The sequence below is a fragment of the Arvicanthis niloticus genome, chromosome 12 (assembly GCF_011762505.2).
Source record: "Arvicanthis niloticus isolate mArvNil1 chromosome 12, mArvNil1.pat.X, whole genome shotgun sequence".
Taxonomy (NCBI): Eukaryota; Metazoa; Chordata; class Mammalia; order Rodentia; family Muridae; genus Arvicanthis; species Arvicanthis niloticus.
The window spans coordinates 7,413,506-7,701,863 of NC_047669.1; the positions used below are offsets into that span (position 1 = coordinate 7,413,506).

The following is a 288,358-nucleotide window of genomic DNA, read 5'->3' on the forward strand; positions in this document are numbered from 1 at the left end:
CTCCAGATTTTTAAGTGACAGATTGTCACAGTACTCTCAGTGGCATGTCATGGTTACATGTTCTAAATCAAGTAGAGCTTGGAAGGGAGCTAGTCACATGCCTACCATTCTCAACTCTGAAATTCCTTGGGTTTGGGCTTACTCATCCTTACCATGTCTTCTGTCTGGTAGTAAGGTCCACTTGCCTCACATTGAGAAGTATTGTTATTAGCTCTTCTTTGAAGGTCTGGTAAAATTCTGCACAAAAGCATCTGACCTTGGGGTTTTTTTTCTTCTTTTTTTGGTTGGCCATTTTTAATGACAGCTTCTATTTCCTTAGAAGTTATGGGACTGTTTGGAGGTGGGACCATGAAAGGATGGCTTGGTTTCTGGAAGAACACTGGTTAGAAATGGCCAGAGATCCTACAAGGGACAGAAATACATTTTGCCACAATCACAGATTCCAGGCTCCTGACACGTGGCTAAGACCTTCATTTGATCAGCACCTTTCAGTCACATAGGGCAACATGCCTACCAGCCCCTCCACAGACAGAGGGCATGACTACAGGCTTCAGCCTCAAGAGATTTTCATATTAATGAGATACCTAAAGGCCAGAGGGCATAGCCAATTAAGTATTCTCCTCCTTACAAATGGTATTTAACCAAAGGCCCGCCCTTGGGGTGTGGGTGATACAGAAAGATTTATCAACCATCTGCCATGAAAATAAAGCTTATAAAACCATGGACTTCCTCGTGTCTTTTGGGGCCTGCCGTGGGGAACCACGGAGAAGGTCTCAAATATCCAGCCACCATCTAATCTCCTGTGGAGGACTTCTCTACGTTCCAGCCATGGGGACCACCAATTCAACCAAGCTAGCCAAGCCTTGACCCTGCCAAGCAAGTACAGCAACCAAGAGTCTCTTTCCCATGGGGCACTGTCGGGGCCTCTCTTTCCCCCCTCGTTCCTCTCACATCTCTGTTTGTCTGTGGCTCAGCAGCATCTAGAAGTTCCGAATGGAGACCACCAGCCTATGGGTTCACTCAAGAGCCCTGCCCCCCATGGAACTTCAGACTGAGTGAGAACTCCCCGTGCTTGGGCGGATCCACACAGCATCTGCCAGGCACCGCATGAAATGAACTCAATAAAAAATCCTGCGCTTCTGCTTCTCCCTGGAGCCACGCCTCCCTGAGCTGCCCAGGGCAGAAGACATGCAGGACCCACAACACCGCTAAACAGAATCCATGCCCATGCCCACGCACAAGCTAACAGCCCTACATGTGGTGGAGGATATGGTCAGAGCCAGCACTGGAGAGTACCCCCCTGCTGGTACCTGCGGAAAGAACCTCTCCACAGAACTCAAGAACAGTGAGTAACTCCAGCCTAGTTCAAGAGACTGGGCAGGCCTCTTTCTGTTCCCCCTCCCCTCTCTTTCTTTCTCCAAGTGTTCCTGGTCAGCTTCTCTGCTTTGACTCTTAGCTACAGTCTAACTCCTTCCCAGACCAAAAGACTAACTCTCTCTCTCTCTCTCTCTCTCTCTCTCTCTCTCTCTCTCTCTCTCTCTGTGTGTGTGTGTATGTGTGTGTGTGTGTGTGTGTGTGTGTGTGTGTGTGTGTGTCCCACTCTCCTCCACTATAAACTTTTTACTGTTTAGCAATCATTATTCACCAAGACAGGATAGAAAGAAAACCTTATCTTAATTGTTAAGTGACTTTGACAGGCTATATTCCTAAAGGCAGTGAACTGGAGACTACCCATATCAAAGATGGCGCTGAAGCAGCAGCCAGCCACATGACTACCTTTAACTAAGATGGCACTGAAGCTACAGCTCCACCTGGAGGAAAGTCACATGTTGCACCTTAAAATGGAGCTGTAGAAATGTGGGTGTGTATCTTAGAATGGAACAGCAGAAGCCTAGCAAAGACAAACACTCAGATGAATCTAAGCAGTGCAGAGTGAGGGCCACACAGTTCGGCTTGGTGGTGTGCAGTGGACATGAGTGTGCCTGCAGTTCAGCAGAGCAGAATACCAGCTAGAGGGGAGGAGGCAGGACAGAGAGCAGTGCCTGAAGCAGCATACTGTCTCCTAGCAACTCTGCTCAGTCAGGACAGCAAGTGCACTCAGGGCAGTGTGGGATGAGAGAACACTGGACAGCAGAGCTGAGCAGGCTGGGGTGGTGGCAGTGGCAGCAGCACAACAGAGCATAGTACGGGGCAGACGGGGGAGGGGTGAGAAAGTATGGCCCAGCAGCAGAGTGGGGAACCAGAAAGCAGAAAGAAAGCAGCATGAGAATGAGGGGGGGGGGCTAGAGATTGCTGGATCACTAGTGAGTTGTAAAAATGCATTTAAGCTGCCATGTGAGTTATTGGCATGTGGATAATGGGACCAGATCTTATTGCAAAGACATATAAGTTTGGATGCCTTTAATCAGGTCTTGTGCTTCCTACATACATATTCTGGTAATATTTAATTTCTTCTCAGATCACTGATGGGGTCGAAGACTACTCATAATTGAATTTAAGTCTCATAATTGAACTTAAGTTATTTAACATTAAAGAAGATGTCCTAGATTTTAATGGATGGTTTTCAGATGGTATTACAAATTAAAATCAAACATAATAGGTACAGAATTGTGAACTCTTTAAGTTAGGGCAGGTGATAGAAAACGTTAAACTGCCAAATATGATGGACTGAATGTTATAAATATATATATCAGATCTTACAATTTACATAATTGTTATAATTATGTTCTGTTGGGGGCCAACTTTTAGCAGAAAGCGGCTATCAGCTTTGCAGCCATCTTGAGCCATATACCCTGACATGAGATTTGGATTACAATAGCCTAAAACAGCTGAGCACACTCTGATAATCTTGGTTTAGATACCTTGGGTGTGTGAGATTAAAGGTGTGTGAGATTAAAGGTGTGTGACTTAAGAGTGTGACTTAGAAGTATAGAGATCAGGGTTAGAGACAAGACCTAAGAGCATGATTAAAGGTGTAACTTAGAGGCGTGGCTTAGAAATAAGACATATAAAAGGCAGAGACAGAACAGATCAGAATCAGACTATAGAGACGAATCAGACACATCAGACATTAGGTAGAGTCTGCCTTCACCCTCGCTCTTGCTGAACCCCGACCCGCAGACAGTGGCCGCCCAAACGTGGGTTGGCCTGGGCCTCAACATTTTGCTTGGGCTGCGACGTGTTTGGCCTCCCCAACATGGGGCTAGTGTGGACCCCAACAATGTTCAATGTATATTTAAGAGAAAAGAATATTTTTAATTGGACAAAAGGGGGATGTAGAGGGTTTGGCCGAGTGCTGTTTGTATTCTAATTTAATTTTGGTCCCCAAATCTGCTTACATGAGTGTCTGCATGTACTTTCTGGGAACATGCCCCAAGTTGGTTCAGATTGGTAAATAAAATTGCCAACAGCCAATAGCTGGGAAGAACAGAGGTGGGTTTTTGGAATTTCCTGGGCTTGGGACTGGGAGAGAGAGGAGGAAGAAGCAAATCCACCATGCTAGGAGAGTGAGGAGGAGAGGAGAGATGCCATGACTGAGAAAAGTACAGGACAGAGGCATGGTCGCCATGTGAAGGAGCCAGGAGGGCACAACCTAGTTGGATAGCCCTCTGGGTTCAGAGAAGCCAAGATAGAATATAGAGTTTAGTATGTAATAACTGGAGATTTATTGGTGGGAGGTAGATTAACTGTGTCCAGGTTAGGAAGTGGCCCAGCTATTGAGCTGATATAGACATATCAGAATATAAAGTCTCTGTGTGTTTTTCATTTGGAAACATAAACCATTGGGGCTAGTACCAAACCCACTGCCAGGATTTATCTATTATTTAATTTATGTACTAGTTATTTAAACCATTTGCTGTATCCCACTTACAGTCTAAAGAAAGATATACTATAAACCAAAACAGATCAAACATTGTCGGAGACCGCTCTGCCAAATGTTGGAGCCCACACTGCCCCAAGCTTTGGTGGCTAAATTGTCCTGGCTCATACTGCTGCTCCAGTCCACGGGTCAGGGTTCAGCAAGAGAGAGAGTGAGGACAGATGCGAAGAATGGAGATCAGACAGAGTGTGATTCAGTCCCGTTTATTCTCAAGTCTCTCTTCCTAGTTCAAGTCCCAAGTCTCAAGTTCCTAGTCCCTAGTTCCTAGTCCCTAGTGCCACCAAGTTCCAAGTTTCCAGTCCCTTCTTCTGTCTGCCTCTTGCCTTTTATAAGTCTTACTTCTTAAGTCACACCTTTAAGTCACACACACACAAGGGAAAATCCTGAGTATCTAAAACAAGATGTTATCAGAGTGTGCTCAGCTGTTGTAGGCTGTTGTAAACAAGTCTCTTGTCAGGGTATATGGCTCAAGATGGCTGAAAGGATGATAGCTACCTTCTGTCGGCTCCCCACAAAACATGTGTGCAGGTAAATGACATAAGTGGGTAGGGAAAGACAGCTCGGCAAGTGAAAGTGCTTGCCCTTCCCCATCACCACCACCCCCATGGAGAAGTGAGAGAACCAACTACGCAAAATTGTTCTTTCCATGCATTTCCATCTACATGTCACATGCACCCGCACATGGGCACGCGCACACACACACACACAAGTGAGTGAATAATTAAATGACCAGCTACAATGGTCTCTTTATAATGTCATCACCCTCATTATTTATCAATTCAAGAGTCATGAATTGGACTTTCAGGACCAGAATATATGGTATATGGCACTAGGCACATGTTCTAATTCAAACTGCACAGCAATCCTAATGTTAAACAATTATTGAGACTGAGAGTTCAAGGAATAAAGAAGTACAAAAAAGGATTAATAGCAAAATCAAAAAACAAAACACAGAAAGAACAACCCCAAAAAAGATCTGAAAATTGGTATTTACAATGTTACACAATGTGTTGGGTAGGTAAACATGTACACACATCGCACTACATAACTATGTTCAGGGATGATATACACATCAAAGCCCATAGTGTACCGTGTGCCTGACCATGCCCATGGCTTCACTGTAGTATGGATCACACTCATGAAATTGCACACAAGAATCCAAGAGCAGTGGTTATACATAGATGAAGGTATGTTATCAATGTGTGCTTCTTCAAGTGGAGATGAAAGCCTGGGAAACTGGTGCCCAGAACAATCAGGTATATGACAGTGATGTTCATACAGATAATAAATATACAGAAAAAAGTAGTAAAGAGAGATTTTGAGTCATTCACTGGTATCCCACTCATGGTTGTAACTTTTTGATAACATCATTCACTGTGTCCAAATGTGTAGCTGTTAGAGTGAAAGACTATAAAAAACACCAAGAAAAATTATGTTGCCAATTAACAATGTGAAATCCTTTGATCTGGTAGTTATTTGCCCATTTATTATGACACTGTGAAACCAAAGCTCACTGAAGACCATAAGAAAGACAAGCATATAGAAGCATAAGAATCAATTAAGGTTTTCCTTTCCTGTAGCCTGACATCAATACGAAGTATTTCAGTAGAAAGTCTATCATTCTGAAGATGTTGTGCATTCAAAACATAGTAAGTTAGCAATGATGCCTCAGCAGGTAAAAGTACTTTTCCCAAGCCTGATGACCAGAGTTAAATTCCTAAAATACACATGGTTGTCTTCTGAACGCCCCCCCCCAGCGCTCTCTCTCTCTCTCTCTCTCTCTCTCTCTCTCTCTCTCTCTCTCTCTCTCTCTCTCACACACACACACACACACACACACACACACACACATACCATGATACATTCATACAACACAAACACCAACATACAAGCAAATATTACATTTTTAAAAGGTCCCAGCCAAGCAGTAGTTACATAAAAGAATATACTTAACGCTTGAGAGATAGCTAAGCCTTAAAGATCCATGCTGTGCATTGTAAGGTTATTGGGAGTTCCACATCAGCTCTGCCATAAGGCTCAGCCGCTCAGGGAGGCAGAATGCTGGAGTTTTGTTGCTGTTGCTGGCCAGCTATCATGCTGTAGGGAAGCCACAGGACACTGTTCTGCAGGTGGGAAAGCAGAGTCTGAGGTGTGGGGATAGCCGGAGATAGCTCAGGGGTCCCCGGGAATGCAGGGAGGCTAGAGCTGTCTGGTTCTCAGGCTTTCAGACACCTAGGCACTGCTGGATGCTGTGGAAGAGCTGAAAACGAAGTGGGGACCCTCGGGCTGGATCTAGCCTGGGGCGGAGGGGGGCAGCTCCAACTGGTCACCCGGGAGAGTCTTTGGCTTGTCAGTGGCAGTGGGTTTGGGTTTGGGCTTTGGCTTGGTGGTGGCTGTGACTGGGAGTGCAGAGAGGCCTTCTACAGGAGATTAGACGGTATATAAGCAAAAGCCTTCTCCATGGCTCCCCACTGCGGATCCGGATGAAAAGAGGCAGTCCATGGTTTTAAGACATTTGTTGTCATGGCGGAGGAAAGTGGGTGAGTAAAACCGGACTCCCCTTCTCAGGGCAGGCCTGAGGTTAAATACCTTTTGCAGGGAGGGGGTCTGGGAAGGAGTGTTCATTGGCTAAATACTCCAGGCCTTTAGGTACTTCATTAAAATGCACATCTGTCCTAAGCCTAAGTGACCTGTGAGCAGGTCCTCTACATGTGGAGGGCCTTAGGTTCTGCCTTTATGTGACTGTTGGCCACAAATCTATGTAGGGCTGTGGCCTCGTGCCAAGAGCCCAGTGGCAAAACGCCTACCATCCCTTTAGGGTCACAGGGGTTTCTAACCTTAGCTCAACCAGGAACCATGCTGCCTTTCACAGTCCTAGAACCTATAACAAATAACACTCAGAGAGAGATGAATGTTTCTAAAACTGGTGAATATAGGAGACTGCATGATAAGCTGTACTTTTATGTATGTATATAATCATATCCACCTAAAGATAAAATATTTAACAGTAAATGCCACTTAGATGATAGCAAATATTCCACCCAAACACCAAAGAATATACATTCTACTCCATAGCCCAAAGAAGCTTCTCTAAATCCTACCCCATGCCAGGGCAGAAAACAAATCTCCAGAAACTCTGAAATAGTGAAATAACTCAATGAATCCCATCTGACCGTACTCTGATATTAAATGAATAGCAAACAAATCCTAAGTAGGTACAAAAACTCATGGAGATTAAATAACCCATAATTGAGTGATGAATAGATCAAAGAAGAAACCAGGAAAGAAAGACATAGCAACCTTGGAACAAAGTGAAAATAAAAACAGGACAACAAAACCTCTGAAGCACACTGAAAGCAGTTCTAGGAGGAAAACTTACAGCTCTAAGTGCATAAGCCATCAAGAGCACAAAGACCCCAGCATGAGCACACATAAGTACAGCCATGTGATATTTGACAAAGACAGTAAACACTGGATGTCCATGCTGAGAAAGAGATCATAGACATACCTCCATCTAAAATGTACTCTAAGATACAAAATACCTTGGGATAAACCGAACAAAAAAGGTTAAACACCCCAAATGGAAACCATAGGTATCTGAAAGATTGAGGAAGACATTAGGTAATGGAAAGACCTCCTCTGCTCATGAACTGGTAAAATGAATATTATGAAAATGAACATTGTACCCCAAACAACTTACATATTCAATATAACCCAAATCATGGTCCCACAAAATTTTCATAAAAATAAAAAATATAATAAAACACACAGAAATTACAAAAGATCCTGTAAAAGAAAGTAATTCTGAGTACAGAGAACAATGACGAAAGGTTTACCACAATTATTTTCAAGACATATTAAGAGAATGTACAGTAGTGATACAAAACAAACATGTAGACCTATGCAGCAAAAACGAAAATCCCAGCATGAGCACACTTGCTTACAGCCATGTGATATTTGACAAAGATGGTAAACACTGGGTATCCATGCATAAATAGTAAAACTAGAATGGAATCTATCACTCTGTAAAAATATTGCATTAAATGGATTAAAGATCATAATGTGAGATCTGAAACACCAAAACCTCCAGTACGTGTGTTGGGAGCCAACTTTTAGCAGAAAGCGGCTATCAGTTTTGCAGCCATCTTGAGCCATATACCCTGACATGAGACTTGGATTACAATAGCCTACAACAGCTGAGCACACTCCGATAACATCTTGATTTAGATGCCTTGAGATTAAAGGTGTGTGAGATTAAAGGTGTGTGAGATTAAAGGTGTGTGACTTAAAGGTGTGACTTAGAGATTAGATTTAGAGACAAGACCTAAGGGCATGACTTAAAGGCGTGACCAAAAAGCATGGCTTAGAAGTGAGACATATAAAAGGCGAGAGGCAGACAGGAGAGTACAGAACAGTTTGGAGTAGTACAACTAGGAACTAGATGGAGTACAACTAGGAACTAGGAGGAGTACAACTAGGAACTAGGAACTAGGAGCTCAAGACTTGGGACTTGGACTAGGAAGAGAGACTGAAGAATAAACGAGATTGAGACACACTCTGTCTGGCCGCCATTCTTCGAGTCCGTCCTCACTCTCTCTCTCTTGCTGAACCCTGACCCGCAGACTGGAGCGGCAGCTTGGGCCAGGAAACAGTGGCCGCCAAGCGTGGAGTGGAGAGGGCCACAACATTTTTGGTGCCCGAACGTGGGCTACTGCGGTTCCCAACATATGTGCCCTCACTGCATCAAATGACAGAAGCCTTTAGTATGTTTGACACAAGGTCTCTTAAAGCCCAGGAGGACCTCAAACTCACTTTGAAGGGGAAAAGATCTTGAACTTCTGCTCCTCCACCAACAATAGCCTCAGTGCTGGGATTACAGGTCTACACATACTTTTTTTTAAGGTTCTGGAAATTGAAACCATGGCCTTATGCACGCAGAACAAACACTTTACAACTGAGCTTCACTTGAAACCCCTTTGCTCGCTTGCCTGCCTGCCTGCCTGCCTGCCTGCCTGCCTGCCTGCCTGCCTGCCTGCCTTCCTGCTTGCTTGCTTGCTTGCTTGCTTGCTTGCTTGCCTGCTTACTTGCCTGCCTGCCTGCCTGCCTGCCTGCCTGCCTGCCTGCCTGCCTGCCTGCCTGCCTGCCTGCTTGCTTGCCTGCTCACTTGCTTGCTTGCCTGCCTGCTTGCTTGCTTGCTTGCTTGCTTACCTGCCTGCCTGCCTGCCTGCCTGCCTGCCTGCCTGCCTGCCTGCCTGCCTGCCTGCCTGCCTGCCTGCTTGCCTGCTTGCTTGCTTGCTTGCTTGCCTGCTTACTTGCTTGCCTGACTGCCTGCCTGCCTGCCTGCCTGCCTGCCTGCTTGCTTGCTTGCTTGCTTGCCTGCTTACTTGCCTGCCTGCCTGCCTTCCTGCTTGCTTGCTTGCTTGCTTGCTTGCTTGCCTGCCTGCCTGCCTGCCTGCCTGCCTGCCTGCCTGCCTGCCTGCCTGCCTGCCTGCCTGCCTGCTTGTTTGCTTGCCTGCTTGCCTGCTTGCCTGCTTGCCTGCTTGCCTGCTTGCCTGCTTGCCTGCTTGCCTGCTTGCTTGCTTGCTTGCTTGCTTGCTTGCTTGCTTGCTTGCTTGCTTGCTTGCCTGCTTACTTGCATGCATGCATGCCTGCATCCATGCATGCCTGCCTGCCTGCCTGCCTGCATGCCTGCATGCATGCGTGCATGCGTGCTTGCTTGCCTGCTCACTTGCTTGCTTGCCTGCTCACTTGCTTGCTTGCCTGCCTGCCTGCCTGCCTGCCTGCCTGCCTGCCTGCCTGCCTGCCTGCCTGCCTGCCTGCCTGCCTGCTTGCTTGCTTGCTTGCTTGCTTGCTTGCCTGCTTACTTGCTTGCCTGCCTGCCTGGCTGCCTGCCTGCTTGTTTGCTTGCCTGCTTGTTTGCTTGCCTGCTTGTTTGCTTGCCTGCTTGTTTGCTTGCTTGCGTCCTTGCTTGCTTGCTTCGAAACAGGATCTCTTGAACTTGAACTGGAAAGTACCTTTTTAGTACTGTAAATTTTTAGTGCAATCTTTTAGATGACATAGAGTCTTGTCTCTGCCCCCAAACAAACAAACAAACAAAAAATAACTACATTCAAATGAGCTCAAATCTTTCTTTTCTGTTCAGATACTGATGATACCTTCTTGAATAGATCAACTTTTATCTTGGTCAGTTTCTGGAAGTTGGCTGGAAATCTTGGACAATTATCATAATCTTGAGTTCTGCTCAGAGAAGAATTAGTCTAGGAGTAAATCCTCCAGAAACAAAAATAGGAGAAAAAATTATTACTAGCAATATGAAGAAATAGCAAAGGCTACTACAAATTAATGATACCCTCCAATTATTCATGTCCTTTACATGCCTAGCATTCCACTTAAAGTTCTTATTAATTATTTAAGCAGTAAACCTGTATTCCATATTTATTTTTTGGTTTTTTTTTTTCAAGACAGGGTTTCTCTGTGTAGTCCTGGCTGTCCTGGACTCACTCTGTAGACCAGGCTGGCCTTGAACTCAGAAATCCACCTGCCTCTGCCTCCCAAGTGCTGGGATTAAAGGCGTGTGCCACCACTGCCCGGCTCATATTTAATTATTTAAAAAATGGAACATAGCCTAATAAACTCATAAAATGTGTAATGTTTACATTACACTACACATAAAAGCATTTCTACTAATTAGATTCCTTTCTTCCTTAAGCTATTTAAGCACTTACTGGTCAGTTCTTTGGTCTCATCTTATGTTCCCGAAAAGCAGCATTTGACATAGTTGGTTGCTCTCTAGTCTCTTGTGCAACAGCTTGAGTGAGCCTGGCTTAATGCCACTCAGGGTCATTCCCCCTCACTCTACAGACCCTCTGTCGATGAAAAGAATGAGGCATATGTACAGGGGAACATGATTCAACCGTAGAAAAGGACAGGAGCACTGCAGCTTCCTCCACCATGGCCTTGATGAGACCTGTCTCAAAAATAAAACAGCCAAGTAACAGCCATCCTGCCAAATGATGGGGAAAATGCCCATCTCATTTGCTTTGTTCATGCAAGCTTCTCATAACAGACAAACCCACAGGAGCACACAGGAGCCTGGGACTGAGAGACAAACCCACAGGAGGAGCCTGGGACTGAGAGACAAACCCACAGGAGCCTGTTTCTAGTTTTAGTTATTCACCTGCTAATATCAGCCTTTCTTTCTTATTGTTGTTATTTGTTTTGGGTTTTTTTTTTGGGGGGGGAGGAGTTGAGACAGGGTTTCTCTGTATAGTCCTGGCTGTCCTGGAACTCACTCTGTAGACCAGGCTGGCCTCGAACTCAGAAGTCCACCTGCCTCTGCCTCCCAAGTGCCAGGATTAAAGGTGTGCGCCACCACTGCCCGGCTTGTTTTGTTTTGTTTTGTTTTCCAGACAGTTTTTGTCAGATAGCCTTGGTTGTCCTGGAACTCGCTCTATAGACCAGGCACACAGATACAGACACACACATTGGGGAAAACACACTCTGACGTAACCTTATGAGACAAAGAACCTCCAAATAGTTGAGTTTATTTTGTGTTGATCTTCTGCTAGGCATGGGGTCTACCCTTAAGTATAGTTTGTTTCTCCTGTGAGATATCCTTGGAGAAAAACAAATTTTTCATTTGCAAGTGATTGCCAGTTGGAGATGGCTGCTGGGTCAGACATGGGGATGTGTCCACTTCTTTCAGCTCTAGACCCTCCATTTGTGCAGACACGTGCAGGCCCAGTGCATGCCGCCTCAGCTTCTATGAGTTCACTGTGCACCAGCCTTGCTGTGTCTAGAAGGCCTTGATTCCTTGGTGTCTTCCATTCCCTCTGGCTTTTACATTCTTTGTCTCATCTTCCATAGATTTCCATAAGCCCGGAGGGAAGGGCTTTGATGTAGACATACCTTTTAAGGCTGACTAAAGGTCACTTGCTGCTTATTGTCTGGCTATGGGTCTATTTATTCCAGTCTGCTGCAGGAAGAAGCTTCTCTGATGATGGCTGAGCAAGGAACAGATGTATGAATAGAGCAGTATATTGTTAAGAGTTGTTTTATATGCCAGGCAGTGGTGGCACACGCCTTTATTCCCAGTACTTGGGAGGCAGAGGCAAGCAGATTTCTGAATTCGAGGCCAGCCTGGTCTACAGAGTGAGTTCCAGGACAGCCAGGGCTATTCAGAAAAATCCTGTCTGGAAAAGAAAAAAAAAAAGAGTTGTTTTATGGCTGTGTTCCTTTAGAAGAACAGTAGTATATTGCTTTCCCTTATGTTTCTGACCTATCTCGGCTCAGGTTCTTGACACCCAAGCAGAATTGTGTATGAGCGCCATCTTGTGGAGTGGGCCTTAAATCCAGTCAGATATTGGTTGGTTGCTCCCACAAGCTTTGTGCCACTTGTTCACTAGTGTATCTTGCAGTCAGGTTACCAAAAGGGTTTGTAGCTTTGTTGGTGTTTACCCCTTTGAAAGTATGCAGGGCACCTTCTAGTACCATGGACACTAGTCCATAGGTGTAAATGCTCTAGGTAGACACTAGTTCAACTTCTACTTATGCAAATGAGTTCTGTAAGTGCTGTCTTCAGTAATAGGGCCTTATTATAATGTTGTGGAGAGCAACCAATAGCAGTGGCAATACCCATGGTTGTTTAGGAATTCCCATGGGACCTGTTTGGAAAACAACCCAATTAGATATACCCATTACCTCTACTGGAATGTGGTAATGACAGATGTGCAGGTGGGGCTCTATCTCTCCCATTATTTAGAAATTTCACTTAGGTCACCTTCATATATGATTATATATATATATATATATATATATATATATATATATATATTTGGTTTTTTTGAGACAGGGCTTCTCTGTATAGCCTTGGCTGTCCTAGAACTCACTATGTAGACCAGGCTGGCCTCAAACTCAGAAATCCACCTGCCTCTGCCTCCCAAGTGCTGGGATTAAAGGCGTGCGCCACCACTGCCCAGCATGATCGTATTTTAGAAAGCTTCTATTGTATTTGATTTCTATATGATCTATCAAATGGCTCTTAGTTCTAGCTCTCTGTCTAAACATTTACTCCCTTGATGCCTCTTTCTTCCCCCTTTTTGCTTAATCCTTCTGTTCGTGTCCCAACACACGCGCACACACACACACACACACACACACACACCATCCATCTGTAGCTTTTATATTTCCCCTTCCTAGGGAAATACCTTCCTCATCTCTATTCCCTTATTCTCTACTTAACTTCTGTAATTTTATTGGTTGTAGCTTTTTTAATCAATGACTTAACAGCTAACACCTACATATAAACAAGGATCACATTTATTTGGTCTGAGTTACCTCACATTGATTTTTTTTGGTTCCATTTACCTGTGAATTTAGTGATTTCATTTTTTTACAGCTGAGTAAAATTCCATTGTAAGTGTATCACTTTTTTTTTTTTTTTTATCCATTCATACATTGACAGACATCTAGGTTGTTTTGAGTTTCTGGCTTTTATAAATAGAGCATCAAAATGAACATGATTGAGAAAGTGTCTTTTGAAGTAGAATGCAGAGTCCTTTGGATAAATGCTCAAGAATGGAGTAGGTAGTTGGATCTTGGGGTCAGTTGGTCTCCTTCATCTTTCTGAGGAGCTACCACACTGATTTCTTTCTTTTTTTTTTTTTTTTTTTCCTTTTTCTTCAGATTATAAATGTAAAGGGTGTTGGGAGCCAAGTTTAGCAGAAAGCGGCTATCAGCTCTGCAGCCGTCTTGAGCCATATACCCTGACATGAGACTTGATTACAATAGCCTACAACAGCTGAGCACACTCTGATAACATCTTGTTTTAGATACCCAGGATCTTCCCTTGGGTGTGTGAGATTAAAGGTGTGTGAGATTAAAGGTGTGTGATTTAAAGGTGTGACTTAGAGATCAGATTTAGAGACAAGACCTAAGGGCATGATTAAAGGTGTGACTTAGAGGCATGGCTTAGAAGTGAGACATATAAAAGGCAAGAGGCAGAGTAGAGAACAATTTGGAGTAACAGAGATTCAGACACTAGGAGTAGGAGTAGACATTAGACACTCAGAAGAGAACATATTGAGTACAACTAGGAACTAGGAGCTCAAGACTTGGGACTTGGACTAGGAAGAGAGACTGAAGAATAAACGGGATTGAAACACACTCTGTCTGGTCTCCATTCTTCGAATCCATCCTCACTCTCTCTCTTGCTGAACCCTGACCCAAGGACCGGAGCGGCAGCCTGGGCCGGGATACAGTGGCCACTAAGTGCGGAGTGAAGAAGGCCTCAACATTTTAGGCCGCCCAAAGTGGGCCAGCCTAGGCCCCAACGTTTTTGGCGCCCAAACGTGGGACTAGTTTGGTTCTCAACAAAAGGGGGTGGAATACTTCCTCTTTTTTTGTATATACAAATATACTTATACATGTATACATATATACATACATATATGAACAATAATTAAATAATAAGATGTATTTGAAAAGTATGGGGATTGGGAAGAGTACCACACTGATTTCTATAGTGGTTGTACAACTTTGAATACACACCAGCAGAGGTAGAGTGGATCACTCTACCTCCAGATTCGTCATTTGTTTTATTCATCTTGATCATTCTGGTTTGTATAAGGTGAAATCTCAAATTTTGATTTGTATTTTCTGAAGACTATAGATGTTGGACATTTCTTTATGTGTTCTCAGCCATGTGCGCTTTCTGTTTTGAAACCTCCCTGTTTAGACCTGTATCCCACATTTTAATTGGGCTGTTTTCTTGATGCCCAGCTTTACTGTTATTTATATTAACCCTCCAATATCCAACATTGGTGCAGTTGGTAAAATCTTTTTCCATTTGTTGCCTGTCACTTTGTGGGTTTTATGAGATCCTGTGTATTAACTGTTTTTACTTTCTATGCTACTGATGTTCTGTTCAGGAAGTTTTGTTCCATGCCAATGAGTTCAAGACGTTCTCTTCTGTCAGATTTAGTATGTCTGGCCTTATGGGTCTTTGACCCCTTTGAAGTTGAGTTCTGTGCAATGTGATACATACAGATCCACTCATATCCTTCTGTAGATGACCATTCTGTTTGACAAGCACAACTGTGGAAGATGCTGTCTTTATTCCAGTGTGTATTTCTGACTTTTTTTTTTTACCAAAAACCAGGTGTAAACTTATGTCTTCTATTCCATTGATTACTATGTGTTTTGTACCAATACCATGGTGTTTTTATTACCATAGCTTGTAGGACCGTAAAAGGCAGCCTGATTTCTGGTTGATCTATGTTTGAAACCAGTGACCCAGCAGGTGACCACACAGGGTCCCCTGCAAGGGATGGTAGGTGCTTGCCACACTCCCAGACTCCAGGCTCCTGACACAAGGAGGCAGCCCTCCCTAGATTTGTGTCCTTTAGTCACATAAGGCAACGGCCCCTACCCCTCCACAGGTAGAAGGCATGACCATAGGTCACATAGTCTCAAGACAGATCACCATATTAATGAGGTACCTAAAGGCTAGAGGGTTGTAGCCAATTAAACATTCCTTCCCAGACCTTCCTCCCTGCAAAAGTATTTAACCTCAGGCTTGCCCTAAGAAAACTGGGGTACAGTTTCTCATTCAATTTTTTTTGGAAGCCAAAGAGAGCTGGGTATGTGATACCGGACCCAGGCTAGCTCAAAGGTTGTGGAGAAGGCATGGATGGGAAAGTCAGACAGACTCATTGACCTAGACCCTGGAGATGCACATAAGAGATCTGGCTGGGTGGAAAAGCTGACAGCAACATGTGACAGGCCTATAGTTTGTTGAAAATCATAACACATTTCATGAACAATACTTTAAAAGAAAAATTGTTGAGTGACATAAAAAGGAATGAAAATAATTTTACTTCAACACTGAAGGGTAAAAGGCTGGCATGCATGTGTGTGTTTGTGTGTGTGTGTGTGTGTGTGTGTGTGTGTGTGTGTGTGTGTGTATGGTGTGTGTGTATTTTAACTATCCTTTTCTTTACTAACTTTGCTATTGTAAAGCAAATATAAATGCTACATATCAAAACAATTCTAAAATAGCTTAATCTTAAAAGCACAAAAAGATTCTGCCTTAAAACATCTCTCAGTGCAGTTATCACTGGTGAGCTAAAAATGCCTCCCTCAGGTTTATAGATGGAAGAGCTGTCCCCAAAAGTCTTCTGTTTAAATGCAGACAAACTTCACTGCAAGTATCTAGGTTCTATAAAATACTAGCTAGACCTAGAGTGTTTTCAGCCTCTGAGACTTACTGCCAAATAAGCTCACCCTTTTTCTTTCTGAACTCCAGCTGGCTGGTTCAACTCAACTGTTCTGGTTCAAACTCCTCTCCAAGATGACTAATTCTATCTGGCTTCTCTCTCGGCCTGTGACTAAATTGCTCTGTTTGGACTCATATTAACTTGGCAATATGTTCTAATCTTCTGTCTTCACCTGTATCTAGCATGTTCTCTCTTCAACCTTACAGTTGGCCTGGTAAAACTGCTTCCTCTCTCTCTCTCTCTGCCCTGCCCCTCAAGTAGTTTCCCTTTCCTCTCTCTTCTTGTAAGAGTTGGGTGTATCCTATTCTCTCAAATCTTTGTTCGTCATTTTTTTCTGCCATTCACTTAGCCATCACTTTTACACAAGGATGCTTCCTTTTACAAACTAACTTTACCTTTATTGTTTGTGATTAAAGGTGTGTAGTAAAGGTGTGTCTGCATTCCAGACAAAGAAAAAATTAAAGATGTGTGTTAAGGGCTGAGCCGCACAACTAGAAACAGGTTTTTCCAGTAAACAACAGAATCTTGAGATTCATAGTGTGATCAAACATCCTGCAGCATGCACATGTGTGTGCATACAGGTAAAGACCAGAAGTAGAAGCCAGGCATTTTAAATTGCTCCGTCTTATTTTGTGTGGTGGTGTGTTCACACTTAAGGACATTCCTATACATATGCAGAGGCCAGAGAAGAGCACGTAGTGTCTGCTCTGTCATTTTATGCTTACTCCTTTGAGACAGGGTCTCTCACTGAAACTGCAGCTCATCAACTGGCTCATCCTTACAGCCAATGAGTCCCAGGGATTCATCTCCACACCAGCCATTCCTGGTCCACACACTGGGGGTGCAGGTGTGTGCCACTAGCATGGGTTTTTATATGGGCGCTAGGCTCTAACCTCATGTCCTCATGCCAGGCACTCTTCTGACTGAGCCATCTTCCAAAGCATCTCTTCTCCTCTTACCTTAGCTGCAACTTTGACCTAAAAAGTAAATCCTAAAAATAGTTTCTGGGTGTATTGCTCACTGCCAGAAAAGCCATTTACGGAAATGTTTAAAGTGTCACCGCTGTCACTTAGTGACATAGTCTGCTATGTCAGCGAGAAGGTGCCCTCAACTTTTTCCTGTGGGCCAGTTAAGAGGGGTGTCAGAAGCAATGGTAAGCAGATGCCAGGCCAGGGATAAAACCAAGGCTCCTCCAGTCCCATCAGCTCTCCAAGGGTCCCTCCTGACTTGAAGAATGCCACATTTAACAAAAACAAGCACCAGAGAGCAGCAGAACTCTGAAGGAGTAAACACTGTTTACAAACTAGAGATATAAACATTTATTTCACAACTTTGCCATAATTTGCTAAGGAGACATGTACTGAGAACATTTAAATCACTGGGACGGCCGATGCTGAGACTCTTCCCAGCAGCAAGGATCAGATGCACCACCATACGGGCCAGCTTTGCTTCACTTAGAGCCACCTCCTTTCTTGGGGCCATTAGTCCTTATTTCATGCCAGATTTTCACTAGAGGCTCCCTGTTCTTCCAAATGAGTTCATGTCCATATGTGATATACCATCTGGAGAAAGACAAATAAGTCCAATGTTCAAACAATGAGATCTCACTTGTGATGTCATGCAAACTTCACACCATTATAGTACTTCAGCTACTTTTCATTAAAATTCTTCATTAAAGAATTTAAAAGAATGTTCATTAAAAAGAATGTTTGCTTTATGTGAATGGGTGTCTTGCCTACATGTATGTCTGTGTGTCATGTGTGTGCAGTGACAGTGGGAGGCAGAAGAGGGCAGGGCACTGGATGCCTAGGAACTGGAGTTAGAGACAGCTGTGAGCTGCTATGTAGGTGCTGGCTGGAAACTTGGGTCCCAGAAGAGCTGCCAGTGCTCTTAACTGCTGAGTCATCTCTCCAGTCCCAAGTTGACACTTCAAATAAAATGCCAGTCACTCTGTGCAACGAAATAAAACAGGTAATTTGATATGAAGCTTTGGTATTTGTGATTTATGAAGGATAAAAGCAAGCTGGTCCCAAGTGGGCATTTGGAACTAAGTGGCAGCTTTGCACAGTTACTTAAATATTTTCTTTACATTTTATTTGTGTCTTGAGGAAGAGGAACAGGTACCATAGTCAGTGTGTGGAGGTCTGAGGACATCACATAGGTCCCAGGAATCAAACTAACTTTGTGGGGCTTTGTGGAAAATGCCTTTACCCAAAGACCTACTCAGCGGCCCTACACTGTAACTTTTTCATTCGCTGCAAGTTAACCATCACCTTGCCTTGTTTACTTGATTATTTGTGAGACAAATTCTCACAATGTAGCCCAAGTTGGTTGGACATTCATGACAATTCTGCCTCCAAAGAGCTGGGAGTAACCACATCTACCTGACTTGAAAAAAACAAGTATTAAAAAAAAAAGTTCACCATACTAATAGTTTCTGTGTGCCAACCAAGGTCTGATCAAGGTACAGACTTTGTTGTTTGTTTACTATAAATAAGAAGAAATGTCAGGTGTGGAGCCTGCTAACAAGGACTACAATGGTATACGGCTCCTACCATTTCCACCTGTCTACAGGCAATAAATGGGCAGTGAGGGTGAGAGGTTTAGCACATACATATGCTCAGACCTGAGAGCAGAACCCAAACCCGAGATTCCTGTGCTCTAACTGCTGCACACAAAGCAGCGTGCAGGAGCATGCCCTGGTGCTCAGTGCTGAGAGGCACTGCCCACTGGAAGCATGACTTAATTACCACAGCAAGGATGTGCAGCTAATTTAGGGCCTCTCCAGCTCTTCCAGGGAAAAGAGCTCCTGGAGGCCTAGGGATGGTGGAGACGGCAGCCTAGAAAAGCACCTCCTCGGGAAACCTTGACTTTATACTCATTCCCGTAAACAGCCTTCACGTTCCCAGAGGCAGACACCAGACCTGACTGACCTCATCTCTTCCCAGACACCTAATTTTAAGGGAATAGGCAAGCTGACCATGATTCTAATCCCGGCAGAGGTAGAAAGTGGGGGCAGGAGCAGGTGAATGTCTGTGAGTTTGAGGCCAGCCTGGTCTACATATTGAGATCTAGTCCAGCCATGTCTCAAAAAACAAACAAACAAACAAATAAAAGGTATGAAAGATTTAAGGGGCTAGAGGTGGCTCAGGAAACTAAGAGTACTTGGTGCTCTTTAAGGACACCAGGGTTTCCTTCTTAGCTATAAATATGCCAGCCCACAATATGAAACTCCAGTTCCAGGGGATCTGATGCCCTCCTGTGGCCTCTGTGGGCACCGGCAATGAATGTGGTACACAGAATGTGGTAAAAGAGTGACATCATAAAATACACCTTGAAAAGTGTTCTACCTTACATTGGTACCAACTTAGCAATATTAACACTACAAGAATATACAAATGTGCATTTTTAAAGGGGCTTGACTTATTCCAGAATGTTAATTCCTGAATACAGAAAACTCTGCTCCTGAGAGCTGGACACGATGATGCATGCACATCTGTAATCCTAATACTCAGAAAGCTGAGGCATGAGAATTGCCATAAGTAAAAAGATAGCTTGAGCCAAATACTGATAAGAAATCAGGAAGGAGCTACATAGAAAGATGCTATGAGAATACATTCAAATACAGATCAATTCAGAACTCACAAAATATAACTGCTTTCTAGGTCCTAGCATCTCAGACTGCTTATGCTGTGCTGTGTAACTAGAGCTAGAGCGTACACATGCTAGTCTTTAGTCATGGGAAGCACTAACACAGCAGCACTCGTCTCCACCTACAGTGGCACTGCCTCATGCAGAAGAATTTCTATTCTGTTTAAATTTGGACAAAACCCAGTTTCCTGAAGTACTACAGAGGTGTGTCTAGTGTACTGCAAAAGAGGCTGTGGGTTTGTATTTAAAATCCTGTTCTACTACATCAGAGCCGTCCGTCATTCCTGAGACTCAGTGTCTATCATCAAACAAGAATCTAAGTATATATCCTGGTACTTGCATCTAACAGATACCCAGTAAGCTTGGTCTGGAACATGATCCTACAACAGCTACCCAGACATACTGTGTTCTCACACACACACAGTCCAGGGAGAGAAATGGCTGCACTACCTCAGTACAACACTAGTCAGATGGGACCAGTGGGGCAGTGGGGAGGGCAAACAGCTCAGCAATTGATTACACTCAAACTTACATTCCAAAGAGAGCTCCCCCAAGATGTGCTGCATGATCAAAAAATTTCCATCCCAGGATCATCCCAGCTGTATCCATGGCAATGATGGCTTTTAAGGCCTAGAAGCGAGGAAGAGAAAAACAAAAAATGGTACAATTTGAATCCTCTACTTCCAATTTAAGGGCAATAATAATTCAGTCACCATATGAACTTCAGCTGAGTACTCACATTGCCCGCTGTGAAGGTGAAAACGGGAAGGAAGATGATAGCAAGCCTCCCCTCCGGGATCTTGGTGCAGACGGCTGCGAGCACAGTCATGATTGCTCCTGACTGCAGGGGAATAAACACAGTGATAAGGCATCCTAATGCACTCCATATCTGGGGGGGGCACAAATTTTAAAAACTTTCCACTGTGAATGTACACAGTATCGGGGAAAGGGACAGGCTGTCACAAAATGCTGGGAATACTCCCTGGAAACAGACTGTGCTCTTGCTACAAAGAAATAAAATACATCACAATGAGCACATGAACACTTAGTTAAACGTGCTGAGCACTGGCTGCTCTTCCAGAGGACTTGGGTTCAATCCCCAGCACCCACATGGCAACTTCAGCTATCTGCAACTCCAGTTCCAGGGAATCTGACACACCCACACATACATACAAGGAGGCAAAAAACCAATGCACATAAAATAAAAATCAGAATAGTGAAAAAGAAAGAAAGACTGTCTCTAGCAGCTCCCTAGCAAGTTAGAATAAACTATGAAACAGCTTTTTCTTCCTATTTAAATGTAAAATAGCTGTGAGATATTTTTTTCTGGAATATACCAACAAACCCCTCTCAGTGCTAATCACATTTCTAATTCATCTGAATGATGGAAATATACCAAAACCTCAATCATATGTCCTACTTGATGCTAACTCTTATGCTACACATTCATTCAAATATTTGAATTGTAATATAACAGGCATGATATTATATACTAGGGATGCAGAAACAGTTCCCACCTTCCTGAAGCTTGTAACATGGCAGGAAAGACATCTAAGTAAAAACAAGCAATTCTAAGATCAGAAGCAGAGATGCTGTGTGCCAAGGAAGCACAAGAAAACCCAGGCTCAGGGCACAGCTGCAGTGAGCTCAGGTCAGACTCCAGCCCAGCAGAGGAATGGGAGTCAGGAAGAGCATCCTGGAGCACACCACCACAGAGCCAAAGCTGGAAGTGAGCTGCACAGCTTGGCAGAAGACCCAGAAGAACGTGCACTTGCAGCACAGAGCAGGGTGAAAACAGCCACTCGCACTACTGTTTTCTAACCAAGTTCACACAGAGACAAAGCTGTCTATTAAAGGAATAAAGGACAAGGGACACTCTACAAAGTGCTTTCCTGCCATTCATCTCAAGTATCAGGTCAGAAAAGATGGAGACTGACAGACTGGAGGAGTCTGCAGTGTGATGTCTCGGCATAGAAAAAAGACAGCATGGTAAAAACCCACTTATGGTCTAGAGCCAACAGTGCCTCCAGTGCTGATCTGAGTGTGACAAATTTGGCGTGGTTACTGAAGACATTGCTATGATATACACTACCCCCACAACAAGCATCACAGTAAAAACCAACAAGCTAGAATAATCAAGAGACAACTGAGCCCAACAGCACACGGCAGAGAGCGGTTGGCAAACATGGTACTGTCATAATCTAAAAACATCTTCTCACATATTATATAAAAGAAAATTTTAAAAGAAAAACATAGTATAAAAGTTGGACAAGAGTTGAGACATTCACCACCAAAAAGGACAGACAGCACGCACCTGAAATCCTAGTACTGAGGACACCATCTAACACTGCCGCTCAAGACAGACAAACTGATTAAATCTTGAGGAAAAAATAAAGCATAATAGCATCCCTGTTTTGTTCAAAACCATTGGTGGCATGAGAAACAAAAATGATCTATGAGAATGTAGCATCTTTTAAAAGCAAAAAAAAAAAAAAAAACCCAAACAAACCAAACCAAACCAAACAAACAAACAAAACCCTAGAACAAAACAAAACAAAAAAACCCAGAACAATTAAATGTAATACTTCAGCTTAAGGGGAACATTTCTGGAACAACTTTTATACTTGAAATATGGACCATAAAAGAAGAATGGTGCTATGGGATCTGTAAAAATATTTGTGTTTCTAGAAAGAATATGTTGCAGTAGTTACAAAGAGACACAATATGAGAAAGCTATTCTTGAGGATGACAAGCTATAGAAACACTTCCCACTAAAAGCGTGATGACCTGACTCCAGTCCCCAGAACCCAAAGTAGAAAAGAGAACTAACTCCAAAGCTGTCCTTGGACTTCCACATGCACACATATTTTGCAGGTCAAAATTCAGATGAAAGCCAGGCAAGGTGGCACATGCCTCAAATCCCAGTACTGGGAGGGAAAGGCAATAGGATGAAGAGTTTAAGGTAGCTACATCTCGCAAACACCACCCTGGCAAAGCACTTATACCTAGAATATATCAAAAATATGTTAACAAATTCAATTAAAATGTTAATGAGCAAAATACACTTCAAAGATGGTGCCTGAGGAACAAGCACAAAATCATTAATATCACTAGCTATTGAAAAAGCAAAAATGCCAACCACTCCAGAACATGGAGACTGGGGCTCTCAAACTCTTCTGGCAGGGAAGTACAGAACACTACTGTTGATGTGCTATCAGTCTGTAGGTTCTTAAATGCTGTTATATGTACCATATGGTCTGGTCATTCAACTCTGAGAATGAAAGCATATGTTCATACAAGGGGCTATACACATAATGTCCACAGCACTTGTTGGTTTGTTTCATTGTTTGAGACAGGGTCTCACTAAGGAGAGGTAGCCCTCACTAACCTGGAACTCACTACATAAACCAGGCTGGCCTAGAATCCACAGAGGTCTACTTCCTCTGCCTCCCTGGTACTCCTATAAAAGGCACGTACCACCATGTCTAGCACAATTTGTTTTTGCTTTTTTAAAATAATGGCCAACCCAAGTGTACATCATTTACTGAACAGATTAACTGTCCATAGAATAGACTTAACACTCATAAGAGAAATACTTTTTATTTATTTATTTTGAGATGAAGTCTCACTAAGTAGCTCAGCCTGGCCTCAAATTCAGTCTTCTCACTTTATTCTCTGAATAGCTAGGATTACAAGAGCCACCACACCCATAAATGGAATAAATGTGGTGTGTGGGGTGCTAAGAGAAGGCGGCTATCATCCTTTCAGGCATCTTGAGCCATATACCCTGACAAGAGACTTGTTTACAACAGCCTACAACAGCTAAGCACACTCTGATAACATCTTGTTTTAGATACCCAGGATTTTCCCTTGGGTGTGTGAAACTTAAAGGCGTCACTTAGAAGGAGACATATAAAAGGCGAGAGGCAGACAGAAGAAAGTACTTGAGACTCAGACTTGGAATTATAACTTGGAACTAGGGACTTGGAGAGAAGAAGAGAGACTGAAGAATAAATGGGATTGAATCACACTCTGTCTGGTCTCCATTCTTTGAGTCTGTTCTCACTCTCTCTTGCTGAACCCGACCCGCGTACCGGAGCAGCTTGGGGCAGTGTGGACTCTAACAGTTTAGCCCTCAAGGCTTTTGGCAGTGTGAGTTCCAACACTGATAGAGTGGTTCCCGACATTTTGGCCCCCAAGTGTGGGGCAGAGCGGTTCTCAACAGTGGTACAGACAGAAATATGGATAAATCTCAAGATTTCAAAACAAGCATCTTGCCATGTGGTGGTAGCACAGGCCTTTAATCTTAGCACTTGGGAGGCAGAGGCAAGCAGATCTCTGTGAGTTCCAGGCTAGTCAGGGGTATACAGTCAGACCTTGTCTCAAAAGGACAAACAACAAAAAAAAGAAGAAAAGAACCAGTTCCAGCAGGTTATACTCTGCTCTACACACACACACACACACACACACACACACACACACAGACACACACGAGTGGAGCAGCTACACATGCATGCACACCAACAAACATAAAATAAAACAGCCTAAGTCTAAAATTTTCATGTTACAAATGTGTAAGTTTCCTGCTGCATTAACTCTGTAAGACACAAGGTAACAACAGGGTAACAACAGGATAGGGAATCTGTATTCATTTGAAACTTTCTTATAAGCATAACCAATCACAATGAAATTTAAAATTAAATCAGAAAATATTTACATTAGAAATACTTACTGCACCAAGTGAAGGTCCGTATCTTCCTGTGGCAACTTTACACACATAACTGACAAAATTGGAAATAACACCTATGAAATAAGCCACATTTCAACAATTTAAGTATAAAAAGGGTTTTTCCCCCTTTTAAACGTACTAGGAAGTGAGCCCAGGACCGTATGTACACCTAGGTGAGCCCTCTTCTGTTGTACTATACCCCAGCCTGAGTTCCTGTATTTAGTCTCTACCCACACAGTTTAATAGTATCTGGTCTGCTTCTCTTCTTTAGATAGCATCTTACTTTGTACCTCAGGTTGGCCTTGCTATCCTCCTGCCTCAGTCTCCTGAGTGTATGTTCAGCTTACAGGTTATGTATGCTCAGCATAGTGTAAGGTTTCACTGGGATCAATCTAAGAGTACTAGCACGAACCAAACCCTGTTAGCCCTTCAGCTAATTTACAGGGCAATGTCCTGGATGCTGTGCCCTCTCCAAGACCCCACCCATGCTACTGAGTGACACTGGGTATTCACTTTACCTTGAGATACCATTCTCCTAATTACAACGGCCAGCACCCACATTTATCAGCTACCTCACAACAATCTGGACTAACTCCAGACATCAGGGGTCCATGAGGTCCTGTTTGCTTTCATGTCATTAGAACTAATTTTCTGGTGCTAGAGATCCAACCCAAAATCTTGTGCGTGATAGGTAAGGGCTTCCCACCATTCGGCTGTATCTCTAGCCTAATGCACTTTAGCCCTAGCACTCACTGTAATAGCTAATCTAAAGCTTTCTATCAACTGAACACACTGGGGAAATGAGCCAGATGGCTAAGATAGCTGGGAACTCTGGAAACCATCAATCTGTAAGATGATTTGTCCGAACTAAAAAAACCAAGGTCCAGTGAGATTACTTGTTGTTTAAACAGTACTCTATTCCTGAATCTCTCCTTTACTAATTTAAAACAAAGTATACCCAAGCAATTAGTGGGACTCTATCAGATGAGAAACAGAAGGAACAACTCCATCTGTCTGTGATGCTCTTCTCTACATGCAACTTGAAAACCGAGTCCATCCTGAGGATGTGCTGGGTACAGATGTGTACAGACTTTCACAAGATCAGTCCTCTGTCCCTTCTGCAGAGAAGTGAGTCCTATACTCCTCCACTCACTCTCAGGGCAAAGCTCTTACCTGCAGACAGGTACACTGCCACAAATTGCTCTTGACCCAGAATGTTCACAATGCTGGATGAGAAGCTCCACAGAACATACATGTTTGCTGCCATGTGGAATAAGGAGAAATGACTGAACGTTGACAGCAGCATCGGAGAACAAAGAACCTCTGCAAGACAAGAAAATATCCGGTAAACATGCAACATTCGGTCATCACACTTTATTCACTTTGAACTTCTCTGATTACTGTTAATTATATCAAACATAAAAATCTAAAACGGTTGGTTAAAGCTTAAATAAGAGGGCTTAACAGAACATATTTCAAAGATTAAAAAATCACCTTAACAAATGTTTCTACTTAGCAAGCAGCCAATTATTTCAATTACAGACACAAAATTACATAGAATACTCTCCTCAAAGAATAGACTTGCAGTGATTATAGATCTTAAAAAAAAATTTTTTTTTAATTTAATGGGTACTTTGCTTGCCTGCTTCTATGTCTGAGTTTGCCTGGTACCTAAGGAGGCCAAAGAGGGCAATGGATAGCCTGGAACTGAGGTTATAGGCAGTTATGAGCAACCATGTGACGCTGGGAATAAACCTAAGTCCTCTGGAAAAGCAGCCAGTGTTCTTATTTGCTGAGCCATCTATCCTGGAATGCTCTGTGTAGACCAGGCTGGATTCACAAGTACTGAGTCTAAAGGTAACACCACTACACCAAGGTCTTAATTTGTTAAAAAGGAATAACATCTATTATGTGTAAAGTACCTTTCAGGCATCTGGGGATTGCAACAGAGGAGAGACAAGTTCTTGTCCTTATAGGCTTCACCTCTGTACTCTGTTCATAATTACCAACAAATAACTCATTTTTATAGCATTCTAACTATATAAAGAATATTTTTCACATTATTTGTTCACACAACTCAGACTTACTTGATGCTGGGTTAGAAGTAAAGTATTTGATCATGGTTCGATGCAGGGATGGCACTCTCCATAAGCAGAATACGAGGGCATTTGCAGCTATGATGCCTATAAAACAGAATTGAAGGGCACTAAATAAGAGTCAAAAAAGTCAAGTCCACCTGACCTTTTCCTGCCACAGTTACATGAACACACTACACATTGGTAAGGGGTAGCAGGCTGAGGAAAGCAAATGCTAGCAGTGCTTTTAGAGTGTCCACACTGCCACATGGCTGGAAGTCAGAGGATCTGTGGACATTTGAAAACACTAAGAGCTGGCTTTCTTTTTAAAAGTTAGTTATTTATGGTGCCTGTAACGGTTTGCATATGTTCAGCCCTATTCGAAAGTGTGGCCTTGTTAGAGTAGGTGTGTCACTGTGGGTGTGGGCAATAAGACCCCCTCCTAGTTGCCTGGAAGTCAGTATTCTGCTAGCAAACTTCAGATGAAGCCATGCCTGCCTGGATGCTGCTACGCTCCCACCTGGATGATAATGGACTGAACCTCTGAACCTATAAGCCAGCCACAATTCAATGCTGTCCTTATGGGTTTTACTGCTGTGAACAGACACAATGGTGATGCCCACAATCAGAGTGGGTCTTCCTATTTTAGGATTAGATGGAGCCATAAACTTGGGGACAGGACCACTATATCCAACCTGATCTATGACCTTTGATATATAGTAAAAACCACTATTCTATACTTCTAAATAGTGAATTAAAGATACATGGACTGAACCTTATTTAATCCCAGAACTGAGATAGAGAAAAAGTGTTGAACTAAAATGAGAAAATAGAAAAACACTAGGGGACAAACCCATAACAGGGAGGCAAGCCCACCCCAAGTGACGGCTCCCTCCAGCAACGTTCCTCCTAAAGGTTCCATAACCCCCTAAGCAGCAGCGCCACCTGCTTGGGAGCAAACACAGAAGCCCATGAGTGACATTTCACACTCAAACAGCAGCACCTAGGAAAGCCTATCAGGCTTCCTGGCAAGCCAGAGTAGGGAGAACATCCTTCTCAGGGCTAGTTTAGGGTCCCCAAGAGATATGCTGTAAAGTCTGAGTACAATGAGAAAGTAGCCAAAATGAAAAGGCAGCAAGGTCAAGTGTAATGGAAAAAACCCTGCTTTAGGCTTCTCCATTACCTCACAAACATCAAGAGTACATAACACCTTTCTCCTGGGCTCAGAGATGGCTCAGTCAATAAAGTACTTGCTATCCAGTAAAGTATAAACATGAGGACCTGAGTCAAAGCCTTAGTACCATGTCTAAAAGAAAACAGCATAAGAAAGTGGTGTGCTCCTATGATCCCACATGAATAGATGGAGACAGAAAACAGGACAGTGAGCCCAGTGAGAGACCTGTCTTCAGGTGAAGAACAACTGAGCAAGAGGCTCAATGTCAACGTCTGCCCCCCCCCACGCACACGCATGCACGCGCACACACACACACACACACATACATGCGCGCGCGCACGCACACACACACACACACGCACGCACACTTTTTTTCCCTAAGCAATTTGAAATCTAGGGAGATATTTCTGAATAAGGCCAAGAAATAATCTCAGCTTTTGAGAGTCAGAGGCAGGACAATAGATGGGAGTACCAGGCCAGACTCCACCGTATGTATCATAAGACCCTATTTAAAATAACAACAACAACAATGATAAGTTCCAAAGCTACAAAGAAAAAATGTAGAGGGAACTTTCTTTCTACTCTGCCCTTAAAAAGTGAGTTTTCAACAACAGCCTGAAACAGGACAGCCACACGGGTGCCAACTGGAGCGTGAGCTGCAAGGACAGGAGTCCTTCCCCAACACAGACTCTAGCTTTAGAGATGGAACATAGTGCAGGTTCCTCAACATCTGCTTCTATCTACACACAGAGCTAAAGAGACACAAACAAACGTCTCTGAACTCAGAGGGTAAATACTTTGCAAACAATCCACTGTCTAGACTTGCTTTATCGGCTATCCTGCCATCCAAGAGACTGCTTTCGGTCAGAAACCTTTAGTGTACTGGTGTTTTTAGGCTTCTGCTCCCGTATGTGTGAATAAGACAAACCAAAGGTCTCAGACAGCTTAAAATTCTCTAGGTCAGAATTTGTCAAGTTCTTTAAAAACACAAAAATGAAAATGAATTATCATACATACACCCATCAGAGCATTAATAATCCCAGGAAAGAAAGTAAATCTATATAAGCTCTGGGTTTGGTTCCTGGTACTCACATGGTGGCTCATAACTGCCTGTAACTGTCCTCTTCTGACTGATGTTCAAGAGCTCTTGCACACATTACTCACACATACACTCAAGATACACATAACGTAAATTAATTATATATATATATACATATATATATACATACACATATATATGTATCTGTATACATATATATGTGTGTGTGTATATATATATGTGTGTGTGTATATATATATATGTATACATATATATATATATTTAATTCTGGGTACAAAGTTAACTGATTCACATTCCAGATGTTGTAAAGCTAGAAACACTATTAAGTAAGTATTGGGTGATATCAAACAGTTCAAAAACCATTTCCTCAGTTTTTCCAAAATCTTATAGCTAATCTATTTATCTGGTGAGCAATCCCATTTGTGTTATTCAAAGTGCTTTCTACTCATGTGCGTGAGTATGTTATAATGACTTTCTCTACTGCTTCATGACAAATGACCCACTTAAGTGGGTACAGGGGACTACTTTATTAGTAAACCACTTGTACAGCAAAGGACTGAATTTCAGATCACCAAAACCCACATAAAAAACCAGGTGTGACAGTACACATCTATAATCCTCATGCTGAGAAGGTGTAAAGATAAAATAAAAAACATGAAAGAGTAGGCCACATCTGGTTCCAATAATGTATTCATATAGAAGAGATGGTCCAAATTTAAATACACACACACACACACACACACACACACACACACAAACCCTTTATCTACCAAGGAAGCTAAAGGAAACAGTGTACCAATAAGTCTACCCCGTTTGGGAGTAAGTAGCATCTGGCTGCTCTCTAGAAATCATGTTTGCTATTTAGTGAATATTACAAATTCATTTCCCTGAGTTTTGAAGTCCAGAAAATACTATGAAATTGTTACTTTGAGAACTCAGATCTCTATTTCCATAAAAACGTAGAGAAGATGCAAGCGTGTGGTGCACATCTTTAGTCCCAGCCCTCAGGAGGCAGGAGCAAACAGATCTCAGCTCTAGGTCAGCCTGGGGTACAGATTCTGTCTCTTTGCCCCTCAAATTGGAGGTGAAAAAAAAAGAATAAAGTAAAATCACCATGGTGGCATAGATTACTTGACTCACATATTAAGGGAATCTTCTGAACATAGTTGAGAAGGCAGGAATGTAGACTTGGGTTAAAACTCACCTCTATTCTACTAGCAGTTTGACTTCAAAAGGTTCTTTTTCACACATTATACATGTGTATAAAATTCTCAAACAATAAAAAGGAAAAGAAAAGTTCTTTCTCTGGAAGGCAGTCTCCTCCTCTACAAAACAGAGACAAAATCCCTGCACCTGGCCTGGAAAATACAGAGACCCTGGTGCACAGAGAGCACTTGAGCAACGTCTTCTTTGGCTTGTTTAGTTTTCTGTACTCCAGGCTAGCTTCAAACTTGTTATGTACCATCAAACTTCTGATCCAGATGCCTCCACCTCCCAAGTGCTAGGATTACAGGTATATGACACTTGGCCGGGTCTGTGCAGTGCTTCAGTTGAACCCAGGGCCATGCTAGGTAAGTACTGTATCAGCTAAACTGCATGTCAGCATTCCTTCATCTTCTTAAGTGGGGTAGATATCAATGACCCAGGAACTATTTATTTGGTCAATAATGTGTTCTGTGCAAACTAGAAAACTGATCCAGGACATTCTGAAGCCATTTATACCACACTCCTTTGTTGTTGTTTTGGCATTGCTTTGCTATAACACAGACTGGCCTTAAACTCTCCGTGCTCCTATTACAAATGTGGGCCATCATGAGCAGTTCACACTATTTTATATCATGTAGGCATGTAGGTACAAGGATTCCCTGTCTTCTAAGCCACCAATAAGCATGGTATGAAAGCCATTGCCTGTGACATACTGTACCTTTTGGTTTGATTTCTCTTCCCTTGAATGGCTAAAACGTGTAAGCTAACACAAACCTGTCACAGTCCGCTGGCCATCACTTAGGCTATTCCACCACTTGTTAATCTAAAACAGAAGGAAAATTGCATATGACTCTATGTGAAATAGTTCAGACTCAGGGGGAAGGCTTGTCCTTTTTTTTAAGAACTGAAACTAATTTAAAAAATTATCTACCAAACAAAATATTTTTCTTGTATTACATAATCTTCACAATTCTTTAAAGTAATTATGGCTGTTACCAAGACATCTATCAACCCAAATTTATTGACCACTATGATGCCTTTTGTCACAGCACTTGTCTCTCAGTTTTAGTCTGAGGGACTGGAAACTTCTTCAACAGTGTTCACTCCATGTGCCCTGAGCACCACGATCCTTTACACTCTTAGGAAATGTTTACTGCCCTTGATCAGTAACTAATCACATTCAATTACCATTATCTCCCTTTTCCATCACATATAATTTTCAGTTTAACATTACTCCTATTGAAAAGGGTTTGTAACAATTCCCTAAGTATGCATATAAATGAGTGACTACAGGGAAAAGGAGAAAGTACCGAAAGGCCCAAGTAACGTACGCAGTAGAGACGATGTCCTGTTAAACATAAAACTGAGAACTGAATGATAGAACGTGTTGAAAGGCATGAACCTACAAGAACTTAATGACTGGAATCAGGAGTATACTGCCTGCTGTCTTCAGACAGCTGGGGCTTCTGTGCTGTACGCATGTGGAAATGCTCATGTCCGCATTGGCGTCTCTATTGCTAGAAAGCAGGCTTTATTATACTCAGACACTCTCCACAGAACCACTACTCAGACATTTATTTCTAAACGCCACATTCTGCTAGAATGAGACAATGTAGAACAGCAAGCAGTACTGTTATGAGACCAACCAACAGTGAAGCACAACTGTCACACTACAAGATGTAGCAGGTACCAAGTGGTATCGTATTGAGTTTAAAATTCTCAGAACAGGGTGTGGTGGCACAAGGCTTTAATCCCAGCACTGAAAATGTAGACACAAGCAGGTCTCAAGAGTTTCAGGTCAATCTGGTCTACATAGCAAGCTGCAAGACAACCTGGACTACAGAGAGGAACTCTATCTAAAACAAAACAAAATTTAATTTAAAAATAATAATAAAAGATTCTAACAAGGGAGCTGGAGAGATGGCTCAGTGGCTAAGAGCACTTGTTTCACAATTATGAAAACTGGAGTTCGGATCCCAATAACTTTATAACAAGTTCCAACTGACCCACGCCTAGCTCTGGCCTCTGCCACACGCACATGTGAGCATACACTCATATGCTCTTCCTGTGTGCTCATGAACACACCCACAAAATATGTATCTTAATATAAAGATAAATACCTTAAAACAAAGAACAGGAAACATTGACAACTAGAGTGCTGGGCATGACGGCGTGCTGAAGTCCCAGTTATTCAAGAGGCTAAGGCAAGAGAAATGCTTGGGTCCCAGAGCTGGTGGTAAACCTGGGCAACATGGCAAAACCTATCTCAAAACACAGGAGGTGCTGAAAAGCTGCTTAATGGTCAGCATCACCGGCTGCTCTTACAGAGGACCTGGGTTCAACTCCCAGCACTCATGTGGTGGCTCACAACCATCTGTAACTCCGGTTCAAGGGGATCCAGTGACCTAGTCTGACTTCTGTGGGGGCCAGGCATGCATATACACACATACAAGCAGGCAAGGCACTCATACACATGAAATAATACACATAACATAAATCTTTAAAAATAAAATTCTAATTATACTTTTCACTAAAATTGCTACCTTTTCCTTTTCTTTCCTTTTTTGGAGGGAGTGCGGGGAGTATCACTGTAGAGCCCTGAAACTCAGAGATTGCCTGCCTCTGCCACTGCACCTGGAGCCATGTTTTTGGTTTTTTGGGGTTTTTTGTTTGTTTGGTTGGTTGGTTTTTTTGGGGGTTTTTTTTTGGTTTTTTTTTGGTTTTTTGAGACAGAGTTTTTCTGTGTAGACCTGGCTGTCCTGGAACTCACTCTGTAGACCAGGCTGGCCTCGAACTCAGAAATCCACCTGCCTCTGCCTCCCAAGTGCTGGGATTAAAGGCATTGGAGCCATGTTTTTAATACAGTAGTATTACTCAGTCCAGATCTTATGTTTTCAGAATGTACTTTGAAATATTTAGGGATCAGACATGTCTATGGCTTGTTTGCAATAATCTAGTAAGGGCAGGGAAAGGAAATGAAAAATAAAACTGGCCATATGCTGGGAACTGCTCAGTGTGCACAATAATGGGCTTCATTAGACTGTCCTATTTCTCCATCTCAAGTTTTCCATGTTTAAGATGTTTAAGTAAGGGCTGGAGAGTTGGCTCAGCTGTTAAGAGCACTGACTGCTCTTCCAGAGGTCCTGAGTTCAATTCCCAGCAACCACATGGTGGTTCATAATCATCTGTAATGGGATCTGATTCCCTCTTCTGGTGTGTCTGAAGACAGCTACAGTGTACTCATATAAATGATATAAATAAAAAGAAGAAGAAGGAGGAGGAGGAGGAGGAAGAAGAGGAGGAGGAGAAAAAGAAGAAGACAACAACAAAAAAAGCCGGGCAGTGGTGGCACACACCTTTAATCCCAGCACTTGGGAGGCAGAGGCAGGTGGATTTCTGAGTTCAAGGACAGCCTGGTCTACAGAGTGAGTTCCAGGACAGCCAGGGCTACACAGAGAAACCCTGTCTCAAAAAACAAAAAAACAAAAAAAGATGTTTAAGTAAAAACTAATCTAGGGCTGCTGATGTACCTGACACACACAGTCCTGAGTTCCAACCCACTCAAGGAAACCAGTGTGCTAGTTCACACCTGTAAGACCACTCTTGGAAAGTGGAGGCAGGAAGATTAGAAGTTAAAGGTCATTCTTGTCCACACTACAAAGTCAAAGTCTCAAATTCCAATTATGAAACTGAACCTGGCTTTCACATTCAAGAATAACAAGGAATGACACATTCGTATACATGAGGTCCACTTCTGCAACTGTCACTCTGAGTTCTCAGCGCTGCATGTACAGTGGTACACATCCGTTTCTAAAAACCTGCTTTCTAACTAATATTAACTAAGAGCTTGCCGTTGCTGAGGCTTTCCTCAAATTCCTGGACTCAGAAATCTCCAGGTAGCAGGGACAAAGGCCCATGCCATGCCATGCCAGGTCAGGCCATCATCTTCCATACTGTACTCAATTGCTTCAATTTTCTTTAATGTACATGGATTTTTAAATTCCATAACCTACCACTATTACTTAAAAAGAAATCTACTTTTGGATTAAGATTTTATATAAATATCACTTATATCACTTTCAGCATTTTAAAGACTGAGACATGCATGGCTCAGCACTTTAGTACCTTGCTAGACTTACACTCAGTTCCCAGAACTCATGTCAAGTGTGGCTCACAACCCACTGTAACTCCGACTCCAGAGGGGGCAATGCCCTCCTCAAGCCTCTTTGGGTACCTGCAAATATGTGGCATACACACATAAATAAAAATAAACCTTTTGGGAGTTGGAATGATGGCTCTCAGCTTTAGAAGCACTGCCCTTTCAGAGGACCAGGTTTCAATTCCAACAACTACATGGTGGGTCAGAACCATCTGCAACTCCAGTTCCAGGGAAATCCAATACCTTTTTCTGGCCTCTGAGGGCACCACATATATATGGTGCACAGATACACATGCGAGCAAAACAACCACACACATTGAAAAAAAATTGTATGTTAACCCATGGACTCAGTACTCAGTATGTATTGATGTGAAAACACTGTGTGTCTAGAATGTTTTTAAGAACTCAGTTAAAAGAAAAGAAGGCCATCAGTTTTTATACAAAGTAAATGCAACTCTGCAGGCTCTGAATTTGCATTTCTTTCTCACATTCTATCCCTGAACAGTTAAAACATAATGCAATGGGAATTTATCAGTTCATAAACCCTGTGTCCCTGGGCAGTCTTTTAAAATCCACTTGATGGCTGTATATAAGGTCTACAAGCATGCATAACCATACACACATACACACACACACACACCTTTTAATCCCTGTGACCCTGTTCTAAACTCAGCAAGGTGAAGAACGTGAACAATGGCTCCTATAGCAGGACTAGAAAAAGCCCCCAAACCTGTTTTAACAACTCAATATGGTAATTCTGACACATGTGGGTAGAAGAACAAAATTCTAATGGTGTCAATACAGCACTGCCAAGCATGCATTGTAAATGCCCATAATGCTTAAAGGACACAAAAGAATGTTATCAACTTCACATCTATGGATGGAATGCTGCCATTAAGTAAGGACTCTTTCTAAGGCCAGACCTCAGTAAGACACTTGCTGTGTAAGCCAGCTGACCCCCAGAGCCCACTATAAAAATTTATTCTTCAGCTGGGCATGGCAGCACATGCCTTTATTTACAGCACTTGGGAGGCAGAGGTTCTCTGAGTTCCAGGCCAGTCAGGACTACAGAATGAGACCCTGTATTTAAAATAAAAAATTTCTCAGACCTCCACTTGAATGTGATGGTGCTCACCCCACCTTCACTTTCTCCAACATACATAATAATAACATTTTAAAAATAAATAAAAAAAAATATTCTCTAATTAATCAGACTTAAAAATTGTGGTTAGCAAGGATAAAGAAAGCAGTGTTTATTCTTACCTCCTTTCTGAGGTTTCCTTCCTTTTGTGGCCGTATGCTATCCAACCAGTCAGCTTTTATGCCATCAAAATAACTCTGAACCCTGGATTTCAATGATTCATACTGCCAAATAGCAGCTGACCCAAATGCACAGCCTGTGAACTGGAGAAAATATTTAAATAATCTGAAAGGGAAATACATTTCCTGGGTAGTACTTCACCTAGCATGATAAAACCTCCTGTATTGCTGTATTAACATTAGTCAAGCATTCAGAGGCCTGTTTCCAGCAACAAATCTCCAGAGAAAATGAAAATACCAATTTAGTACCACTTGAAATGCTCTATGGAAAAGGAAGCCCATAACTACCATCCTCAGGACTTAAGCAATGAAGCCCTATTCTGAAAGCAATTGTTCAGTTTATTCTTTAATCTGAACTCATGCAGCCAGCTTCCAAGTCCCACTGAGCCCCACCCTCTCTTACCACCAGAACCTGCTCAGGGACTGCAGTGTTAGCAGCAAACTAGGGAAATAGCAGTGGCCTGAGCTCTTACCCCAACAGTGAAGAAAAAGGGCTTCAGGAGAGTTCTTATAGGGTAGGGGGAAGGGTAAAAGACTGTTTCCTCCAGGGGTGGGATCAAGGCACTTCTCTTATATGCTTCTCCACTTGACCCTGCGTCTGATCGTCGAGGTTCAACCTTCCTCGGTGCTTTTCTAAATCCACATTTTTGCTGAAGAAACAAGTTAAACCTGTGGAGGGTAAGTAAGCAACTGATTAGAAACAGTGCATCTTATAAACAATGGTCTCTAGGAACCTGCACTGGGCCAGAGTCATCATCAAGTCACTTTATTTCCTAACAATCCAACAAGAGCCAAGACTCCTTTCAGCTCCTTCAGTCTTCTCTCTCACTCCTCCATTGGGAACCCCATGACCAGTTCAAGGGTTAGCTGTGAGCATCCGCCTCTGTATAGGTCAGGCTCTGGCAGGCCTTTAAGGAGACAGATATATCAGGCGCCTGTCAGTATGCACTTCCTGGCCCCATGGGGAGAGCAACAATACCAACCAACCAGAGTTCCCAGGGTCTAAAACACCAGCCTGGGAGCACATAGGGAGGGACCAATGGGTCCAGCTGTATATATAGGGGAGGATGACAGTATCAGGCATAGGTGGGAGAGGAGGTCCTTGGTCCCATGAAGGCTGGACGCCCCAGTGTGGAGGAATTCGTGGGTGGGAAGGTAGGAGTGAGTGGGTGAAGCAGGAAGAGAAAGAATGGAATAGGGGGTTCCTGGGTGGGGGGATATGGGGAAAGGGGATCACATCTGAAATGAAATGTAAATAAAATACCAAAAAAAAAAAAAAAAAAAGAGCCAGGACTCCTAATCTCAAGTAGGCATCCTTAACCCTCCTGAGAAAAACGAGACACAGACTACAGTAGTCCAGAGCATGTACCATTGGGCTATTACTTTGTATCAATCAGAAAAAGAATTCCTCGATTCTCCACAGGGTTTCTGCTGTCTCAGGGAGAAAAAAAAAAAAAAAAAAAAAAAAAAAAAAAAAAAAAAAAAAAAAAAAAAAAAAACTACATAAATAGTAAACTGTTGCCAGGCAGTGGTGGCCCTTGGGAGGCAGAGGCAGGTGGATTTCTGAGTTCCGGGCCAGCCTGGTCTACAAAGTGAGTTCCAGGACAGCCAGGACTACAACAGAGAAACCCTGTCTCAAAAATAAATAAATAAATAAATAAATAAAAATTGTAAACTGTTTCTTTTTGTTTCTATCTATTCTGTGTACACACAAACCAACATTCCAGGCTGTGAAGGTCTCTCCTACCTACTGGATTCATGCAGTCAGATAAGTGGATATTAGCCCAAAAGCTCACAATACCTAAGATACAACGCATAGACCACATGAAGCTCAAGAAAAAGGAAGACCAAAGTGTGAGTGCTTTGGCCCTTCTTAGAAGGAGTAACAAAATACTCAACCAGAGCTCCCAGGGTCTAAACCTCCAGCCTGGGAACCCAAAGGGAGGGACTCAAGGCTCCACCTGTATAGGTAGTTGAGGATGGCCTTGTCAGACATCAGTGGAAGAGGAGGGCCTTGGTCCCTGAAAGTTAGGATTCGATAGTGTTGGGGAATTCAAGAGCAGGGAGGTGGGAATGGGTGGATGGTGGAGGCACACCCTCATAGAAGTAAGAGAAGGGGAGATGGGATAAGGGGTGGGGGTTGGGGGGAATGGGAGAGAGGATAACATTAAAAGGTAAATAAATATCCAATTTAAAAAACTAGATAAAAGAAAAGTGTGCCCTTCCCCTAGCCTTGAGTAGGCCTGAAAAACCTTGCTTACCACAATAGACCAAATAATAGGACTTAGGTGGAGTTACCCACTTTGGCTGCACATACTGCGTGCTACAGAATAACTGCCTGCTGAGCTTGCCTTGAGATATCTTCTGAGATATCTCCGTCTGTGACAAAGGATGGGTTCCCCCACCCATCTCCAGCTGAAACAAGGGGTTCGGTGGTGGGGCTTCCCCTTTAAATTGAGAGCTGAACATTAGACTTTGAGCCTTGATCAGAGAACTTTGTCTTGGCTTCATGTTTTCTCGCCCTCCGCCCATTTCTTCATGCCCAGGCCCCCTCTCAGGTGAACCCAGTTGATCCGTGGCCACAGGCGGTTACATAAAATAAAATAACCTTGTTTTGTCTGAATTTTGGCCAGTTTCCAAAAGAAACATTTAAATGTGTTGTCCTTACAACCCTAACTATTCCCTTTGATAAGTATTGATCACTATAAGTGGTGGACTCCTCCCACCTCCCCCTATTTCACTGTTTTAAGGATGTCTTCAAAGGGATCTTCTTGTCTGAGTCCTTACAGCTTGGCCTTCTCAAAGCATTTGGCAATGTGAATTTCAGCCCCCATCCCAGCTGAGTCTGAGTACTCCACTCTGCAATCTGAGCTCTCAGATGCTTCTATTCCCAAACTCCCTAACAGCAGACATGCACACCAAGGCCCTGATTCCTTTATCTACAAAAACTCAACCCATGCAGGTTCTTGAAGTACACTTTCCCTTTGTGATATTCTTATTCTACCCTAAACAGGAGGCTAAGATAGTGAGCCCAGGCTACATGGGAAGGTCCTGTTTAAAAAAGAAGAAAAAGAGAAAGATTAGGTGAGGGAACTGAGATTTACGTCAATAAAACACTGGACTAAATGCGGGCAAGCCCTGGGCTCAATCCCAGCTCAGCACAAACCAGGGATGGTAGCACACACCTGTGACCCCAGCACTCAAGAGAAAGAAGGAAGCAGGACACTACCAAGTTTGAGGTTACACTGACCTTGTAAAACCCTGTCTCAAAATAAATACACAAAAAATGTTTCCTTTCTAATCTAGGCCCCTCCTTCCTGCCTGAATTACATTTAACAACTCGTTTCAGAAGATTATCCACTTATTCAATCAACACTAAGGCTGCTGTAAATAGCGCCGAACTCCCTTCAATGACATCATCAGTCTGATAGGCAAACACCATTGAACAGCCAATCCAAATGTTATCAATCCTTTCCCCCTTGCCTGCTTTTTCTTAGTGGCTAGGAAAGAAATACCCTAGTTTTCTAGCCTTCTGTCTGGTGATGTCTCGTATCATTGGCTTGCCTCTCCACCACGGTCCCTCCCCCCAGGCCCCCACCTGTCTCACTCAGACACACACACACACACACACACCTCCCTTTCTGGCTGGAATAGGATGTAATATCTAAAGCTAGAACAGTTATCTTTAAAGCCAAGAGAAAGGTCAAGGAATTTACACTTAAACCCTGACATTTTGGGACTACAGAACAAAGACAGCAGTTCACTTCCTTCCCTTCCCTCAAAGCATCTTAGAAAAATAACTCCCATTTATCTAAACAATCATCAGTTTTATAGCCAAATGAATCCCTACATAATATTTCTTTTTTAAAGCTTTATACTTGTTTTAAATTTAATTACTTATATGTATGGATGTTTTGTCTGCATATATGTCTGTGTAACTCATATGCCTGATGCCTTGGAGGCCCAAAGAAGGTAACAGATTTCTAGAACTGGAATTACAGGCAATTATAAACCATCTTGTGAGTGCTGGGTATTGAACCTAGGCCCTCTAGAAGAGTACTAAGTGCTCTTAACCAATGAGCCACCTCTCCAGCCCCTAAAGCTTTTAACTGTATGTATATGGACGTTTCGCCTATATATATGCTTTTGGACTACATGTGTGCCCAGTGGCAGCAGAAGCCTGAAGAGTGTTTTGTCCCCTGGAACTGGAGTTCCAGATAGTTGGAAGCAACCATGTGGAAACTGGACATCAAACCCAGGTCCTCTGCAAGAGAAGTGACTACTCTTGAGTGCTGAGCTAAGAGCTCAGGAAGCCCAGGAAGAGTTTAAAGTAGCAAAAGTAGGTAGGTCTAATAAATAAAGCGATAAGCAATCAAAACAGGTAATGTCACTTTAAACCAAACCAAATGAACATTATCAGAATGCATTCATTATACAGAACTGATTTGTAACCCAGTACTATTGATCTCTCTTACTAGAACAAGAATTATGAAGGATATGAATGCAGCAGCCTAAACTTACCTGCCATTCTTCTGTCACACAGTGTCATAAAATCCTACAACTCCTATAAAGGTAGAAACAAGTTTTGCCTCACAGGTGTCTTGAGACTTTGTGTTTGTATAAGTCTTTGTATCACCACATAAAGTGTTTATAGAATGCAAACGTTGGGCCCTCTTTAGAGCCACATGGCCTAGCTCATTCTGCATGCTAATTTTAGAACTACAGCAACTCAAGCTAGTGATCACAAAGAAAGCAACTCCCATTCCCTAGTAAGTTCATATGTGAGGAGACAAGAGCAAAGCCAGTCCTTCAGGTTCACCCACATTCTCATCTAATGCATTCTCCCATAACCACAATACAAGAAAGTCAGTTTCAAAGTTTCCATACAAATCTTTAATACCACACATATTTGGGTTAGGATTACTGGCCTGAGCCACCATGACGACTGAACTGTTTTTGACAAGTTTTGTGCTAGACAAGCACTCTACCAATGAACTACTCCCAGGCTTTGACTAGAGGTTCCTCATAAATGACTTGTCAGTGCTTTTGCTACCTTTCCCCAAAACTATTACAGCAAATCATCTGGATCACTGAAATCTCTAGTCACCTCCAAGTAACCTCCTCAGTTCCACCTATTTAAGACATTTTTCTTTCTTTCTTCTTTTCAAACAGTCTTCTGTTGCCCAGGCTGACCTTGAATTTTTAATCGTGCTTACAAGCAAGTCTGACCACACCAAGCTCTTTTAAGATCAATGCCTGAAGAACCACATTACCCAGTAATCTACACCATATGCAACCCTTGGGGAGCAGGTTCTTCCACTTTTACCATCTTCCAGATTCTGATCTGGGGTGGGACCTGGGAAATGACTCTGCAAACAGTCCAGGTGCTATTTATTTATTTATAATTCAGTATCTTCCCCAGGTTAACGCCAACTCACCATCATCAAGATTCAGACTACTGAGCGTTGAGATTACAGACCTCTGCCCGCCTCAGGTGAATATTAAGATCAGGTGGTGCCTTCACCATGCTCGATCTATCTCTGGCTAGCTCACACGTTGATAAAGATCTCAGGCTCCACGACGTATGGTACCATCAATTAGGTAGAAATTGCAAAGCTGACATCTTCAGATGAAGTTTCAAAGTCAAAATTAATTCAACTGTTATGGAATTTCTTTTCTATTACACTAAGTGTAAAATCCGGCCGACCTGCAAGGCCACGTGCTTCCTACAGCAGTATAAGGAGGGCATCCTTTCCAAAGCTCTCTGATCGCTAAGAAGGCAACGCTGTGGTGGCACAAGGGCTTTACAATGACCAGCCACAGAGAAGGAAATCATACTTAAGCTACTCTACCAGCTCTGCAAACTGCTTCACTAAAAACCGGGGGTCAATCCTTTCAAGAATATGAACCGGACATGCAATTAACGCTCAGAAGTTAGTTCCCCTTTCCATCACTTCCCTCGCAATTACGGCCGGGCTCGGCCAGACACCGCTCGCGGTTCGGCACCCAGAAGCCAAAGGGAAAAGGAGGACTAAGCAAAAGCACGGCGGGAAGAGGCACTTTTAGGGAGGACCTCGTAAACAATGGAGAACGGGAGTCCTAGGCGGCTACCTCCTCCCGAGGATGCGCGCGACCCCAGCTCAAGGGAGAACCTGGAAGCCGGAAGCGGCGGCCATTACCTGCGTCCGAGCAGCCGCGGGGCCTGGGTCGCAGATAGCTCCCGGTAGCCTCCACCCAAGGGAGGCGCCCAAGCCTGGCCGCAGCTCCAGCCTCGCTGAACCCAACCTCCCAACGCCATCTTCCCAACCTCTGCCCCACCATGGCCCGACCTCACTAACCCCGGCCCGGAAATCACTTCCGGGGCGAAGAGAGACCACAGAGCGTGGAGGAGCGGCCTAGAGCGCCACCTGGAGGCCGAACCAGTTCCGGTCTTCCCTCTTAGACCAGCGGCAGCATGGAAACCTCCGGTGAGAGTGGCTGGGGAAAACTTGAGGCTTTGAGTAACGCTGCGTTATCAGACATCCTCTGGTTATCACATCTAACCACAAGACACCGTTTCACAGTGCTTCATAGTCTCAGAAAGGTGAAACGGCCCTGTACACTGGCAACCTTAACACGCCAGGCTTGGTCACCTGTCTGATTGTGAAAAGCAGAAAAAGATTTACTCAATGGGGCCACACTGAGAGGAAGAGATCCAGTGACTCCCCCACGTTCATCTTCCAGTTCTAACATAGGGTAAGGCTTAAATAGAAGGTAAGAGGTGTGCAGTATAAGGAAACTGTCACGTCACTCTGATCCAGCTTCCTTCTCCAGGTCTACCCGACACACTCACACACACACACACACACACACACACCAAGCTGCAAATCTTTATGTAGTTTCTGGCTGCCCCAGAAACTCGGGCTTTCTTCTAACATGAGATTTCTGGGGAGGTTCCATTTTCTTAGGGTGCATTACTTCAGTTTAATAGCCAAAGACAGGGCCACAAGTGTCTCTATTCTCACTCCTGCTGGTTATATGGAGCCAGGGTAGACCAGGGACGCACTAGAAAGGTAAAGAAGCAAGGGAGAAGGGTGTACTACACCTGAGTCTGGTTGATCTCTCGCCAACTGAGAGTCAGCACAATTAACACTTGCTTTGAGAACAATGTTCCCTTTCTGTAGGGATGTTTCAAATAAGAATGTTACAGTAGCAGTGAACCGTGTTTAATGCCTAAGCATGGCAGGTTTCCTTTCCTAGCTAGAAATCTGCAATTTTCTAGAACTCACAAGAAACCTCGTTTATAGTAAAAGAGACTTTTTAACTCCCTCTGCAACTTTATGACCCTTGGTTTATATTATTGGATTGGAGTCTATCAGAAGCACCTCCAGGTGCTCTGTCATCTCATTTATTTAAAGAGGGAAAGGGAAGATAGGGTGGGGGAGGGGGTCCCTCAGAAACTCTTCTGTTGCTGGTGGTAAAGGTCTGAGCTGGATGTTTCCAGGCTTCAAGAATGAATAAAGGCCTATACAGAATGTAAAACATGGGGAAAGACACTTACTCAAAACAAGTCAGAACACACTGTAGCACAGTGAAGATGTTTAAGGGACCCCAGTCATTGTTTGTAGCTTCTAGATATGGGATGCAGAGGAGTTTGGTTGCTAAGGGATACCAACTTTGTGTTGCTCTATGTTTTCATTCACAGATTAAATACACAATTCTTTCTTATTGTCCATGTTCCCAAAGTCAGTCTAGGCTGAATGGGCCAACTGAGACCAGAACCAGTGTGGACCAGCCTGTGTCCATCATGTATATCTCCACCCCCTTTTCACTTCCTACTTCTTTATTACTACCCAATGTCATCTGAGCAGGCCAACTCTGACCTGCTCAGTTCTTGTAGCTTCTCTACCTCATTCCCTAACCCCTTCTGTTTTGATTTTTCTTCTCGTGTGTTTGCCAGATATCACAGGCTGACCTGATTTGCAGGGTCTACACAGGCTGCAGAGTTTGGCTTGTTTTAGGCTATTTGGTTGCATTGCTTTACCTCCCTTCATTCTATCTTTAGCCATGACTTCACTACCCACCTTGTCCCTACTGTTACTCTTCTATTTACTTTCCCTCCTTCATTTTTTTCTGTATCAACCTAGTCCAGCCACTTGCTTTTTTTTTCTTCCCATCCATGAAGTGCTATCAGTGTTTCTTTTTTTTTTTTTTTTTTTTTTAATTTTATTTTTGGTTTGGTTTGGAGACAAGGTTTTGCTCTATAGCCCAGGCTGTCCTAGAACTCACTCTGTAGAGCAGGTTGGCCTTAGTCTCACAGAGATCCTTCTGCATCTGCCTCCCAAGTGCTGGGAGTAAAGGCTTTAAAAAAAATATTAAGAATTTTTGTTGTTGTTTTGGTTTGGGTTTGGGTTTTTTTTTTTTTTTTTTTTTTTTTTTTTTTTTTTTTTTTTTTTTTTTTTTTTTATGGAGGCTGGAGAAATGGCTCACTGGTTAAGAATACTGACTTCATGTCCAGAAGTCCCCAGTTCAATTCCCAACACTCATGTTGGGTAACACAACTGCCTAAAATTCCAGCTCCAAATGATTCATACCCTCTTCTGGTTTCTGAACACACACACACACACACACACCAAACCAAACCAGGCATGGTAGTGCATGCTTTTAATCCCAATACTGGGGAAGTAGAGGCAAACAGATCTCTGAGACTTTGAAGCTAGTCTGGTGTACATAATAAAACTGTCACACACACACACACAAACCTACCACAAAATAGCAGCTCAAAACTTTATAGAAATCCATTATTTTGGAAGCTAATTTAAAATTATAATTTTAAAAAGAGCTTGAACACAAGTACCCCACAAAAGACATAAGATATTAAACGAACATCTTAGTGCTATTTGTGTTTACATCCTTTGAGTTATTGGGTAGGAGCCCTGCCCCCCAAACAGTATAGCCTATTACCATTGTTCTTGGCTTGTCACCATAACTATATGGTAAGATTCTATGATGAAGAAAGATTTTGGTTGCAGGACAGAGAAATCAAGCTGGAAGTGATCTGGGAACTTCCTTCCTGTAGGCTAGCTTTCATAATGAAAAAAAAAAAAAAAAATGCAATGCCGGCTGCTGGGGAAGAAAAGTCATCAAAGTTGTTACTCATGATGAGTGCTGAACCAGTAATGTTGACCTACCCACTGGGCGGATAATGATATGAAGTTTATGAGGAAAGCCAATGACTTTCAGATTAGGTTTGAGGCCTGTCCCACTGGAGGAAATCCATGCCTTGTACCACAAACATGATCTAATGCCATGGCTGCAAGGTCTTAGGCCCTGATGGAAACCTATTTCTGTCATTTTGCTAAATGGACATGTTATCAAACTGCCTTCTAAATATTAAATTGATAGCCACAGATTAGTGCAGTCCTGAGCCTCAGCCAGAGAAGCTTCTTACTGCAGCGGACAGTCAAAACCATGAGGACAGTGACTGCTGAGTGCTTGAACGGCTTTGTGTGCCACCCAGAGCCCAGGGAACACTGCACAAGACAGGAATGGGAAGAATATGAGAGCCAGAGATGGAGGGGAGTGGTCATGTCATGGCTGATACAGCCATGAATTCACCTTACCCATGATTACTACCACAGATCATATCCACAACGCTGGCCAACATCACAGCAGGCAGCACTAAGTGGCCTCAGTAGGTTACAAAAACAAAACAAAAATAAACACGAAAAAAGTAGAAGACTGGGTAAGAAAGGCATGTTTTGCCGGGCGGTGGTGGCGCACGCCTTTAATCCCAGCACTTGGGAGGCAGAGGCACATGGATTTCTGAGTTCGAGGCCAGCCTGGTCTACAGAGTGAGTTCCAGGACAGCCAGGGCTACACAGAGAACTACACAGAGAAACCCTGTCTCGGAAAAACAAAACAAAACAAAACAAAACAAAAGGCATGTTTTAGGGGGCTTCTGGGGAGAGTGGGAGGCAGGAGTTAGAGGTGGGCAGAATTAAGATGCACTGTTCACATGTATGGAATTGTCAATGAGAGGGAATACTGAAGAAAAACAGACTGAAATATTGGCAATGAAAATTTCAGTACATCAAATAAGAGACTCTGCACAAAAGCCCATCAATAGAATATGGCAAAAGAAGGACAGAATATCAGGGTTTTAAGGCAAGGGAAGGGATGGTAGCATTCAATGACAAAGATAAATGGATGAGAATGTAAGAATACAACTTCAGAGATAGATGCGATTCTGCAAAGAGGCAGAATCTACAAACTCTGGGCACAAAGTGTGGAATTTTTCCATACTAAAAAGAATAGAAAATGTTTTAAAATCATTGTAGAAAGCTTTTCAAATCTAGGGAAAGTTATGGCCATACATGTGGAGGAAGCATTTACGACAGTAAACATGAGACTGTAAACCTCTGCCCATGTCACATTTTAGCTAAAACCCTAAATATACAGAACAGGGGAAGTGTTTTTAAAGCTGCACAGGAGAAGTGCCAGTCACAGATGAAGGCAGGCTCTTCAAAATCACAGGTTTTTCAGCAGAAACTTTAAAAGCCAAAATGGCATAGAATGCTTTTCATTCCTTAAAGAAAGCTGGCCAATCCAGACAGTTACATCCAGACTGCAGAGAGGAGTGGCCGGAGACTGAGGGTCCTTTGACTCCCCTAGCCCTTCCCTCTAGGAGAGAAGGTTAGTAGCCCATAAGGCTGACCTGAGGCTTTCTGGAAAGTAGGTACAGTTGGTGCTGACCACAGCACTTTATATCACTGGGGAATCTTTTATATTTTTTATTTATTTTCAGTGCTAAGGATAGAAACCAGAATCTAGCACATGCCAGATAATTATTTCTGCATTGAAGTTACACCCCAATCCTCACATCTTTTAAAGAAGACAAAAAGGAAAGATAAAACACTGCCACACCCCTAAGGACTTTTTTTTTTTTTTTTTTTTAAGATATATGCTGCCGGGCAGTGGTGGCACATGCTTTTAAGCCCAGCACTCGGGAGGCAGAGGCAGGCAGATTTCTGAGTTTGAGGCCAGCCTGGTCTACAGAGTGAGTTCCAGGACAGCCAGGGCTACACAGAGAAACCCTGTCTCAGAAAAACCTAAAATAAATTATATATATATATATATATATATATATATATATATATATATATATATATATACACACACACACACACACACACACACACACACACACACATGCCCTCTGGTCAGAAGAAGGCAGGGGAGGACAGAAAATAGTATGTCCCCCGTGTGTGTGTGTGTGTGTGTGTGTGTGTGTATGCACATTTATGGGGAGAGGGAAGATTATATATGTGTGTGATATGAAATCTTTAATTGTGCAGTTGTATGGGTCTTGTCAAATATATACAGTTATGCATCCATCACCATGGTCAATAAGAAATTTCAATCACCCTAGAAAGTTCCCACATTTAAAAACTATTTTTGTGTTTCTATTTTATGTATATTGTTTTGACTGTATGTGTGCCAGTGCACTGTGATGCCCAAGGGGGTCAGAAAAGGATATCAGAGTCCCTGGAACTAGAGTTACATATGGTTTTAAGCCACCATGTAGGTTCTGGGAATTAAACCTGGAAAAAGCAGAGATGAGAGTGGAGAGTCCACCAAAGATGACCACTCAGACACAGTTGAGAGACAATTGAAAATCTGACTGGGAGTATACTTGTGTACTCAGAGACCCAGGTGTAGTTCCAAGCATCCACAGCATGGGGTGTTTAAATGCAAAATCAACATCAGGATAATTTGCAGAAGCAAGCAGTTAAACAGAAGCTAAGATAAGCAGTTATTGAGAGAGGGTTCTTCACAAGCAGCCAGTTTAATCGGAAACTAAGATAAGCTAGCTAAAGCATCTTGTCCTCCAGGGTCCTAGAACATAGTTTGGTAATTTTCCATGGGATTCTCCATCAAAGAGACCAAATTCTAGTTAAACCTGAAATGAATGACCACAAAAAAAAAAAGAAGAAGGAGAAGGAAGAGGAGGAGGAGGAAGAGGAAGAGGAGGAAGGAAGGAAGGAAGGAAGGAAGGAAGGAAGGAAGGAAGGAAGGAAGGAAGGAAGGAAAACAAAATGGAGGAGCCTCTGCGTGGTCTTTCCCTGCCACACAGTAAGAACTCTTTAACAACTGACTTATCTTTCCAGCCTCCATTCATGAATTTTCTAATAGCCCTATTCCTATACCTAAACCTTGGCAGCCACTTATCTTTCATTTTTAAAAAATTATGTATATGTTTTACTCTTTTTTAAAGTAACATGAAAACTGAATCAAATAATTCACATTCATCCAAGCATATAGTTTCTCTGGATGGAAATGCTGAGATGGCTGGGGTTGTGGTGCAATGCTTAATTTTACAAAAACACAGCCAAATTTATTCCACCATGATTTTACCATTTGGTGACAGTATAGTCACCAGCAGTATGTAAATGTTCTAGCCGTCACCAGTGGTGTGAGAACTCTCTAGCTGTGACCAGTTGTGTGAAAATGCTCTAGCAGTCACCAGTGGTGTGAGATCGCTCTAGCCGTCACCAGTGATATGAAATGCTTTAGCTGTCACCAGTGGTGTGACAACTCTCTAGCCATCACCAGTAGTGTGAGAACTCTCTAGCTGTTACCAGTGGTGTGAGAACTCTCTAGCTGTCAACAGTGGTGTGAGAATGCTCTAGCAGTCACCAGTGGTATGAGAATGCTGTAGCAGTCACCAGTGGTGTGAGAATGGTCTAGCCATCACCAGTAGTGTGAGAACTCTCTGGCTGTCACCAGTGGTGTAAGAATGCTCTAGCCATCACCAGTAGTGTGAGAACTCTCTAGCTGTCACCAGTGGTGTGAGAACTCTCTAGCTGTCACCAGTGGTGTAAGAATGCTCTAGTTGTCACCAGTGGTGTGAGAATGCTCTAGCCATCACCAGTAGTATAAGAACTCTCTAGCTGTCACCAGTGGTGTGAGAACTCTCTAGCTTTCACCAGTGGTGTGAGAATGCTCTAGTTGTCACCAGTGGTGTGAGAATGTTCTAGCAGTCACCAGTGGTATGAGAATGCTGTAGCAGTCACCAGTGGTGTGAGAATGGTCTAGCCATCACCAGTAGTGTGAGAACTCTCTAGCTGTCACCAGTGGTGTGAGAATGCTCTTGCAGTCACCAGTGGTGTGAGAACTCTCTAACTGACCAGTTGTGTGAGAATGCTCTGGCAGTCACCAGTGGTATGAGAATGTTCTTGCAGTCACCAGTGGTGTAAGAACTCTCTAGCCATCACCAGTGGTGTGAGACTGCTCTTGCAGTCACTAGTGGTGTGAGAACTCTCTAGCCATCACCAGTGGTGTGAGAACTCTCTAGCTGTCACCAGTGGTGTGAGAACTCTCTACCTATCACCAGTGGTGTGAGAACTCTCTAGCTGTGACCAGTTGTGTGAGACCGCTCTTGCAGTCACCAGTGGTGTGAGAACTCTCTACCTATCACCAATGGTGTGAGAACTCTCTAGCTGTGACCAGTTGTGTGAGACCGCTCTTGCAGTCACCAGTGGTGTGAGAACTCTCTAGCTGTCACCAGTGGTGTGAGAACACTTCAGCAGTCACCAGTGGTGTGAAAACACTCTTGGTTCTGTGCAACCAGTTTTTTAGGAGTGTCTGAGTTTGGTTTTTAGGAATTTAGCAGGTATGTGGTGGCTTCTCATTTTTATTTTAATTTCCACTTAATACAAATAATTCTCTTTTTAATAAGATTTGTTTGGAGATACAATATTTCAAAGCATTGCAACTATTTTAGGGAAAGTAGTCCCAGGGTACTTGATAGAAGATTTTATGGGAATAGTTATCTAGACAACAGATTTAGTTACTTCTTCCCTCTGGTCTGAAGGGGGCAGGGAGGGACAGAATATGGTGTGCACCTACCCTCACCCCAACCCCCGCCCCCACCAGTTACCAGTCCCAGCATTTACATGTACTACTGTTTATAGTATTATGGGAAAGCATTTCTCTTTAAATTGACTTGGCTACTACATTGTGGCATTTGATTTTCCCCCAAATGAAGCATGTGAACTGATTCAAAGTCAAACTTTACCAACTATTATAAAATCCTCCTCTGCCAAAGCATAATTATCCTACTCTAAGAAAGAAACTGCTCAAACCCAGTTAGTTCTGTTGCAAGAGCTTGCTACATCCATTGTCTAGGATTACTGTCAGAGCTAGTGTGAGACTTGTGGACAGCTGAGCTAGGAACAATCCACGTCTTCCTAGTTCCTGATGTTGAGGGCTGACAGATGGAACTTGTGTGTTGGGGGCTGCAGTGGCAGGCCTAGGGCTCCCTCGGGCTGAGGCTGCTCAGGCGAAGCACTGCACAGATCTTTTGGAACTGAGGCTGCAGTGTACCGCCAAAGACATATTCCAGCCTGAGGCCCTGGCTCCCTTCTGGTAGCTGAAACCGAAAGGTCCTGAGGAGCGTGGCGAACATCAGGAAGAGCTCCATTCGGGCAAGCTGTTCCCCAGGACACACCCGATGCCCTGGAAGCAGAGGGAAAGGTCAAAGGGAAATGGGGGATTGTCTGTCCCAGTAATCTTCCCCTATATACCATTCCAGGGCCCAGCATTGTTCCTGATACCTGCAGAGAAGGGCAGGAAGGCCTCATTGGCCACAAAGTTTCCATCTTTGTCTAGGAAGTGGCCAGGGTTGAACTGATGAGGGGTCTCCCAGCACTCAGGGTCGTACAGCACAGAGGCCAGATTGGGCAAGATGATGGTGCCCTGCAGAGAAGAACTGATGTAACTTGAGAAGGCTCAGACTGCCCAGTACCCAGGCAGGACCTCAATGGCCCTTCCTCCATGCTCACAACCATTAAGGAATGGAGTTTTGCACCTCTAGATTCAAGGCAGCCCACAGTGGGGGAGAGCAGAATGGAGAGAATAAAGGGGGGAAAGAAAGATCAAGCATTGGAAAGACAGAAAATGTAGAGCCAGAGATGGACACTTGACTGGTTAGTAGTGGGTAGGAGGAGACCATGAACTATGTCCTCACCTTCCCACTAACCATAGCCCTACTCCTAACCCTCACCTACCCTGCAGCTCTAACCCAAGTGTCCACTCTGTCTCACAAGTGAAGTGAATGAGAAAGTCTCACTGAGCAAGTAGTACCAGGAAGGAGAAAGCCCAAATAAACTGCATTCCTTTCCATGTGGACCCAGGGCTAAAGAGAAACACTGTTAGCAGCTAGGGATATAACTCAGCACTTGCTGTCATGCACAGGCCTAAGTTTAACCCTGCAGTCCTGGCACAGGAAGGAGGGAAAGAGGGTTGGAGGGGGAAAAGAAGGGTAGTAAAAAGGCCCAAGCAAAGAAGAATAAAGATTAGTTATGGTCCTGGGTCTTAGGACACTCAGCCTCAGGATTCTGGTGTCCAAGACTTCAGGATTCCTACTCTATGAGCGATTTACCAATTCCACAAAATTGGGCCAAATATCCCATGGCATCCAGGAGATGGAATGCAGGATTCTTGGTTTCAACAAAGAGAGTTTTAAGTTTAAAACCAAAAAATCCAAAAACTTCTGAAGAATTTGAAGTCTGTATCCCAAGCAAGAACTGAAGAATGCAGAACAAAAGCTGGCCCAAAGGCTTCCAGTAGGTGTGTGCCATGGTTGAGGGTGCTACACCACCTGGGCTGAAGGAACAGGTCAAGCTGCAGCCACTTGGACCAGTAAGACACCCAGACATAGTTGTCACTCTGTAGCTTTAAATAGAGGTGTTGGAAAGGCACGTGTTCCTGCTGGTGCCTGAGAAAGCTGCACACTTTCCCGTTACAGTGCAGAGAATTTCCCTGGGTCTTGGCCTGAGATTAATAGCCACATGCATGGTTTTGGGGATAAGCCCAGGGCTTCACTTACATGTAGTAAGCATGTGCTCTACCACTAAGCCACATCTCAGCTAAATCATCAATTCCTGTTCTTTTGAGTGTGAGCCATAGCCTTTAATAGCTGAGTTCTCTCTCTCTAAACCAGCTCAACAATTCTTAATAATCCCCTTCAGATAAAGAGACATTTGCAAAGAGGCTACAGTTGCTCATGTATCCCATTCCAAATGACATCTGGTGCCTTGGTAAGCACAGACGGATATCAGTTTGTGGAGCAGATTCAGAACACCCCATATTCAGTCATAAACGCTAAACATGCTTTTCCCCCAGATTACAGAAGCATCTGTCTCTTGGGGACTCTATTTTAGCCTGTCCTCAGGAAATGGCAGTTTGAATTTCACCAACATGTAGAATACCTGAGCCGAGACAGCTTGAAGAGGATCCATTGTGGTGGGTCCATTGCTGTTACTGTCCCTCAGTTGCTAAAATGGTATTGACCCAACAAAATCTGGACTCACCTAGGAGATGGGCCTTGAGTTTGGCTGTGGGGGATTGTTTTAATTACGTTAATTGAGGTAGTAAGACCTACCCACAATAGATGAGGATAGCATCACTTCCTTGGCCTATGTAAGCATAGAGAAAGCAGCCTGGGCACTCACATGCATTAACCGTTGCTCTCTGCTCCTGACTGGATGAAATGTACCAATTCTCTCTGACTCCTGCTGCCTTGACTTTTCTTTGATGAAGACCAGTGCAAGATCAAGTGCTCTTAACCACTGAACCATCTCTCCAGCCCCTAGTTTTGGTTTTTGAGATAAGATCTCATGTAGTCTAGCCTGGCCTTGACCGTGTGGCTGAAAATGACCTTGAACTGATATTTCTGCCTCTACTTCCTGAGTTGTGGGATGTACTTCTAGCCTCACTTGTATTTGTTGGTTTACTTTTGTATATTGTATTAAACCTAGGGCCCTGCATATGACAGAACTACATAAAATATGTGTGGACAATAAACACTGGAGAGAAGTTTCTTAAAACACCTCTCAACCACAGGAAACTTTAAGGTTATCAGTCAATGGCTGTATTCTGTCATAACCACTGCCCCTAATGCCACAGGTGACTGAATGAATGACTGACAGCTCTCAGGTTGACAGAATAGGTAGCAAGTGCCTGTGCTGGGCAGGAGTGCTTTTGCAGGTGCTGGGGCTGGCATGGGCCTATTTCAGGCCACTTACCTTAGGCACATAATAGCCATGTATCCAGGTGGAAGTCACACACTGACGTACAGCACCCACGGCCACCACACTGCTAAGGCGCTGTACCTCGTGGAGGACAGCACGGGTGTAGGGCAGTCGTTCTCGATCCTCATAGCAGACAGCCTCTGCAGTGCCCAGCACGTCATCCAGCTCCTGCTGCACTCTCTCTGCAGATAGCTCAGTGAGGGTCTGGGGAAGATGCCTGTGGCCCAGTCTCCCCACACAACCCCTCCCCACTGCACACCACTGTCCAGTTTCCTACCTAAAGACCACTGCTAAAGTTCACACCCCTAGGTCATATCTCCACACCACCACCAGCTGTTTCACAGGAGAGAGAATTTGCTTCTGTGTAAGGCTCACTCCTGGAGGGAGAGGTTATGAAAAGGGAAAAGACCTGGATGTGAGTCTCACAGCCTAGGGACTACTGTCTTCATTTGACTTAGGAGAAAATGAAGGTTCTACAGAGAAGGTACTTTTGCCCTTACAGAACTGGAACTGGTTGCAGCCAGTTTGTTCCTTTGAGAACTTCAGATACTTTTGTTCCTTGCAACTGTGATCTTATCATTAACCCAGGACCTGGCACTTTGTAGGTGCTGAGTCATTGTGAAGGAGTGAAGCCTCCCTGGCTACCAGTTCTGAAAGGTAGAATGATTTCCTAAGGTCATGTAGCAAGTCACAGGCTGGGAGCTGAAATCCCTCCTGTCTGACTCAAATCTGCCACTGATCCCTGAGCCACAGAGATAAGGACGGGATTTTTCCCATGCCCATAGAACAGAGTGATGGGTGCAGAGTACCTGAAACCCCCTTGGGACTTACAGACTGGAAAAGTTAGGCATAGGAAAGGAGAAATCCATACCCTGGATGGCTCTGTAATGGACCAGGTATATGAGTGCCCAGTGCAGTGTGGTGGCCGTGGTGTCTGTGCCTCCCAGAAATAGGTCAGTCACCACTTGGATCAGGTTCTCCTCACTGAATGTGGAGACAGGGTCATCCATTGCCTGGTGAGGGCGAGGGAAGGAACAGCTCTGGCTCTAAGGGTTTCTTGTGGCACATCCCCAGAGTCTTCCTAAGGTTTGATTTGTCCCAAGACTTGTAGGATTAGAGCATTCTTGAGTGTGAGGCACCCAGGGAAGGGCCCAAGTCCCAGGACTGGATTGGCTTTAATAGGGGATGGCTATAGAGTTCTGCCCCCTGCAGCTATACCCTCTTCTTTCCAACCTACCATCTGTTGGTATCAGGCTCCAAACCCAGTGACAGCACATCTAGGTGACCCCACATCATTGCCAAGGCAACCACCATACAGTCCCAGAATCCACCTGGCTACCTCCCACCTTTACCTGGGAGAGGCTAAGTCACTGCCCATATAAATAGTCAGAACCCCCTGACTTCACCTCACTCTCTTCTTTCTCTTCTCCCCACACCCCCACCTTTGCCCTGTCTCTTGAATAAACCCCACTTGGAACCGTTTGGTCTGGTATGATCTGTTCCAAGCTGTGCACGCTCGCTCACGAAGGGACATCATCATCTGTAAAGAAACCAGCTCTGGCCTGAAGACACCCTTTCTTAGCTCATGTTTCAAGGTGCCCTAAAGTTTGCAGAATGAGGCAAACATGAGAAACAGGGCTCATGGCTAAGAAATGAGTGCTCCAGACTAACCTTGGTGATTTGTGACAGGTAGCAGTTGATGAAATCCTTGGGGGCTTCAGGTGTTCTGAGCTTGTGCCTGATGATTTCATGGCAGATGAAGCCCCTCACAGACTCGTGGTACTGAAATATCTTCTGATGGGGTCCTGAGAGGTAGCGGAGGGCCCAGGGAAACATGTCATACAGCTGTGGAGAGAATGGCCCACTCAGAGCTTGCTCTAGCACCAGTCCTGAGTCACGACAGCTGAATAGTTACCAGGGGCTCCAAAACAGACTGGGCCTCTGATTTAAGAAACTCGAGACTGCTTTTTGTATGGAGAGCCCAAAATTGTAAACAGACATGTGAGCCTAAGATCCAGACTCAGACCCAGCCACACCTCCTGCCTGCTTTTTACTGTTCCAGCCAGACCCTGGTGGAGGCTCCTGTCTGAATTGGATGGTCCCATGGCCTCCACACCACCCAAGAGCCAATTACCCGGCGCCAAATCGTGCTGACAAAGGCTAGGCCAAGGTTGATGGCTTGAATTAGCTCCAGGAAGATGGGCTCCTCAGAGAGGCAGTTATGGCCAAACACCAGGGCCCCAATAATTCTCGTTGTGGATCGGATGATAGGGACCCGAGGATCGAAGGCTCTCCCTGTGAGGAGAGGGGAGGACTGAGTATGAGGAGGCACAGAAAGCTCTGTCTCAGGATTCAGGATTCATCCAGCCTCAGACACCGCTACTCCTCCACCTAATTCATTCTCATTCCTCATTCAAGCCCCTGTCAGGTGCTTCCCAACACCTCCTGTGAGCCACATCCTAGGTAAGATGCTGTGAGAAGCACGAGAGGCTGGTTAGACACAATACAGTTGCAGGCACATTGCTGCTGGGAAGAACTAGCTATGCCTAGGGTTGGTGAGAACTTCTTAACACCAGAATTTTAGGCCTCTTGGTTCCTTACAGGAAAGGAAGGCTTGGGGCCTATGAAAGTCCAGAAGGGAAAGAATCCTGTGCACAAGGCAGGAATGTAAAAGGCCCTAGGTGTTGACTGAGAACACATCCAGAACTATAGAGTGGGCCTTGAGGTTCCACTTAACACATTTTAAGGTCTGTATCCACTCACCTTGGGGAAACTCCTAGTCAAAACCACTGGTACTTTACCAGGCTTCAGTGACATCACACACACACACACACACACACACACACACAGAGGGATAGGCAGGCTTGCCCTGGCCCACTTCCTCTCACCCTGTTCCTGGTGAAACACCTTAACCAGCTCTGCTGCCTCATGCTGCAGCTGCAACTCTAACGCCTGCTTGCCAAGGCCCAGCTCTCGAAGAGTCGTCAGACAGAAGCGTCTCTGTTGGCGCCATGTAAGCCCATTGCTGCAGATAATACCTGAGTCCAAGGACAGAGAGGATGACCACCAGCCCCCACCCCACGCCTTCAGTAACTCCACCAGCCCTAGAGAACAGATCCCCAAATAACCTTCCCCACCTGCTCTGAACTGCTGCTCTGACCAAGAGAAGAGGGCCATTGTGGGGTGATGGTCAGTGAGTCTAGGGTCCTTAGAGTGGGCTCAGAGATACCTGTCTGTCCTTGCACTCCAGTTTGATTCTGCATCACGTCCCCACAGAAATGAAGGGGGAAAGAGACAAAGAGGCCTAAAAGGAGGACAGGAGGGACAAGGTCCTTTCTGAGCTGGCACAGACGTGGGCCCTCTGAGGTATTCTGGATGACTTATTCTCCAATACCCGGGGAAGCAAGAGCAGTTTCCCACCTAAAGATGAGTACACTGGAAGCTGGACTATGAAGCTGACTCATTCAAGGCCAGGAAGCCAGGGAGGGACTGATACGGGCTTTTAGGCCAGTCTTCTTTTACATCTCCTTTCACATGGAGGGTTTGAGAATGTTTTCCTGGTACAGCCCTGTCTGTTCAGTTCTTAACAATCCTTGCCCTCAAGTACACTGATTTACAGCCAGCACCTTCCCTCCCTCATAGCAAGGGCAGACTCACCTTTTTCTCCAAACAAGTCTCGGAAGAATGGGGTGAGAGGCCTCCCAGAGAACTGTTCTGAGTTGGAGACCAGGGCTTCCTTCACTGCCCGGAAGCCACTCAGCACCACAATGGGTGTAGAGCCCAGCCACAATGTAAACACACTGCCGTGAGTCTGAGCCAGCTGTGGAGACACAAGGTATCCCAAAGCTCTACATGAATGGGTCCCCAGCCCCACTTGCTGTGATCACCCTCTGAGGATGAATGCCTACCTTCCTGCATCCAACACTCAGTTTTTGGTATACATCTTCAGAGTACCTACCAACTCCTTGAATCCAGCCCAGGGTCACAGAGTCCATAGGCATTTAGACACAGCCCAGCAGTCCTGGGAATAGGTCTGTTCTAGTATTGTGTGATATAAAATGCCGCAGTTTTCTTGGATGGGCTTCTCATGTATTGCCTGAGCCCCCCTCCACCCCATTCTTCCACCCCACTTCCCACCCAGTCTTTATACTCCATTTTTACAAGCATTTGTAAGGTGCAGTAACTGAGGCTCAAAGCTTCCAAGCTGGCACGTGACACGATCAGAACCTCCCCACTCCAACCTATCACCCTAATTCTTGCTTCAAGTTTCAAGGCCCCTAGTCTGGGAGGATAGAGTTCTTTTTGTCTATCCCTTTAGAGAATCACAGTTGGGGCCCTATTCCATACCTGGAACAGCGTATTTGGGTGTAGCTGAAAGTTTAGTTGCCATAAATTCCCAAAGAGGGGGAAAGGAAATGGGCCGGGAGGAAGGTGGCTCCTTTTCCAGAACAAGGTGGCAAGCTTCAGGAACAGGAAGGAGCCAGCCAGGAAAGCCACCCCACTGAAGAGAGAGAACATTCCTGCTGTCCTGTGCCTCCTCCTCTTCCCTTAGCTCCCAGTCACAAATCGGGCACCCCACTGCTGTCTATTCTGCCTTTTATGCTCTCAGGCTGCTTTGTGATGGCAGGCAAACGGGCAGAGTAAATCCACTCAGTCACACTACTCACACAGGAGCCATGTCACTCAGCAGGGCCGCAGGGCTCTAGTAGGGGACAGGTTGGAACATCTTCCTACATGAACACCAGCCATGCTGCTGACCCGTATAGCTCCATTTTAGGGAAACTCTTCTCAGCCTCTGCCCAAGTAAATTAAATATGTTAGCCAAAGGACAGAAGTGGTAGCAGTTAGTACAGCATCTCCTCTGGGGACAAACTGTTCTGTCGGGTTATGGAGTAAAGCTGGGCTCCTGTGCCTGTTCCACCCAGGTCCACAGCAGCTTCTTCTGAATCTCTCCAGCCTGCTAGTCCCCACCTGTTCTGCCCAGCATGGCTTCTTCACCTGTCCTGGATCCCCATGTCTGTCTGAAGTCATGTCTGGAGCCTTTTATGTTTTAGTTGTCTTGGAAGTAGAGTTAGTTATATGGTCCCCTTGCTTCAGTTTCTCATGTGTGATGAAGACATAGACTCTGTTTAGCCAACCCCTCTCAGACTTTCATACCCAAGCCTGACAACAGAGCAATGCCACACTCCAACCGAGGATATGAGAATATCTTAGGCGAAGGAGCATGGATGGGGTAGGGCATCCACAGGTGTGAGGTTAGCCACAGCGGGAGACTCTGCCACCCCAGGCTTCCATTTGAGAAACTGGAAGCATTCTGGAGGTGGATGGTGGTGGCTGTAAAACAAATGTACTTACTGCCATTGAATCACATTTAAGATTGCTAACTTGTATGGTACGCATTGTATCTTACTATATTCTAGTCATTTTATATTTTTCTTCAGAATGTCATACATGCATACTTTTTAAACCCTATCTACCCCTACTCTCAATTTTCCAACTCCTTCTGGTACCCCAAACACAGCTCCAAACTACTTCATGTCCTTTTTACATTGATTTTTTTTGATTAGCCTACTATGTCCAATCAGTGATGCTCATACCTGTGTGCAGGTGGGACAGTCACTGGAGCACAGGCAGCCTGTCAGTGGTCACACGCCCACAAAGTGATGCTCCTTCCCCAGCAGCCGTCAGCTGGCCACAGTTCCTTAAGGAGACGTGAGGCTTCATGAACCTGTACCTGCTCGGTGCTGGAGCAGCTTGATCTTGCGCAGGTAACCGCAGCTGTGGTAAATTCATGGTACAGGAGCCATGCATGTCTAGAAGACACTTTTCACAGCACTCTGGCTCTTGAAACAAGCCCTCAATTGTTTCTATATGACAGTCCCTGAGCCCTGAGTGTATGAGGGTATGGCCCTGATACGGCTGTCCATTTATGGCCGTCCATTTATGGCCATGCGCTCAGCAGTCACCGACTCTCAATACTCTGACCAGTTATGAGCCTTTGTGTTAACTGCAGCCCATGGGGGACAGGGGTTGGAGAAGCTACTCTGACTAATTGGTTTTGTTTTGTTTTGAGAAAGGATCTCAAATAGCCCAGACTGCCCTCAGATTTGCTACATTGTGGTAGATGGCCTCATCCATCCAAGTGCTGGAATTAGAAGCGTGTGACACCTGTACAGCTTTTACTACTATTTTTTTTTTCTTTTTGAGACAGCGTAAGTAGCTTAGACTGGTCTTAAACTCTAAATAGTTGAAACTGGCCTTGAACTCCTGATCTATGTAACTCTACCTCCCAAGTGCTGGGATTACCGGCAATGCTACCGTGGCGGATTTTGTACCACAATTTTTAAAAGTGTCATGAAGAATACTGATGGAGCACATCAGAGTTTCATCAGAGGCTTTAGTGTAGATGAAGGTGTTCATGCAGCAGCTGAGGCAATGACTGGGGCTCCAGAGAGGTGAAAGAGAAAATGGCTCTGTCCTGTGCCTGCATGTTCAATCTAGGCACCATTGATCCAGCTACATGGAGCAGGCATGTCTCTCAGAGCCTTCTCAACAGGCTCAACATTTAAAGGCATTTCTTTATGATAGAAAACCTATCACCCTACTGGGAAACACATCTACCCAACCCTCCCAAGCGCTTTGGCCTTTGACAGGCTTCCTCCCTCCCTTGCCCAAGGGTTACAGCATTCTTGCTGCTGGGAAACATGTCTGCCCAACCCTCCCAAGCATGTTGACCTTTGGCAGGCTTCCTCCCTCATTTGCCCAAGGGTTACAGTATTCTGGCTGCTTAGGGGAGGACTCAGTTTCTAAAACAGAGACACACCCACCACACTGGGCCACCATATTTCAAAGATGGCAGGTGGCAGGACTGAGAAAGTCCCCAGGGACAAAAGCCTCTATTTCTCAGCCTTAGTGACTGAGCCATGGCCACAAGGTTCTTTTTAGGGGACTTCCCATGTAGCATATGGTTGACCTTGGTATAGCTGCCAACAACTTGTTCCAGGCCCTTGGTGGATTCCTTAGAGTTAGCTATCACTGCTACCCAGGCCATGGGGCTATTTTCTTTTTAGAATTCTGGAACAAGAATGGAGAAAACACAGACAGCCTCCCATGTCGTTATTACTCTGAAGACTGTGGTAAACCAACCTGCCCTTTCTGAGGCATGCACACATATTTCTAAACTACTTCATGAAGTACTGGGAATTATGTTTCATTTCTGTTTACACTTGGTGAGGTGAAGTTACTTGCAAGATGTGGGAAGGGTATAATTCAAACCCAGGTCATCTGTATCCAATTCAGTGTTCTTTTCACAGTTGCCTCCAGCTGGGGCAGGGGAGGCTCTGAACCAACGCTGGGAAAGGAGACACCTATAGGTAAAGAGAAGCTGTAGAGGACACCAGGGCTTGCCATGCTTGTGGGGGTCTAACGCAGCCACAGAAGATAGGCTGCTGCCTGTCTCCTGTGAGTAGCTGCATCCATCATTTTTCTCCTAGTGCCTGGATGGTAGAGGGTCCATGGGACGGCCACTCTTTCCTCTCCACTTACAGAGGCAATCAAGAGCCCTTTGCAGGGCTCTGGTAACAGTGGATATGGAGGATCACAGCCTGAGCCACAACAACAAAGTCTCTTCTCTCCATAGACTGTCGTCTCTCACGGCAGCGTCCCTCAAGCTGAGTCCCCCACCCAGGGGGAAGAGAATTAAGAGACAGGTGAGCATAAGGCAGAGAGGTAGGCAGAGATCCCTAAACTGACCTCCACATACACAAAGGGGAGTCATTCTTGTTCGTGTTTCATTTGTACAGTGTGCCCAGTGTTTCTTATGAGCCGCAGAAACAAATACAAGTCCTATGGCCAGGAGGAGAAGCGATTTCTGGAAAAGGTGTGGAGACTAGACTTAAGAATTCCTAACGTAAGGACAAACTCAGCCTGTCAGGTTTGTGGACTATGCTCTCAGTGCTTTCTTTCCCTGTCAGTCACCCTCACTAACTCTACAACACTACACTGAGCATCCGGTTGTGTAGTTTGGGAACATGCTGTGAAGCCTGCCAGCCTGGTATGAACTCAGTGCTGAGAATCTACAGGGTGTCTCGGTGGAATTTCAAACTCAGTCGTGAAGAGAGGGGGCCACAACAACAAAAGACTTCTGCATCATGCTATGCTCCAAGGTGTATGAGCTCAGGGATCAAAATAAAATCTCATGTCCAAACAGTTTGGAGATAAGACACCAGCATCCTCACCAACCGCAGTCAGTCCTACCCATAATGCTTTCTGCTGTTGAAGAACCCCAGGTGTGGGCTGGAGAGATGACTCAGCAGTCAGTTACAAACTTTTCCAGAGGATCTGAGTTCAATTCCCAGCACCAATATTACAGCTCACAACTGCCCTTAACCCTGGTTCCAGGGAATCTGACACCCTCTTCTGGTATCAGTGGGCATTTACACACATGCAAGAGGTGTTAGCATTCTGTCTAAACTCCACCCCACAGTTACCTGGCAACAGCCAGGTAGGCCTGACCCACTATAAAAAGGGACTGCTTGCCCCCTCCTCCCTCTCTTGATCTCTTGCTCTCTTGTTCTCTTCCCTTCCCCCTCCCTTCCCTATTCGCTTCTCCCCTCTCCACCTGCTCATGCCCAGCCTCTATTTCTCTCCTCTCCCCCACCTGTCTGTGTCTCTGTTTCTCTCTCTCTCTCTCTCTCTCTCTCTCTCTCTCTCTCTCTCTCTCTCTCTCTCTCTCTCTCTGCCTCTCTCTGCCTTTCTCTGCCTCTACTACCCTCTTAAGCCTGAGCCCTGAGGTGAAATCCTTTCAATTTATGTAAAGAATTGTGTTGGAATTTTGATGGGAATTGCACTGAATTACTTTTGGTAGGATGCCATTTTTCCGATCTGATCCATGAGCGAGCACACACACACACACACACACACACACACACATATATTTTGAGGTTATTGTGGAAGGTGCCGTTTCCTGGATTTCTTTGTCATATGTAGGAAAACTACTGATTTTTGTATCCTGCTTACTTTGTTGATACAAAACAAACAAACCAAACAAAAGTGTTTATGGGTGGTAGAAGTTTACTGGTGGAGATTTTAGTGTCATTTATATATAGTGTCTACAAACAAAGATACTTTGACTTCTTCCCGTCCTGTTTGTTTCCCTTTGATCTCCTTCCGTTGTCTTACTGCTCTAGCTATGTCTTCAAGTATTATATTGACCAAGGATGGAGAGAGTGGACAACCTTATGTTGTTCCTGGTTTCAGTGTAATTGCTTTGAGTTTCTCTTTGCTGGGGTTAATCTTGTCTGTGGGCTTGCTGTAAAGTGTCTTTATCATGTTGAGGTATGTCCCTTGTAGCCCCAGTCTCTCTAGGTCCACTGTGAGATGTGGTGGAGTCCCCTGGGAATGAAGACAGAGAGGAGGATGAGTCCCAGCAAGTGGTCTGCTACAGGCCTGGAGATGGGAATTTGCAATGGAGGACAGAAAGGTCTACTTGATCCCCAGGCTGGTAAGGCCTGTGGGGCTTCCAGGTAGTGGCTCCTGGCTCAGGGAATGGATATGTGCTATGAGGGTGGTGGGAATGGGAGGCCCATAGCAAAGAGCAGAGCTGGCTGGGCTGGAAGGTGCAGCAGAGTCTCCATGGAATCTTTTTATGTTTTAAAGATAGAGTCTCTATCTTTAGATATGAGCCTTGGCTAGCCTGGAATTCACTTGATGAGGCTGGCCTCAAACTCACAGAGCTCTACCTGCCTCCGCCTCACAAATGCTGGGGTCACAGGTGTATGCTACCACCCCCTGCCAATGGTAATTTATTTTAAAAAGTAATAGGGCTAGGTCTAAAAGATAATTTCTATTAGTTGGTGGCAGAATCAGTATTAAAATAACAATTCAAACACATTTTTGACTGAATTCAATACAACACAAAAGCTTTAGGATGCGTGAGTGCCCTTCTGAAAAGACAAGGACGCTCAGTTGGGCTAACCTGGATGAAGCAGATGAAAAGACAATTGGATCAGCTCGGCTGCTACAAGCCCTCAATAGGAACTTGATTTCAAACATACAAACCACTCCCCGCCTTGGCTCATTCACTCTTCACTCTCTGACCTCTTATAGCTGTGTGGGTGCTTCGTTTGGTAACTATGCAGAGTGCAGGCTGTACAGACTCAGGCCCATCACACATGATCGGGGTATCTGGGGCCCCTTGGCCCTTTTGAAGATGAGATTTCATCATCAGATAGTAGGATCCAGGTCTCCAGTACCTCATGCCCTCCCCAGACAACTATGTTATACAACAAGAGTTTTACAAATCCAAAATAATTTTATTCACTTTTTCAGATTTTTGCTTTCATAAGGTGTTTAGCAAACATGCTGAGGCGACAGAATGTCTAGTTGGTCACGACATGCAACGCTGACCACTCGACTGGGGACAGTGGCAACCACACCCACCCAAGCTACGAGCCCCAGAGCAGGAGGGGGTCTGCAGGAGCGCACCAAACCACACAGCCATCAGCAACCTGAGGTAGGTCTCTTTACAGTACAAAAAACTTCTACACCAGTGTGAGACACTGATTAGCAAGAGCTGCTGAGGGGTGCAGACTTTGCAGAGGAGACTGAAGTGAGCAAAAACAGACGCCACAATCCTGAGCCCTGGTGCTGAACTCTGGAGCTGTGGAGTCAGGCAAATGAAAACGCCACCTACAACAGCAGCAGTGGACCCCGGCCGGGGCTGGGACCTAGCCGGCTGGGAGCTCTGGAGCCCTGCGGTGGCCAGCCTTAGGAACCTGAAGCATGGAACACTGGGGGCTGACTGCATCTTGCTTAGAAATGACAGCGGAAGAAGGAAGGCAGAAAGAAGCTCTCCCCTCCGAGGAATGCTGGGGTTCTCATTCCTGAGAGGGAAAGGGGGTAGGGCTTTGCCCACTGCTTTAACACAAACAACAGACACCAAGACAGGAAAGCAGGAGCCCTGAGAATTCACGGTGCTCTGCCAGGCCTCCTGCTGCCCACTGTACTGGGGTTCCACTGGGGAGCCCAAGGAGCAGGCCATGGAGGGCCCACTGCTGCCGCGTCTCCCTCTGGACACCTAGAGAACCCAGCACCGTGAAACAAGCAGCTAGAGAAGGAAGCGCTGCCGTTCCCACAGCTAAGAGCAATGAGATCTGCAGTGCAGTCGGCTGTACAACGACGACAGAAATGAATGTGCACTGCTACTGCAGTGCTCGCTTTAATAGAAAATAAACCACTTACATTTTACTGTAAATATAGGCTATGTACAGAATAATATAGAGACATAGCTACACATATAAAGCTTCATTATAGGCCACTGATACATTTATAGTAATGGTTCCCTGAACCTCTTAAGAGTGCAATTAAGAACAAAAACTAAATTTCACTTAAGTGAATAGGGAATAAATACAATAATCAAAATATGATTTTCCTTAAAAGTGAAACACACAGCTAATCCTGAATTGTTGTGTGAGATAAATCTGGGAAAGATGAGGTTTCAGCAGGACAGGATGAGGGACCCAAACCAGGAAGAGAATGGCGATGCTCTGAGAATTGACTTCAAGGATGGGAGGAGTCAGCCCTTGACAGCCACCTTGTTCTCTGCAGCAGCAAACATGGCATAGAATCTCGAACTGTCATTGGACAGAAGGACCGATGGGGTGTCAAACTCCACCACCTGCAAAGGAGGAGACACATCAGGGTGTGATTGTGGGATGCTCTCATGGACTCAGAGGATCCACTGCTGAGCAATAGTGCCCTGGGGACACAACAGAGGACTGAACTGGCCCGCAGGATCCAGGCAGCAAGGGAAAGGTTGGAGAGAATGCATGTATGCTTCCTTCACAAACATCTGAGTTCTCTCATCTTTGGAATAAAGAAATCCATCAGTATGGCTCTATAATATAAACTACAGAGGAAACTACAGCTCAAGGTGAGGGCAAGTTGATCTGACTCCAGTCAGAAGAGGAAGAAATCAGGATGCCTAAGTGGCAGAGAGAAAAAGGAAGCAAGGGATCAACACCCATGTTCATTGCTCTGCTGGCCTTTGAACAGCAGAATTCTACTGCATGCGAATGAATGAGTCACCGGCAAAGATGTCTCCTCTTACAGCAGCTGCAAACCTACTGTCTTTTCCTGTATCCTTTGCCTGATGCTTTTCCTAACGCTGTGGCCCTTTAATACAGTTCCTCATGTTTAGTGACCCCCCAACCATAAAATTATTTCATTGCTACTTCATAACTGTAATTTTGCTGCTGTTATGAATTGACATGTAGATATATGATATGTAGCGTATCTGATATGTGACTCTCAAAAGGGTCACAACACACAGGTGGAGAACTGCTGGCCTAGAATGAAGGCACAGCCAGAGAGGTGGCAGGAGATCCCCTCCGTGCTCCTAGCAAAGGACAGCCTGCTAATGGGAAGAGCATAAGAAAACCTTCTGTCCTTTCAGCATGGTGCTGAGGTGTGATGGTGGCTGCCAAAGATGGTGTCCTGTATCTGGAGAGAAAGGACAAGCACAGATTGCTAGTGATTCAGAGCCTGGGCTAGCTGAGCAGCAGACCAACCATGTACTCACTGCCCTTGAGGCTGATGGACCTCCTTTCCTGGGTTTGTCTAAGTCTAGGACAACAGCATCTCACCTGTGGGAGTGTGTGCATATGATATGAGAGAGCTGCGGGGGTGACTGTTACAGGCCGGCCTCATGTCAGGGTGCTGCGGGGGTGACTGTTACAGTCTGGCCTCATGTCAGGGTGCTGCGGGGGTGACTGTTACAGGCCGGCCTCATGTCAGGGTGCTGCGGGGGTGACTGTTACAGGCCGGCCTCATGTCAGGGTGCTGCGGGGGTGACTGTTACAGGCCGGCCTCATGTCAGGGTGCTGCAGGGGTGACTGTTACAAGCTGGCCTCATGTCAGGGTGCTGTAGAGGTGACTGTTACAGGCTGGCCTCATGTCAAGGTGGTGCTGGTCCCAGTAGTGATGGTATGTGAATGACATGTAATTTTAGTTTTGTCTTTATATTTGTATACTCTTAAAATTAGTCATTTGGCAGAAGTAAGAAGCTACATATGTTAATAACAACGGCACACAGTATCTACTTTTGCTGACCATCTGTGCTGGGTACTGTGCTCAGTGATCCACAGGACACCACTCAGCTAGGGTTCAATACATAAGACTAAGAAGGACAAAGAATACTGACTGCTTTCAAGCAAGGAGATCAAGGTTCAAGAACTTGACTTCCACACAGTCACAAAAATGGTTTTTTTAAGAGGGAAGAAACAATCAAGAGAAGGGAAGGAGAGAGTTTCTTTTAATTTTTTGAGACAGAGTCTCATATAGTCCAGGCTGGACTGTATGATTCAATGTGTAGCTGAACCTAAACTTCTGCCTCTAAGCACTGGGGTTACAGGTCTGTGCTAGCACATCCATTTTATGCACAAGCCAGGGACTTGTGCACGCTAGGTAGGCAAGCGCCCTATCAATTACCCTGCTTCCCTGGCCTAGAATTCCTCTTAAAGAACCATCACCCTAGGACCAGGCATGGTGCCACTCATCTTAATCCCAGCACTCTTAACACTGAGGCAGGAGAATCTCTGTGAGTTTAAAACTAGCTAGCCTTGTCTATATAGTGTGTTCTAGGCCAAATAAGGCCACATAGTAAAATCCTGCCTTTAAAAGAAAAGCAAAAAACCAAACAGACAAAAAGAACAACTCATCTTCTCCTGATTTGGATCTGAGCCTTAAAAAAAATATATTTCCTGGGTTTTCTTGATTCCTTCAACCTTTTTAAAAAGTTGCATTCTGTTTAAACAGCTACACGCACAGCAATAGCTCTGCATTTCAAATGTATGACAGGATCTCAGTACTAAAATTATGCAAAGACAGTGTCCTGGCTAGTTTTTGTCAACTTGACACAAGCTAAAGTCATCTGAGAGAAGGAAACCTCCTCAATCAAAAAAAATGCCTCTATAAGATTGTTGCGGCCCAGGCTGCCCCATGCTTGGGTGCCAAAAATATTGCGGCCCGAGCTGCTCCACGCTTGGGGGCCAAAAATGTCGTGGACCACTCTGCCCATGTTGGGCGCCAAAAATGTTACAGCCCGAGCTGCCCCACGTTGAGCACCAAAATGTCTCAGACCGGTCTGTCAATGTTTAAACCCGTACTGCCAAAAGCCTTGGGGGCTAAATTGTTAGAGCCTGCACTGCCCCAAGCTGCTTCAGTCCACGGGTCAGGGTTCAGCAAGAGAGACAGTGAGGATGGACTTGAAGAATGGAGACCAGACAGTGTGATTCAATCCTGTTTATTCTTCAGTCTCTCTTCTTCTCTCCAAGTCCCAAGTCTTGAGTTCCTAGTCCCTAGTTCCTAGTCCCTAGTGCCTCCAAGTTCCAAGTTACTTCTTCCAAGTGCTAAGTGCCTAATGTCTAATTGCCTGTCTCGAGTCTCAAGTGCCTACTCCAAGTGCCTAATACCTAATAATAATTTTTCTTCTGAGTTTTCTAGTCCAAGTGTCTTCTTCCTCAATGCCTAATTCCTACTCCAAGTTGTACTGAACTCTTCTGTCTGCCTCTCACCTTTTACATGTCTCACTTCTAAGCCACACCCTTAAGTCACACCCTTAAGTCTTATCTCTAAATCTGATCTCTAAGTCATGCCCTTAAGTCTCAGCTCTAAATCACAGCTTTAAGTCTCACACACCCAAGGGAAGATCCTGGGTATCTAAAACAAGATGTTATCAGAGTGTGTTCAGCTGTTGCAGGCTATTGTAATCAAATCTCATGTCAGGGTATATGTCTCAAGATGGCTGCAAGGATGATAGCCTCCTTCTGTTGGCTCCCCACATAAGATGGTCCTGAAGGCAAGCCAAGCCTGTGAGAAGGTGAGCCCTTGAAAAGGCTAGCCTGTGAGACATTTTCTTAGTACTTCTCTTAATATGTTCCACAAACCAAGAGACAGGGGCAGCAGAGGGAGTTAACTAGACTTAGTTCTGTGCCAACTCTTCTACTGTCTGTGTCCCTAAAGGTCAGAGCCCTGAGCCTTAGATTTCTCACCTATAACATATAGTCAGGGAATGCTCTCTGCTCCTTCTCAGTTATAAGGAATTACTGAATGCTGAAGATGAGATACAGCTCACTGAACATGCCACAGACTAACCACTCGATAGAACCAGATACTGTGATGCCATTAGTATTATTATATTTTATAACATGTATATATAATAATATATGATAATATTATGAGAAGCCAAGCTACCCACCACAAGCCACCACCATGGCTTATTTCACTGATAACTGTACTTAACTAGCCATCAAGCAAAGAGCTGTAATAGCAAGTGCTAATGTGGACCTCAGGTTGAGTGAGACTGAGTCCCTTCCTTAGGGAGCTTACAGGGGCTCTCATGGGAGGCAGAGTACCATACAGATGAGGTGAGAGGTCTACAATGGATGGATGGATGGATAAGGCCCCGGGGTGGTTTGTGGAAGCTCTGGCATTTAAGTCATGTTCTTTAGGGACAGACAGTTTTAAGATAGCAGATGGAACGGTCTGTAAAGACAAGGTGAAAAAGCACAGAGGCTGTCTATTGGCAATGCCAGCTGAGAGTGACCTACAGAAGGTGAGTTAAGACCAGACCTGTCAAAGTGTGGAGAACCTGGATGAGAAATGTGGCACCACGACACGGTGGCAGAGAGCAAACCCAAGGTGGTTGCTGCTTTGGCTTTGGGCAATTCTTGTGTGTAAGTCACTGAAGTGCATGTGCTCTCTGGCCTGTGTCACTGCTTATGTACCACAGAAGACTAAGAGCATGCCTGGGGCACAGGCACCTGTCTGATCAACACAAGCCAAAACTAAGTTGCTATGGCTGTTTGGTGAATGCCCAGAAACATGAAGATGACAGGCAGCCCCTCCCCAGCCTGTTTTCTTCCCACACAAAGACCCCATGCCAAGAGAGAGCTCCTGAGGAACTTAATACCTGTCCCTGGGCCAGCACCATGATCCTATCACAGCCCAGAACTGTGTGCAGTCGATGGGCAATGGTCAGCATGGTGCAGTCCGCAAACGCTTCCCGGATGGTCTCTTGGATCAGTAAGTCTGTCTCGGTGTCCATAGCTGCTGTAGCTTCATCTAAAATCAGAATCTGCCAGGGAGCAGAGGACACAGATCCAATTACTTCCCCAAGCATTCTTGTTCACTTCAGTTTAGTAAGAAGCATTAGTGTTTAAATTCTGTATATGTACTATTTCTTCTTAGTAGGATCACACATGGTTGTGAAAATGCCGTTTGCTCAGAATTCATATAACCTGTGTAGCAGTGATCTACTCAAACACGCCCACTTTCTCCATGACCTTCACATGTAGACTAGCTTTTCTGGACTTCTCCTTTCCTGTTTGCATCATGAGGAGTGGTGCATGAGGGTTCTATCTGATGATGTCTCCTCAGTCGTTAATCTGCTGAGTCTGCAGTTCTATCCTTAGCCAGAAACAAAGTTGTCCTTGAATTCCAAAGGCTTAGGGGAAGTTAAGAAACAAAACAAAGCCCAGCCATGGTGGTGCACACCTTTACCCTCAGTGCTTGGTAGGCAGAGACAGGCAGATTTTTGTGAGTTCCAGAGCAGCCAGGGCTATACATAGAAACTCTGTTTCTAAAGACCAAAAACCCCAAACAAATAAACAAAAATTTAATAAGGGGGGGGGGCGGTGGCATGATGGGGAATGTGTTCAAACTATAATTCATATATATGCAAAAGCTTGAAGAAGAAAAAAGACAAAGACCCCTTGAAACAGTGTGCCAAGTGGTGCAAGGTTGACTGAGGAACTACTGGTTAGAAAGTGACACTGGGGGGTGGGGGGGGGGGGATATGGAGGCAGTTGTTCATGTGTCTCCACCAGTCAAAGACAGTTGATATATCTAGGTTGGGTATTAGGTTACACTTCTGACTGAGCATTACCAAACATATAAAGCCTTTGATTAACATTTTTTAAAAGTATATAAAAGCAAAAAGAAAAAGGGGGCATGGGATAGGGTTTTTTTGGGGGGGGGATGGGGAAAGGGGATGGCATCTGAAATGTAAATAAAATATCCAATAAAAAAAAAAAAGAAAGTGTCACTGGGCTCAGAGGCAATGAACCTCAGAATCGTGTGCCTGTAGGAAGAGCTGCACCCAGGGCCCAGCTCCTCACCACTGCCCAGGTCATGTCACCCACGATGCAGCTCACCTTACAGTGACGCAGCAGGGCTCTTGCTATGCACAACAGCTGCCGTTCCCCAACAGAAAAATTGTCTCCGTTCTCCATTACTTCAGATTCAAGTTTCAGAGGTAGCTGGGCAATCTAGAAAGAGACCAGAGGTTAGAAGTGTAAAGATACAAACCAAACCTTTCAGAATCCATGGTAAAAAGAAATCATTGTAGCCGGGTATAGGGGCTCACACAATAATCTAATACTTAGGAGGCTAAGGCAAGAATACTAGGAGTTTAAGTCACTATATACAATGAGACACTAACACACACACACACCCCTCCACCTCCCACCCTCTGACCAATGCACAAAAAGAAAAAAATTATTCTGAAACAGATGAAAAATAAGTACTCTGGCTCATCTGAAAGACCCACGTGATCACACATGTATTAAGGACCTATATTATCTAGGGCAATTCATGTTTACAATATCTATTTCTGTTAGTTTCCATCCCATGAAAATATCTCAGAAACGTAAGATCCTATTGGATGTGGGTCCTTAGGTTTGGTTCTAAAAATACAGTTTTTCAAGACATAGAGGTTGTACTGGCTGGTTTTATGTGTTAATTTGATACAAGCTGGAGTTATCACAGAGAAAGGAGTCTCCCTTGAAGAAATGCCTTCATGAGATCTAGCTATAAGGCATTTTCTCAATTAGTGATCAAGGAGGGAGGGCCTAGCCCACTGTGGGTGGTGCCATCCCTGGGCTGTAGCCTTGTTCTATAAGAAAGTATGGCAGTAAGCGCACTCTTCCATGGCTTCTACATCCACTCCTGCCTCCAAGTTCCTACCCTGAGTTCCAGTCCTGACTTCCCTTGGTGATGAACAGCAGTGTGGAAGTGTAAGCTGAATAAACCCTTTCCTCTCCAACTTGCTTCTTGGTCATGATGTTTTGTGCAGGAATAGAAACCCTAACTAAGACAGAGTCCCACTCCCCAAATCCACACTGGCAACCTCTTCTTCAGATGAGATTGAGGCTACTCTATGTAAAACGGAGGCAAGGCTAAACCTAACTGACCGAGGCAGTGGATACTGAATTCAGGCTACAGTCCCACTCAAGAACAGCCGTGCCCCTCTGCATACTGGCTACTGGCAAGGTCTGCTGAGTTGCTCCATGACATCTGTCATAAGAGATGACATAATAGAATCAGCAATAAATTATAGATCTTTTGTGTTCCGAGAATTTATTAAGTTCTGACTAGTTATCACTAATATATTTTTAGTCTAAGGTGAGTATGGGGCCAATATGGCCACGAGCATTGTGGGAGGTAGGGCTGCGAGACCAACTTTAAATTTTTGTTTATTACATTTTTTGTGTGTATGTTTGTGTATGTGAGAGTGTGTACCTGCACATATGTATATGTTACTGTGTGTGTGTGTGTGTGTGTGTGTGTGTGTGTGTGTGAGTGATACCGTAAGTGTGGCAGTCAGACAACGGTGGGAGTTGGTTCTCTCCTTTCTCCATGTGATCCTGGAACTTGAACTCAGGTGGTTAGAAACTTGGTGGCAAGCCCCTTTACCAGTTGAGTACATCACTGTATGAGACACTGACTTTAGGATGCATGTGAAAAGCCTGTGAACTCCTGCTGAGAAGTATTCTCCCACAGACATCCTGGAGTGGGGGGAAAGGATGGTTGCTGGGAGAGGGAGCCAGAACAGAACGCAGCACACCCATATTCCCAGCCTTGTGATGCCAGCACAGCCCTCCCTTGCTTCCACTTACACATTCCTTCATGTGCGTTCTCTCTAGAGCATCCCAGATCTGGTCTTCCGTGTACTGGTTGAAAGGGTCCAGGTTTGATCTAGGAAGAAGTATGATAGAAACTGCCAATGTTTAACAAACTACATTTTTTTTTTTTTTTGGAGACAGGGTTTCTCTATGTATTTCTGCTGTCCTGGAACTCACTCTGCTGGCTTGACCAGGCTGGCCTTGAACTCAAGAGATCTGCCTGCCTCTGCCTCCCAAGTGCTGGGATTAAAGGTGTGCACCAACTGCCTGGCAACAAACCACATTTCAATGGCTGTCTATGGTTAAACAGCACACAGAGAAAACTGGGTATCAACTCTGAAGGTCACAGACCCCCCCTCCCCCATGGAGTCACAGGACAACACCTGAGATCGGGGCTCCCTGTTTCATAAAACAAGTTTATTTTAATTACTCAACATAAGTTAGCTGTAAAAAAAAATTATAAATACAGATATGAAAACACAAAAGAAACAGCAGTGTATTTTATTACCTCTGACACCTGGAAACACGATTTCCTTCAGATATATCCCACTTTATGAACAAACATAGAAAACACCTGTTTTCCTCCCTTGTTATCTGAGAATTTTATGTAAGTATCATATTCATGCTGTTTACTTTGATTCCTCCCAGATCTAAGACCCTTCACAACCCAGCCAATTATGTACTTAAAAACAAAACATAACAAAACAAAACCCAAAAACCTATCAAGAACAATTTGTGTTGCCCACATATTCTTGGATGTATTCTTCCACTGGAATGGTCTCCCAGCAGTGCCCACCTCCCCTCTCTACACTGGAACTTTGTCTGGCTTGAGCTTGCCCAGGTCTTGTGTATGCTGTTTCAATTGCTATCCATTCATATGTGTAAAAACCTGCTCTGCCCAGAACACATTGCTTCCTGTAGTCATCCTGTGGCTCTTACACTCATTCTTCCCCTTCTGAGTCAGCAGTGATTCCTGAGCCTTGGGAAGAGGGGCTGTGACAGAGATGGTTCCCATTCAGGCCTGAGCACCCTGCTGCCTTTGATTCTCTGCACGTTGACCATCTGTGGGTCTCTGTATTAAGCACCATCTTTGTTAGGAGCCGCGTGAGCGTGATAGCATTCGACATTACAAGATGGCGTGGGCATCCTGTCCTCCCACAAGTAAACAACTAACTGCGCAGGTGCAAAAGGTAAAAAGTGCGCCAAAGTCACTGCCCATCCTGGGGTGTATTATGGGTAATGAGTAAACAGCCAATCAGAAGTGAACACTTCACTCTAGGGTGTATATAAGCAGTGCCTTTTCCAGGCTTTGGGTCTTTCTGCTTCTGCTTATACAAGAATAAAGCCTCGCTGTGGTAACCACCTGAACACTGCCTCACGTGTCTCTTTCGCGGGCGAAGGGGACTCAGAGAGGGGCGCAGAACATCTGGCGTCGAAACCCAGGATCTTCAAGGCGCAGCGGAGACCTCCCAAGTTTTGGGGCAGGTTAAAAGACTACAGGAACGAGGTACGTCTCCGAGAGATATGCCTGTGGTGGAAGCCTTTGTTGCGAGCGGACTTTCACTCACCACCGCAGCTCCACTAGCTAGCCTCTTGCTTGCGTTGCTTTTGCTTTCAGCTATTAGTGCAAGTCAAGAGGTTTCAGGAGAGGGCCACCCTAGCATAACAGAACCAGAGTGTGTTATCCGGCATCAGGCCAAGGAGCCTGGAGATCAGGCCAAAGAGCCTGGGGATCAGGCCAAAGAGCCTGGAGAAACAGATAAGGGCAAAGACCCTGGAGAAAGAAAAGAGTACTCAAAAGAAACAAGGGCTACTGCAGAGCCTATTAAGGTTAAGGACCCTCCACCAGCTGGTGGAGAGAGAGTGGAAGACAAAAGGACCCCCCTTTATGGCAGAATCTTTGGGGAACCAGAGCAAGCAATGCCAGTGATAGAACAGATGATCTTTGAAAATGCCACAGCTGAATGCCATGCAGCCATTGTCCCTCGTAGGAACAAGGGGCTACAAGACTGGCTGAGAGCCTGTTGCGGCCTGGGAGGCCTCCTCACTAAGGCAGGACTTGCTGCGGCCCTTCTCCAAGGTCAGGGACGAGATAGGCCCCCGCCATGGCTGGGGAGGGGAGCTGTTTGTGTTTATTCCACAGGTGAAGACAATCCAATTTGGGTCCCTACTCGGCTGGTGCAGATTGTGAAGAATGAAGCTAGATTGCAAGATGACGGCTCTGATTCTCCTGATACTGATGTTCGATTTGGGGATAAGTATACCACTATGGGCCATAGTTAGATCTTGGCCTGTTCCCATGCCAGTACATTCAAATTCTGCAGTGCTGCCATTGTTTACAGCTATTGAGTGTTACTTGGTTGCCCCGTCCTCACAGCGCACCTGCCAGCAGCCTGAGTTATATAATGCTACAAGTTTTCCATTAAATTTTACACTTTGTTTTGTGGCAGCAAAACTTTATAGTATAAAGGTAATCTACTTGGTGTTAATTTTAGAGAAAATAGATTGCTTACATCATTAAAAATTGGTTTTGTTTCTCAAAAATATGGTTATACTCTAATATTACAAAAGAGGCTTAAAAACATAGTTAAACTGCCAATATTCCATTGGCTACAGTTGGTAGTTCAACCGAGAGTTTGAAAATTTTTGATTTGCCTATGTTTATAGAGAAAAGATACAACACGTGTCTTTTTAAGTTTACAGTTTAAATTTAAGGTTTAAAGTTAAAGTTAAAGTCAAAAATCACACAGTTCAGGCCTAGCCAAGCCTCAGAGAACAGGCCGGAGGGAGGTTAAGCACATTTACATTTGAATTAAGACAATGCAGACTGAGCTCTGCAGCTCGGGTGCCAAAAGTTCCTTTTGTCCTGGGTCTTCACAACCAGGTCCTAGAAATGTGTTTACCGGAATTCATCTTTTGTCTTCATTGTTTCTTGTGAGAAGAGAGATAAATCTAAGACCCAAAGACTTTACAACAGTCTGTGGGCTAAAAGTTATGATTATGCTGGAGACATTAAAATTATGTCTACTTCCCTCCATGAGTATAACTGTACCTGCTGATAAAATATTGTTCAAATTGTTTTAATTCCTTTATATTCAAAGTTGTTAAAAATGAGATGCTTTGGATTCCTCTAATATATGTAACAATTATTAGAGAATAAGGTTGGCTTTTATCTGATATATTCATTGGACTAAAAAAGATTGGTTATTAAATTAATCCAAAATAAAGTTCAAATTTAAGATTTATACAGCCTAACTTGCCTACTCCAGCTGCCATTTCAGTAAATGCTTATAGAATTATTATAGATATAAAAGATGTTTTTATACCATCCCTTTACATTTCTGGTAAAGGTGAGAGGTTTACAGTCAGTAAATTTATTCATAATTTTTAAGAGCCCATGAAGTGATATTTGTTAGAAATAATTGCTTCAGAAAATGGTTAATTGTTTTACATTATATATATAAATATTGTGTTGCTTTAATACAAAAAATTAAGAGGTTAAATCTTTTAGTATATATTATTCATTGTGTGATAATTTATTAGTGGATTTCTCTAAAGAAGTTTTTTCCGCAAGCCTTTGCTCCAATATAATGAGCTTTAAAAAAATTTTTAGAGTACTTGTTGCTCCAAAAAAGATTCAAAGACAGTGTCATTCAATATTTGAGACCTCAGTTATATCCTAATCAGATTGTGACACAGAACATTCTAATAAAAATAGATAGTTGGGGCTAGAGAGATGGCTCAGCCATTAAAGTCTAGACTTAATTTAAAATATAAAAGCTGAACTCCCAGCAACCACATGGTGGCTCACAACCATTTGTGGTGGGGATCTACCGCCATCTTCTGGCTTGTGAGTATACATGCAAAAAGAAAATGGTTTACTTTTAATCTTGATTTGCTCTTAGTGATTTTTAAAAGTTGTTTAGAGATATTAATTTGCTAAAACCTCATCTTAAGCTTACCATAGGAGGATTTAAACCTCTGTTTGATATTTTCAAAGGGATACAAGTCCTAATTCCCCTTGACAATTAACTAATAAAAGATAGATATCTTTGCTGAAAATAAAATAAGCTAAATAAAATAAATAATAAAATAATTAGTTATCAACAGATAAATTATATAGACTATAATAAATTGTTGGCTGTTTGTGTTGTTACTACTCATATGTCCACAGCAGCCCTTTGACAAAAGAAACCATTAATATGGATTTGTCTTTCTTCATTTACAAATAAAGATTATATGATAAAATCCTAAAAACATTTTAGATAAAAGGTTTATTCTTTATTCCACATAACAATTAAATTGGTTATTGAATTATTAAATTTGGCCTATTACATGACAAACATTTTAGACAAATTTGATAATCATATGTTACAGTTTTTCTCTATACATGCTTTTGTATTTCCTAAAATTTACTATGCATGCAGACCATAGAAAAGATGTTTGCTATATTTACTATATTTACAGATGCCTCATCTATTGAGAAGACAATATATGTAATTAAATCATATGTGTATTTTCTTGAGTTTACCCTGCTTCAACACAGTTAAATTATGTGTTGTAGCCACTGTTTAGAATGTTAAAAAAGGTGTATCTGCCTTTGTCTTGTTGAATGGTATATTTCATGAAGTACAAAATGTTTCAGCTACACGATCTAATATCTCTAGCCATTTGAATAACATTAAAATTAATAAGGTGTTTAAGAATGCATCTGCACAACCGGTGTCGGTGTGTGTGGACTCCCCATTTTTCTTTATGTTATCCAACTTTCAAAATAATTCTGATATCTTGGATTGTAAGAATGTTACATGCCTTTTGGCACAATGTTGGAATGGATCACTAGACCTAGCCTTGGTTGTGCACGTGCCTACCTTTGTGCCCATCCCAGTAGAAGCTGATCCTGAAACTTTCCCTACTACATCGTTATTGAGACATAAAAGAGACTTTGGCATTACTGCAGCCATTATCACTGCTATTACCATCTCTGCAGCTGCAGCTGTGACAGCAGGCACAGGCATGGTTAATAAAGTTACAGCAGCTACTGTTGTTAATCAAATTTCAGAAAAGACTTCTGAGGCTTTGACCATTCTACAGAAAGTGGATGCATACCTGGTATCAGGCATCCTGTTGGTCAACCAGAGAGTTGATTTGCTCCAAGCCCATGTGGAGCAGCTCACGGATGTGGTTCAAATGAGCTGCGTGTCAGCAACCCCACATCTTGTATTACACCTCTGAGATTTATGAATGATACATTTATTCAAAGCCATAATCTTTCTGCTTATTTACAAGGGAAGTGGACTAGGGAGCTGGACCAGATGCAGCAGTGATTGCAGATCCGGATCTCGAGTCTTAATGGAACACGAGTGGACCCCGTTACCCCTGGCGATTTTACTTCTTGGCTTACCTCTGCCTTTTCCTTCTTTCTTAAAAGGTGGGGATAGGCCTGTTTGGTGCAGCCCTATGTTATGGATTAGTGTTCATGTTATGATTGGTCTGTAAGCTCAGAGCCCAACAAAAACGTGACAAGGTCGCTATCGCCCAAGCACTCGTAGCCTTGAGCAAGCATCTCCCCCTGAAATTTGGCTATCTAGGCTAAGAAAGTAGCTGATGACTGAGACCCTCAGTTGATGCACCCCAAGGGTTCAGCCCATTGCACTGGGTGGATGAGAGGTCCAAGTCTAGCCAGCCCTTGCCTGAATAACTGTGGTACCTGAATATCTAGAGGTGTTACGAGTGGGTACTCGACAGGGAATGTTCTACGAGTGTGGATAGATTTCCCGAAAATATGCCTGATTGCACAAAGGTTTGATGCCAAGAAACCTCCTCTGGTGGCGCCCCAGGGTGGAGGCTCCCTTTCCCTGTCAAAAGGCATCGAGATGGGTATGGGAAGTATTACTTATTGCACGATGACAAGAGAAGAAACCCATTACAATATCTCATTTTGCACAGGGGATCAGGCCTCTGTTTTCCCTCACTGAGTTGGTGCCGCGCTTGATAGGCAATAGGCTGTTCCATCTTAAATATATAGATAGTGGGAGATGTAAGGAGCCGTGTGAGCGTGATAGCATCCGCCATTACAAGATGGCGTGGGCATCCCACTAGTAAACAAGTAACTGCACAGGTGCAAAAGGCAAAAGCGCCAAAGTCACTGCCCATCCCGGGGCATATTATTGGGTGATGAGTGAACAGCCAATCAGAAGTGAACACTTCACTCTAGGGTGTATATAAGCAGTGCCTTTCCCAGGCTTTGGGTCTTTCCGCTTCTGCTTATACAAGAATAAAGCCTCGCTGTGGTAACCACCCGAACACTGCCTCACGTGTCTCTTTCGCGGGCGAAGGGGACTCAGAGAGGGGCACGGAACACATCTTCTCTGATGAGGGGTAGAAGATGGATTACTCTCCAGGTGTACTGATGAGTCATTACAAGTCGGCTTAATGTTATGTCCATTTAGGACAGTAATAGTAGTACATGCTCCTCTAGGACCTATGACATGTGTAGCCACAGGTTCTTGGAACCAATAAAGATGCCATGTATAGGTTTCAACTTTGAGCAGCCCTTAAACAATCAGGTACTGGCTGGTCACTCCATGCTATTACGTCACTACTGTACCTTGGGTATGCCTTACCACACAAGTCATTGTTGTAGTTCACAGGGTTCACATATGGGTAAGACTGGTAATTCCTTTGCTTCTCCAGTAGCATGTCCTGTGACTCAAGTGTGTGGTGTCCTCAGAAATAGTGTCATATAGTCAAGTTCCCAAAAGCAATCAAGAGCATTGGCAATAGTCTGTAATGCTTCTTTTCAGAGGAGTGAGGTGAGAGGCCTCCAAAAAACATACTCCATTCCTGGCATTGGCTTTTTATCTGTTAGCCTCTGGTGTCCAGTAAGGGCATTTTGCCCCATTATAGGGTAATCCCATTTAGACATTTTGTATATATATATGCATATATTTTAGGAAGGTTCTACAGGTAGCTTCATATTTTTTTAACTGGTGGTCATCTCCCCCTCAGCTACCCTTCTCTGTTTCATTACTTTGCTGTAACTCGCTATACTACTGCACTTCATCTCCCTTCCCTTGAAATATACCTGTAGGAGGAGCTAAGGTGGGAGGAATAAGGTAGGAGGAGTAAGAAGAAGAAGAGGAAGAGCTAGAGAAGGCAGAGATATAAGAGGATGGAGAACCACGCAGATATGGAGAGCAGTCACGGGTAACAACTTATATTTAGGTTAGCTAATTGGGAAACAATTTTAATTGTATAGGCATATTGTTATTGAGCATTACTAAATATATAAAGCCTTTGATTAATATTTAAGCATTAGAGTCTCATTTTCCTACCGGGCCAGCATGGATAGTGGGATGGTCTGGGCAATGCGCAGACTTGTGGAGACAGTGTGGAAGATTGTCAGAGCCATCTCCCACACTGGTGTCTCATGGGTGACAGGGCTGGTGTTTCTGGCTGGCTGTTTCTAGCTGTGGTGTGCACGTGGCCTCTGGCAGCGAAACATGGCAGCTGAGCTAGGCAGAGCCGCTGCAGCTTAGATAGTCGGCTTGACCAGCAGCCATTTTTAAAGTATCTCCCACTACATACACCCACTTAATTTCCTGATCTCTGAGGCCATTTCTAATGGAACACAACATATCTGGAGACTCAGATGAGAAAAGTGCCTATGACATCTGCCTTCTTAAGTCCACGTTACCTCACCCAAAATGAGCTCTACCCATTTACCTATAAAATTTCATATAAAAAATTTTTAAAGTTATTTTATTTGATGGGTGTTTTGTGGCATGTTTGTACACTATGTACATGCTGGTGCCCACAAAGGCCAGAAGAGGGTGTTGAATCCCCTGGAGTTATACACAGTTATATGCTACCACATAGGTGCTTGGAATCAGACCTGGGTCCTCTCAAAGAGCAGTCAGTATTCCTAAACTATCTGAACTATTTTTCTGGCTCAATTTCATTTTTTCTGAAGAGCCGAATAACATTCTGTTGTGCAAATGTATCACATCCATTTATCATCTGACGGATATGTAGGTTGTTTTCTATAGTGAATGAAGCAGCAGTGAACATGGATGCATTTGACTTTTGAAAACTGTTTAGTTCCTTGCCCCATTTTGTTTTGTTTTGTTTTGTTTTGAGACAGGCCTGGGACCCAGAGATCCACCTACCTCTGATTCTCAAGTACTGGGATTAAGGGTGAGCCATCATAACCAGCTTCATGTCCCATTTTAAAAAATGAGTTGTAAGTTTGAGGCCAGCCTGGTCTACAGAGTGAGTTCTAGGACAGCCAGGGCTACACAGAGAAACCCTGTCTCAAAAAACAAAAACAACAACAAAAAAAAAATGAGCTGTTTTCTTGGTGTTTAGGTTTTTGTTTTGTTTTGGGTTTTTGGTGGGGCTTTTTGTTTTTGTTTTTTAGTTCTTTGTATATTCTAGATACCTATTCAATGTAATATGTGAAGTCTTAGCTTAGAGCAATAAGACAACTGAAAGAGATCAAATGGAAACAAACAAGGAAGGAAGAAGTCAAAGTATCTCTATTTGCAGGTGATATGATTTTATACCTAAATAACCCTGAAATTTCACCAATAAATTTCTATAGTTGATAAACACTTTCAGCAAAGTAGCAGAATACAAAATTAAAATCAGTAGCTTTCCTATATACAAATGACAAAGAAATCACGGAAACACCACCTTCCCAACAGCCTCAAAATATATGTGTGTTTGTGCACGTGTGCATGTGTGTAAGATAACTCTAACCATGCAAGCAAAAGATTTATATAATAAAAACTTAAAGAAACTGAAGAAAGAAACTGAGGGGATAGCAGATGAAACAATCTCCCATGCTCATGGATCATTAGGATTAATATAGTAAAAATGGCCATCCTACCAAGAGCAATCTACAGATTCAATGCAATCTCCATCAAAATTCCAACACAATTCTTCTCAGAAACTGAAAAAACAGTTTCACCACCATATGGAAACAAAATCCCCAGGATGGCTAAAACCAATTTTGAATAATAAAAGAACCTCTGTAGGTATCACTATCCCCAATGTCAAACTGTACTACAAAGCTATAGTAATAAAAACAACATAGTATTGGCAATAAAACAGACATGGTGATAAATGGAATCTAACTGAAGACCTAGACGTAAGTCCACATACATGTGAACACCTGGTTTTTGACAAAGAAGCCAAAAATAAACAGTGGAGAAAAGACAGCATCTTTAATAGATGGTGCTGGTCAAACTGGATGGCTCCATATAGGAGAATGTAAATAGATCCACATTTATCATCCTATACAAAATTCAACTCTATAAGGGATCAAGGACCTCAACATAAGCCCAGATATTATGAATCTAATAGAAGAATGTCCTGGGTAGTTTTATATCAACTTGGCACAAGCTAGAGTATCAGAGAAGGGGGAACCTAAATTGAGAAAATGCCACCATATAACTGGGCTGTAGGAAGCTGGTAGGGCATTTTCTTAATTAGTAATTGATGTAGGAGGATGGAGTCACATTGAGGATGGAGTCACCCCTGGGCTGGTGGTTCTGACTAGAATCAGAAAGTAGGCTGAGCAAGCCATGTGCATCCAAACAGTTAAGCAGCATTCTTCCATGGCCTCGCCTTAGCTCCTGCCCTGTTTTGAGTTCCTGTCCTGACTTCCTTCAAATGATGAGAAGTGCTGTGGAAGCATAAACCACATAAAGCCTTCCTTCCCTAACTTACTTTTGGCCATGGTGCTTTATCACAGCAACAGTGAGCTCAAATAAGACAGAGTGTGGAATAGGCTTGAACTCAGTACCACAGGAAAAGACTTTCTGAAGACAGCACTGTTAGCACCGGCACTAAGAGCAACAATGAATAATGGGCCCTCATAAAATTGAGAAGCTTCGAGCATAGGAAAGAACAGCATCATCCAGACAAATTTTCAGGATACAGAATGGGAAAAAAAAATTGCCAATTACATATTTGAGAGAGGATTGATATCTAAAATATGTTAACAATAAAAAAATTTAAAATGGGACACAGATCTAAAGTTCTCAAAAGAGGAAACACAAATGGCTGAGGACCACTTAAAGAAATGCTCGACATCCTTAATCATCAGGGAAATGCAAATCATAACTACTTTGAGATTTCATCTTAACATCAATCAGAATGGCCAAGATCAATAAAACAAATGACAGTTCGAGCCAGCAAGGATATGAAGAAAGGGGAACACTCATCCATTGCTAATGGGATGTACATTTGTACAACCACTACAGAAATCAGTGTAGCAATTCTCAGGAAGCTGTTGTGCTTATACCCAAAGGACTCTGCATTCTACTATAGAGACACTTTCTCAACCATGTTCATTGTTGCTCTATTTATAATAGCCAGTAATTGGAAACAGCCTAGATGTCCATCAACAGATGAATGGCTAAGGAAAATATGGTAATTTACACAGTAGACTATTCTTCAGCTGATTGAAAAATGAAACTATGAGATTTGCTGGCTGGTAAATGGGTAGAACTATAAAAAATCATCCTGGGTGAGGTAACCCAGACCCCAAAAGACAAATATAGTATGTATTCTCTTATAAGCGGATGATAGCTATTAAACCTTCAGTAGGAATACTACTATCTGTAGAACCACAGAGGTTAGGTAGAGAGTAAGGGACGAGCAGGTGGGAATGGCTCTCTAAAGGAAGGGTAAATAGAATATATAGTTAGAAAACATGGAGACTGGAACCTGAGGATTAAATGAAGATGGGGAGGGAAGAGCATGGTAAGGGAAGGAACATGGGGATGGACAGCTAACACTAAGGGCCATCTGAGGGCTCATATAAAAACCTACTATAGTAGAAGTGTCTTAAAATATATACATATATGAAAAAAATCGAAAGGAGGCAATAATGGAGGAGATGAAGCCCCAGTAAGACATTTCTTGTCACCAAGTAAAATGTCCAATGCCAGGAATGGGTTGCATCTAATTGAGTTGTTGGTCAAAGGAGCACCATGGAAATCCCCAAACAACTCAGCCATTGCCAAGGCTATCAGTTGTCTCCACAAACTGATGGTATGTCCCTATTGTTAAAGACAACACTCATATATCTCCATGGCACAGAGAAGTTGAGCTGTAAATCCAGCTACAAATCCTTTGATCTACAATGATCTACAGTGGTGACCTGTCTGCAAGATATGCTGGTACATGCGTGGCACAAACATTGTGTATATTCTAACCAACCACTATCAGATTGGATTTAAGGCCTGCTCCATGAGATAGGGCCCATGCTTGACACTGCTCAGGTGGCCAAGAACTTAAGACCAGAAAGGCCATGGATCTAAAAAGAATCCAAATATTTATTGTCCTGCTAAAAGAACATTGCAATAAAATGACTCCGGAGGACATTCTGCTATACCCATAGATCAGTGTCTCCCTCAGTCACCATGAGAGAAGCTTCTTCCTGAAGTAGATGGGAACTAACACAGAGACCCACAACTGGACAATATGCAGAGAGTGAGAGCCTTGGGAACACTCAGCCCTAAATCTGAGGTCTTCATCAAATCCCTTCCTTCCAGGTTCAGTGACTTATGCAGAGGAGGCAACAGCAGAAAGACACAATAGGACAGATGTACATATGAACTCAGACTGTGGCAGCATGCATAGAGCCTATAGAGGTTCAAGCCTGACAGGTCCTAGTGCTGAGATGGAAAACTAGACATAAGCTCCCATTCCCAGCCAAGAAGCTATCTCCAACTAACAACTGCTCACAAAGGAAAAGTTTCCTCAAGGGAGTCTATTTGGGTTTACAAACCACACTTAAGGGCAGGCCCCATGCCCAGCAGTAGGCGAACGACACAAAATGAATGCAAAAGTATTTTTAAAGACATTTTTTTGTCTCATATTGCTCTGTTTGCAGTTTTTTTTTTATTTTACAGATCTTTTGCCTGTATATTATGGTTTCCAATTATGTGTTTTTATGGGGTTTGTGCACAGATTTGTGTATTGTGTCTGTCTGCATATGTATGCTTTTTTTTCTTCTTCATTTATTTTGTTTTATGCTGGTCTTTCTATTTCCTCATTTGAGGGAGGGAGGGAGGGAGGGAGGGAGGGAGGGAGGGAGGGAGAGGGAGAGAGAGAGAGAGAGAGAGAGAGAGAGAGAGAGAGAGAGAGAGAGTGTGAGAAGGAGGGAGGTGTGAGGCTGGAAGGTTAAGGAGATGGATGGATCTGAAAGTGAGGGAGAGGAACCCATGGTTTGAATATATTGCATAAAAAAAACTATTTTAAAAAAATCTCAGAACTCACACTCAAGAACTAATCACAATGATGCAGTCTGATTTCCCAATGCAGCCTCTTCACCTGCTGCAGGGCACTGGAGCAGTAGACACCAGTCATAACCATTCCCTAGTCCAGCGTTCTCAGAAGAATCCCACTGTGATGTATAGATACACATTAAGAACTCTTGAACTCTTGACACCCTCGTTCCACTCTGATCTCCCTAAGACCAACACCTCTTAGTCCTCTCTCGGGTCAGCAGTGTCTTGTTTATGAGACATCTCAATTTTGCCTGCCATTCCATTGGCATTGACATTAAGGTCAGACCTCTTTCTTGTGGGAGGGAAGTCACCCCTAGACTCCCAAAAGATACTGTCTATTCTGTCCTAGGCTGGGGCCAGCTTTCTGGTAAAGGAAGGAGGCTTTACCCAAGGATCCAGGGTCGAGTTGCAATAGTCCTTTACTAACATTTTAGCTGAGAACCTGCTGAATCTTTGGGGAAATTCTCAAGGGACATCTGCAAAGACCTATAGGTGACAGCTGGGCTCAGCACTTGTGCTGGCTCTATGGTTATGGGCAGAAGCCTCAAAACTTAGTTCCAAATAAAATGCTTAGTCCTGAAAAAGACCTAAAGTCCGACAGGTGGCAGCAAAGTAAGCCAAAGTTAATTATCTTTGTGTCACTTATAAGAACGTGTTGCCTAAGTACCTAAGGATGTTGGTGAAGTGTAATCAAGAGTTCCAGCACATGACGTCACCAGGAGGAGAGAATGCTGAAGTAAGGCCCTCAGCAGTGTGGACTCTGGGAACATGGGTGAGAATTCAGCGTATTTACTGCTGTGCACTGAGTATCCGTATGCCTGCAGATTTTGTTTAACCAATCACACCTTCAATGTGAAGTGAGACCTGTAGGAAATGACTAGGATTTTCTCTAAGTATGAGGCCTGGAAGTAAACACCTTTAATCCCAGCACTCAAGAGGAAGAAGGTAGGCATACCTCTCAGTTTGAGGTTAGCTTGGTTTATATAACCAGTTCCAAGCCAGCCAAGACTACAAAGAAAGATGCTATTTTTTAAAAAAAGAAAAAAGAAAAGAAAGATTAGGTCATAAGGATGGGGACTTCATGATAGGATTAGTGTCCTTTTAAGAGGAAGAGACACAAAAGCTCATTTGCACTGCTATCCTGCATGAAGACACTAAGTCCATGGGAAAACATGACAAAACCAGGAAGACTTCTCACATGCATGAACTGTGGGAAATTTCTGTTATTTAAGCTTTCCGGGACATGGTATTTTATTACAGCTTCCTGATCAGATGAAGGTAGCTACAAAGCCAGCCTTGAATGAGTGAGTTCAAATGCTATTCTGAAGAACAAGACACTCAGTTTTAAAGGCAAGTCTTAGGTTGTCCTCCCCTTTGAAACTGCTAAAAACTAAACAGAAAAATAAACATTACTTTTGGATGGTTGTAAAATAAGAAGCACAATCTTCTTATACATAGTTTTTATTTCCAAAGAAAAGCAACTTGACTGGAAATGGACAGAAATCATAGAAACCCCAGGTTTAGGAGGCAATTTAAAGACAAAGATAGAAAAGATGATTTTCTAATAATAATAATCTTAGTAATAAAATAATAATCCTAATAATAATCTAATAATCCTAATAGTAATTAGGATTACTTCCTAATTACTATTCAACATGCAAAAAAGGAACTTTATATTAGACATTTTAAAATATATAAAATGTATAATATATTATATTTAAATTTCAGAAAAAACATCTTTTGAGACTAAGTATCAAACATGGAAAAACTTGAGCTATATCAGACTATGTGCTGGCCAAAGGAAGAATCAGAAATAGCAGCACTGATCAATGTGGGCCTTGCAGAATCCTGTTTGAAGCAGACCAAGGTAGACAAAGCCGACTCTCCATACAGTCCACTGGTTAATTCACTTGGACTTTGTAGTGCCCACTGCCACACATGACTTCACTCGCTACCTGGAGCAGGCTGACCTGGACAAACAGCTGACAACAGGCCATTGCCAGGTACAGCCATATCCACCGGGACTGGCCAGTCAAGAAGCCAGCACAGCTTTGACAGTTCCGTCAGCACTGAGCTGAATACTGCCATCGCTTTCATTCTGTCTCTCACTTCGGGGTTTGGTCTCTGCATTCTTGGGGACTTTCTGCATTATGATTCATTTTATGTGTTTTCCCAAGAAAGTTATATCTGAGTCTTTTTAGGAAAGTTCTAAACTTAGCATTATCTGGCCACTATTTGGAAGTCTTCCTTATGTTCTGAAGATTGTTAAACACGGGTAAGCACAGAGCTAGAAATTCTTGGGGGCATCTGTGCCTGAGCAAACTCAAATAGTAACTGGTAAAGGGTAAACAGAGACACTGGACAAACTCTGACTGTCCAGGAGGTTACACATTCAAGCCTCTCTTTATCATATGCTTAGAGCACTCTGAAAATGTAGTTTAAAGATGGGAATCATACAGGGTATGGCCCTGGAGGAATAGAACTCAGTGAATGAGATGGACTGACTAAAATAACTTCTACTTTACAGCAGATGATGAAACAATATAGTAAAGGAGTTAGGTGTTAGTAATAAAAAAATCAAACCCATAATCTGTACTTCTTGGATAATCATTCTGTCTTTGTTCTGTGAAATCTGTATAAATAAAGAAGCAATCTGATTGCTAGTCAGTCAGAGCTCCAAGATTCCCCCAACCACCTTACCTGACTGACTCACTCCTCCCTCCCCTCACCAACTCCTTATCTCCTCTGCGCCAAAGGTTGGGGAGGGCCCCTGGTCCCTGACCTTAGCAACCTGACCACAAAAGCTTTCATCTGTTACCTGAACACCTTTGAAAACCAAGGCCCCAGGCTAACTGCCATGCATGCTGCTGCTTGCTAGGCTGCTGGCCCCACCTTGAGGTTAAAGTATATAGAGTGAGAATGCAGACTCGACTCAGGACCAAAGCCTTTCAGGAGCTGTCCTGGCTCTGGTCCTCCAGTGACATCGCCTCTCTCCCACTCGCAATGGTGTCAGAGTGTTATGCTAGAGATTCCCAAAACAGCTTTGGTTCCCAGACCAGAGGAAAGGGGGAGGGTTAGAGCTAGCAGAACATGAGGATGCATGACTGGGTGATGGTAGAAGCAATAGGTCAGTTCCCCAGACCAGAAGAAAGGGGGAGAGGGTTAGAGCTAGCAGAACATAAAACAGCTTGGGTTCCCAGACCAGAGCAAAAGGGGAGGGGGGTAGAGCTAGGAGAATATGAGGATGCAGGACTGGGTGATGGTGGAAGCAATAGGGGAAGGTACCACTAGAACAGTAACTCCCAGCCCGAGCAGCAGAGATAGTAGAACAGAGTGCACAGGGGTGGTGGTAGCAGCACCATTTGTGCTCCTGCCGTTGGCCAGGCTTGGAACTTACAGTATGCTTATGAATTTATCCAATCTACATCACAATGGCCCTTAAAAGTATCTCCATTTTAGGGTGAGAAAACAGGCTTAAGACTGGTAACCTGTTAAGATGTCATGGGACAGACATCTGAGCCAAAATGTCTCTGATCTCTGGGACCCCTATGGCAGAGTCTTACTGAGACACTTGGTTAATTAAGCAGCATACATAGCAGAAGCTATGCATCACTGCAATAGGAATCACAGACTTGTGGGAAACACAGGACCCAAGGCTATGGGGTCTCCACCCCATGTGACAGCTCTGCCATCACCCAGTCCTAGCCAGGCTCTCACCTTACGGTGCCACTGAACAGCACTGGCTCCTGAGGAATGATGGCCAGTTTGCTTCGGAGGTCGGCCAGGCCGATGTCACTGATTCTTACTCCGTCAATCTTGATGCAGCCTCCAGATAACTCCACCAGACGGAAGAGGGCCATGCCCAGAGAGGACTTCCCTGGGGAGTAAGAGAAAGCAGAAGAGTAGCTCTGTGAGTAACTTCTGGAAAGATTAAACTGGTTTATTGTGATGACTAACATCAACATGACTACACATGAACCAACTAAGCAGTGAAGCACCTGGTGGAGGGTTTTCTTGATTGGCTCCTTGGAGGTAAGAGACCCACCTAAGTCTGGTCCACACCTTCTGGTGGCAGCCCACATAAAAGGACATGAAAGAAGGAAGCTTTTGTTTTTTGCCCTCTTGCCTTCCCTCTACATGGCAAGTTTATCCTTTCCTGCATTAGAACCTACTTCCTAGGGAATTCCATGTACACTGATGGCCATTTGAGACATACAGCCCTGTGGACTGAACAATTACCAGATTCTTGGCCTTTCTGTCATTTCAGCTACTGATGGATTAGCTAGACCACAGCTTATGCCACTCTTAATAAATTCCATGCACTAAGATATCCATTCTATCACTCTGTTCCACTAGAGAACCCTGACTCATACAGATTTGGTACCAGGAATGGTTCTAGAGAAATAGAATTATAAGGATAAAAATTTTAAAGTATCTGCTGAAATAGGCTTTACAATCTGCCAATACTTACAGTTACTGATGGCTCTCCTAGAGACATGCAGCATGCTAGAAATCCATGGTGGGAACTATTTAAATAACCTATTGAGTTTGTGCCACTTTCAGCTCCCCTCTCTATACCCAGATGTTCTACAGCCTTTCCCAGGGTCTCGCCTGGTGAGACGCCCCCCCACCCCCCAACCACCACCACCCACGTCTTTTCTGTAACCCAGCAGATCTAGCCTGGGTCCAACAACCAGGGCAGTGGCCTAGTCTGGGGTCAGGATCCTCCTTACCTGTCCTACAAACCACAGGAGTCTCCCACATAATATTCAATCTTTTTGCACAGACCTATTTACTCTGCCCACCCAATTTCACCCCATCCAAGCAATTTCCAACCTCTAGACTGAACCCGCCCCAATATCTTTTCTTCTCCCTGACCCTGTCCATCTATAACAAACTCAGAAAAAAATATGAAAGGGAGTCTACATGGCCAGATCTCATCACAACATGAACACCAACAATACAAAGAACTAAGTCAGTTTCTTCTCCACAAAACCTGCCAGCCCTGTAGAATGCTTGCCAGTGAGAATTATCCGGATGAACTGCAGGATACAGAACTTAAAAGAGTAATCAGAAACCCCACCAATGAATGAAATCAAGGAGAACAAACGCCCAAGTGAAACCAGAAAAAATACAGACAGAAGGCTGGTGGATGTGATGGACATGATCCAGAACTTGAGAACAGAATTCAATCTGGAGACAGAAATGGTGAAAAGGACTCAGGCTGAAAGGAAGATGGAACTGAAAAACCCCAAAGCCCAAGTAGGAGATGCAAAAGAAAGCCTTACAAGTAGAACAAGTCAGGCAGAAGACAGAGAATTAATCCGTGAAGATAAAACAGCATCTAGATCAATTGGATCTGTTCCCCTGCAGAAACAAAACCCATCTATCTGCACCTACAAGAAACAAAACTTAGCTTTAAACATCACTGCCTCAGAGTAAAAAAAAATGACAGAAGAACCCCAAGCCAGCAGGATCAGGGAGCAACAAGGCATTGCGATCTTAAATCTGACAGAACAGACTTCAAACTAAAACCAATCAGAGGAGGGAAAAACGGAGACTTCATCATAACCAAGGGAACAGTCAACCAAGATGACATCACTATCCTAAACATGCAAACCAAACACCAGGGCACCTGATTTCATTAAAAAAAAAAAAATCTACTACTGGGGCTGAAGACAGATAAATATCAATTTCTGAAATTAAATGAAAATTAAAATACAACACAGCAAAACCTCTGGGACACACTGAATAGTCCTACAAGGGACATTTTTACTTGAAAATGCCTACATTTAAAAAAATTAGAAAATATACAAATGGCTTAATGATGCAACTCAAAAAGTTGGAGAAACAAGAACAAACCAAACCCAGATCTAGCTCCCTCACTGACATGACACGCTTCAAGGATGGATACTGCCATCACCTGGCTCATTTAAAAGCTTTACCATGGCTCCTTGGATCATCATCCTTCCTCTGAGGCACATCAACTGTTGTCCCTTTTACACTGACCTTTCTGCCAAACACAAAACAGTTAATGTTGGTATCCAGAGCCAGGTTGGCAAACCAGCTCCAAACTCAGGAATGTCACACATAGGTGACATCTGTTGCCATGCCAAACCTGCATACCTTCTTAGAGCCCACTCCTCACACTCAGCTGGGAACCACCTACATCACAGCCTAGATAAAAGGCTGACTTTTCCCACTGTTGACTCTTTTTCCCTTGTCTTTCTCTCTCTCCCCTTTGTCCCCATTCTTTCCTAATAAAACCTCTGCCAAGAGGACCTGCTTTGGCCTGGTGTGGCCTATCCTGACACTAGCTACCAATCCAACACAACAGTTAAGAATGGTCTCAGCTAGCCAGGCAGTGGTGGCGCACACCTTTAATCCCAGCACTTGGGAGGCAGAGGCAGGTGGATTTCTGAGTTCGAGGCTAGAGTGAGTTCCAGGACAGCCAGGGCTACACAGCGAAACCCTGTCTCGAAAAACCAAAAACCAAACCAAACAAATAAAAAAAAGAATGGTCTCGGCCTCCAAACCCTTAACAGCAGTTCGGGTGACTTCTGAAAGGAGACTGATGGACCGTCTTACTCATCTCTCTTCTTAGTACTCTGGACATTTTTCTGGGACTGTGATGGCTAATCTTGGTTGTGAACTTGATTAGAACTGGAGTTAAAAACCACAAAATTTTTGCTTAAAGTAGGAAGATCCACTTCTAAGTCAAATATTTGAGGTAGGAACCACAAGATCTTTAATCCAGATCTTGAGGTGGGAAAACACCTTCAAAACAGATCTAATCTGGGCCACTCCTAGTGCTGGAAGCCTTTATATTATACAGTATATAAGGACAAGGAAGAAGGAAGTTCTCTCTTTTGTCTGCTTGCCCTGTTAGCAAGTCCACTCCTTCACTGGCATGAAAACCTACTTCCTCAGGATTCCAACATCTACTGAAGACCAGCCGAGACATCCAGCCTCATGGACAGAACTGAATTTTGGACTTTCTGTTCACAGCTAGCCATTGTTGGATTAGCTGGACTGAAGCTTGCAAGTCATTCTGATAAATCTCCTTTCTATACAGACTATATTATGAATTCATTCTTTAAGTTCTGATACTCTAGAGAACCCTGACTAGTTCAGGAACTCAGACCTAAAACTGCTGGGGTTAGAGCTCCTTTGCATCAGTTAACTTTATCTCATTAGTACTTTTTAAAAAAAAAAATTAGAGAAATTTCAGATCCACTTAACATCCCTCAGGATCAACTTGATTCTTTGGCTGCTGTGGCACTCCAAAAGTAAAGAGAACTAGATCTGACAGCTGCTCAGGATGGGATACTCACTCGCCCTCCTCCAGAAACAATGAGGCTTCACAGAACATTTACCATCTTTTAAACTTTTTAGTGAAGTTCCTCCTTGGATCAGATGACTGTCATTATTAGTCCCACATCAGGACAATGGCTACCCTGGTTAGGTCCCTAACCTGGTTAGAACCCTAAGGGTCTGGTCTTATCTTACTCTTTTAGCCCTTTGTCTAACTGACTGTTTTCAAAAGCTTCTCCAGGAAGACATGAGGACGACCACATAATCCACCACAGCCAACAAATTGAAACTCTCTTCCTGCTACATGAAATCAACACAATTCCCCCACCCCCATATCCTGAAGACAGACCCCAACAACCCAACTCTGTCCCAGCCCAGCAGGAACAGCCAAATGAACATAGTATTCCTCTTTCTTTTGATGCCCTGGGGCCTGGCTGATAACCCAGAAACCTCAGAGCAGAGATAACATCTACAGGCAGTTCGGGATACAGGGAGTTTCCAGGGAGCAGATCAAATACCTCCATTGGTATTTAAAGCACTGAGACTGCAGGGAAACAAATATGTGGATGGTATCTTCCAACCTCAAATCCCCCTTTACAGACTATGGAACAACAAGTCCTCTCGCATCTACGCATATGATTTTGTTGGACCTAAAGATCCAAAACCAGGGAATGCGCTCCCCCAGAAACACTCACGGATGGGATTTGCTGCAATAACATGAGGTTTATTGATGATGATAAGATGACAACCAGTATACTGGGGTTCTCCTGCATGCAGGCAAGAACCACCCTCAAATTAAAGCTAAGGGCAACTTATATACCATTCTTACAGAATTTACGAGGGCAGTTATACAATTACCTCTGAAACAATAACCACAAAGGCTAAATTTCAAACAGCTGTTCCCAGGCCTGGTTTCTGTTCCCAGGCCCAGTTGCTAAGTAACTCAAATTTGGACCTTATCTTTTACAACAAAGAGGGTCAGCTTAAGTAGCTTCTGTTTACCCAGGTTTTATGTGTTAAGGGCTCATAAACTCCTATCTTGGGTCTTTCTTCCTGGAATGTTTGCTTGAATCTTTGAAATGTGCTTCTTCTGGGATGTGTCCATGGGGGAAGTTAATGTTTGAGCTTAAAACCAAAATCGGAGCTTCTTATTAATCTTAAGTTTCTACATTTTCCACTCCTGCCAAGAGACAAGAGACTACCACCCTTCATTGTTCTGACCAAATGACAAAATGCTTCTGCAAAGGTCTGTCTCTCCTTTATTTCCTGGTCTCCTCAATCAATCCCAGTCTAACCACCTGCACATCTGAAGGCCTTCCTCATTTCTCTTTCCTTGTGGCAGACCTTAGGGTCGGAATGGGGCTACTGAACTGGATGAATTAAGTTCCATGGGTTCAACTGAGGCCCTGAATATCAGGAGCCAGGTACCAGCACCGACTGTCAGAGACACAGAGAGTGTAGCTATCATAAAAAGCAGCATAAGCAAAGTCATGTCCACAATAGGCCAGGCCAGGCAAAATGATTCTTATAATGGCATGAGTCATATGAACCTTTGGTACTAATCAATCATGGTGTTTCTAAGTATGATACAGATAAGATTTTTCTGCTGGATTTTTTTTTTTTTTTTTTTTTTTTTTTTTTTTTTTTTTTTTTTTTTTTTTTTTTGTCTGTGTAAGTAGAAAAATTCTTAAACAAATGGAAGAAAGACTACACTGGGTCACAGCAATTAGAAATCATGCATGGCCTGTGAACCAAATATCTAAATTTGAGCCACTTTGCAGACTCAAAATCCCTTGAATGAGAGATGGAAGGGTCCCCTGAGGAAAGATCTTGATGTTTACTGTTACCTTTGTAAGGATGGAATTTTAATGTAAGAATGTAATTTCAGGTCTCAGCTTGAACTTAAAATTAAGAGATCCTTAGATCTGAGTTTCAGCTTACACTCAAACATAAGCTGCCCCTGAGGCACATCCCAGGAGAAGTGCATTCCAAAGACTCAAACAAACATTCCAGGAAGAAAGACCCAAGATAGGAGTTTATTAGAGAGATGAGCCCTTAACACAGTACACCTGGGTAAACAGAAGCCACTTAAGCTGACCCTCTTTGTTGTAAAAGATAAGGTGCAAATTTGAGTTACTTAGAAACTGGGCCTGGGAACGGAAACCGGGCCTGGGAACGACTGTTTGAAATCCTTTATGGTTATTGTTTGAGAGGTAATTAACTGTCCTTGTGAACTCTGTAAAAAATGGTATAAAAGCTGCTTTTAGCTCCAACTCAAGGTTCCTCTAACCTGCACATAGGGGAGCCCCAGTATACTGGTTATCATCTTATCATCAATAAACCTAATGTTATTGCAGCAAATCCTGTTCATGAGTGTTTCTGGGGGAGCGTGTCCCCTGGTTTTGGATCTTTAGATCCAACACCTTTCCCCCTAATCCTTTCTCAGAGGGACCCATAGACGTTTTCAAAGGTAACCGCACACTGTGGGAAAATAAACTATCATTTTGGGGGGTCTATTGGATTCTGGTTCAAACTGGAGTCTGGAAGACACCAAGAAATAGTTTGTCCCTCTAGTTAAAGTGGAAGTTTACAGTGGTGTAATGGCTGGTTTTGTGTGTCAAGTGGACACAAGCTGGGTCTATCACAGAGAAAGATGCATTGATTGTACGCTTTCTAATTGTGTTAGTGTATTGAAATACGGCATGTCAGTTATGAAGGTCTATCAACCAGCTTTTTTTTATATGCTGAGTATCACAGAACCTTGGTCTTCTGAAAAAAGCTTGCAAGTATTAGAAAAAGTGAGTCAGGCCTTAAGCAGAAGCAGGAGGGTATTGGGCTTGATTATTGCTGGTATAACAGCTTTAATTACATTAACTGCTAGCACCACTGCTTCTGCAATTGCTTTGACACAAGAAGTTAAGACAGCTACTTTTGTTAATAATTTAGCAAAAAATGTTACAAATGTGTTGAATATACAAGAGGATTTGGATAGGCATTTGGAACAATGGATTGATGCTATTTACCCTATTCCAATTATTGGAAGAAGGTTCAGAGTTTAAGAGTAAGGAGCCATCTCAAGTGTCACATCAAATACCATTAGATAGTCATGATAATTAGGAAAAAGTTTAAAGACACTTGCAGTGTATTTGGCATAATTCTAACACCTCTCTGGATGTTTTAACTTGCACAGTGAACTTATGAATTTAAAGCATGCTGTGTTGATGCAGCAGATACTGCTGATAAAATTACCCATGGTTGAGGTCAGTATTTCTATTTTGGTCAAGCTTCAAGAATGGCATATAAAGCTTGATCATGCTAGCCCTTTTTGTCCTGGGAATACTTTTATTCCTGCCCATCGTGTTAAAGCTTGTCATTAACAACATCAACATGTTAGCAGCCAAAGTACATGCCTTCAATCTGAAAATGGACTCCCAGACAGAGTTATTAAATTAACAGGCTGGCAAGCCAAGAACAGGTAAGATTCTGCAACCTTACCAACCTAATACATAAATGCATTGCTTTTGATAATGCATTTTCCACAACAGGTAAGGAAGGCATTCTTGGCAGAACAATCTAAGAGAGGCTCAGTCTTGTTTATGAAATAAAAAAGGGGGAGAGGCAGAGAGCTTTTGGGGCTGCTTGGCAAGTATCTGACATGGGCCAAGGACAAGAAAACGGGCTGCTTGTCAGGAATATGACATTGGCCAAGGACAAGGAAGTGGACTTCAGGCAGGAATCTGACATTAGGCTAGAACAAAGAAGTGATTTCAGGCAGGAATCTAAATCTTAGGTTAGAACAAGGAAGTGGGCTTCAGACATGAAAATGACTTTGGAACAGTCATTTTAGGACAGGGAAGTAGGCTCAGATATTTTGATCATCCTGATAAGCCCTTAGAAACAGTAATCATGGGAGTGATCATGGGGCTTTGTTTATTGCATTGCTTGTTCTTTGACTGTGTTTATTGTCTTGCTTGTTCCTTGACTATTTGCATCTATTGTATTGCTAGTTCCTCAACCTAGAACTGACCTTAATACTTGCATGTAATTAAAATGGTATAAAAGCAAAAAAGAGGAGGGGGGATTGTATAGGGGGGGTTCTAAAGGGGAAATGGGGAAAGCAGATGGCATCTGAAATGTAAATAAATAAAATATCCAATGAAAGAAAGAAAGAAGGAAGGAAGGAAGGAAGGAAGGAAGGAAGGAAGGAAAGAAGGAAAGAAGGAAAGAAGGAAAGAAGGAAAGAAGGAAAGAAGGAAAGAAGGAAAGAAACCAGCCAGCCAGTAAGCGCATTCCTCCATGGCTTGTACATCCACTCCTGCCTCCAAGTTCCTACCCTGTATAAGTTCCAGTCCTGACTTCCTTTAGTGATGAAAAGCAATGTGGAAGTGTAAGCTGAATAAACCCTTTCCTCCCCAACTTGCTTCTTGGTCATGATGTTTTGTGCAGGAATAGAAACCCTAAGTCAGGCAGTGAAGTGATTAGCAAAATTTTGGCTCAAGACTGACTTGTAGTACTAGGTCTAGCAAGTCCATAAACTTATCTTGTTATTTCAAGTCTCAGAAAGTCTAGTTGAAATAAATATACTTAGAAGTTGGCAGAAGCCCCACATTGGTTCCATGGCCTATAAATTGAGGGCTGTTATGGTTAGATAAGCCAAATGGAAGCCATTGGAGTTATCTTTACTAGGGAAAATAGTACACCAAAGCCAATATCCACTCACTGGAAGAATGGGAACAAACAGTTTGAAAGATCCAGCGGTGGTAACAACACAAATCTCCCTGTATCTCCTATCCAGGCTGTGAGAAGACAGACGGATCCCAGAGGATGAACATGACGATTTTAATTTCACAGTCTTCCCAGCTGCAGATGCTGTACCAGATGTGTCTTTACTTGGCCAGACTAACACATCTCCCGATACTTGGTAAGTAACTATTGATCTAGCAAATGTCCTTTTCTCTGTACCTGTCTTCTGGACAACCAGAAGCAATATGCTTTTGTTAGCAAAGCCAACAATATACCTTCACAGTTTTACCTTAAGGATATATTAACTCTCCAGACCAGCTGCAAAACTTAGTTGGAAGGGACACTGAGGATCAGTCTCTTCTACAAATATCACATCGGTCCACTACACTGATGGCATTAAGTTGATTGGACCAAGTGAGCAGAAGGAGCAAACACCTTGGGTTTGTTGGCAGCACATATGTGCTTCAGAGGATAGGAAATAAATACAACAAAAACAGAAGGGCCTTCTACCCCAGTGAAACTTCTAGTTCAGGTGGTGTGGAGCATGCAGAGCTATCCTTTCCTAGATGAAGGGTAAGCTATTGCACCTGGCTCCTCCTACCAGCAAAAAAGCAGCACAATCCTTAGTGGGTGTGGTGTTCTGCATGAGAATGCCTCCCACCCCAGGTTCACATGTGTGAATACTTGGTTCCCAGTTAGTGGAACTATTTGGGAAGACTTAGGAGGTGTGGCCTTGTTGGAGGTGGTGTGTCACTGGAGGCACAACATTCCTGGTTAGCTCTTTGGTGAGGTTTGTTCTACCGATTGTAATGCTAAATTCTAGATCTAAAGCTCTAAGCCTATGAGTGAATTCTCATGTCTACAAGCTTTTGTTATACAAATCTTGTTCCTTGACTTAAAACTATTAGTTAAATAAAATTGGCTACAGACAATGACTGGAGGGATTAGAGGTAGCTGGGTTTTTGTTTTGCTTTGTTTTTGTTTTTGTTTTTGTTTTTGGAGGGATTAGAGGTAGCTGGGTTTTTGTTTTGTTTTTTGTTTTTTTTGTTTGTTTTTTTTTTTTTTGATGAAGTAAGATGTTTATTAGAACCTTTCAGTTTGAACTAGATTATACCTTTGGAAACAAACACATTTTACTCTACAAGCAAACAAAAGGGACTCTAGGATTACTTCCTTTTATGTAGATTGCTTTCAGGTCACTGTAAAAAGCTTAGAAAAGGACATCAGACAAGGTAAAAGGCTTATTATTCAGGGTCAGCTCAAAGTCCCAAGGCAGGGATAATTACTACTTTGTTACATATGACCTGACACCCATTTGTGGTACTGGTTTTCCAAGCAGTGCCTGAAGTTTCTGACAGCCACCCAACCCAGCTTTACTTGGCAGTGCAGCCAGACAGACAAATCATCTGCTTTACTGACCACCACCGGCTTTCAAAGCAATAGATATTCAATACTGGTAGTTCCGCATCATTAACAATTCCTTCTGACTGCCTACTACTCCAAAGCTATGTTTTTTTTTTGTTTTTTTGAGACAGGGTTTCTCTGTGTAGCCCTGGCTGTCCTGGAACTCACTCTGTAGACCAGGCTGGCCTTCAACTCAGAAATCCACCTGCCTCTGCCTCCCAAGTGCTGGGATTAAAGGCATGCTCCACCACTGCCCGGCAGCTCTCTCTGCCTTATGTTTGTGGATCAGGACATAGAACCCCCAGCTACTGCTCTACCACCATGCCTGCCCATCTGAGCCATGTTCCTGACATGATAGTCAAAGATTCAGACTCTGAAACTGTAAGCCCCAATGAACTGTTTCCTCCATGAGCTGCCTTGGTCATGGTGTCTCTTCACAGCAACAGAAAAGCAACTAGGACAGTGGGTCTATGTGGATTCTGGAGACAGCACATTCCTCACTTGGGTGTGTTACTCAGACCCATTTACCAAGGGACTTGGGAAGCTGCTAGCTGAGTGGAGCCTGGAACAGGAGAAGACTCTTCAACAGGTCCAGGCTGCCGTGCAGGCTGCTCTACCACTTGGGACCATATGATCCAGCAGACCTGATAATACTTGAGGTGTCAGTGGCAGACAGAGATGCTGTCTGGAGCCTTTGGAGACCCTTGTAGGTAAATCACATAGGAGCCCCTTGGTATTTTGGAGCAAGGCTCTACCATCATCTATAAAGAATTGTTCTCTCTTGGAAACAGTCCTTGGCCTGCTATGGGGCCTTAGATAATAAACTGTCAGGAACCATCTAAGATAGACTGAGGCTGGCAAGTGATCTTCCTGGAAGTGGCCCATTGTTTTTTGCATGTCATGTGAGTTTGATGGCAAGGTCCTATAAAGACTTCAGCTTGAGACTGCTTTTTGCAGCTGATATGCCTTTCCTGCCATTATTGAATTAATCTAATAATCCCTGAGCATTAGCCCACCGTATTGATCAAATTTTCTGTAGACCAACATAAAGATGAACTTTCATGAATTAATGCTATTTAGATAAATTAATGACTCTTTAGAATTCCTGATTTGATTAAAATAATTTTAGGAAGAAAGTTTTAAGAGATGGCCTTAGTTGCTTTGCTAGAATGATATAATAAAGTTAGAATCAAGAATAGAATGTGTCCACTCCTCATATAGTAAGTAAAGGCTGCATAATAAGAAAGACAATGTGTTGGTATCAGGACTGGCTCCGAACCCAGTGACATCACATCTAGGCAACCCCCACATCTGTTGCCAAGGCAACTACCACACATTCCCAGAATCTACTTGGCTTGTAGAGTGAAAAATTATAAAGACCATTTTATAAAATATATACAGGCTTTTTCTTTACCCCTAGACCTGAGCCAAAGAATGCAGGTTCCAGAAAGTGGAACTGAATGTAAGATTTCAGGCTTTCACTGCCCCGGGATATATTCCATTCCGGGAAGAGTACATTATCCTTGAGTCAGAGGACACTTGCTGGATTAACATTCCTCAAGCCTCAGGGAACAGAACCCACCTGTGGGTGGGGAAGGCTCAAAGCAGGAAGACACATTCCTGACCACAAAGAAAGATGCAAGTCATCTGGGTGGTCCCAGAAACTGGCTTACCACAAGATGAATGGTTGGGCGAAGTTACATCCTTACAAAAGATAAGTGTACTTTCTCCTTGTTTACCCCTCCCCCCCCCCCACTTGAGGTCTTCCCCAGTGTTCCAGAAAGCTGTAATTTAAGTCTAACTAGATGCTCTGCTAACCTAGATAAGCTTCCGAGGGCAGGAACTGCCCGCCGCCCCCCCACCCCCCTACAGCCTGCTGATGTTCAAAAATTGTAAAGCAACCAATCATGTGTAACCACGTGAAAACTCCTCCCTTTCCCCACCACATGCTACAAAAAGCCCCTCAGCTTGCTGGTCTTTTGTCAAATTCTGCTCCTGTGTGGGCAAGCAGTTTGACCTTGGCTGGCCAACTCTCCCTAATAAACCTCTGCTGATTACATCCAGGTACGGTGTCTTCCAATTTTTGGGTGGCCGTGATTTCCCGAGACTTGAGTAAGGGTCTCCGGAATTTGGGGGGTCTTCAGGCTCAATTCCCACCTTTACCTTCAAGAGACTATGTCACTATCCATATAAATAGGCAGAACCCCCTGACCTCTCTCTATATATATACCCCCTCTTCTTGCCATCACCTTTGGCCTTATCTTCTGAATAAACCTCATGTGGAACCATTTGGCCTGGTGTGGTCTGTCGTCGTGCGTGAGCAGTGAGTTGAACAACATTGGTACCAAAGACTTTGGGAAGCGCTACCCAGGGGAGCTGCAGAGTCCAGGCAGCCATCCCTGCCTGGCACGACATGACTGTGAAGCCACCACCAGCATGGTGTGACCATGCAGGACCGACGCCACTGCCACCTGCAACCACTTCTATACCACGTGGACTGCAGCCTCTGCCACCTGTCGTTACTGTAAGACTCCACATAACTGTAAAGGAGGGATTTGCCCTTGGAGTCTAAGGTCACCAACTAGGACCCTCTTTTGTACCCATAGCATACTTGTCAAAAAAAAAAAAAAAACTAGATCTAACCATCCAGGGATGGGCACCCTGTATTCAAACCTTAGCAGCCACTGAACTACTTATTCGAGAGTCAAAAAAACCTAACCTTTGGGTCACCTATAACCGTCCTCTCTTCTCATAGCCTGTCACAGCTCCTAAATTATAAAGACTTACAAATTCTACCTCCCTCCAGGGTACTTTCTCTTCAGGTAGCACTAATAAAAGACTCCACCCTCACCTTCCAATCATGCCCACCTCTTAATATTTCCAGTCTTCTTCCTCATTAAATACTAACTACTCCCTATCTTACTCCTGCACTGAAGCGTTAAAGGAACTTTTTTTTTGTTTGTTTTGTTTTTCAAGAAAGGGTTTCTCTGTGTAGCCCTGGCTGTCCTGGAACTCACTCTATAGACCAGGCTGGCCTCGAACTCAGAAATCCGCCTGCCTCTGCCTCCCAAGTGCTGGGATTAAAGGCATGTGCCACCACTGCTTGGCTAGAGGAACTATTACCTCATCCTTCACACATTCAGGAGGGCATATTGTCTCAGGCCATCTATACCTGGTATACAAATGGTGGTTCCTTTTTATGTGAAGAGGCCAAAAAAGCTGGCCATGCCATAGTGTCAGACACCGAGGTGGTGGAGGCACAGGCCCTTCCTGCTCATATCACCAACCAACCCATGTCTTCTAGCTGGCACAGGGACAATCCCCCAACATCTACACAGATTCCAAGTATGCCTTCAATATCCTCCTGTCCCACGCTGCCATCTGGAAGGAGTGTCAGCTACTTACCACTAGAGGAGGATCAGTAAGTAATGCAAACCAAATTATGGCCATGCTAAAGGCCTTCCGTCTCCCTACAGCTATAGGAATTGTCCACTGCAGATCCCATAGGATGGATGACTCTATTGTCTCCAAGGGAAACAACTGAGCTGATGAGGCAGCTAGAGCTGCAGCCCTTAGGGGTCTAGACTCATCTTACCCTCCCCAGGACATTCTTACACTGCAACCCACATCCCCACCTACACCCCCTGACACTCATCAAACTCTGTCCTATCTTCTCCAACTCTTTCATCCTAACAGCCAAGCATTGTCTTATTTTGTTAAGACCCACCTACAGCCTACTCCTGAGGACTTAAGTTTCTTGAAATCTATCACTGCTTCTTGCAAAATCTGTCAGATGTCAGACTCCAACTCAAGATATCACAGCACTCCTTTTCCTATCCACCAGGCTAGAGGTTCCCTTCCTGGAACTGACTGGCAACTTGACTTTACCCACATGCCCACTGTCAAACGTGCCAAATATCTCCTGGTCTTAGTGGACACCTTTTTGGGGTGGGTGGAGGCATTTCCCACAACTAACAAGAGGGCTCAGACAGTCTCTGATCTCCTCCTCTGAGAGATCATCCCCCGATTTGGTGTCCCAGCCTTCCTCCAGCCAGACAATGGTCCTGAATTTACTTCCCAGATTTCTCAAATTCTATCTAATGCCTAGACATTCCCTGGCATTTTCATATTCCCTACCACTTCAATCTTCAGGTAAGGTAGAAAGAACCAACCACTCTTTAAAAACCACTCTTGTCAAGCTGTCACAGGAACTTAATCTTGACTGGGTAAAACTCTTACCTCTGGCTCTTTTCGGGCTAGAGCTCTCTCCAAGTGACCTCTCCTCATCTCACCCTTTGAACTCATGTATGGATGTCCAGTCCTAACTCCTTGTCTTTCACATAAATGCTCTCCCCTCCCAGAGAGCATTACAATTCCTTTCAAGGTAATTCTCATGACCCCTACAGCTGCTAAACTCAAGGGACTCTCTCATTGGGTCCACATGTCTCACCTCAAGCCTTTCGTCCCTCCACCTAAAATCGACTCTTCATACATATCAACCCTAACAGGACCGAGCTCTGTTAAGCTCCAAAGGATGTCAAGATCACCCACCTTGTCCCCAATCCCAGAAAATGAGACTCCACTCTGGCAGCCGAGCTTAACCTCACTGTATTAGACATGGGCTCCTCATCCTCCCCCTGTTGCTTGTTTCCATTCAGGGTAGCCCTTACATCTGGAGATTCGAGGGTCAAGAAACCCCCACAGATAACAGTCTTTCTGAATGGGGTCAAGAAACTGCTCCATAGCCGGATGCCAAGAACCGATCCAAATTGCTGTCATCCCTGTATCTGTTATCCCACCTAAATATTATGATCTCTATACTTGCTTTCTCTTTGACCAGATGGACGCTTATTATAGAAAATGGCTAGATGATTATGAGGGCTGTCCATATTGGTCTTGTCAGATACATATGGTAGCTAGGACTATGGACCAACCATTTCTTCTACCAACGCCGAAAGACACTTTTTTTCTACATACAAGACCCATGGGATTCCAGGTGGGAGACAGGAATTGTTGGTAAGCTCTACCGTAAAAATCAACCCAGGTCCCCAATAAGTACCATTCACATCCAGAGAAAATATGTCTCGATTGCCCAACCTCTAGATATTGGAAAAGTAGGGGACGTAATCAGACACTCCTCCAAGGTCCTTGCCTCTTTGACATCACCCCTCATAAATGGCACTAACTTGTCACTTCGCCTTTTGCTTCAGACTTTGACCTCAGCGTACCAACTCTTCAATGTCACCTGACCCCGTTGCTTCAAAGATTGCTGGCTGTGTGTACTCCCTGGAACTAACTCACAAGTGCCACTTACAGCCTCTCCAGTGATACTGCCAAGTAACCTTACCTCACCTTTTGTCAGCTGCTCTGACTCTGATGTTGCTATGACTCCTTACCTTCCCTCTATCCCTCTTTTTGGCATGGCAAGCTGTTTTGTTTTTTGTTTTTTGTTTTTGTTTTTTTTTTTTTGTTTTTTTTTTTTGGTTTTTCGAGACAGGGTTTCTCTGTATAGCCCTGGCTGTTCTGGAACTCACTCTGTAGACCAGGCTGGCCTCGAACTCAGAAACCTGCCTGCCTCTACCTCCCAAGTGCTGGGATTAAAGGCGTGTGCCACCACTGCCTGGCGTGGCAAGCTGTTTTAAGACTTCTGGGACACATTCTGTAGGAATACTAAGCTCCCTAGACTGCAATAGAACCATAACCCTTGATACATCATCTCTGCCACAATGCCCTGCAGTCCAAAACACATCAATTCTTTGTGGCACTCAGGTATACCATCACCTACCCACCAGCTGGTCAGGAGTTTGCACGTTGGTACTCTTTTTCCCTGAGCTAGGTACAGTAGTCCAGGGAAATGAGCCCCTGCCAATCTCAGCTGTAGATATGATAGCTGACCAACATAAGAGTACAATTCAGGTCATGCCACTCTTGGCTGCTAGGGGAATAGCCATAGGTGCTGGTACTGGAATTGCAGGGATAATGACTTCCATGACCCAATATGATAAATTCACTTGCGAGTTTAAAAGTGATTTTCAAGAAATGTCTGAAACCATGCTTACTATCAAGAAACAGATGGATTCTTTGGCAGTTATGGTACTTCAGAACCAATGGGGGCTAGATGTCCCAACAGCTAGAAGATGGTCTTTGCCTGTTTCTCCAAGAAGAATGCTGTTTCTACATCAACCAATCCAGGATAGTGAGAAATAAAATCCAGGAGCTATAGTCAGACATACAGAATTTCAGGGAACGTGAGACCTCCAGTTCTGGGGTTTTTGAAAACCCCACAAAAGTGGACATTCCCTTTCATAACACCCTTTCTAGTCATCATCCTGGCGGTATTTGCTCACTGCTCATCAATCTTGTTTCCACATTCCTTCAAAAACAAATACAAAAAATTTCTAACCAAACTGTTAATCAGTTCCTGTTACAGGATTACCAGCCACTGCCCATAGAGTAGCCACTGTCCACAGAGGAACCTGATGTGAACATCTACCAAGTAGACTCTGATGGTGAAAGTCAGCTATACCCCAAGATGGGCTATGCCTCTATACACCAGGAAGTAGTTTAAGAGACACAGCGTCCTTACTCTCCTTTCACCACCGGCTTCCCCTCCCCCCCTTTTTTTCTTCTCTTTATGATAAGAAAAAGGGAGGTATGTTGGTATCAGGACTGGCTCTGAACCCAGTGACATCACATCTAGGCAACCCCCACATCTGTTGCCAAGGCAACCACCACACATTCCCAGAATCCACTTGGCTCACCTCCCACCTTTACCTTCGAGAGACTATATCACTATCCATATAAACAAGCAGAGCCCCCTAACCACCCCCCTCTTCCTCCTCTTCTTGCCCTCACCTTTGCCCTTATCTCCTGAATAAACCTCACGTGGAACCTCTGGCCTGGTGTGGTCTGTCGTGAGCCATGCCCACTGAACAACACAATGAGCTTTCAGAATTACACTAAAACAAGAAATAAACTTGGGACAAATTTGTGTTCAAGGAGAAACATTTAGGTCCAAGAATAAAGCCACCGGTGTGCACTATGATAAGACAAGGCCACGTAAAAACTGTTGCTTTGAATTTCTAACTAGTATATAGAATGAAACACTGCTTTAAACTTAATATCAACATCCTCTGTAACTCCCATTCTATGTAACATTTTATCAATGAGGTAATTTTCTAAAGAACTTTCTGTCTAACAAGATATAAAAAGACTAGAGACAAGAAATAAAGTTTTTGGGTGGATGGTCCAATCACATATAGAAATCACATATAGGGGCTCTGCCTCTTCCACGTATCCATCCATCCATCCATCCATCCAAATATATATGTCTGTTTGTCTTTACCTACCTGTGTAGGTATATGTGTATGTATGTAAGTATGCATACTTGTGGAGTTGATTGTGACAGATGGCCGGGCCCAGCCAGAGTGTGGATGTATGAATGTATATGTGTCTGTGCATATTTGCCTGTATAAAGCAACTTAATTTTTTTTTTCTTCCTCCCTGGTTCACAAAGAGTTAACCAGGCTACACAGAGAGACTGCTGGCTTCCCAGATGGACAGGGAAGAGAGTGATACCAATACATTTTTTACTTAATTCCCTGCTGTGAGGCAACAAGTATTAATCAACCAAGCCAGTGGTTTTTAACCACAGAATATGCAAGAAAGTTTTTAGGATTGTTTATAAACAATCAGCTTCAGCATACAGCATAGACAGAAAGTTTAAAGGCCAGAGATTATCAGTCTTCTGTCTACATCCAACTCTGTGTCCCGATTCAGCCCATTCCAGGCCAAGCAGGCTCCTGGCAATAAAAATTGATGATGGAACACCACATTACCATGCAACTGAGCTGTCAATCATGAGCTGGGTGTTATCTGACCCAATAAGCTATGAAGTAGGGTGTGCACAGCAGCCATCCATCACCAGATGGAAGTGGTGATATGTGACTGGGCCCGGGCATGTCCTGAGGGCACAACCAACAGCAGCCATCCATCACCAGACGGAAGTGGTGATGTGTGACTGGGCCTGGGCAGGTCACCTTTAATCCCAGAATGCGAGAGGAAGGCAGGTAGATCTCTGGGAGTTTAAGGCCATCCTGGTCGACAAATAAAGTTCCAGGAAAGCCAGGGTGTTACACAGAGACACTCAGTCTCAAAAAGAGTTGCCCAAAAGCCTATGTCTTCCACTCCCATTACAATGCCTTCTGCTCTCAAGCAGACACTTAGCCTCATGGGTGTGCCCTGTGATTGACTGACCAAGGAAGACAAGACTAGGGTCTGGTTTACTGATGGTTCTACAGATCATACATGAACTACCAGAAGTGATCAGTCACAGCATTGTAACCACTCTCTAGGACAATGCTGAGACACTACAATGGTTGCTCCAGCTTCAAGTCTGCCTGCTTCCCACCACGCTCCCTGCCGTGATGATCATGGGCTAACCCTCTGATACTATAAGCAAACCCCCAGTTAAATGTTTTCTTTTGGAAGTTGCTTTGGTCATGCATCTTATCACAGTAATAGAAGAGTTACTAAGACAGACGCTAATAAAGGGAAAGCTCTAGAGTGACCAGAACTTTAGTCCGTATTCATGGGCATGGATTTTGCTTGGAAGGAGAAATGGAAGGAGTATGATTATTTACTGATTCATAGGCTGTAGCCAATGGATTGGCTGAGTGATCAGGGACCTGGAAAGAACATGATTGGGAAATTTGATGAGAAAGACATCTGAGGATCTCTCAAAATGGGCAAAGGATACTTGTGCCCCATGTAAATGCTCATCAAAAGATGACTTCAGCAGAGGAGTTCAATAATCAAGCAAATAGGGTGACCCACTCTGCAGACAGCCAGCTTCTCTTTCTCTCTCTCTCTCTCTCTCTCTCTCTCTCTCTCTCTCTCTCTCTCTCTCTCTCTCGCCATCCTTGTCTCTTCCCAATGGGCCCATGAATAAAGTGGCTAGGGTGGGAGAGATGGAGGTTATGCATGGGCTGGACAACATGGACTTCCACTCATTACAGTTGAACAGGCTGCAGCTGTTGCTGAGTGACAAATTGGCAGCAACAGAGACCAACACTGAGCCACTGACATGACACCATTCCCTAGGGGATTGATGAGTCCATCACTTTGTGGCAAGTTGGCCACTTGACTACCCTGGACCACTTTCTTCCGGAAATGGCAATGATGTAGTCTACTGGAACAGATCTTGTTTCTACACGTTGGCTTTCTTTCCCTGCATATAATGCTCTGCCAAAACCACCACCCATGGAATACAGACTGCCTTATCCACTGGTACAGTGTCTCATACAGCATTGCACCTGACCAAGAAACTCACTTTATAACCAGAGAAGTGTGATAGTGGGCCCAGGATCATGAAATCCATCTTACCATGTTCCCTGCCATTAACAAGCAACTGGCTTGAAAGAACAGTAGAATGGCCTTTTTAAAAAAATAATTTTATGTATTTTATGTTTATGAATGTTTTACCAACATGTATATGTGTACTACATATGTGCCCGGTGCACACTGAGGTCAGTTGTGAACTGTGAGTGCAAGTGCAACTAGTATTCTTATCTGCTGACCCATCTGTCCAGACCTGGGAATGGCCTTTTATAGAAACAGTGTCATCAAGTGGCAGTTGCCTGGAGGAGAGGGGACAGGGTTCTCCAGAAGGCAATATATGTTTTGAATAAGCCATATATATATATCTCCATTCATACAAAGCCAGGATCCACAGGCCTAGGAGTCAGGGATAGGAAAGGGAATGTTTCTACTCATTAACATCCCCAGTGACCCGCTAGCTAGGAAAATATTCAATTCCTGTTCCCAAAACCTTAAGTTCTGCTAGCCTAGAATTTTTGACTTTAGATAGGAGAGTGTTCCTGGAGACACAACAAACATTCTATTAACCTGGAAGTTTGGGCTTTCCCCTGGCCACTGTGGGCCAATAGTGCTAAGGAGGGGTGACTGACCCAGACTACCAAGGGATATTTGGTTATTTCTCCACAATGGAGGGAAGGATGATTGTCTGGAGGTGCAGGAGATCCTTTGGGGTGTTAACATCTCTTGATGTTACCATGTCCTGAATAAAGTCAATAGAAAACTATAACCCAATCTAAGTAGGATGACAAAGGGATCAGACCCTTCAGAGACAGAGGTATATGTCACTCATCCACTAAAAGAACCCAAACCTGCTGCGGTGCTGTCTGGGGTGGAGGGATACAGAACGGTTAGTAAAGAAAGGTAGTCACAAATATCAGCTAAGTACATGTGACCTGATGCTAAAACAAGGACTGTACCTGACATGAGTGTTTGTAATCTATTTTTTAAAGAATTATTTATTTTATGTTTATAAGTACACTGTAGCTGTCTTCAGATACACCAGAAGAGGGCATCAGATCCCATTACAGATGGTTGTGAGCCACCATGTGGTTGCTGGGAATTGAACTCAGGACCTCTGGAAGAGCAATCGGTGCCCTTAACCACTGAGCCATCTCTCCCGCCCCTCTAATCTATTTATTAAGACTGTTTATGCATATATACTCATACATCAAGCAGATCTTTGCATTTTCTTTACATATAATGTAACATACATAGACTGAGATAATATTAGTGGCTATTGTTATATTTAAGTTAACAGACACTGAAAGACAAAGCATTTGAGAGACATTGCCACCTATTCTAAAATATATAACTGGTTTGCAGTTGTATGTGGGATAGTTAAGTTATGCAGTATTATGATAAGTTGATTGTTTTCTTTAGAAATGAGACATGACAAAGGAAGATGTGACTGTCTCCAGTGGACAGGGGTGACCTATGACGACTAAAATTGGTTAACCTGACCATATCTGGAATCAACCACCAATGCAGCAGCGAGGCAGGCTGTGGGGGATTTTGCTTATCTGTGGTACTACATTCTTTCTTCTGTACTTTGCCACATGCTCCAAATATTCTGTTCTGAGACTGTAACTGAGAGCAAGTCACACTGAAAGCACTGCCTGTCCCAAGAGCAAGGCTAAAGGCAAGCTTAGAAAGCTGGTTTCAGAGGGGCCTGAGACAATAATAACTTGTGTATCAGGGCTTTGGTTTGTTAAGATGAAAGTGATCTTTGACAAGCTGCCATGTACTGACCAAAGATTAAGTCTGGATCACTTCCAACATTTCTCCAGAGACCAGAGCAGTCCTTACCTGACCCTGTTCGTCCCACAATGCCTATCTTTTCCTTGGGCTTGATGGTGAAGGACACTTTCTTAAGGACCAGTGGGAGATTTTCCCGGTATCTCATTTCTGCATTCTCAAAGGTTACTTCTCCCTCCTGGGGCCAGTCATGGGGAGGAGCCTTGTTCTTGATTCTGGCAGGTGCTTCCAAAGAGAGAGTCTGAGGAGAGAGTGAGTGCTTCAGATTCTTGTGGTGTAGCAAAGCTTATCAGAGAGGGCAAGCGTGGCAGCCAAGGCAGTTGCCACCATTGACCCCTGCTATAAAAGAATATTCTGACTGTAAATGGTCACACCCCACCAACTCAGGCTGAGACACAGCACATGACTACTACCATGGTCTGCAACTGCCTGCTTGCACAACACTGCCGCCACAGACTAGGAGAAGACCTTCAGGTGGAACACAAGGTCTTCCCATCTCTCAAAAGGTTTCACTGAAATTCTTTGAAAATATTCCACTTGAACAGAATTACAACTGAATTAAAACTGAAGTAAGGTATTTCACATTTATTGAACATCTAAATATGTTGGCCAATCCAAGAACTACCAACTGCAATTTCAGTTTTGCCACCCACACTGTCATGACCCATCATGATACCCATGATGGTACCTACACAAGCCATCTGCCTCTCTGCTCTTTAGTGCCTCATCTTCAAAGTGCAGAACTGATCTGGCCCTCGAAACACATGCCTACATTAAAAGGCTGTTAGAACATCCTGTGTCATTTTGTCATAGCAGTCATCCCTCGGTGTTTAAAACTTATCTGGCAAGTAGTCATTGATTTCATACCATTAAGGTGAAGAACACAAGGGAGTATGAATGTGAGTGTGTCCTAAGTGTGTGTGTGTGTGTATGTGTGAGTGCATGTGTGTGAGTGTGTGTTTGTGTGTGAATGAGTATGTGAGTATGTGTCCTGTGTGTGTGTGTGTGTATGTGTGAGTGCATGTGTGTGAGTGTGTGTTTGTGTGTGAATGAGTATGTGAGTATGTGTCCTGTGTGTGTGTGTGTATGTGTGAGTGCATGTGTGTGAGTGTGTGTTTGTGTGTGAATGAGTATGTGAGTATGTGTCCTGTGTGTGTGTGTGTGTGTGTGTGTATGTGTGAGTGCATGTGTGTGAGTGTGTGTTTGTGTGTGAATGAGTATGTGAGTATGTGTCCTGTGTGTGTGTGTATGTGTGAGTGCATGTGTGTGAGTGTGTGTTTGTGTGTGAATGAGTATGTGAGTGTGTGTCGTGTGTGTGTGTGTATTTAGAGGAATAAAGTCTGACACTCCAAGTTGAAACAACTGTGCTGGAACAGAAATCTGGGTTGCAGACTGACATCAGGAAAGCAATGTTGAAAAGAATCAGTGGTGTGAGCAGCGCCCACTGTCCCTCCACTGTCTATCATCCAGCTCTCTTCCAGCAAAGGACTCGTCACGGGCAATATTTACTCAGTGCTACATTACACACGTCCTCACCACACCACAACACTGTGCAAAGCAGCACCAGGTAAACATGCACAACAGCTGTTACCACATACATCACATGGCTACCTGGACTTCTTATGACAGTAGCCATTTGTTAAGTTTAAGAAATATCTGATAAAGCCAGCTGGTGTGCACTCTGGGGGTAAAGGTAGGCAGATCTCTGAGTTTGAGGACAGCCTTGACAACAGAGTGAGTTCCATAGTTTTAGGACAGCCAGGGCTACACACACACACACACACACACACACACACACACACACACACCTCATCTCAAAAAACAAGAAAAGAAAAAAAATATGTGACAGGGGTAGCAAGATGGCTTAGCAGGTAAAGCTCTTTGCTGCCAAGCTCGACATCTGAATTGGATCCCTAGATCCCATAGATTAGAAAGAGAAAACCGATTTCCATAGGTTATCCTCTGACCTCTACATGTGCAGTGTGGCATGTGTTGTACCACATAAACATCTGCAAACACTAACTAACTAACCAAATAAATAAATAAAATGTGCATTTTAAAAAACCTAAGTAAGCCACATATGGTGGTGTAAGCCTGTGAAGCTCACACTTGGGAGGCTAAGGCAGGAGGATCATGACTTTGAGGCTAGCCTAAGCTACACAGAAAGACCCTGTATGAAAAGAACAATAAGTAAATAATATCTTCTCATCACCAACTATGTTCATTTTCAAATTAGTGAAGATACATCTGCTAGAACATATAGCTCTCCGTGGAAATCTTTAGTAAAAGGCGAAAGATTTATACGATCTGAAGAGAAACCAGAGTATACCTCCAAAGTCATATAGCTCTCAACGAGAAGAGTTCTTCAAAATTGCCTGACCATCAGCTTTTTAGAACATGAAGTGTTTCCTTCACTGTAATGGTGTAAATCTGTGATTCTCAGGGTAGTTCACAAAATATTCAGAAACAAGCATCCCTGAAAGTCCCCACTAGCCCTACAATACTTCTTTCTACATAAAATTGCTTGTAGAGTCCCAGGGAGGACAAGCAAGACAAACCTCAGGACAAAACTAAGAGGCTGCTGGGGGATGGTGGGAAGAACCAACACTCTCAGTAATAGCCAAACCCATTTGTTTCTGTGGATAACACAGATTAGAATTAACCACGCAGCTTTTTTTTTTTTTTTTTTTTTCATGTCTTGGAGTTTACTGTTAGGATGTTCTCTGTGTTTTATTTAGAAATAGCTGAGAGGAGTTAACAGACAACAGTCCAGATTACCTTACATAGATAGTTGGTTTTCAAAATGTCAGAAGTCCACAGAATTGACATTACAAACATTTCTGTATTACTGTTCATTTTGATTAGAGACCTGTCTGCTCCTGACAGCTTCCTGTATTGGATTCTAAGAAGAAATTGAGCACCCTTGGAGTTACTCCAGTTGTGGTGAGACAGCCACTGGGCAAGAATTGCCTCTTTTCATCTACAGACAAATTACTGTCCAGAAAAGCACACTCTCGCAGAAAAGTTGACTGATTATATCTGCCTAGACAGAGTAATCAGCCCTTAATAATTCTGCATCACTAGGTCTGTCACATGATCCTGGGCCAGAAGGCTGAAGATCAGATGCCCCAACGTTTTATAGTATAGGGAATGTCCAGGTGTTCAGCGGTCTCTATAAATTGGCTAAGTTTTAGAAGCTATGCTTTGTGCTTCCCATAATTTTAGTTAACTCAGTCACTCTGGATTTCTGACAGGGTTGAAAACTTATAGTCCCATAGCCAATCCTGGTTATTTACTTTGAGAGAAAAGATTTGAGTGGATGGTTTTCAGCTGACATTCATTCTAAAGCCAAGAAAAAAGCCAGGTCCAGAATTAAGTGTTTTAGTTAGGAGAGATGACAGAGGTTCTGGTTAGTCAACAAAAGGATGGACTGGGTATGAGGACTATCTTGTACCTCACTGGTACAAATTGGCATAATTATGCTCTAATTGTATTTTGAGAGAAAAGTTTTATTTTAACAGGAAGGGTGATATGTAGGAGGAGCTAAAGTGAGAGAGGGTACCGAGAGGAAGAGAAGGAGTAAAGAAAGGAGGAGAAGAAGGAGAGGAGAAGCTAGGTGATGAGAGAGAGAAAGAAAGAGGGGGGGGGAGATATGGAGGCAATTGTTCATGTGTCTTCACCAGTCAAAGATAGTTGATATATCTAGGCTGGGTATTAGGTTACACTTCTGATTGAGCATTACAAAACTTATAAAGCCTTTGATTAACATTTTTAAAAAGTGTAGAAAAACAAAAAGAAAAAGAGGGCATGGGACAGGGTTTTTGGGGGGGGAAGGGGAAAGGGGATGGCATCTGAAATGTAAATAAAATATCCAATAAAAAAAAATAATAGTTAAAAAAAAAAAAAAAAAAACAACCATTCAGCTCTTAAAGGCACACTACAGAGCCTGGCTCCTGCCTCAGAGTACATTAGTCAACTGAGACCCACACTAATCTGTTTGTCTTGTGCTCTGTGTATTCAGATGCAGATTCCTGTACCCCCAGATCTAGTCACAGTCTAGAAATAGGCATTATAATGAATATTTGAAGAATCTCCTGTTCAGTGTGGTGTAAAGAATGCTCCCCAATTATCTCTGGTTAATAAAAGGCTGAACAGCCAATAACTGGGCAGAGGAGATAGAAAGGCTGAAAGTGATCCCAGCCGGGGGTCCCAGAGAGAAGAGCTAGAGAGAGGCATGTGAGGATCCAGGAGAAGAAGGGCCACGAGGCAGGTGGGGAAAGAAGAATGTCAAGAATGTCGCCATGAGGTCAGGTATGTGGAGGAGTCTACCAGGGAATCCAGCCTTGAGAACACAGATAGAGCAGAGCAAGCCAGGGCCTGTGGCTGGGAAAGTAGCTAGATAGCACGGAGGGTTGGGAATATCTCAGTCATTGTGCTTAAAGCTTGGTGAATAACCTTAATAGGTCTCAGTATCAATTACTTGGGAGCTCTCAGGTTAGGAGAAATTGCTGCCTTTAAATTTCATCCTATACTAATCTCCACCAAAGGCTCAGCAAAGGGATCCTGGCAGCCGTCCTTGGTCAAGAACAACTAGCTGGTCCACACTAAAAATTCCAATAAGTATTTTATTCTTTTATTTATTTCAGATACAGGGCCCAGAGCCCCCTGAGCTGAAACTGACCTGAATGCTCCCTCCCTGACAATACAGCTACAAAACATTTCCTTCCAAACCTAAGTCCTAGGGAACATTGTAGAATTGGGGTAAGAAGACTGTAGGAACCAGGAGACCAGAGACTGTCCCCTGTGCTGTAAGGTGGGGTCTCCTGGTAACATCAGGAGCTACACCCATAGGTCTCACCAATATGGCTCCCCAAACATGAGCTGAACAAGCATGACACCAGTGCACATGCCAGACTCTACAGGAAAAGCAGGGGAAGCCTCAACCCTACACAAAGAACTGCAGGCAACTGATAATGCTGGGGTGGAGAGGTGGCCCTCCCCAGGGTAGAGCATGTCAGCTGGTGACATCAGCTGGTACTCCTCCAGTACTGCCAGCCAGTAAGTCCTGAGAACATACACACAAGTAACACTGTATGAACTCAACTAGACCAGATTAAGAATTAAAATAATGTATGGTTTGTACTTCAGGAACTGGGCCCAGAGAGAGATCCCTGAACTGGAACTTACCTGGATACCTTCTCTCTGATGATACAGCTAAATAGAAAACTCAAAGTTATATTTGGGTGTGTGTGTGTGTATATATATATATATATATATATATATATATATACACACACACACATATATATATATGCACATGCAGTTACAATTGGTAAAAATGGGGACTATGAACTTGAGGGAGAGTGGAGAAGGGCATATAGGGAGGTAGGGGGTGGATGGAGGAAAACAGAAATATTTTAATTAAAATACAAAAATAAATCTCTAAAGTAAATAAAAAATTTAAGTATAGAAAATGGTGTATGATTTTAATCAGTATAAGGAAAATATTACATCAGCTTAACTGAAAGACAAGGTTTCTGAACGTGTCACTGTTAACTCTAGAAGCAGCCAGTGAACACGAGTTCTCAAGCAAGCAGAATTTGTCCATCTGTTAGAACTCACATGGTGTCCCCTTTTCTATCCTAAGCATATTGTTGAGACTGCTGATCCTCGTAAGTGGGTATGAGACAGGTAGAGAAAGTCAGGCTCCTCACCCACATCCAGGACAGAAAGAACAAAAGACCTCCAAAAGGAGCCAGAAAGGCCTGCAGCATCCTGACCTTTATGTAGTGGTTGATCCTCTCCACTGAAGTGAACCGTGCTTCTGTCTCCGATGCCAGTCTAACGGTAAACTGAAATAGTCCCGTTAACTGAAAATGAGAAACAAAAGCCGAGAGAGAACCTGAGTAGACTGGCAGGCAGAGGATGCTTCCCAGACCCTCAGGGCCACAACAAAGAACTAATTAGCACTCACACATGCAGCACGATGTTTCCAGGACCAGTGGTTCTCTTGCACTTAACAGCACACCCGATACCCCCATGGAACTCGGTGCTGAGACGTACAGGAGTACCATGCTCTTGGGACCATCTATTTTGTTTCCAATAACACACGTCTGAAGCTGTGCAACTTTTGACCCACTCATCTACTTTACCTGAGCCTGTTACTGGCAGCCAGAATAAATGGAGAGTCCAACCTGTAAGCAAGTACTGAAAACACCTCTAGGGAAGTGCCATAAGAGACAACACAGCCCCATGCACCTCAGACCTCTGCATGACACATAGGCAGCTAGTGAGTCTAGACAGAAGCCTGGGTATCCACAAAGACAGCTCAGCTCTTTGGAGTTTATTTGCCTTATTTTTATCTTTGCAATACGTTAAAAATAATAAGGCAAAAATCACACAACAGTACAGTAGTATAATAAACTCCTGGGAACCAGAACTCTCCCTTAATACATAATTCATTTGTAGTCAATACTGCTTCATGCACACTTCGCCACTCCTGACGGTTCCACTCCATTCTGTGGAAGCAGAGCTCCGACTCTACCATGATATTGTCAAGTGTTTCAGCTCATGTCTCTCTACAATACAATGACTAAAAAATACAAGTCCAATAACACTTTTAGAATTTGATAGAAATTACTTGTATGGACTGTCAAACATCTTTAGTCAGTCAAATTCTCAGATTTGTTTCAAGCTATTTGAGGACCTTTAATCATCCCTAGAGATGAGAAGGCTTATGCTTATTTATCACATCTGGAAAAACAGAATTCTAAACAGAAAGTGCATGTAAGCAGCAAACGGGGGATGGTATAATAACTCCGGAAAGTAGAAAGGTACCAGAGATGAGATGGTGGTGAACAAACCTGTAATCACAAAGTCACTTTTACATGTTTCCTTGTGAAGACAACATGTATTTCTTTTCTTTCTTTTTTGAAACAGGATCCTACTTGGCTGTTCTGAACTTGCTATGTACACAAGGCTGGCCTCAAATCATAGAAATCCCATTGTCTCTGCCTCCCAACTACTGATATTGAAGGCATATATTTCTGTGGTAGGCATGGTAGCATATAGCTTTAATCTCAACATTCAGAAGGCTGAGCCAGGCAGATTTCCGAGTTCAAAGCTAGCCTGGTCTACTTAGTGAGTTCTTGGAGAGCCAAGGCTAAAAAGTGAGACCCTGTCTTAGAGAACAAACCCATGTATTTAATACACACAGTAGGTTATTTTAATTCTAGATTCTACTCCCCAACTCTCTTCCCTAGTCAAACGCCCACGACCCAGACACTGACCTGCACAGCATAAGAGATGGCAAGGCCTGCATAGGCTGAGGGAATCTGTCCGTGCATGAGAACCACCATCAGCCCAGTGGTGGTAATCAGGGCAATGCTGATGAGGTCCAGCCGCACCGCCAGCCACCTCATTGCACAAGTGAACAGGAAGAACGGGGCTTGGTTGTCATCCAGAAGCTCTTGATACCTGTGAGAAAGAAGGGAGGGCAAAAGGACAAATAAAGTGCCAGCCATACAATCCCACACGGGCTGGTGTCAAACCCCCCTGTGGACCAGAGTCCAGAGCAAGTACTCTCAGGTCTTCAACCCCAAGAATGACCTGGAAGCTTCAGAAATACATGCCGCACATAGGAGGACACACGTGGTGTTTTAATGTTAGTTATCCTTTGAAAACATTAAAACCCACACCAGAGATGTTAGGGAGGGCAAGGTGTGGTGGTGCATACCTTTTATCTCAACATTTAGGAAGCAGAGGCAGGTGGGTCTCTGTGAGTTTGAGGCCAGCCTAGACTAAATAGGAAGTTTCAGACCAGCCAGGGCAACAAAGTGAAACCGTGTCTTTTTTTTCTTCTTTCTTAGATATGGTTTCTCTGTGTAGTCTTGGCCGTGGTTGAACTTCATCTGTGAACCAGGCTGGCCTCAAACTCATAATGATCCTACTGCCTCTGCCTCCCAAGCACTGGGATTAAAGACATGCACCAAGACCATGTCTTTTTAAAAAGCAAAAAGCCTAGGGGCTGGAGAGATAGTTCAGAGTACTGTCCTTGCAGAGAACTGCACACAAGGCAGCTCACAACCACATGTTGCTATATACAGTTCCAGAGTACTTAATGCCCTCTCCTGGCTTTCCAGGGTTCCTGCACACATGTAGGGTACATACACTCATAAACAGAGAGAGAGAGAGAGAGAGAGAGAGAGAGAGAGAGAGAGAGAGAGAGAGAGAGAGAGAGAGAGAGAGTGAGAATGAATATGTAGTTTTTAAGCTACAGACATGAAAAAGAAACATCTAAATGTAAGAAGCATGGGCAGGGAAGCCGAATTCAGAGGCTTGTGCTGAACTTTAGAAACATGTTTGAGGTCAGGGGTCATTTCCTCAAATAAGACGATTCAAAGGCAAGCAGCAGAGGCAGCCCAAGGCAAGGAAAAAGAAACTCTCAGAGGACTGTAGGATCACTACTGCTCCATGTGTGGCCATACTATTGCAAAGGGAAATTGTTTCCCAAGGCCAATAGCCAAGAAGCAGAAGTGGGCTGAAGAGCAGCAGGAGGGCACATGGCACCGCCTTCACAAGGAGCAGGGGCAGGCAGAGATCTACAGAGGAAGTCTTGTTGGCACATGTGATTTACATAAAATGAGAAAGTCATTCTTCCTCCTCATAGTAAAATATAAAATCCTCAGAAAATGCAATAAAAACAGAGAATGCTTAATTTCAGACATTAATGCTGTGCCAGGCCTCCTCATGGAGACACATACACAGATCTTCATCTCAAGTTGGGAAGGCTTCTTAGGAATCACCTAATTTTTCCTAACCTCTTTTCTCAAGTGAATAAGTAGCACTGAGACAAGTCACGTGATGTGACTCCAGCTTAACTCTGAACCAACAAACCTGCCTGCAGACAGGTCAGACAGGTCAGACAGGTCAGGCAGGTTGCCTACTACAAGAAGTTACAGGCTGTCCTGAGTCAGAGAACCAAAAGAATAGGCCTCCATTTTGGTACAGATACAAATTTATAGTAAAAAGTAAGTTAGTTATCAAAACAATAGATAGGCCAGGATCCCTCAGACACCTAGATCTAGTGCCTAATATAGTTGCCTAGATAAATCTAGTTGAGGAATACCCTTCCTCCGATAAAAGCCTTTCTTCCACAAGACCCTTGTAGGTTCTGGTCTTCAGGAGTGAAGAACAAGAGAGGACACCAAAAAAATGTTCCCTCAGACATGGGGACCCCATCAATTGATCAGGCCGTGGTCAACAGCGGGTTACAGAAAGTAAGGGACACCCCAAGGCCCACGCCAGATTCCGTTGATAGATCTTGTGTAAGAACATGAGACCCCACTAATTTCACCAAGGCACATGAGGTTAAGCAGGGATCAGATGAGCTGCCCACAGCCTTTCTAGACATTCTGTCAGTATTGACAAGGCTTCAGAGGCTAGAGAGACTACAAGATAAGTCATTAAAAGGTTTAGTGTAAGTCTAGAGAAGAGGAGTGGAGAAGATTTAGTGTAAGTCTAGAGAAGAGGAGTGGAGAAGATAAAAGATTTAGTGTAAGTTGCTGAGACTAGAAGAAGAAAAGAGTGGAGAAGATAGAAAGTCTAGAGAAAGAAGAAAAAGAAAGGTGACAGAAAAGAATTTACAGAAATCAGAGAAGAGGGACTCCAATCAAAGGGAGAGAAGAAACTCCTTGAAAATGACCAGTGTGCACATTGCAAATAAAGGAGCCAGCTTCGGGGTCCAAGAGGGCCCCAACAAATAGAAGCCAGGGTCAGGAAATCCCAGGCCTTGAAAAACACCCCAAATGGCGAAGATATTAACTCTGTGTGAAGATAGCTATTGAGATAGACAGGGCAGCTTGGAACCGCCCAACTCTTGATAGACACAAGGTCCTCCTCCAGGCCAATGGGCCAAAATATATTCATGAACTACCCGAAAATGGTGGACTAAGAGATGGGCTGGGTATCCCATTCATTTATGGTCATCCTAGACTATTCCTACCCTCTGTCGGGTTGAAACTTACTCCCCAGGATTGGGGTCTAGATACACTCCCTACCCGACGGGCTGCAACTAACTAACACGAACTCATGGGTAGAGGAAAGGCTTCTCCTACTGACTCCAGCCAGGAGCCGAGGTAACCTGCTTTATAGACGGGAGCAGTTTTCTCCATGCTGGTCAGAGACAAGCCAGAGCTACTGTGGTGGACACAAATGTCATCTGGGCTGACTCCCCACCCCTGAGATCGTCAGTGCAGAGAGCAACTGTGGAACTTGGGGCCAACAAGAAAATCAACATCTGCATGGACAGACGTATGCTTTTGCCACAGCCCATGTCTGCAGGGATATATACCAAGAGAGGAAGCCAGCAGCTGTAAATATTTGTTGCCCAGGACACCAGAAGGGAAGAGACTCAGTGGCCTGAGACAATAACCGGAGACAGATCAAGTGGCTTGATACAGGGGCCCGTCCCAGTTTTGGGCCTAAAAGATGGCCTCACTTAAAACACAGAGTAAGAGAAAGAACTCAGATTGCTAGCCATCCTGCCAGCTATTATCTAGAGAAAAAGAGACAATGGTGCACACAAGAAGGGAGAACAATACTCCCCAGAAAACAAAAGACTTACCAGGCTAAATGCACAGATGGACTCTTAAGATATGAGTACAACCAAGGAGCCAAGAGATTTAAAGCGTATAAGGGACCTCAGGTTTTGGGCCAGAGAAATGATAAGACAGTGTAGGATATGCCAGCAAACAAAGACTTATGAGACATAGAGGAAATAAGAAAATACCTAGGAGAAAACGGCCTAGAATAGGGACCTTCCTGAGGTTTCAAGTGTCCTAGGTAATTAGATCAGATAGCAGTTTTACTTTTGTTTTTAAGGTAAGTCAGAAATTGTCAGAGATATTAGAGGCTCCAGTGTTTATACTGTCTCCAAAGCTCAGGACAGGTAGAGAGAATATACAGAACCCTAAAACTAAATTGCCCTCGGGAGCTAGCACTGGCTGGAAATTGTCCCTTGCCTCTGTTCCACACCCAGAATGTCCCTTTTGTGTGAGGAATGATTTTTCAGGCTACTAAGAGATTGTTCCTGGTGCTGTCTGACCTCCTTAAAGTTCATCAACACCTGTGCCTGATGCCAACTGGAGAAGATCCCCTGCTGTTTAGCTCAAGGTCTTCTGTTATTCTACAAGGCCAAAGAGCAGCAGGCCTTGACTCCAGGAGTAATGCAGCCTTAGAGGGTGAGGCTTAGAGTGTGTACACCCAAGGTTAAATAACAGCTTGTGATTCCAAGATTGAAATCGAAATATGAATCTACAGTATAGATTTGTTGCTTTTGCAATTTCTCTTTATTATATATGTGATTATCTGTGTATGTAGACAACTATGTGCCACAAAATATGTAAAAGTCAGAGGACAACTTTGAAAGTGTGTTTGAAAGAAATAGAAACTTTTTGAGACCCCTAGCAAATAAAATAGAGCCGAGGACCTCTGCTAACAGATATATCTACTTCTGTCTTAGATGAGGCCATATACTTGTCCAGCTAGTTCCCCGGGTTTACTACCACCCTGCAGGTACTCTTAAACTGAGTTTGAGATACACCCTAGACGCTTCCGCAGAGAGCCTATTTTCCTTGACTCTAGCTGTTACATGGAAACTAGGAGTGGCCACAGGTGTGGAGACAGGTACTGCTAAGAGGATAGACTTGCTGTTTCTTAAAGAAAGAGGTTTGTGTGCTGCTCTAAGACAAAAATGTTGCTTCTTTGTAGAACTCAGAGAAAGGTTAGACCAGAGACAGAAAGATAGCAAGGTGCAACAAAGTTGGTTTGAAAGTTGGTTCAATAAGTCCCCTTGGATGACTTTTGCTTTTAACCATAGGTCCTTACATTTTAAATAGATTAATAACTTTTTGTTAGAGAGAAAGGACAAGTGCTGTTCAGCTTTTTGTGTTGCGCCATCAATATCGAGTTTTAGGTCAAGAAAATGATAATTATGATGACGCTAGAGTTTAAACTTTTCTAAAGATCCAAATCAGAAAAAGTGAGGTGAGAATGGGCTTATTAATAATTGAGTTTTTATGATTAAAAACCTAATTTTTTTGGTTAAAAACTTTCATTAGAGGAAAAGTGGGGATGTAGAGTGAAAAATTATAAAGACCATTTTATGAAATATATACAGGCTCACTAGTTCCAAGAAAGGAGAACTGGATGTAAGATTTCAGGCCTTTACTGTCACTGCCCTGGGATACATTCTAGGTGGAGGACATTATCCATGAATCAGAGGACACTTGCTGGATTACATTCCTCAAGCCTCAGGGAGTAGACCCACCTGTGGGTGGGAAAAGCCCAAAGCAGGAAGACACATTCCTGACCACATAAAAGATACAAGTCATCTAGGTGGGGCTGTGACTGGAGAAAGTGAGAAATAGTTAATTTGAAATAGTTGATAATGATAGGATAGGGCACAGTGACATGGTAAAACTACATTCTTGAGAAGAATGAGTGTGCAGAGTGATTTTCACATGACTCTAAATCATTTAGGGTGAGTTCCTCTGAAATGTTCCACTGTTCTTGGTTACCCTTGGTCTTTCCAGTGTTACAGCCTGTTGGTGTTCAAACTTTGTAAAGCAACCAATCATGTGTAACCGCGCAAAAACACAACCAATCATGTGTAACCGCATGAAATTCCTCCCTTTCCCTACCCCATGCTATAAAAAACCCCTCAGCTTGCTGGCCTTTTGTCAAAATTCTGTTCCTGCGTGGACAAGCAATTTTGATCTTGGCTAGCCAACTTCCCCAATAAACCTCTGCTGATTGCATCCAGAAAAAAGAAAAAAAAAAAAACCTAACCTCTCTTCTCCTCTTTTTCATGTAAAAATGACTTGATTTTTACTTTAATGGGCAATACACAAGAGAGTGTGTGTGTGTGTGTGTGTGAGAGAGAGAGAGAGAGAGAGAGAGAGAGAGAGAGAGAGAGAGAAAGACAGAAAGACAGAAGGGGGAGAGGGGGAGAGAGGGAGAGAGAGAGAGAGGGAGAGAGAGAGAATTTAAGGAGTTTTTTTTCCATGTGTCTGTGTGCAGAGTGTGCATGTGTGTACACGTGTGCTTGTGAAGGCTCCAGGAATCTTCCTTCATCATTCTTCCACCTTATTTACTGAGGCAAGGTCTCTCAAGCAAACCTGGAGCCAGTCCACATGGCTAGTCTACCTCACTAGCTCACTCTGGGGATCTTCTGTCTTAGCCTTTTAAGGCTGAGATTACAGGTGACCTGCTATGCCATGCCCATCCGGCAGTCACATGGGTTACAGGGACCCAGTCCTCATGTTTGTAGAGCAAGGGCTACACAATCTACACAGCCCTTCACGTTTTAAAAAGTTCACTACAAAAAGTCAGTCTTTTTCTTACCCAGTTTCTGGGTACTCAGCTCCTCTTTCCACAGAAAGCTTTTACATATCCTTTTGGAGATATCTAAACGTACACATACACATTCTCAAAGGGAGCGCGTCATATATCCACATTTGTCTCCTGGTCTGTGTTTCTGTCTTCTCATTTTCTCAGCAAAGGTCTTACTTAGCAAGTGGCTGAGTTTTATCTGAGACAGTTCCATTGCATCAGTAATACTTTCCGAGATGAGCTTACCCATCCCAAGCTCTGGCCTTGAACGGCCCCTTGAGGTAATTCTAACTATTGAAATGCCAGCTCCCCTCCAAAACCTCTGGCCCCCAGAGACACTGACCTGTGTAGAAACTCCTGCCTTTTGTTATAGGCATGGATGGTGGCGAGGCCCTGAATGCTGGATGTGATGTGGGAGAGGAAAGGAGATTGCGTGATATTGTCCAAGCGCTTCAGCTCACGAATCAGGACTCTGTGAGAGAATGGGTTCTGGGTCACAGCAGGAAACTAGCAGCCATGGCCTCCTCTCTCCCTGCACACATCCTGCTTACCTGGAGACAATGTGTAGAAGAGAGAAGAGGATGAGAAGAGGCCCCACTGCCACAAGGAACCACGGGAAGACTCCTGCGATCATTCCAACACAGAAGAACACCAGGATCACGTTCTGGATAAACATCTCAGCCTGGAATGGCAGACGCACGTCCACTGCAGAGACCATAAGAGAACAAGTTGCAGACTGTTGGAACTCACAAACAAAGAAAATGGAGATAAATAGGTTTTTTTGAAAGCTGTATGAAATTTCTGAGGTCTGTATATTAACTTCAACATTTTATTAAGGAAAAACAAACCCAGTTGCTGTCACTGTCCTGTACATGGTCCTCCTCCTCCACACTCTCTTTCTGGGTCACTTTCTCCTACTCCTCCTAAACAGTTCTCCTCTACAAAGTATTATATGTCTAAATACCATGCAAAACGGAAACCATGCAAAAAGGAAAACAAAGATCATTGTACTGGCTGGTTTGTGTGTCAACTTGACACAAGTTGGAGGTATCACGAGAAAGGAGCTTCAATTGAGGAAATGCCTCCATGAGATCCAGCTGTAAGGCATTTTCTCAATTAGTGATCAAGGATGGGAGGGCCCATTGTGGGTGGTACCATCCCTGGGCTTGGGTTCTATAAGAAAGCAAACTGAGCAACCCAGGGAAAGCAAGCCAGTAAGTAACATCCCTCCATGGCCTCTGCATCAGCTCCTGCTTCCTGACCTGCTCGAGTTCCAGTCCTGACTTCCTTTGGTGATGAACAACAGCAATGAGGAAAGTATAAGCTGAATAAACCCTTTCCTCCCCAACTTGCTTCTTAGTCATGATGTTTGTGCAGGAATAGAAACCCTGACTAAGACAATCATCTATGATTGTCTTATTATGTTGTCTTAACAACATAAGAGAAACTAAAACACGTTCATCAAACATCATCAAAGACGTGTATAGAACTTTCAACAGCAACACCTCCTCTTTTTAGCTACTTTCCCTCCAACCCTTTCTTTGGGCGGAGGTATCTTTGTGAAAACCACAGCTATGTCACAAGCACTGTTATTTTCCTTTCCTCCTTTTTGAGATAGGATCTTAGTATAAAGCTCAAGATTACCTCAAACTCACAATCCTTCTGTCTCAGACTCCAGTGAAAGGACTGAACCAACAGGTCTAGCTCTTTTGTCTTTCTGCTTGTGTGTGTGTGTGTGTGTGTGTGTGTGTGTGTGTGTACATGCATGTGCATGTGTGTGCTATGTCTGTGTGTACAGGTATGCATGTTTGAGTGTGTATGTGTCTATTTCTCTGTATGTTCATGCATGTACATGTGTGTATGTGCATGTGTGTGTGTATGCATGCCTGAGTGTGCATGTGTTTGTGCAAATGTGCAGTGTGCCTACATGTGAGTCTGCTCCTGGTTCCTTTTACCTCTGGCCATAGCCTTCCATTGGCCTAGTGACCCCTGAAACAATTTCCTCCTATGAGGTTGACCACTGTGCAGTAGATAGAAAAAAAACTAACTTTGAGGTGAAAAGATTGGAGCCCAATTCCCAAATTGGCCACCCAACAGCTTGGGCAAATTACTTAACCTTTCTGGATATAACTTTCTTATGTACTGGATGGGTAAGCAACAGATGCCTCACAGAGCTGTCATGTGAATTAGGACAGCTACATAAAACACCCAGTGTTGTTCATTGCAGGATGCAATACTAGATTCTGCATGATGGATACCTATGAGCTCTGGTGCTGGCACCAACAATGCTACATACAGAAAGCCCATCAGAAGCTGCAGGTGTGCTCTAGGACTGCAGACATCCCTTCCAAAGCCCCTCTGGTAGTTCAACTCTCTGTCCTCATGTTCAAGTTAGACAGGCAGAAGGAGAACTCAGACAAAATATGTTTTTTGTTTTTTTTGTTTTGATATATATTGTAATGATAAGTACTGGCCCCCGAGGCCTGGTTGTTCCCAGGAATGAGAGAATCACACATATAATAATGGCCTTGCTCCTTGATTTACAACTATTGGTTAAATAAAGATGCTGACAGCCAATAATTGAACAGAAGAAACATAAGCCAGGTTTGGGGTACCTAGGCTTGGGGTCAGATGAGACGTCGAGGAGATAGAGGAAGATGGAGAGAGAAGACGCCATGGGGTAAGAATCTTACAATCATGGCCATGAGGGCTGCCTATTGGATTTAAGAGCACATAGGATGTTCCCAGATGGAACACAGTAAGTAATAACTCGGGGTTATCAATAGGAAAAATTCTTAGAGCATAGAGGGTAGATGTCTGCCCAGCCTTAGTGCTGATAAAGGCTTAAATAATAATAAAGTTGTGTGTCTTTTCTCTGGGAACTGAATGATCAAAGGCAGGGTAGAAGCCTTTGATTGAGATTAAATATATCCACAACACTGATGCAAAGGCCAGACTCTGTTTGCAGTCTTAGGAGAGACAAAACTGCATATTCTCTTTGTATTGGGAGAGGTAGGGGGGATAATAGAGAGGTTGGGGGTGGCACCCAGGAAGGCTAGAGGCAGTGAGCACTGGTTGTACTCCAGAGGGTAAGAAAGTACCAGTGGGAGATACCTTCATCCATGTCTTTGGAAAACCTGTTGAGAATCCTTCCTGTTGGGGTAGTATCAAAAAACTTCATGGGGCTCCGAAGGATCCTTCGGAACAGCTCATCATGGAGCCGGGAGGAGGCTCTCAGTGTGCCCTGGGGAACAGAGACAGAATGATCAGGCCCAGAGACCTGGGTACTCAAGGAAGGCTCATGTCTTACTCCTGTAGGTGACCACTGTGCAGGACATCTATTCCCAAAGCTGGGGAAGTACGAGAAGTGACTAACAGGGCCCATGCTATTTCAGTGGGGCCACCCTACTCCACATATCCGCCACACCAAGCCTAGGAAGGGGGTGCACCACAACCCACCCACTGTGTGGTACCTTGACAAAAACAACTCCTCGAATGGCTTTCAAGATCAGCATAACTGCCATGGAGAGAGCGTAGATGCTGGCGTAGTAGTGCATGAAGGGATTGTCCTTCATGCTGTCACTCACGGAGCTTCTGTTCTCTTGAGACACTGTGCTGTTCTGTTTGGATGTAAGTACCATGGAGTAAGATTCCTGAGACAACTAGGTCACTTTCAGCTCAAGGAAAGAGTCACAGGGAATGACCTGGGAGATGGTCCTGGCACACAAGGCAGTCTTGCCACATACTTCTTTTTCTAGTGGGTGAACACAAGAAACTGGCAACTTCCCTACTTACGGACTAGCTCTATAGCCACTGGGTTGGTTGGGGACTTTTGTTCTGTTCTGTGAGACTATATTACACATCCATTCCCCGATCTGAGAACACCTCTGTCCACTGCTTTCTCTCCTTAAATTATCTTTTAACTGATTCACAGAACAAAGTTACACATATTACTGCGGTATCCCAGGATGTTTCCAAGGCTCTTTTCAGTGAAAACTATAGCAGTTTCCCTAAGAACAGTCGGGGACTACGGAGGCAAGGCCACACTATCAGACACATAGCTCTCAGCAATGCGTAATCTCACCCCGCTTCCTTGCTTGATCCAGTAGCTTAGCCACCAGGTGCTGAAGGCGGTGCTACCCACATTCAGCATGAAGAGGACCATAATGACCAGGAAAGCCAAGGGACCCCCTGCAGCCTGGATGTAGACCCAGTAGACTGACCAAGGCACAGAACCTTGCCCTTTCTCCTCCACCTGCACGAGCTGCCCTGGGAAAGAGGAAAAGACACATGACCTTAGAAGTGAATAGTATGCCATTAAAACTTTGTGGGAACCTGTGGATGTGACTGAGGCACTACACTCTGCCCAAAGACCCATTTATCACTGGGTTTATTCACAGATACCAGCTTTGATGGGCAGTAGGAAGGCGTACATAAGCTAACTAAGCTACAGCATTAGTGAGGAATTGGGTAAGTTACAGCCAGTAACTGTTTTCCACTCTGAGCTTCTGCACATTGCTGGCACACGTTTCAGAACCTGGGTCTGGAACTGTCCAACTGGTGAATCTGTTTTTCCCAAATGAACTCTATTGCTTTCACATGTCTAGGGAAGTTCCCCTTTATACGGCTGTCCCCTCACACCAAGGCATGTGCACAGCAGCAGAATGACAGAACCGTTAGCCTCAAAGGATTTTAGAGTAGCACCGCCTCCTCTCCATCAAAAACATTCATTCACTCAACATTTTTTCAGCACCATCTACAAGATGAGGCCATACAGGGAGCTCACTGAGGACAGTGTCACAGTGTCACAGTCTGCAGGACAGGCCAGTGAAACATAGGAACATGTACTAAATGCAACAGCAGGGTCTATTCATTCACCTTCAGTCTGAAGGTGCAAACAGTAGGCCACTTTCCTAAACCTTTATGTGATAACTAACACGATGTTTTACGTTTCAATCATTGTGCTTAAGAAGTCTATAAAACAAAATTACCTCTTGGTAAGTTTTCAAACCCAGGAAAAGTGGCTGAGGTGCCTATTAACAAACCAAAGCAGACCTGGCCTCCAGGTTCTCCCTGTGTCCCTCAGTCCCCACCTGTCACAGGGTACTGACGGCATACTCACCCTGAACATTCCAGCCCAGGAGCTAGGCTGCCCTTCCATGTCCCTCAGTCCCCACCTGTCACAGGGTACTGATGGCATACTCACCCTGAACATTCCAGCCCAGGAGCTAGGCTGCCCTTCCATGTCCCTCAGTCCCCACCTGTCACAGGGTACTGATGGCATACTCACCCTGAACATTCCAGCCCAGGAGCTAGGCTGCCCTTCCACAGAGGCTCTTCCCTATCTAACCCAGGCATTTGGGTTAGCCGCTGCTTTTGTAACTTTGGCCTCCCGGCTGCTCCTGGCTCCCCTCTCTTCCACTCCCCCTCTCCCCACTGAGTTCAGAATCATGACTACTCTGGACTCTTGCAGACGTGTCTGCCTCTGGTTATGTCTCCTTTTCCCTACAATAAACCTGCTCCTGCAGCTCCCCCAGGAGCAGTCCTGTCCCTTCCTTACCTTTTCTTCTTATCATTCATCTCTAACCCAAAAGCTGCACTGAGCCAAGGGCAGGTGGCTTCCTGAAATGTTAAGGGCCATTCTAATCTTTTTAACAAAATTGTAGTTATGCACAATGTTAACAACGGCTTCTGCAAAAATATGTGCTTACACGTAAACAGAATGTAAGCTTTCACTTGCAGGATGTCTGCCTGCACATAAATGCAATGTAACTTTCTTTGCTTTTATAACACCCTCATTTTGTTTTTTTAATTATTCATTTCTTTATTCTATAGCTGTCTTCAGGCACACCAGAAGAGGGCATCGGATCCCATTACAGATGGTTGTGAGCCACCATGTGGTTGCTGGGAATTGAACTCAGGACCTCTGGAAGAACAGTCAGTGTTCTTAACCACTGAGCCATCTCTCCTACCCTCTGATTTCTTGTGACTTGATGCTGCACCCTGGGAATCCCAAGTGCTGGGTGCTATAGCTCCAGCAGGCTAGTGTCTAAATAAAAAGCCTCTTTGTTAAAATTATTCTTGGTCAGACTGGTGAATCTTTGAACAACCCCAGACCCATACATAACATTAGTCATGAACCACACAAGGCAGGCAGTTCCCATGCACGAAGGTAATTATCCATACAAACAGGGTTGTACCCTGGAACAGAAGTGACCATCTTGTAAAAAAACAGGCAGATCCCTTCAGAACCAGGACCAGGAAGGGCAAGAAGTACTCTGACTAGAATTGCTTTATTGTGCACACCATGTGCCCCCAGGTCTTCCTCCATTTAATCCTAAAGCTCATGTCAGGGCCCTGCAGGTAAACTTGGGGTCACTGGACCCCATTATCTGTACCCCGTCCCAAGGCAGTCACACTAAATAAATGTCCTCTCTTGGTTTTCATCATTATTTGGTAAACTCAGGACTGGTGGCTGAACCATTTATTGGTGCTACCAGAGCCCAGGCTTTTATCCTGAAAATTCCAGGGACCCATGACTCCAGCTGTATATGTAGGGGAGGACGGCCTTGTTGGGCATAGGTGGGAGAGGAGATCCTTGGTCCCATAAATTTGAGGGTGGGGAGGTGGGAGTGGGGGGTTGGGTGGGGACACATCTTCATAGAAACAGGAGGAAGGGGATGGGATAGGGGGTTCCTGGGCAGGGGATGGGGGATGGGGTAAGGGGAGAACATCAGAAATGTAAATAAAATATCCAAAAATAGAAAAACTTAAAAAAAATAAGGTAAGGAGGCGACTTAGCAAGAGATCATTAAGAAAACTGCATTTTCTTCTGATTTTAAAGGCAATGTATGCTTCTAATTCACAGTCATGAAAACGCCTACATCACTGCATGCAGCCTCTCAGACTCTCCAGGTCTGGTAAGAAGTCAAAGCAAGGAAAACTGCCACCTATAACCTCTGTAGAGCGCTCTGCAAACATTGTCAGGGCCAGGCAATGAGCCTACTGGTCTAGCACAGACTCTAAAAACAAAGCACTGGTCTTTATTAACTCTAGCTTTAACTGTGATTCTAATTGTAATAAACATAGTAAAAAAAATGCCTTTTAGACATGTGAAAGTTCCCCACTACACCAAAGGCTGCATTTGATAACCAGAATTCAGTGACATCACTCACTCAAGATAACCAGATATAGTACGAGAACCCCATGATGCCCAATGCACAGCATATAATCAGAAACCAAGAACAATGTTCTGCACATCTGAAGAAATGCCACCTTGATCTGCCCAGTGACTGGAGATTCCCCTAGGATCCTGACCCTCAATTCCAAGACTTCTGCTAGAGACTGGACCTGTTCTTCAGCTAAGACACAAATTTCTTGCCCAGGACACCAATTCAAGTACAGAGGTGAACGGAAGGAAGGAAGAAAGGAAGGAGGGGGGGAGGGAGGGAGGGAGGGAGGGAGGGAAGACGGGTGGGCAGGTCGGCAGGCTCAGGATGATTCAGCTGTAATTACCCACAACTGACTCCACTCCTTGCTTGAAGAAAAGGCGAAGGATCAAAGGTCATCTAACTTCCCTTGTTTGAGCACACCCAAGGTTCCTCACCTAAATTATCTTGGAACTTTGTTATTCTAGAAATATAACACACAGCGGCAGGAAGCATTGTCTCCACATGGCATTATTCCTGAAAGGACAAACCTCTCAAAAATCTCCTTACCTTCCTCCGACTTCACTGCCTTCTCCTTCTTCACTGACCCTGGCTTAGGGCCCTTGTCTTGTGATTTTTGTGAACCACTAGCTTCCTTTTTTGAATTAACCTAATAACATAAGAAAAAAAATTCCAGTCATAAAATGTTCATTCAGATGAATGTCTACAGGACACATACTAGAGAACCATTCATTGAGTAATAAAGTAAATAAGACACATCCAAGTTCTTACTTATTTTTGATACCAAGTGTCTGTGTCAGGCCCACATTGACCCTGACCTGTCCCAGCCTCCTGAGTGGTGGGATCACAGCCAGACACCACGCCTGCACACCTGTTTTCTTAGCACAGCTTCTTACAATAATCTAATTTCTTGTACTAACAATCTCTTAAATTTTTTGCGTTCCACGTTCCTATCCTGTAAGTCCGCTTACACTTATTCTCCACTTATTCTCCACTAAGCCGGTCACGACCTAACCTCCCAAAACAGAGAGTTTATTATATTATCCTATAGTTTGTCCCAGTGATAAAGTCACATTGAAGTCACGCCCATTCCTGCTATCTCTGACCTGCCACTTTCTCACTCCACCCAGAGATGCCACCATTTCCCTCTGAGACCACAGAACCCCAACTGGTCTGCTTGCTTTTGCAGGCTCTGCACTCTGGCCCTAATCTTGGGCTGTGGGGTCTTCTAGCATTTCCCAGCTGCCCAGGGATCCACGGGCGGCCACACTTGACTTCCCATCATTCCTCAGCCTCAGCTCAGCTTCCCAGCACTGCGCCCTCACCCTCGCTCCCGTCCTGCCTCCCATCTTGGTCACCACAGCTGTCCCTACTCAGATGCGTTCAAATGCTACATTTTTTGTAAGGTGACCTATGCTCCTCTGCAATAAAGCTCACATGTGCCCTCAGTGCCCTTTGAGCACACTGCAGTGTCTGAGCAGTGTACGAGCAGGAAAGCACTAGTCTGCCCTACATCACCTAACATCCTGCAAAGACAAAGGCGAGTTCTCACTGAGGTTCTCTACTCAGCACCTGCTGCCACAACTACCCACAACTACCCACAACTACCCAGAACAAGGCCCAGAGGTAATCAGTGAGCATTCATCAAACTGAATCTGTGGCCAAACAAAAGACCCTCACAAAACTATTAAATGCTCTCCTTGCCAAGGACCTGCTACAGTTTTAGAAAACTTTCTCTATATAGATCACTGAATTAAATTATACATGATATAGCATACTCCCAGCAGGCTTACCAACTAGACTTTCTAAACACACAAGGAAAATTTAAAAATATGAAACCTATATAGAGCTGAATCTGGGACAGAAGATAAGGCTCTAAATATATTTAGTACAGTATATGAGTAAATACACTGTCTAAAATGACAATACCATCTGTGGACCACTTACTGGGATAAGAATATTACATATTATCAAACGCACCAACTGTAAGCAACCACTGTCATGTGTGCGTCCGAACATGCTATGGCGCACATGTGGAGGTCAGAGGACAACTTTGTGGGTTCTGGGAACTGAACTCAGGTGGTCAGGCTTGCAAAGCCAGTGATATTATCCACTGAACCATCCTGCTGGCCCGGTAAGTGACATTCAGAAAGCATTCTCTCTAGCTAAACAGTCCAGCTGTTCAGTATCTATTTTTTGCTCCTTGGATAATTCAGTATTTTAGCTTCTCTCCCTCTGATTTCCTCTCCAAGTTTACAAAGATAAGGCAACAATCTGAAAAGTGCAAAGCTTCCCAGAAGTCATAGCAGACCATAAAATTTAAATCTGTATCACAGTGTCTCTTAGGATATCTTTGGTGATCCCAGCAAGGCGGGAGGTCTATCAAAAGGCCTAACAAACCAGTTAGGCAACAGTTAGCTGCACTGCATGGGAAATTGTAAAAGTGAACCACTGAAGTAAGACAGGAGAGGAGGTCCCGGTAACATCCTGCATCAACCTCAAAATGAACTGTAGAGCAAGTAGGAAGCTAAGCGCACCCCCCCCCCCCCCGCCTACATCAGTCTCGGGACCCTAGGAGAAAAGGACACTGGCAGGAAGGAAGCATGACCTCTGGGACTGCCCCATGCTGAATTCTGTTTAGCCTGGAGCCCGAGAGATGAGACCTAAAGCTAGCACCTCTGGGGCTACACAGGAGGTGGATAAAAACACAAAGAACCAGAGAACCAGACTATCCTCATCAGCAAGCTGCTTAGCTCACCTGAGCCCCAGTGTTCTCCTCTCTAAGAGTGGGAAAGGATCATATTTGGACATATAACTCTAATAAAATGTCTAATGAGATGGTATCTAAAGTATATAATCCAGTAACCTAAGTGCTGAATCAGGACCCAAGATACCATGGATTATTTCCAAACACACACAGTATTTAACTCCCTTCCCTGACACCTTGTTCACTTGTATGTCAGAGCCTCACACTGCTTTAGTCGGTTTAAGGAGCGAAGCTGTGACCACCACTGGTATGCAACCTCTGCCGTCCTCCCCACTCCTCATCCTGCTCCCCCACAGGAGGAGTGGGCGAGCACAGCATAGAAGTGTGGTCATGGGAACCACAGGCAAACAGTCAAATGGAGCTCTTCTGGCTTCCATGTCATCATGTCTCCCTGGGTAGAAATGAGACACACAAACCCTTACCTCAACTGGGGGTGTCTCTCCCAGCAACAGGTTGTTAAAAATCGTAGCATAATCCCCATTTAAGTTCATCAGCTCTTCGTGGGTACCTCTCTCTGTGATACAGCCTTCCTTCATGAAGATCACCTCATCACAGTCAACCAGGTACTGGAGACAACGATGAGGAAACACAAAATTGCTGATATTCATGCAAATGCATCCAAACATCGCATCTTAACTCAGTGTGTCTCAGCCAGAGACGGTGTGGCTGCATCTTAACTCAGTGTGTCTCGGCCAGAGACGGTGTGGCTGCATCTTAACTCAGTGTGTCTCAGCCAGAGACGGTGTAGCTCCATCTTAACTCAGTGTGTCTCGGCCAGAGACGGTGTGGCTGCATCTTAACTCAGTGTGTCTCAGCCAGAGACGGTGTAGCTCCATCTTAACTCAGTGTGTCTCAGCCAGAGACTGACAACATGAGGATATTTTAGGTATAATGGACCAAGACCTGAATGCATACAGTAGACCACCCCCCACCAAACAACAGATCCGCAGTCTACAGTCTCAAGACTGAGAGCCTTTGCTTTAGTTTACTGTGCCCTATGACACAGGTCAGATAGTATTTCTTATGTCTTCTGATGTTAAGATTTGGTCTTTTGCTATCTATTGTAATGCTTAGTGAGAGCCCCCAAGACCTGGTTGTCCCAGAGATAATAGAGTCCACACACAGACCCTGCCCCAAGTTATTTCTGATTGGTGAATAAAGATGCCAACAGCCAATAGCTGGGCAGACGAGACATAGGTGGGGCTTAGGGTTCCTGGGTTTGAGGGAGAACAACAGGAGGAAGAAGGTAGAAGAGAAGAGAGAAGTCAGTGTGGGGTAGGTGAGTCATGAAAACGCCATCCTGAGAGCTGGCCAATCGGAGATAAGAGCAGCCCAGATATAAGTATAACTCGGGGTTGTCAATAGGAATTAGATTCTAGGGTATATCTGCCCATCTCTTGTGCTGATTAAGGCTTACTGTAAATAGAAGGGTTGAGTGTGTCTTTTATCCAGGAACCAGATGCTCAAAGGCAGGGTAGGAACCCCATGACAGGATTAGATAATCCCTATGACCTTCTGATGGTGGGGATACACAAGCTTCCCAGTGCATTTTAAATCCTGGCTGAGTATGGTAGCACAGGCTACCCATACTCAGGAAGAAGAGGTGGACGAGCCAGCCTAGTCTACAGAGCAAGAGCCACCGTCAGGGAGTGTCTCAAATTAACTAATTAATTCAAATCCTTTCAGTGCATGCAGAAGTATATAGAACTTACAAAAATGGAAAGCTGGAGCCCCCAAACTGAGGCCGACAGCTTGGACAGCAATAATCTCAAATGAATTTCTACAATATCTGCCTGTCATAAGTGACAGGGAAGATGTATAAGCTGTGCTTGTTGTTCTCACCTACAGATGCACCTCGGTGCTCTCTACTCTAACTCACTTGCAAACTCTACTTCTACCTGCTCTGCTCAGCCCCTTCATCTGTAGATCTACCGCAGAACCAGTGTGTTCCAGACCCCTGATTCAGATGGCACCTGAAGGACTGCTACACTGGCCATTTGCTGAGGAAATAGCAACAGTTAACTCTAGGAGCCTCTGGCCCAAGCCCACCTCTTTACCCACTCCACATGAGCAGCCGAGGAGAGAAGGTACACACCTGTAACTGGTGTGTAACAAACAAAACCGTCTTAGACTTGAGGCGCTTCCGGATAGCACTGTTGAAGATATGGTTGCCCACATGGGCATCTAAGGCACTGAGGGGGTCATCCAGGATGTAGATGCTTCTATCACTATACAAGGCTCGAGCAAGGCTGATTCTCTGGCGCTGTCCACCACTCAGGTTGGCTCCTCGCTCTCCAATCTATGAATCCAAAAGGAAAACCTCTATCTTAAATCCAGAATAGCGCTTAACAGGCACCCCAGTCATCTTCCCTCTCCCTTTACAAAGCCTACACAACCTACAAGGGTGAACCTTCTAGGGGCTGAGGAAGTCACTGTACAACTATCAAAGTGCCCATCAGACGTCCATAAGGCTTTGACACTGTTCCAAGTCACTCTCTTCTACAGAAAGAATGCCCCAAAATAAAAAGCACCAAATGCACCAAAACAAAAAGCACCCTTGCCTAAAACTCTTGAAGAACCCTGAAAGAATCTAAACACTGACAAACAGCCACAGGTGCCCCGAGATTTAAAACAACGTGTAAATTATGAACCCTCACGGCATCATGCTTTTTCTACACGGTGCCTGCATCATCTCTTCTGGGACTCTCCTCCACCCTCTTCTACCTCTACCCACAAAAGAGGTCCCTTCTTATTCTGTGTCAGTTTATCTGGGTCTCCTGTTCCCTTAACTAAAAGCTTCTTACACATACAAACTATTGTCCTGCTCCTTTATAGGCCGAATACTGGGCAACTGCGGAACATGTCACCAGCTCGCACACCTGACAAAAGCTACTATCTGACAAGTGAATCAACTGTCAAATGCTACCTGGTTTTCTGTGCGAGGATGTCAGCCAGCTTGTTTAGTATGTATATACCTAAATACTAATGTGTTTCATATGTCAGGCAAATGTTTTTAAAATGTTATCTTTAAAATAAAAAGAAATAAATAAAACAAAACAAAAACGAAAAAATGCTATTGATCAGAGGTTCTCAAACTCAGTATGTATCAGAATTACCTACAGAGGTTATTATAACAGATTGCTCACGTGTATACCCTAACAATGCATTTCTAACAAGTTTCCAAGTGGTACTGATGCCACTGATCTGGAGACCAAGAGTTGAGAACATAGGAACTAAATAAACCATTACCAAATCTGATTTGAAGGTTCAACTGAAGTCAGCTAAACAGAAGTGCCAGACCCAGAGACCACAGGGCAGGTCACAGGAGAGAAACACCAAGAAAGCACACAGCCAGTCCTGAGACAGTGCTCCAGAGACTGCTCAGGACAGAGAAGAAGAGAGTATCCTAAGGCTCTTTCTATCTAGTGGAAGGCAGTGGAACCTGGGAAAAAGCTCAACATGTACTTGTTTGACTTGCAGTTTAAAAAATTCTTTCCACCACCCCTACCTCTCAGGGAAGAGTCTCACAATATAGCCTTGGAACCTGATATGTACACCAGGATGCTTCTGCCTGCCTCTGCTTCCCAAGCTCTATAATTAGAGGCATGCACCACTATGCTCTGCTAAGAAAATATTTAAGCACACCAAAAACAAAACAAAACTATCTGGAACACAAATAGAACATACTTAAGATTTGCATGACATATGAAACACATTAGTATTTAGGTATATAAATACTAAACAAGCTGAGCTGACATCCTTGCACAGATCAACAAATGTTTTACTACCATAATGGCTCAGTGAAAACAGAGCTAGCCCCCTGTGTGGTTCTGAGGAGGGGCTCTCCTAGAAAGGGATTCAGGCATGTCCTTGCAAAGCCTTCCAAAGCCTTCCCTGCTAACTGTGCTACAGTGGCCTGTCAAGGGCAGAAGGCTTGTACCTCAGTCAGGTCGCTGTTGGGGAGAATGGCCAAGTCAGGCCGCAGGCAGCAGCTGTTCAGCACTGAGTTGTATCTAAAGGACACAAAGTCACAGACAATTAGGCACTTTGTTAGGAAAAAAAAAAAAAAAAAAGGCCAACTGATGGGCTGCCTTCTCTCGCACATAGCCAAAGGAAAGATGACAGAAACCAAACATATCTTACCTCTCTTCATCAAATTCCTTCCCAAAGAGAATGTTGTCTCTCAGAGTGGCATTGAGAATCCAGGCCTGTTGTGCCACATAAGCAAAGGTCCCGCTGACGGCAATGCTGCCCTCCAAAAGCGTCATCTAGGGAGAGAGACATCCTCCAGTGGTGTAAATCAAAACAACACCCTAAACCACACACAGCACACACACTGTCAATGGAGACTAATGGCGTCTAAACCTTTGGCTGTTTCTAGGACTTAACTCCAGATCACACATTTGTTCTAAAGGCAGCTACAGCAACAAAGAATATCAGTGTTATACTTATTTACTGACTGCACACACACCCTGCACTCAGCAACCCATAGCTGTTTCATACTGTGAATTAGTCTTATTATAAAAGTATAACTCTGATGGCTGATCTATGTTATCAACTTGACTATATCTGAAATAACTAAAACCCCATCCACCTGAGCATATCTGTATCTGTTAGGGATCTTCTTGATCAGATCATTTGCTATAGAAGGACCCGCCCCAAAGTGGGCCACACTCTGGTGGCAGTCCACATGCACGGAATTACTTCTCACCCACTTGCCCTCACTCTTGCCACAGGTTTACCACCCTTTTGCTGAGGCTGTCTTTCAGTTATTAGAACCTACTCCTCTAGGACTCTAACACAGACAGAAAAGAACTGGGACATTCCACCTCCTGGACTAAACAACTACCAGGTTCATGGCCTTTCTGTTGGGGGAACAATCTAGTGAGATCATGTACACTGTAAGCTTCTCTAATAAATCCTGTGAGTAGCCGGGCGGTGGTGGCGCACACCTTTAATCCCAGCACTTGGGAGGCAGTGGCAGGCGGATTTCTGAGTTTGAGGACAGCCTGGTCTACACAGTGAGTTCCAGGACAGCCAGGGCTACACAGAGAAACCCTGTCTCGGAAAACCAGAAAAAAAAAAAAAAATCCTGTGAGTGTGTGCGTGTGTAAAATGTCATTGGCACACATACCTGATAAATGTCACTATGTGAACAAATGACATCATCAATGGTCAAATGGCACCTGTCTTCCTGCTGTAAGGATATTTATTTATTCTATCAGTTCTATTTGTCTAGGGAACCAAAACTAGAACAGATTGTGGTGCCATGAATGATTCTAGAGAAACAGATAAATATAAATATAAGGATATTTATCTTATAAGGATGAATTTTAAGTACCTGGAGTAGCCTTTCTGGTTTGTCAACATCTATAGTTATGGAAGCCTCTCTAGGAAGCATAGAAAGCACTAAAGATCTATGGAGTGACCTCTTAGAAGAAGAATTTATCAAGATGGATACATCTGATTTTCCTGATTCCCCCACTGTAAGGAGCAAGGGATTTAGTGACCCGATATATAAAACTCTTGATAATTTGTGGAAAAATTAGGAAAATAATGGTGCTGGTTGGTTGCTTCTGGCATATCTGAGTAAACTGGCAAAAAAGAAAAGGAGGAGCTCGTGAAAAAAATTAACCAAACTGTAGCATCCTGGGATACAGGGCAAAGAAAAAGAATGAATTCAGTCAAACAATGGACCGGCTGGAGAGCAAACAGTCTAAAGCAGCAGTTTTGAACCTGCGACCCCATTAGAGTCTGAGTATCAGATATGCATATTAGATATTTACATTACAATTCGTAACAGTAGCAAAACTACAGTCATGAAGTAGCAACAAAATAATTTTACAGTTGGAGGTCACACAACATGAGGAACTATATTATAGGGTCACAGCATTAGGAAGGTTGAGAAGTACTGGCCTAAAGATTTCTAAGTGTGCCCCAGAAGGAGAATCTGTTCTCAAGTAGCCACAGGATTATAAAAAAGTAAATCGCAACCCTTATTCTACTTTTTCTGAATTGTAACAGAACTCCAAGCCTCAGTCTTGGAGGCTCTCCATGGTTAAAGGTAAGGAGTACGATCCTGTAGTTTTGGATGGAGGTGTGTGGAGGGACCCTACCGAGGCTGAGGACTTTGAACTCTCAGTTTCTGAAGGATTTGCCTCACCTGAAACAGTCTCTTCAGCCTCAGCAGAGGACACATCCCATCTCTACCTCCAGCAATACTGTCCTTTTCACCTCTGCCTGAGGGACTTAACTCTACACCGTCTAAGGAATGCCCAGTGACATTCCCTGAAGGGCATGCCGGGGGTGAAGAGGAGAGAGGAAATGGGGTCCATGAGGAGGCACCTTACACTACTAAAGAACTTAATGAATTTGTTAATTCATTCAAGCAGAAATCTGGAAATATGTGTGGAAATAGATTTTTAAAGTAATGGGATAAAGGTGAAAGAAACATAAAACTGGATCAAGTTGAGTTTTTCAATGTGGAATGACTGACAGAAATTCTAGGTTTCATGTGGAAGTTTTAAAGGGTGCCATGTTAAGACCTAGGTAGCCGCTGCCTTTCCAACATTACTGCAGCCATTTTGTTTTATGCCTGTAGCCAGCCATCTTACACTGTTACAAAGGACCTTTCTCATGCCCAAGTTAACCATTAACTGCATAGCCTGTTAAGTTTTTGTTTTGGTGTTCTTAACCACATATCCTGTTACAGTCTTTGCTTTGGTGTTCTTGGAAACTCCCCAGATGCTCGCCTTCCTTTATAGCTAGTCACAATAAAGGTCACTTAGAACTGCTTTGTAGAGTTAACTACAGTAAGCTTGAACCTGAACCAACTTCTGCAACTGTCCAGCAGCACTTCCAGCATCTCTGTATGACTTTTTAAGGTTGTGGTTTTTGCCTTTATAAGTTGCCCCTAGGACCCTGCAGTCAGGGTTGCAGTCTTAGCTCCCAAGTCTCCCTGTCTGAGGATACGGAGATCGATGTCTGAGTGGTTTGTAGGGTGATTCCTAGACCCCAACAGACAAAAATTCCTTCAATTGGTTAGATGAAGGATTTGTCATAAGATGACCTGCTGAAGATACTTTACACCCAACCATTGGACTGGAGTCAGGGACCCTACAGAGGAATTAGGGGAAGGATCGAAGGAGCTGAAGAGGCCGACCCCATAGGAAGACCAGCAGTCTCAACTAACCTGGCCCCTGGGAGCTCCCAGAGACTAAACCACCAACCAGGCAGCATACATGGGCTGGTTGGAGCCTCCCTCCCCCCCTCACCCCATACATAGCAGAGAACTGCCTAGTCTGGCCTCAGTGGAAGAAGATATGCCTAATCCTGGAGAGACTTGAAGCCCAGGGAAGGTAGGGGGAGCACCCTCTCTGAGGCAAGGGGGAGGAGGAATGGGATGAGAAACTGTGGGAGGGGAGACTTGGAGGGGGCAACAGATGGAATATAAATAAATAAAATAATTAATTTAAAAAAGAAAAGAAAAAGATGGCCTGGGGAAGAAGAGCTAGAAATGCCTGATATCCCTTCACTTGGTATTGATGAAGGGATCTGAAGGCTTGGGAAACTGCAACACTAGACTGGATAGGCTGTGCAAAACCCATCCTCCACACCCTTCACGAAGGCTGTGAGATGCAAAATATTAAGGGAGGTATTAAGTCCAAAGTGTCCCCCCAAAGGCAGTGCTGGTGACAGTGTCCAAAACAGGACTTTGGATAAACAAAGCACCGTCTCTTAAACTCAGAGAAAACTTCCTTAATCTGTCCTTAAAGGTCCACTACTTCAGGGAAGGGCATCTGGTTAGCTAGCAGTCAGGTCATTCTCAACAGCCTGTAGCAGCTCAAAGCCTCCCACTCTGCTGACTGTCATATAAAATCTGCTTTTCTGACATTTTTGCTCTTCTTTCTGCCCTCTCCTCCTCACCCAAGATAGCCTTGGCAGTTTGATCCCCCCAAAGACTTTTCTTTCTACCCATGAAGGCGTCCACTTCACTGGGTTCTCTGTGCCCCTGCTTGGGGAGGCACCTGCGCATTTGAAGACCTCTGGCAACACTGTTTTCTTTGTGGCAGACTGGAGATGCTGCAGTTCAACTGGATGAAATTAATACAATGGGCTTACCAGGCCAGGAGTAACACGGGCCACATGGCCACATAGAATCGCCAGGGGAAAATGATGTGCATTGTAGCCTGACCTGTGACGAGCAGCACAGGGAAAGAGGACTTTTAGGGTGGGATGAGTCACAGGGACCTTAAGTTACCATGCTTCCAAGAAAGAAATAATTGTTGGGGCAAGCTTTTTGTACATTGTGTGAAGGTCCTCTTTGTAGTATTCAACTGTTGATTGCTGTACCAGCACAAAGCCTAGTACTGGCCAGACACTGATACTGTTATTCTTATGGTTCGTCACCTGCCTCAGTAAACACAAAACTACCTCACTGAATGAGGTTAGCTTAATGAAGAGCTAACAGCCACAATGGCCAGTAGCTAGGCAGGAAAGAGAAGGCAGGACTTCCAAGCTGAGAGTCTTTGGGAAAAGAAGCAGAAGCAGGAGACACAGAGGTGGCTGGACTTCCCAGGACTGAGAAAGGTCAAAAACCACATGTGGGTAGTGAGCTCTGATAATAGGATTAAGGTAGAGGAGCCAGCTGGGAGGCAGCCTGAGCTAAGGCCTAAGCAATAATAAAAACTAATGAGTCTCTCTGTCATTATTTATACTGCTGGTGGGTCCAGAAAGTCTCACCATAGATAATAAATCTATGGTTTTGTTTCATCTGTATAAGCAGAAAAATTCTCAGCCAAATCCTACATTGGATAGTAGAATAGGAAATCTCAGTCCATGAACTAATTTCCAGACTTGAGCCAGTTTGCAGACCCAGAACCCTGTGAATAAAGAACATCCAGGTGCCCTTGAGGAAGGACCTCGATAAAATATCTAAAAGTTTTGCTGTTAGCCTTTCTCCTACCCTTCCTCAGAAGATCTTATGGCCTTTTACAAAGCAAATTGTACACAGGGGAAAAGAAATGATCAGACGTTCCCAGGTGAACTCAATACCCGTTCTGACTGACACTGACTCTCAAAGACCACAAGAAGCACTGTGGCCAAGCAGTTAAAGTGGGGCTTTGGAGATCAGGGACTGATGGAGTCACAGTAGGGCTCATGGATCCCCAAACTCATCCTATAGTTATTTCTTGGTCCCAGAATGTGTAATTGGGATAGATACAATTAAAAGCTGGCAGAATCCACACACTTTTCCATGACCTGTGGGGTGAGAGCTGTTTTGGATGGAAAGGCCAAACAGAACATACTGGAGTCACTTCTGCCAGGGATATAGTGAACTAAAGCCAATACTGTATCCCTGAAGAAATGACAGAAATAAGTGCCACTGTAAGAGCGTCAACAATGGAGGTTCCCAGCCTTCTTTTAACACTCTGATCTGGCCTATGCAGAAGACAGCTAGATTATAAAGAATGACTGCTGACTTACTGAAAATTTAATCAAGTAGTGACTCTGCTGCTGCTGTACCAGATGTGTCTTTACTTGGCCAGACTAACACATCTCCCGCTACTTGGTAAGTAACTATTGATCTAGCAAATGTCCTTTTCTCTGTACCTGTCTTCTGGACAACCAGAAGCAATATGCTTTTGTTAGCAAAGCCAACAATATACCTTCACAGTTTTACCTTAAGGATATATTAACTCTCCAGCCCAGCTGCAAAACTTAGTTGGAAGGGACACTGAGGATCAGTCTCTTCTACAAATATCACATCGGTCCACTACACTGATGGCATTAAGTTGATTGGACCAAGTGAGCAGGAGGAGCAAACACCTTGGGTTTGTTGGCAGCACATATGTGCTTCAGAGGATAGGAAATAAATACAACAAAAACAGAAGGGCCTTCTACCCCAGTGAAACTTCTAGTTCAGGTGGTGTGGAGCATGCAGAGCTATCCTTTCCTAGATGAAGGGTAAGCTATTGCACCTGGCTCCTCCTACCAGCAAAAAAGCAGCACAATCCTTAGTGGGTGTGGTGTTCTGCATGAGAATGCCTCCCACCCCAGGTTCACATGTGTGAATACTTGGTTCCCAGTTAGTGGAACTATTTGGGAAGACTTAGGAGGTGTGGCCTTGTTGGAGGTGGTGTGTCACTGGAGGCACAACATTCCTGGTTAGCTCTTTGGTGAGGTTTGTTCTACCGATTGTAATGCTAAATTCTAGATCTAAAGCTCTAAGCCTATGAGTGAATTCTCATGTCTACAAGCTTTTGTTATACAAATCTTGTTCCTTGATTTAAAACTATTAGTTAAATAAAATTGGCTACAGACAATGACTGGAGGGGTTAGAGGTAGCTAGGTTTTTGTTTTGTTTTGTTTTGTTTTTGTTTTTGGAGACAGGGTTTCTCTGTGTAGCCCTGGCTGTCCTGGAACTCACTCTGTACACCAGGCTGGCCTTCAACTCAGAAATCCACCTGCCTCTGCCTCCCAAGTGCTGGGATTAAAGGCATGCGCCACCACTGCCCGGCAGCTCTCTCTGCCTTATGTTTGTGGATCAGGACATAGAACTCCCAGCTACTGCTCTACCACCATGCCTGCCCATCTGAGCCATGTTCCTGACATGATAGTCATAGATTCAGACTGAAACTGTAAGCCCCAATAAACTGTTTCCTCCATGAGCTGCCTTGGTCATGGTGTCTCTTCACAGCAACAGAAAAGCAACTAGGACAGTGGGTCTATGTGGATTCTGGAGACAGCACATTCCTCACTTGGGTGTGTTACTCAGACCCATTTACCAAGGGACTCGGGAAGCTGCTAGCTGAGTGGAGCCTGGAACAGGAGAAGACTCTTCAACAGGTCCAGGCTGCCGTGCAGGCTGCTCTACCACTTGGGACCATATGATCCAGCAGACCTGATAATACTTGAGGTGTCAGTGGCAGACAGAGATGCTGTCTGGAGCCTTTGGAGACCCTTGTAGGTAAATCACATAGGAGCCCCTTGGTATTTTGGAGCAAAGCTCTACCATCATTTGTAGACAACTGTTCTCCCTTGGAGAGACCTGTCTTGGCCTGCTATGGGGCTTAGTAGAAAATGAACATTTGACAATGGGCCATGACTTTACCATGCAACTGAGCTGTCGATCATGAGCTGGGTGTTACCTGGCCCAACAAGTCATGAAGTAGGGTGTGCACAACAGCCATCCATTATCAGATGGGAGTGGTGATATGTGACTGGGTCTGAGCAGATCCTGAGGGCACAACCAAGCTACACAAAGAAGTTGCCCACATACCAATGGTTTCTACTCCCATTACAATGCCTTCTGCTCACAAGCATGCATCTGTAGCCTCATGGGGTATGCCCCATGATTGACTAAGAAACAGAAGCCTAGGGCCTGTTTTACTGATGGCTCAGCATGTTATGCAGGTACCACTCAAAAGTTGACAGCTGCAGCATTACAACCCCTTTCTGCAACAACCCTGAAAGAAACTGAGGGAAATATTCACAGTGGGCAGAACCTCGGGCAATATATACAGTATATATATTGCCTGGAAGAAGAAATGGCCAGCAGTGTAATTTATTATTTATGAGCTGGATGGTCAAGGACTTGGGAAGAACATGATTTAAAATGTTAGGAAAACATTTGGAGAAGTACATGGACAGATCTTGTGTCTCATGTAAATGCTAACCAAAACTTGACTTCAGCAGAGTTCACTAATCAAGTGATAGGATGATCTATCCTGACAACAGTCAGCCTTTCCTAGCCATCCCTTTCACTGCCTCTTGGGTCTGTGAACAAAGTGGCCATAGTAGCAGTGATGGATACCATGTGTGGTGGTTTGAATGAAAGTCGCCCCCCTAAGCTAATATGTTTGAATACTTAGTCCCCAGTTAATGAAACTGTTGGGGAAGGATTAGGTGTGTCACTGGGAGTGGACAGGCCCAGTGTCTCTGCCTCACTACCTGTCTCCCTATCAGGATGAAGCTCTCAGTACCACCCCTGCCTGTCTGCAGCTGTGCTTCCTGACATGATGAATATGGACTGACTCTCTGAAACTGTAAGCCAGCCTCCAATTAAATGATTTCTTTTGTAAGAGTTGCCTCTGTCATGGTGTCTCTTTACAACAACGGAACAGTAACTTAGACAGAAGTTGGTGGGTACTAGGGTATTGCTGTGATAGGCCTAGCCGTGCTGCTTGAGAAATATGGTGGACTTTGGCTTAAGAAAGTGATTGGAGGTTGTAAGCGGGTTTAATGGTCCGTGTGAGCATGGAAGACAGTGGTGCAGAGAGCAATGCAGACAATGCGGACGCCCAGGGCAAAGGCTGCAGTTAGGGGACTAACTGTTGCAGTTGGAGACCATTCTTGTGATATTTGGCAAAGTGGCTAGATTTGTTTTGGTTTGTTTTTTGCCATTGTTGTAAAAATCTGCCAGAGGATAATAGAAGAGTTTTGAACTCACATCACTGGCAGAAAAAATTTCAAGACAACTTAGTACTGACCATGTCACGTGATTATTAGTGACCACTTATGCAGATCTACAGTGAAAAGAGAAGAGCAAGCAGGGTAAAGAAAAATACAAAATGTACAGGAGCAGAAGAGGAGCACCAGGACTTGCTGGAACCAAGTCCTACGCTAAAGGAAATGGGAAGTTTAAAGGAAAGCCTAGAGCTCAATGGAATAAAGGGACGGGTGACCTCAGAGCAAGACCCGCCCAGCCAACCCTGCAATTTATAAAAAGGTAGGCTGAGGCAGCAAAAGAAACCATCGGTGATGGGAAGCTTATGTAAATGTAATTCACAAAGGGGTCCAGATACCATTGCAAAGAAGCAAAGACCTTGGCAGGTTCTGATTTTAGAGTCAAGGAAGACACAGCTGTAAAGAGGTTCTGCAGTCTTTCCCTGTTAAGGAAGCCCACTGAGGCCAGCTATGAGTCAGAGAAGGCTCTGCATGAGGCCCAGAGGGGTCACTGTGTCATTGTGGAGGTGAAACATGAATTCTGTTGGAGATCCAAAGATGTTGAAGATGCCAGCACCATGGAGTGTCTGCCAAGGAGAGCTGCAGCAGGTATGGAAACAGCCCAGGAGTCAGAAGTGTGTTGCAGTCAGCAAAGCTGGAAGGGAAGAGCCATCTAATAAATGCTTTAACATCAGAGAGTGTACAGGACAGTTTTATGTCAACTGGATATAAGGTAAAGTCATCTGAGAGAAGGAAACCTTAAGACTGGGCTGCAGGTAAGACTGTTGGGCATTTTCTTACTTACTAATTGATGGGGGAGGCCCAGCCCATGGTGGGTGGGGTCCTGGGTTTTATAAGAAAGCCAACTGAGCATGCCATGGGAAGCAAGCCAGTTAGCAGCACTCTTCTATGGCCTCTGCGTCAGCTTCTGCCTCTAGGCTGTTGTTCTGCCTGAGTTCCTCTTCTGACTTCCTGTGGTGATGAACAGTGCTATGGAAGAATGAGCTGAATAAACCCTTTCTTCCCCAAGTTTCTTTAGTCATGGTGTTTCGTCACAGCAATAGAAACCCTAACTAAGGAAAACCGTAGAGTTGTGGTATTGAGAGTTGGCCGTTTTCAGAATTAGTTTGGTCTGGTACTTCCTCACCATGGCTGTCTTCATCAGTTTTGGAATGGTAATATATGTTCTGTGCCATTCTATGTTAGAAGCATGTGATCTGCTTTTCGTTTGTAATTTTACATGGGATTACAGTTAAGGGATTGCTTAGAGTCTCAGAAGAGACCTTGGACTTTCGTATATTCTTGAGACTATAAAAGATTATGTGTACTTTTTGATTTTGGACTAAATGCATTTTGTATGGTGATATGGCTACTAGCTTATGGTGGCCAACAAGTGGAATGTGGTGGTTTGAATGAAAATGGCTCCCATAGGCTCTTGTTTGAATGCTTGGTCCTTAGCTGATACTACTATTTGGGAAGGATTATGATGTGTGGCCTTCTTGGAGGAGGTATCTCTCCTCCAATTAAATATTTTCTATTATAAGAGTTGTTATCTTGATCATGGTATCTCTTCACAGCAACAGAACAGTAACTAAGACACTATGCATGAGTAACATGGACTTCCACTCACCAAGGCTGACCTGCCTACAGCTGTATATAAGTAACAGATTTGCCAGCAACACTGACCCCCCCCCAATATGTATGACACCATTCTCTGGGATGACCAGCCAGTGACCTGGTAGAAGGTTAACTACACTGGACCTTTTCCTGTGAAGAAAGGGTAACGTTTTGTCATTACCAGAACAGAAGTTTATTCTGGTTATAGATTTGCCTTTCCTACCTATAATCTCTGCCAAAACCACTACCCATGGATCCTACCCATAATGCTCTGCCAAAACTACTACCCATGGATAACACAAATGCCCACCTATCATCACGGTATTCCATACAGCATTGCTTTGACCAAGGAACTTACTTCACACCCAGAAAAGTGGAACAGTAGGCACAGATTCATGGAATCCACTGGTTTTACCATGTTCCCCACCATTCTGAAGCATCTAACCTGACAGAACAACTGAATGGCCTTTTAAAGACACAGTACCAGTTAGGCTGCAATAGGCTAGAGAACTGGGTCAGGGTTCTCTAGAAGTAGGCATATGAGTTAAGTCAGCCTCTAATATATGGCATGATTTTCCTACAGGCAGGAGTCACAGGACCAGGAATCAGGGGCTGAAAAGAGAATGGTTCTCCTTATTAGCATCCCTGGTGACCTACTGGGTAAATTTCTAACTGTTTCTGAGACCTTTGGTTTCTAGCCACCTTCTGGTGGCCTGGAAGTTTTGGTTCCAGAGGATGAAGTGCTCCTGCCATGAGCCACAACAAACATTCCACTGAACTGGAAGCTCAGACTTCTTCCTGGCCACTGTGGGCTTCTGATGTTCTCAAGCCAACAGGGAGAGAAAGAAGTGTCAGTGTTATAAGGCAACAGGCCAAGAAAGAAACAACAGTGTTAAGAGGGGTGACTGATCCAGATCACCAAGAGGAAATTGGATTGCTTCTCCACGACTGATGTACGAAAGATTATCTGAAGTGCAGGGGATCTTTTAGGGCATCTCCTGTTACCATATCCCGTGTTTAAAATCAATGGAAAACTACAACCCAATCCAGAAAGAATGAGAAAGGGCCCAAGCCCTTTAGGAAGGGAGGTAGGTCACTCCTCCAGAGCCAAAACCTACTGAGATGCTTGCTGAGGGTGAAGAAAAGACTGAATGGGTAGTACAGAGAGGTAGTTATAAATGCCAGTTAAGTTCGTGGTTCTCAACCTTCCTACCGCTGCGACCCTTTAGCAGAGTTCCTCGTGTTGTAGGGACCCCAACCAGAAAACTGTTTTCTTTGCCACTTCCTAGTTGTAATTTTGGTAACATTAATGTAAATATCCGATATGCAGGATAGTTTTAAGTGACCCCCGTGAAAGGGTTGTTTGATTACCTCCAAGAGCATGTGATCAGCTGCTAAAACTTAGACTGTAATTGACATGAGTGTTTCTATTCTGTTTTGTTAAGAATATATTTGTACATGAATACATCTAAATTAATTGATATTTGTGTTCTTTATTTCTTCATCATGTAATGTAACACTGAGTTAGTATCAACAGTTATCACACTTGTTATAAGACAGTAAAAGACCAAGATTCCTCAAAGAAATCGCCATCTACTATAAAATATGTAGTTTGAGGTTATACATGAGATAGTTATATCATGTTATGCAAAATTATAACCTAGTTATTGTTTTTCTGTGGAAAATAAGCATAACATAAGATGTAAGTGTGTGTCAAGTTGACAAGAGGTGAGCTTGCAATGGGTGATCTTAGCTGTCAGCTTGACTACATCTGGAATCAACTAAACCCCAAGTACCTGGCACACTTGCTGGGGATTTTCTTGACTGAATCATTTGAGGTGAAAGACTCTAAACCTAGATCATTGGAGGGCTGGAGACCTACTTACTCTACCTCATAGTGTGTATGTGGGGGGGGGGGGGGGGGCTGGAGACCCATCTCGATCTGGCCACACTTTCTGATTGGTAGCCCACATAAAAGGACAAGAAATAAGGAAACGCGTACTTTTTCCATGCTTGCCCTCACTTTTGTGGGCAAGTTAATTTATACTCCTGCTGGTATGAGAACCTACTTTGGAATTCCAATGTAGAGTGAAGATCACTGAGACATCCAGCCTGGTGGACTGAATAACTGCTGGGTTCTTGACACTTCTATTAGGGCGATAGCCATTGCTAAACTAGCCAAAAGGAACACAGCCTATAAGCCATTCTAATAAATCCCACATATAGAAAATCATATAACATAAACATACATATGTGCATATATGTGTGTGTGTGTTTGTTATATAATACATATATCATGAATGAATATATGTACACATTCATTCTATCAGTTCTGTTCCTCCAGAGAACCCTGACTAATAATACAGCAAGAAGGCCTCTTTTCCAAGTTCCCTGGGGAAAGTGCCATAAAAGTTGACTTCCAGTAACACCTGGATGTCCAAGAGTCTGAGAACCCCACAGTCCAGCCTCACCCCAGGCCCGGGGACCCCTGATCCAGCTCTGGCTTTCCCACATCTCAGACTGCACTTTCCTACCCCTGGAGCGGTGTCTTGGAGCTTCCCTACAGCCCAGCACCAGCCTGGTAGAGGCCCAAGAGGCCATGGCCAGCTGCGGGGCAGACGAGGACCAACACTCCTCTCCCGACTCTTCAGCAACTGGGCTTGTTGTTCCTGAAATGTTTGCTAAGCCAAACCCAAGAAAGAACCAGAGAACAGCAAGGTCATAACAAATGTCTTACCTGGCCTAAAATGGCTGAAATGAGGGAGGTTTTTCCACTTCCCACACTGCCGCAGATTCCAACCAGTTTGCCCTAGACAAAGCACACAGAGAGAGGAAGGATATCAAGACACTACCAGCCACTCATCCTAAGAACCTGTAATTCGTCCATCAGTACAAGGACACAGAAGCCCTCTGGAAAGACTGTCACACACATAGTATACCACAACTTTTAGGAAGTCTTAGCCTCTTACCAACTTTGCAAGTAGTGCAAGATTTTATTTCTTTAATTGTTTTTTGCAAGGCAGAATTCTTTAAAATTATTTAATTGTGGTTTTTATTTATTTTAGTAAGAACTACATGTAGTATTATAGCCATTAAAATAAATTTCATTCCTTTTTTTAATTATTATTTTGTTTGGTTAGTTTTTCAAGACAAGGTTTCTCTGTGTAGCCTAGGCTGTCCTGGAACTCACTGTGTAGAACAGGCTGGCCTCGACTCAGAGATCCACCTGCCTAATATATGTATGAGTGTTTTACTTTTCACATACCCCTTGTGTGCCTAGTGCCTGCAAAGGCCAGGAGAGGAAAGGCCCTGGAACTGGAGCTCGTTGTGAGATACCTATGGATGCTATGCTTTGAATCCAGGTCCCCTGGAAGATAATAAGCCAATGCTATTAACCACTGGGCCATTGCTATAACCAACCGTTGACTTTAAGGAGAACTACTTGTTTGGCAGTCCTGTGTGATAGTAATCAAGTCCCCAAGAGAAGGAGGGAGTGGTGCAGAAGGATCACAGACTGCAGGCAGGCAGAACGCACCAGAGTTCAAGCTCTGTCACATCTGCTAACCATGTGTCCCGGTATTCCAAACCAACCCTGTGTCTGTTCCCTCACTGGGATCTGAGCTCGGAAGGAAGGGTGAGCTCCTCACTGAATCAGGTATCACATTACCAAATGGAAGAGTAAATTTCAGTTGAGTATGAGAAGCCATTATCTAAAAGAGCTGACTAGTGATATGGTGGGACAGCCTCAGTAATCAGTAATCGTCATCAAGGAAGCTTGCTGCTAAGAGTGAAATAAAAACCGACAATGGCCTGTGAGTGATAAACTACACTGACAGTTTCAGGTGACCACCAAGGACTGTTCTGCTTATGGCTGCTAAGAGCAGGATGCTCTCTGCCATTTATTTAGTCTACCTTTGAATCTGCCCAAGGTCCCCCAGTGAGTGGCTGACACTGCTGTACGCTGCATCGGTGCCTCCTTCTAGCTCTGCAGATGAGCATTTCCCATCAACCCTGTCTCCATCAGTCTCCCATCCTTCTCCTGTGCTGGAGCAGGAGGAGCAGACCCTTAGTCCTCTCCTCCTTTCCTTCATTGTCTCTCTGCACACTCTTCTGAGCCTAGAGGGTCATTACGTATTCACAGGCACTTCTGAAAATCCTGTCACCCTTTGTCCTCTCAGGGTGAAGGCAGAGTTGTGGGAGGCTCCAGTCCACTGCTCTGCATCTTCATGGCCTGCCGTCATCCCCCACACTCATCCTGGTGTGACCAGTCCACTGCTCTGCATCTTCACGGCCTGCCGTCATCCCCCACACTCATCCTGGTGTGACCAGCACACTGCTCTGCATCTTCATGGCCTGCCGTCATCCCCCACACTCATCCTGGTGTGACCAGTACACTGTTCTGCATCTTCACGGCCTGCCGTCATCCCCCACACTCATCCTGGTGTAACCAGTCCACTGCTCTGCATCTTCACGGCCTGCCGTCATCCCCCACACTCATCCTGGTGTAACCAGCACACTCCAGATGGAAAGCCTCTGCTCTCTACTTCTGCTCCTTAGCTATGACCCTCTCCCTGAGACAGTCTCATGACTCACTCTCTCAGATCTCTGCTCAAATACTACCCTCTCTCCCTGCTCTCTCCCCCTCTCTCCTCCTCTCTCCCTGCTCTCTCTCCCCCTCTCTCCCCACTCTCTCCCTCCTCTCTCCCCCTCTCTCCCCACTCTCTCCCCCCTCTCCCCACTCTCTCTGCCCCCCCCCCACACACACACGGTACTATTGTTTATCTGCCATGCTCACTCTATCACTCTTTTAGTTAGGGTATCACTATGTATCCAGGTTGGCTTCAAATTCATAGTGATGTACCTCAGCATGCCCCAAACCAAGACTACGAACATGTACTACCAAGCCTGACTAAAACGTCCTTCAAATGGGGTCTTTTCCTTAGAAAACATGTTAAAAAATGCTAGCACAACAGTCCCTGTCCTGGCTCCGTTACCATCCTTTGCATTGTCCTTATCACAAGCTGTCACAATATGCTTCAGTTGCTTGTTCTTTGTGTCTGTCCACTAGGGATGTAAACGCCAGAAAGGGGCTTTGACTATGTAGGCTCTGCTGCTGTGTTTGTTCTCAAACTTTCAATAGGATTTGGTGTAAAGCTGGCACTTTAAAAGGAAGGAAGGAAGGAAGGAAGGGAGGGAGGGAGGGAGGGAGGGAGGGAAGAGAAGAGAAGAGAAGAGAAGAGAAGAGAAGAGAAGAGAAGAGAAGAGAAGAGAAGAGAAGAGAAGAGAAGAGAAGGGCTACTGAATGTCCATCTGGCCCCAGGTGATATGGTCCTCTAAGCACAGGGCTACTTCCCAGTCATAGTTTGAATCCTAAGTCTCTGACCTGAAATCTGTGTTCTAAGTGGCTCTCTAAGAGTCCATGTCTATACTACCTGAGCTATTATAGCATATACCCAAATTGCCCTTCACTTATATTTAAATCTTTTATTACAATGTATTTGTTAAGAGCAACCCTAAGAAGACTGGAGAGATGGTTCACTGGCTAAGAGCACTTGCTGCCTTTTCAAAGGACCCTACATCAGGCAGCTCACAACCCATTATAACTCTGGCTGCAGAGACTCTGATGCTGTCTTCTGCCCTCCACTAGCTCCTGCACTCATATGCACACACCTACAATCAGATATGTAAAATAAATTTAAGAAAAAGAAAAGGCAGCACTGAGAATACCTTTTATATGCCAAATTCGCTGTGATGCACAACGTGGTGTTAACAAGGAACCTACACAGTTACAGCAATGGATTTAATTAGAACAGCCATCACAGCCAGAAGCCAGCACAGGGCAGGATCTTGGAAGGTCCACCTGAATGCTTTTCACCTCCTTATTAGTAAAGGGAGCATCTCATGAGATAAGTTATTAGTTCTGTTGCTCACTTTGGAACTCAGAGCCCAATCTGCTCTCGATTCAAAACTGCTCACAGCCAGAATAGTCTGCTTAAAGCAAGGGTCCTGCCAGGGTCAGGTGGGGGTGACACAGAAGTCAGTGCTGAAGCAGGCAGATAGGGAATGGGAAGGTGGCTCACCTCTTCAATTTCTAAATCAATGTTGTACAGTGTCCTCTGCAGGCGCAGGCTCCCTGTGTGGATCTGCTTGCCTTCTTCCTCTTCTGGACTGGGCCGCTCATCACTGTCCAGAAGGAGGTGTCCTTTCTGCTCTGCCAGCACCGCCTGGTGCTCAGTGTGTTGCAGCTGCCTCGACTTCTCTTTCTTGCCCCTGGTAGCCCTCTTGTCTTTTTTCATTTTGGGGGTCAGCTTGGGCGAGTTCTGTATACTGGAGTGGGAGGAGTCCCATGCCAAGGTGGCATTTTTCATCTCTATCTTGATGTGAGGACTGGCCGGTTTGTTCTTTATCATGTGAACCTCTTCCATTAGAAACAAACTCTGATAGGAGTTGTGAGAGAGGTGCAAAGATGAGACACTGGATCAAGACCAGGGAGACAAGCTTATGGCGTACACTCACGTAGCAAAACACATCAGGCTATACAGTGGAAGGAAGCTGAAGAGCAAAAGGTAGCTCATTAGTGTAGCCTCACCTCAGGACTGACAAGGGGTCTCAGGGCCTCGTCCACTGACCCAACCCTCTATGCTAGGTTACACACTAAGGTACCCTGCTTTTCCTGCAAGTCTAATCTGAACAAAGGGACATTTAATAACTGATAGGGATACAGTGCCCCGCATACAGTAATTTGTAGGTTCCAGAGTAACAGTTAACAAAACCCAAGAGGGATACTGACCCTTTCCAGACATCACCATGCCAGGAACCTTCCAAACTACTTCTGTAGAGCTAATGCCTGCATACTGCCCTCACTCATGGCCTGGCACCTCTTGAGAGACTTAGACTGGCACCAGCTTAACTGCTGGGTTTGGAAAACACCTGAGCTAAGGGCCTTTGGACAAGAGGTACCTCCCCAGGAACTGTTCCACCTCTCTCCACTCATTTCCAGAGTCCTACTGAGTTGTTTCAAAGGGCAGGAAAATGTAATGTCAAATGCAGAAGAGTCTCCAAAGTTAGATCTAAAATTCTGATCTTCTAGTTATACTTGAACCCCTCTTAAGCCAGGAAATCTTTATGGAGCACAGATTTTAAGAATGCTTTTTAAAAATTAATTTAAAACATTAGAAAATTTTTAGAGAGAAGATGGCTTGCAGGATGAGGACTCTCCTCAATTATTAACTACCCCAACTGGCTCAAAGTTCCCAAGTACCACTGAACAGACTATATAACTTCTCCCTTTCTCCTGGATCCTAGCATCTGATTTTAAGAAGAATTAAGAAAGGGTCTTACTGAACTGAACAAGGACAACAATAGACAAGCTAACATGGATCAGGGTAGGGGAGCCCACAAGGCCTCAACCCTGCAGGAATGCTAAGAGCAAGAGAAACAGTCCTCCCCCGGGAAGAGCCCTCCCCACCTCCACTGGTTATCTAATATCAAATGGTCAGCTCTGAAAACATACACGGAAGTAACATACAGACTCAGCAGTTGTATTTATGTATTTAGGAACATATATATACATGCACATACATACAGATAGATAATACATATATGTATAGAACATCAATTAGCGAGAAAAAGAGGCCATATGTTTGAAAGAGAGCAAGGAAGGGTATATGTGAGGGTTTAGAGAAAGGGAAGGGATGGAGGAAATTATGTAATTATAAAAATAAAAGAAAATTAAAATAAATAAATCCTAAGAGATAAAAAGAAAGGTTCTCATGTAACCCTAGGCACCCGAGAATGACTGCGAGCCCTGAGCCCTGACCCTCCTGTTGCCCCTTGGAGAGCTGGGGTCACAGTCGCTGTTCCTGTTAAGTCCCATGTGTCCTAAAGCTTAGGTGAAGCTCCTGTGGGATTCGTACAGTCAGAGCCTTCTGAGAGACTGGGCTGGAATATCGTGAACTATCCTGATCCCCTTCACGGAGCAAACCCACATATAGATAGAATGTCCACCATTCCCCTCCCTAAAGATCTGTTAAAAGGATGGAGACTATGTAGGCCCCTATAAACTATTCAGAAAGATAGTGGTGCCTATTGGAGAACACAGCCTCTCTGCTCTTCCTTCCTGCTTCCCACAGCCCTGACACGTGGAGACAGACAAGGGCCTCATAACACCAGAATGCAGATCAACTGAGATGTGCACCTGCCAGGACAGTGGTGTCTCAAAAGCATAGGAGGCACAGACCTCACCTTCCACTAGGATGCTGCCCACTAACAATGCTTCCTAGCCCCACAATGAGGGGTATACCAGTAACCTCAGCACCAAGGAGGCCGAGACAGGAGAACTGTGTGTTAGCAGCCAGTCTGTCTCAAAAACAAACACCTTCCAAAGAGGAAAAACAGCTCGCTTTCACTCAGAGAGCTGCCAGACATAACACAACATACTGTTAAACTAGGATTCCAATTTTAAAAAAAAAATTTAAATCATTTTCCAGTATAAATATGCCTATGCTACCAGCTAACACTGTACTCATTTAAAAGGAGACAATTCAAAAACAAAAAGGTCCCAAAACTACTTTTTCTTCCTTAGTTCTTTATCTAAAACTCAACGAAATCCACCCACTCACTACCAAGGATACAGAAACCAACAGGGAGTGCTTTGGTCAGAACTTTCACTTTCTTCCATGACTGGGTTCTGTGGCTTCAGTGAGACAAAGCTCTGACTGTCATTACATCACTCTTATGTGATCCTGGCACTGGTCCTTTGAGCAGCCAGCAGGAGGAGGAATACAAGGGAAAGGGGGACATTCTGGAGGAATAGTTCTCTTGGCCCAATGCAAGTCACAAGATTAACTGTAAAGGGAGACAGCTGAGATAAATCCCAGCAAACTACTCTCTCCTTTCCAGGGCGGCCCACTGTGCTTCCTCAGCCTCTAAGGTAGTGAGTGACATCCTTCCAGCCCTGGGGCTTCAGCTCTTCATGCCAAGGACGACCTTCACTTCACTGGCCTAGGAAGACCAGCAGGAGTGAAGTCTCGCCGATGAATTCCAGCCCACACAGCTCTTCTCCTTTTTAGGAATTGAGTGTTAACCACTTTCAAATACGTATCTACTTCCCTCCACCCGCCCACGTCACTTGATTGTGTCACACGATTGTGTTATTCTGAAGGTACAAAGAACACAAAAAGGTCTGATCAACTAACCACGCAAGGAAAGGGGCTGATACTTACTTAACTGTACTTCTCAACATGATCTAGTTTTATGACTATTTCCATGTCACTGCATTCCCTGCCTCATGTAGTGGCAATCACTGGGTAGGAAAAAGAAATATCAAAAGGACTCAGCATAGCAACCAATCAAAGTGGCAGCAGGCATGAGAGGGGTGGGAGGAAGCCCAGCAGACACCTGGCTGTGCTTGTCTACCTTAAGCCATCTAAAAGCTCAGAGAATGACAAATTACATATCCATGCTGGGCCTGGCAGAAGTGCTCGCTATGGAAAGGCAGCACAGCCTAGAGCCAATCAGGAGAGATAAAAATGCACATTAATTTTAAAAGGCATTACTCTCATCCCTCAATTCAGTTGCCTCTACCATCTCCTAAAGGCAAACCAAAGTCAAGTGCAGCTGGCTTATGTGGACTCTCAGAATTCAGGCAGCAAGCAAGCTGTACCAAGGATAGGTCCTGATACAGACACGGGCAAGGAACCACTTACCTTAAATCTGTCAACAGCAACCGATGCTTCAGACAGGGACTTCACTGAGAATGGTGTTACTTTTAAAGCAAAAGTCATGGAATTGAAGACAGTCACCACTGTGAAGGCCTTAAAATACAAAAAAGATGTGAGAGCAAGCCTCGAAAGGTCACACAGTAGACAAGGCGGCACCATTCTCCTTTCAGGTGGAGGGAAGGCTGTAACTATCAAACGTTAGTCACACTAAAGCAATTTGTTTTATGTGGAGGTACATTCGTGTGTGTCACAGAGCATGTATGAGGTCTGAGAACAACTTAAAGGAGCTGGCTCTCTCCTGCCCCAGGTTTGTTCCAATAAATGGACTCAGGTCAGTGGGCTTAGTGGCAAGTGCCTATGTCAGCCTCATGGTCTCCATCACAGTTTAAAGTTTGAATTTTAAATTATATGTGTGTGCGTGTATATGTGTGTATGTGGGAGAGGGAGGGAGGGAGAGAGGGAGGGGGGGGGCAGGCAGTAAATACACATGAATGTGGTGTCCTCAGAGCCCAGAGGTGTCAGGTCTCCTGGGACTGGAGTTGCCAATGGTTGCAGCACCCACTATGGGTACTAGAAACTGAACCATAGTCCTCTGCAAGGGCAATATGTACTCTTAACCTCTGGGTCATTTCTCCAGCCCACACTTTTATCTTAAAGGTAGGGTGTTTTTTTTTTTTTTTTTTTTTTTTGAATGAGACTTTCACCTAAAATTCTTCATAAACATGAAACACAGGTTCATCTGTATTTACAAAATTAAACCCAAACCCAGGCTGACTGAAAATAAGCCACATTATTCCTGTATAAGGAATAGCTTCATAATCTTCCACTTCTCAACTTAGTGATATGAATGAAGGAAATAGCTAATTCTTGGTAGCAGTCCCAAATGAAGTAACAAAAGATGTGCACGAGCTCTGCATAGAACGTTTCTAACTGTTCCTCACCTGTGCGGCTGTCAGATCGAAGCCCAGGGTCATGTGAACGGAGAACGTCACCACACTGGCGATCACTACGACAATAGGGGCCACTCCAACAGTGATGCTCTGAAAGTACCCCGCTTTCTCCAATATCCGACGCTCTTCCTCTCGAATTTCTATTAAAAAGCAACCCATCCTCAAATCAAACCAAAGCACCCTTTGGGATACTGTTACTTCACTACCAAATAAGAATAAGGTTTCAACTACAAATACCTCTTTTGTATTTTGGTTTTTTGTTTTGTTTGTTTGTTAAGACAGGCTCTTGCTACGTAGCCTAGGCTTATCCCGAAACGGAGATTTTCCTTCTCCAGCCTTCCATGTTGCTAGGATACAGACAGGTATTTAAATGATACTTTAGTACCAAAGATGAAAAAAAATCCATTCAGTGGACTGTCAACTCTGTTTCTGTCCGTGGTAGGCTAGACCTAGGGCCTCACATGTACAGGGTAAGCACTGCACAGCCCCCACCTAGGACTATCAATTCATCATTACAACTGAGGTGTGAATGGACCGAGTCACGAGAAGAAATCTGAAAGAAGGCAACTACAACACTAGCACTCTGGTCCCCTGCCTTCTGGCAGGTGTAAGTCTACTGGGTTTCAATGAAGAGAACACTCCACTTGCATCTACACCTGGCAGCTTTCTTTGTGGATCTGGTTAGTGCTGGGAATTATTTATTCTGGGAATGCTCAACCACCTTACAAGATGGAGAGTCCAGATAAGCTCCTGACAATTTAATCAGAGAAAACAAACCAGCTGCCTCGATATTAACAAAATACTTTTTATTCTACTTTAAATTTTATTAATGTTTACAACATCTATAGTCAGTCACTATGTCACTGAGTCCATTAACAGCACATATATACTTTTTACTGAAATTAAGGTTAGACATATTCTTCTTTTTTAAGCTTCTCCTTCTTAAATGCCACTGTTTTTAAGGCCCAGCTTTCCTCTTCTTGTTCAGAAGTGTTTAAATGCCAGTGTGACGTTAGTCACCCTGACAGGCTTGTGCTGCAAATGTGCTTCACATGCTTATGCCTGCACTGAACTTACAATGTGAATGGAACCAGCACTGAGACACTGTAATTACATCAATCACTTACAAGATGACAAAGGGAGCCCCTGGCAAGTAACAGAGGCAGGTGCTGAGTCCAGGCATCCCTTTGGGGTCACATGACAGCCTCTGGCACCTGTTATACAACCACAAAATAGAAGGGCTCTTGGCAATCATCTGATGAGCCTTCTGCAACTGCTTCTTAGCCAGGCCAAACACCACAGATAAAAGGAGGATTTGCATATATTATAATAGCTAGATTTGTCCATACTAGTCTAGCTAGCAATGGCATCTGGGGCAAAATCAGTTAAACATAAAAGATTCTATATGAAGATATTGGACTTCAGAAGTCTAGTTTCTAATGTGCTTAAGAAGCAAAGTACATGAATGAACAGACCCGAAGAATCCAAAAACCCTCTACCACGTATACAAGGAAAATCTTTAAACTCACTTTGAACACACTGAGAAAACGCTTTGACCCAGGCATACATTTTAATAAATTTAATGTAGGTGAGAACTTCATTCATCTTCTGGACACGGTCATCTGTGGCAGCTACACACTTTCTCCTGAAATATGCAGTTAGCCGTGACACGAACATCTGGAAGGAAAAGCAAAGCCCTATCAGAGTGAAGCACCTCTGGATCCGTCTCGCAACAGTCTCAGGCAATGGGCATTTAGCCCTGTTCCTGGGACAAACCTGATTTCACATGGCTGTGCTGCTGTTTAACTAAAGGGACCTTTGGAGTTAGAAAATATTTAATTCTCATCTCTTTGTAGGGCGATGAAAGAGATTACTGGTCAGTCAGATCTCACAGACACTGGCGCCACCATGGAATCAGGCCAGTCACATCAGCACCAGTAGTTCCAGTGTTACCTCAGGGTAGGTTCACCTAGAGCCTTCTGCTCCACCCAGACTCACTCTGCCTTCACACAGCTCCTGTCTTTTATGCAAATGACCGCTTACTTCCTCCCAAGCCAAAGTTCTGCCCAGGTGAACTGAACACTACCTAGCATCAGACTTTTCCAACTATTTTGTTTGAGAAGACATCGAATCCTCTTTCTACAACCCAGTACTTTATCTGTCCCCTATAAAGAAGCTACCATGATACGGCCAAAAGGCTCACTCACCATTGTTGGATAAAAGAGGATAAAAACAGCTGATCCCAGGAAGCCCGTTGGTCCTAGAATTATTACATTATAAATCATGCCCAAGATGGCAACAACAGGTCCTCCGGCCAGCAAGCTGCCTACAGCGGCTGCCTCAAACATCCTTTGCCCATCATTAGAGCAGATATTGATGAGCTGTAAGATATAATAAATAGTGAGGGAGCCTGGAGGACACAGGTCACTATACCCAGAAGAAAGATCAGGACAGAGCAGGGCCCAAGGAAACGAGGAACTCAGGCTGAGAGCTTGCTCTGGGTTGCTCTGGGTTGCTGTGAAGCACAGAGGTTCTGAACTCACCTCCCCCAGGGACTTTTCTTTAATGTTCTTTAACTTTAGGATCTTCTTAAATGCCATGGTCAAGATAGCCCCCCGCAACCGGACACCAGTTCGATAATTCAATGCCCAAGTCAGTGCAAGTGACCAGGAGCGTACAACTTCTGTCAGGAGGAGGCCTAATACTAACAGCAAGCTGTACTGCAGGTTAGACTCTGTTGCCTGGGTATACTCCAAGAGGTGCTTCACCACGAAGGCCTACAGGGAGAAACACACCCCACAGTCAACGTCGCCCACGGTAACCGCACACAATGCCACAGTGTTATGTTAGGTTAGAAAGAGCAGGTGCTCCACCGCACAGTGATCAGTGTGCAAGCAAAACAAATTGTGTTGTTGGACCAAATAGTACCGGCAACGTGCCCACAGGTGAAGGACAGAGGGATCATTTGCTTTTCTCCTGAAGGGTGCCCTCATGACCATTACTCTTTCTAATGTAACATAAACCTGTCCACGAGCTGCAATTCATTCTAAACACATGGTAATCCAAAGGTATATATCAATCTTATTCAGTGTCTTCACACATGGCTACATCTCTTTACATGAAACCAAGACCTTTCTCTGTCCCCTTTCACACGTGCTTATTTGATAAAAAGGAACAGTGTACCTACAGTTGTACGGAAGAGTGGGAAGTGCAAAACATCCCTGAAAACAAACACGGGTAGTTTAATAGGACAGAAGAAAGCAAACAATGCAAGCTATCAAACTCCAAAGTCCAAACATCCCTCCCTCTGGCCCTCCCCACACCCACTCCCTCTCAAAAACAAAAACATGTTACCTCAGGTAGCGTATGTCTAACACCACCTGCAGGGAGGGAAGACAGCCAGCCCCCAGAAACCACGAGAGTCACCTCCAGCTCTGAGGTCCTGCAACGCTGGAGCACACGCTCACTCAGGCACATTCAGCAACAGCAGTAAATACCAGAAAGTGGGAAGCAGTGTACTTTTATTGAGAATGAAATATATATGTATATATATATTTAAAGACACCATCTTCAAAGAGCATCTCACAGACACTGGACATTAGCACAGGCATCAGGAACATTCGGTGTGAACATACAGAGTCATACAGGGATAGCCATCACACAGATGGACCGGCCTCCCACTTGTAACCATACACAGTAGAGAAAATACATGGCAGAGCTGTATCTGCTTCCAGAGTCTGAGGTACAGTACATCAGGACGGCAGCTTTTGCTGACATAGGAATCCTGAAGCTGCAATGAAGTCGATTCTCTAGCAATAAAGACCTTGCTGCTAAAGAAAGAAGATTAAAAAAAAAAAAAAAAAAACTAAAAATTCCCTTTAAAATTGCTGAAAACTGCAAGTGCTGTTGGCATGCTAAGCTGCGAGGAAACACTCTGCTCCCAACAGGCTGTAAGATCCCAGGCCTGCTGGGCAGGATGCTGCCATCCTTCCGAGTCTTTTCGAGTCCTGGTAGCTAAAATTGATGTTGGCAAAAATCAAACCATAACAAAAGAAAGACAAACCAGTGCCCACCTTAAAGGAAAAAAAAAAAATTAAACCCAGGCACCCATCTACCCTGGTTCCTATAGCAAGGAATCCTGTCTGCAGCTGTAAGACACTAAATGTCATACAACAGAGCAGATGTACCAGCCTGAAGTGCCGAACACTGAACTCCAGAAGCCAGATTTCTGGGATAATTAGTCTCTTTCAGTTTTTCCAAAAGTAATTTAATACCAAATTGTCTGCTAGGTCCTAGGAGGTCTCCTAGGGTCATGTCAAGCCCCAGTAAATAACCTGATCAAATAGGGGATTTCAGATTCTGAGAACTACTGTAATCCACCTTTACCCTCCCACAGAATTTTTAGAACCTATGTTTGGTCCTCACTGCATAGATTAACTAGCAAGAAGATTGGCTTCTTTTCCAGTATGCATCCAAAATGTAGAACTGGGTCATGAGGCCAAAGCCTCTCCTCCTGTGGTGACACAACTCAGTAGGATGGCCTGTGGTGAAGCATTTCCCACACACGGCAGCAGTGTGGAGCAGTCTCTGAGGGCAGCAGCTGTTGTTTGGACTCCTTGCTTCCTATACCTTAGGGTACCCTCTTTGCAGCACTGGATAAGCAATCAGCCCCTCCCAGAGAGAAAAGGGAAGGTGAAAGACATAGTTGTGTTTACACTATGCAAAACTTTCCAAGGGGAAAAGATGAAAGAGGTAACAAATGTCCAACACAGGGCTTTAAAAAGCAATGGCATTTCAAATGAGCTTGCATGGGAGAAAGTAAAACAGTTTTTCACAAAAAATCCAAACAAATTCAGTTTTTTTTTTTAAAGTCATAAGTTTATCATTTATGTCTAAGCTAATTGGAGGAAACTGGAGACTGTCAGCATAGCTGTCTTGCTGAGGAAGGCATTCCCAGTGAATAAACATTACCTTACCTGAGCTCTTGGCGAGAGATTCTGCCCAGCTTGACTCTCTCATTCTGACCGCAGAATACAGCCATCCTGAAAATTCTAAAGAACAGCTTCTGTCACTGGTCCCACTACAGAGATACTCCCCCCAAGTCCAGATCCTGACAGCATCGAGCAAGCTGTGGCTGGAGATAGGCTGGAGTGTGGGAACTTACCTATCTCAAGGCTTCCCAATGCCCTTTCCCCACAAGGCCTGGAACAGAGTTAGCACTCACTGAGAGATGGCACTGCAGAAGGCAGCCTTCTCTAGCAAGTCTAGGGTGGGTGCTAACTCTTCAGACACAGGTCCTAGGTCAGGCCTGGACTTCTAAAACTAACTTAGTCTAAGAAGGCCTCGAAAGCATTTCTATATATGTGGTGATTTGGTGCTGCATTTTGAGTAAGGCTGTACCCTTATAAATGCTGGCACTGTGCTAGAACTTAATTGGTCCTGAGGCATCCAAGATAGAGTTGGCTGTCAGACTGTTCCGAGGTCAGCATCAGCTGACCAAGTTTTAAAAAACAATGCACATAAACACAACCTGACTGTTTTATTTGTTCTGTGTATGACCACCAGGGCTCAATGAGACCTAATGGGATGTCCCATGTATGGAGTATACAATTTAGGGTAAAATTTTGGTAAGAACAAGCCAATCTAAAAATCATGCCCAATTTTTAAAATGTACAAAATCTAATATTGGATTTTCTCAGAAGGACTCGTCATTTCTTTTTTTAAAACCAATTTCTCCAATTTCTAGTCAGGAAAGAATTTATCGGAATTAGGGTTCCAAAAAAGATGTTTGCTTACAATGTTAGTCTACATTGTTTACACTTGCACATCTGTTTAACAAGAAGAGATAGCTCTCTCAGTCCTGTTGACTTTCTGGGGTTCTTCCCACATGGCAACAGGGGCAATGTGCCACGTGCTCCTGCTACGTACGGAAAGGCACCCAGCTCTCCATGGGCATCTAGAAGCATTCTCTAGAAGTAAGCATCCCGGTTGCTGCATCAGAATTGAAAGATTAAGAACTTAACAGATGCTCAAAGGAATGACCTTCAAGACACCAAAGTGAGCATGCATTTTGCAATTACTTTTTGTGGAGTAAAAACTTTATCCCTGCAATCCAGAACTTTTTTTTTTTAAGAAAGGGGGAAATAAAGAGTTAAGAAAGCCCATTATAAAACTATTGAGAAGTTCTGTACTACCCAGATGAAAGAACTGTGTGACGAGTCGGAGCGGCCGCCAGCTCTGTAGTGATACAATGACAGAAGCTCTTCTTGGGGGATGCTAGCTCTATGGAACATGTGCCATTTTGGCTAATAACATTTCAGTTACATAGTCCCTTTTATTTAAAACTTATATAAAAGTGTTAGTTGGTCAATTAAGAAATCTAATACCAAAACATTTTTTTTAAAAAGATCATACATTTAAAAGAAGAAAAACAAAATTAAAAAACAAAAACCTCCAAAGTGTAAATTAGTTTCACCTGGTCACCATGCATCTCAGACACATACTTACCCACCATGAACCTCCAGCTTACCCACACACGGAAAACGCACAGTCTAAACAGTACTACCGCTCCGATGCCTCAAGGCAAATATGTAGAGAGTAAATTCAATCATAATCTCAAGTGTCAGGCAGCACAGAAATGCAAGAAAGGATGCCCCAAAAACTCCTGCCCAAAGCTCCCTTAGCTACCACACTTCATCCACACAGGCTTGGGAGAGACCACAGTGGCCGCCCCAAATCTGCCACAGTTAACGTTATACAGAAAACTTGAAACAGACTCTCAAAAACCCTGGTAGGTTCCTAGCTTTGGGGATCACTTGTTATAGAGTCAGTAAACATAGCAGCTATGCCTCTGCCAAGACATGGCTGTCCTCAGACTGTTGCTTCATGGCAGCCCTTCATCAACAAGCAGGTGCTGTATGGAACCAGGACCAGTTCAGATTCCTGTAGCCTCGGGAAAACAAGTCAGCAGTTTCTTCCTCTGCCTGCAGCTCTTTGTTCTTAACAGTCTATCTGACAACCACCATTCACTCCCAAATCCGCTGGCCCTATCACTAGCCCTAGAAGTCTCTAAGGCTGCTAAATAGCTCAAAAATAACCATTACCTCTGCAACAGAAAAACAAGGTTAGAGCTGGCCGCGGCCAGGCCTGAAGATGTTCAGAAAGGATAGTCAGAACTTACTGGTCCACTGAAGCCAGCCAACTGTGTGATCATCAGGCACACGATGGACAGGATGAGCCTGGTGCGGCAAAAGATCCACACAACCTTTCGCAGGGAGGCAGCGTCTGGCCCAACTTCATTCAGCTCTTCTTGCCACAGTCTCTCTAGTCTTAACAAGGGCACATGTCCTATGTTACACATCTCATCTCCCCAGGGAAAGGACACACCCTAGCCCCCTTCCCGCCGTCGCAGGCTCTGCTGCTGTATACACAAATCTCTCCTGTAAAGTCATGCATGTAGCCTACGTCTAGTACAGAAACATTCCCTTCTTGGCCTATGTGTATTTACTCCCAAAATAGAGTGTTTATAATACAAGACACAAGAAGAGCAGGACCCTTTACTTCTGTTCCTCAAAGGTCTCTCCCTGAATAAAGTTTGCAGATAAAAACTTCCTTTTGCAAGGGCACCAACCCTTTCTGAAGGATCCTGTGATAAAATGCAAAGCTACAAACTAGACTTTAATCAAACAATCAGCTACCACCAAAAATGTACTCTTGTCACAAGGCAGCAACAAAATCTCCCTGGAGGCTCAGAAAGTTCTAGAAGTGGGACTGAGAGAGAGAGAGAGAGAGAAAGCCCTTGGTTAAAACACAATTAGAGGGAGATAGAGATCAGGCAAAGGGAAGAGAGTCCACAGGTTGCCCACCCTCAGCTGAGGGTCTTAATGGACATGGAGCTTTAAACTCCACACTGCTCGCCCACCCAATAGCTCAGGCCTAGCATCCAGAATATAGGGTAGAGCAGAGACGCCTACCTTCTGCAGTTCACATCACAAGACTCATACTTGGACAAAGGCCACACGTCCTCCATTAACAGCTCCCCCTTCTTGTGAACCACTTGGGCCAGAGGAGAAAGCCATGAAAAGGTCATGTAGGAGAAAAGTCCAGCATTGTCCACTGGGTGCTGGTGCCTAGAGGAGAAATCCAACCACAAGGTGTCAATACACACACAGAGGCTGAGCATACATGAAGAACAGTTCTTGACAAATGCTGGTCCTCCCCAGCTGTCCTCGCCTTAGCCCAAGATTTCAAAACTGCTTTTAGTGCTTTGCAGATGAAACATGAGCCAGCAGCGCCTTACTTGGTAGTGGTCCGGAAGGGCTTCAGGGCACTTAAACCATGGTGGTACTTCCCCTTAGTATGCTCCTCGTCCAGAATTTGAAGATGAGAATGTGCAGAAATATCCAGGGAAAGACCCTCAACTCGGGCTGCTGTTTCTAGGGCATCTTGACATTCCAACTGTGGTGGGGAGAACAGTTAAGGAAAATTAATATATAGAGAAGAGGGACAAATCCAGCTGACCTCAACTCAAAATACACCCAACAGCAAACCACTCCATCAGCACTGGAAAACCCTAGGACATAGGGTTAGACACGAAATCTGCATGTTAAGAACCCATTAAAGAACACTCAACTGCGCACACATACACAAAGATTTTTTAGGTTTGTAGGATGGAGTGGAAAATATAGCCCCCCTAACTGTTCCACTGCCTCCATCTCTTCCTATGTTAGATCTCCCGTAAGATGGCACAAGTGTTACTACAGGCCAGTGCTGACATAGTAACTGAAATTTACGTTGCACTAAGTTCATCCTTTGTGTTATACATTCAAAATATAAATTTTTTTATAACTGAAATCTTTTATCATGGGCTAGGGATGTAGTCCGATGGCAGAGTGTGGGCTAGGAATGTAGTCCAATGGCAGAGTGCTTCCCTAGAATACATGAGACCCTGGGTTTGATCCCTAACATGGGAGCAAGAGGGAACAGGAGCACAGAAGGCCCTGAAAATTCCCTGGTACCACACACAAAGATAAATGATTTTTAAAAATCAAATATTTGATCGTCTTTTTCCTGAGAATCATATACTGAAAGTCAATCCTTTCACCAATAAATGAAAATTACTAGTTTTCTATTATAAAATTTCAAAGTCAGTTCCAACTAACCATGAGAACCAGGATGTCCTGTCTCCCTCTCTCATCAGCAACAGGAGAGCACAACATGAGTGTTTAGCAGGTTGGCCATCTAAGGATGGATGGCCATCCATCCATTCTCAGTTCTAAATATATAGTCCCTGTGATGGTTCATCTTGGTTGTCAAGTTGACTGTATTTGGAATCAACCCAAGCACCTGGCAAGTCAGTCTTGATTGAATCATTTGAAGTGGGAGACCCACCTTAAAGCCGGGTCATCTGAGGTAAGAAGACCCACCCTGAACTGGGCCACACTTTCTGATGGAAGCCCACAGAAAACCACACAGAGGAAGGAAGCTTTTGCTTTTCTGCCTGCTTGCCCTCACTCTCACTGTGAGTTCATTATCCTGTTGCCAAGGCATTCCCTTCTCTGATATCAGAACATACTTCTACGGTAGACTGAAGATCAGCTAAGACGTCCAGCCTCATGGACTGAACTCCTGGATTCTTGGCCCTTCCATTGACAGATATTGCTGGACAGAAACACACACACACACACACACAAACGCTCACACACTCTTGTTTTGTTTTGTTTTTCGAGACAGGGTTTCTCTGTATAGCCCTGGCTGTCCTGGACTCACTCTGTAGACCAGGCTGGCCTCGAACTCAGAAATCCACCTGTCTCTACCTCCCAAGTGCTGGGATTAAAGGCGTGTGCCACCACCGCCCAGCGCCGCTCACACACTCTATCAGTTCTGTTCCTTTACAGACACCTGACTGATACAGCCACACATACCAACTGTCCAGCTTATCTGTGCTAGCTGACTGTACTAACAAAAGCCTGCTTTAGTCAAGGTGGGACTTAGGGCAGGGACACATCTGTTCTCACTTACTCCACTGGGCAGGGTTTATGCTTTCCTTTGGTTTCCTTCTTTCCTTTCTCTCTCACACTGTCACAAATATTCCTAGTAATTTTGAGACGGTGACAAAGCAGTGCAGAACTTGGCATGCCATGCTCCTCACAAAAGTCTCGAGTTGTATATGCCACCTCTTTTCAAAAAAAAAAAAAAAAAAAAAAACCAGAGGCAACTCAAATACTAGAACTGAAAATGTTCTATGCATAGGAACAAGTTGGAAGCTTTGGCTGATCAAATCTAATAATACCTTTAATTCATGGACTAATTCTCTTCAGATAGCAAAATGTCCAGCATCAGAAAACTGTACCGTTCTGGGAAACACATTCACTTCCTTTCAATGAAAAAATAGACTGAATTTCAAGAATAGCACAAAATGGCAAATGAGTCAACGGGGTCTTCCATGAGGTCTTCATAAACAATTTAGTGGGTAGAGTCCAAAAAACACCAAACAATGGAAAAAGGAGTGTTAGACACAGGTGTGTGGTATCAGTGCATATAACCACAGGGACGAAAAAAGAAAAAACACAAAAGGCTGTCAGACTGAGAAAGGAGAAGGGTACTCTAAGACTCCAAGCAGCCTGGGCTGTGCACAGCAGTCACACACCAGTCTTACTTGCACAGACATAGCTGAAGAGACAAGACATTAGAATAACACTTCCCAGACACATGGAATGCTATCACATGGGCTGTATGTTGCCATAGAGCAAACCTAAACACAATTAAAGATGGACATCATACAGTGTGTGCAGCCACACTGCAATTTAGAGTTCCAAACAAAGACTCCAAGAAAAACCCCACTTGTTCAGAAGTTACACATTTCCAAATAACAAATTAAGTAAAACATTATCAGATGGAAAATAGGAAACATTTTGACCTAAATGATAAGAATTTGCAATACATCCAAATACACTGACCACTGCTAAAGCAGAGTTAAGTCTGAAACTATGATCACTATATAAAAAACCTGTTCAAGGCAGGGGCTGATTTCTGCAAAGGACCAAGAACAAATATTTCAGACTTTGTGGACCAAGAGACAAAATGAAGGACATTCATGTAGGTATTTTTATTGTAAAAGAAAGCAAATTTCTAAAAATATTTACTAGCAAAATTCAGGTTGTGATAACAGTTTTCTTTCCTTCTGTTGTTTTCTTGCAATATTTTTTCTTTTTTTTCTTTCTTGCATTTTTGTCTTGTGTATCCCAATTTGGCCCTGAAACCTCTGTGTAACTGAAAATGACTTGAACATCCTCCTGCCTCTACCTCCCAAGTGCTGGGATTACAAGAGTGCATCACTGTGCCTGGGTTATAAGGTGCTGTGGATTGACCCCAAAGTACAGACATATACAAACACAGACATGTACAAACACAGGTTGGGTAGTACAATATCTCTAACCTTTTCAGAACTGTTCAAACTGTTCTAGTTGTTGTTGTTGCTGCTGTTGTTGTTTCTGAGACAGTATTTTTCTTTGTAGCCTTGGCTGTCCTGGACATCATGACCAAGGCAACTTAGAAAAAAAGCATTTAATTGAGAGTTTGCTGAGAGTTTCAGAGGGTGAATCCATGCGCAGGATTCATGAATCCGTGCATGCAGGAAGACATGGTGCTAGGGAGTAACTTCGAGCTCACATCCTGATGAACAGATAGGAAGCAGAGATACAGTGGGAAGCTGGGCCTGGTACGGTCTTTTGAAACCTCAAAGCCCACTCCTAGTTAGGGCACCTTTCTTAGGGTTTCTATTGTTGAGAAGACATATTATCACCATGGCTACTCTTATGAAAGAAGACATTTTAATTGGGACTGGCTTACTGTTTTAGATGTTTAGTCCATTATTGTCAGGACAGGAATCATGGCAGCATGCAGGTTGACAGGAAGAGCTTGAGGGTTCTGTATGTCAATCTGCAGGACGCATGAAGAAAGCCCCTCTGCCTGGCAAGAGCATCTGAAACCTCAAAGCCCATGCACAGTGACACACTCGCTCCAACAAGGCTGCAACACCTCATAATAAATCACTCCCTAGGAGCCGACGGAGGCCACTTTCATTCAAACCACCCCACACCTCTTCTAATAAGACCATACTTTCTATTCAGGACAGTGTTGGCGCATGCCTTTAATCCCAGCACTTGGGAGGCAGAGGCAGGCGGATTTCTGAGTTCCAGGCCAGCCTGGTCTACAGAGTGAGTTGTGAGTTCCAGGACAGCCAGGGCTTTACAGAGAAACCCTGTCTCAGAAAAAAAAAAAAAAAAAAAAAAATCACATCCCAGCCCTTTGGCTAGGATTAAATGTAAAATGCCTACTGACAGGTTTTTTTTCCAAACCTATTACTAGAAAACCAAAGGACCCAACAATTTAGTAAATAAATAAATAAAACTGATGGGATGGGTTTTGTTTCTTTGATCATATTGAGTGATGCTCCATGTCTTCCAGTGTTATGCTATTTTCTTTACAGGCAGCTGCCAAACTCAAAAGAACTTTGGGTGAGAGTCGGCAGGTAAGACCATCTGCTGAGGGGTTGTCTAACACCACAGTGGCATCAGCTGCATCACAAGAAGGCGAGGGTTTTAGAACATGGACTCCCTAAAATCTTGCCCTGACAAAGGCAAGCCATCATAAACTGGATTATCCTGTGTAATAATAGTATGTAATAATGTAATAATTATGACCCTATGTCATAAAAAACCAGGGAGTCCTAGAGTTAAGGAATGCAAACGATTTTATCTGAAAATTAAAATTTGCTGTTGTTGCTCCACGTCTGATACTCTTTCACAAACAGTTTCCAAAGGTCAGCCCTGTTGGGTTACTATGCACTGCCCATGTCACGGAAGGAGAGTGTGATGGAAGGTCACACGGTCCTGCTCACACAGCACCTGGGAGCTTCAGGGATAGACCTCGTCCAAACAAGAGCACCAGAGACTTAGATTCTGGCAAGAGCTTTAGAATGCTAACATTAAAAAGAAAAAAAAAGAAAGGAAGGAAGGAAGAAGGGAAAGAGGGAGGGAAGAAGGGAGGGAGGGAGGGAGGGAGGGAGGGAGGGAGGGAGGGAGGGAGGAAGGAAGGAAGGAAGGAAGGAAGGAAGGAAGGAAGGAAGGAAGGACAGACAACAACAAAACACTTAGAGAAAAGGGTTTCTTTACGATAATAAAACCATTTTCTCTTATGGACCAAAAGGATTTCTCTTATAACTGGAGGCCACAGTAACGTGCAGAGACTTTGAACATGGGTTTTAGATGTGGCCCGAATGCTCACCCTGCCACCAGCCTTTAGCCTGTTGCTGGCCACACAGCAAGCTTCAGTACTCACATTTACTTGTGTGTTAACATATTACACCATGCGGAAAGAGATTAAGGTTACATAAGTGCTTAGCAGACATTTAATACGCAGGATCTACATTACCTTTCGAACAAGGGCAGCCCCTCGGCCATTCCCTCCTTCCTTGGGCTATCTGGCCTTCAGTCCCCCACTAAGTACCCTTGCATCTATACCACTGCATGTATAGCACAGGGTCCTGCCAGTAAGAGTGCCTGGGGGCGTTTGTATACAGACACCTGTTACTGACAAGTCAAAGGTGCCTCACAGGCAGCACAGGCAAGCATCTAAGGCATCTGACAAACCACTGAATAGGTGTTTACCCATTCCACTTGTACGTGGAGTCTCTTAATACTTTGCTTTTGATTAACATTGTGCTGGCTAGCTTTTATGTCAACTTGGCACAGGATACAGTCATTTTGGCAGGGGAACTTCAAAGAGAAAATGCTTCCACCAAACTGTCCTGTGGGTAAACCTCTGGAGCATTTTCTTGACTGATGAGGTATGTGGGTAGACTTAGCCCCAGCAGGAGGTGCTACCCCTGGGCTGGGATGGGGAAGCCAGCTGAGCAAGCAGCAGCAAGGCCTGGCTCCAGCTCTGCTTCTAGGCTCCTGCGGAGTTCCTGCCCTGACTTCCTTGGATGACAAACCACAAGTGTGGTTCTCCCCTTTTCTCCCCAAATTAATTCTGGTCATGGTAGGTTGTTTTGTTTTGTTTGTTTGTTGTTGTTTGTTTTGCTTTTGTGTTTGTTTTATCACAGCAATAGAAGCCCTAAGAAAATAGTGTAATAAACAATTATTCATTTTGCTCTTTGATTATATAGAATATACTCCACCAGTAGGACTGCAAGACTAGAGTGAAGACCCTAACAACTACACAGCTACTCAGTTTGCCACATTTAACTTCATTACTATTTAGAACACGTACCTACCATTATTGCAGAAGAAGACTCTATTGGCTGTGAATTCTCTACACTCTAAGGTTGAATGGATTGAAACAGAAATGAACCAAGAGGAAAACTTTAAGATATTCGAGCAATATGTGCTTATCCACGAGAGCATAAACAACAGAGCAGGGTAGTGTGAGCATTGGTGAGCACTGCAGAGACAGCCAATACCCAACTGAGGATCCAGTAAGAGCCCTGGCTTCACACAGTTCAGCAACACATTTGGAGTTAGCCTAAAGGGTTGCGTTAAAATGATTAAGTAAATGGAAGAAAACTAAATAGTAGCTTTAGCTGAACGGGAGATAGTTTCCACTTACCTTCAAAAGTCAAAAACGTATCAAAGGTAAGATGGATGGGTTTAGCTATAAAAAGAAAAACTTATTAAATTAAAACTAGCACTAAAGGAGGGAATGAAGTTAAATGGAGAAGAAGATAGCTAATGTATTTATGTTGGTAGACTTTTTTTGAAAAAAAAAAAATGTACTTTAATCTATTCATTGCGTGGGTTCTTAATTAAGGGCCTACTACCTACAAATAGTACTCTAAGGGATAAGAATATAAGAAAGTAGAAACAGACACACTGTCACCATCAAGAAACATAAACCGAATTTTAAGATACAACTACCTACTTTAATAAAAACAGAGAGAAACCCAATACCAAAAGGGGGAGTTTAAACAAGAGCACAATGTGAGAGCCCCTAACTGAGTCTCGGTCACTGGAGGAATACAGACTGATGGGCAATCCGCACTGCACAGGCCACCCCAACAAAAACTCTTTATGCCACAATGTCAGCTAACAGTTAGCATCTTCTGGATGACATGTCTCTACAATTTCATTGTATAGAGGAACATTTACAAAGAGGGGAAAATCATTTAAACCCAACAGCTTCTAGAACTCGAATGCAAAAATAATGGTTAAATTACAGCACACCATCACTGCAGCTCAGTGCTGTCAAGCCTCGACCTGTTCATGCAATCTGAAATTCTCACCATCTTTAGAATCAAGGTAACATTTACACTGGAAATGTTTCAAATGTTCAAGACCCACATGTGGCTAGTGGCTACATAACTGGGTAATGCAAACAGTTCTCAAGTGAGGGTGGTTTTGTTTTGTTTTCCAGAGCATATATGAAGACATGTGCAGCTGTCACCAGTACAGAGTGCTGCTAGCTGTTCTAGGCAGAGGTAGGGATGCTGATGGGCATTCTGCACTGCACAAGGCCACCCCAACAAAAACTCTTTATGCCACAATGTCAGTAGCACTGAGGTAAGCATAGACTGCTAAACAGCTAAGGCAGTACACAGTACACACTCATCTAAAGGAAGCGGGTTTATGAGGCCTTTTATATGTTAAGATGCTTTAAATGCTTTTCAGAAGTAATTTTTAAGATGGGGTTTCAAGTAGCCAAGGCTGACCTTGACTATAATATATAGCCAAGTATGACCTGAAACTTCTGATCCTCCTGTGTCCACCTCCAGTGCTCAGATTACAGACATGACCACCACACTAGGCTTATGCAGTCCTGAGAAAGGCACCCAGGGCTTCCCACATACATAAGCTGTCTAGCAAGTGAACACATCTTCAACTCCCAGAAGTAGCTCTGTAAAGCTTTTCCTGAGATGAGCCAAGGCATACAGAGATGTCAAAGGTTCTCGGTGGCCAGATGCACACCCACATGCACAGTCACTGCGGCAGTGACCTCCAAAGGGGACAGGGAGGTGGCAAGGACCCAATAAGATGCTCCTACCAGTTGTGTCTGCTCTACAACTGTGTGACTTGCACATACTGAACCTTACTGCTGAGGCGGTGAGGAGGAAGAGGGGATAAAGGCCCTACAGAGCTAAAAAGGGACAGAAGTTAAAGACCGGATTCTGCCAAAATGCAGCTAGAGGTCAAAGACCTGCACTCACATGCCTAGCTGGAAAGACCGAGAAACAACAACCCACAGCACACAGACCTCTCCCCTTAAATTTGCCATCTTACATTTGTCATAATTCATGCACCTATCCCATGCACACACAACCACTGCACGCCTGGGCTGACCATCTCATTCCAGACTGCCACTTTGCTGACGGGGCACAACGTGCTTGCCCCGCAGAGATCAAGGACCGGGAATCATCCTCCCTTAGAGCAATCCCCATGCCACCCTGGGAAAACGGACCCACGCCAGCTCACATTCCCATGCCCGCCTGCTAGTACAAGTCATACATAAGGACAAATACGTAAAGCCAAAGGACACACTATAGTGTCAGCATGGTAAAATGGGCATTTTCTACAGGCTGTAATCTGGTATTACTTCACAATGAGGAAGAACTTAAGTTGTTGCATAAGTTTGATCTGAGGCAATTAATTCAAAGTTCATATCACAATGGGTGGGAGAGGCCTGAGATTAAATTTGTTAATACCTCGATTAAGTTTCAAATGATTAAACTGAAAATGAATCACGGGATGAGGAACTATTTGGAGCTCAATGCTTAAGGCGGTGGTTCTCAATCTTCCTAATGCTGCTGTGACCCTTGAATACAGCTCCTCATAGTGTGGTGACTCCCAGCCATAAAGTTAGTTCTGTTGCAACTTTGTTGCAACTTCATAACTGTAATTTTTCTACTGTTATGAATTGTAATGTAAATGTCTGAGATGTAGGATATCTGATATGCAATCCCTGTGAAAGGGTCATTTGACCCCCAAAGGACTGGTGACCAACAGGTTGAAACCACTGTTTTAAGGAGTGAGAACTGCCTCTATTCCATGAGATCTCAGGGTACACAGTATAGCCACACCAAGAAGCTTTACAACTCCACCAATAACTTCAACCCAGAGACTTATGTATCTAGAATAGCGCTCTGTTACTTTTTAATTCTCTACATATGACTTTATTACACAGTCTGACTTGAAAACTACTGGTTTAGATACTAAAACTTATGAACATTGGTCTTGATGAAAATGCCTTCAAGATTTTCAGTTTTTAGCTTTGGAAAACAAGAAGACAAAAACAGAACTTCCTTCCTGCCAAAGGTCAGCCCAGTTATCACCCCTTAGGACCTGTCTACTTTATTTTTTGAGCTAGGAGGTCTGACTGGGACCAAGCTCCAACAATCAGCCCCAGGGATTCTCCCATCTCTCTCCCTCACTGCCGCTGTACCCGCTTTGTACATGGGTTCTGGGAATCATACTCAGGACCTCACACCTGCAAATCAAGCCCTTTACCAATGGAGCTGCCGCCCCAGGCCCTGCTTCATGGACTTCTTAAGTCACATGACTTCAGCTTTTATAGGTACTCAGAATGTGACCCTACCTCCCAAAACCAAATATAAGTATTTCTATGACACAGCACAGCAACACAAATCCCTTTGGCAATGCTTGCTCCAGAAACAAAGACATCTTAAAGTTAGGCACCATGCATGGTCAATACTGTTGACTTTGGCTAGCTGTTCCATTGTCCTTCTGATGCACACTGGGCCAAAACAATAGGCAGGTGAAATTAATGTTTCAGAGAAGCCAACAACTCTGCTCTGAGTCACCTAACTCCAGAAATAAATACCACACTGAGCCGACCAGCCTATCACACCACCCTACTTGGACCTGCAGATAAATTCTGTTGAGCCACACCCACAGGGAGGTGAGGCTACAAGGACAGCCTGGCCTACATTTAGTTCCTTGTGAAGTACACTCATTTGTAAATCAGTCTTGCTTCAAGCCTTCATGAATGAACTTTGTCGATCCTGTTCTTCTGTAATTTCTGCTAAGCTCAAACTGATCTCTTTGAATGAGTGACAGATGCAGAAAATAATCTGTTTGTTGTTTGGAAACATGTTTTTACTACACAGCCCGGGCTGGCCTTAAATTTGGGATTATCCTTCCACCTCAACCACGCAAGCACAGAGATTAGAGGCCCATGCCCGGCCAGAAAAGGTATCTTAAATAATGAAGGCATACATAACATCTGAATAGCTAGCCCCATCTTTTAAATGGTAAGGAAGGAAGAGCTAGACAAGTTTAATTCTACTATCGGACGTCAGTGTGCCAGAGGAACCGCATGTCACTGTGTTTGAAACATTACAGCTGCAGCCACTGCAAGGACTTGCACAGTGTCTATCCTTAGCACTGACCTTTTAATTTGTGATCAGACACAAGACATGAAGGACAGCAGGTGCAGGAGCTACCTACCACAGAGCCAAGCTTTACTAAGAGTTTCACTGGCCATTTGTCATCTCCAAATTATTTTAATGGACACTGGTGCTTATATCTACTTTAGAAACAGTAAGCTATGCCTAGTGTCATGGCACACACCTTTCATTCCCAGCACCCCAGAGGCAGAGGCAGACACATCTGAGTTTGAGGCCAGCCTGTTCTACACAGTAAGTTCCACACCATCTAGGGCTACATAATGAGACTGTTACACACACACACACACACACAAAAGAAACTAACAAAAACTACAGCAAGTTCCTTCTAACAGTTTTCTTTTCAGGTGGGAATCAGTGAGCTGTCGCTGTGGACACAAGTAGCTCTCGCCAGCAACAGCACCGCGGCCATCTCTCCTGGGGCTGTGGCCAGCACTGAAAATGGCATCTGCCAGCTACCTGGTCATACCACCAAGCCTAAGAAACTCCAGAGCCTCACCGAGTTGGCAGATGCTTACATGGAGGAAAGGGACTGGGGGTAGAGGCTCGTACACTCCAGAAGATGCACTACATTACTGCAGAGACACTTATGCAGAGATATGAAATACTAGTTGCTGAGCTGTCTGTCCTGCCCTCCTTCCTAAACCAGGCTGACTCACCAGGTACTGTTCTCCACTCTGAGAACATAAGAGCTGACACAAAATCACATGCCCTTCAGTTCTAAAAGCTTTCAGGGTCAAATTCTCTAAAAGTGTAATGCCATACAAAGTATTCCATGAAAATATTTCTTTCCTAAGGATGTCTTAGAATAATTTCTATAAGAGATTAAGATTTACATCCTTAATCCCTAAAATACACCTCGAACTCAGCAAGATATCCTGAATAGCTAGCTAACTATAAAAACTATAGCCAATGCTAAGAGTCCATCTAAGTGCTAAATGACGATCCCGGGATTTTCAGAATGCTGATTCTGTTACTTTCCTAGAATATTCTAACTTGAAGGAAAATTCCACCAATAAGAAAAATAATACAATCATAATGACACATGAACTCTAGCTGGCTTCTGGTTATTTTCCATTCTTCCTCTTGTCCTCAATTCAACAACCTCGTGAAAAACAAGTCACCCCGAAGTTTTTTGCCTGAATCACCAAGAGCAACCATATAAGTCAAGTTTCACAAAGCATCTGACAGCTTTATCTCACTTAGGTAAAACATGCAATCAGGATCTAGGTGTGGCTACTATACTGTCCATCTTCATGGTCACTCGTTTCTCCAAATGCTGTTTCTCTGTTCTCCAGCTAAATGCTACCTTTTCCTAAGGTCTTCCCTGAGAGAAGGACTTTTTTCCTTGTTAATGTCCAACTGTACATGTATCTGAGTTAAAATGCTATAGGAAGGCAAGCTCTGCATCAATTCAACTGTATCTATACCAGATAGGTGGTGCACAGCATAGTACATGCATACATATCAGAGTGCTTACACACTTGCCGTCTTAGCCACCATTCTTTTGCTGTGAGGACACCATGACCATGTCAACTTGTAAAAGAAAGCATTTAACTGGGGGCTTGTTTACCATTTCAGAGGGTGTGTCCTTGACCATAACAGCAGGGAGGGTGGCATCAGGCAGCTATGGTGCTAGAGCAGTGGCTGAGAGCTTACACTGTGACACAACAACCACAAGACAAAGAGAGAGCTAACTGGGAGTGACATGGGCTTTTGAAACCTCAAAGTCCACCCCCCAGTGACACACCTCCTTCAAAAAGGCTACACCTTCCTATCCTTCCCAAACAGTTCTAGCAACTAGGGACCAAGCATTCAAACACATGAGCCTATGAGGGCCATTTCATTCAAACACCACGCTTGCTAAACAAATGAAAACATCATACAATTAAAATAAAATTAGGATTAGAGAGGAGTGGCGTTTTGTGCCACAGGCTCACCAACACCACCAAAACCAAAACTAATCTAAGCTCCTGGACTGGTGCACTCACTTTCCGTGTGCACAGTGCAAACACATTGCAAACAACAGGCTGTGCTGAAAGAACCGTGCTTCAGGCTAACGACAGTGTTCAGCAGTGATCCAAAGAGAAGTCTACACTTAAGCTCAAATAACGCCAACCAATGCTCACTCTTAGACCAAGGAACAGACAAAGAAGATGCAATTAGCACTTGAGAATAAAGCATGTCTGCTAAGCCTCGGATTATATGTGGCAATCCATATAGTTCTAAAGGGTACAAATGTTATTTTTACCCTAATTAACTCCAAGCATTTGTAATAAACTATAGATACTTAATGTAACTGATTAACACAATTTTCCCAGAATATTAAAACAAAAAAACATATACAACACCAAAAACTGTGCAAAGCATGTTTTCAGGTCCTTTCTAAGGCACTGGCTTCTTGGTCCTTTTTGATCCTGACATCTGTTTCCAACTGTTGTACACTTACATGTTAACTGGAGATCAAAGGTCAACAGTGGCCTACAAAGTCTTCTTTTCAAATTAAGAAAACAAAATCTGTCTCCTGTTGTGCAGAGATTGGTTCCTTTCTCGTGAGCAGCAGGAAGAATGTTCCTAGCAGAACTGCTCTCTAAGGACTGAGCGGATGAATACTCAGGAAGTATCGCAAGAAACTGACTCTCTACCCAATCAGCTGTTCAGGGGGTTTGTTTGTTTGTTTGTTTGTTTGTTTGTTTCTAAAATATCTTCTCTTTCATAAAAACTGAAATAATTGATGTGACTATCATTTCAACCCTGAAAACTTCTGGAATCATTCTAATTCCTTACTGATCAAGCTTACACCACCTACAAGCTTGCAGTAAGTGTTTTTGAGAAATCACAGGTTTCACAGGAGATACTGAAGATTTCCGAAGGTACGTGTACTTCTCAAAATACTGAATAGCTATACATTCATTATAATTTATGTTTATTCATAAATAAGTTGAGGGGGCTGCAGAGTTGGCTCAGCAGCTAGGAGCTCTGACTGCTCTTCCAGAGGTCCTGAGTTCAATTCCCAGCAACCACATGATGGCTCTCAACCATCTGTAATAGGATCCGATGCCCTCTTCTGGTGTGTCTGAAGATAGCTACAGTGTACTCATACAAATAAAATAAATAAATCTTTAAAAAAAAAATAAATAAATTAAGCCAGGCGGTGGTGGTGCACGCCTTTAATCCCAGCACTTGGGAGGCAGAGGCAGGCGGATTTCTGAGTTCGAGGCCAGCCTGGTCTACAGAGTGAGTTCCAGGACAGCCAAGGCTATACAGAGAAACCCTGTCTCGAAAAACCAAAAAAAAAAAAAAAAAAAAAGTTGAAGAAACCTATGATTTTATTGCTCACGTCAAGGCTAAGAAGAACTTCTTAAGAATAAGTATTTCTTAAATATTTTAAGCCAAAAGTGTTAAGAAAAGCAGGAAAAGAGCAAACATAACACCTTGGGAAACAAGAAAGAATTCCTAAAATTTAACAGACTTACTATCAACCTTCTTGTTCAAGGCTGACTTAGTAAAGATGGCTTCATCTACAGTTCCTCTCTGTCTACAGAGGAAAAGCCTGACGGAGCGATTGCACACCCAAGTCAATAACTTCAACAAACTGGACAGGACTCAATGTTAGCATCATGGGTTCCAATCACTCCTTCTTCACACCTTCTGTTAGCCAAGGGGAGCAGAAGTAATCAAAATCATTCACCCTTCTTCCAGATTTCCTATTTCTTCAACTTTAAATTCTAGCCAATCTCAGACATCTCATCAGCTTCCAGAGATACACCCAATCTCCTCCTTCATCTCCTTCCTTACCTGTGTTTGAAAGCAGACCCCAGGTTTGCCCACATGGTCTGCAGAGCAGCCACCTGATAGTGTTCCTTGTATTTATTCCCTGTCTCTCCTCTATGTTTTTTTCTTCATTATTTAAAGACAAACCCAAGATATAAATAAATATATATATATATGTATATATACATACTTTTTTAAAAATCTCTTCTCAGTTGGGCATGGTGATACACATCTGCACTCAGGAGGCAGCAGGCAGTGAGTTCAAGTCCAGTCTGGTCTACAAAGTAAGTTCCAGGACAGGCAGAGCTACATAGAGAGCCTGTCTCAAAAAGAAAAAAAAAAAATTCTTCTCAGCTGGATGTGCTGGTCACATGCCTGAAATCCTAGCACTAAGGGACATCATGCCAGGAGTTCAAGACCAGCCTCCAGCTATATAGGGAGTTCAAGGCTGGCCTTAGCTTCATGAGAACCTCTTAAAAAAAAAAAAAAAAGGAAAACAAAAGTTCTTTCTCAGAGGCAAGGGTGGTGTCTCACACCTGTAATTCCATTATTTAGGAGGCTACAGCAGGAGGATCAAAAGCTATATGTCAGGTGTCAGGATACTGTCATTCCTACATGGATAAGCAAGATAGCAAGGCCTGATGGCACAAGCCAGATATTAAGGTACCGTTCAAGGTCTGTCTGGACTACAGAGCAAGTTCTAGGCCAAGGAAACAGCTCATTGATAGAGTGCTTGCCCAGCATGCAAACAACTCAAGGAGCATTCCTCAGTACCAGGGGCAAAACAAAATGAAACTCTAAAATCCCCTTTTTATTTCAATACCAGTAGCCATTAGGGAAATGCAAATGAAAACCATAAAGAGGTTTCAGAAGCATCTATCAGACTGCCTAAAAAGAAAATGATAACCATGCCCAAAATGGGGAAGAACGGGAAGTAGCCAAATGACTGCTTGAAGGGGTATATAGGAATGCAGCCAGCCGCCTCTGGAAAGAGCCTGCATGTGCAGCTGGACTCACCTATGCCTGAGGGCTGAAAGCAGAGATGAACTCTGGGCACTGTCCTCTGTTCTCTCTACTTTATTCATTTACCTACATGTGATTACAGAAAATAACACTAAAATTTCCTTATCGCTTCAGTAGGTTTCCCCAGTATTAACATCTTGCATAACTATAGTATAACATCGCAAGGAGGCCTTGTCTCCTCAGCCCAAACTCCTGAACTTTTAATAAAATCAGTGTCCTGGATCACTGTCAATCCTGTAGTTATTCTCATTATTATTTTTTATAACAGCACATAAATAAAGTCATCTCAAAAGTACTAATTTTTAAACCTCATTAATTTCCAATAGTTTCCTAATCTCTGCCCCACAAAAGGAGTTCTTAGCATAGCACACAGACATTTCCCTGACACACCCTCTTTACACATTCCACACTATAGACAACTAATCTAGGAGCAATTCTTTACTGAGCACTGACCATGCCAGCCACCACTCTTAGTATTTTATATGTATTATCTCACTTAATCCTACTGTACATAAGGCACAATGACACAAGCAGCGTAGTCAAGGTCCAACTGCCATGTCCCTTTTCTATATCTCTAGGTCTTTATCTCTGTTGCCTAAGAAAATTCCCCATCATCCTTCAAAGCCCTGCTCCAATGTACCCTTAAAACATTTCCAGATTAAACTACCAGACAATTTCTTGACAAGAACTAGACATACATTCAAGAAATGTTTGGTTAATACAAGATCTAGACAGTAAGGACACATAGTTACAAAACTGGTACCAAGATGCACTGGACACAGAAGGATGAGGCATGCTCTAATTCTCTACTACAATGAGGACAAAGACGCCCATTAACCGAAAAACACAGACTGACGAGCAAGCAACGGCTTCCATCCACCCAAGACCCAAAGCCATGTCAGGCTGAGACGTCAATGTCAGCTCCAAAGGCCCCAGCCTCAAGTGCTCACGTGGCAAAGATGTTCACAGTGTTCACATGGCAAAGGTGACAGGTGTTCACCTGGCAAAGGCTCCACAAGTGCACACACAGCAAAACCATGACAACTGTTCACACTGCACAAACCTGAAACTTCCTAATCCTAGGCGCCTTCCTACCTTACTGGTTTCTCTTGCAATTCCAGAAAAGATATAATAAAAAAAAAAAAAAAAAAAAAAAAAAAAAAAAAAAAACAGAAAAACACACATCCACAACTTAAAAATTAAAATGTATCTTAATACTCATATTGGAGGAAATTTAGATTATTGTCAAAAATGCTTTACATTCATAAATTCACATGCAGAACTTACTGATAACCCCACAACTATCAAGAATAATTATTCTAACCATTCTCTGAAATCTGAGTAAGTATCTTTTCTTTGTTTTGTTGACAGGGTAACCTAGCTAGTTTTATGTTAACTTGACACATGCTAAAGAGAACCTCTATTGAGAAAATGCCACTCTGAAATTAGGCTGCAGACAAGCCTGTAGGGTATTTTCTTAGTGATTGATGGGAGACAGTCCAACCCATGGTGGGTGGTGCCATCCCTGAGCCGGTGGTCCTGGGTGCTATAAGAAAGCAGGCTGAGCAAGCCAGAGGAAGCAAGCCAGCAAGCAGCATCCATCTATGGCCTTTACATCAGCTCCTGCCTCCAGGTTCCTGCCGTTTCAGTTCCTGTCTTGACTTCCTTTGGTAAATGACATGGAAGTGTAAGCCAAATAAACCCTTTCCTCCCTACCTTGTTTTGGTCATGGTGTTTCATCTCAGCAATAGTAACCCAATTAAAACAGAGGGTCTCTTTGTGTAGCCCTGGCTATTCTGGAACTTGCTATGTAGAGCAGGCTGGCCTCACACTTACAAGATCCTCCTGCTTCTGCCTCTGAGCGCTGGCATTAAAGGCATGCAATGTCATGCCTCGCAAAATAATTCCTATTTTAAGCACTGTCTTTTTCTTTCTTCAGTAATGGGTACTGAACCCAGCCACTCACAACTTTATATATGCCAGGCAAGAGCTCTACCATTTAGCTACATCCCCATTCATCTTCTTAAACAAGGGATTTTCAGCAGGTAAAAAAAAAAAAAAAGAGTCAATGACAAAGAAAGAAGCCATGCATGGCGCTACAAGCCTCTCATCTCAGTGCTTCTGAGACAGAAACAGCCAGATGTTCTACCTAAAGAGTTCTAAGCTAGCCAGGCTACATAGTATGTCCCTGTCTGTCTGTCTGTCTGTCTGTCTGTGTGACTGATTCTGACTCTCTCTCATACAACACACACACACACACACACACACACACACACACACACACACACACGAGCAGCACAAGACAACTTCTCAATCCATTAACTGAACCAGCTCCTTCTTGTAATGCTGGGTCTGAACCCAGGGCTTAATGAAAGCTAAGCGTGCACTCTACCACTGAACTACACTCCAGGGCTAAGGAATCATAAATATTAACACTGACCCTAAAGCCAATAAAGAAAATTAAATGACAAAACCTGTATCATATGAAAAAAACAAACAAACAAAAAGGTGATATGGTGTAGGAACCAAGTCTGGGGAGGCAATCACTCACCGATCTTGTTCTCCGGAACCTGGGTTCCTCATGGTCTCTGTGCTGCCCTGGTACAGTGCTTCTGTCTCTGACGCTCCTGTATCCAGGGCTGGGGATGATGTACTCTTTTCCCATGTCAATGTCCTTCATCCTCACCACACAGAGGACCAGGCTCAGACTCCTCCTTTCTCTTCAGAACTTCTGAAATTAAAAATTTACAAAAGCAGACACTTCCAAATCACGCTTAAAGTATGCGCCAAAGTGCTTTTAAACAGGAAAAAACAAAAGTATTGACACTTCTTTATCAATACAGCTATAAAATTATTTTAAATACCCCTTCAGTTTTCTTGTTTTTGTTTTTTTACAAAAAAAAAAAAAAAAAAAAAAAAAAAGGTTCTATCATCAAGAAAAATTACCAAGCCAGACATAGTAGTGCACAACTTTAATCCCAGCATTCGGGAGGCAGAGACAGGCAGATCTCTGAGTTCAAGACAAGCCTGGTCTATGGAGCCAGTTCCAGGACAGCAAGGCTACACAGAGAAATAGAAATCTGTTTCAACAAACAAGAAAAAAAAGATCTATGTTCTACCTTTTTAAGCATCACCTGGTCTATTCCTAAAACTCTGCTCTGTGTTTCTATAGCACTGCCTGCCTGGCTAATTCCAGTCAACATTCTGTATCAACTCTGGTCACTTAAAAAAAAAAAAAAAAAAAGTTTGTATTTATTTACTCTGTGTGTGTGTGTGTGTAAGAAACAGACAGACAGACAGAAAACAAAGACAATCATGAGCACTGAGATCAAAGGACAACTTACAAGAATCAGTTCTCTCTTTCTACCCATCCAGGTTCTAAAGATGGAACTCCAGTCCTCAGCTTGACAACAGGCCACTTTTTAGAAACTAAACACATACTTGCCCCTCTATAAGGTTCCCCCATTGTTAGAAGCTCAGACTCCCAAACCCCAGCTATGAAAACACCACAGATACCTGATGTTTCTGATGTATGGCCATGCTACACTCTAGTCTATAAGTCAACCCATGATGACGACTATTAAGGACTGTGTCTCTTGCAGCACAAAATTTTGACGACTGTAATGCATTTGTTGTTTTTGACACAGGATCTCAAGTAGCTCAGGCTGGCCTCCTATTCTTGATCTTTGAAGGATGACCTTGAACTTCTGATCCTCCTGACTTTACATCATGAAGGCTGGGATTTCAAAATTGCACTACTGTACCTGGTTTATGTGGTGCTAGGGGACAAACCCAAAGCTTTCCGCATTTCAGGCAAGTATTCTGCCAGCAGAGGTACAACCCAAGCCCCTGTTATTCATTTTTAAATCATCAGAGAAAAATACTTATTAATCCTTGAAGTAAAAAAATTTAAAGCCCCTTAAATCTCCAATGAGGGCTGGACTTTTTCTTATCAGAATTCTGGTTCAAGCACCCAAATTTAATCTGTATCAAAAACTTGATACAGATTAAGTTGTAAAAAAAAAAAAAAAAAAAAGAGCATCTAGCCCAATGACTGTGTACACTATAAACTAAACCAGCTTACTAAGCAAAAACAGTGCTTGTGTCATGGAGACCTTAAGCTATAAACAGATCTGGCACCTGCCATTGTCATCTGGAAGAGGAAGATTACTTGCTACTTTAAAAACAGGCAAGAGGGGGTTGGGGAGCTTAGAAGGGAGGAGGCCAAGGGAGCCCATTCACAACACCAAACACACCAAGAAGAACAGGGAAAGCTGTCGAAGAACTATATAAAGCAATGGTTTTTCTCAGTTGTGTTTTCAATCATATATTACGAAGCAGTACCTGTAGCGTATATACACACAGACTGTAGTAGCAAAGACCCTGTTTTGACAGAAACAACTGTTTTCCGCATGGGGAGAGAAGATAAGACTTCAGTGGCCTACTCTAACTTCCGTATCCTTCCAGACAAAGCTAGTTTCTATAGGAAGGGTATGGGGAACCACTGTCCCCCTGTGATCTTCAACACTACCACAGCTGCACTTTCAAAAAAAAAAAAAAAAAAAAAAAAAAAAGGTACAGTACTAAGTATGCAAACACCTGAGAAGCCATAAAATTACTGTTTCATCACACTAAACACAAGTAGGACACCGTCTTCTGTGTGCCTGGGATATGACAAGCACAACACACAACACGCAGAAGCTGGTGGAGCAGGGTTAAGGTGGATATGAATATGGATATGAAGCAATCAACTAAGAAAGGATTACTACACACCAGGCCCCCCTCTCCAGCCCAACCAGCAATTAGTACTTCCCTATTTTCTGGACTTTTTTTCCCCTGAAGTTAATGTAAAGTCTCTTCTAAAAACTAATGCTTAGGCTCAGTGAGAAAGCATGTAGGCCAGAGGAAAGGGCCTGTGTATCAGGATTAGGAATTAGGCATGTTTTGGTCTAAGCCGGCACTGTTAAAGGGAGAAAGAAGAATAAACAAAGTGGGGACTCACAGTTTTGAGTGCCCCGACTCAGAACTGACAGGGTTGGGAGCCATCTGGTTTTGCTTAAAAATTCTCTTTCCAGATAAAGGGGTGAATGTGAGAAGATTCTGCAGGGGGGAGGGGCACTGCGTAGGACTGGAGAACTGTAACTAGCCAGGCTGGTGTTTCCAAGTTGTGTTATCACTACATCTCTCAGGAGGTTTTAGGCGCCTCAGGAAGCTCCTTCAGGCCCTGCATCTACTGGAGCAAGGAAGCCGAAGGCTGTCCACTTACCACGCCCCCAGGACCCACCTGTCACTCCAGAGACCCCCAGCAAAACCTATCCATTTCTCCCTTCGGAACTCAAACTTCCCTGGTCATTCATTCCTGTGCCCATCTGCATCGAGACTCCCACATATGTCCGAAAACACCAGATCCAGGTGTTATAAACACAAAGTCAGTAGCTCTTTTGCGTGTCAGCACCAAAAAGGACACGGGTGACAGGAGAACTGGACTCCCATTTCGGCTCTGCTTCGGCTTTGCTGTGAGTGCTGATGCCACGTACCTCCATATACGAGTAGCAAAAAAACGTAGATAATGACTTACGTAGTAGGTGGCTGACAGTCGGCCTCCAGTCCCGGAGGGAGGTTGGGGCTTCTCTCTGGACAGCTCCGCCACCCGACCCTAGGGCGTTCCCAAGCTAGCCCGGGCCTGGCAAGCACAGGCTCCACGACCCACCCGGAGCGAACGCAGCTCCCCCTGGTGGCCGCGCGGAGAGTGGAGCCGGCCGCGACCACCCATCAAGCCTCCCCTCCTGCCTTCTAACACCCAGACACCGGCACCGCCCGCGAGGTCGTCACCAAGCCGGGGACCGCGCGAGATCAGGGCAAGACAGGCCCCGTGTCTCCGGTCCGAGGCTTCCCACCGCCCACCACGCCTCGGAGAGCCCAAAGGAGTGAGCCCGTGACAGCCTCCGACACTGCATGAAAAAGGCAAGAACCGTCACCTACCTGCACTCCAGCCTCCCCACACGAAAGCAAACAGCCCGGGCACGCTCGCGAACATCGGACCCGGAGCAAAACAAGCCTTTATAGCGGCATAGTCCCCCCCACAACGCGCAAGCGCGATGCACAAAGCTTGCGCAAGACCGAAGGGAATCGTAGTCCCTCCTCCGGCAGCCCCCGGCGCCGCACACCGCAAAAGACTACGTTTCCCAGAAGCACCGCTGGTACCCGGGATGGGGTCCAGGCTGCTCACCGTACCCACGCGCATCCCGTGCTGCCCCATCCATCCTTCCCCGGCTTCTGATACCCAGTCTGGAACCTTCTCTGTGGTCCTGAGTCAGAGGGGCTGGACGGCCGGGTCGGGGTGGCGGGTGGCGCTGTATTCTCTGGCAGCCAGAGGTTCAAAGTCAGGAACTTCCAAATCTATGTGGCGGTTCCACGTGCCGGAAAACATCGTGGAGGTCATCGTAGCCTGCTTCTGCCCAACCCCAACTCTTAGCTGTAGTGTCACTTCGCTGGTGCAAGAGTCCTCCACGTTCTGCATGAACAGTACCTTTGGCTCTTTTCTCTCACCCATCTATCACAGCTGCTTGGCTTCTAAGTAGTGAAACGCCAGAATCGCAACTTCCAAAGTGACAAGGGATGTCAAAATGATATGCTAACTAATCAATCTATTTTTATAAAGCTCCCGAGGCATTTCTATTTTATCTATTTTAGTATCATAATATAAGGACTACTCTACTGGGTGCCTCCCTACCTTTAAAGTACCCGGGGCTTGTTTATGGTTACCCATTTAAGAGACTTAAAAAGAACGCAAAATGGATTGCCCATCATACAACTACTTAATTAGCTACTGTGAACACTAATGTCATAAGTCTGGACTTGTTGACAAGGTGTATATTTGACACACAGAAGGAATAATAGACCAGTTCTATAGAATTAGGAGAAGCCTAGGAGCTGGGAAGATGTTTCAGGGTTAAGAGTGCATGTAGATCAAACATGATGTGAGTTCAAATCCTCTGCACTGTGGAAAAACCCAGGTGCGGCTGTACTTTCATTGTAAGCCTAAGGCTATGTGAAACAGAGACCGAAGGATCTCTTGAACTTGTGGGCTAGCAGGCAAGCTACACAGTCAGTAAGAGACCCTAACTTAAGACAATAAGACAGAGTAAAACAGAATGCCCAAAGCTGTCTTCTGAGTTCTGGGTGTGAGTGGGCACGCAGACCTGCACATATCCATCACACACGTGCATATACACTATATATATATATATATAATTATAGTGTAGAAAACGCATGGTGTAGTAGCAAACTTCCATCCCTAGCACTTAGGAAGTGAAGGTAGGGGAATTGTGAATTTAAGCCAGCCTGGGCCTCACAGAAAGTAAAAAGCCAGAGGGAGCATTGTAGGGCATACCTTTAATCTCAGCACTGGGAAGGCAGGGGGGCAAATGGATCTCTGTGAGTTTCAGTAGCCAGAGTTACATGGTAAAGACACTGTCTGGAAAGGGGCGGGAGGTCTCTAGGAAACAGACTTCTGCATAATTGTTAAATTTTATGTGTAACAGAAAATTTTACAAGTCAGCAAGGAAATGAAGCAAGCAGATAATACTGGGACACTTGGTTATCCATATAAAAGAAAACCTCTGCTCAGTACCGGGTTTCAGGCAGATCAAACATTTAAATGTAAAGAAAACTTTAAAACTTTTGGAGAAAACATGAAATACCTTTATGAATCGAAGAATGGAGGAAAACCTCTTAAGGTTGACAAAAGGTAGAGATGGGCATTGTGTGTGGGTACTAAGAAGGCTCAGGAAGCTAGGCAGTGTTCAGAGCTGGGCTTCCAGGAACTTGGATCGTGAAGACTCTGACTTAATGGTTTGATATTGATTGATGCATGGTTCCATGTCACTGTTGTAAGCGAATGAAATGTTAGGACTGGAAGTATACCTTTGAGAGATGTATGTTGTCCCTGGCCCCTTCCTGCCTTGTGTGCTTCCTGCCATGTTGTTCAGCCTTGTGCCAAGCCCACAGTAACAGAACCAGTACACCATGGACGAAAACCTGAGTTAAAGTAAGTATTTTCTCCTTTAAGTTGATGTTTTCTAGGATATTTGTCACAATAACAAAAAGCGGATTGTTTTTCACTATTTTAAAATTAAGATATATATTGTTGGGGTCCAGGAGTTGCCAGACAAACCACACAAACACAGATCTCAGTCAGACGGGGATAGTTTATTGAGCAATTTTGCCTCAGGACTGACTGATCAGAACCAAAGACCGGACAAAGGAGGTGACTGCAAACTCCAGCCAGGATCTACAGAGCTTTTAAGTCTGAAATCCACAAACATCTGTGCCAAGTTATTCCACCAATTAGGATTTAGGGATAGGGGACTTCCTTAGGAACATGTCTTTGTGGTACACTTACCCTGTTCCTATTGGTTGGGGTATTCAGCTGTGGTGGATCAATTTGCATTGCCTAGCACTCATGTCTTAACTTGCCAACCAGGATATCAGTTACTCATGCGCATATATATCTCTTTCTGCCATGTAGGATGCCAAATCCTAGGGAGTTCTTAGAAACTTAAAACTATTCGATCCCTACTCAAAATGAAAGTCTTATTCCAAATAGCTTCTTATATTAGTGCAGGTGTCTCTCACATGTTGGGGTCCATCCCAGGAGAAGCTTATGAAAGCAAAAACCATAAAAGCTTATACACAGGTGCAGGAAGTGCTGCTGGGCCATTGGTTCAGATCCAAGCTTATTGTGGCTAACTATACAAAGCAGTTCTAACTGACCTTTACTGTGATTGGCTCCCAAGAGCATCAAAGCACAAAACAACAAAGTCTGCAATCGACTCAGGCATTAGAAAGTTTCCTTGTAACAGTAATAACAGCATAAAATGGCCAGACAGGCAGCGATTACCCAGGCCTTAACATATGCAAGATGTCATTAATTGCAAAGATAAGCCACAAACTGATTTTTCTTTGTTTAGTTGAGGCAGAATCTCTGGGATCTCAGAAGCTGAACTTGCTATGAAGGCAAAGATGGTCAGCACCTCTGGTCCTCCTGCCTCTGCCTCCCTAGTGCTGAGATTACAGGTGATAAACAGTGCTGGCGACTGAGTCCAGCATGACACTCAAGCTCTCTAGCAACTGAATTACATCCCTGTAAGTGATGGGTTGTTTGTTTTCTTGTTTGTTTGTATTTACTCATTCAGTTTTCATCCCCAGCACTGCCTCTTTCCCAGTCACCCCCTCCCACAACCCTTCCCCATCCCTCCCCTTCTCCTCTGAGCAGGTGGGGCCCCTCTATGGTGCCCTCCCCCCCCCCTCCCCCCCCCCCCCCCCCCCCCCGCACATCAAGGCTCTGAAAGGCTAGGCACTTTCTTTCCCACTGAGGCCAGACAAGGCAGCCGAGCTAGAACATATTCCACATACAAAGAACAGCTTTTAGGATAGCCTCTGCTCCAGTTGTTCAGGACCCACATGAAGGCCAAGCTGCACATCTGCTACATATATGCAAGAAGGCCTAGGTCCAGCTGGTATATGTTCTTTGGGTGGTGGTTCAGTCTCTGAGAGCCCCAAGGGTCCAGGTTAGTTGATTCTGATGGTTTTCCTATGGAGTTCCTAGCCCATTACGGACTACAATCCTCCATCCTATTCTTCCATAAGGGTCCCCAAGCTCCATCTACTGTTTGAATGTGGGTGCATGAGTCTGTATGAGTCAGCTGCTGGGTGGAGACTCTCATAGGACAACCATGCTAAACTCCTGTTCTGCAAGCAATAACAGAGTATCATTAATAATATCAGGGATTAGTGCTTGTCCATGGGATGGGTCTCAAGTTGGGCTGGTTATTGGTGGGCTGTTCCCTCAGTCTCTTCTCCACTCCCAATCCCTGATTTTCTTGTACACAGGGTAAGTTCTGGGTTGAAAGTTTTGTGGGTTGGTGTCACTATCACTCTGGAATTCCTGCCTGGCCATAGGAAACAACCTCCCCAGGCTCCATATCCCCAATGCTGTGTGTCACAGCTAGGGACAATCTCATTGATTCTTGGGTGCCTCCTCTATCCCAGGTCTCTGTCTCTTACAGTTAACTATGTTCATAGTTCATAGTTAACTGTATGTTCATAGTTAACTCTGTCAGTTACAGATTTCCATGGATTCTCATGGACGTCTGATCATCCTCCCTGCCCCTCCCCACACCCAATGCTGAACCTTCGCATCCCCCTCCCAATTTCCTCTCCCACCCAGTTCCCTTCCTCCATCTGTCTTCCACAACCATTCCATTTCCCCTTCCTAGTGAGGTTCAAGGATCCTTGCTTGTGCCTTCCTTCCTGTCCAGCCTCCTTAGGTCTGTGGAGTGTACGTAGGCGCATCCTGGATTTTATGGCTAATATCCACTTACAAGTGAATATATGCCATGTATGTCTTTTGGGACTGGGTTACCTAACCCAGGATGATAGTCTCAAGATCCATACATTTGCCTATAAAATTCATGATGCCTTTGTTTTTTATAACTGAATAGTATTCCATTGTGTAGATGTACCACATTTTCTTTATCTATTCTTCAGTTGAGGGATGTCTAGGTAGTTCCCAGTTTCTGGCTGTTACAAATAAAGCTACTATGAACATAGCTATAGCTGAGCAAGTATCTTTGTGGGATGGAGGAGCATCTTTTAGGTATAAGCCCAGGAGTGGTATAGCTGGATCTTAAGGTAGATCTATTCCCAGCTTTCTGAGAAACAGCCAAATCAATTTCCAAAGTGGCTGTGCAAGTTTGCACTCCCACCAGCAGTGGAAGAGTGTTCCCCTTGCTCCACATCCTCACCAGAATGTGCTGTCACTTGTGTGTTTTTTTATCTTAGCTTTTCTGAGGGTTATAAGATGGAATCTTGGGGTTGTTTTGATTTGCATTTTCCTGATGACTAAGGACTTTGAACATTTCTTAAGTGCTTCTTGGCCATTTGAGATTCCTCTATTGAGAATTCTGTTTAGCTCTGTGCCCCATTTTTTAGCTGGGTTATTTGGGTTGTTGGTGTCTTAACTTCTTGAGTTCTTTGTAAATTTTGGATATTAGCCCTCTCTCAGATGTAGGTAGGGTTGGTAATGATTTGTTTCCAATGAGTAGGTTGGCATTTTGTTTTATTGGAAGTGTCCTTTGCCTTATAGAAGTTTGCAGTTTCATGGGGTACCATTTATCAATTGATTATAGTGCCTGTTCAGAAAATTTTCCTGTCCAATGCATTCAAGGATGTTTCCCTCTTTCTCTTCTATGAGATTTTATGAGCCGGGCAGTGGTGGCACACGTCTTTAATCCCAGCACTTGAGAGGCAGAGGCAGGAGGATTTCTGAGTTCGAGGCCAGCCTGGTCACAGAGTGAGTTCCAGGACAGCCAGGGCTACACAGAGAAACCCTGTCTCAAAAAACCAAAGAGAGAGAGAGAGAGAGAGAGAGAGAGAGAGAGAGAGAGAGAGAGAGAGAGAGAGAGACAGAGACAGAGAGACAGAGAGACAGAGAGACAGAGAGACAGAGACAGAGAGACAGAGAGACAGAGAGACAGAGAGACAGAGAGAGAGAGAGAGAGAGAGAGAGAGAGAGAGAGAGAGATTTTGTGTATCCAGTTTTATGCTGAGACCTTAATCCACTTAAACTGGTGGGTTTTGCAGGATGATAAATGTGGATATATTTTCTTTCTTCTACATGTAGACATTTTCATTTTTCCATTGTAAGGTTTTGGCCTCTATCAAAAATCAAGTGTCCATAGGTGTATTGGTTTATTTCTGGGTCTTTCACTGAACTCCACTGGTCAATGTGTCTGTCTCTGTACCAATACCATGCAGTTTTTATCATTATTGCTCTGTAGTACAGCTTGAGTTCAGGGATGGTGATTCCTCCTGTAGTGTTTTATTGTTCAGGATTGTTTTGGCTATCGTGGGTTTATTATTTTTCCATATAAAGTTGAAAATTTCTCTTTTAAGGAGTATAAAAATTGTGTTGGAATTTTGATTGGGATTACATTGACTCTTTAGATTGCTTTTGATAAGATGGCCTACCTATTCATGAGCATGGGAGATCTTTCCATTCTCTGATATCTTCTTCAATTTCTTTCTCAGAGACTTAAAGTTCTCGTCATGGAAAGTTTTCACTTGCTTGGTTAGAGTTACACCAAAACATTTTGTATTATTTGTGGCTATAAAGGGTGTAAAAGATGTTGTTTCCCTAAGTTCTCTCTTGGCCAGTTTATCATTTGTATAAAGGAATGCTACTGATTTCTTTGAGTTAATTTTGTGTCCAGCCACCTTGACGAAGCTGTTCATCAGCTGTAGAAATTTGCTGATAAAATTTTGGGGGTTGCTTATGTATGCTACCATATCATCCAAAAATAGCAATACTTCGACTATTGTTTTCCCAATTTGTATCCCCTTGATCTCCTTTAGCTGTCTTACTGCTCTGGCTAGAATTTCAAGTACTATATTTAATAGGTAGGGAGAGAGTGGGCAGCTTTGTCTTGTCCCTGATATTGATTGAAATGCTTTAAGTTTTTCTCCATTTAGTTTGATATTGACTATTAGTTTGCTGTATATTGCTTTGATTATGTTTAGGTATGTGTCCTGTATCCCTGATTTCTCTTAAGACTTTTTAACATGAGGGGGTGTTGGATTTTGTCAAAGGCTTTTTCAGCATCAAATGAGATGATTATGTGATTTTTTTTTCTTTCGGTTTATTTATGTGGTGGATTACATTGATGGATTTTTATATATTGAACCATCCCTGCATCCCTGGAATGAAGTCTACTTGATCATGATGGATGATGCCTTTGATGTGTTCCTGGATTCAGTTTGCAAGATTTTATTGAGTATTTTTGCATTAAGATTCATAAAAATCTATCTGAAGTTCTCTTTCTTCATTGTCTTTGTGTGGTTTAGGTATCATGGTGACTGTGGCTTCATAGAATGAGTTTGGCAGTGTTCCTTCTGTTTCTATTTTGTGGAATAGTTTGAGGAATATTAGTATTAGTTCTTCTTTGAAAGTCTGGTAGAATTCTGCACTGAAACCATCTAGCCCTGGGCTTTGGGGGGATTGAGAGACTTTTAATGGCTGCTTCTATTTCTTTGGGGGCCATAGAGCTGTTTAAATAATTTACCTGATCTTGATCTAACTTTGGTAAGTGGTGTCTGTCTAGAAAATTGTCCATTAAGATTTTCCAGTTTTGTGGAGTACAAGGTTTTGAAGTAAGACCTAATGATTCTTTGAATTTCTTCAGGGTCTGTTATGTCTCCCATTTCATTTCTGATTGTGTTTATTTAGATATTATCTCTCTGTCTTTGGTTCCTTAGGCTAAGGGTTTGTCTATCTTGTTGATTTTTTCAAAGAACCATCTCTTGGTTTCATTGATTCTTTGTATTGTTTTCTTTGTTTATAACTGATTGGTTTCAACCCTGATTTTGATTATTTCCCGACCTTCCACTCCTCTTTGGTATGCTTGTTTCTTTTTTTCTAGAACTTTCTGATGTACTTTTAAATTGCTGAGAACTTTCCAATTTTTTTTTTTAATGGAAGCACTTAGTGCTATGAATTTTCCCCTTAGCAGTGTTTTCATTGTATCCAATAAATCTCGATATGGTGTGCCTTCATTTTCACTGACTTCTAGAAAGCCTTTTTTTTTTAAGATTTATTTATTTCATGTATATGAGTACACTGTGGCTGTCTTCAGACACACCAGAAGAGGGCATCAGATCTCCATTACAGATGGTTGTGAGCCACCATGTGATTGCTGGGAATTGAACTCAGGACCACTGGAAGAACAGTCAGTGCTCTTAACCGCTGAGACATCTCTCCAGCCCTTAAAAAGTCTTTAATTTCTTTATTTCTTCCCTGACCCAATGATCACTGAGTAGAGTTGTTCAGTTTCTGTGAGTTTGTAGCCTTTCTGGTGTTTCTGATGTTGTTGAAGTCCAGCTTTAATCCATGGTAGTCTGATAAGATGTAAGGCATTATTTCAATTTTTTTTGTATCTGTTCAGGCTTGCTTGATGACCAGCTACATGGTCAATTTGGAGAAGGATCCAAGAGGTGCAGAGAAAAAGGTATATTATTTTATGTTTGGGTAAAATATTCTAGAGATATCAGTTAGGTCCATTTCATTCATAATGTCTCTTAGTTTTATTGTTTCTCTGTTTAGTTTTTGTCTGGATGACCTGTTGTAAAAGTGGGAAGTTATAACAACACAGCTTTGCCCTTGTGGTGGTTTGAATAGTTATGGCCCCCATAACTATGTGAACTATAATTCATGTGTTTGAATGCTTGGTCCACAGGGAGTGGCACTATTAGGAGGTGTGGCCTTGTTGGAGGAAGTGTGTCACTTTGGGGGCAGAACTTGAGGTCTCATTGGTCAGGCTATGCCCAGTGTAGCACACAGTCTCCTGCTGCCTGCAGATCAAGATATAGAACTCTTGGCTCCTCCAGCACCATGTCTGCCTGCTTGCTGCCATGCTTCTTACCATGATGATAATGGACTAAACGTCTGAAACTGTAAGCCAGCCCAAATTACATGTTTTCCTTTATAAGAGATGCAGTGGTCATGGTGTCTCTTCAGAGCAATGGAAACCCTAAGAGAGGCAGCCCTCTCCCTAGGACCCTGACAATTGCTTAGGATTCCTTTAGCTATTTCTCACTCCCTGACTCTGAATTCCCCTTCCCCTGGCTCATTGCTTTCCAGAATATAATCCACACTGTCTTTCTGAGCATAAACCACTGGTAAGGAAAAGGGAAATTCTTCATTGTGTACTGTCAAAATGTATCACACAAGATGCTAAGGGAGAAGAGCTGGTAGGTGGAGTAACCTGCCACAGAAATGGGAATCTTTCCAGGGAAAATCCCAGAAAGTATTTTTATTTCACATCATAGAAAAACCAATGATGGATACGACAAGCTACATAAAAGTCGATTCTTGTCAGAACAAATACCCTATAGTTACCTGTGTATGCACCAGTTTGGGGAAAGTGCAGCATCCGAGTGGAGAATTTAGCAAGTACATGTTAAATTTAAATTTTTGAGTTGTTTTCCTAAGGCCCCAGATAGCCCTATCCTATTATTTCTCTTATCAATACTTTGTGCCTTATCAATACTACCTGTACCTTAATACTGTGAAGAGAAGAAATATAATTTGGTTGCAAAATTTGTCACTGATATTGAAGAATTAAAAATTACAAAAAATCATTTTTATAGAATATATACATATATAGATGCTTTTTAAGTTCTTTTAAGGACATGGAAAATTTTCTCTGAAGCAAGCCAGGCCAGTTTCAGGAACTGGCTGAAAGTCATTCAGGTGGCGAAACACGATGACAGGGCTGTGGCTCTACGGTTGAAACAAGTGAGAAATAGTCAATAAATAGTCGGTAAATGACAGGGTAGGGCAGTGACATGGTAAAACCACATTTTTGAGAAGAATGAGTGTGCAGAGTGATTTTCACATGACTCTGGATCATTTGGGCTAGATTCCTCTGAAATGTTCCACTGTTCTTGGTTACCCCCCCCCCTTGGTCTTCCCAGTGCTATGTTCAAAATTTGTAAAACAACCATTCATGTGTAACCGTGCGAAAATGCCTGCCTTTCCCCACCCCATGCTATAAAAGACCCCTTAGTCCGCCACTCGAGGTCAAACTTTGCTCTTGAGAAAGCTCGTGGTTTGATCTTGGCCAGCCAGCTTTCCTAATAAAGCCTCTGCTGATTACATCCAGGTATGGTTTCTTGTGATCTTTGGGGGGTCGTGATTTCCTGAGACTTGAGGAAGGGTCTCCCGAGTATGGGGGTCTTCAACATCACCAAGACTGTTCAAGGACATTCAGTACAAGTGAAGAAGTTTGTGGTAAGGCTGAAAATATTTTGGAACCCTGGGGCAAGGCAGGTGGGCTGTGTTTGCAGACATACCTGGGAAAGTTTGGGGAAATTTGGCCTGGGACAGACTAAGAATTGAAGGCAAATTCCTAATTCAATTTACCCTCAGCCCCACCCCTTGGCCCTTCCTACCTTCAATGATACTGCCCTTCCAACTCCACACCCCATGCCTCTCCTTAACCCAGGAATATAGAGCTGCTGTGCTTTTTCTACTCCACCCTTAGAACACACCTTTAATCCCTATTAATGAAAGTAAGGTTAATTTGTAGACAGAAGCAACCATGTTTGAAAGTGACAGCTAATTGAGAGGCAAACAAAATGATGAATCAAAGAAAAACTTGGCAGAATGAGTCAGAGATAGGATAAGCCCAACTCACACAAGAACAGCACAGGAAAGAGAGGCTATTTAAGAGCAGTGCAGGAAGAGAGAGTCAGTAGGGAATCAGTTCAGTCAGTGCACTATATGCAAAGAGTTGAGTTCATTTGTGAGTTATGTTCAGTCTGTGACGTTCATGCAGTGCAGGTCAACAGAGGCAGTTGAAGCTAAAGAATAAGGAGCCAGAAGGTTAGAACAAATTGCCAGAGTTAATTTGAGGTCAAGCAGAGAAATTCAGTGAAAAGCCAAGAAAAGCCAGATTGAATCAGTCAGCTTGGAGAGTTTGAGCCAGAACAGCTAAGTTGAACCAGCCAGCCAGAGATCAGAAAGAAGTAGAAAGGTAGTAAGTATTCAGCAGTAAGCCTCCAAAACATTTATATCTGGTAAATGTTGGACTCTAAAGATCCAAAACCAGGGGACGCGCTCCCGCAGAAACACACACGGACAGGGATTCGCTGCAAAACCATGAGGTTTAATAATAATAATCCAGTGCACTGGGGTTCCCTTGTATGCAGACAAGAGGAACCCTGAATTGAGGTTAAGAGCAGTTTTTATACAGTTTAAGGGGTATTCTAGAGAAACAGTGACTAAGCACAATATGATTGGCAGAACAGTGTGACTTTTAAACTGATTGGTCTTTGGGGAATGAGGTAACAAGGACCTCCCTTGTTTGTAAGTGTCAAGGGTTGGTACATCCTGCAGAATGTGTCTACATGCTCTGGGCCTTTCTCACCTGCAGGTGGGTTCCCTTCCCTGTGGTTTGAGGAGTGTTAATCCCTTCTTCCTCTGAATGTTAATCCAGTAGGGTAATCCAGTAGGTGTCCTTGGACTAAGGAATGTGCTCCTCCCAGGATGTGTTCTGGGGCAGTTAATTTTTAAGTTTAACCTGAATTCTTAACAGTAAATAAAGGATACATTTACATACAGGCTCATGTTTCTCTAACTTTCTTATACAGTCCAGTGATGGTACTGCCAATAGTGGGTTAGACCCTCCTGCATCAATTAAAAATCAACAACCCTCCTATAGACATGTCCATAAATCAATTTGATCAATGTAATACTTCAATTGAGGCTTCTTTTTTTAGATGACTCTAGTCTTCTGCTGTTGACAGCTAAAGCTAACAAGGACATATGCCTAAGTTAGACAAGTTCAGACAGTAAGACCAACAAAGAAATAGAAATTTTCTGATAATTCTACCTGTTGAGGATTAAAAAGCTGGAACACAAGGAAAATATGGCATAAATCAAGGTCATAAACATTGATATTTAAATTGATGTATCTAGGTGGCCCAGTTAGCTCTGTCACCTTTACTTGGTGACCAAGATCACGTAGAGGGAAAAAGTCTTAATTGGGTATTTGTCTTTGTTGGTTGGTCTGTTGGACATGTCTGAGTGGGACTGTCTTGATGATTGATTAATGCAGCAGGGTCCAGCTCAGTGTGGGTGGCACCATCCCTGGATAGGGGTCCTGGGCTGTGAGAAGTTATGAGAGTGTGAGTAAGCAACACCCCTCCCAGATTTCTGCCTGTAGGTTCCAGCTCTGAGGTCTCCCAGCGATGTGTTGTGACCTGGAAGTGTAAGCCAAATAAAACCAAGTTGCTTTGGTCATAGTATCTATCACAGCAGCAGATACCAAACTAGAACACAAGTTTAAGGTCCCCTGAGAATACCAAGGGAGGAGCCAAGACTTTGTTAGTGACATTTCAATAATGACATGATGGCCTTAGTGGGGGGTCGGCGGTGGCAGGGTATAAAACTGCAGGGAAGATTAAAAGGAGACCCAACCCCATGTTTTTCTCATGCCATGGTTTCTCTAGATCATTTGTAAGGTGAAGCCCAGATGAATGTGGCTACACCAGTATGACATCAGGATCTCCTCATCAAGAAGCTGTATTAGGACTGAAAGAATCAAGAAAGAAACCACATCTGTAAGGAAGAACACCATGTAGTCATTAGGATCTAAGATTTGATTTAGAAAAGAGTTTAGAGCCAGGCAGTGGTAATGCATGCTTTTAATCCCAGCTCTCGGGAGGCAGAGGTAGGCGGATTTCTGAGTTTGAGGCGAGCCTGGTCTACAGAGTGAGTTCCAGGACAGCCAGGGCTACACAGAGAAACCCTGTCTTGAAAAACCAAAAAGAAAGAAAGAAAGAAAGAAAGAAAGAAAGAAAGAAAGAAAGAAAGAAAGAAAGAAAGAAAGAAAGAAAGAAAGAAAGAAGAAAGAAAGAAAGAAAGAAAGAAAGAAAGAAAGAAAGAAAGAAAGAAAGAGAAAAGAAAGAAAGAAAGAAAGAAAAAAAAAAGAGTTTAGAAGCTGTGTGAGATGGCTTAGAGGGAGTGGTGGTGTTCATGAGAGTGGTTCCCATGGGCTCATACATTTGAATACTCAGTTGGTAGAACTGTTTGGGACATGTGTCACTAGAGGTGGGCTTTTGGGTTTCAAAAGACCTCCACCATTCCCAAGCCCATCTCTGCCTCCTGCTTGCTGATCAGATGTGAGCGCTCAACTGTTCTTGCTGCCATGCCTTTGCTCTGCCATCACAAACTTTAACCCTCTAAAGCTTTAAGCCCCAAATCAAATACTTTTTTTATAAGTTTCCTTGGCCATGATGTTTTGCCACAGCAGTAGAAAAGTAATTAATATAGAGGGTAAAGATGGGTATGGTAGGGCTAGAGAGATGGCTCAGTGGTTAAGAGCACTGACTGCTCTTCCAGAGGTACTGAGTTCAATTCCCAGCAACCACATGGTGGCTCACAACCATCTGTAACAGGATATGATGTCCTCTTCTTGTGTGTGTCTGAAGACAGCTGCAGTGTAATCATGTAAATAAAAATAAATCTTAAAAAAAAAAAAGGATAAGCAAGCAGAGACAAAGGGTGAGATGGGTGTGGTTCCTTGGGACCTGAGAGCAGACTGGGACTGTAGCTGCAGTTGAGGAAGTCGGCAGCTTCCCAAGAAGGAATGGCAGGCATGTGCTTCAGTTGTAAACAGCCTGGGTGACTCAGATCCTGTGGTCTGGATGTAGAAAGATGGCAGCGGGAAGCACACACAATTGCCTCATGAGGCAGTCTAGTCTGGTACCATCTCGACTTTTGTTCTTGTTTGATGAACATTCTGGTCTTCCATCTGTACATGATCTTTCCTGAATTTCTCTGTCACCACTGCCGTTGTTCTCTTGAGCATCTAAGCAGACGTCCACTTGGGAACCCCTAAGGATATAATCTCATGCTTGCAGAAACCTCCCAAGTGCACATGCTCATCCAAATATGAGCCTCATGGGCCTGAAAGCAATCTCGTTTTAAATCCAGGACTTCTGTGCAGTTTCAGACCAGATTGATAGTTTCTAGACCTCTAAGTAAGGTGTTGACTCCTGTATGAGAGAGTACCACCTTGCCTTATCCCAGGAGTCCTATCTGCTTGACTCCCAGGATTCTGATCCAAAGTCCTTTCTTGATGAACTCACCTCATCAATCCCTTTTGCATAAAGTCCTAGATCTTCCCACAGTTAAAGAGTTTGAGAATCTCCGTTCTCTCCTAGTCCAGAGGCAGCTACATCATCTCCTGCAACACAAGTTGGAATGAGCAGACTTGGCTGTGTTAGATGACTAGACACCATGGATGCCTTCAACTCTGGTGAGGTGCCTACTGTTCCCATCAATAACCAGCCCCACCCTCGAGAACACCAGAAAAACACAGAGGCCCTCCTCTGCTGAGGAGCCTCTGTCCCAACTCAGCACCCAGCACTGAGCATCTCCCTCAGTTTCTATCCCAGCCCCCAGACGAAGGAGGTGGCCTTAGGACGCCCCACTCCTGTGAATATCATCAATAAAGTTCACTGCACTTACAAAAAGAAAAGAAAAAAATCTTGGTCTGAGAGCCTCCTTTTTATCTAATTTATTTGGCATGTGAAAGCAGGAAAGGGGTGGGAGAGGAGGCATCAAAGCCTATCAGAAAGAATTATGATACAGATTAGTGTCCAAAAATCCAGCTTCCCTAATTTAAGACTCAGGAATTAATAATATTCCAGAACAAAGCCTCTTTGTGCCTTTTGTTACAGTCTGGCATATGACTCATCCATCATTAAGCTCTTACAGTGTTAGCATAATCCTATATTATTGTTAACAGTGTCTGTGTTGCAATTCGGGTCGATCTATGCTTCATGTTCATGCTAAGAAAAGAGCATGAAGCCAAAGAAAGAACATTTGAGATGGCATCTGCTTGGCATGAGAGAAACGTGAATGCTCTGTATGAAGAGGAACCCCCCTCCTGGCACTGGCTCTACCAATTTGAAAATCTTTTTCTACTGGACCATCTCTCCCATGAGCTGCCTTAGGCAAGCCAAGGCTCCACTTGTGGGACCGTGAAAGGTAGCCTTGTTCCCAGTTGAGCTAAGGCTTGAAGTCCCAGAGACCCTGAAGGGATGGTAGGTGTTTCACCTGTTCCCAGGCACCAGGCCCGTCACTAGCTGCAACCCCCCATAGGTCACATAGGCTCAAGATAGATCTCCATTTTAACAAGGTACCTAAAGGCCTGGAGGGTTTAGCCAATAAGCTTTCCTTCCCAGACAGTCCTCCCTGCAAAAGGCCCACCCTAAAAAGTGGGGTATGGTTTTACACATCTGCTTTCTGCCATGACAATAGATGATGGACTGCCTCTTTTCATCAGGATGGGGGTGGGGGACTATAAAGGCCTTTGCCTATGGAGTCGCCAGCTAATCTCCCATAGAAGGCCTCTGCACTCCCAGCCATGACCACCACCAAACCTAAGCCCAAGGCCACCGCCATTGACAAGTCAAGGACTCTACACACAGGACCAGCCGGAGCTCCCTCTATTTACCCCCTGACCCCAAGCTAGATTTAGCCTGCAGGGGGAGGGGGTACTCTGTTCTCAACTCTTCTGCAGCTTCCAGTGATGCCTAGATGTCTGAGAGCCTGAGAACCAGCCTCCTTGCAGGCCAGGGGACCTCTGAGCTCTGGTTCTCCTGCACCTCAGACTGTGTTTCCCCACCCCTGAGCAGTGTCCTGAGGCTTCCCTATGGCTCAACACCCACCCTGTGACAGTGTGGGGTAAGTGCAGTCAACTCCCGAGTCCCACCTCCCTGAGGGGAAACAGACACGGGACCCAATAACCCTACACAATTGGTCACTGATTTGTTGACATTTAGAAAAGCACCTCACGTACAACTAAAACATGATCTTGTATTTTTTCCTCAATGATTTATTTTCCTTTTTGATTATTCTACTATTTTCTGGTTTGATCTGTTTCTACTGGTCTCAAAACCATGGCTTAAGTAATCCTCCTGAAAGACCCCCAAAAGGGGACCCTCACCCAAGTCCGGACCTGCACGAACCCAAGGACACACGAGAGACCTTCTCGATGCAATTGCAGAGGAGGTTTAATGACGAGGGCCCTCGGGCTGGAACATATCTCACGCAGGAGATAGAGGTTCCGACCCAGAACCCAGGAAACTTGGGATATTTATGGGTAGGGGTTGGGGAGAGCGGGAAAATTTGGCGCGGTTACATATGATTGGTTGCACTTTCTCACGGCTACACATGATTGGTTGCACTTTCGAGCAGCTATACATGATTGGTTGTTCTACAAATTTTGAACATAGCACTGGGAAGACCAAGGGAGGGAGGGGTAACCAAGAACAGTGAAACATTTCAGAGGAATCCAGCCCAAATGATCTAGAGTCATGTGAAAATCACTCTGCACACTCATTCTTCTCAAAAATGTGGTTTTTACCATGTCATTGTGTCCTATCCTGCCATTTCAGATTAACTATCTTTATTTTTTCCGGCTATAGCCCCACCTAGGTGGCAGCATCTTTATCTGTAGTCAGGAATGTGTCTTCCTGCCTTGGGCCTCTCTCACCCATAGGTGGGCCTATTGTTTAAGGCTTGATTCAGGGAATAATGTCCTCCCATCCGGAATGTGCTCCGGGGAAGTGAAGGCCTGAAATCTTATTTTCAGTTCCTCGTTCTGGAATCTGCACTTTTCTGCTCAGGTCTAAGGCGAAAAATCTACACATATTTCATAAAATGGCCTTTATAATTTTTCACTCTACACTCCTACCTCTGTTTCTGAACTAGCAGCAGCTGAGGGTTCCCACTGCTTTACCCAGCTTCTGCTACCCCCTCTAAAAAAACCAGGTCATTCTGCCACCCCCATTGATCGGCAGGGTTGATGTGACTGATCAGCTGGCTAGGTGGGTGTCCCTTTTCTCCTTCACTGCTCCATGTGCATCCCTCCTGAAGCTGCACAGGAGAGGATGACCTACCCCAAATAGAAGATAACCAGTCTTCTGGTCAAGAGTGTACTAGTAGCTGTGCTCCCTGCTAGACCCTCCAAACAAGCTCTCAGGAAACCAGGTCCTAATGTCCAGAAAAGAACTCAGAATTGTTCCTTAAACAGTATTTCCTGATTTCTCTTCTCCTCTGCCCTCCTGCAAACTCCTCCAGCCCTGTCAGATCATTGTAGATGACCAAGAAATAGTGAGGTTGCCAGAATCTGCCATGTTTGCTGCCAGAGATCTGACCAAGGAGTCAAAGCCACTGCAGGGCTGGATGCTGAGTCAACAAGACATACTGGGACCTGTTCTTTCCTCACAGCATCCTGCTGGGGCTCAGCAGTCTTCTGGGATCTGGAATGTTAGTCACAAATTCCTGCAGCATTCCAAATCACCCATTTCCCCGGCCCCAGGCCTTCAAACTACATTTCCGTCCCTTTGTTTTTGGGGGGAATGATTATTCTCTACTAACTCTCTTCTCTCCCTCCATTTTCATCATTGGCTCTTCAGTCTCCAGAATTTTATTAACTCGTTTATCACCACTTTCAGTTTTCCAAGCATGTCCAGAACATGTTGAAAATTGACTGTACTCACAACATGGGATCAGACAGGTAGCTCCAATATGCAACTAAGTAAATTCCTGCATCTGCTATAATATTGGCAGTTCCTAAACTCACAGATTTTTACAAACTGGGCCACCAGAAAGGACAGTGATGTTATTGGCTTTGGCTTCCAAACTGGGTCCATCATCCTTTCTTGTAAGTGTGGTATTTGATAGGATAAAGCATCGAGGTGGGTAAGCTTGGCCATGTCAAGGTGTACCACTAAGAAATTAAACCACACAATGGATCTATTGTAAGAGGTTTATTGGGCTAAAAGGAAGAGTGAAAGGCCAAACTCAAGTGGGGACATGAGGAAGAGAAGGAGATAGACAGGCAGACAGAGAAGAGAGAAAGGGGGAGAAAGAAACCTCTCCACAGAGATCTGGTGTAATAAATGTATTTACAGACCCTGTCTCCTGCAGGATAAGAGCACTGCATGCATCATTCTTCAGTTTCCCTCACTGACTTTCAGTGCTGAACTACTCAGAAGCCTCTGGGGGTAGCTTCCTGGAAGCTGTGATTTCTTCAGGGAAAACAGAGACTCAATGGCACCTGAGGGCCTTGGTTTCTGGCTCCTGGCTTGCTTACTAAAGCTACTGTCAGAACCCAAAAGTTCTACTACCCACAAATTTCCTCAAAACAAGGAGTCTGAAACTAAATTAAGAGAATTTTTTGAAGTCCATGCTTGAAGAAAATAGAGCAGACGGCTGTCTCAAAAAGACCTTCCATGTCAGCAAGGTGCCTTTAATCCCACTTGGAAGACAGAGACAAGAAGAGGATCTCTTGTGAGTTTAAGTCTAGTTTGGTCTACATTTGAGTATCATGTTAGCCAGGAATATACAGTAAGACGTGTGTGTGTGTGTGTGTGTGTGTGTGTGTGTGTGTGTGTGTGTGTGTGTGTTGGTTTCCTTTGGTTTTTTGTTTGTTTGGGGGAATTTGGTTTTTACTGGGGGGGGGGCGAGGGGGGGTAGATTCATGGTTTCTCCCTACAGGCCCTGGCTGTCCTGGAAGTCTCTCTGTAAACCAATCTGGCCTCAAACTCACAGAGATCCTCCTGCCTCTGCCTCCTGAGTGCTAGAGACCTGTCTTAAAAACAACAACAGAAAAACCCCACCCAGACCAGTAATATAATATAGTTTGGGTCCTGGTCAATCCAAAGCATCATAGAATTCATGTTTGGTGACACACACCTGTAACCCCAGAGCTCAGAAAGCAGACATTCAGAGGTTGAGAGTTCAGATCAGAAGTTCAAGGTCCTCCACAGAAGACCACAGAAGTTCAGAAGTTCAGATTAGAAGTACAAGGTCCTCCACAGTTGTATAAGTAGATCAACAACATTGAGCTAGAAACTCTGTCATTTGATGGACAGTGATTTTGTTCCCTTGGCTATTGTGACTAATACAGCAATGAGTGTGTGGATCTCCTAGACTCTTGACTTCCCTTCAGGGTGGCGGCCTAGAAGAGGAACTGCTGAGTCATCTCGTTGTACTTTAAGTTTTTGAAGAGTTGCTGTACTGTTTTCCTGAGTCACTGTTGTTTCCCCCATGGACAGTGAACAGGTACTTCAGGTTATTCATATCTTTACAAACACTTGTCTTTCCTCTTTCTCTTAGTAAGCATCCAACTTTGTCTAACTCGATATCCCAGTGTGGCCTTCATGTGTGTTTTCCTAATGATTAGTGACGCTGATCTCAGATGTCTGTTCATCATTCATATACCACATTTGAAACTTGCTTCACAAATTGTATTACCTGGGACTTTTTATTGCTATTGAGTTAAAAGAACTCCTCAGATAGTTTTGATCCTAATCCCTTCTGAGGTTCATGGCCAGACATATTTTCTTCATTGACACATTTCTCACATGAACTCCATGGACCACCTGTGTGTACTGCTATTTCCTTCAAACAACTAAAAAGCCTGCTCCTGCCGGGTGGTGGTGGCACACGCCTTTAATCCCAGCACTTGGGAGGCAGAGGCAGGCGGATTTCTGAGTTTGAGGCCAGCCTGGTCTACCGAGTGAGTTCTAGGACAGCCAGGGCTACACAGAGAAACCCTGTCTCAAAAAAAAAAAAAAAAAAAAAAAAAAAAAAAAAAAAAAAGAGCCTGCTCCCCCATAAGTTCTGTAAATCTGCAATTCAAGTTATTATAAACACTTCCATGTTTATTACTGTTTCAAATAGTCTCTAATTCATTGTCTCAGATGTTCTTTCTTGCCAAGTTGATCAAGCATTGTGTTATTTCTTTTGGTTAATGACAAAAATGTATATTCCCCTCAAATCTATTAACTTCTAAAACAGTAGTTCTCAACTTTCTAATGCTGTGGCCCTTTCATACAGTTCCTCATGTTGTGGTGACCCCCAACTGTAAAATGATTTTCATTGCTACTTCGTAACTGTAATTTTGCTACTGTTATGAATTATAATGTAAATATCTGATATACAGGATATCTGATATGTGATCTCTCTTGGGGGTCACAACCCAAAGGCTGAGAACCACTGTAGCCCTCTGTACTGTGCATCCTACCTTGGGCCTCTGAGTCTTCTTCCCACCCCTTCAGCACATTCTTCCACTCTGTGTGATCTTCCACTCTGAACAAAGTCCCATTCACATTCCAGGTCTGACTCTTCTCCCTCTCTATAACCAAAAAGTAATTAAATTGCATGAACTTTAGAAAGTATAAGTAAGTTAATTAAAATGATCCATTTTACCCACTTAATTTATGGCATAAGGTACAACAGTGACACATACCAATAGATCAATGTGGCCTGATGTTGGGAGCTGACTTTTAGCAGAAAGCGGCTATCAGCTTTGCAGCCATCTTGAGCCATATACCCTGACATGAGACTTGCTTTACATCAGCCTAGCACACTCTGATAATCTTGGTTTAGATACCTTGGGTATGTGAGATTAAAGGTGTGTGAGATTAAAGGTGTGTGACTTAAGAGTGTGACTTAGAGATCAGATTTAGAGACAAGACCTAAGGGCATGATTAAAGGTGTGGCTTAGAAGTGAGACATATAAAAGGCTAGAAGCAGACAGAGAAAGCAACAGATTACTTGACATTAGGTAGAAGACACTTGGCTCTAGAGAGAACAATTTGGAGTAGCAACAGATTATTAGGCATTCAGAAAAGTACAACTTGGAGGAAGAACTTAGAGAGTACAATTTGGAGAACAATTTTGGAGTAACAGAGATTCAGACACTAAGAGTAGGAGTAGACATTAGACACTTGGAAGAGAACAAGAGGAGTACAACTAGGAACTAGATTGAGTACAACTAGGAACTAGGAACTCAAGACTCGGGACTTGGACTAGGAAGAGAGACTGAAGAATAAACGGGATTGAATCACATTCTGTCTGGTCTCCATTCTTCGAGAGTCCATCCTCACTCTCTCTCTTGCTGAACCCTGACCCTCGGACCGGAGAGGCAGCTTGGGCCGGGATACAGTGGCCGCCAAGCGTGGAGTGGAGAGGGCCTCAACATTTTTGGCCACCCAAAGTGGGCCAGCCTAGGCCCCAACATTTTTTGGCCGCCCGAACGTGGGACTAGTGCAGTTCTCAACAGCCTGACATCACCAGTTACTGGTAGCATGGGACATTATTGACAAGAGAAAAGTATAAACAGTAGCTTTGCTATCATGACTTCTATTGTGCATAAAAACTGCATGGAGAATATTGATTGGGGGAAAATCAATTAGAAGGGAGTGACTGAAAAGAGAATACCTATTTAGAAGTTTCTGGAAAGAGATAATAAGTAAGGGTATGAAACAAATGTTATAGCATGGCATGTGGGAAAATCTCAATGGCTTACAAAAACTACAAGGAACTTTACTGTTCACAAATAAATCAATGGATTTGCTGCCTTTCCAAATCTTGCCCAAATTCCCTGGGCTTATTTTACTACTGATTTTAGCACAAAGCTGCCAAATATGATGCTTTTCCCCCACATCTCAACCCAACTCCTTACCTATCTGAAGCATACAAGGCCTACTTGGAAGAGCAGAACACTATCATGAGCTCCCCACAATAGACTCATCAAGCTCATAGAAGAATGCCAGGCATTGAAGACAAGGTAGAAAAAAAAGGGATATCTCAGTCAAAGAAAATGTTAAATCTTAAAAAAAAAAAAAAAAAGTTTAGAAACAAAATACCCATGAAGTCTGGAACAATATGAAAAGACCAAATCTATTAATAATAGGGAAAGAAACAGAAAAAGCACAGGTAAGAGGCATAGAAAATATTTTTACAAAATCATAAAAGAAAAAAAAAAATCCCAATCTAAAGAAAAAAGTGCTTATCAAGGTAAAAGAACCACACAGAACACCACATAATAATCAAAACACTAAATATACAGAACAAAGAAAAAATATTAAAAGTTGCGAGGAAAAAGACCAAGTAGCATATAAAGGCTGACTTACCAGAATTATACCTGAATCCTCAAAAGAAACTCTAAAAGCAAGAAAGGCCTGAACACAGATAGTCTACAAACTCTAAGGCCACAGATGCCTGTACAGACAACTATATCCAGCAAGACTGGGAATGGGCTTTGAAGTCACAGATCAAGTATAATTAATAGCAAAAGAAAACATTCTACCATAAACTAAATTTAAGCAGTATCTGTTATGAAATATAATACAGCAGAGGGAAAGGTACCTGGCAGGACCATGCCACAGTGCTCCCAGAGAAATCACACCATGAAACAGATCTGGTAATGAGGGGGTTTATTTGGTGGAAGGGAGGGAAGTAAGGACCTGGAGAAGGGATAGAGGCAGACAGATGGGAGCAGAGCCTTGGGGTATGGGGGGACAGAGGAGGACAGAAAGGGGAGAGATCATCTGGAAACACATGGTAACAAAGAAATAGAAAAAAAAGAGAGCCAACCAGAGTGGCAAGTGGTCCTTTTATTTGCCACACCTGGTGGTGACAGGTAATGGCAGCAGGTGATGATGTAAGTTATTGTTAGGTTCCTGGGAGGAGCCTAGTGGAATCATCTGTGAGCCAACAATATCTATCAGTCTACCTCTAAAGAAGATATTAGAAGGAAAACTTCATTCCAGAGGTTAAACACATCCAAGAAAACACAAATAATAAATGATCCCAGGCCAGTAATTCAAAGGGATGTGAGGAGGGAGATTCACAGCATAAAAAGAAACTAGTGGGAGTCAACAAACACTGCTCATTGATAACGTTCAACATCAGTGATCTCAATCGCCCAATAAAATGAAACAGACTAACAGACTGGACTCAAAAACAGGATCTATCTGTCTGTTGAATTGAAGAAACATAGCTAACCATCAAGGATAGAAATCACCTCTGGGTAAAAAGATAGAAGTGGTATTCTATGTAAATGGACATGAGAAGCAAGCAGGTGCAAACCATTTTAGTATCTGACAAAAGAGACTTCAAACCAAAACTAAACAGAAGAGATAGGGAAGGACATTAAATATTCATAAAAAAAATCTACAACAAGAATATTGCAATTCTAAACATTTAAGCTCCAAACACAAGGGCACCCAAGTTCATAAGACAAACACCATTACAGCTCAAATTACATATTGACCATGTCTTAGTTAGGTTTTTTATTGCTGTGAAGAGACACCATGACCTCAGAACTCTTATAAAAGAGAACATTTCATTGCTGCTGGCTTATAGTTCAGAGATTTAGTCCATTATCATCACGGCAGGTAAACAAGGTGCTGGAGAAACAGAGTTCTACATCTGGATCTGTAGGCAGCAGGAAGAGACAGTGAGCCACTACGTCTGGCTTGAGCTTCTGAGATGCCAAAGCCCACTCTTAGTGACTTCTTCCAACAAAATCACACTTCTACAAGGGTCCATCTCCTAATGGTACTCTTGGGTTAAAGCAGGGGTCTCACATCTGCAGTGGCCACTGCTCAGGGAGGCAGGATGCAGGACGAAGTTTGACTCTCACTTCACACAGGTACCAGGTGGGTGTCTGTCTGTGAGAAGCCACTGTGGGGACACCACTGGGGCGGGGAGTGCAGTCTGAGATCCCAGGGGAGCCAGAGCCAGCTCCTCTGGTTCTCAGGCTCTTGGGCATCCAGACGCCATGGAAGCTGTGGAAGAGCTGAGAACGAAGTGGGAGCCCAAGGGCTGGACTGACCCACAGCCAAAGAGGGGAGGGGAAGAGTCCTTGGTTTGTCACTGTGGTCAGCTTGGCTTGGCCACAGGTAGCTTGCTTAGGTGGTAGTCGCAGTGGCTGGGAACGCAGAGAGGTCTTCTGTGGGAAATTAGACAGGACTCTATAGGCGAAGGCCTGTTCTATTGTTCCCCACAGTGGATTCCAATGAAAAGAAGCAGTCCATGGTTCTAAGATATTTATTGTCATGCCAGAAAGTAGATGAGAACTGTACCCCATTTTCTCAGGACAGGCCTGAGGTTAAATACCTTTTGCAGGGGGGGGGGGGGGAGGAGGGTCTTGGAAGGGAAGCTTTAATTGGCTAAACCCTTCTGGCCTTTAAGTACCTCATTAATATGGAGATCTGTCTTGAGGTTACATGACCTATAATCATGCCTTTTACCTATGGAGGGGCTAGTAGTGTTGGACTCTAAGATTCAAACGAGGGGACGTGTTCCCACAGAAACATACATGGACAAGGGATTTGCTGCAGTAACATGAGGTCTAATGATAATATAATGATAATAACCAGTGCACTGGGGTTCTCTCACACACAGGCAAGAAGAACCCCGAACCAAAGCTAACGGCAGTTTTTATACAGTTTAAGGAGTGGACAGTGACTAGACACAATATGATTGGCAGAACAGTGTGATTGGTCTTTGGGGAATGAGGTGTCAAGGACCTCCAGAATGTGTCTATGTGCTCTGGGCCTTCCCTAGCTGCAGGTGGATTCCCTTCCCTGTGGTCTGAGGAATGTTAATCTGACTCTCCTTTCTTCCTCTGAATGTTAATCCAGGGTAATCCAGCAGGTGTCCTCAGACTAAGGAATGTGCTCCTCCCGGGATATGTCCTGGGGCAGTTAATTTTTAAGTTTAAGGAAATTCCTACAGTAGGAGTGTTGCCCTTACATGACTGAAAGAGGCAAATCTATGGAGGCCTCCAGTCAGGAGCCTGGAGTCTGGAAGTGTGGCCAAACTCCTACCATCCCTTGCAGGGGACCCTGCAGGGTCACCTTTGGGGTCATCGGCGTTTCAAACCTAGCTCAACCAGAAATCAGGCTGCCTTTCATGGTCCCACATGGTTCCACTTTCTATAGGACTATGGAGGCCATTTTTATTCAAACCACCACATACCTATACCTGGCTCCCAAAGACATACAGCAGTATCATAATGCAAAATGCATTTCACCCAACTTTTAAAAGTCCCCATAGTCTATAATAGTCTCAAGGTAACAAGTCCAAAATCTGTTCCAAGACTATCCAATCTCTTAACTATAACCCCTATAAAATCAAAATGAAAAAGCAGATCACATACTTTCAACATACAACGATACAGAATATATACACATTGTAAAAGGGAGTGAAGACCCCCATACTCAGGAGACCCTTCCTCACGTCTCAGGAAATCTTGACCACCCAAAGATCACAAGAAACCATACCTGGATGCAATCAGCAGAGGTTTATTAGGGAAGAAACCTGGCAGCCAGCGGTCTCACCACGCACTCACGCAAGAGTGGGGTTCGTCCCCAACATCCAGTCCGTGGAGGGTTTTAAAGGGAAAAACCAGAAACCAGGGGAGTGGGGAGGGGGTGAGGGGTTGCCAAGGATACATAACATAAGAATAGTGTGGGCTGGGCAAGGGGACCCTCCATGTGGTGTTACCTGGAGGATACCCTACATGTGATAGGCGGGCTGTCCGAACATGAACTGAGGTGGATGCCCCTTATTGAAGGATCTGCCCGCCCTTCTGCCACAGTACTCTTGCACCGGCGGCTTCATTTCTTTCTCTGCCAGCAATCATGTTACCTATTTTTAACTCAAGATGTTTAACACAGTAGATTAACAGCTAACACAGACAATCTGCCAAGGAACACATACACACACACACAAAAAAAAAAACAAACAACATAAATAGCTCACTCATCTCACGGGTGGCACATAAACCAGGTGATACGGACAGTTCTTGCCCCTGCCATGGGCACAGGGACCAAGTTACACAATAAGGAAGGGCATCAGAAATCCGCCTGCCTCTGCCTTCCAAGTAAGACTCCAATAACCAGACAACGCAATCAGTCTTCACAGATTCAGATTTAACAGATTCAGACAACTTGGTCAGCCTATGCTGGACCAAGTCTAACAGATTTCTAACACGCCAGCAATGAACAACCCAAAAATAGACACACTGCCATGAGAGCACAACAACCACGGTGGCCATTTCTGACCTTTTCTCTGGTCTCATTGTTAACACACAAAAAGACTAACAAAAAACCCATCTCAATCGCCAATGTCAGCCGAGAGGGATTCCTCCAGCACCTAGATGAACCCTGTGCCAGCCTAGAGGGATTCCACATCCTCTCCGGCACCTAGATGAACCCTCAGACGTCTCTGGGGGTGCAGCAGCTAGTGACTCCCCGCACATCTGCTAGTCACTTGTTTATCTCTTCTCAAGACAAAAACGGTTTACTGCCCCTCACAAGACAGAAACAGCTGCCAGTCCAAACCAAAAGTGCACTTTTCATAAACCAAATAATTCAGACAGACGGGCACCAACAACTTAGAAACCAAACAACTTAGACAAACCTAGACAAAACAGCACACAAGAAATCGGACGATTTAGACAACCTAGCACATGAAAAAACAGGAACCAGGCAATTCAGACAAAAGGTCACACAACAACCAGACAGAAAACCTCGGTGTCCCTTCACCTCCCAGTGTGGTTTTTGGATTAGGGTGGTCGCAAATCCAGGACGAGCCCCCAAATGAAGACCCCCATACTCGGGAGACCCTTCCTCAAGTCTCAGGATATCTCGACCACCCAAAGATCACAAGAAACCATACCTGGATGCAATCAGCAGAGGTTTATTAGGGAAGAAACCTGACAGCCAGCGGTCTCACCACCGCTGGCAGGAGTGGGGTTCGACCCCAACATCCAGTCCATGGAGGGTTTTAAAGGGAAAAACCAGAAACCAGGGGAGTGGGGAGGGGGGGAGGGGTTGCCAAGGATACATAACATAAGAATAGCGAAACATTCCAGAGAAACCCACCCTGAAAGGTTAATAGCCATGTCACTGTGTCCCACCCTGTCATTTACCAACTATTTCAGATTAACTATCTTACTTTTTCCGGCTATAGCCCCACCTAGGTGGCTTGTATTTTTTTATGGTCAGGAATGTGTCTTCCTGCCTTGGGCCTTTTCCACCCATAGGTGGGCCTAATGCCTGAGCTTTGATTCAGGGAATAATGTCCTCCACCCTGAATGTGCCCAGGGGAAAGTGAAGGCCTGAAATCTTATTTTCAGTTCCTCGTTCTGGAATCTGCACTTTTCTGCCCACTTCTAAGGGCAAAGAAATCTACACATATTTCATAAAATGGCCTTTATAATTTTTCACTCTACAGGAGGAAAGCAGGGATAGTGAGGAAACACTATACCAAAACAAGACTAAAAACCAGCTGGTCAAACTCCAAACTCTGTATCTCCATGATTGATGTCAAAGCACTCCTCAGATCTCCTTTCAGCTTTGTTGACTGCAACACACTTCTTTCTCTTGGACAAGTTCCACTCTGTTAGCAGTTCTCCTTGGCAGATATTGTTAGAAAGAATTTTTTAATTAGCCAGTATCTCAGAAAAACATGGGACCGTGAACTTGTGAACTCTCAGGGAAGAGCCCCAGGGCTGACACATGCTGACTACTCAGTCTCCCAGCTGTGTGTGTGTGATAAGAGGAGTACTCTTGCCTGGCACATCCTGACTCCTCAGCTTCCCGCCTAAAAAGTCCTCATTCCCCCTCCCAGCCTGTGGCTTTTGTCTATATAAACCTGTGTAATTAGATAGTCGGGGCTCTCTCTCCTTCCCTCTTGCAGAGGAATGAGTCCCAGCGCTGGTTCCTAGTAAAAGCCTCTTGCTTTGATTGCATTAAGTACTGACTTCTGGCCAGGCAGTGGTGGTACGCCTTTAATTTAATCCCAGCACTTCGGAGGCAGAGGCAGGCGGATTTCTGAGTTCAAGGCCAGCCTAGTCTGCAGAGTGAGTTCCAGGACAGCCAGGGCTATTCAGAGAAACCCTGTCTCAAAAAAAAAAAAAAAAAAAAAAAAAAAAAAAAAAAAAGTACTGACTCCTGTGGTCATTTGGGGCAAGCAAGCGCCAGTTCCTGAGTGTGGATCTCAGCCACTTTGGGGCCCTTACATTTTTGGCGAGCCAGCCAGGAGCTGGTGGTCGCTCCCTGCACATGAACTGGACCTTGGAGGTAAGAAAGGCGCCAAAATGTTCATTCTGTTTGTCTGTCTTCTTCAGTGTTTGAAGCCCTCTCGGTCTGATTAGCAGCTGCCGAATCGCTTGAGAGAGTGAAAGGGCTGTGGTCAGGTAGACATGCGAAGGAGAACCACAAGCTGCAGCCCCAGGTGACAACCAAGGAAGCTAGGTAGCCTCCTATGGAATGAACCCAGGATGGGTCCTACTGGTTCTGAGTCATTTTCATTTCTATGGCAGAGTAGGTGCGGCCCTTTGCGTCTTTTCACCTTGAAAAGGTACAAAAGAAAAGGAAAAGCCTATTTCAGAGCCCTCCTGGGAGCAGGATCGAATTGGGAGTTTTCTCTCTGGCTCCTACCGGAGAGATTCTTAGTTATACTTTCTCTGTCTATTATGTGTCCTTGGCGCACCAAATTTGTCCACGTGTGTCTGTCTTTGTTTCGTTGGAATGAATGACTGTTCTGTTTCATGTTCAAAAGAAAAAATGGTTAAAACTTCTGGCTTGATTTAGCTTAAAACTTTCTTTAAAAACAATCTCAATTTACACAACAGAAGCTGATAAATAAATTACCCTGCTCTGTGGCTGGAAGTAAGGCACAGCAGGAGGAGCCCTGGCAGGAGTGATTATTTGCATAAGCTGCTCTTCCAGAGGCCTACAGCTTTTTGGCTTCCCTGGTAAAGAAACGGATGGTTTTTTCCTCTAGAAAATTTTCTGTGACAATGTTTATTGGTTTATTGGGTTCAACAAATGACAAGGTGCTTTTTACAGCTAGAAAAAGTAAGAAAAAATTTTTGGATAAAATATATAAAATGTTCATCTACTTCATTTTTGTTTCTGACTGCTTTTAAAAGTATTAAAATGTTCTACGTATCTTGGTTATACATTATTAGCCTATAAGTTATTGGGTATGATTAAAAAATTGCAACTTTTGGTAACAGAAAGCTAGATTAAAATTGGTAACTCTAACTCAGGGTTAGAGTCATTCAGAAACCAAATATATAAAGGATAAGATTTAAAATGTCTTTTTAATGAGATATCAAAAGCTGCACTATCAAACATTCATATATATATATATATATATATATATATATATATATATATATATATATATACTGGCAGCCAAACTTTATAAGAGTAATATACTTGGTGTTAATTAAAAAATTTGTTGTTGCTTTAATACAAAAAAGTTAGGAGTTTGAATCTTTCAGTGTATTATTCATTGTATGGTATTTTATTAGCTGATCCCTCTGAAGGAGTTTTAATGTAAGCCTTTGTTCTCATACAACGAGCTTTAAAATTTTGGGGAGTGCTTGTTGCTCCAGAAAATATTCAAAGGCAAAATCTTTTCAATATTTGAGACACCAGTTATATTCCTAAACAAATTGTGGCACAGAAAATTAGAAGAGAAAAGATAGTTTACTTACTTTAAATTATTTCAGAAGCTTCTAGGAGATGCTAATTGTCTGACACCTCACTTTAAGCTCACCAGAGGAGGATTTAAACCTCTGTTTGATGTTCTCAAGGGGAATGCAAATCCTAATTCCCCTTGACAATTAACTGAGAAGAAATAGCTTTGCAGAAAGTAGAGGAAGCTGTTAGTTATCAATAGTTACATTATACAGACTGATCAATTGTTGGCTGTTTCACAGCAGTTCTTTGTCAAAAGAGATCATTGATGTAGATTCATATTTCTTTACCTTCAAGAAAGTTTTGACACCCTGTTCTGAAGCTATTGCTGTGTTAATACAGAATTGTAGGTCAGGATGGCAAATGTATTTTGAGAAGAACTTGATGAAATACAGATGTGGTAGATGGTTTGGAAGAAGAAGAAGATTTTTATATCTAGCTATAGAAAAAGTCATTTTGATTTGGGTAAGTGTGCATTTCTTATTTTGAACACCATTGCAGACAGTTGCCTTTTTAAAATCTGGGAGATGAGACATTGCTCCTTGCTTGTCTTGCCTTGACACCTAATATATTCTGAGTAGGTAGCATGTGCCATGCTGGGGCACATGTTTCTTCCTACCAGAAGCTCCTAAGTCCTGGGTTGTCTTCCTTTTCTCTTAGATTTTTATTGTTTACATGGAGAAAGGGACGTTATAAAGGGACAGTATCAGTTGCAAAGATCCCATATCCTTTATAAAAATATTCAAAAGAAGTGATCAGTACAGTTATTCAACTCTGTAGTTCAGCCAGAGTCAGACTGAGAAGGTTTGAAATACCATCAAAAGTATTTGTGCCCAGGAGAGGAATTGTTAACTAGCTCAGTACTCAGCTAGGTTGAGGGAAGAGCAGCCATGATTCCTTGGCAGAATGCCATCATAAAGTAAGCTCCTGTGGATGTGTTCAAGTTTAGCTTGTTAGATAGAAACATGAGCTGGAAACTTTTCCTTAACCTTAGGCTGATAATGTGAGGGAGCTTGCCAAAAACAGATGTCCTACATACACTGCATCTAGGAAGGAGTCTCCAAGACAGAGATTAATGAAGATTTATTAATGAAGATTTAATGAAGAGATTAAAAATTATATCAAAGTAGAGTAGGGCTATATCTCAATATTAAGAGTGCTTGCTTCGTGTGCTCAGGGCCTAGCAGTACAGAAAATAATAGAAGATGAGAAGGAGGTAAGAGCCTCATGCAGTGGCTCCACTGGTCATGTCTGTCACTGGTCATGATCTTGCCACATTTGCAATCTACAAATTTAATGCAATCCCCATCAAAATTACAACACAATTCTTCACATAAAGTGAAACAATTTTCAGCTAAAACAATCCTAAATAATAAAATACCTGCTAGAAATCACCATCCCAGATTTCAAGTTGTATTACAGAGGTATAGTAATGAAAACAACATGGAATTGGCATAAAAACAGGCACATTAATCAATGGAATCTAACTGAAGACTCAGCCATAAAGTATACATAACTGTGGACACCTGCTTTTTTACAAAGACGCCAAAATACTGGAGAAAGTGTAGAGTGAAAAATTATAAAGGCCATTTTATGAAATATGTGTAGATTTCTTTGCCTTTAGACCTGGGCAGAAAAATGCAGGTCCCAGAACTCGGAACTGAAAATAAGATTTCAGGCCTTCACTACCCCAGGACACTTGCTGGATGAATTACATTCCTCAAGCCTCAAGCAGTAGACCTGAAGAGCTCCAAACTCCGGAGACCCTTCCTCAAGTCTTAGGACATTGCGGCCACCCAAAAATCACAAGAAACCATACCTGGATGCAATCAGCAGAGGTTTATTAAGGGAGGAGCCGGTGGTCAAAACGACAAGCTCTTTAGCTCCAAGAGCAGGGTTTTGGCCTCGAGTGGTGGGTTAAAGGGTCTTTTATAGCATGGGGTGGGGGGAGGAAGGCATTTTTGCGTGCTTACACATGAATGGTTGCATTTTCGCGCGCTTACACATGATTGGTTGTTTTACAAATTTTGAACATAGCACTGGGAAGACCAAGGTGGGGGGGGTAACCAAGAACAGTGGAACATTCCAGAGAATCTAGCTCAAATGATCTAGAGTCATGTGAAAATCACTGCACACTCATTTTTCTCAAAAATGTGGTTTTACCAAGTCACTGCCCTACCTTGTATTCTCACTAGCTCCAGCTGTAAAGCCACAGCCCTGTCATTGTGTTTTTACCACAATGACTTTCACTCCTTACAGCCAGTTCCTGGAACTGGCCTGGCTTGTTTCAGAGAAAATTTTCCATGTCCCTAAAAGAACTTAAAGGGCATCTATATATGTATATATTCTATAAAAATGATTTTTATAATTTTTCATTCTTCAGGCCCACCTATGGGTGGGAGAGGCCTAAGGCAGGAAGACACATTCCTGACTATAGATAAAGATGCTGCCACCTAGGTGGGGCTATAGCCAGAAGATAGTTAATCTGAAATAATTGGTAATGGCAAGATAGGACACAATGACATGATAAAAACCACATTTTTGAGAAGAATGCAGGATGATTTCCACATGACACTAACCATTCAGGGTGGGTTTCTCTGGAATGTTTCACTATTCTTATGTTATGTATCCTTGGCAACCCCTCACCCCCTCCCCACTCCCCTGGTTTCTGGTTTTTCCCTTTAAAACCCTCCACGGACTGGATGTTGGGGTAGAACCCCACTCCTTCGTGAGTGCATGGTGAGACCGCTGGCTGCCAGGTTTCTTCCCTAATAAACCTCTGCTGATTGCATCCAGGTATGGTTTCTTGTGATCTTTGGGTGGTCAAGATTTCCTGAGACGTGAGGAAGGGTCTCCTGAGTATGGGGGTCTTCAAAAGGACAAAATCTTCAAAAAATTATGTTGGTCAAATTAGACTGCATGAAGAAGAATACAAATAGATCCATATTCATCATCCTGCACAAAACTCAACTCCACATGGATCAAGGACCTCATCATAAGACCCAATACACTTTATTTGATAGAAGAGAAAGTAGGGGATAACCTTGAACACATTAGCACAGGAAACAACTTTCTAAACACTGATAGAACAGACACTAAGACAAACAATTAAATAAACCAATTATAAATCTGATAGAGGTATATCTAAAATTTACAAATAACTGAAAAATAAAACAAGCAAAAAAAAAACAAACACCTTTAGACATCAAGAAAACAAATAACTCAGCAGAGAATTCTCAAAAAATAAAATACAAATGGCTGAGAAAGAAAGAAATAGCCAACATCCTTAGCCATCAGGGAAATGTAAATCAAAACTATCTTGAAAGTTCAACATATGGTCTACAGAGTGAGTTCCAGGACAGCCAGGGCTACACAGAGAAACCCTGTCTCTAAAAACCAAAAAAAAAAAAAAAAAAAAAAAAAAAAAAAAAAAAAGCTCAACATACAGCAGTCAAATGGCTAAGATCAATAAAACAAATAGTAGCTCATACTGGCAAGAATGTGGGGTAAGGAGAACACTTGGTGGTAGGAGCACAAACGAGTACAGCCAGTGTGGAGGAAGATCCAAAGGACTCTACATCCTATTCTAGAAACATTTGCCCAATATGCTTATTGCTGCTCTATTTATAGTAGTGAAGGACTCTCAGGTCTCAGCCTTAACTTAAAAATTAACTTCTCCAGAGATGCGTTCCAGGAGAAGGACCCAAGATAAGAGAATTAAAAGGTTATCAGGAAGCTGAGATCTTAGTGCAGTGAACCTGGGTAAACAGTAGCAATGGTAAGATAGACTTAGCTAATACGCATTGTCACAAGATAATGTGCAAATATGAGTTGGAGAAGCTGTTTGTGGCCAGCCTTTGTGGTTAACATTGTCTAAGAGGTGATTGTAAAACTGCCTTTGTGACCCTGTGAAAACTGTCTAAAAACTGCTCTTAGCTTTAGCTCAGTGTTCCTCTAGCCTGCATGTGAGGGGACCCCAGTGCACTGGATCAATAAACTTTGTGTTTGCTTGCAGTGGTCTGCTGTCTCCCGAGTCTTTTGGGGGGCTAGGTTCTTTCAATAGTCAGAAATTAGAGACATCCTAGATGTCTGTCAGTGAAATGAATAAATAATAAAATGTGGTACATTTGCACAATAGTTAAGTAGTTATTAAGAAAAATGAAATAATCACATTTGCAGATTAGCATTAAAAAAATCATCCTGGCCAGGCGGTGGTGGCGCACGCCTTTAATCCCAGCACTTGGGACGCAGAGGCAGGTGGGTTTCTGAGTTCGAGGCCAGCCTGGTCTACAGAGTTAGTTCCAGGACAGCCAGGAATACACAGAGAAACCCTGTCTCGAAAAACCAAAAAAAAAAAAAAAAAAAATCATCCTGTGAGGCAAAAAGATATATATGTATGTTTTCTCTTATATGTATATATTAGTTTACAAATCTTTGATATATGTGTTACAGTGACCACAAAGTTCAGGTGCCTAGTAAGGAACTAAAGGAAGGAGTAGAATTCATAAGGAAAGGAAAAGAGAATATGTTGTTTTGAAAGACAAAAGGGAAGAGGATGAATATATGGGGAGGGAGATGGAAGTGAAGAATATGGAGGGAATATGAAGAAGAACAACCAACAGTAAAGGTCATATCTTCCTAAAACATATATGAAGAAATCTAAATGAAGCTACCAAATAATACGGCAGACAATGCCCTAACTAGACATCTACTGACAGAAGAAGAACAGAGATTCAGACAACAGAGAATTAGGCATTAGGTATTAGGCACTTAGCACTTGGAGAAGAAACTTGGAACTTGGAGGCACTAGGGACTAGGAACTCAAGACTAGGGACTTGGAGAGAAGAAGGGAGACTGAAGAATAAACAGGATTGAATCACATTCTGTCTGGTCTCCATTCCTCATGTCTATCATCACTCTCTCTCTTGCTGAACCCAGACCCATGGACGGGAGCAGCCTGGGACGGTGCCAGCTGTAACAGTTTAGCCCCCAAGGCTTTTGGCAGTGTAGGTTCCAACATTGACAGAATGGTCCGAGACATTTTGGACCCCAAACGTGGGGTACAGCAGTTCTCAACGTTTCTGGCCCCCAAGCGTGGGGAATCTCGGGCTGCAACATTTTTGGCACCCAGTGTGGGGCAGCAAGAATGAGAGACCCAGTGAAGGATGTTACTGGAAGAAGGATCTGCCGAAAATTCAGAAGTGAAACGAACGTGATCACGGTGGGAATCTGCTGCTTCAAGAAAGGTAACTCATGTTAATGAAAATGGGGCAAGAAATAAGTCTGCCTGAACTCAACTCTCTGTTTTTATTTTGCTGTTTGCTGCTCACATGTATTAATTGTCTGCTTTTGTTTCTTTGTTTGAATGCTGTCTTTCAGGTTCAAAATAAAAAGAAACGTATATATCCGAAATTAGAATCTAAAATACAACCAAAGGTTGATGACGATTTGTCAGAGCCAGATTGTGCTGACTTAAAGGAAGAGGCAACTGAACATTATGACCCTGAATGGCCCTCTTCCGGAAGACCCCCACCCTACGCACCACCACCTCCAAGGGCTCCCCCAATGGAGATGGTGGTTATAGAACCCATAAGGGAGTTACAGGAAAAAAATATCTGTTCTTAAACAACAAATAGAGTTAGAAAAAGAGTATCAGGACTTAATTAATCAGCTACAAAACTTAAGGACAGGGAATATGTCTCGAGAGGTAAACTTCGAAAATCTCCCGGCTCCTTGCATTTCTCAACCAGGAGTCCAAAGGCAGTCCCTATCCCCTAGCTTAAGATTAGCCACAGATCATCCAGAGAAGGTAGACTCTGAGGCTTTCCCTGTATCAGAGACCAGAAATGATCAAGAGGTTGCTTGGAGACATCACACAGAGTTTAATTTTCAAATTATTAAGGAATTTAAAAATGTAGTATCACAATATGGTGCCACTGCTCCCTTTACTCTTGCAGTTTTAGAGTTTGCCACAGAGGAGTGGCTAACTCCTGGCGATTGGAATACATTAGTGAGAGCAGTTCTTAGTGGTGGTGACTATCTTATTTGGAAATCAGAGTATCATGAGAATTGTAAAGAAACAGCTAGGAGAAACATTCAGGCAGGCAATGGTTGGTCCTTTGATGCTTTAGTAGGAGAAGGGCAATTTGCTTCTAGTGATAACCAGATGCAATATGATCCAGGCTTATTTGCTCAAATTCAAAATGCAGCCATGAAGGCTTGGCATAAACTCCCAGCAAAAGGGGACCCTAGTGCATCCTTAACAGCAGTCAGACAAGGACCTGATGAATGATTTTCTGATTTTGTTCATCGATTAATGACAACAGCAGGAAGGATTTTTGGTAATGCAGAGGCAGGAGTAGATTATGTGAAACAACTTGCATATGAAAATGCCAATCCTGCCTGCCAAGCGGCCATTAGACCCTACAGGAAAAAGACAGACTTTACGGGGTATATCAGACTCTGTTCTGACATAGGGCCCTCCTACCAACAGGGCTTAGCTATAGTGACTGCCATGCAAGAACAATCACTAAGAGATTTTTTGGCTAGTAGAGACAAAAAGGCTTGTTTTAAATGTGGCAAGACTAGATACTTTTTGAGAGATTGTGAAGCAGAAAATGAGTTAACCCAGAGACAGCCCAGAAAACAGCCTGGGCTCTGCCCACTTTGCAAACATGGAAGTCATTGGGCTAGTGAATGTAGGTCCAAAAGAGATGCACAAGGAAACATCCTTTCCCATAATCAGGGAAACGGGAACAGGGGCCAGCTCCAGGCCCTGAACCAACGCAAGCCAAAACAGGCTTATGGAGCAATCAGTTTTATACCAGCAAACAACAATCCCTTTCAGAACTTAGTCGAGCAACACCAAGAAGCACAGGACTAGACCTCAGTTCTGCCACCCATATAGTATTAACCCCAGAAATGGGACCTCAGGCCTTACCCACCAAAGTGGCTTTATCAGATTCACAATATAACTTGTATCAGGCCATAAAGACTCATGAGTTACATCACCTTAATGCTAAAACTTTAAAAATCATGTTTAAAATGACCAGAGAACAAGCTAGAAAATTGTTAAACAATGTCAATCATGTGTTACTTTTACCAGTTCCTCATTTGGGTGTAAATCCAAAGGGACTGATACCAAACAGTATCTAGCAAGTGGATGTTACTCATTATAATGAATTTGGCAATCAAAAATATATACATGTATGTGTAGATACATACAATGGTTTCATTTATGTGACATTACAATCTGGAGAAACAAGCAAGCATGTGATTACTCATATGCTTGCTACAATTGCTGTATTGGGTGTGCCTAAACAAATAAAGACTGACAATGGCCCAGGTTATACAAGCTCCAGTTTCTACCAATTCTGTGAAAATTTGGGAATACTACATAAAACGGGTATTCCATATAATCCACAGGGCCAAGGTATAATAGAAAGGGCACATCGAACCATTAAATGTCAAATTGAAAAATTAAAAGGGGGGAATGGTACCCTACCAAGGGATCCCCCAGAAATATCCTTCATCACATGCTCTTTATTTTAAAATTTTTAACTTTGGATTCTGAAGGAAAATCTGCTGCAGATAGATTCTAGCATCCTGATACCAAAAAGAATTTTGCAACAGTCCTCTGGAAAGACCCATTAACTGGAACCTGGAATGGGCCAGATCCAGTGCTTATCTGGGGAAGAGGTTCTGTCTGCATATATTCCCAAACTGCAGATGCTGCACGCTGGCTGCCAGAGAGACTGATTAAACAAATAGACAACAATAACAAATCCAGAGAGGAGAAACCCCCTGAGAAGCATACTTTTTCTTTGCAGGAAACATGAAGATGCTTCAATTGCCTTCAAACTGGAACAGATCAACCAGCAAACCTGACTTGGGAAGTCCTCAATGTGGAAGGAGACATCACCACCCGTACCTCCAGGGTAGCTCTATTGAACTCTTAGTTCCCCAACTTATTATTTAGTGGAGAACATTGTTTAGACCCAGGAGAAAACCCACTACCACGGTTACTATAGTTGTTTTTTGGGTTTGAGATTGACTAGAGCAGGAACAGGGATTTCCTTACTTGTTTTCTTAAGATCAAAGCTTTGATCAGTTGTATATTTCTATAGATTTAGATTCTGCTATGACAGAATAGAAGAGGCTTATACTTTTTACTCCTCTGATAGAGGGAGTTATGTGTTGCCCTTAAAAAAGAGTGTTGCTGTTATACTGACTATTCAGGCATTGTTAAGTATCTTGTCTCTTGGGTCCATGCTGTTCAACAAACTGATGGCTTTTGTACAACAACAGATAGACGCCATTCAAATGCAACCCATACAGGTCTGTCATTCCAGGCTGGAAGTAGGGGTTTGTAAAACCTCTATCATTGAGACTAATGAGGATTAACCCCTAACTTACGCGCTAAGCCAGATAGTCAAAGACGGGTAAGAGAACACTTCAAGACCCTTGCCCCTAAAAAGGGAGGCCTCACCATCCTAAGACAGGATCTCAACCAATGGCTGTTGAGTATCCAAAGACAGGAAAGGGAGGCTGGGGTCATTTGTTCTGACCTAAGATAGGCACAGTTTCCGTAAGTTTTCCCAGCCTTCCCTTTTGAAAAAAATTTAAAAAGGGGGACCTGTGGGGAGCTGACAGAAGGCGGCTATCATCCTTGCAGCCATTTTGAGCCATATACCCTGACAAGAGATTTGATTACAATAGCCTACAACAGCTGAGCACACTCTGATATCATCTTGTTTTAGATACCCAGGATCTTCCCTTGGGTGTGTGAGACTTAAAGCTGTGATTTAGAGCCGAGACTTAAGGGAATGACTTAGAGATCAGATTTAGAGGCAAGGCCTAAGGGCATGACTTAAAGGCATGACTTAGAGGCGTGGCTTAGATGTGAGACATATAAAAAGCAAGAGGCAGACAGAAGAGTACAGTACAACTTGGAACTAGGAATTAGGTTAGAGAATACAACTTGGAGTACAACTTGGAGTAGGAATTAGGCATTGAGGAAGAAGACACTTGAACTAGAGAACTCAGAAGATGAACATTAGGCACTTAGCACTTGAAGGAAGAACTTGGAATTATACATTAGATACTCAAGACTTGGAAACTTGGAACTTGGAGGCACTAGGGACTAGAAACTAGAAACTAGGAACTCAAGACTTGGGACTTGGACTAGGAAGAGAGACTGAAGAATAAACAGGATTGAATCACACTCTGTCTGGTCTCCATTCCTCATGTCTGTCCACTCTCTCTCTCTTGCTCAACCCCGACCCGTTGACCTGAGCAGCTTGGGGCAGTGAAGACTCTAGCAATTTAACCCCCAAGGCTTTTGGCAGTGCAGGTTTAAACATTGATAGAACGGTCCTCAACATTTTTGGTCCCCAAACGTTGGGCAGCTTGGGCCGCAACAGAAACCCCCAAACATCACAGACTTTTGCCAAGGTTATTGATGATGAGGCCCTGTTACTGACAAACCTTAGCTACCCTGAATGAGCCATGCAGAGCCAGAGATTGATGCAAAAGCAAGAGAAATTTATTGTTCCAGTGCTCTGGCGTTATCCTGAATCCAAAGGAGTAGCAATGACCCCAGGCAGTCTGTTCAGCCAGTTTTTATACAGTTTTCAAGGGTAAAATAGAGCAACAGCCACTAGGCACAATGTGATTGGTAGAACAGTGTGACTTTTAAACTGATCGGTCATTAGGGAATGAAGTAGCAAGGGCTTCTCTTTTTTTTTGTTTGTTTGTTTGTTTTGTTTTTTTGTTTTTTTTGTTTTTCAAGACAGGGTTTCTCTGTGTAGCCCTGGCTGTCCTGGAGCTCACTCTGTAGACCAGGCTGGCCTTGAACTCAGAAATCCACCTGCCTCTGCCTCCCAAGTGCTGGGACTAAAGGCGTGCGCCACCACCGCCCGGTGCAAGGGCTTCTCTTATCTGGGGGAAGGGAAGGAGGCCAATAGTCAGGTCTGCCCTGAGGAATATGTCTATGCTTCCCTTATCTGCAGGTGGTCCCTGCTGTGGTCTTCCTGAGGAATGTGATCCTCCTCTCTCTTCCAGAGGGGAGGGGTGTCTATATGCTCTAAGGACCTCTCCCTTTAGGGAAGGAAAGGGGCCTGGTGGAATTTTCCAAGGTCTCTGAGCTGAACTCTTCAAAAACACCACTTATTGTGCCCTCCCCCACAGCCTTGAGCAGGCCTGTGAGCTGTTTACCACAGTAGACCAAAAGAATAGGACCTAGGAGGCATTGCCTCCTGCAGACCTGTAGTCTGTGACAGGAGCTAGAAGAATGGGCCACCTGCTGAGCTTGCCTTGACCCCTCCCAGCTGCTATCCCCTCACCCAGCCACAAACAAAACAAAGAAGAGACTCTGGAGGGGTGGGGCTTTCCCTTATATATGTTGTAGAGTGAAAAATTATAAAGACCATTTTATAAAATATATACAGGCTTTTTCTTTACCCCTAGACCTGAGCAAAAGAATGCAGGTTCCAGAAAGCAGAACTGAATGTAAGATTTCAAGCCTTCACTGCCCCAGGATACATTCCAAGAAGAGTACTTTATCCCTGAGTCAGAGGACACTTGTTAGATTAACATTCCTCAAGCCTCAGGGAAAAGAATCCACCTGTGGGTGGGGAAGGCCCAAAGCAGGAAGACACATTCGTGACCACAAAGAGAAATGCAAGCCATCTAGGTGAGACTGAGAAATAGTTGAGCTAGTGACAGGGCAAGACTACATTTTGAGAATACAGAGTGTTTTCCACATGACCCTGATTCACTTAGGTTGCGTTCCTCTGGAATTCTCCGCTATTTTTATATAATGTTCCCTTGGTTACTCCTCCCCCCACTTGAGGTCTTCCCAGTGTTCCAGAAAGCTGTAATTTAAGTCTAACTAGATGCTCTGCTAACCTAGATAAACTTTCGCCTACAGGAACTGCCCCCTGCCCCCCCAATCTGGTACAGCCTGCTGATGTTCAAAATTTGTAAAGCAACCAATCATGTGTAACCGCGCGAAAATTCCTCCCTTTCCCCACCCCATGCTATAAAAAGCCCCTCAGCTTGCTGGTCTTTTGTCAAAATTCTGCTCCTGTGTGGGCAAGCAATTTGAACTTGGCCAGTCAACTCTCGCTAATAAACCTCTGCTGATCGAATCTAGGTAAGGTGTCTTGTGATTTTTGAGTGGCTGTGATTTCCTGAGACTTGAGTAAGGGTCTCCCGAGTTTGGGAGTCTTCAATGTGAAAGCAAAATATTAAACTTTGGGCCTTGATCAGAATACGTTGTCTTGACCCCATGCTTCTCTCACCCTCCATTCCCCTTTCATTCCCAGCCTTCCTCTCAGGTGAACCCGGTTACCCGTAGCTGCTGGTGGCTACAGATTGAGTTGGATTAGATACTGGAACATTTCCACTCTCAACCTTATTTTCTACATTGCTTGGATGTCATTGAACATGGACAAATTAAACTGGTGCCTAACTAAAAGCTTTACCACTCCCAACTAGCACTGACAGCCCTAGGATGTAGAGTGCATGCTACTGAAGGAGAAAGATAATCATTGCTATCTCTCAGCCACAATCCCAGTGACCTACAACAGTGATCTGCCTACAAAATATGCTGGTGTAATAGTGGCAAAAATATCATGAGAGTAACCAACCACTTTCTGATTGGATTGTGGCCACCCCATGTGATAGAGCCCATTTCTGACACTACTAAAACAACCAAGAACATGAGACTACACAGGTCATGAGCTTATGGGAAAACCTAATGCTGTTATCTTCTTCTAATGACATACTGCTACATCCACAGATCAGTGTCTCACTGGTATTTTTGTAGACTTTTTGTCTCATGTTGCTTTGTTTGGGCATTTTTTGTCTTATTTCTCTTTTGCCTATTTGTTTTTCTTTTCTTTGTGTGTGGGGGGGGTTTTGGGGGGGGTGCGTGTGTTTCTTATGTGTTTTTTTTTTTTTATTTTATTTGGCAGAGAGAGAGAAAGAGATCATAACGTTGGGTAGATAGAGAAGTAGAAAGAGCCGGGTGGTGGTGGTGCACGCCTTTAATCCCAGCACTTGGGAGGCAGAAGCAGGCGGATTTCTGAGTTAGAGTGAGTTCCAGGACAGCCAGGGCTACACAGAGAAATCCTGTCTCGAAAAAAAAAAAAAAAAAAAAAAAAAAAAAAAAACAAAAAAAAAGGCAAAATGCACAGAAGTAAGAAAAAGGAAGAGGAGAAGTATAGAAGGGTCTACATGTTTACAGATAAGCTCTAGAGAAACCAGAATATTTGAACACTTTTTATTCATGAAAGAAATTGACACACCTATTTTTCATCCAGAAGGCATGAATAAATGTGTTAATACCTGGTAATCTTTGCTATTTGCTCTCTCAAATTCCCCAGAATTTTCAGCATTGTTTCTCAGTCAATAGAACCCATTCTTGTTAAATAAAATAAAAATAAAAATAATAATAATAAAAGTGCTTTGCTAAAGAGGTGTACTTTGTAAAAGAGTTTTGAGGTAGCCATACCTAAAACTTTGTTGTAATAATTGTCAGGAGAAAACTTTTTCCAAAGTTTTACTTTACTGTATTTAATTATGTGAAAAATAAATCACTTGTTTTGGACCAGCACTGGCTAACTAATTGGAGCTTAACCCAAATTCATTCTTGTTTCATTCAGATCATCCCCTTGCTGACCATACATACCTGTAGGGAGCCCCACAAAGAGGTAAGAATAAGGAAGACTGAAATGGTCTGATTTAAGGTATCTGAAAACTGAAAAATTGTGGGGAGTTGACAGAAGGCGGCTATCATCCTTGTAGCCATCTTGAGCCATATACCCTGACAATAGATTTGATTATAATAGCCTGCAACAGCTGAGCACACTCTGATAACATCTTGTTTTAGATACCCAGGATCTTCCCTTGGGTGTGTGAGACTTAAAGCTGTGATTTAGAGCTGAGACTTAAGGGTGTGACTTAGAGATCAGATTTAGAGATAAGACCTAAGGGTGTGACTTAAGGGCATGGCTTAGAAGTGAGACTTATAAAAGGCTAGAGGCAGACAGAAGAGTTCAGTACAACTTGGAGTTAATTATTAGGCATTAGATAGAAAACACTTGGACTAGAGAACTCAGAAGAACTAGGTAGTAGGCATTAGGCACTTAGCACTTGGAACTTGGAACTTGGAGACACTAGGGACTAGGAACTAGGGACTAGGAACTCAAGACTTGGGACTTTGACTAGGAAGAGGGACTGAAGAATAAACAGGATGGAATCACACTGTCTGGTCTCCATTCCTCGCATCCGTCCTTACTCTCTCTTGCTGAACCCTGACCCATGGACTGGAGCAGCTTGGGGCAGTGAGGGCTCTAACAACTTAGCCCCCAAGGCTTTTGGCAGTGTGGGTTCCAATATTGACAGAGCAGTCTGTGACATTTTGGCCCCCAAACGTAGGGCAGCTCAGGCCGCAACAAAAAAAATGTTTCAGATTTCTTTCCTTCATCTATGCTATTATTATACAAAGATTTCAAAAGTTCAAATTTTTAACCATTTGATCAATGGAATTCTGATTAGCAAATGGAACATTGGCTGCTTACAATTCAGTCACAAGCTAGAGGTTTTTAAATCAAATTTGGTTGGGTTCTGGTAGACTGAAAGGTGTTTCTCATCGTGCTAAAAAGTCTCTGTTCAATCTATGTATCTAGCCCTCTGGACTAAAAGAAAAAATGTCCCGTGTTTTTTAAACTCAAGATTATAGCTTTTACTAGGTCCTAAAGATATGAGTCTATTCCTGTTGTCTTAAGACACCTGTTAACTGCTTTTTCTAAAACACAGATTTCAATGCATTGATGAATCCTAATGTATATGCTCTTGTAACTTAAACTCACATAAGCTTCAAAGAATCAAGATATCATTAGATTTGGATCTACTTACCACTGACCAGTGGAACTCAGATAAGTGTGTGTGCCTGATGTTGAGAGTGTGATGTTTCCCTTGGTCTCAGGGTTCTCATATCTTTCCCAATTACTAAGACAAATTTTAACTTTTTTTTTCCTAGTTTATATTTGTTCCAGCAGATTTTGATTAACCAGTCCAATTGTTATGATGATTCCCTGTCTTTCAAATGGATCACCTAACCAGATGCTTCTAATAAATGCCCCATTGCCCAGGCTTCGACTAGCATTTCAGCCTCCTTGGGCTCCCAAAAGACAGCATCCTATCTCAGCAATAAGCAGTTATAGAAGATAAAAAATATGATATCCATTACCCCATGTTACAGGCTGAGATGCTAAGTCCAAAAGGCCCCTATTTCTGGCAGTAACTCATGATTCTTAGGTCCCAATTGATTCCTTGGCTAATGATTCTGATCTTGGGGAAAAGAACTGATGAATCAATTATTTGGCTCAGTTACAAATAGAGGGAGTAATGAGAAGACAGAGTCAGCCAGGGCCAGGCTGACTCCATGACAGGCTGCAAATTGACAGTTTGGGATACTAGGTCTAAGTCTCTGTACCCAGAACTGGAAAAGTACAAAACAAGTCAATTCCAGGAAAAAAAAAAAAAAAAAACCTACATGTCTTAGTTAGGGCAACTCTTATAAGGACATTTCATTGGGGCTGGCTTATAGGTTCAGAGGTTCAGTCCATTATCATCAAGGCAGAAACATGGCAACCATCCAAGCAGGCATGAGGTGCAGGAGAAGCTGAGAATTCTACATCTTCATCTGAAGGCTGCTACTGGCTTCCAGGCAGCAAAGATGAAAGTCTTAAAGCCCACACCCACAGTGACACACCTACTCCAACAGGGCTACACGTTCTAATAACACTACTCCCTGGGAAGAGCATATAAAAACCATCACACCACCCCTCACAGGCAGTCAGTCAGGAAGCTGCCCCACCACCTAGCTTCAGGCAGCCTCAATCAGGAGCTGTAGAAACTACCCCACCCATCTGGCTTGTGCCAAGTATAGTTAATCAGCAAAGGTCCCCAAAATGCCCCCAGAGCCTTAATCACAAAGGCAGATGAAGATAATGTCTTAGTTAGGGTTTCTACTGCTGCACAAAACATCATGACCAAGAAGTAAGTTGGGGAGGAAAGGGTTTATTCAGCTTACACTTCCACACTGCTGTTCATCACCAAAAGAAGTCAGGACTGGAACTCAAGCAGGTCAGGAAGCAGGAGCTGATGCAGAGAACATGGAGAGATGTTACTTACTGGCTTGCTTCCCCTGGCTTGCTCAGTTTGCTTTCTTTTAGAACTCAAGAATACTAGCCCAATGATGGCACCACCCACAATGGGCCCTCCCATCCTTTATCTCTAATTGAGAAAATGCCTTACATCAGATCTCAAGGAGGCATTTCCTCAAGGGAGGCTCCTTTCTGTGATAACTCCAACTTGTGTCAAGTTGACATGCAAAACCAGCCAGTACATAGAGCCAATCAATCAATCAAAGGAAAGGTAAACGTTGCCCACTCCTGCCCTAACAGGCTTTAACTTGTTCCTGCAAAGTCCACACCTCTGTCTCCCATCCCAGTGTATGGTAGACCACTGTATGCAGAATAAATGCTCTTTGCTGTTGCATACTATTAGAGTCTGGAGTATCATTCTTCACAAATCACAGACCCTTACAGAGACAGCTCTCTCTGGTTGATAGTAAAAATTCTAAAAGCTCTCTGAATACTCAGGAAAGCTGCTATTAAAAAAGTTCTCATATTTTTTGACCAAGTTGGAAATCCTGTTAGAAAAATTCTAAAAGTCATTCTTGGGTTTTCTGATCAAAATCAGAAAGCCAGAAAAGATTCTAAAACAGTTGTGTTCACTCTTCAGACAGCTTTCTCTGGATAGCTGCTAGAAAGTGTTATAAAACAGCTGTGTCAGCTCCCTAAGTAATTCTCAAGATTTTCAAACATGGTCAGAAATCCTATTAGAAAAAAATCTAAAAGAGCTATAAAAAATTTTATAAAAGCTATGTCACTCTCTGTTGGGGACCACTCTGCTCTATGTTTGGGGGCCAGAAATGTTGAGAACTGCACTACCCCACATTTGGGGGCCAAAATGTCTCGGACAGTTCTGTCAATGTTGGAACCCACACTGCCAAAAACCTTGGGGAAGAACTTGTTAGCTCGCACTGCCCCAAGCAGGTCGGGGTTTTCCTGCAGGTCGGGGTTCAGCAAGAGAGAGAGAGTGAGGATGGACTCGAAGAATGGAGATCAGACAGAGTGTGATTCTTTTGTTTGTTTGTTTGTTTGTTTTGTTTTGTTGTTTTTGTTTTTGTTTTTGTTTTTTGAGACAGGGTTTCTCTGTGTAGTCCTGGCTGTCCTGGAACTCACTCTGTAGACCAGGCTGGCCTCAAACTCAGAAATCTGCCTGCCTCCTGCCTCACAAGTGCTAAGATTAAAGGCGTGTGCCACCACCGCCCAGCCAGAATGTGATTCAATCCAGTTTATTCTTCAGTCTCTCTTCTTCTCTTCAAGTCCCAAGTCTTGAGTTCCTAGTCCTTAGTTCCTAGTCCCTAGTGCCTCCAAGTTCCAAGTTCCTAATGTCTAATTCCAAGTTCTTCCTCCAAGTGCCAAGTGCCTAATACCTAATAACTAACTCCAAGTTGTACACTAAGTTGTACTCTCTAACCAAATTCCTAGTTCCATGTTGTACTGCCTAATGTCTAATAACTAACTCTCTGTTACAAGTTGTACTGCAAGTTGTACTCCAAATTGTTCTCTCTAATGTCTAATAACTACTCCCAAGTTGTACTCTCTGAAGTGTCTGATTCTCTGATCCTCTGTTCTGTCTGCCTCTTGCCTTTTATATGTCTCACTTCTAAGCCACGCCTCTAAGTCATGCCTTTAATCATGCCCTTAGGCCTTGTCTCTAAATCTGATCTCTAAGTCACACCCTTAAGTCACACACACCTTTAAGTCTCACACACCCAAGGGAAAATTCTGGGTATCTAAAGCAAGATGTTATCAGAGTGTGCTCAGCTGTTGTAGGCTATTGTAATCACGTCTCTTTTCGGGGTATATGGCTCAAGATGGCTGCAAGGATGATAGCCGCCTTCTGTTAGCTCCCCACAACTCTCCATGGATTTTCTGACCAAAATCAGAAATCTTGTTAGAAAAAAATTTCTTGAAGATTTCTCCAGCGATCTCCAGACAGCTCAGCTCATGATAGAAAATTAATTCTAAAAAAGAACTGCTACTACTCTCTGCTAGCTCATCTCATGCAGACTGAAGCCCAGTTTTTTATTTATATATTAATTCAGTTATTTATTCCAGGTTCCCTCTAGACCATCCCAAAAGTCAGCATTCCATGGCCTTAGCCCCTTGACTGTCAGGAAGAGACAGCAAACACAAGCACAGACAGTAAGATAGCTGGGTGGGACCTCCCCTAGAATTATAATTTCAAACACTCCTGAACATAAATTCACTGTCCCAAGATGACCTTGAACTCAGGAATCTGTCTGCATTTGTATCTAGAAAGATACAAAATACAGACAAGCTGGCTCATAGTATAGCCTTTGTTCCTTTAGGTTTGTGAAGCCCCTCATATAATTCATATTGCATCCTTATATTTTGCATAGCTAAGAAATTATATATATTCAAGCTCATGTTTTTAGAGTTTTTTTCCACAGCCTTAAGGGTTGTCCTGAAGGTCCCAGCATTTACCACTTTACTGAGACATTAGCCACCCCTTTGCCTTCCAGACTCATGCTTCTCTGATTATCATGGAGTCATTGATGTTAACAGGGAGCTCATTGCTTGAAGGCAGAATGTTGAGGTTAATATTTAAAATGACACTTGTGTGAGCTGACTGTCTATGCAGTGGTGGCTCTGCTTAGCTCAGGTTGCCATGCTCTGCAGCCTGAAGCCAAGTGCTCTATAGTTGGAAGCAGCCAGAGGCCACACACATGCCATAGCTAGAAACAGCCAGCCAGAAACAACGGTCCTGGCACCCACAAGACGCCATCATGGTGGCTAGATTAGGCAATCTACCACACTGTCTCCTCTAAGTTTGGCTGAACCCCAGACAATACCCGCCATCCACTCAGTACTCAGTAGAAATGACACTCTAAAGCTTAATTATTATCTAAAGGCTTTATATATTTGGTAATGCTCAATTAACAAGATGCCCACACAATTAGAGGTGCTATGCAATACCTAACCTAAATATTACAACTACCTTAGATTGCTAGACACATGCACACTTCTTTATCTTCCCCTCACTCCTCTTGATCCTCCTCTTCTCCTCTCTTCTCCCACATTAGCTCCTCCCAAATTACCAAGTTTTATTATAAAATGTAGCGGGGTGGGAGTGAGGGGGTGAGGGGGAATATCTCACTAACAGCAGAACATAAAAATATGTACATTATTATACATATTATATACATTATATTATTATGTTGGCATAAGGCTTCTTACGCCAACAGCAGCCATCAATACTCTGGAGGATGCTCCAGAGTTTGGTTGTCTGGGAGATAGGATCAGGAACGACCCTCCTCTGTCTGAAGGTGGCCTTCGGCCACCGCTGCCTGGGGTGGCGTTTGTTACACTCTTGTGACAGTGCGTACTTTTCTAATTCTGTTCGTGTTGTTCATTGCTTGTGCTGCTGGAGGGGGTCAGGAGGACCCCGCTCCTTTTGGAATCTGTTAGATTTGGTCCAACGTAAGCTGGCCAAGTTGTCTGAATCTGTTAGATTTGGTCCAGCATAAGCTGGCCATGTTGCCTGGTTACTGGATTCTCATGCCAACAGTTTTCTTATGTCTTGATTGTCTGTATAACCTGGTTTATGAGCCCATGACAGGGGTGAGCTGTCTGTGTTGTTTTTCTGTTTTCTTGGTGAACTGTCTGTGTGTTGGTTGTCGTTCTTTGTGTTCTTGGACTTTGACGTTATTTTGGACTGAATCTACTGTGTTAACTATCATGGGACAGACACTTTCCACCCCACTATCTTTGACTCTTGACCACTAGCTCCTGCCTAGTTCAAAAAGACTAGGCCCCTCTCTTTCTCTCACCACGTGTTCCTGGTCAGCTTCTCTGCTTTAACTCCTCTCTCTTTTTCTCTCTCTCTGTCACTCCCTCCCCTTCACATGCTCTCCAGCTCAAGGGCAAGGTGGCAACTCCCTACCCCATCCCCCCAGCTCCACAGAGAGGGCTCCTTCACAGCTAACAGCTGTGTTTCAGGCTGCAGCACCTGTCGTGACCCTCATCTAAGACTCTTTCCCTTGGATGAGAGATTCCCCTTTTGTTTTGAACTCTTAGGAGCGCTGACTTCAACCCTTCATGTGCCACCTGCTAGCTTCTCAGGAACACTGGCTTCAAGCTCTAGTCCCTAGCATATCTCCCCTAGGGGTCAGTCTTCGAGTGTCACCTGCTAGCTTAGGCTTCCCCCACACTCCCCCACCCCCCCCCACCCCGCCTCCTTGGTTATTTGCGGCCCAGCTACAGCCCAGCCGGCATACCTGAAGCAGTGGGTCTGGGACCCTGCTTGCTACCGTTGCCCCTGTGTTCCTTAGACTCTCATTCTAATATTTCTCCCCTTGGATGAAAATTTTCCTTTCCGTTTTGAGACAGTTTTCTTTCTCGTGGCTGAGAACTCCAAGTTGGGCCTGAAGAAACTGCTCCCAAGAGCTGCCAGCTCCAAGCCAGCCTCCATGTGTCTCTCCCCCATGACTCAAAATCTCACTCCTTCTGACTCTGACTCTCCTATCAAGCCTCTATGTTTCTTCCTCTAAGCTTTTCTTCAAAGTTGGCCTTTCCTCTTCTTCTCTACATTTAGAAAAAAACAGGGAATACAGGGGGCCTCTCTGCTGGAACACCCAGCTACCACTTAGTGGAACAGCCACCACATGGCAAGACAGGCCCCTCCCCCACTGCTTCTAAACTCACCATTGAGATAGATGCTGTGTTGGCATCTTCAACATGACTTACGGTAGGGAACACCTGAAGGTCTACCACCAGACTCTTATGGCAGGTCTCCAGGGAGCTGCACGGCACCCCACTAATTTGGCTAAGGTAAGAGAAACAGTCCAAGGGCCTACCGAATCCCATTCACCCTTCCTAGAACGGCTGATGAAGACGTTTTGCTGGTTCATGCCCTATGACACTACGTCTGATACACATAAAGCAACAATAATGGTAGCCTTTATTGACCAATCTGCCAGTAATATTAAGAAAAAGCTGCAGAAGTTAGATGGATTACAGGACAAGTCTTTGAGTGATCGGGTGCAGGTAGCTGAAAAGGTGTTCTATAACAGAGAGACTGAGGAAGAAAAAGAAGAGAGAAAGCAGAAAGAGCAGGAACCTAGGGAACTGAAGAAAAAAAAAAAAAAGACAAGAAGAAAATCTTGGCCACAGTAGTTAGGGAGACTAGAGGGCCAGGCAAGAGAGTATCAGGCAACTGAAAGAGGTCTTTAGATAAGAATCAGTGTGCCTATTGCAAAGAAAAAGGGCACTGGGTATGAGATTGCCTGAAGAAAAGGGGAGATGGACCCCACTGAGCCTGAGAGGAAGCCCCAGGCCACAAAATACTGGCCCTGGGTGAAGACAGTGACTAGGGAGGACAGGGCTTGGACCCCCTTCCCGAGTCCAGGGTAACCCTGAAAGTGGAGGGGAAGCCCACCCAGTTCCTGGTGGACATTGGGGCTCAGCATTTCAGTCCTTTTACAAACCACAGGCACATTGTCTGGCAAGAGGTTGTGGGTCCAGGGAGCTACTGGCAATAAACAATATTTATGGACCACCCGAAGGACAGTGGACCTTGAGGTGGACTGGGTGTCCCACTCATTCTTAGTCATCCCAGAATGCCCCTACCCTCTCCTGAGCAGGGACCTGCTTGCAAAAAAAAAATTTTTTTTTTTTTTTTGGTTTTCCAAGACAGGGTTTCTCTGTATAGCCCTGGCTGTCCTGGAACTCACTCTGTAGACCAGGCTGGCCTCGAACTCAGAAATCCGCCTGCCTCTGCCTCCCAAGTGCTGGGATTAAAGGCGTGCGCCACCACCGCCCCGCCTGCTTGCAAAAATTGGAGCCCAGATTCACTTCCTTTCAGAGGGCCCCCAAGTAAAAGACAGACCAAAAAAAATGTGTTACATGTGTTGACTGTAAAACTCAAAGATGAATACCGCCTCTTTGACCACCCAAAAGAGAATCACAGAGATATGGACTGGTGGCTGAACCAGTTCCCTCAAGCATGGGTGGAAACCGCAGGCATGGATGAGGCTAAGAACCAGCTGGCAGTCCATGTAGAGCTGAAAGCCTTAGACACTCCAGTAACATTCCATCAGTATCCAATGAGCAAGGAAGCCTGAGATGAAATTAGACCTCATATCCTCAGATGGCTAGATCTGAGATACTTAAAAGGTTTCAGTCAACATGGAACACACCCTTGCTCCCAGTACAGAAGCCAGGTACCAACAATGACTGACCGGTGCAAGACCTATGTGAGGTAAAAAGGTGAGTGACGGACTTACGTCCCACACCTTCTCTGGCTGTGTAGAGGCTTTTCCAACAACAACAACAAAAAAGAAATGGCAATAGTGATGGCGAAAAAGAGATCCTAGAAGAAATCTTTCCAAGTTCAGGGTGCCTAAGGTAATCAGCTTGGATAAGGGCCTGCCTTCGTTGCCCAGGTAAGTCAGCCATTGGCCAAGTACCTGGAGATTGATTGGAAACGTCATTGCATTTACAGACCCCAAAGCTCAGGTCAGGTAAAAAGAATAAATAGAAATTTAAGAGACCTTGACTAAATTGTCTATGGAGACTGGTGGTACAGACTGGGTGGTGCTCTTTCCTCTGGCTCCTTTTGGGGTTAGAAACACCCCTTCAACGTTTAACCTAACGCCTTTTGAGATTCTGTATGGGGCACCCACTCCTCTGACAACCTTAGGAGAGGTTATTGGACTCACTTGTCATAGTAACAGTAATTTGTATGCTAGGTTAAAGGGACTTCAGGCAGTGCAGAAAAAAGTGTGGACCCAGCTGGCCCACGCCTATGAACCAGGGACCCCAGAAACATCCCATAGGTTCCAGATTGGAGATGCCAGTCTACGTCCATTGGCACCAAGCCCAAACTCTAGAATCATGCTGGAAGGGACCATTTCTGGTGTTGCTGACCACTCCCACTGCTGTGAAGGTTGATGGAATATTGGCTTCGATCCATGCCTCTCATGTGAAACCAGCTCCAGAGGGACCATCGCCCAATTGGACAGTCTGGCACTCTCAAAGCCCACTCAAGATAAGAATCCAAAGGCAAACTAAAGCTGACTAACATGATTCCACCTGAGGTACTCATGGTCTGAACCATGATCCCATTCCTGGTGGAAAGACCTGGACTAGCCCTTGGGGGTAACCCTCATGCCCCCCCAAAAGTTGATGCCTACCAGGTCTCCTCAGCCCATGGTACTCCCAGCCCAGAGAGCTATGGCAGAGGAGACTCAGTCGAGTTCAGATGGGGAGGAGCCCAGATTGGTCCAGATGATAGAGCAGGCTTTTGAGGTACTAAATTCTACTAACCCAGAGGCCACTCAGGCTTGCTGGCTCTGTTATGATGCGACCCCCCCTTACTATGATGCTATAAGGTTCATAGGTGATTACTCCACCTCTAACTCACCCTCAAGCTGCCGCTGGACCTCTCAAGGTACCAAGATCATGATAACCTGTGATTCCAAGATTGGAATCAGCCACAAGAAAAGGGGGGGAATGTAAGAATTTCAGGTCTCGGTTTAAACTTAAGAATCTCAGGTTTCAGTTAAACTTAAAAATTAACTGTCCCAGGACACATCCCGGGAGGAGCACATTCCTTAGTCAGAGGACACCTGCTGGATTAACATTCAGAGGAAGAAGAGAGAGGCTGATTAACATTCTTCAGACCACAGGGAAAGGAACTCACCTGCAGGTGGGGAAGGCCTAGAGGACATAGACGCAGGACCAACCCTTGCCACTTACAGACAAGGGAGGTCCTTGCCACCCCATTCCCCAAAGACCAATCAGTTTAAAAGTCACACTGTTCTGTCAATCATATTGTGTTTAGTCACTGTTTCTCTAGTCCACCCCTTAAACTGTATAAAAACTGCTCTTAGCTTTAGCTCAGGGTTCCTCTTGCCTGTGTTCAAGGGAAACCCAGTGCACTGGTTATCAATCAATAAACCTCTTGTTATTGCACCAAATGCACTGTCCATGTGTGTTTCTGTGGGAGCATGTCCCCTGGTTTGGACCTTAGAGTCCAACAACAGAACCATCTAGGTTCTTTCAACATCAGTTCTGGGAATGGATCCAGGGCAGATCCAACTCTCCCCTTTTCAATTTGTTTATAACTTTAAACTTGAACAATTAGATGAGACAGATTTAAGTGTTTTCCAGCCCAAATTTCTACACAAGGTGTGACTCCTTCTGTGACAAAGAAAATCCTTCTAGAAAGGCTTTTCTAGAAAGGGCCACAAACCTCCTGGGGAAACTTAACAAAGTAGAAACTGCAACACCCCCACCCCCACCCCCACGCCAGACAGATAGCCAGTGTGGTGCATTCCTGGACCCCCAAGGTCATATTTAAGATCTGCCTGGGGTGACACCTACTGTGACTTCAGTGATGACAAATAAAGAGGGTAAAATAGGCCTAGGTCCCCCGGGGTATAAATGGGAGTACCCAGTCAGAAAGTAGAGAAGGCATGCTCAATGGATGCTACTGTTCTTCCTGCTCTAATTGAATACCTAACAAAAGTAAGGGGATTGTTCAGTCTGAGGGGACATCCCATCATGGTGCAGAAGGCCTGGCAGCATGAGGTAGATCAGTAACACTGCAGCTAGAGAGAAACCTAAAAGTGATGGTTGCTGGGGCTCAGCTCACTTCCTCCTTTTTACACATTCTAAAACTCTAGCCCCATGGAATGGAGGCAAAGAAAGAAGAAAGGGGGCGGGGGATGGCCCCTGCACAGAGCCTTTACCCTGGAATCCGGCTCATTGTCCTGTTGGCAGAGTCAGAGGCAGGAATCTTTGAGCACTATAGATGGACAACAGCGTATGTCTCCCCACGTCTGTGCTTATTTAGGGCCAGAGTGTGTGGGAGCTTCAGTTTTGACACTTCTCTCTGAAGTTATCTGTGTCTAGACTCAGAATACCTTGTGAGCTAGACACCTGTCTGACCCATGAGTTTCTACAGCACAATAAATAAACTTTCAGTCCTGAGTAAAGTACACCCTCAGAGTGATGTAAAAAAAAGGGAGGGAAGAGATTTTAAAAATATTTTAATACTTCCCTGAACTTTTTATACAGTGTGTTTTGATCATATTTATACCCTACAATTTTTCTTACATCCACCCTTGCCTTCCTGCCTACTCAACTTCATGCTCTTAGCTTTTTTAGTTCAAGTTATGTTATTCAAATAGTTGGGTGTGGGGCCAGCCCAGGAAAGAGGCTGACCTACCAGGGGTTATACCCTTAAAGAAAACTGATCCTCACTGATCCAGCTGTTATCAAATACAAATAGCTCCTCAGCTGGGTGGGACTTCAAGCCAGTGTGCATGAGAAGATTCTTAACATTCTTTAGAGATAAAATTTGAAAGCCACCAATATCAAACATATGCTTCTTGTAAAATTACCTAAGAGTTGTGTCTCAGCAGTTAAGAGCATGTTGCTGTAGTAAATGTTTAATCTCAGAGGGGGCTCTACCCTACCTTCGATCAATCTGCTCCCAGATAAAAGACACACGATCTTTATATTTATATTAAGTCTTTAAAACAGTAAAGCTGGGCAGGTATCTACCCTCTATGCTGTTAAGAATCTACTTCCCTATCAACAACCCCAACTTATAACTAACCATGTTCCATCTGGGCTGCTCTTAACTCCAATTGGCCAGCCCTTGTGTCCATGACATACCTACCCCATGCTGTCTTCTTCTCTCTCACCCTTCTCTCTGTGTCTCTGTCTCTGTCTCTCTCTCTCTCTCTCTGTCTCTCTTTGGTTTTTCAAGACGGGGTTTCTCTGTGTAGTCCTGGCTGTCCCTGTTCTGGAACTCACTCTGTAGACCAGGCTGGCCTCAAACTCAGAAATCCACCTACCTCTGCCTCCCAAATGCTGGGATTAAAGGCATGCGCCACCACTGCACAGCCCCCCTTCTCTCTTCTGCATCTTTATTCAACCAATACTTTTAAATTAAGAAGCAAGTTTACATAACATCACTTGGTGTGTGTGAGAATTCTCTTGTGCCTGAGGCAACAAGGACCAGCCAGTATTAAGCATAGCAACTGACCAAACCTCAACGTGTGATGTTTTCAAACAGGACCTGAGTTCAGAATGCACCAGTTCAACTGTAACTCCAGATCCATGGTATCTGATGCCCTCTTCTGGCCTATAGAGACACTACAGTTATGTGCTGAACATACACTCAGACAAAACACCTACACATATAAATAAATCTTTCTTTAAAAAACCTAAAAGTGACTCAGTTTTGTGAAACCCATGTCCATGCTTGGGAATGTGTTTTCTTGGCTGGGTATCTTGTTTTTTTCTTTTTCTTTTTCTTTCTTTTTTTTTGGGGGGGGGGTGGAGGGGTGCAGAGAACTTTTATTTTTATTGATGGTATTTAAGAGAGTAGGGAGCACTCCCTAGGCCCCTCCTGTGATTATGGGGGTCTGGGATGGAAACTGTGAAGGAGATGCTCAATGTTTGGGGCTGAGTTGGGACAGGGACTCGTACTTAAAATGAATGCTGTTAATAAACTTTGACTCTGCTTTACACTGGCTCTGATGAAATTCTGTTCTGTGGAAAGACCCCAGAGCCCCTAAGGTTACTTCCAGTGTTTACATATGCAATACCTCCATTTCTGCCCTTCTGGTAGCATAGCACCACCTACATCTTAGGCTGCTCTACTCACCCAACCCAATCTAGAAATGCCACTGTTGGTCACTGTTTTATTGTTGTGAAGAGACACCATGACCATGGCAACTCTTATCAAAGAAAACACTTCACTTAATTGGCGTCTCCTTACAGTTTCAAAGGTTTAGTCCATTATCGTCACGGTGCAGAGCATAGTGGCACACAGGTAGACGTGCTGGAGAAGTAGCTGAGAGTTCTACATGTGAATTCAACGGCAGCAGAAGAAGAGAGAAAGACACTGGGCCTGAATTGGGCTTTTGAAACCTCAGAGCCCACCCCCAGTGACAGACATACTTTCTCCAACAAAGCCACAACTGCTCCAAAAAGGCCACACTGACTAATCCTTGCCAAGTAGTGACACTCCCTAATGATTGAGCATTTAAATATATGAGCCTGTGGGGGACATTCACTTTCAAAACCCCACACCTAGGGGATTGTACATTCTGTCAGGTTGCTACCTGATGTTATTAGTAACCACATGTCCATTCCTTATCAACCTCAGAACCATTCATACCACTTTTTAAGATACAATTATCCAACCCTTGCCTTGTGGCTGGCCATCTTGTAATGAGAAAAAAAAATTCACTAAGTCTAATTTTTTAAATCCCCATAGTCTTTAACTGTTCTAAAGTCAGTGCGGAGATGCTTCTGTGGCTCAGAGAATCTTTTAACTTGGATACACTGTAGTATCATGACTTGTAACACCTCTGTGTTAGTTCCTGGTTTTTAACGCCCTAACAAACTTGGATACCTTGTACCATCATGAAACAAGTTACTACAACCAACACACAATTGTATGAAGTAGACATTCAAGTTCCAAAAGGGAAAAAAGATGACCACACAAAAAAGAGAGACTGGACCAAAGCAGGACTAAAACCTAGTACAGAAGACCAAAATCATGCAAATGTGTGTCTGGCATCTGGGACACATGATGGCGTCATCTGTACTTCAAAGGACTTGGGTAGCCCCACTCTTCCAGTTTTGTCACCTGCCACACAAATCGCATGGTCTGGCTTGATTCCGTGCCTACAGCTTTCCTCAGCAGATGTCACATGCTTTGGGAATTCCCAACATCCTGGGCCTTTCACTGTAGTTTAGAAGCCACCTTCTCAACTTTATGGGAAAACCATGACACACCTTGCCTGACCTTAGCCACTCTCTGGAATCATGAAACAAAACTCCATGACACCCATCCCAAAACCCTGGGTGGTTTGTTTGTTTGTTTGTGCTTGCAAAATGTACTATATGGATAATGGTTTCAAGTTCTTTTGACACCTCAGGATAGAGTCTTCCCTCTTGGACCATAGTTGCAATAATTTCTATATACTTAAATCTGCAAAATCAGTTTCCGCCGGGCAGTGGTGGAACATGCCTTTAATCCCAGCACTTGGGAGGCAGATGCAGGCAAATTTCAGAGTTCAAGGCCAGCCTGGTCTACAGAGTGAGTTCCAGCACAGCCAGGGCTACACAGAGAAACCCTGTCTCAAAAACAGCAACAACAAAAAGCAAAAACAGTTTCCTAGGCAGCTGTTTTCAAGCAGGAAATGCTTTCTGAGGTATCTGACTTCAAACTCTCTCCTTTCAAATAAATTTGTATTTTCACAAATTGGAGTGTTGGATGGGTGGAGCCTCATCTCAAAAAGTACCTTGTCCCAGTGCAGACCCCAAGGTGTTGCTTTAGTAAGATTGATTATTTAATAATTATAGCTGCTTTTGCCAGGCATGGTGGTGAACACCTCTAATCCTAGCACTTGAAAGGCTGAGATAGGTGGAACTCTATAAGTTTGAGGCTAGCTTATATGATAAGCTCGAGGCTAGCCAAGGCTACATAGTGAGATCTTGTCTCAAAAACAAAACAAAAACAATTATATCTATTTTCTCAGAAACTGCCTTAAATTTGCTCAAATTCATTTTCTCACCAAACTGCAAAATTTTTTGATATATTTATGTCCTCACTGTTGCTCTTTTTCACTGTAGACAGGTATCAAACTGAGTGAGAATGGCACCCCCATAGGCTCATGCATTTGAGGGAGTACAACTCTTTAATAGGATTAAAAGGATTAAGAAGAGTGGCCTTATTGTGGGGAGGTGTATCTCTGGTGGGGGACCTGGAGGTTTCAAAAGACCATGCCAGGTCCAGTCTCTCTCTCTCTCCCCCCATCCCCGCCTGTGGGTCTGAATGTAGAACTCTCAGCTACTATCCACTATCATGTCTGCTTGTGTCCTGCCATACTTTCCAATGAAACTTTTTCTTTCCTGAAAGTTGCCTTTTAGGTGTCTCTTTGCAGCAATAGGGACAGTGGCTACAATAGAAGCCAATGACCTTGCCACAGCCAGAATGTTCTCCTATCTTGAAATTTTCTTCGCCAAACAAATCAGTCGTTTACTTTTTAATTCAGCCTCACTCATATTCTCAGGGCAAGGGAAAGGACACAGCCAGGTTCTTTGCCTGAATCAGCAGGAATTACCTCTAGCCCAGTTCCCAGCAGTCCTCATCCCTTCTGAAACCTCATGACCTCAGCCTTGTTGCCTTCTTAGTTAGGGTTTCTATTGTTATGAAGAGACACCATGACCATGGAAACTCTTATAAAAGAAATTAATTTAATTAGGGCTGGTTTACAGTTTTTATAGTTTAGTCCATTATCATCATGGTAGGAAGCGTGGTGTCAGGCAGACAGACGTGGTGCTGGAGAAGGAACTGAAGGTTCTACATCTGGTTCTGAAGGCAGCAGTGAGAGAGAAAAACACTGGGCCTGATTTGAGCATCTGAGACCTCAGAGCCTACCTTCCTAGTGACACACCTTACCTCCTCTACCCAAGCTGCACTTACTCCAACAAGGCCACACCCCCTAAGAGTGCCACTCCCTGTGGGCCTATGGGAGCCATATTTATTCAAGTCACCACATTGTCCATGTTTCTCTCAGCATTCTAGTCTTCTGAACTCCCACCAGGCCGTTAACCTCTGCTGGCAATAGCCCAGCTTTCACAGGCAAAGATTCCTTAAATCTGACAAAGGTCCTAAAAAAACACGAAGCTCAGGACAGGTAAACTAAATATGTCATTGACACCTGCAAAAATTGGGCCAACCTTTTGCCATCTTAAGGACAAAATCCATACCACATCAAGAAATTCATAACCATTCTCTCAAGTCCCTACAGGCTCTACAGAAGACCCAGAGGACTCATCAGACAGTCTGAGGAGTTGCATGCTTGCCTGTTTCTGAGCCTGCCCACAAGTTCCAGCCTGGCAATCTCATGTGGGTAAAAAGGATCCTGACCCAGAGACTAGAGCTAATATGGAAAGGCCTGTATCCCGTGGTCCCCACCACACAGCAGTGAAGGTCATCAAGGTGACTTGTGGATCACCACACCCAGCCCCCTAAAGATAAAACCAACATGGGCTCTATAATTATGGTGTCTTACTTTGTCTCCCCATGGGAAAGTCCCCAAGCCCCCATAAGCCAGGACCTTGGGTATAGAAATTAAGAAATATTGGAACCTGCAAGCTCATAGCCAATATATCTAACCCACCTTCCAGGTCAATTTCTGTAAAATATTGTATCCAGCATCTACTGGGGGGGGGAGGGTAACTGGCTCCTGGTGAAGAGAATACCCCTGGGGTTGTGAGTCTACTGGTGATGTATCTATGACCATGAGCTCCCTAAGGTAGTGTTGAGAACTGCTCTGCCCCATGTTTGGGGGCCAAAAATGTTGCGGCCCGAGCTGCCCCACGTTTGGGGGCCAAAATGTCATGGACTGCTTTATCAATATTGGAACCCATACTGCCAAAGGCCTTGGGGACTAATTTGTTAGAGCCTGCACTGCCCCAGGCTGCTCCAGTCTGAGGGTCGGGTTCAGCCAGAGAGAGAGTGAGGACAGACTCGAGGAATGGAGACCAGACAGAGTGTGATTCAATCCTGTTTATTCTTCAGTCTCTCTTCCTAGTCCAAGTCCCAAGTCTTGAGTTCCTAGTCCCTAATTCCTAGTACCTAGTGCCTCCAAGTTCCAAGTTTCCAGTTCCAAGTTCTAGTCTTGAGTCTCATCCAAGTTCCAAGTGTCTAATTCTTAGTTCTCTTTCCAAGTCTCAAGTGTCTAACGCCTACTCCAAGTGCCTAATACTTAATAATTTCTTCTGTCTGCCTCTTGCCTTTTATATGTCTCACTTCTAAGCCTCTAAGTCAACCCTTAAGTCACGCCCTTAGGTCTTATCTCTAAATCACACCTTTAAGTCTCACACACCCAAGGGAAGATGCTGGGTATCTAAAACAAGATGTTATCAGAGTGTGCTCAGCTGTTGTAGGCTATTGTAATCAAGTTTCTTGTCAGGGCATATGGCTCAAGATGGCTGCAAGGATGATAGCCACTTTCTGTCGGCTCCCCACAAGGTAGAAAGCCCTAAAACTTCAATTTCCCCAGGAATTCCTCTGGTAGCCTTAGAGATAAAAGTCCAAGAGGCAGCAGAAACCAGCCCCTCTGTGTTCTGGATGCTAGAGTCTTAACTATTCTCAATGGGAAGCCTGGACCCCAGGCCCTATATTAAGTTGTGATTAGAACTAATCAACAATAAACTCCACTTCCAACCCTAACAGCTGTAAACAGACCCACCTAAGCTCACCCTGTGGGACCTCCAAGGAAAGAGTTCCTATTTAATGTCACCAAAAAACCTCCCTACGTGGTTCTCTTCTGCAGATTTCTGTAGCCATACACAGCAGGTTAATTCCAGGTTTGGAGGCCAAGTTCATTTCCAGGCCCCAGAGACTACCCACTTGTTTTCACTACTGCTTAACCAAATATTATTAGGGTTTCCATTGCTGTGAAGAAATACTATGACCAAGGCACCTCTCATAAAAAGCAGCATTTAATTGGGTTACAGGTTCTGAGATTCAGTCCATTACCATCATGGCAGGAAGCATGGCACCATCCAGGCAGGGATAGCACTGAAGGAGTTGAGAGTTTTATATCTTGTTCTTTTTTTGTTTTTTGTTTTGATTTTGTTTTTGTTCTTGAGACAGTGTTTCTCTGTGTCACCCTGGCTGTCCTAGAACTCACTCTGTAGACCAGGCTGGCCTTGAACTCAGAAATCCGCCCACCTCTGCCTCCCAAGTGCTGGGATTACAGGCATGAGCCACTACTGCCCAGCTATCTTGTTCTAAAGACAACAAGAAGAAAACTATCTTCCAGATAGCTAGGAGGAGGGTCTCAAAGCCCACCCCTACAGTGACACACTTCCTCCAACAAGGCCACACCTCCTAATAGTGCCAATCCCTGGTCCAAGCATATTCAAACCACCACACCAAGAGTGCATCTTCTGAATTGTTTGCCCTAGAGAAGAACCCACTCTTCATGCATGCTATACCACACATGTTTGTCTATAATAGAGAAGAGGGCAAGTCCCATCGAATCTAGACTCTAGGCTTCCCTGTGCAGCAAGCCATTCCATTCTCACTCCCTTGCTGCAGGCATTGACAACTGTGCTGCAGTCAGACTTCAGCCCTAATCATGAGGGATAAAAAGCTTTCAAGAAATAAATGCTCAAGTAGACATTGACCTGGGCCATCTGGAAAATTCTGCTCACATCTGAAAGCCCAGTTAGACTCCTTAGCTAAGGTTGTTCTTCAGAATCAAAGAGGACTGGACCTCCTCTTTAGGAGACAAGAAGGTCTCTGTAGGACAGTGGGAGAAACTCGTTGCTTCTCTGTCAATCAGTCAGGGATAATTAGAGGTTTAGCCATGGTCAGAAATAACATTCAGGACAGAGAAAGGAGGTGTCAAGAATCCAACAAGTGGTATCAATATGTTTCCTTGGTCTCCCTGGAAGACTATTCATGGCCATGACTGAACCATTGATCCTTTGGCTGCTAGCCCTCACTATAGGACCCTGCTTTGCTCAACTGCCTACTTGGCTATGTAAAACAGAGAAGAGATTCTGTTAAACCACTACTGCTAAGGAGACAATATCACCCCCTGCCCCCAGATGATTTGACTCATACCCATAGAACTAGTGGGGAGTGTAAAAGTCCCCAGACCATAGCACAACTGACATTATGATGGAAGTACCACTCAGGTCTTGGAACCCAGCACATAGTTGATACTTGCCAAAATGAAAACTGTTGGGAGCCGCAGTGAGCGTGTCAGCATTCGCCATTCCAAGATAGCGCGGACATCGTGTCCTCTCCATTAGTAAACAACTAATTGTGCAGATGCAAAAAGGCAAAAGCACACCAAAAGTCACTGCCCATCCCGGGGTGTATTATGGGTAATGAGTGAACAGCCAATCAGAAGTGAATACGTCACTCTAGGGTGTATTTAAGCTGTGCCTTTTCCTGTCTTTTCGTCTTTCCGCTTCTGCTGTTACAAGAAATAAAGCCTCGCTGTGGTAATACCCGAATATTGCCTCACGTGTCTCTCTTCCACGGGCGAAAGGGGACACGGGAGGCGCACAGAACAACTGGTGCCGAAACCCAGGAATTTCAAGGCGCCGCGGAAGACCACCCAAGTTTTGGGGCGGGTTAAAAGACTACAGGATTGAGGTACACCTCTGGAAGATATGCCTGGGGTAGAAGCCTTCGTTACATTGCTTTTGTTTTTAACTTATTTGTGTTGTGAGAAAGAGGGCCACTCTAGCATACCAGAACCAGGACATGTTAGCCAGCATCAGGCCAAAGGGCCTGGGGATCAGGGCTGAGAGCCTGGAGAGACAGAGTACTCAAAAAGAACAAGGGCTACTGCAGAGCTCATTAAGCTTAAGGACCCTTCACCGGCGGGTGGAGAGAGAGTGGAGGACAAAAGGACCCTCCTTTATGACAGAATCTTTGGGGAACCGTCTGCGCTCTGCTACCTGCGGCGGCTTGCAGCCCAGCAGAGCGAGAGCAAGAGAGCGTGGCGCAAAAGACAGGCAGAGGAGGGAGACAGTCTGCTCTGGGAAGCAGCATCCTGCCAACGGGCACACAGGGAGTGCCCCGCGAGCTCAGAGCAAGCAATTCCAGTGATTGAACAGATGATCTTTGAAAATGCCACAGCTGAATGCGGTTTGGGAAACACCCTTATCAACGCAGGACTAGCGGCAGCTAATTTACAGAGGGCTGCGGCCCTTCTCCAAGGTCAGGGATGAGATAGGCCCGCGCCATGGCCAGGAAGGGGGGCTGTTTGTGATTATTCCACAGGTGAAAACAATTCAATTTGGGTCCCAACGCAGCTGGTACAGATTGTGAAGAAGGAAGCCAGATTGTAAGATGACGACCCTGATTCTCCTGACACTGATGTTCGATTTGGCGATAAGTATACCACTGTGGGACATAATTAGATCTTGGCCTGTTCCCTTGCCAGTACATTCAAATGCTGCAGTACCACCATTGTTTACAGCTATTGAGTGTTACTTGGTTGCCCGTCCTCAGGGCACACCGGCCAGCAGCCTGAGTTATACAATGCTACAAGTTTTCCATTAAATTTTACACTTTGTTTTGTGACAACAAAACTTTATAACATAAAGGTAATCTACTTGGTGTTGATTTGAGAAAAAATAGATTGCTTACATCATTAAAGATTGGTTTTTTGATTTGCCTATGTTTATAGAGAAAAGATACAACACGTGTCTTTTAAAGTTTACAGTTTAAATTTAAGGTTTAAAGTTAAGGTCAAAATCACACAGTTCAAAACCTAGCCAAGCCTCAGAGAGCAGGCAGAGGGAGGTTAAGCGCATTTACATTTGAATTAAGACAATACAGACTGAGCTACAGAAGCCCAGGTGCTATACATTCCTTTTGTTCTGGGTCTTCAGACAAGGTCCTAGAAATGTGCTTACCGGAATTCGTCTTTTTTCTTCATTGTTCTAGTGAGAAGAGGGATAAACCTAAAACCCAAAGACTTTACAACAGTCTGTGGGCTAAAAGTTATGATTATGCTGGAGAAATTAAAATTATGTCTACTTCCCTCCATGAGTATAACTGCACCTGCTGATAAAATATGGTTCAAATTGTTTTAATTCCTTTATATTCAAAGTTGTTAAAAATGAGATGCTTTGGATTCCTCTAATGTATGTAACAATTATTAGAGAATAAGGTTGGCTTTTATCCGATATTCTCATTGGACAAAAAAAGATTGGTTATTAAATTAATCCAAAATAAAGTTCAAATTTAAGATTTATACAGCCTAACTTGCCTACTCCAGCTGCCATTTCAGTAAATGCTTATATAAAAGATGTTTTATACCTTCCCTTTACATTTCTGGTAAAGGTGAGAGATTTACAGTTAGTAAATTTATTCATAATTTTTAAGAGCCCATGAAGCGATATTTGTTAGAAATAATTGCTTCAGAAAATGGTTAATCATTTTACATTTTATATATATAAATATTGTTGTTACTTTAATACAAAATATTAAGAGGTTAAAATTTTTAGTGTATATTATTCATTGTGTGATACTTTATTAGTGGATTTCTCTAAAGAAGTTTTTTCTGCAAACCATTGCTCCAATATAACGAGCTTTAAAAAAACTTTTTGGAATACTTGTTGCTCCAGAAAGGATTCAAAGACAGTGTCTTTTTAATATTTGAGACAAGTTGGGCTAGAGAGAAGGCTAGATTTACAATTTAAAATATAAAGGCTGAACTCCCAGCAACCACATGGTGGCTCACAACCATTTGTGGTGAGGATCTAACGCCATCTTCTGGCTTGTGCGTGTACATGCAAAAGAAAATGGTTTACTTTTAATCTTGATTTGCTCTTAGTGATTTTTAAAAGTTGCTTAGAGATATTAATTGGCTAAAACCTCATCTTAAGCTTACCATAGGAGGATTTAAACCTCTGTTTGATGTTTTCAAAGGGATGCAAGTCCTAAATTAAATCATATGTGTATTTTCTTGAGTTTATCCTGCTTTAACACAATTAAATTATGTGTTGTAGCCATTGTTTAGAATGTTAAAAAAGGGTGTATCTGCCTTTGTCTTGTTAAATGATATATCTCATGAAATGCAAAATGTTTCAGCTACATGATCTAATATCTCTAGCCATTTGGATAACATTAAAATTAATAAGGTGTTTAGGAATACATCTACACAACCAGTGTCGGTGTGTGTGGACCCTCCATTTTTCTTTATGTTATCCAACTTTCAGAATAATTCTGATATCTTGGATTGTAAGTATGTTACGTGCTTTTTAGCACGATGCTGGAATGGATCACTAGACCTAGCCTTGGTTGTACATGTGCCTACCTTTGTGCCCATCCCAGTAGAAGCTGATCCTGAAACTCTCCCTACTACATCATTATTGAGACATAAAAGTGACTTTGGTCAATCAGAGAGTTGATTTGCTCCAAGCCCATGTGGAGCAGCTCACAGATGTGGTTCAAATAAGCTGCGTGTCAGCAACCCCACATCCAGGTATTACACCTCTGAGATTTGTGAATGATACATTTGTTCAAAGCCATAATCTTTCTGCTTATTTAAAAGAGAATTGGACTGGGGAGCTGGACCAGGTGCAGCAGCAATTGCAGATCCGGATTTTGAGCCTTGATGGAGCACAGATGGACTCTGTTTCCCTTGGCGATTTTACTTCTTGAACTTCTTCTGCCTTTTTCTTTCTTTCTTAAAGGGTGGGGATAGGCCTGTTTGGTGAAGCCCTATGTTGTGGATTAGTGTTCATGATGGTTGGTCTGTAAGCTCAGAGCCCAACAAAAAACGTGACAAGACCGCTATCGCCCAAGCACTCGCAGCCTTGAGCAAGCATCTCCCCCTGAAATTTGGCTATCTAGACTAAGAAAGTAGCCGATGACTGAGACCCTCAGTCGATGCACCCCAAGGGTTCAGCCCATTGCACTGGGTCGATGAGAGGTCTAAGTCCAGCCAGCCCTTGCCTAAATAGCTGTGGTACCTGAATAGTAGGTTGACAGCCCTTGCACTCCTGGGAGTTATACTCCATTGCACAGGGACGGGTGTCAATTTCTCTTTACATCCCCTTAGCCCTTGTACCCAGAGGACTTGTTTCCATTGCACCTGGTAGGGTAAGGGAGAATCTTCGGGCTGTAAGCTCTTGATCGCTTATTCCCCCAAGATGGAGTTTGCTTGATCGGGCTTGAGTTCGAATCTGAGTTGACGCTGCGTTTAATAGGCAAAAGGCTGTTCCATATTAATAATTTAAACAGGGGGAGATGTTGGGAGCCGCAGTGAGCGGGTCAGCATTCGCCATTCCAAGATAGCGCGGACATCGTGTCCTCTCCATTAGTAAACAACTAATTGTGCAGATGCAAAAAGGCAAAAGCGCACCAAAAGTCACTGCCCATCCCGGGGTGTATTATGGGTAATGAGTGAACAGCCAATCAGAAGTGAATACGTCACTCTAGGGTGTATTTAAGCTGTGCCTCTTCCTGTCTTTTTGTCTTTCCGCTTCTGCTGTTACAAGAAATAAAGCCTCGCTGTGGTAATACCCGAATATTGCCTCATGTGTCTCTCTTCCACGGGCGAAAGGGGACACGGGAGGCGCGCGGAACAGAGAACAAAGACATTTTTTTTCCTTCTGGTTAACTGTTTTTGCTAACTTGGTGTGTCAATCATGGACATGGTTTCTGTACTTAAAAGCTTACCCTGAGGAAGGTTAAGGACATCACTCGGGTCCTGAACTCAATGTAGTAGCCCACTGGCAAGACTTTCTATTGGCTTGAACCTGTGCCCAAGTGGTCTTCTCTGGCCGATACCCCACAACAGGTTAACTGACGCACAGTAGGTCAGCTCAACACATAGCACCTCTTCCTGCTTCTCCTTTGCCACAGAACTGTGCCTTCACATTCAGGTGTGTGCTATACACAGGTGAGGGTGACACAGGTTTTACTATTTAAAGTTTTGAAGAAGGGTTAAAAAGATGGCTCAGAGGATAAAGGCAACTACTGCCAAGCCTGATGACATAGGTTCAATCCCTGGTACTCACATAACAGAAGAGAATCAGTTCCTACAAGTTGTACTGTGATCTCTGTATGCACCCCTGGCTCCCCCCATACACACACAAAATAGAGAAAGTTAATAGATTAGTAATTTTGAGGAAAAATGTGTAGATATCTCAAAAGGTGTGGATATTGTTAGGGAGGATTTTAGATCAGAGTTTGTCAACTTTGCCTATTACAGTCTTTCAAAAATACCAATAACTGCACACCTCCTCAGAGATTCCAATTAAATTGTTCTAACTGGCATTCAGGCATTGGTTTATTAGTTTTTCCCAGAGCTATGAATGGATAACAAGGTTAAGGAGTGCTGTTTGGAGCCAGGTGATGGTGACAAGCACACCTCTAATTCAAATAATCAGAACTCAGAAGCAAGTGGATCTCTGTGAGATCCGGGCAGACATAGAGAGGTCCTGTCTCCAAAAAAAGTTAAAAAAAAAAAAAAAAACTGCTTGAAGTCATTATCCTTTGCATCAAAGGAAGCCATCTGGCCCTGATTTGCTACACAACTATAATTTTCAGCCCAAATCTTTTGATTTTAAGTGCTAGCATATTGAAACCAGCAAATTATGTCATACGGCAGATATGATGCAAGTGAGTCATCATAGCAAAGGTGCAAATAATTATCAACATGGTGAGCTGTTCAAGTTTCATCCCATTAAAGCAATATCCTACAACTGCAGCACTGAGTAGGAAAATAGAAATGACGCCAAAAGTTCTTGATTTGCATTTGAGTCATATTTAATATTTCCATAATGGCTTTGACTCACTCTTTTGTTTTCAACAACAAAAATCAATGTTACAGCCCACACACGTGTGTGTGTGTATATATATATATATAGCTAGCCATGTTGCCTGCTCCTGAGCAAAGCACATACCTCGCTTCAAAGGCAGGACATGAAGCCGTGCTGAGGAAGCTCAGTAGATAAGGAATCACATTTTGTGGACAGGAAGTTGGAGGACACTTCCAGTCTGATTTGACTCGTCTCTCCTACAGTGGGTAGCATGCAACTGGATGTGGCCAAGGACAAGACATAGGGATCACAAACCTCTCTCAAAAATAACAGACCCAAGGAGAGTGGAGCTTCTAAGAATCATTGCCACCCCTGACAGCAACTTGAATGATGCAGTCATGCCCAGTACAACCTCCAATCCCAGATGATTTTGACTTACGGCTCTTTAGGAAGCAAACAGAAGGAGGATGAAACACTTCACTCTCCACTTACTGGACTGAGTCAGTACCCTGGGCTCCTCCATGCTCACTCCGGTTCACAATGGGGAAACTTTCATGAGAACTGCTGCTTAGAATACAGCAACCAACTACCCATGGCCCGAAGAACACTATTTGTTTCTAACATCCTACGGCTATACTCTGTTTGCACCTTGAAATTAAACAAAGCTAAGACGACAAGTTGGAGGTGCTACCATGGAAGAGTACAGTTAATAAGTGTGGGTTGATGACAGAGACTGACCCCAGCACATAGTCAATGATTAATTTAGATAGTCTAATATCTCAGACGAACATTATAGCATCAACTTATTGCTGCATTCTCTGTTCTCTTTGATGGCCTCTGTCAGATGCAGGCCTAGCCTCTCTTTCATAGACCTCCTGGCACTGAGTGGCTTACCGGTGGCCACTGAATTCCTGTTTCTACCTCCCAGATGAATATGCCAACTCTGCCCCATTCAGGCTGACTGTTCTAGGCAAGTAAGGTTGTTCAGCAGGTAAACGTACTCACTGCCAAGCCTGACAACCTGAGATTGATCCCAGGAACTTGATAATGGAAAGAGAGAACCAACTCCTGCAAGTTGTTCTCTGAACTACAAACATGAGCTCACACAAACACACACACACTGTTTTTCTTCAATTTCTCAAATAATTACCCTCCTACTAAACTATGATGTCTTCTTCATGATAATGACATACTCCATCAGTGACACCCCATCCCATCAGTATGGCCACTCCTGCTTTCTGGAGAAGCAAAGGCAGCAGCTGAAAGGGGTGGGACAGCGAAACAAAGGGCAGGAGACCAGTGAAGTGAAAAAGTGAAAGCTTCCTAGGAAATCCTGGACGTGGGAAAGTCTCAAGGAAGGGTTGGAGATGTATGTGCACTGGTTCATTCATTATTTGCCCTGTCCACGGGTGTCTGCTTTGCCTTCTGTCTGTCTCTGATTCTCAGGCTTGTTCTGTCTTCGCCTGTGTCACCTACATGTTGTTGCACCTGGCCACCACCCAGCCCCAACCATGACTCAGTGACCTCACTCTCTCCTACTCACATACTGCCCCAGCCCAAGGAAATGCTGCCCCCATGTGTTCCCCAGCGGAAATACATGGCCTGGTCTCACCCCCAACTCACCTGCCTGGGGAGAGACTGCAAAACACTGCTGCTTCCCCATCTCTCCTCTTATCTGCTGCTGCCTCCTTTCCTCTGTTCTCCCTGGGTGACTTTCTTAACTCACTTCTGTACTCTTCACAGGCCTGAAGAAACAGTAAAGTTGATGGAGAATAGGCCAGCCAGGTCCCAGAGAGGCAAAGCCACATGAGTGCCCTGACTCAGCATGGACCCAGAGGGAACAAAGCTGCAGGCTCAGGTGTGGCCCTTGGTGAGACTGTGGGTGCAGTTCAGCCACCTGATGGACACCCTGCTCTTCCTGGCCTCTTGTTCGTCACCCTCATAACCCTCTGGAGCACCTATACAGAATCTGTCTGCTCCTATAAATTCTACCCCATAGCGGTTGCAGGTCTCCACCAGGACTTTGCCTGCCATTCCTGGAGCATTAATTGTCATATTCTCAAATATCATTAAAACTCTGTGGCATTCTGTAAATGTGTATTTTATTCATTTGATGTAATTGTTATCTCCAAGGCTTACTGCCTCTGTCTAATCTAGGCATAGTCCTGACAGCTTCTAGTCTCTGCAACTTTATCTAGGCCTAGAATGTCTTCAGCCTTTTGAGAATTACTGGAGAATAAGCTCACCCTTTCTAAACTCTGGCTGGCTGGTTCAACTCAGCTGTTCTGGCTCAAACTCTTCTCCAAGCTGACTGATTCAGTTTCTTACTGAATTTCTCTGCTTGGCCTCATACTAACTTTGGCAATATGTTCTTATCTTCTGGCTCATTCTCAGGCTTGTTCTGTCTTCACCTGTGTCTAGTTTGTTCTATCTCTGCAATCTGTCTCTCTACAACAGTCCTGATAAAACTGACTCTGTACCCCACACACACACACTCTGCACCCCCCTCACTCCACTATCTCCTTCAAGCAGCTTCCCTTTCCTATCTCATCTCCTGAGAGTTGGGCATATCCTAATCTGTCAATTCTTTCTCTGATCTGTCACTGTCTGCCACTCAAATACCACTGTCTAACTTACCACATGGTTCTTGGTCCTATATGTCTTCTGCATAACACATTCTGGCTCTCTCTCTCTCTCTCTCTCTCTCTCTCTCTCTCTCTCTCTCTTTCTCTCTCTTTCTGTGTTTATTTTATGTATGAGTACATTGTTGCTAATTGTTGCTATCTTCAGGCACAACAGAAGAGGGCATCAGATCCCACTACAGATGATTGTGAGCCACCCTGTGGTTGCTGGTAATTGAACTTAGGGCCTCTGGAAGAGCAGTCAGTGCTCTTAACCACTGAAGCCATCTCTCCAGCCCCAGTTCTGGCTCCTTAGTGATAACTTGCTGTAATAAATCATTTTGGAAAGATTTCTGGCTTTGTCATGTGTGGTAGAAACTTCATGCAGAATTAGTAGTCCCAAAGCAATACTGTGTGTTCTTCCTTCTGGGTAAAGCTGTGGTGTCTCTAAGGAGTGACATCATCTTAAGTCCAATGTTGTACCTGGGCTGGAGACTCTGTTCCCCAAAATTCTCAAAGGATGTTTCTTTATGATGAGGTACAAAAGGTAGTTCTCATCTCAGAGGATTCAAATATGAGTAACTGTGGCCCAGGAACAAATTCTGTTCCCTTCACCATCTTCCACTGAGGTAACAATTTCACAAAGTAACAGAACAAAAGAAGGCATATATCAAGATACTTTTCAAATACATTGTTGTTGTTTACATTGGCTAAGTGGGCTATAGCAAAGAGGGAAACATCTGCTATAGGTCTCAGATGCTGTCTGACAACATTCTTGACTTTTGGGTTGGTGGAGATTAGGAATCTATGTACATGTTCCAAAGACTTAGCTAATAATCACAGGATGTGAGGTCATACAGGGAAGTGGACAATAAATTGCTATCAAGAGGTCAAAAAAACATTACAACCTGTCCACCATCATAGAAATTCTAACCAGTCAATCAGACTTTAAAAATCTAGTGTGACAGTGCAATCGTGGTACTTTCTACACAGAGGAGGCAGATCTCTGTTGAGCTTCCAGCCAGCCTGGTCTACATAGCAGATGCCAGGATAGCAGGAGCTACATAAAGAGACTCTGAATCAAAAAAGCAAAAAAGAACAAAATCAAACAAACTAAAACAACCTTTGTACAGCATGGGGGGGGAGGAGCCAGGTGGTGGCAGCACACACCTTTATCCCAGCACTCAAGAGACAGAAGAAGACAAATCTCTGTAAATTCACAGCCAGCCTGAGGTTCAGAGTGAACTCCAGGATATCCAGCCAAGCCTACATAGAGAAACCCTGTTTTGAAAAATAAAAACAAAAAAGAAAGAAAAGAAATATGAGAGGCAGGAAGAAATGTTTATTGGCTCAGTTTGAGGGTACAAACCATAAGGGTCGGAAGTCAGGAGTTTGAGGCAAGTGGTCCATTGAATACATGCATATGTGTGATGAATCTGTGTGGGTATGCACATATGTGAATACATGTGTGTGGGTGTGGGGAGCCAACAGAAGTTGGCTATCATCCTTGCAGCCATCTTGAGCCATATACCCTGACAAGAGACTTGTTTTTAACAGCCTACAACAGCTGAGCACACTCTGATAACATCTTGTTTTATATGCCCAGGATTTTCCCTTGGGTGTGTGTGGCTTAAAGGTGTGACTTAGAGACAAGACTTAAAGGCATGACTTAAAGGCGTGACTTAAGAAGTGAGACTTATAAAAGGCAAGAGGCAGACAGAAGGGGGGACTGGAAACTTGAAACCTGAAGGCACCAGGGACGAGGGACTAGGGATTAGGGACTAAGGACTAGGAACTCGACATTTGAGACTTGGTACTAGGAACTCGAGACTTGGAACTTGGGACTGGGAACTAGAAACTTGGAAAGAGAAAAGAAGAGAGACTTGAGAATAAATGGGACTGAATCACATTCTGTCTGGTCTCCATTCTTCGCATCTGCCCTCACTCTCTTTTGCTGTGAAGGCCCCCAAACTCGGGAGACTCTTACTCAAGTCTTGCGAAATCACAGCCACCCAAAAATCACAAGACACAGTACCTGGATGCAATCAGCAGAGGTTTATTAGGGAGAGTTGGCTAGCCAAGGTCAATTCGGTTCACTCACGCAGGAGTTGAATTGACAAAACCAGTCAGTCTGAGAAGGGTTTTTAAAGGGGGAAACCACAAACCTGGAGAGTGAGGAGGGGGTGAAAGGTTGCTAAGGAAATATAACAATAAAAATAACGGAGAATTCCAGAGGAACGCAACCTAAGTGAATCAGGGTTATGTGGAAAGCACTCTGTATTCTCAAAATGTAGTCTTGCCCTGTCACTAGCTCAACTATTTCTCAATCTCACCTAGATGACTTGCATTTTTTTTGTGGTCAGGAATGTGTCTTCATGCTTTGGGCCTTCCCCACCCACAGGTGGCTTCTCTTCCCTGAGGCTTGAGGAATGTTAATCCAGCAAGTGTCCTCTGACTCAGGGATAATGTACTCATCCTGGAATGTATCCTGGGGTAGTGAAGGCCTGAAATCTTACATTCAGTTCCACTTTCTGGAACCTGCATTCTTTTGCTCAGGTCTAGGGGTAAAGAAAAAGCCTGTATATATTTTATAAAATGGTCTTTATAATTTTTCACTCTACGGCTGAACCCTGACCTGTGGACCAGAGCAGCAGTATGAGCCAGGACAATTTAGCCCCCAAAGCTTGGGGCAGTGCGGGTTCCAACATTTGGCAGAGCGGTCCCCGACATGTGGGGATCTATGTGTGTACAGTGTGTATGAGACTCTGTGTGTGTGTGTGTGTGTGTGTGTGTGTGTGTGTGTGTTTATTGAATCTGCAATCAGTAACATGAGAGAAGTGATGATACTCAGCTCATCCTTTTCTTTCTTTCAGTCTAGAATGCCAGCCCATTCACATTAAAGACAGGTCACTCATCTAAATTAACATGCATCAGTTTCCTGTCGCTGTAATAACACCCTGATTAATGTCGTTTAAAGAATCACAGTCACAGGGCATAATCTTCGGACAAGTCATGGCAGCTGGAGCTCAAGAAGCTACTCAGAAAGGAAGTGGAAGCAACAGTGACACTCAGCGCACTGTAAGACTCTAGTGAGCAGAGCCTTGGTTTAACAGAGACACCCCCCCCACCAGTGAACCACGGGGAGATGAGAATCACTGCAAAAAGCAAGAGGAATTTTAATGTTCCAGCATGCTGGGACAAGCCTGCATTCCAAAAGGAGAGGCAAAGGAGAGGCAACTCCATGCCACTCATTCAGTGAGCTTTTATACAGTCCTTAGGGCAGCAGCCATTAAACACAATGTGATTGGCAGAACAGTGTGACCTTTTAAACTTTAGGGAATGAGGTGGCAAGGACCTCCCTTGTCTATGTGTAGCCAATGGTCCACAGTCCGTTGTCTATGTGCTCTGGGCCCCACCCCTGTGGTCTGAGGAATGTTAATTAGCCTCTCCCTTCTGGAGGGGAGGGGTGCCTAAGCATTCTATGACCCTTCTCTTCCAGGAGGGGAGGGGTCTGGTGGAATTTTCTTCTTCACACCTCCTTTTTTCTCAGTCGAGACCCATCCTGCTATTACCCACATTCAGGGCTGCCTCCCACCTCAGTGTAATCCAGAGGATCCTTCACAAGGTCACCCAGAGACTCTCCTAGATGACTGCAGAGTCTGTAGAGGAAGTCATCACACCAGCCATTCAATGTTTATTTCTCTCTCATCTAAAAGCAAGAACTTTTTTTCTTGTATTTTAAAACATTTCATTTGTAGTCTGGAAAGATAGGTCAATGGTTAAGAGCAATTACAGAGAACCTGAGTTCCTTTCCCAGCTACAAGGCTTGCTCACTGCCACTGACTACAACTCCAGGTGATCAGACTCCCTCTTCTGACCTCTTAGAGCAGCACACACACACACACACACACACACACACACACACACACACCACAACATAAAAAAATAAATCTTTAGACATTTTTTGTTCATTGCATTGTTTTTTTGAGACAAATTATTTATATGATTTATGGTGTACTTTAACTCTGAGGATTCATTGTTAATTTTTCTTTCTGACACAGAGCCTCATGTATCCTGAGTTGGTTTTACAATGTATCTGAACATAGCCTTGAACTTCTGATTCTCCTATCCTTACCTTGATTGTTAGGTTTGCAGGTGTGTACCATTTTGTACAATACCAGAGACGGAATCCACGGCATTGTGTATGCTATGTGAGCACTCTACCAAACAAGTTCAACTTCAGCTCTATAAAATTGGAAGTCCCGATATTTAGTGCAAAAATATTTACAATTGTTGAATCTTTTTGAGACACTCTTCCCTTTATTACTATGTAATGGCCTTTTAAAAAGAAAATCTAATTTTAGTTTGAAAACTACTTTATTAGATAACAGAAGAGCTACATCATCTTATTTTCCGTTTCTGTTCACTTAACAGGTTGTTTCCTATCTTTTGACACTCTGACTCTTTACCAGTAAAGTTTCTTGGAAACAGCAGAAAGTTATCTAATCTTTTTAATCCAGTTAGCCAGTCTGTGTCTCTTTACTGGTGAATTGAGGTGAATACATTTAAGGTTATTATCGAGAGGTTTACTAATTTTACAGTGACAAAGGAAGCATGACCAGGGCAATTTATAACAGACAGAGTTTTTTTAACCTGCAGTTTCAGAGGGTGAGTCCATGGTGAGGAGCAGGCACGCATGGCACTGGAGCAGTACCTGAAAGCTGACATCTTAATCCACAGGCATAATGTTGGGGGTCAACTTTTAGCAGAAAGCGGCTATCAGCTTTGCAGCCATCTTGAGCCATATACCCTGACATGAGACTTGGATTACAATAGCCTACAACAGCTAAGCACACTCTGATAATCTTGGTTTAGATACCTTGAGATTAAAGGTGCGTGAGATTAAAGGTATGTGACTTAAGAGTATGACTTAGAAGTATAGAAATCAGAGTTAGAGACAAGACCTAAGGGCATGATTAAAGGTGTAACTTAGAGGCGTGGCTTAGAAGTAAGACATATAAAAGGCAGAGACAGAACAGATCAGAATCAGACTGAGATCAGAGAATCAGACACAGCAGACAGAGGAGACAGAGAAGGAGACACTTAGAGGAAGAGAGACTGAAGAATAAACGGGATTGAATCACACCCTGTCTGGTCTCCATTCTTCGAGTCTGCCCTCACCCTCTCTCTTGCTGAACCCCGACCCGTGGACCGGAGCTGCAACTTGGGCTGGGATACAGTGGCCGCCCAAACGTGGGTCGGCCTGGGACTCAACATTTTGCCTGGGCTGTGACGTTTTTTGGCCGCCCCAACGTGGGGCTAGTGTGGACCCCAACATTATTTTGGCTGCCCCAACGTGGGGCTAGTGTGGACCCCAACAGCATAAGACAGAGAGAGCTAACTGGAAATTGAAGTGAAAACTTAAGGGCTCTTTGGAAAGTCTGTTGGATGGTGTTTTGCTGAAATGGATACAAATGAAAGACTAAGGCAGACTTAGGAAGATCGTTTCACTGAAGCAGACACAGGAGAGATGTTCTGCTAAAGCAAACATATGAAAGGACACATGATAAAGAATTCTTGGTAACAACATGCATGTATTGGTCCGCCTTACATTGCATAGTTGAGCTGCATTTGTTGGGACTCTGTGGACTCAGGCTGATTGGATGCACATGCTAAGGCAAGACACATGCTGAGACAGGGCATGTGAAGGACACTTGATGTTTGGAGGGACAGAGACAGAGGTACAGCTAGCTGTGCAACATTTGCTAACTTTGCATCTTCACTGATCTTCTGCAGAGATGCCAAGAGCTTTTCCTGGCATTCCTGTTGGTCGTGGTCCCTCCTGCTCACTTGAGCTGAGGCTGTGTCTATGCTGGTTGCTGTTGACAATCCAACTCTACTGATCTGAACTGCTGGTGTATCCATGAAGTTTTTGCAAGTGGAACAAGCTGCCGCTGCCTGCTAACCTATGAACTGAACTGCCAATTTCCAGACAACACAGATAGGAGCTGCTCCAAAAAAACTTTTCTAAACAGGTTCACTTACCCCATATCCTTTCTTTCCCACTACCTCTGGTGGGTGGTAGGCTAAAAGGGAGGTTAAAGCATGTAAGAACCATCATTAAAAATAAAGTTGAAAAAAATTAAACTTGTAGGAAATGTCAAGGTCTTTGAAACTTCAAAGCCCGCCCTCAGTGATGCACTCCCTCTAACAAGCCTCCACCTCTTACTCCTTCCAGAACAGCTTTCTGGGAACCAAGAGTTCAAACAGTGACCCTGTGAGGTCATTCTTGTCCACACCGCAGCTAATACTTATCATTTCACTGGTTTATGGTTTATTTTTATTATTGTTTGTGCTTTGCTTTCTCATCAGTGTGAGGGATTTAATGGTTACTGTGTTGGAAACAATGGGGTCCTCCTGTTGGACTCTAAGATCCAAAACCAGAGGACATGCTCCCCCAGAAACACTCACAGACAGGGTTTCCTGCCATAACATGAGGTTTATTGATAAATTGATAAAACCAGTGCACTGGGATTCTCTTGCATGCAGGCAAAAAACCCAAACAAACAAACAAACAAAAAACAAAACAAAAAACCCGAGCATAAGTTAGGAGCAGTTTTTATACCATATTCACAGGGCTCATAAGGGCAGTTATCTTAATCAATAACCACAAAGGCTGACTACAACAGCTGTTCCCAGGCCCAGTTTCCATTCCCAGGCTGGATGTCCTATCCAGCAGGGCATTAAACAGGGGCCTGGGGAGGTCACCTGAAAGAGAAAGTGGGGGAAGCAGGCCAACGCAAAGAAACATGGCTTGTCTATAGGCTGATCAAACCGCAAATTTTACTTTTTCACAAAAAAAAAAAAAAAGTTATATACACAAAAAGGGTTATATACACAAAAAGGCAGGATGTGGGGGAAGGGGATGACACAGGAGCATAAGTGTTTAGGGGGAGTACAGATATCTTCCAGAACAGAGTATCAGCTGGGTGAAGCTTCAGGGGACAGGTCACTCTGACTCCATCTATGATTCACTTGTCCCTATCTAAGTTGGTATTATCCATCAAGGTTATTTATCTACAAGGTTTATGACTGATACCTGGCAACTTTCCACCAAAGCTGCTTGTTTACAATAGCTTCTAGCTATTTGTTTCAAGGTTTTTTCACAGAGACCAAGACTTTGTGCTAGCAGGCTGACTTTAAGCCTATGGCTGATTCCAGGCCTTCAGTGTACAAGCAGAGATGCCCCTGACAGCCCAGTTGCTAAGTAACTCAAATTTGCACCTTATTGTTCCGCGCGCCTCTCGTGTCCCCTTCGCCCGCGAAAAAGGACACGGAGGCAGTGATCGGGTATTACTACAAACGAGGCTTTACTTGTAACAGCAAAAGTGGAAAGACCGCGGAAGGGCCAAAGACAGGAAGAGGCACAGCTTAAATACATCCTAGAGTGACGTGTTCACTTCTGATTGGCTGTTCACTCATCACCCAATATTACACCTCGGGATTGGCCAGTGACTTTGGCGCGCTTTCTGCCTTTGCACCTGCGCAGTTAATTGTTTACTACTGGGAGGACAAGATGCCCGCGCCATCTTGGAATGGCGAATTATATCACCGCCAACAGCGGCTTCCTACATCTCCCCCTGTTTAAATTATTAATATGGAACAGCCTTTTGCCTATTAAGTGCAGCACCAATCAAGATTCGAACTCAAGCCCGATCAAGCAAACTCCATCTTGGGGGAATAAGCGATCAAGAGCTTACAGCCCGAAGATTCTCCCTTACCCTACCAGGTGCAATGGAAACAAGTCCTCTGGGTGCAAGGGCTAAGGGGATGTAAAGAGGAATTGACACCCGTCCCTGTGCAATGGAGTATAGCTCCCAGGAGTGCAAGGGCTGTCAACCTACTATTCAGGTACCACAGTTATTTAGGCAAGGGATGGCTGGACTTAGACCTCTCATCGACCCAGTGCAATGGGCTGAACCCTTGGGGTGCATCGATTGAGGGTCTCAGTCATCGGCTACTTTCTCAGCCTAGATAGCCAAATTTCAGGGGGAGATCCTTGCTCCAAGACTGCGAGTGCTTAGGCGATAGCGGCCTTGTCATGGTTTTGTTGGGCTCTGAGCTTACAGACCAACCATCATGAACACCAATCCACAACATAGGGCTTCACCAAACAGGCCTATCCCCACCCTTTAAGAAAGAAGGAAAGGCAGAAGAAATTCAAGAAGTAAAATCGCCAAGGGTAACAGGGTCCATCCACGCTCCATCAAGGCTCAAGATCTGGATCTGCAATTGCTGCTGCACCTGGTTCAACTCCCCAGTTCAATTCCCTTTTAAATAAGCAGAAAGATTATGGCTTTGAATAAATGTATCATTCACAAATCTCAGAGGTGTAATACCTAGATGTGGGGTTGCTGACACGCAGCTTATTTGAACCACATCCGTGAGCTGCTCCACATGGGCTTGGAGCAAATCAACTCTCTGATTGACCAACAGGGTGCCTGATATGCATCCACTTTCTGTAGAGTGGTCAAAGCCTCAGAAGTCTTTTCTGAGATTTGATTAACAACAGTGGCTGCTGTAACTTGATTAACTGTGTCTAGGTCTAGTGATCCATTCCAGCATTGTGCCAAAAAGCATGTAACATTCTTACAATCCAAGATATCAGAATTATTCTGAAAGTTGGATAACATAAAGAAAAATGGGGGGTCCACACACACCGACACCGGTTGTGCAGATGCATTCCTAAACACCTTATTAATTTTAATGTTATTCAAATGGCTAGAGATATTAGATCGTGTAGCTGAAACATTTTGTACTTCATGAAATATACCATTCAACAAGACAAAGACAGATACACCCTTTTTAACTTTCTAAACAGTGGCTACAACACATAATTTAATTGTGTTGAAGCAGGATAAACTCAAGAAAATACACATATGATTTAATTAGGACTTGCATCCCTTTGAAAATATTAGGTCTAGCCTTTAACGGCTGAGCCATCTCTCCAGCCCCAACCTGTCTCAAATATTGAAAAGACACTGTCTTTGAATCTTTTCTGGAGCAAAAAGTAGTCCAAAAAAATTTTTAAAGCTCATTATATTGGAGCAAAGGCTTGTGGAAAAAACTTTAGAGAAATCCACTAATAAAGTATCACACAATGAAAAATATACACTAAAAGATTTAACCTCTTAATTTTTTGTATTAAAGCAACAACAATATTTATATATATAAAATGTAAAACGATTAACCATTTTCTGAAGCAATTATTTCTAACAAATATCTCTTCATGGGCTCTTAAAAATTATGAATAAATTTACTGCCTGTAAATCTCTCACCTTTACCAGAAACGTAAACGGAAGGTATAAAACATCTTTTATATAAGCATTTACTGAAATGGCAGCTGGAGTAGGCAAGTTAGGCTGTATAAATCTTAAATTTGAACTTTATTTTGGATTAATTTAATAACCAATCTTTTTTAGTCCAATGAGGATATCGGATAAAAGCCAACCTTATTCTCTAATAATTGTTACATATATTAGAGGAATCCAAAGTATCTCATTTTTAGCAACTTTGAATATAAAGAAATTAAAACAATTTGAACAGTATTTTATCAGCAGGTACAGTTATACTCATGGAGGGAAGTAGACATAATTTTAATTTCTGCAGTATAATTATAACTTTTAGCCCACAGACTGTTGTAAAGTCTTTGGGTCTTAGATTTATCCCTCTTCTCACAAGAAACAATGAAGACAAGAGACAAATTCCCGTAAGCACATTTCTAGGACCCGGTTGTAAAGACCCAGGACAAAAGGAGCTTTTAGCACCTGAGCTTCTGCACCTCAGTCTGGTTTGTCTCAATTCAAATGTAAATGTAACCTCCCTCTGGCCTGTTCTCTGAGGCTTGGCTAGTCCTGAACTGTGTGATTTTGACCTTAACTTTAAACCTTAAATTTAAACTGTAAACCTTAAAAGACATGTGTTGTATCTTTTCTCTATAAACATAGGCAAATCAAAAAACCAATCTTTAACGATGTAAGCAATCTATTTTTTCTCAAATCAACACCAAGTAGATTACCTTTATGCTATAAAGTTTTGCTGCCACAAAACAAAGTGTAAAATTTAATGGAAAACTTGTAGCATTGTATAACTCAGGCTGCTGGCCGGTGTGCCCTGAGGACAGGCAACCAAGTAACACTCAATAGCTGTAAACAATGGCAGCGCCGCAGCATTTGAATGTACTGGCATGGGAACAGGCCAAGATCTAACTATGGCCCATAGTGGTATACTTATCGCCAAATCGAACATCAGTGTCAGGAGAATCAGGGTCGTCATCTTACAATCTGGCTTCCTTCTTCACAATCTGTACCAGCCACGTAGGGAACCAAATAGAATTGTTTTCACTTGTGGAATAAGCACAAACATCTCCCTTCCTGGCCATGGCTCGGGCCTATCTCGTCCCTGACCTTGGAGAAGGACAGCAGCCCTCTGTAAATTAGCTGCCACTAGTCCTACGTTAGTAAGGGTGTCTCCCAAACCGCATTCAGCTGTGGCATTTTCAAAGATCATCTGTTCTATCACTGGCATTGTTTGCTCTGGTTCCCCAAAGATTCTGCCATAAAGGAGGGTCCTTTTGTCCTCCACTCTCTCTCCACCCACCGGTGAAGGATCCTTAAGCTTAACGAGCTCTGCAGTAGCCCTTGTTCCTTTTGAGTACTCTGTCTCCCCAGGCTTTCTGGCCTGATCCCCAGGCCCTTTGGCCTGATCCCCAGGCCCTTTGGCCTGATGCCGGCTAACACGCTCTGGTTCTGATAGCCTGGAGCGGACCTCTCTTGAAACCTCTTGACTTGCCCTAATAGCTGTGCTGCCGGCTGAATCCTCACAACACAAATAAGCTAGCAGCGAAAACACAAGCAAGAGGCCAACTACTGCAGCGGAAGCAATGGGTGAATATCTACCCACAACGAAAGCTTCCAGCCCAGGCATACCTTCCAGAGGTGTACCTGTAGTCTTTTAACCCACCCCAAAACTTGGGGGCCTCTGCGTCGCCTTGAAACTCCCGGATTTCGGCACCAGTTGTTCGCGCGCCTCTCGTGTCCCCTTCGCCCGCGAAAAAGGACACAAAGGCAGTGATCGGGTATTACTACAAATGAGGCTTTACTTGTAACAGCAGAAGCGGAAAGACCTCGGAAGGGCCAAAGACAGGAAGAGTCACAGCTTAAATACATCCTAGAGTGACGTGTTCACTTCTGATTGGCTGTTCACTCATCACCCAATATTACGCCTCGGGATTGGCCAGTGACTTTGGCGCGCTTTCTGCCTTTGCACCTGCGCAGTTAATTGTTTACTACTGGGAGGACAAGATGCCCTCACCATCTTGGAATGGCGAATTATATCACCGCTAACAGCGGCTTCCTACACCTTATCTTTTTTTTTTTTTTTTTTTTTTTTTGGCTTTTGGAGACAGGGTTTCTCTGTATAGCCCTGGCTGTCCTGGAACTCACTCAGTAGACCAGGCTGGCCTCGAACTCAGAAATCCACCTGCCTCTGCCTCCCAAGTGCTGGGATTAAAGGCATGGGCCACCACGGCCGGGCTGCAAGGCAGCTTTGATATACCACTCTTGATTGGCATTTAGCTGCTTTGGGAGCTAAAAATAAAGCATTCCATGATTTCCTGGTTTGAGGGTTCTGACAAAAGACCTTACTCTGATACTTCTGCATTTTTAAGTGAGTCAGCATCTTCCCTTACAACTTTAGTATTATTTCTTAGCTTTGTATTCTGGACATCTTGAATATGGTGTGTTGTGTGCTCTGGTCTTATTTGATTGGAGTTCTAATGTCTCTTATGTTTGAATATCTGTGTATTTCTCTACACTTGGGAACTTTTTTGCTACAGTTTCATGAAATAGGTTTACACAATGGTGTTTACCTCAGCTCCTTTCTCCAATCCATGTAACTCCTTTCTCCAACCTATATAACTCTGACTGGCCTGGAACTCACTATGCAGACCAAGATGGCCTCATGGCCATGTTTTCATGATTCATCTGTGTTTGGTTTTGGACCCTGGGGCAAGGGCTTGAGGTGCATATTTTACATATCAAGCAGGCCTGGCCTCCAGGTTCTCCCAGCATCCCTCAGTCCCTACCTGGTACGCCCTGTCTCCAACCTTGAACTTTCCAGCCCAGGGTCTGGGCTGCCCTTCCTCTAGAAGCCTTTTCTTATATAATTCAGACAATTTGGTCTCCCCTACTCTCTCCTTCTTCTTTTCTCTCTCTTCCAGCACACTCTTTCTCTCTCTTCTCCCCCCATGGCCCTTTCAACTCCCCTGGTTTCAGTCCTTGGGACCAGTGAACTCACCCAAGAGCAGCTTTGTATCTGCTTGTGAAGAGCTCCAAACTCCAGAGACCCTTCCTCAAGTCTTAGGACATTGCAGTCACCCAAAAATCACAAGAAACCATACCTGGATGCAATCAGCAGAGGTTTATTAGGGGAAAAGCCAGCGGTCAAAACGACAAGCTCTTTAGCTCCAAGAGCAGGGTTTTGGCCTTTATAATTTTTCACTCTACATCCCCACTTCTTTCAATTTGGTTGTTTTTAATCATAAAAACTCAATTATTAATAAGTTTATTCTCACCCCACTTCTTCTGATTAGGATCTTTAGAAAAGTTTAAACCCCAGTGTCATCATAATTACCATTTTCTTGATCCAAAGTCCTATATTGGTGGCGCAACACAAAAAGCTGAACAGCATTTATCCTTTCTCTAACAAAAGTTACTAATCTATTTAAAATGTAGGGGCCTATGGTTAAAAGCAAAAGTAAAATCACAAGGGGTCCAGCAAGGGAGGATTGAACCAACTCTCGAATCAACGTTGCTGTGCCTCTCTATCTTGTCTCTGGTCTAACCTTTCTCTGAATTTACTCTCTGGTCACTCTTGAATGGTCTACATAATAGTAACATTTTTTCTTAGAGCAGCACACAGACTTTCTCCTTTAAGAAACAGCAAGTCTAGTAACAACTTAACTTTGTTACTGACTGTTCTAGGGCTCTCAAATCTACATCAGTGGCAGCTCTCAGCTGATAAAAATAATGAGGTGTCTGTATCAATGTAGCCACACCTGTCTCTATACCTATGACCACTCCTAGTCACAATGTAACAGCTAGAGTCAAGGAAAATAGGCTCTCTGCAGAATCATCTAGGGTGTATCTCAAACTCAGTTCAAGAGTACTTGCGGGATCTAGCTGGACAAGTACACAATAATCTTTGTTCTCATCAAAGATAGCAGTGGAAACACATGGTGTTAGCCCGGAGCTGTAAGTCTACCATTTATCAATTTTAGGCACTAAGTATCTGTTAGCAGGGGTTCTTGGGCTCTATTCTATTGACTAGGGGTTTCAAAACATTTCCTTTTCTTTGAAACACACTTTCAAAGTTGTCTTCTGACTTTTCCACATTTGTGGCACATAGCTGTCTACATATACATAAAATCACATATATAATAAAGAGAAATTGCAAAAGGAACAAATCTATATAACTCTAGATTCACATTTCAACTTCAATCTTGTAATCACAAGCTGTCATTTAACCTTGGGTGTGTACACCCTAAGCCCTACCCTCTAAGGCAGCATTACCCCTGTGCCTCTAGGGTGGGATGTCTCAGGAGTCAAGGCCTGCAGTTCTTTAGCCTTGTAGAATAGCAGACGACCTTGAGCTAAACAGCAGGAGGTTGCTCTGGCATCTGGATGTTCAGGCACACATGTTGGTGGATTTCAAGGAGGTTGGATGGTCAGCAGCACCAGGAAGTCTCTTAGTAGCCTGAAAAATCATTTCTCACACAAAAGGGACATTCTGGGTGTGGAACAAGGACAAGGGACACTCTAGCCAGCGCCAGTTCCCAAGGGTAGTTTAATTTTAGGCTTCTGTATATTCTCTCTACCTGTCCTGAGCTTTGGAGACAGTATAAACAGTGGATCTTCTAATATCTCTGACAATTCCTGACTTACCTTAAAACTGCTCTCTGATCTAACTACCTAGGACACTTGAAACCTCGGGAAGGTCCCTATTCTAGGCTGTTTTCTCCTAGGTATTTCTTATTTACTCTAAGTCTTATTATTTCTCTGGCTCAAAACCTAAGGTCCCTTATACGCTTTAAGTCTCTTGGCTGCTTGGTTGCACTCATATCTTGAGTCCATCTGTGTATTTAGCCTGGTAAATCCTTTGCTTTCTGGGGAGTATAGTTCTCCCTTCTTGTGTGCACTTTTTCTCTAGATAGTATCTGGCAGGATGGCTAGCAATCTGAGTTCTTTCTCTTATTCTGTGCTTTAAGTGAGGCCATCTCTTAGGCCCACAACTGGAACAGGCTCCCATATCAAGACACTTGATTTGTCCAGTTATTGCCTCAGGCCACTGAGTCTCCTCCCTTTTTGGTGTCCTGGGCAACGAGTACTCACAGTTCCTGGCTTCATCAGGGATTCCTTTCTTGGTATATAGTCCTGCAGACATGGGCTGTGGCAAAAGCATACCTGTTGTCCATGCAGATGTTGGCTTTCTTGTCAGCCCCAAGTTCCAAGGTTGTTCTCTGCACCGATGATCTCAGGGGTGGGGAGTCAGTCCAGATGGCATGTGTCCACCATAGTAGCGCTGGCTTGTCTCTGACCAGCATGGAGAAAACTGCTCCTGTCTGTAAAGCAGGTTACCTCGGCTCCCGGCTGGAGTTAGTAGGAGAAACCTTTCTTCTATCCATGAGTTCTTGTCAGTTAGTTGTATCCCGTCTGGGCCACCATCTTGGGGAGTAAGTCTTAACCCAACAGAGGGTAGGAACAGTCTAGGATGACCATAAATGAATGGGATACCCAGCCCATCTCTCAGTCCACCATATTTTGGGTAGTCCATAAATATATTTTGGCCCATTGGCCTGGAGGAGGACCCTGTCTATCTTAATCTCTGTCTTTACACTGAGTTAATATCTTCGACATTTGGGGTGTTTTTCAAGGCCTGGGATTTCCTGGCCCTGGCTTCTATTTGTTAGGGCCCTCTTGGACCCCAAAGCTGGCTCCTTTACTTGCAATGTGCACACTGGTCTTTATTTTAAAAGGTTTATCTCCCTTTGATTGGAGCCCCTCTTCTCTGCTTTCTGAAAATTTTTTCCCTGTCACCTTTTTCTTTCTAGTCTCAGCAACTTTACACTAGACCTTTTATCTTCTAGTCTATCATTTCTATTTCTCTCTTCTAGACTTACTTAGCAACTTACACTAAATTTTTTATCTTGTCTGTTCCTTCTTCTCCAGACTTACTAAACCTTGATGAAAATAGTGAGGTCTCATGTAACTCTCTCTCTCAAGATCTATCAGCGGGATCTGGCGTGGGCCTTTGGGTGTCCCTTACCTTCTGTCACATGAAGGTCTCAGTCACATCTGGTCCGAATCAACCCGCTGCTGACCACGGTCTGATCAATTGATGGGGTCCCCAATATCTCCATGTCTGAGGGAACATTCTTTTTCCGGTGTCCCCTCTTGTTCTCCACTTCTGAAGACCAGAACCTTCAAGGATCTTGTGAAAGAGAGGCTCTTATCTTATTTATTGTTTTTGATCACCTGTAAAGCAGTAAATAGTCTCTTAGAACTCTGTACAGACTAGTGTATCTGTGAGGCTGCATGACTATTGTTTATATCACACTAGAGACTACAATTAGTTCAGTCTACAAACAGTACCTTGTCCACAGGTGTAATGTGAGCTCACCTCTGAAGCTCCAAGAAGGAAACCAAATCAGAATGAAGAGCCTTATCCACAGTATTTCACAGCAAGGACTGTTAAGATGACACTTATTTAAATTTAACTTTTGACAAAATAGAAACTTTGGTCATAGTTCTATAAAAACCTTTTAAAGAGTTACTTCTGATTAGAATATTATTTTAGAAGTGATATACAACAAGAACAATAAAGTAAACATTTTTATGTCTAACATAAGAGCACAAGTCTTCACCATCTTCACCACTTCTTCAATTTTATCTTGTCAGAACTCTCATCTTTGAACCAAATCTTAATGAAAATCTCATAAAAATAATGAAATTGTCCCAAACAGTAATGGCTAGAAAATCTATCAAAACTGAAGCCTATATATATTTTTCTGACTCAGGACAGCCTGTAACTTTTAAGCTGTAATTTTAGAAAAAAAAAAAAAAAAAAAAGCACTCCTTTACTTATTAAACTGGGAAAAATCATTATCAACTTTCTTTTTCTGCTGGTGCCCTTCTCCTGGCCACAGAGCAGGGCGATTTACACAGTTTTTCTTGTGTAAATCAAGACTGTCTCACAAGTAAGTTTTAAACTAAATTAAGTAAGCAGTTTTAACCAGTTCTTTTCTCTTTTTAAAAAAATAATTAACTCTCAGGTGAACAATCTTGCTGTGGCTGTCTAGCTGCCCTGGCTCCACTGCCAGGTTTTGTTTTGTTTTTTATCACCTGGGTTTTCATCTATCTTCATAGGCAGCAGGTGGAAAACCGCCAATTTGTTACAGCAGTGACCTCAAGGTACCCAGTACAGCTGCACACCAAATTAGGTGGCTGTCGCACGCTGTTGCTGTGCTGGGGAACCACGAGTTGTCGCCCGCCAAGTGCGGGCTGGGCAAGGGCACCCTCCATGTGCTGTTACCTGGAGCATACCCTACATGCGGTAGGTGGGCTGTAAAAACACGAACCTCGAGCACGAACCGAGGTAGCTGCCCCTTATTAAAGGACCTGCCCGCCTTTCTGCAGCTGTATTCTTGTACCAGCGGCTTCATTCCTCTCTCTGCCGGCAATCATGTTACCTATTTTTAACTCAAGATGTTTAACACAGTAGATTAACAGCTAACACACAGATGATTTGCCAAGAAAAGACACACACATATAAAAACAACAACACAAATAGCTCACCCCTCTCACGGGTGGTACATAAAACACAGCTCACCCCTGCCACGGGTGGCACAAATAACACTTAACCACATTTGGTCACAACCCCAGATGGAGAAGGATTCCATGTCTTCTCCCCCAAGTAGGAGCGCTCAGCCTCTTGAAACCTGACGGTCAGATCCCCTGACCTTCTGGAAGGCCTCTCGCCTTCCCCTTGAAATCCAACGGTCAGATCTCCTGACCTTCTGGAAGGCCTCTCGCCTTCCAAGTAAGACTCCAATAACCAGACAACGCGGTCAGTCTTCACAGATTCAGATTTAACAGATTCAGACAACTTGGTCAGCCTATGCTGGACCAAGTCTACCAGATTTCTAACACGCCAGCAATGAACAACCCAAAAATAGACATACTGCCATGAGAGCATAACAACCACGGTGGCCATTTCTGACCTTTTCTCTCTAGTTTCATTGCTAACACACAAAAAGACTAACAAAAAACCCGTCTCAATCGCCAGTGCCAGCCAAGAGGGATTCCACATCCTCTCCGGCACCTAGATGCAAACCTGTGCCAGCCAAGAGGGATTCCACGTCCTCTCCGGCACCTAGATGCAAACCTGTGCCAGCCTAGAGGGATTCCACGTCCTCCCCGGCACCTAGCTGAACCCCCAAATGTCTCTGGGGGTGCAGCAGCTAGTGACTCTCCAGCACGTCTGCTAATCACTCATTTGTCTCTTCTCGAAACAAAAACGGTTTACTGCCCCTCACGAGACAGAAACAGCTGCCAGTCCAAACCGAAGTGCACTTTTCAGAAACCAAATAATTCAGACAGACGGGCACAAACAACTTAACCAAACAACTTAAACAAACCTAGACAAAACAGCACACGAGACATCAGACGATTTAGGCAACCCCTGCACATGAAAAACCAGAAACCAGTACATGAAAAACCAGGCAATTTATACAAAAGGTCACACAACAACCAGACAGAAAAACCACGGTGTCCCTATACCTCCCAGCGTGGTTCTTGGATTAAGGTGGTCGCATATCCCGGACTAGCCCCCAAATGAAGAGCTCCAAACTCTGGAGACCCTTCCTCAAGTCTTAGGACATTGCGGCCACCCAAAAATCACAAGAAACCATACCTGGATGCAATCAGCAGAGGTTTATTAGGGGAAGAGCCAGCGGTTAAAACAACAAGCTCTTTAGCTCCAAGAGCAGGGTTTTGGCCTTTATAATTTTTCACTCTACACTTGCAGCCACAAATCAACTGGGTTCACCTGAAAGGGGGGCTGGGAATGAAAGGGGATGGAGGGCTAGAAGAGATGAAGCCAAGACAAAGTTCTCTGATCAAGGCTCCAAGCTTTAATATTGAGCTCTCAATTTAAAGGGGAAGACCCAACCCACAACCCCTCCTGGGTTCAGCCAAAGATGGGAGGGATAATCCATAATCTGTTCTAGGTCAGGCTGGAGATATCTCAAGGCAAGCCCAGGAGCAGTTCTGCTTCTGTGTTCTGTGCAGCTAAGGTGGGTAACTCCACCTAGATCCTATCACTTGGTCTATTGTGGTAAGCCAGGTCTCTCAGGCCTGCTCACGGCTGGGGGAAGGGTACACAGCTTCCCAATAAACCTGCCTGTGGGGCGCTGAGCTATGAGAGACAACCAGGTGCCTGGTCAAACGAGCTTTTGAACCCTGGAGACCCTTTGGGACGCAAGATGTTCAGCTCTGTTCCTGGGCCCCTGGCTCTCTCAGCTTCCGCCCTTCACAGCCCCTCCCACAGAAAGAGGTTTATGGCCATCGGGTCAGTAGGAATAGTACCCCAGGCTATGATGCATATGAGGCATCCCCCAAAATCTCAGACCAAGCCAATGGGATCACCTGCTGCTAAAACCTTCACCCACCCCAAACTGTATATATTGAGCTTAATTGAGAAGTAAAGGGCGCACAAGAATCATCCATGTTGTCCGGAGAGCTTCTGTCGTGGATCCTCCCCTCTTCGCCAGCTAGCCGGGGCCCCTCACCGACTCAGCGATAGCTCTTTACACTGGGCAAGAGATCCACTCTCTTTCCCCCCAACTACCTAGCCAGCACCTCCCGGCTTAGCAAAGAGCTGTAACACTTCAGAAGATGCTGGCTTTCCCGAAGCACCTTCAGGGTTCTCCTCTCTCTACTGTAGAGATGGTGACAGAGGCAGCAGCAGACCTTCCCTGCTGACACTCTACCCTGAACCACCTGTGGGCAAGGGCAGTGGCAGAGACAACGGCTGTTCGCACCCTGTCCTCTGCCAAGCCTGAGATTTTGTGGGATCCCATCCAGAGCTGGTTCCCGCACCTGCCTTTAATATATAATATATGATCTGGCTTGAATCAGGTCATTTCACTGGCAGAGAAATTACCTATCAACCACCCCACGGTATCTTCTCCTCTCTCCTCCTTCTCCTGCTTCTCCCTCGTGGTCCAGTCTCAGACCCCAAGCCCTGGACCAAAACTCTGCCCAGCCATAGGCTGTAGGCATCTTTATTCAACCAATAGTTTTAAATTAAGGAGCAAGGTTACATAGCATTACTTGGTTTACTTGAGGATGTCCTCATCCCTGGGGGCAACCAGACCCTGGGGGCCAGTATTTAGCATTACAATACATAGGAACAGACCACACCCCAACAACTTACTTATTCATTTATTTATCTTTTGAATGTATATGTTTACTTCTGAAGGTCAGAGGACAACTTGTAGGAGTCAGTTCTCTTCTTCCTCCACGTCAGCCAGGAATTAATCTCAGGTCATTAGGTCTTGATGGCACTTTTACCAACAAGAATGGACTCAAGCAGAAGCTCAAGGACAATTTAATTAGAGTTTAGAAGAAAAACCCCAGGGCGGACAAGCTGTAAAGCCCATTAAATGCCTGCTGGAGGAATGTAGGGGTGAGGAGAAAAGCCATAGAGCCTGTATGAAGGTCAGATCCACAGTGAACAGACAGCCTAGTGGGTGTGAGGAAGGCTTCAGAAAGGGAGAGAGAGAGAGAGAGAGAGAGAGAGAGAGAGAGAGAGAGAGAGAGAGAGAGAGAGAGCAAAGTAACAGAGAAAGAGTACCAGAGAAGTCTCTTTAGTTTTTGGCCAGTATCTGAAAAAGTCAGAAAAAATAAAAAGAGCCTTTCTTCATGGCTGCTTGACTTGTAAGGACTAAATTGGGGGACTAAATTGGGGCCAAGAATCAGAGAAAGAAAAGGCACAATATCTCATCAAGGGGAAAATTATCTGACGTATCTCTTTAGTGTGGCTTAAGGAAAGCTCCAATTTTCCAGGGGTGGTTCCTTGGCCAAGTTATTGAACTAGAATGTTAGGTCTCCACCCAGCATAGAAATTCATTCTGTCCTCTTGACCTAAAGGAGCTCTTACCTCTCAGACCTGTATCTTTATGTTACCTGCTGGCTTCCACCTTGGCTTTAGTGAGGATAATCTAAGTTTTGTTCTCTTTAGATAACATACTTTTGTAAGAGGAGCTAAGGTGGAAGGAGTAAGGAGAGGAAAAGGAAGAGGAGGAGCGAGGGAGAGCAGAGATGTAGGAGGATGGAGAGCCATGCAGGTATGGAGAACAGTTTCAGGTAACAACTTTTATTTAGGTTAGCTAATTGGGAAACAACTCTCTTTGTATGGGCATATTGTTATTGAGCATTACTAAATATATAAAGCCTTTGATTAATATTTAGGCATTAGAGTCTCATTTTCTTACTGGGCCAGCATGGATGGCGGGATGGTCTGGGCATTGCCCAGCCTTGCAGAGACAGCATGGAAGATTGGCAGAGCTGGCATCTCATGGGTGGCAGGGCTGGTGTTTCTGGCTGGCTGTTTCTAGATGCGGCCACAGAACATGGTGGCTGAGCTAGGCAGAGCTGCCACAGCTCAGATAGCCAGCATGACCGGCAACCATTTTTAAATAATTACTACAACAGAGATTTTTTTTAAGATTAATCAAAGGCTTTATGTTTGGTAATGCTCAATAACAATATGCCTACACAAAGAGAGTTGTTTCCCAACTAGCTAACCTAAATAAAAGTTGTTACCTGAAACTGCTCTCCATACCTGCATGGTTCGACATCGTTCCTACATCTCTGCTCTCCCTAGCTCCTCCTCTTCCTCTTCTTACTCCTCCCACATTAGCTCCTCCTACATACTTTCTCTCTGGCTATATTTAGGCTTTTTTTCTTCTATCACAGACATTTCCCAGTAAGCATCATCATAGTGTTGCTCTCCTGTGACCTACATATTGTGCAGGCATTGGGAAGGGCTGGCCATTTCTACTAATTATGTGTGTAGGAGGGAGTTCCCACACCAAATTACTGAGGCCTGGTGGCCACCAAAACACTCCAGTGTACCAGGGACTCAGGATTTCCTCAGTCCAGGACTCAGGATGTTCAAAGATAAAACTGGGACAGTACTGAAGGACAGTCTATGTCCGTCCCTCCCACAGAACACACATTCCTTGGGGGCAATTGGATAACCAGCAAGCCAGGGGCAAATTCACACTACACCTGTAACTCCTGACCCCTGTGGGCTGGAGACCCTGGGCTGGCTTACTGGGTCATCATTTCTTTCTCTGGACAATGCTGTCTCAGGAACCTTGTCTCTATGTGTTCTCATCTCTTCAAGAAGCTCTACTTGTCTTTGAGTTTAAATATCAGAATAGAAAAAAAAATCCTACACCACAAATCCTCTGACCTCCACATATACCATAGATGTGGCTGGTCCTACTCCAGAAAACCTCCAGATAAAAATGACTTAGGCTGGGCATGGTGACCTGTGTCTTTAGTCCCAGCACTCGAGAGGCAGAGTCGGGTGGGTCTCTGTGAGTTGGAGACCGGCCTGGTATATACAGTGAGTAGTACCAAGGCAGTCAGGGATATGTAGTGAGACCCTATCTCAAAAAGAAAAAAAAAAAAAGACTTCGTTTGCCATAAAGTCTATGACATACTCTGGGAATTGGTGAAGGTGCATTGCACCACACTGATCTCTAGGGGGCAGTGTTACCCAATTTCACAAACAACGGAATTCCACATCCAGCATTTCAGGGAGCCCTGTGTGGGCGAAAGTCTGTATGCATGAGAAGTTCCCATAAGTGCAAATTTTTCTTCTTCGTGTAGATCTTTAGCGCAACCAAACAGTCCCTCACATTATAATGTACGTTTATACATTATTTTATTTTGGTCGTATTTGCCTACCTGTTCGATCGGGTGTTGTCTCGAGGCCTTGCTACAGATTTCACTTGTGATCCTCCTGTCTCAATCGGTGTTGGAAGCATACGCCCTTATGTGACCTGTACTATATTGATTTAATTGAATTTTTTTACTAAGCTTTTCCCTCTCTGTACTGTTTTCAAAAGCAAGTGTTGTCCCCATAGCACCCTCATTAACTGGGCGAAGAAATAAATGACAGGTTTCTTGATTCTTCCAGGAATCTAAAGTGTTGCGATACACTAGAAACACAGAGTAACTACTCTCTGCCGGAGAACATCTGCCGGAAGTGGGTGGAAGCAAAAGAGGGAGTTGCCGAAACCTGCGGGCTGTGGGATTAGTAGAGGTTCTGGTGCTGACCGGGCACAGATTACTTACTGGAATTTTTGGCTTGACAGAATTACGCCCAGTCCGCGTGCCATTGCTTCCTCCGCCTTAAGCTTGATTTATAAACTGCGGCCACAGCTTCTTTTCCCAAAACCTGCTGCTCCGCTTCTGCGCCCAGCCTGAAAAGCTTGCTCCTACCCAGTCCTACTCAGTTTACTGCTGCTCTTAGATTCAGCCTCATCTGTGATAACGCTCGTGGAACTGTGGAGTCAGGTGACCTCCAGCACCAGTTTTTTCACTCACTAGTTGCGCGTGCTTCCTTGGTCTGATTTAACTGTTTAAGAAATGCCAGTTGCTCTAGATTGTATTCCCAGCACTGGGTGGGTTGGGATGTGGGGACGACCTAGCGCATAATCGTGCTCAGTAAAAACTTGTGCAATAAGTGGTTTCCTTCCCAAAGACGCCAGATCCCCTTAGATTACTAGACTGCAAGTAGAGAGCTACATTTTACTTTTAGATTTATGTGGATGAGTGTTTTTGCCAGCTTGCATGTATTCCACAGGCATTCGGTGCCCAGTCGAAACTGTGTCGGACATCCTAGAATTGCAATTGTGGTTAGTTGCTTGCCACCACGTGAGCGCTGGTTGGATCCTCTGCAAGAGCAATAAGTGCTTTTAACCGATGAGCGATCTCTCCAGTCTCCGAGAACTACAAATGTTACTATGCTCTGAACAGAGAAGCTGCAGGCTCCTGCCCGGAGATCGCAAGCCTACTCAGCTCTCTGCCATCTTAGCTTGTCCAACCCAACAGCACTCGCTGACTGAGTTTGACTATGGCGGGATCTCACCCTTCCACGGCGCGTGCATTACCAAGTACTGCCAGTTCCTGCAGAGCTAGTACCGTCAGCCACGCCCCGGCTCAGGCCTTGCACCGGGGTGGGTGGGACCTGCTGGTACACACATGCGCACTCCATCCTCTTTCCTCTTCCGGCAATCACACCTTCGCGTTTTGACTGCGAGTCCTTTTTGTCCCCTACTGCGTGCCGTGTTGCTTCCCCGCGGACGTGCTGGCTGCGAAGCAAAATGGCAGCCACTGCGACAGTTCCTGGCTCTGGGGCCGGCCGAGCAAACAAACGCAGCGGCGGCCCGGGCGGTAGTGGAACCCAAGGTACGGAGGAGGAGCCGCCGCCGCCCCTCCAGGCAGTTCTAGTAGCCGATAGCTTCGACCGCCGCTTCTTCCCCATCTCCAAGGACCAGCCTCGGGTGAGCACCCCGCACGCGAGCAGCCTGCGGGCCTGGAGGGTAGCGGGGCTGCAGGTTGCCACTGCAGCTGGTTCGTGAAGCGTGCTCTGGAAGCTACCCTAAAGTTGAGTTTATCTGGTTGGAAGAAGATGGAGGGACTGAGTGAAACCCCGATGGCTGTCCGACCAGATGAGTAGCTAGCAAACATGGATTCTCGCAGAGCTGTCTGCCCAGCGCTGGGAAGGATGGAGAGGGCTGTGTGTAGAATCAGTGTTTGAAAGAAGCCCTCCCAGGGGGATTTAGTAGCGCAAGAGGAGCCTCCACCGCCTTTAACCTTGCAGAACATGGGCAGTTTTTTTTTTTTTTTTTTTAAATTGCTTCAGAAAAGGCGATGGTAATATATATCTAAAGGAAAAAAGGCTAGATGTCGGCCTGGTTCGGGCTGTTTTCCTATCTGCTGAAAAGGGAACCAAGTGGGTTGCCATCAGATTACCTAGGTATAGGAAATTGGTATTGGGCTTGCAAACTACTGGGTCACTCAGCAATCCATAGTTAACTCAAACAGGGATTTGCCTTTGACTTAAGAATTCCTAAGGCTAATGACTGCCCATTTTTTTGACAAGTGTTTGAATGATTTCTGTGGCTCTTAGTGTCAATAGAAGTAAATTCTATGTGGAAAAGGCGTTAGTGCTTAGAGTTCTAGAGCCATGGCCGACGTTTGTCCTTCATGCCAGCACTGGTCTCCTATAACATATCTGGGTCTGATACCGTGCCTATTAGGTTCAAATCCTAGTACCTTAGATTGAATCTTAGAGCCTGTTGCTTTAGAATAAAAGGATAAAGCAAACTATAAGGTCTGCAATCACTGATGAAAGAAACATTGTTGCATTGGGGTACTCGAAGTATAATCATGGCTTGAAGATCTCAGAACTTTTCATATCCTGCCCTGTAGGTCCTCTTGCCCCTGGCCAATGTTGCACTAATTGACTATACTCTGGAATTCCTGACTGCAGCAGGTGTACAGGAAACATTTGTCTTTTGCTGTTGGAAGGCCGCTCAGATCAAAGAACACTTACAGTAAGGCTCCAGAATATTTTCTTTCCGTGGTTCACTGTCTTCTTCCAGTTCTTCCAGAATGGATTGACAAAGTAGAGACTTGAGGAGGAAAAAACTGAGTCTGTTCTGGGCTCACGTAAGGTTTAGTGTTTTCCTCACATGCCCTGAGGTAAGCTGCTGGAACTTTCTTTGCCTTGAGGTTCCAGAAACAGAAATTAAAGGCTTGCCTGTGATTTTTCTGAGTCTTTCAAAGTTTGTTCCCATCAATTTTGCTTTTTATTTGATGGCTCCAGAGTATATGTTATTGGAAGGGCATCTTTATTTTCCCACCAAATTTCCAAATACTGTCTGTTCTGACCCCCAGTGACAAGAACAAGCTCTTCCCCTTGTCTTTCCCCTGTCCACTTCAGTTTCAAGCCCACAGTAAGTTCTTAAGAGATGCTTGTTAAAATTTGGAAGAGTTAGTCTGGGAATTTATGAGTTTGGGAAATAAAGACTAATATACTCAACATGTTTTCCATGTTACAGTGTTTAAAGTTGATACAGACTCAGAACAAGAAAGATGACATGAAAAAAAAAATGTTTTCCCAGAATATTCTCATATTCTAGATCTCATAAGATTTTGAATTCAAACTCATATTTAAAGGCAGGAGTCAAGGTATAGAAAGGAAATGACCATATTTCTCAAGCACATAAAACTAATGACAGTCAATGCTGAAAGCATTCATTATGTTTCATAAGTCTCTTTGAAGCCAGGGACGCTGGCAGCAATCCAGAAAAACCACAGAGGAGTATAAACACTGAATGGAGGTTGGAGGTCAGGTCTGTGATCGTCTGTTTAATTTACTGTTCCAATCATCACTTTCCTACAGGAAATCCAAGTGGTGCCATCCTACGTCCCTCAATGTTGTTCGAATAATCACATCAGAGCTATACCGATCACTAGGAGATGTCCTCCGTGACGTCGATGCCAAAGCCTTGGTGCGCTCTGACTTTCTCCTGATATATGGAGATGTCATCTCAAATATCAATATTTCCAGAGCCCTGGAGGAACACAGGTCAGGCTGGGGAAGACGGCAGGGACAGGACTCAGGGACCAGCAGAATCCTAAGACTAACTCTGCCTCTTGTTCTTTATAGGTTAAGAAGGAAGCTAGAAAAAAATGTCTCTGTGATGACGATGATATTCAAAGAGTCATCACCCAGCCACCCCACACGCTGCCATGAGGACAACGTGGTGGTAGCTGTGGACAGCACCACAGACAGGATTCTTCACTTCCAGAAGACCCAAGGCCTGCGGCGTTTTTCATTTCCTTTGGTAACTGGGTGTCTGGGGAACTCAGGTAGGAGAGGGAGGAGCATCGAGAAGAGAGAGGAGCTAAAGCCTTCTCAATATCTCCCTCAGAGCCTGTTCCAGGGCAGTCGGGACGGAGTGGAGATTCGATACGATTTGTTGGATTGTCACATCAGCATCTGCTCTCCTCAGGTGAACTCTCCAGAACAGGGCTGCACAGCCAAAGAGTCGACCTCGCAGGGGTCTGTTATCTGCATCTTTCCCCTCTCTTCCTTACTTGTACAGTAGAGAGCTTCAGTTACCTCATTCCCAGTATACTGCAAACCAAATCTAGGACTGTGTCTCACAGCTAGTTATTACGGGTTAGATAGCTCTCTGGGCTTGTTACTGGTAAAGTACTTAACCTAGCATGCTGTCTTTTCCCCACAGGTAGCTCAACTCTTCACAGACAATTTTGACTACCAAACTCGAGATGATTTTGTACGAGGCCTGTTAGTGAACGAGGAGGTGAGGAAAGCTTCCAAACCCTCTAGAGGAAAGGGTTTATCTTACTCTGGTAACCTTTGCTTTCCTTTTGTGTTTCATTAAGCCTGAGAAAGCAAACGCAGGCCTTTTGACTGTGTCAGTGAGCAGCGGAGAGGCACTGAAAGGTGTTGTACTTGGGGATTGTCTTCCTGACTTGCTTGATTGGGTAATTGCATTTCTCATTTAGATCCTAGGAAACCAGATTCACTTGCATGTGACAACTAGGGAATATGGTGCCCGAGTCTCCAACTTACACATGTACTCGGCTATTTGTGCTGACGTTATCCGCCGATGGGTCTACCCTCTCACTCCAGAAGTAAACTTCACTGACAACACCACACAGAGCTACACTCATTCCCGACACAACATCTACCGAGGGCCTGAAGTCAGCCTGGGCCATGGCAGCGTCCTGGAGGAAAACGTGCTTCTGGGAGCTGGCACTGTCATTGGTAGCAACTGCTTCATCACCAACAGTGTCATTGGCCCTAACTGCCACATTGGTGAGCACAGGTGGGGAGCCTAGCAGCGGTCCTATAGATATGGGGCTACAGTGTGTGTCCAGAAGCTAGGGATAATCCTTGTGAATCGGAAATAGAGTGGCTATTGTAAAGAAGGAGCAGAGGGATGGAGAAGTGGTTCAGCCTGTGTTGCTCTTGCAGAGGCCTCAGATTCTGTTCCCAGTATTCATAAGGTAGCTCACAAGTCACATGCAGGAGGATCCAGTGACCTCTTCTGACCTCCTGGGCACCGAACATGTGCATGGTGAGCATATATATGGTGTGCATCTATAATTCAGACAAAACACTCACACACATAAAGTTAAATTGAGTGAAATCTTGGGGAGAGGGAGTAAGAGGAAACTGAAAGGAGAGCCTTGTGCCTGCTGGTGCACACATTTCTGTTTGTCTGGTTTTGAACAGCTGGCCTTGAACTCAAAGAGACCCAAGTGCTGGGATTAAAGGCATGAGCCACCACACTCAGTGTTGCCCACACTTATAGTCCCAACACCTGGGAGATGGAGATAGAAGGATTACAAGTTTGAGACCATCCTAGCTAGGACTATATATTGAAATTTGTCTTAAATAAAAAAGGCAGGAGGGCGGGACAGAGGAAGTTAGTTGGCTACAGTTGTGTATAATCCCATCTACTCTGGGGAATAGATTGAGTCAGGGCTTTTGTGGCCAGCTTGGTGATTTTGAGACAGGGTTTCTCTATATAGTCCTGCTATCCTGAAACTGTAGACCAGGCTGGCCTTGAACTAACAGATCCACCTCAGTGCTGGGATTAAAAGTAAGCACCACCCAGCTCTGCCTAACCTGTGTATGACTCTTAAAATGACTCTTCACATTCTGGAATGTCCTCTCTGTGTTCACATTTGGAGGCAAGTGGAGAGTTAGTATGTTCGGTCATTACACCTTACAAAAGGCTTTCACGTTTTAGTTCTCTTGCCCCTGTAACATAACATCTAACGTAAGGCAGTGCTGGCACCTAAATGCTATTTGTGGGTTCTCTGTGTTCTTTTTTTTTTTTTTTTTTTTTTTTTTTTTTTAATAATGTTTTTATTTTTGTTTTATGTACATTGGTATTCTGCCTGCATGTCTGTGTGGGGGTGCTGGATCCCCTGGAACTGAACCTACAGACAGTTGTGAGCTGCCATGTAGGTGCTGGAAATTGAACTCACGTCCTTTGGAAGGACAGCCAGTGCTCTTAACCAATGATCCATCTCTCCAGCTCTCTCCATGTTCTTTTTACTCTCCCATAACCATGGTATCCCTCTTGACATCACCTTGTTTGAAGAGTATGAGACTAGGAATAGTAGTAGACCTTTAAAAGCACACAGTAGGATTCAGATTTTGAAACACACTGAGGTGGGGTCGTTGGGTTCTCTGTACAGGTGTGGACGTGACTAATAGGTTTATAGTTCATTCTGTGAAATCCCTAGGGTTCTCAGATTAAGCCACATATGGTTTAAAATTATTGTCAACTTAGTAGAGGATGGTCAGTTTGCTCTTGGGGCTGACCTTGGAAGGGACTGGATGTTTCTAATGTTGGCAGGTAGAGTATCAGCTAAGTGGGAGCTGGGCTGGGGCTGGTGTCAATCAGCCTTGTCCTCTGTGAAGGACTCTGTTTCGGATGTGGAGCCCTGAGTGACCAGAAGTCCTCCTCATTCTGAGCCAGGTGATAATGTGGTGCTGGACCAGGCCTACCTGTGGCAGGGAGTTCGAGTGGCTGCTGGAGCAGAAGTACACCAGTCTCTGCTCTGTGACAGAGCTGAGGTCAAGGAGCGAGTCAAGCTGAAGCCACACTGTGTCCTCACTTCTCAGGTAAGGCTTGTCCAGGCTGTAACAACCCCTGAATTGAATAGTGATTGTGCCAAGTCTAAAGGGACCATATTTCTCCCCTATAAGTAAGCCTGCGGGGCCCAAGTTTCTTTGACCTTCTGCTTAGCTTAGTATATAACCAGAATAAAACAAAAAGCATTGTTCTGACTGTCAACATACAGTTCTCCTCAATGCACTATTAAGTCTGTACTTGGTTCTTTTTTTTCTCTAAGGTGGTAGTGGGCCCAGACATCACGCTGCCTGAGGGCTCGGTGATCTCTTTGCACCCTCCAGATGCAGAGGAAGATGAAGATGATGGCCAGTTTAGTGATGATTCTGGAGCTGACCAAAAAAAGGAGAAAGTGAAGCTGAAAGGTGTGGGGCTCAACAGGTGTGGGGCATCTGTGCATCTCTCTGCCCCATAGGAAAGCACGTGTCCCAACAGGTGTGGGGCATCTGTGCATCTCTGCCCCATAGGAAAGCACGCGTCCTTCCAGAGAGATGCATGCTACTGCTGAGCCTCCTCAAAGGGCAATGTCTTTTCCAGGTTACAATCCAGCAGAAGTTGGCCTTGAAGGCCAGGGATACCTCTGGAAAGCAGAGCATGTGAACTCGGAGGAAGATGAGGAGCTACGGCAGAGTCTCTGGGGTGAGCTGGACCTTACACCTGCCTGTCTTCTACTTACTCTGAATATTCTTAAGAACTCTGAATGCCTTGGAACCCGGTTACTATTGGCCCTTCAGTTCATACTGACAGGGCACATTGCTGGTTGTCAGTATCTTTTTGTTAAAACTGTGTTTGTGTGTATGTGTGTGTCTATGTATTCAGGAAGTAGAGGTGAGAAGGCAGCTAGCTGGAGTTGGTGCTCTCCTTCCACCATGTGGTCGCAGAGACTGGTAGCAAGTGCCTTATGCTGAGCTACCTCACCGATCCCCTCCTCTTCCTCATGCCCCTTAAAACAATGCACTCTCATGTGACCCATCCTAGCCTTGAGCTTGCCTCAAGCTTCCTGATCCTCTTGTGTCCATTTCCTTGGTTGGGATGCCTATACAGGCGTGTGTAGCACACCTGATTTTGTGTGGTGGTGAAGATCAAAGCCAGGCCTTTATACATGCCAGCCATGTGCTCTGCCCACTGAGCCGGATCACTGGCTCCTCCTTTCTGTGTTTTTAGGACTCACGATCAATATGGAGGAGGAAAGTGAGACTGAAAGCGAGCGAAGTGTGGATCCTGAGGAGCTGGACAGCCGAGCAGGCTCCCCTCAGTTGGATGACGTCAGAGGTGTGAACAAAGTGGGGAAGTCTGTTCTCTACATGTATCAGCTAGCTCAGTCCCTCCCAGAAAGGCTTTGGTGTAAAGTCAGAACTGCCTTAGAGTTTGCCTTAGAGCAAAGCATTCCGGAACCCTGAGTTTGCTCTCCTTTCAGTTTTCCAGAACGAGGTCCTGGGAACACTACAGCGGGGCAGAGAGGAGAACATCTCCTGTGACAATCTAATCCTGGAGATCAACTCTCTCAAGTAAGACCAGCCCTTCCTGCTTCCCCCTGCTTGCTCCCCTATGCTGCTGCAAGGGCAGCCCTTCCTGCTTCCCCCTGCTTGCTCCCCTATGCTGCTGCAGGGGCAGCCCTTCCTGCTTCCCCCTGCTTGCTCCCCTATGCTGCTGCAGGGGCAGCCCTTCCTGCTTCCCCCTGCTTGCTCCCCTATGCTGCTGCAGGGGCAGCCCTTCCTGCTTCCCCCTGCTTGCTCCCCTATGCTGCTGCAGGGGCAGCCCTTCCTGCTTCCCCCTGCTTGCTCCCCTATGCTGCTGCAGGGGCAGCCCTTCCTGCTTGCCCCTGCTTGCTCCCCTATGCTGCTGCAGGGGCAGCCCTTCCTGCTTCCCCCTGCTTGCTCCCCTATGCTGCTGCAGGGGCAGGCCTTCCCTCCAAGCACTGCTGCCCGAGGAGGAGCCTGCATAGAATGGCAGGAGTGCTTGGAGCAAGGAGAACATTAGCACCCAGCCTCCGCTTAGATTTCCTCTACTCCAGTGTGCGGCCACAGTCCTAGTCTTAGAGCAGTGAACACCTGGAGCCGTGCTGTATCAGCTACTTCTGTTGCAGCAAAATGGCTGCAATCCGCAACTCAAGGAAGGCGTGGTTGATCTTGCCCCACAGTACAAGGATACAGTTGATGGTGGCAGGAGCTGGGTGCAGCTGGTCACATGGCACCTGCAGTGAAGCAGTAGAAGTAAGAACTGGTGATCAGCTCCTCCTGGGACCCAGCCCAGAGAACAGTGATACCCACACCTCAGCGACACCTAGAACGGGTCTTCCCACATCAACCCAGTTGGAAACTGCACACCTGTGTCCAGAGATTGGTCTACTGGGTGATTTTTAGATCCTGTCCAATGGACCATCAGTATTCCCCATAATTCACAGTCATCTCCCCACAGGTATGCCTACAACATTAGCCTAAAGGAAGTGATGCAGGTCCTGAGCCATGTCGTCCTAGAGTTCCCCCTGCAACAAGTGGATGGCCTGCTTGACCCAAACCGCTACTGTGCCCTGCTGCTTCCTGTAAGCCAAGACTGGGGCTGCGTGTGAGGGATTGAGTACAAACAGCTAAACAAACATCCTTGTAGTGCTTATCTTAAAAGGAGATAGGAGTAGGAAGGCTTGCTCTTGGGTGGATGTTACTTCTGGGTCTTTTCTTCTCTTTGAAAGGTGGTTGGTTTCTAGAGGAACACTAAGTGGTCCAGAGTCCAGTCATATTTAATACTGAATGTTCTTTGAGACTCCAGAATTGAGAGCATTCCAGGCCCCCAACAGGACATTTGATACAGTACTGGGAACACATCTGTAGTCCAACTCTGCCAGGAAGTTGAGGCAAAAGAGTTACTGGAGCCCAGGACTTTGAGACCAGCCAGATGGCATAGCAAAATTCTGTCTCAAAGACCAAACAGTCTAAAACAACATGAAGAACAGACCTGGTGATAAACAGCCCACAGTGGTTAGACCCAGAGCAAGGTTAACCTTGAGGTTGGGGCTAGGAATTTTGAGACAGCCAACAGTGTCTATCTGACCCCTTCTCCCTTCCCTGAGAAATGCCACCTTTTCTCCAGCCTTGTGTGGGAACAGTTCCCAAATGATCCATACTGCCTATATCCTCTCCCTCTTGTCCTGCCATGTCATCAACATTGATTACCTTTGTTGTTCAGCTGTGGGGACACACTAAGGAATATGATACATTTCCACCATCACCACCCCGTTTTTTCCCATAGCTGCTCAAAGCCTGGAGCCCTGTTTTTAGGAAGTACATAAAGCGTGCAGCTGACCATTTGGAAGCATTGGCAGCCATTGAAGACTTCTTCTTGGATCATGAAACTCTTGTTACTTCCATGGCCAAGGTGAATACCATCTCAAGCTTCATATCCTGTGTCTGCCTTGAAACAGGCCTTCATGACCCCCACAGAGAGAAAACTGAGGTTAACTTGAGCCTAGCGTAGAGTGTTCACTGCACCATCTGTCCGTCCCAGGGGCCAGCCTGAGGATGCACTAGCAGACACTCAGCAGGAGATCCATGAGTCATGGGTTCCCAGTACCACAAAGAGTGGCCCACTCTTGTCTTTGTTTTGGGTGGATGGTGATGATATGATGATAGGTCTTTTGGGATATGTTTGGGTTTTTGTTTTTGTTTTTTCCCAAACTGGCCCTAAACTTGTTAGGTAGTTCAGTTTGGATTCCTGAGCCTCCTGACTCCACCTCCCAAGTGCTAGAATTACAAGCATATACCACTATGCCTGCTCTCTTGTCTGTTTTGAAGAGGCTTCTTAATATGTGGTGGGAAGCTGAGAGCCTGGTAGAGATGCTAAGGTCTTCTCTTATATTATCCATCATATTATTATACCCTGGCTAGAGAGAGGGATCCTGAGACTCCCTTTTGCTGACTCTGTAGGTCCTGATGGCTTTCTACCAGCTAGAGATCTTGGCTGAGGAAACAATCTTGAGCTGGTTCAGCCAAAGAGACATAACTGACAAAGGCCAGCAGCTGCGTAAGAATCAACAGGTACGCTGCCGTCTGCTCCCTGCATTCCCTAGTCCTCCACTCTAAACTCTAGGGACTATGGCCAGAACTGTTTATCTGCTAACAAGAACAGTGGGAATGCATGTTTCTCCCCTGGCAGCTGTTCCCTCTGCTTCCTTGCAGCTGCAGAGGTTCATCCAGTGGCTGAAAGAGGCAGAAGAGGAGTCGTCTGACGATGACTGATGGTGACTGCCGGATCCGTGTATCTCGTGGCTGTCCTCCTAAGAGAGGACAGAACAAGAAAGCTAGCTACAGACTGAGAGTTAAAATGGAAAGGAAGTAGCAACTACAGTATTCTTCCTACTGCTGGCAACCATGTGCTGGTCGTCCTAACCACAGTTAGGACAAGGGAAGTTAGACTGAACTAGGGGGGATCTAGACAGACCCTGCAGCTGAGGGTTGGTCAGAGGAAGCACTTCTGTGTTCCAGCTTTCCCTCAGGGAACAGTAAAGAGCAGCTGGTCCTCTCTGTTGTTTGCATTTGTTAATATTACAAAGAGGAGTAAATTGGGCTTCAGGAACTCCTCATGATCAGCCAGGTAAGAAAGTAGCTGCTTTTAGCCAACACCTGGAGGAGAAGGAGAAGGGTTGAGGTGGCCACACGGTGGTGCTATGCT

At 44.0% G+C, this 288,358-nt stretch overlaps 4 protein-coding genes, 2 long non-coding RNA genes and 1 other non-coding gene across 18 annotated transcripts; 2 read left to right on the plus strand and 5 right to left on the minus strand.

Annotated features, from left to right (window-relative positions):
* Positions 1-17,459: 17,459 nt before the first annotated feature.
* Positions 17,460-41,879, minus strand: Parl (presenilin associated rhomboid like). Of its 3 annotated transcripts, XM_034515715.2 has the most exons (10): positions 41,709-41,879; positions 36,003-36,198; positions 35,473-35,613; positions 30,825-30,873; positions 26,623-26,718; positions 25,709-25,858; positions 24,539-24,609; positions 20,546-20,647; positions 20,339-20,436; positions 17,460-17,717 (listed from the first exon to the last, which is right to left on the minus strand). In XM_034515715.2, exons 1-10 carry the CDS (start codon positions 41,825-41,827, stop codon positions 17,606-17,608), a joined length of 1,134 nt encoding a protein of 377 aa, XP_034371606.1. In that variant the 5' UTR covers positions 41,828-41,879; the 3' UTR covers positions 17,460-17,605. The 3 variants fall into 3 exon arrangements, with proteins under 3 accessions (XP_034371606.1, XP_076798793.1, XP_076798792.1); XM_076942678.1 differs by lacking the exons at positions 30,825-30,873; positions 36,003-36,198; positions 41,709-41,879; XM_076942677.1 differs by lacking the exons at positions 35,473-35,613; positions 36,003-36,198; positions 41,709-41,879 and having other exon boundaries at positions 30,769-30,873.
* LOC143444007 (uncharacterized) lies at positions 41,876-63,786 on the plus strand. Of its 2 annotated transcripts, XR_013113466.1 has the most exons (5): positions 41,876-42,264; positions 58,212-58,372; positions 60,244-60,313; positions 60,407-60,483; positions 61,956-63,786. It is a non-coding gene; the product is annotated as an uncharacterized LOC143444007 (long non-coding RNA). The 2 variants fall into 2 exon arrangements; XR_013113465.1 differs by having other exon boundaries at positions 58,212-60,313.
* On the minus strand, positions 49,187-55,637 carry LOC117717491 (cytochrome P450 2J2-like). The gene is made up of 7 exons (XM_034514701.2): positions 55,493-55,637; positions 54,739-54,899; positions 54,276-54,449; positions 53,476-53,617; positions 52,599-52,786; positions 50,127-50,268; positions 49,187-50,028 (listed from the first exon to the last, which is right to left on the minus strand). The coding sequence occupies exons 3-7, from the start codon at positions 54,438-54,440 to the stop codon at positions 49,823-49,825; spliced, it is 843 nt and encodes a 280-aa protein (XP_034370592.1). The 5' UTR covers positions 54,441-54,449; positions 54,739-54,899; positions 55,493-55,637; the 3' UTR covers positions 49,187-49,822.
* Abcc5 (ATP binding cassette subfamily C member 5) lies at positions 62,897-185,883 on the minus strand. 8 transcript variants are annotated; one of them, XM_034515745.2, is made up of 30 exons: positions 185,727-185,882; positions 182,296-182,475; positions 164,829-164,986; positions 164,503-164,658; positions 163,710-163,857; positions 159,073-159,306; positions 158,737-158,910; positions 158,059-158,206; positions 156,521-156,669; positions 155,565-155,672; positions 151,938-152,294; positions 148,595-148,666; positions 135,937-136,061; positions 135,734-135,806; positions 133,889-134,092; positions 132,216-132,359; positions 129,576-129,675; positions 125,942-126,126; positions 125,331-125,477; positions 124,972-125,101; positions 122,409-122,562; positions 122,201-122,329; positions 115,755-115,941; positions 114,246-114,335; positions 108,517-108,706; positions 87,589-87,748; positions 71,561-71,639; positions 69,818-69,931; positions 68,575-68,739; positions 62,897-64,281 (listed from the first exon to the last, which is right to left on the minus strand). In XM_034515745.2, the coding sequence occupies exons 2-30, from the start codon at positions 182,422-182,424 to the stop codon at positions 64,180-64,182; spliced, it is 4,311 nt and encodes a 1,436-aa protein (XP_034371636.1). In that variant the 5' UTR covers positions 182,425-182,475; positions 185,727-185,882; the 3' UTR covers positions 62,897-64,179. The 8 variants fall into 8 exon arrangements, 7 of the variants coding, with proteins under 7 accessions (XP_034371636.1, XP_034371637.1, XP_076798789.1 ...); XM_034515746.2 differs by lacking the exon at positions 185,727-185,882 and adding an exon at positions 185,323-185,483; XM_076942674.1 differs by lacking the exon at positions 185,727-185,882 and adding an exon at positions 185,029-185,050.
* On the minus strand, positions 110,673-110,792 carry LOC117718359 (U5 spliceosomal RNA). The gene has a single exon (XR_004608044.1). It is a non-coding gene; the product is annotated as a U5 spliceosomal RNA (small nuclear RNA).
* An 81,386-nt stretch (positions 185,884-267,269) lies between the features above and the next one.
* Positions 267,270-278,121, minus strand: LOC143444008 (uncharacterized). Of its 2 annotated transcripts, none has more exons than XR_013113469.1 (2): positions 277,299-278,121; positions 267,270-270,401 (listed from the first exon to the last, which is right to left on the minus strand). It is a non-coding gene; the product is annotated as an uncharacterized LOC143444008 (long non-coding RNA). The 2 variants fall into 2 exon arrangements; XR_013113468.1 differs by lacking the exon at positions 277,299-278,121 and adding an exon at positions 276,909-277,287.
* A 138-nt stretch (positions 278,122-278,259) lies between these two features.
* Eif2b5 (eukaryotic translation initiation factor 2B subunit epsilon) lies at positions 278,260-288,210 on the plus strand. Its single transcript, XM_034515463.2, has 16 exons — positions 278,260-278,509; positions 279,441-279,565; positions 280,417-280,602; positions 280,684-280,861; positions 280,949-281,029; positions 281,267-281,344; positions 281,550-281,862; positions 283,541-283,686; positions 283,917-284,058; positions 284,231-284,332; positions 284,858-284,965; positions 285,111-285,201; positions 286,112-286,235; positions 286,940-287,065; positions 287,614-287,724; positions 287,866-288,210. The coding sequence occupies exons 1-16, from the start codon at positions 278,330-278,332 to the stop codon at positions 287,923-287,925; spliced, it is 2,151 nt and encodes a 716-aa protein (XP_034371354.1). The 5' UTR covers positions 278,260-278,329; the 3' UTR covers positions 287,926-288,210.
* Positions 288,211-288,358: the final 148 nt, after the last annotated feature.

Coding starts and splice junctions, on each gene's coding strand:
- Abcc5 (XM_034515745.2), bottom strand. CDS start 182,424: ATGAAGGACATTGACATGGGAAAAGAGTACATCATCCCCAGCCCTGGA. Junction 164,659..164,828: donor CCCTTCCGGACCACTACCAA/GTAAGGCGCTGC, acceptor TTTCTCCTCTAG/GCACCAGCACCCAGTGGACA. Junction 122,330..122,408: donor CTTCTACACATTGTCTCCAG/GTAAGCAGGATG, acceptor ATTCTCTCACAG/AGTCCTGATTCGTGAGCTGA.
- Parl (XM_034515715.2), bottom strand. CDS start 41,827: ATGGCGTTGGGAGGTTGGGTTCAGCGAGGCTGGAGCTGCGGCCAGGCT. Junction 35,614..36,002: donor CCTTTTTCTTCACTGTTGGG/GTAAGAGCTCAG, acceptor TATTTTCTCCAG/TTCACAGGCTGTGCATTTGG. Junction 30,874..35,472: donor AAGGAAACCTCAGAAAGGAG/GTAAGAATAAAC, acceptor CTTCTGTTTTAG/ATTAACAAGTGGTGGAATAG.
- Eif2b5 (XM_034515463.2), top strand. CDS start 278,330: ATGGCAGCCACTGCGACAGTTCCTGGCTCTGGGGCCGGCCGAGCAAAC. Junction 284,966..285,110: donor TCAGTTGGATGACGTCAGAG/GTGTGAACAAAG, acceptor CTCTCCTTTCAG/TTTTCCAGAACGAGGTCCTG. Junction 285,202..286,111: donor CTGGAGATCAACTCTCTCAA/GTAAGACCAGCC, acceptor ATCTCCCCACAG/GTATGCCTACAACATTAGCC.
- LOC117717491 (XM_034514701.2), bottom strand. CDS start 54,440: ATGTTTCCCTGGGCCCTCCGCTACCTCTCAGGACCCCATCAGAAGATA. Junction 52,787..53,475: donor CCATTACAGAGCCATCCAGG/GTATGGATTTCT, acceptor AGCTATCTGCAG/AGAGAGTGCAGCAGGAGCTG. Junction 50,029..50,126: donor CTTCCTGCCCTTCTCTGCAG/GTATCAGGAACA, acceptor CTCTGCTTCCAG/GGCATCGGGTGTGTCCTGGG.